Below are 284,891 nucleotides of genomic sequence, written 5' to 3'. Positions count from 1 at the left end.
GAGCAGCTCTGGACTGCGGCCCTGGGGGTCACGGTGGATCCCAGCGAGTCAGGAATGCCACACCGCTGCCAGGAGCCCAGGGCAGAGGGACAAGGCTGAAACAGCCCAGTCTAGAAATGGCAAAATGCACAAAACAGACCTGCACTGTCCTGCAGGACCCCTGGAATATGGGAAGAGCAAAATATATTGCAAAATTATATTGTACCCATGAGTGAGGATAACGCTGAGGATTGTACCGTGTCCATCACTGGGACTTCTCAGAGCAGGTTAAACAAACAAACAAACAAATAAAGCTAATCCTGCCTGAGACACAGGGCTGCACTGAAAGCACTGGAGATCCCTTTCCTGGGAGTTTTCAGGATTTGTTTTCCCTTCCCGGAGCGTTGCTGCTGTGCCTGCAGTGCGGCAGAGTGCGAGCTCCTGCAGAGTCATCCCTCAGCTCTCCCCCTCTGCCCTCCAGTCCCTGGGCTCGGGAATGGCAGGATGGGAACAGAGAATTCCGTGTTGTCTCTGCCTGATTCATTGCTCTAACTCAAAGTATTCAATTGCTTACTATTTCTTGATACTCTGCTGATTTATTGCATTATTAAATTAAGGTCCGAGCCAATGTCAGATTCCTGACTCTTCCCTAAACCACCATGGCTGTAACCCTTCAACCCTGGCACAGTTGCCTTTGCTGCCTGACTCTCAATGTCCCATTGTTTGCACTGCCATCCCAAGCTCTATGGATGTAAATATGGATATATTATGGCATCCATGTAAGACCCAGTGCATCCACAGGAATCCCTCTGAGCTCCCAGTGCCTTTCCAGGGGGAAGATGCTCCTGCTCTGTGCTGTCATGAGATTTCTCAGGCCCTGGTGGAGGAGTAGAGCTGAAAACCAGTCCCAGTGGCAAGACATGATCTCCCTGCCAGGCTCACTGAGCTCCTCCTGTGGCCACACAAGAGGCGATTTCCTTCAAAATCTGCACAAGGTTTGCAATGCTGTGCTCTCAGCCTGCCTGTGGTTTGTGTCCTTCCACAAGCACTGTTCCACTGCAAAGCCCAGCTGGAAACATTTGGAAGAAATTTATAAAATAGGAGCTCATTTTATATTAGATGAACTAATATTTAACAGCTCATATTAACTAGTTACTGTGCTATGAAGTTTCTATCCCTGGGAAAATGGAGTTGCCATGTGCAGGAAGGTACAGGGGAGTTTTGTTATCCAAAGTGGTTTTTTCAGTGTTTGGGGATTTTAGAGGCAGTTGGGAGTTAATTCTCAGTCCTACCTCAGCCAAAACATACAGGCCAGGTACTCCTTAAATACATATTTTACATGCTTCGGCTTATTAAAAGAAACAGAAATGTCAGCCTGTAAAACTGTTTACCCGTGTAGAAAGCTACTCATAAAATCATAAAAGAATGATCTGTTCTTGCAGTGTCTTTAGGTAACTTTGGAATCCGTGCCAGAAAAGAAAAGGGTTTTGCATGGAATCCCATGAAATTCAAGTCATGGTTTGTCATTGTAATAATTTCTGTCTGGCTTTGACAGAACGTTCCTGTAAAATTTTGTTATCCCATCCGAGTTGTAACCCACAAAACCCCCGTGATGATGGTCTCCTTTCTGAATAAAGCCCTTTTCTTTCTCACAAGGTGATGTGGACAGCAGTGGGAGGATGGGCTGTAGTTATTTACATTAGCCAGTTCCAGTTTCCCCAGAATGACAGAAATTCCCATGGAAATTCTGGTTGCATTAACTTTGACAGAGATATAGGACTGTTTTTGGAAACTTAAAAAAAAAAACAAACCAAAACCAAAACAACTAGGGAATACTTTTCATTTTTATTAACATGCAGCATCTTAATTCTGTTTATTAAAGAAATAAATCAAGGTTAGCTTCTGCTTAGTTTCAGATGGTTTTCACAGGAGACAAAAAAAGACAAGTCAAATATTGGCCAAGCATCAGCCCAGTGAGGAATCCCATAATAGCAGCAATCCCGAGGTGGATGGCAGTGAAGGGAACAGCATGAGAAAAGAAGATTTTAGAGGTGAGTATGTCATGAGTATATTTACTTCAGACATGGACAGTGATGGTGTGTTCTTGGAGGTTAAACACACTTTGGATGTGGAATTCTTGTAGGATCCATCCCATCCCATCAGGGCTCTCTGAGGGCATCACAGGCACTCCTTGCCCTCAATTTCTGTTCTAGATGCTTTTGAAAATGATGTGAACATTAATTTTCTCTGCATCCAGCCTCCCCAGAGCCACTGCTTTCCTTCTCCCCCTGGAAACAAATGCAAAAGCTCTGAGCTGGCCATTCCAGGGGGAATTAAGGGCACTTAAACCCCCTGATTTCCACCCATCCCTGGAGCTCCAGTCCCAGGTTTATTTACCTTTTGCTGAAGAACCATTTGTTTCTGCGTGGGTCATTAGTTTTTCTGCTCCATCAGTCCCCTGGGTGAGCTGTTCAATGAGGCAAAGCTTCTGCTTGGCCAAATCCTGACTCCATCACCTTCACCTCGTGTGGCTCAGCACTGGGCTGGGCACAGAACTCCAGGTTCCAGCAAGATGAGCAGTAAAAGTTCATTTTTTTGGTGTGTATTTCAGTTGGAAAGAGCACAGTAAGAGCTGCATGTCTCCACTAGGTGTCCATGTTTCAGCAATTTTCATTTAGGGCTCCACTCAACCCTGTGCAAAATGCAGAGCAATTGTTCTGCTCCACTGCAAGATGTAAATGGGAGATAGATTTTCATATCAGTCAAGTATGCACCTGGGCCTGCCTCTAAAAAGGCACAAAACACTCAAAAACCACCTTTAAATTGCACATCTTAGACACTCAAACCAGTCCTATAAGGGCTGGCAGACCTTTCAGGTATTGATTATTGCCTCTCTTGCTTTTTCGAATGTTTTTCAAATTATTAAGTGCTTTGTATTAACTTGCAGGAACAAATAGAAAAAGTTTCCCCGATTTTTAGTGTTTTTTTTAAAAAATCTTTCTTGTTTGATTCCAGTTTTTCTCTGCATGGCCCTTTTTTGCATTCAGGGCAGTGCAGAGCCCTAAAGCAGCAGCTCAGATTTTTAGAAACACCCACCTAATTGTTAAATAACTGCTTTGCTCATTACATTTCTCTTCAAATATTGATGCCTAATATTTACCTTCTTTTCCTGGGTATCTAATGGATGCTGGAAGGGAGAGTTTTGTGAGCACATGGACTTTTTCATGTTCCCAGTTTTAAACAGACTGTAGGTAGCAGCCTTTGGGCCCATTTATTCACGAACTTCTCACTGCTTGTTTTTCTGATTTGCAACCCCATTCATTAATAAGAGGTCAGAGAGCAGTAATTTCATTCAGATGTGAGGGAATTCCAGGGAGCTGAAAACAAGGCCTTATTTAAGATTACCAAATTCTGTTCGAGGAATAACCCAGCAGATTTATTTTTATTTTTATTTTTATTTTATTTTTATTTTTATTTTTATTTTTATTTTTATTTTTATTTTTATTTTTATTTTTATTTTTATTTTTATTTTTATTTTTATTTTTATTTTTATTTTTATTTTTATTTTTATTCTTATTTTTATTTTTATTTTTATAATTTTAATTTTAATTTTAATTTTAATTTTAATTTTAATTTTTTTATTTTATTTTTATTTTCTGTCTTTCTTTTGGTTTCCCAGGCATTTTCAGTCTGTTAAATGTAAGGGATAGAATATTTTAGAATTTTAGGGAATACTATGTGGCAGACCATTTTAAGGCAGTTTCCAGGACCACATTCAAACAAGACTCCAGTGATTTATAATTCCCATAGCTGTGAGTCTAACATCTAAAACTGAGTTTGGCTCCAAAACTTTTACCTCATTTACAATGCTAAGGAAGCAGAATAAGTTATTTTATTATATAACAAGATGAAAATCTGGTGTCACTCCATTCCATGCCTGATCCAGGAATATGCTTTAAGATTTCTGCACAGGACCAATCCTATGGAACTCAGATTTTACCTGAAACGTGTCTCAGAGCTCATCCCAAATGCTGTCTAGGTTCATGTGTCACAGCTGACACAAGGACAAAATAACAAAGAAAAACCCCCAAATCATCACATTCTAAGAACTGAAAGAAACAAACCAAATCGTTGCCAAAGGTATATATGTTTTCAAATACAAAAAAAATCACCCCAAAACAACCAGACCCAGAACATCCTCTTATGGAATATATCCCAATCTGGAATATTTACTTTCCGTTTGTTTAATAACAGGAAAAGGCTTGTTGCTCTTTTGTTGAGTTTCACGTGTCAGCATCTTAATATTTTCTGGTATTCTTGAAACTTCTACCAGGAAGAAAACAGTGCCATGGCCTATACTAGGAAATGTTCTGTTTATTTGAAATGCCTTTATGAGCACACAAAGGCAAACAATTACTGTCATAAACCGAGGGAGCAGCTCCTGGTGGCTTGGTTGTCTCATTTGCACTTCTTTGTGCAGTTCCTTGGCTCATTTGTCCCTGCCCTTCCTGTGCTCTGCTCCTCACCTCTCTCTGCACCTTCTGAATTCCAGTGCAGATTAAATCCCTTTTTCCATTTCCCCACCACCTGTTGGGCTCTGCTGCTTTTGGTGTGGGAATGTTGGGGTTGAGGGTTTATGGATCCTCACTTGATGATCCTCGTGGGCCCTTCCCAACTCAGAATATTCTGACAATATTCTGGATATTGTCACAAGGCTGGAACTGAAGGGTTGATTTTTAATTACACGATCCTGGGACTGGACTCTGGAACAAATAATGACAAAGAGCTTTCAAAGCTCTTTAAAGCTTCTTACAGAAGTGTTTGGACTTCTTTTGGCCTGCCTGTTTTATTGTGGCAAATGCAGTAACTATGGCAAATTTGGGCCTAATGTGTCAAAAAGACAGTTTTATTTCTGGAGGACAGACCTATAAACTGAATAAAGCAGGCCAGTTCTCCTCACACAGCTCTGGTGAGCTGTGGGTTTGTTTAAACAATGACTAAGCCACAAGCAGCCACTGTCTGGATTCCCCAGGAGCAGAACTGTGGGCACAGGAGTGTCTCAAACCCAGGCTCCAGATTAAAAAAAAAAGTAAAAAAAAAAGTAAATAACTCATAAAAGGAAGTGCAAACAGCAGGGAAATCTTGTTTCCATCTGTCAAGCTGTGTAAAAGACAGGCAGGCTGGAAAGAATGGGCAGTGTTATGGGGCTTTTTGTGGGTTTTGGGAGCATCTCACATCCCTGGACGTGAGCTGGGGTGGATGTGTGATCTCCACCTGATGCTTCTGCATCTTCCCTGAGCCCCACAGCAAACCTCTGGCACAGACACCAAACTTCCAGAGGTGAACTCAGAGAGCCAGGGCTTTGTTCTTGCCTTTCCCTGTGGTGGGGCAGGGGCTGTTTTCAAATGCAGCAAAGTAAAATCTTGCTCCCGCTCGAGTCCCCGGTGCTGCTGCAATGCAAATATTGTGGCAGTGCCTGTAAATTTTTTAAAGTTACTCAGTGGAAGGTCTCACAGGTCCCGAATTAGCAGGAGTTTTGTAAAGTTCCTATTACTAATCTATGGAATTTATACCAAAGGTGTTGAAATCACTTACGCTTCTGCTGAGTCACTTCCCCCAGGGAGGGCTGCTGACCTCAGAAATGCCCTCACAGAGTGCAGGGCACGGAGCTGCCATCTGTGCCAGGCAGAACATCCTGAACTCTCAACTCTGCTTCAACCTAAAATTCTTTCTTAACGTGTCCTGCTGCCCTGCAAGCCCCGCTCTGTTTGAAATGCCACTTTCTTTTATAATCTGCTCTGACTCAGATGCTGAGTTGGAGTGGTATTTACAAAATATCTGTATCGCCCTGGATTTATCTTGCCAGGAAAAGTTAAATGGTTACAGATTAAAAAGATTTTATAAGCACGATATGCCACAGTATACATTAGTAAAAGTTGTTCTAAAACTATTTCTGTCTTTTGTTGGGAAAAGAAATAATTATTGAAGCTTGAAGGGGAAGACTGCTTAGTAAAAGGAAGGAGAATTAACTATAGCGATGTTTTAAAGGAACTCTGGTTTGCTGATTAAGTGCTTTCTTTTTTCCAGAAATGCAACTAATGTTTCCTTCTTTTTTAATTCTTAAATCAGGCCCAAGTGCCAGCAAATGTCTTTCTTTACTGTGTCTGGAGATTTATTTTTAGTCCCAAGAAGGGTATAGACAGCAGGCTGGAAATCAAGACATTTGCAGGCCAAATAAACTTCCCCACACTTGAACTCTGGGTGTCAGCTCATTCATCTCCCTGTGGCTCAGCTCATTTTCTGTCAGAAAAGGCTCTGCAGTCCCATCTGCCAAGGCTCTGAAGCTCCTCACACCCCAGCCTGTTCTCATCTTTCTGAAAGCATCTCCCACTTCTGCAGCTTCAGGGTTTTACCGGGGCTGAATTCCATAGCGTGAGACTCAGAGTGAGCAGGAATTTCATTTTCTTGCTTGGTACAGGTCTGACAGCAGAGCTGCCTGGCACGGGGAATATTCCCTTTATTCCCTGTGGAAGTTGGGGGGCGGTGGGCACAGCCCCCTCTCTGCCCTTTCAGAGGTGAAGTATCAGTGGGTGTGTGACACAGCAAGTCTGTCCCCAGGAGTTTAACCCCACCAGATGACAACCTGAGAACCAGGTGGAAAATGCAGATTATTTCAGGGGCTTGCTGGGCTGTTGGTGCAGTTTTTCTGAGCAGGCTGTTGCCTTCTTTTAAATGGAGAGATTCAAGAGACCCAGCTTTTAAATGACTGGTTTTCCTCTCCTGGGGAGGTATTTGTGCCCACCGGTGTTTGGCAAACTCCAGCTGCTGCTGAGCTTTTCCCTCCTGTTCCCATCTTGTTGAGTCAACACTCTGATGGTGCAAGCAGTGCTGGGGTGGTCAGCCTGGAGTGTTTGTCTCACCATTAAGGGACAGAACATTCTCTCTCTGCCACCTGGCTCTCAGCAGGGCTGGAACAGGCAGTGGGCTCATGCTGAAGCTCCCTGAGATCCACTCTGGTTCAGATGAAGTGCAGCTCCCCTCAGAAAATGAGACAGCTCTCAGTGCTGCTGCTTCAGGAGAGCTCTGGCCTCTGTTCAGCTCAGCTCAGCAGCTAAAAAAATGGATTTTTATTCGTTTTTTCTCGTACTGTAGAGCTAACACAACTCCAAGAGAGGGAACTGCTGGTTCCAGCTCATGCCCTGAGCCTGCAGACAGAATTGTTTGCTGAGTTTCACCCAGTGACACCTGCACAAAGCCATCGTGGCACGTGGGTCACTGAGGGCTCGCTGATGTGGGCCACAGCACCGATGGATTTGAGGGCCCAATCTGACCTCTGGAACCTTTTAATTTTGGTCACATGTGTGGAAACTCTGACCCCGTGCTCCAGAACCTGAGCTAAACCTGCCGGGCTTCACCAACCAAGAAGTTTCTGCAGTGTCTGTAGTCGGTGTAATTTCTTATACACATAAACACGTGGTGATTGTCCTCCAAGACCCCTCAGTGATGTGTCAGGCAGCACAGAACCCACACAAAGTCAGTATCCCGGGATTCAGGCAGGAATCTTGGGATGTGAGAGTGCTGGATCCCATCTCCATGAGCAGCAGGGTTACCCAGTGACAGCCTGATGGCAGAAATGGGAATTGAGGGAAAGTCTTGCAAACTCTGACCACAGCTCATTGCAAGACTGGAGCAGGATTGCATCAATTCCTGCAATGGGTGTCCGAGCCCCCCGAGAGAGCAGCGTCTGATTAAAAAATGACTCGCGGTCGCATTCCGATACTTGGAATAAATAAACCAGCAACTGGCTCTTGTGCAAGGTCTATACACTTTCCTCACAGACTTTCACAAAAATGCCACATTTCTGACACCTTTCCAGCAGGCTTTTAGGGGCACCAGGGTCTAGGCAGATTAAGAGTCTAAATTCTGGATTCTTTTGCCCATCCTGACAGGCACTGGACAAGGAACACCTCAGTTACTCACTCCTCTATTTTCAAAAAAGGAATGAAGTCACTCCCATAGCACTAACTCTAATATTATAGGAGAATAGCAGTGTTATTTAAGACCTATTATTTTTCATAATTCCTTTTAAGAATCCTTAAAATTCATTTCCAAATCCAAAAATTCATTTCAAAGTGATTATGTATTCACAGCAATGGTAGCATCCATCTAAATGCAAATTTACTCCTTCATCCTATTAAGTATCTATAATGCACATTTAAAATCCCCATAAACCTCCCTGCTCCATAAGGAATATTCTGCTCTCAGAGGTAAGAGGCAGGAATCTGAACAGGCTCTCTAAAGCACTCTTAATCAAAGTCTTCTCATGGAAATCCAGATTTTTATGGATGGCAAATTGAAGTATCCAAATGTGCCAAAAAAAAAAAAAAAAAGAAAAAAAAAAGAAAAAAAAAAGAAAAGTTAGGAATTGCTAAACTGTACCAGTCTCCAGGTAGTTCTAATCTGCAGTGTGAGTTTTTTTCCTCCTGCTTCAAAGGAAGATGTGAAAAATGAATGTCAAATGTCACAGTTCTGCAGAGTCTCCTCTCTGCTAGGATGGGAACCATGGCTGTGGGAGAAATGAGTGACATTTGACAAACAGACCTGAACTGCCTGGGTTTGAGCTCGTGCTCACCAAGAAGTAGCCAGGTTATATTAAATTCCAGAGGGAAGAGTCCCTCCCCTTGATGCCATGGATGCAGCAGAACTTCTCCCTTTCCAGCAGTGCCTCACAAACCGAGATGGATTTTGGAATTGTGGCCTGACCTCCCTGCAGTGGCAGCCCTGCTGCTCCTTGCCATGTGTGATGTGTTCAGAGGGTCCAGAACAGCCACACACAGCCCTGGAAGGCTGGCTGGCACCCAGCTGAGCTCTGCCTCTTGATTTTTAGAATTAGGGAAGATCTGGAGCCCCTCACTGGGATTTAGACTGCTGCAGCTTAATCTCACCACTGGTTCTTCCACATATCAGAAACTCAAGGCAAACTCCACTGTTTAGTCTCTGTCACGTTGCTGCAATGTTAAATCACGCCAGTGCACAGAAATAACTTAAATATATGGACTTTGCTACTTTAGATATAATAACAACATCTTTTTGCACCACAGGATGTCCAAATCCAGGCTGCTGAATTAGAGTTCAGGGGTGGGCTGTGCATGACATTCTGTGAGGCAGCATTTTTTCCCAGTTAGATTCTAACTATCAGTGAAGAAAGCAGGCAGTAGATACCAAGTTATCCCACAAGAAAAACAGGAGTCTGCTGGATCTTATCCTTGCACAGCCAAAACAAAAAGAAGGTGCCAGAGCACGAGCTCCCCTCTGAGATATCCAGTGCTGGTCTGTGCAGTGCCATGGGACAGACAGGGACAGTAAAATGTCCTGCTGGCATTATCAGGACGTGGAACTGTGTGTGGTTGTGATTTCCTACCTGTTTGCAGCATTTCCAGTAGCAGCCAGCTCACACTGGAGTAAATCCAGTCCTCAGGGAAGCAGGGAGCTGCATCAGCTGCTCTGAAAAACCAAAGCAGACACTGCAAAAGAAAATGTTCCTGTTTAAAACGCAGGAACAATGTTAACAGCACTAATTCCAGGAGAGGATTTTTCAGTCAAAGCTCCAGAATGTTCATTTTATGGAACTAGTGCTGCGATCTTTGCAGCCATAAAAGAGGTGAAAGGGATAAAAAGGATTTTTAGCCCATGCAGAGCAGTAAAATTGCTGGGTCTCTTTAGGTCTGTACTGATCATTAATATTAATATGTCTTCAACATAAATTTTCTGATAATGCTGAAGTGAATTCCTCCCTTCTGCTAAAATTGAGAAAATCACAGAGGACTTTGAAAGCAAACCTGATCTGAATCATCTCCTGCTCTGCCTTTATGAAATGTTTTTAAGCTTCTTTCAAGGCTCAAAGATCTGCCACTGTGTATTTCTTTGATCTGAATTGCTGAACATAAATAGAAGGATAAATCTCAGAAGAGCTCCTTGCCATAAAGAAACAATTCAGTGTTTGTCAAGCTACCCAGAAGCTTTTCCCTCCTTCCCTGCCACAGTTCCAGCCCTTGGTCCCTTTACCCTTCCTGGCTCAGAAACATCAATTTGCTCTTCACATGGCTGCCAGGAGAGAGGGAATATTCTGAGGGAAGAGAAATGATTGGAGAAAAAAACAGGGAGAGAAACGTCAGGAATTCCATGCAGGACAAACCCCTCACTCCTCTTTAGGGCCTCCTCTAATGGTGAGAAGCTCTTGTAATGAGAGAGAAAGAGGCACCTCAGGAAGATTAAGGGACTTTAATTAAAGGACTTTAAAATTTACCCTAAAAACCAAAGTAGGTTTGAGAATGTACATTTTAAGATCCCAAGAAGCAGAACTTCATGGAAAAAAAGTATTCTCTGATTTATGGTCTTTCAGTGCTCCTTGACTTTTTGACCAAAGTTTTTTGTCTTAATTTTGTTCCGTAATTTCCAGTTGCATTTGCAAACCCAGTCCCTCGTGTCCTTCCCCATGGGAATGTTCTCTGAGCTCTCAACATGGAAAATTTGGTCATTGAGCTTCACTCACAGGCTGGGAGTGCTGATGGTGCTCACCTGAGAGGAAAAGGCTCCAAGGAAACCTCAGAGCTCCTTCCAGGGCCTGAAGGGGCTCCAGGAGAGCTGGAGAGGGACTGGGGACAAGGGATGGAGGGACAGGACACAGGGAATGGCTCCCAGTGCCAGAGGGCAGGGCTGGATGGGATATTGGGAATTGGGAATTCCTGGCTGGGAGGGTGGGGAGGGGCTGGGTTGGAATTCCCAGAGCAGCTGTGGCTGCCCCTGGATCCCTGGCAGTGCCCAAGGCCAGGCTGGACAGGGCTGGGAGCACCTGGGACAGTGGGAGGTGTCCCTGCCATGGCAGGGGTGGCACTGGATGGGCTTTGAGGTCCCTCCCAACCCAAACCAGTCTGTGATCCTGTGATTCCCAAGACCTGGGAGGGCCATCAAGGGCAAGTATAGCACAAGCAGGTCTTCCCAGCTTGGAGCTGCACCAAACCCCTGCTGTTAACAAAATTCATGAGGTTTTGTCTGGTCCTGAGGTGAAACTTTCACAGTCTTTTTCAAACAGCTCTATTGCAAGGCCCTGTTGCATCAACATCAGGTTTCAAAACAGAGTGAAAACCAACTTGGCTTCAGATTATTTATTTATTTGGGACTAATGTCTGAACGAGCAGCAGCATTCCTGACAGCCAGAGGATTCCAAGCATCTGCCCTTAGCTTTCCAGTGACCCTGGGGAAGCAACCCATAATCCACATATTTTAATTGGCACAGGGCTTTGTGGGCCGTGCAGGGGTGGGAGTGCGGGCAAGGATATTTCTGGGTCCGTAATTAATCCTATTTGTTGTACAAGTGTGATTTATGGGACAGCCTGGGTGCTGTGGGAATAAAGGAGCCCTTCCACGGAGATGTGGAGGGCTGTGATTTGAAGGAGGGAGAATCCAGAGCAATTCCTCTGTTTAATAAAGCAGGAGTATTGGAAAGGCTCTCATGAAGTGCAGGAGAGTCCTGCCAAGAATTATCCCTCGGTTTTCTGTGGCCGGAGGATTATTCCAAGAGTGTCCCCAGAGTTTTGTTTTGGCTACAAAAGTTCAGGATTCACCAAGAATTTCAATTCAAGACTGAAGCAGAAGTCTAAGCTTGCTAAACTGAGGCTTCCAGGTCTTCCAGTGGATGGAGCAGAAGCAGCTCTGTTTCACCTCTGCTCCTTCCCACAAGGAAGGATTTGTCCCCTTTTCCCAAAGAAGCACCAAGAGGAGGGGAGGAATCATTCTGCCACCACTTATTTTCCACTTTAGCATAAGCAGATAAAGTATAACCTGGCTATTATTTCATGCACAGCCTCTTTTGGAGCTTAATCATCTTTTAAAACAGTATTAGCTAATTTAGCATTTTTCCTTTGTGAAAAGGGAAATGTCATGGTCCCAAAGAGAAATCCTTTATTATCAGGGACCCTGTGCTCCCCTACATCAGAGCACTGATTGCAGGAAAATGCCTCAGAGGCCATGTGGATGGCACAAGAAGTTTAAAATGAGTTGTCATTTTGTTGAATTAGGAAAACCAGCAAATATTTCATGGAGTTAATTCAGCTTCTTCCATGATGGTTCTTCATTAACAAGGACTCTGTATCCAATTCCAGAACATATCAGGCCACTAAAATTAGCACACCAGGAGCTTCATTTTGTCATAAATGTGGTGTGACCAGCACAAGTGGCCACCTGACAGTCCTGTCACTGCTTCTCCATCACTTCCTTTTTGCCACACTGTCCCTGTGCTGAGTCACCCGTGTGGTGACAAGACCCTGCACGCTCTTGGTCAACAGGTTTCACTTCCAGAAGTGCCTGTAAAAGATTAATTTTGATGTCCAGGCTCAGTGCTTGGCGTGGGGCAGTTGCAAAAGGCAATTCCCCTCCTCTGCTGAGTCAGGGGCACAGCGATTTCCGTGTCTGTGTTGGTTGGAAGAGTAAGACAGCTCCAATTCTCTGTGTTTAAACTGCTGGGTAAAGTGGAAAAAGGAGACATTTGTCACTTGTGCCCTCAGCCAGCATCCTGCCATCCCCACTGATTGCCTCAGAGTTCTGGCTCTGTTCCAGGCACTAATTTGGATGCAAAGCTGTCCTTAACAGAGTTGCATACAAATAGCTGTCATTTGCTAAGACAAGAAATTATTCCATTCCTTCTTCTGTGAAAGCTTAAAAATTGCTCTAGAAATTAGCAGGCCAATCTATAATTACCTCTAATCAGCAGCAGCTCAGCTCTGGTGTTATCTGCAGCTTCTGGTACACAAAACTTCAGGGTCCAAATTCAGTGCAAATGTCTGGGGCTGCCACGGGAGCCTGAGCTGGGAAATGCAAGAGGGGCTGTGCTCAGTGCAGAAGGATTTCAGAAATGGTACTGAGTTAAACTAGAATAATTCCAGAACTTGGAAAATAGGCTGGTGCTGGCCTGGCTTCAGGAGGCAGCTGTTATTTCTGCTTCATACAAATGCTACAAAAACCACCTCCAACCAACCAACCAACCAACCAACCAACCAACCAACCAACCAACCAACCAAAAATTACATGGAAAAAAAATCATACAAATGTTCCTTGAAAAAAAACCCCCATCATATTGGACACAAACCAAGGAATCTTCCACAGCAGCAAAACTATTGATTATTGCCCAGGGGATGAAGGAAGGGCTGGATGCATGGCACAGCCAAATTTACAGAAAACAGCCTGGTTGTGACCCTGTTCTTCCAGCAAAGCACCAGAATTTTACTGAGCACTGCTGTCAGTAGGCTCAGCAGGACCAGGAGGGAATGGTTACAAATTCTGGATTACCCTGGGCCCTAAAAGTGCCTTTCCAGGCTGGTGTCTGCAGGGCAATCTGAAGCAGCCTTGCTGCTGAACCCCACTGTTCTGCAGGTAAACAGAATTCATTCTCCAGAGATTTGATCCATCTCATCTCTATTAAAAGAGGAGGAAACAAATGGGTTAGATATAACCTGAGCAGGATTCCATAAATCCAGCTATTCTTCTCAAATCCTTGGAGGAATATGGCAGAAGCAGCTGAAATAGGCTGTTGACCCCACTGATTGCATTTCTTAGAGCTGCTTCTTGGGAAAACACAATAAAAATTCTTCCTATGGAGTCTCTCCAGCTGCTGGGTGGCTGTGAGGTAGAGCCAGGGTATTAAATCTGGAGGTTTGGATATCTGGAATGCCTCTGTCAAAGAAACTCCAGGAGAGCTCTGTGTACCTGCTGGGGTGGCACATGTGGAACCACATCCAGGACCAGGCTGGAAATGTTCCCCATAACTCCCCTGTCACTCTGGAAAACCTGCTGGTCACACCATGGTCCCAAAGAGAAATCCTTTATTATCAGGGACCTGGTGCTCCCCTACATCAGAGCACTGATTGCAGGAAAATGCCTCAGAGGCCATGTGGATGGCACAAGAAGTTTAAAATGAGTTGTCATTTTGTTGACTTAGGAAAACCAGCAAATATTTCATGGAGTAAATGCTCCTGTTCTCATCTTCAGGAGCAGAGCAGTGGCATCCAGCCAGAAATTCAGTGGTGCTCACTTTTCAGTGTCTGCAAAGGCTTTTCCTGTCCAGAGGCAGCCATAAAGTGACACTGAGTCATCAGCCACCAAAAATTCACAGGCTTCCTTCAAAATGAGGAAGCAGGAGGAGAAATGGATCAGAACAGCTTAGCCCACTTGAGATGTTTAGATGTCACCCAGCTGCCTGCTGGAGCAACAGAGTGAAAATGCAGAGTCAGAAGTCAGGAGAGGAGCTGCAGAGGGCTGGTGGAAACACGAGGGAGTCCCAGCTCTTCTCTGATCAGCATTTCTCAAGCTGTTTATCCAAAGACTGCTGAGATTCCAGCAGGATGGCAGTCATTCTTCCCAGGGTGACTCTGTTTACAGAGCTGTCCTGCAGCACCTCAGGAGGAGCGATTTCCCTCTGGTTACCTCTGTGCCAGGACAGCTTTTCTCCTCTGTGAGCAGCCAGGCAAGGCCACTGCCCCATCAATCCTCCCTGAGTGATGGCTGGGGGAGGATGTGCACAAATCTCTGCACACAGAGGGGTTCTCTGGAGCTGCTGCCCAGGACAGAGTGTGTCCCACTCCGCTTTTGTGCAGAGCAGCCTCTCTCAGAACATGACTCACAACCATCATCTGAGGATGTTCAGGCAGAACAAATAGCATGTGACCCGAGGCCAATCACAGCTGGGAATTTGGATTAAAAATAAAAGAGGAATGAGAACATTTGTCACAGAATACTCTGTCCTTCAAGGAGAAGGAAATTTTCTAGTGGGGAATAAAAACAGCATTTATTTTTATTAAAAGTGCTTCTGTTTCACTCAATTTTTTCTGACCCTAAGAGCAATTCTCCCCCGTGGGTTTGGCTTAGTGGAACAGCACAATGTGTGTTCTTTCTGAGGCTGGGAAGAGGGAATGTTGTGCCTGTGAGAAGCTGCCTGCACCTTGCACTTGTGAGCAGAGTGAAAAAGGGATTGGATTTGGATCATTTATACAGGTGGGACAGAGATCCTGCTGCCAAACAGGGCCAGAACAAGGAGGAAAGCTTTCACTTTTGTTGTCTGGAATAAAAGTTCGGGGAGTGTCCAGGCTGGGTTTGGTAAGGGGATTATCTCCTTGGGGCTAATTGTCAGCCAGGCAGGAACGAGAGGCTCCTGTGTGGATACAGGGTCCAGGCAGGGCTCTGCTCTGAGCACTCACCTTGTTTTCCACAGAAATAAAATCAGGGGGTGTGTGCCTTGTAGGCAACAGGAGTGGGACAACCTATTGGAAACAACCACCAGACTGAAGGGTTTATTTTTATTTTTTTTTTTTTTTGAGTTTCAGGGTTTTGTGTGAGTTTTTTTGTTTATCTGCTTTTTGTGGTTTTTTTTTGATAGAGTCCATTTTCTGCACTGCCTCTCTCAGGACAGGACCGTGAGCTGAGCAAGCAGGGAGCTGCTGGAGGAAGAGCCTGTGCTGGGGTTGATCAGTCAGCCAGTGCCAGGGCTGGGCTGTGCTGCTGCTGTGGTCACACATTCACCCAGCCTGGCTTCCCCAGGCACAGCAATGCCAGCACAGCCTGCGAGGCACAAAGTTCCCTGGCTGATAATTTCGTCATTCCTTTATCAGCTGGCAGGATTGGAGAGCTGCTATCAATCTGCCAGTGGCACTCTGCTCACAGATTGTCACTCCACTATTTTGTCTATATGCCTGATCCTACACAATCCAGCCAAGGAATTTTGCTCACTCAGCTCCAGCACTTCAGCTCTGTAAACACAAGCTCCCAGAGAAGAAATCCAAGAGCATGTTGTGGCAGGGAAAAATATGCTTTAAATACATTCAGTGAGAATGACTTAAACACTTCATCCATCAAGTGACAAACAAAAAGCGAGATGTTATTTATAATCCCTTTTTGTGCTGGCTATAGCAAGAGGTTAGTGGATGGAAGGAAACTAAAATCATATTTTATTTTCCCACCTGCTTGCCTCTGCTGTGGCCAGTGGTGAGTTAGGCTCAGTGCATTCCAGAGCAGAGCCCAGGCAGTGTGGGAGCAGGACTGAAACATCTTTCTATTTTCTGGGAGCAGCTGCAAAACCTGAGGGGGAGGCCTGGAGGCTCCCTGCAGCTATAGGTTATTGCACACATTTTTCAGGCAGCTGATAACAGGGAAAAGAACTGTGCTGAAAAATAGATAAACTCTAATTTCCTTGGTTTACTTCAGGAACAGATTTCCAGGAGCACTGAGTCAGAAGAGTGATTTCCTTCTTATAGTTCTATTTTCTTTCTGTTGAGATCAATTCTTAAATCAAAGGAAACCTGTGGTGATTATTAGGCTGAAGCCCTCAACCTCTGCTGAACTACTCCAGTGTGTATTTTTATTTTTTGTTACTTGAAGAGAGAAATTATGTGAAAAACTCAGTAAACTACAGGATTTGAAGCAAGGCTGAATTTAACATGGTGCTCACTGTTACTCCAGGTACAACGAAGAACCAAGATGTTCTCAGGAAGAACCAAGTTGTTCTCAGGAAGAATCAAGTTGTTCTCAGCTCTGAAGGACAGGAGTGCAAAGAGGCATTAGAGGACACTTGGGATATCAGGGATAGATTTAAGAAAAGCAGGGTGGGGGGCTGGTGAAGGACCTGAATGCCACATTTAGAGCAGAGAATTAGAAGAAAAGTGTTAGAAGGGGATCAGAAATCTAACCCGTTCTCCTGTTCCAAGGCAGGAGCTGAGAGTCTTGAGCGGTTCCTGGTAGGCTGAAAGGGAAAAACAGAAGCTGGGGTAGAGAATCTGAACAAGTGGCTGCTGGAGAAGAGCATTCTGTGGACTTTCCTCTTTTTTAGGAGGTTAATTTGAGGGCAGAGGCACAAAGCTTTGGACATTGGCAGGCGTAGCCTGTCCTGCTGCACCATCTCCTGCTTTTTACAAGCAGATCTGTGACCTGCACCTTCCCACACAGTTACACAGAAATTCAGTATATCTGCTGGCTCAGAGCTGGGCTTTCCTTGGCAGCTCTGGGGCTGAAAATGTTGGTACCATGGAGATTGAAAAAACCCTCAAGACATTTCAGCTAAATTAAGAGCACACCTGGATTAAACCCCTTGGCTTTCAGCTCCTGCTACCGAGGGGCAGTGGGGGGGACATTTATCCAGCTCCTGGTTCTTTCAGGGCTTAAACCTTTGCTGGTGAAACCAGTACAGACATAAATATGTAGAATAAACATTTCTCTCTTTGAAAGTAAGAAAACTCCAGCTCATTTCCAGGGGCCAGCAGAGCAGCACTGGCTGCAGGGGCAGCAGCAGCTGAAGGTGTGACTTCTGTTCCACCTGTTCATGGCTTTCTGTATTTCCTGCTAAAGGAGAAATTTCCCACCTGTGAATATTCTGCCACACTTGAATGAAAATTCTGCCTTGTAGACCCTTCCCCCTCTGCTCTTGGATGCACCCAGGGAGGATTTCCAGCTCAGCCACCCATGATTTGCAAACGCTGCTGTTCCTTCCAGCCCTGATTGCATGGTATCCCCATGGCAGATGCAATTGCCTAAGAGAAACAAACATTAAGAAAGCATTTAATGTATTGTTGCTGGTCCTCTGATAATAAGTGCAACAGCTGGAAACAAAGAGGGGAACTGTCACCTGGAACAGGCAGTCCCAAGCACCCAACATTTTGGGAGAGGGCCCAGTAACGTGCACAGTGCAATCAGAAATGGGCCCCAAGGGAAGGCTGGGTCAGGCTTTTGGGAAGGCACATTTGAATTGTTTTTCTTGGAGATTATGATAAATATTGCCATCAGATCACACCTGTACCACAAACTCACCCTGATCCTCTTTTATGGGATGGGTCCATACTGAGAGCTCGAAATTCAGACTTGCAGCTCTTGCAGTTATTTTGTTTTCTGAAAATTCTGGAAGCCCTTTTGCCATCTTCTTTTGAATAAAGAGCGAGGGGATGGCAAAGATCCCCCTCCAAGGATCTCCTGCTGGGTGGGACTGAGCAAATCTCAGCACTTCCAGCAAGGCTTTGTCCAGCTCACAGGAAAAGCCAGTGACAAATGTCTGCAGAGACACAAAATCCTCACAGCACTCAGGCACCCTGAGGACTTGGAAACAGCCTTGGTAACCCCATTCCAGTATGGGGAGAGGCAAAGACAACCACATCAAGTGGAGTTTTTGTATAACAGAGTAAAATTCTCAATGTTTTTTCAGCCAGACCCAAAATTTCTTCTGCCTCAGGTTTATTTTTTTGTCCATTACAAGGTTATTTTATGAGTCTCGTGGATGTGAAGGTGAGAAGGAAAAGAAAGAAAAGAATGAATTAACGACATGAGCTTTGCTAGATTCCATGCATAAATTATGTTATTTAGTTACAGTAGCAATTTTCTTTAAAATGTCATACATTAAATGAGAGAAAGAAGCTTCTGTACACAACTGGAAAGAAGATTTGGGGTGGCACATGATTGTGGAGACTGGAATTTGTCTCGTTTTTATTCAGCCATCTAAAATTTCCATCCAGAGCCTGCAGAAGGAGCAGCACCTCCAGAGAACAAGGCAAACCCCAGCCTGAAACATCAATCCCTGCAGGAGATTAATGCCAGGCTGAGCTCCCCCCATCCCAGAATGAGTTTAACTGCATGCTTGGCTTTTGGACAGACTCAAATTAAGGATTAGGAAATCAAGCCATGACATAAATGCATGTTTTTGCTTTGTAAATAGTCAGAGTTAGAGGAGAGGATCTAGAGGGAACCTAGAAATTTATTTGGAACCAGATGATGGCAGGAAAAAAAATAAATCTGAATCTTTTTGGTGTAACTTAAACATCTTTTTTTCCTACATAAATGAAGCCCTGCTAATTAGCCAGGACACCTTTCCAGTGTCTTGTGCCATCCTTTTTCTGCAGTGTTTCGATCATTGGTGTCCATTAACTCCTGATATATCAGAGAGAATGTTAAGGAAAAAAAAAATTACTTCTCTAAAAGGAAAAGAATGTTATGAAAACAAACTGTGGCTTTTTAGGACTTTTTGCAATTTCCTGAGGCTTTTTCTTGAACTGGAGAACATCAAGTCCTCCCAGTCCAGCAATTCGTGGGAACAGTGCAGAGAGGCTGGGTCAGTCCATCAGAGGCAGAGGCAGATTTGGACCATCACTGCCTTCCAAAATGCCTCTGGAAGGAGCTGCTGCCTCCAAAGCACAGCCTGGATTTTGGGAAGGCCCTGGCAGCCAGGGATTGGAAATGCCACCAGGAAAAGCCAGCCTGGCTGTGGTTTATTGCAGGGCTGGGAGGGTGGCTCCCCTCACCAGGGCAAGAAATCCGTGTCCTACGTGAGACATCAGGGGCTTTGCCTTGGGAGAATTCCCAGTTCTCCTCCTCAGGCACCTGTGGGCTGCCAGAGCCTCAAAATCCCAGCACAAACCAGAGCTGGGGAGTGCTGCTGAGGGCCAGGTGGCAGCCAAGCAGAAGTTCTGGCCACCAAACAGAAGTTCTGGCCACCAAACAGAAGTTCTGGCCACCAAGCCACCACCCCTGTTTGGCCACAGCAGCACTGGGATCTGCTCTCTGCACATCCTCCTGTCCCACTGCCTTTAATCCATGGCAGAAAGAAATAAATAAAAAATGGCACTGGGGAGTTTTGCCTTGTCCAGGTAAAACTTCACATTTTTGGTTGCTGAGCCTTGCTGTGGATTCCAGGGATTTATCCCAACAGCTCAGGTTTAAAAACTTGGCTCCACAGTGCTCGAGTCTCTGATGGGATTTAGAATTTCAAGGTGCACTGTGTATTTTGTTACCCCAGACATTAAGCAAAGGGCACCCAGAAAACCCCTCGTGCACCCCAGCTGGGATGGTCTCTCAGTTTGGCAGCAAACTATTCCAAAAAAAACTATTCCAAAATAATTTTAAATCCATTTTTGCACCTGCAATAGTTTCAGCTTTCAACCAGCTTTCAATTTTGTATAGGAATGTTACATTGCACAGAACATGGTCTGCTTCCCCTACACACTCACAAGGTCAATTATTCTGTCAAAACAGGAAATTAAATTAAATTAACATGGCACAATTTAATCCTTGACCAAAAAATACTTGTTATGTTGCTATTGGCTGGATGTCCTAAGATGGACAATTAAACAAATCAGTGATTAATCAGCTATTTGAAGCTGGAATAACCTGTAATTGTCTTGGTCCTCTCTTCAGAAAGGAAAAAAAGGAGAAGAAATTTTTTCCTTCCTGGGTCCTCTGAGGCCTCACTTTTCCGTGATCCATGAGCTCTTAAAGATAATCATTTAATGGTTCAGATTGTTTTAGCTATTTCCCTAAATACTCCAGGGTAAATTTCCTTGCAGCTCGCTCACTTGAATGTATCTAACCCAGCTGAACATATTTAACCTCTTCTCTTCCTCCTCTCTATGCGCCAGCTCATTGCTAATTTTAATAATTCTGAGCATCTGCTGGGAGTTAACCTTTTGCTGTGAAGACTTAAGCAAAAGAAACTATTGAACAATTAATCTTTATTCTTCTGTTATTCCCTCGTCTTCCCTTGGCAGTACTGGGATTTTTATCTCTTTCTTTGTTTTAAAGCACAGAATATTTTCTCATCTCCTTTAACACCTCTTGCTGTCACTTTCTGCTTTGATATTGGAGCACCACTGGATATTTCCCACCCTGGACTCACACAAACGGAAGGGAAATGTTTGATTTGAGAGCCAGGGTGGGAAAAGCTGCCCAACAAGGCTGCAGTGATGTGCCCCAGCACAGAAACTGGGGGCATGGTGTTGTTTACAGGACATATCACCAGAGAGATTAATTTTAATTTACTGATTATTAACAACCACACTGGCCTGAGGTGATTGAGGGTACCTGGATTTAGGCAGCCTGGATAACACTCAGGACCTGAGAAACACTCAAAACCACCAGGAGGGGAAAAAAAGAGGAAAAAAAAACCAACAAGCTGAAACCCCAAAGAGTTGCTCACCTCCAAGTGAACACACAGCTGGGAAAATAGAATTTTAAAGGAAAAATCCCAGTTTAGCTATCTTGTTTGTAAATTATTTCTGGTGGTGATTTATAATGGATTTTTCCTTGGAAAAAAGGAAATGTTCTGGTGTCCTGGAGAAGATCCTGTAAGAGGGGAATTGAGGATGAGGTTTGGTGTGCAACTTTTGGATGACCTGGGGCTGAGCCCTCCTCCAGCAGTAAAATAAACAAAGTTGGCACTGATTGTTGTAAAGCTTGGAGGAATTTGCTGGGAGACGGATCCTGAGCTCCCTTCTCCTCTGGGTGGGTGATTCCTGCTGCTGCCAAGCTGGGAATGGCCAGGTGCAACACTGAGTTTCCTTTGGTGCAGCTGGCAGGCTCAGATGTTATCTTTGCAAACCACATTTGAAAGACGTATGAAAACGCCCAATAAAACACTCTGGCTTCTTAATCCATTGAGCAATTCCTCATTTCAAACTGTGGCAGCAGCATTAAAACGCAGCTGGGGCAATTTCTAAGAAAATCAGGAGATAGAATCATATGACAACATCCTGGTGCCCTGCAGTGCTGAGGTGCACAATGAGCTCCTGAGCTCGAGGAGCCCCTGTGTTTAGAGCTTGATTTAGAACAAAAAGTTCTTTACCCTGCACCTCTCAAAGTGAAATTTTGCTCCTCTGGCTGTCAGGCAGGATGTACCCACTGCCTGTGATTTAATACTCACCGGGCATGCCAAGAATATATCAGCCTGCTCTTGGCAGCAGGAATTGTATTTGTGTAACAACAAGCTTTAAAACCCTGTTAAGAAACATTGTCTGATCTGTAGCCTGGGACTCGTTCGTTTTGTTGTCGTCATTTTACTGAAAATAATAATAAAAAAAGAAATAAAACGCTCACAAGACATTTCTCCAAAAATCTGGAGGGCACTTTGGAATGCCTTTGAAAAAAGTTTTAAAACAAACAAACAAGAAAACAAGCAACAAACACCATGACAGATTGGGTAACAGCTCCATCTCCTCCTTCTGGAAGGCTGATTTCGAATGTAAAGGAGAATGTTTGTTGTGTCTCCTGGACACGCTGCTGTCCCTGCACTGCCTCTCTGGGTGAATTGCACAAGCATTTCAACACCAGGGCCCAACTTCAGCCTCTGAAATCTGGATTTAAGCGTGCAGAGCCCAGCTCTGCCTTTTGCTCAGCGCTTCTGGATCCCAAACCTTGGGGATGCCAAGCTCGGAGAGGCCAAGGAGGGGAAGCTGCAGTGAGGGACAGGGGTTTCAGTCCCTGCTCTGCCCTCCAGATGGGCACTGGGACTGTTCCTTGTGCAAAGAGAAATGATGCTTTTCCATCAGGAAAAACTGGCAGAGAAGCTGCCTGCAGTGAGCACGCTGCCTGCTGGAGTGAGGGAGGTTAAATTCCAGTATTGTGGCTGGAAATAAGGGTCTGACTGAGCTTCACAAGGGCTTTTCTTGATGCAGCCATGGAAGTTTTGGACTGTCTCGCTCTTGCCCCGGCGCAGACCAAAGCCCTGTTCCGTGGTTTGTGTTGGGATGTGGTTTGTGCCCGTGAGTTCTCAGCTCCCTCTCACCCAGAGCTGCTGGGAGAAGGTTTTGCTCCTCCTGGAGCTCCAAGATGCTCCTTCCCGAGGTGCCACTGCCCTCAGGGTGGCTGGAGAGGGCAGGAGCAGCCGGGGCTGTGCAGCTCCTGCCCTGGCACAGTGGGCTCAGGGGAAGGAAATGCTGCTCTGGTTTGTATCCTCAGCCCCTTGGCTGCAAACCAAAGCACCAGAGCTGTGAGCAGGACAGGCACTCCCAGCCAGCAAGGGACAGCAGGATGCAGGGGACAGGAACTGGGGACAATGGAAGAACCTGGGGTGCAGCAGGAGCTGCCCTGCCCTGGCTCTGCTCCTTGTGCTTTAGGGAGTGATTGGAACCAGGCAAAGCAGGCAACGACATCTCCTCTCTCCCTCTTGTTTTAATAATGCCCACAACTGAGTAATAACCTTCCTGCAAGTGGAACTTTGAGGATTCTGGCTGTACAGAAGGAAATTCCTCAGCCACTGGAATCCAGTCAGGCTTGAGCCCAGCCCAGGGTGGCAGTGCTGGCAGTGCAGGATTCGCACCGTGCTCATGGCAACCCCTTCTCACTGTTGTTAATCCCTGGTTTATTCTTTAAATCACTTTGTCTCAGCGTTCTTCAGACATCCCTTCTGCATATCTGGGGCAGGTATCCCCAGTGTTCCATTTAGGATCAAATCCCAAATTTAGGATCAAATCCTGCTCACCTTGGGCACCCAAAGCTCTCCTCCCTGGGAACCACGGAACTCCCTTGCACATCATTCATTCCATGGAGGCCAGTCCTACAGGTCCTGGCTCAAGGACTTCTCCTGGAAACCTTGTCTGATTGAGAGGGAAGAGCCCAGACCACGAACCCTTGAGTGGTGGCACTTGTAACACAAATGGGTTTTTTCTCTAAACATCAGCAGCTCCCCCATTCTTGGCTTGATCCCGGATTTGAGGCTCTTCCCTTGCACTGGGCAGTTTCCAGTGGAACTCTGGGTTTATTGCGTGCCAGCCTGTGCTGGTTAAGCACAGCTTTATTGTGTACCAAGGGAAGTGCAGAGCAAACAGGGAGGAGACATGATATATAAAATTCCTAACTGGGTGCTTTTACAGCCCACTGGTTCCTCCCTCACAACACATCCCTGCCCATGGCAGGGGAATTGGAATTAGATGTTCCTAAAGGTCCCTTCCAACCCAGCCCTTTCTGTGATAATATTTGGGTTAGGTTGTATAATTTCCACTAGTGATGATTTCCTGTGGTACCACTCGTGTGGGACCTGGCAGGTGAACACCTCACAACCTCCTACAAGGAGCAAATGAAAAGTGATGCCTTTGGGGAACCAAAAATAGCTGAGATCAGAAAATGCCCTCTTTGTGACACAGAACTTTTCCTGCTGGGTGTCAAAATTCCCCCTTCAGCACCCAGACTCTCCAAGTAACTCCTACAAGACACCTTTGCAACTCTGTTGTGTTTTCAAAATCCATTTCTTAGCATGACTTCAACCCCCTGTAACTTCATTTTGGTGTGATGCCATTGCCTCCAAGGCCATTTCAGCATCTGAATTTCACTTGGAAGCAGACTCTGCACCTTGGAATTGCAATGTGAAATGCAGAGTCCTTACTGTAGAGTCCACCCAGAAAAGAAGGTGAAGAACTCCCAGTTAAATTCCTACCACCTTCATTTATTTAATTTTTTTTTTCTGGAAAATAAAAAAGCTATTAATTTACTATGAATTTAATGCTTTATTTTTAATATTTCGAACAAACCTGTCTCTGATAGTCATTTTTCATTGTCTTTTTCCACAGAACTGCAAGTGCAAGCTTAATAGGAGGACTCAGGGAATTTTATTCCATAAATTGATCTTGCAAAGGCAAAGCACTGTGGGGGTTCCATCTTCCTTGAATCTGGCTTTAATACCCCTGTTTATATTTTATTGTAAGAATGCATGAACTAAAATGATCAAATATTTTGCCCAAGCTGTTCAGGCAGAGTCCAGATGCAGAGGGATCACTGTGCCTTTCCTGCCAGTCTAGAATGAATCACATGAATTCTCATTAAAATGTGAAAAATGAAGAGAAAAGAAGTATATAAGAAGAAATATTCAGCTGGGGAAATATTGATCTAAAGAGCTCCTGGATCTTTTGGTTAAAGTTCAGCTAAGAGACAGCCAGTTTAACATAATCTGGATTCCAACACACAGCAGCAAACCCATCCCTTTGGGTTGTGCACATCTTAATTTACTTCTGACTGCACAGCTCTGATCATTCCTTTCCTTTATTCTGGTTTGAGGGTGAACTGGGAGGGAATTTTGTGAGTCTGCATTCTTTCCAAAAGGACCCCAGTTGGAATTGTGAACGTGAGCAGCTTTGAATTTGTGTCTCTGCTCAAAAGTTCAGGGTTCTGCTCCTGGGTCAGTGCTCGTGGTTTGGGTTCTGTGTTATGGGCAGGAAGAGAAGAGAACCCAGCAACCAAAGCTCACCAAGAGCAGCTGATTCTGAGGAATCTCCCTGATACAATCCTGTTATCAATGGAGACCCAAATCCATTTTTTAAGGTCTGGAACCCAGAGTTTGCCCTTGCTACAGGAGCTACCTCCTTCACTGTGCTGAGATTTTTCATCTATTCCAGCAGGAAGAAGACAGATCTCCCTTGCCCCAGCAAGCAGATGTTCACCAAGAAGGTTTTGCTAACTGATCAATTGCAAAATCCCTCACTGCAATCCTTTAGAAAATCAGATGCCCTCTGTCCTTCCTCCCACTCCAGCTTAAGTTGCCAAAACTTACATACAAAATTATTACTGTAATGTTTTATAGTCACTGGGAAAAAAAATATCCACTTGGTCTTACAGAATGATGTGAAATTAATCTGTGGCCTCAAAAGAGAAAAAAAAAAGAAAAAGTCTATTAAAAGTAGCTCTTTTTCCTCCCTCCTCCCTCTCCCAGGCCCCTTTTACTCCCCTCCCCCAACAATAAAGGATGTTTTGGAACAGCCTTTTCAGGAAACATTTCCACAGCAAAATGCAGCATCATTTATAATATTTAAAGCTACATTTTTGTTGAGATGGCTTGGCAGGCTTTGCTTGCAAATCTGGCAGGATATGGCCAGCTGAGAGTTAGCACTAACAAACCGAGGATATGCTGACACAACAGAATGCTTTAATCATCATTGCAGCAAGCGGGACAAGATCTCCTCCTGCACTGCCAGCTCTTCCCAGTGTGAGAACCAATGGTGCTGCGTTCTCCTCCTTCCCTCCCCTGCCTCTGGAGACTTCACTTCTCCCTCGCTGTCTCCACTGAGCTGAAAAAACCTCGTTGGGTAACAGCGTATAACATAATGAGCAATGGATATTCCTCTTGGCCAACGCTGTTATGAAAATGCTCCCCATTTCCAGAGCAATAAGGAAGCTTAATAATTAAACCAGAAAGCCCTTAACCAGTTTGTGTCTCAATAGAAGGGCTATTCTCACTAGCAGCTAAAGCTCTTTTTTGGCTTTACCCTTTCCTAAAGCAGGGCTGAGAGGCACGTTCAGTTAGCAAAATCCTAATTAGAAACTCGTCCCATTTGAGAGCTGGGAGCTGATCTCAGCCATTCGCAAAAATCTATCGAATTAATTTCTCATCTAAAAGAAGTCCTGAAGCATTTAACCCCAAAAATCTGAGAGTTACTGCCTTGACTAATGCTTGCCCAGAGAATTCCTGCTACAGGATCTAGCCAAGCTCCAGACCTGCAATACCTCAATATTGGCCACATGAAGCAATAAAGAGATGTCATGAAAGAGGCTGTGAATTGAACAAGCCTTTCCTATTTTGGGAACATATAAATTTATGGATGCTGTTCGCTGGCTTTGGTGTGCTAAAACTTCTTGCAAACACCATGTCCATGGGGCATTTGGCTCTTCCAAAAAACCAAAGGTGAAATCCTGCAAGACCCTGCACACACACGTATCTGACCCTGTTACATTGCATCCAAAGCTGTGGAATCATTTCCTCCTTTCTTCCTTTGCTGGGTCAGTCCTTGCCTCCTGAGTGTTTACTTCAAGCCAGTGAAGATGTGCTGCCTAATTTCCTCTCCATACCCTGCGTGTACAAATGAAAATCCAGAAGTTCAGAAATTGTTTTTCTTACAACTTTCATTTCCAGGGCTGGGTAGTGCTCAGAAGAATGGAAGTGTAGAAGAATTTCTTGTATCCGTGGAATTGGATAAAGCCCTGCACAGCTGATTTTTGACCACTGGTTTTTCAGACAAGGCACTTGGAATGGCATTTATGATGAGACCCATATTTTTTCCCAGTGCTTGAATGTGAACCTGAACTGTTTGACAGGTGTGTGGCTGAGCTGCTGATCCAGGAGGTGTTTGCTGGGGTTGTTCCCCCTCAGTTTTGTTTTCCTCCCCCTATAAATCTCTAGCTGCAGCTTTGTGTTTCTTGTGTCTACAAAGCTGATGTCACATCCATTTAAGAGATATTACCTCTTATTTAAAAGGCAGAAAGTCCCATTAAAATGTACTCAGCCACAAGACAGAATTTACAGCTACAAACCAAATACTAAATCCTGATCCCTCAGGGCTTATCTGTACCCACAGTGACTGGAAGCCGTGGTGTGTTAGCTGAGGGAAGGGGGTCAGTCACACAAGGGGGGACAGCAGCTCTTGGGAAGCCCATTTCCCATTTCCCATTTCCCATTTCCCATTTTCCATTTCCCATTTCCCATTTCCCAGAGTTTTGGAGTGCTGAGGGCTGGCTGTGCTGGGAGAAGGGTCTGTTAGGGAGTGCTGAAGGGTGGGAATCACCTGCACCAGGGGGACAAAGAGGATTTCCTCACTGTTATGAAAACCGTGGCTGAAATGGTCTGGGCTGCCTTTGCCATAACAGCAGGGATGCTGGAAATGCTTTTCTCTCCTCCCACTTTTCATTCCAGGCCCTCACAGCAACATTTGCTGCAGAAATGGTCACACCAGTGATGTTTGAAGAAGGTAATTCTTCCTGCTGAGCAGGGACCTTTGAACTCCTACAAGGAATGTTCTGATGCCTGCCAGGGCGAGGGGAACGAGCTGGATGTGTGCAGGGACATCAAACGACCTTCTCTGGACTCAGTTTACCTCCAGCTTCTCCACAGAAAAAGCAGAGCAGTGTGAAATACGAGACAGAATAGCAGCCCAGAAGTTTCAAAGCCTGTGGGAATCTCCAGGATCCCACACCATCCCCGAGGATGTTAATGATTGAGCAGATGACTGAGGAACAGCACACCACCAGCAAAATCAAACTCTTCAAAGGCAGCCATGTACCAGCTGACTGCTTCTATTTTGGAGTTCTTAAATGTTTTTAGTAGCACTGAAGATCAAAACCCAAATTGTTCTTTTATGGCGTAGCCCATTCTACCCAAAACTCTAGAGAGTCTGAAAGTATTACAACCTACTGATGAACTCCCATTAGCAAGTTTTTGTTTTTAATAAATAAAGTCCCATAGAAACAGAAAGTATTTACAATTAGATCAAAATTCTGAATATAATTCACAAGAGAAAATGCTATTTTTTGAGAAAATGTTTTCATATCCTCATAACAGTCATTTGTTCTAAATTAGTACATAGCAATTGTCCATTAAATGAACATTTTTCCCTTAAGACCTATTCTTGTAGAAAAGTATTTCAGGCAAAACTTCTTAATCATGATGTAACCGCTTAGAATCAGAACATGTCAGTGATTAGTAACTCACATAAAAAATTAACACTTTGCATGGCTTGAGGAAAACATGGTGAATAATATCAATATGTGAGAGAAGACAGGGTGTAGGGAGAATAATATATTTTATTAGAGCAGCTGATACAGTTGAAAGAAAAGTAGAGGCTTTTGGGCATTCGGTGCCTTTATCCTCATAAAGGATAACACCCATTCCTGCAGAACTCTTCTGATTATGATTACATTACCACTCAAAATATAGGGATTTTTGGACTGAGTGGCTTAGACACTGTCACTGCTGCATAGACAGTTTCAGAAATATTGCCCCTTGCAGGAGTGGGATGAAGCTCTTTGGTTAATGTGCTGCTGGGTTACACAGATTCTTTTTCAGTACTTTGTAACAAAGCCCTGGACTCAATTTCCCTGTCAGAGCATCTCTGCCACTCATTTTCAAATAATTTTGAATATTACTTCTGTAAGGACATGCCCTAGAATTCCTTTTCATTAGAAACTACTTCTGGACTTCCATTTCAAGGGAAGCCAGTGGGAAATTGGATTGCTAAAGAAATGCAGGCTCAGATTCATGGTTCATGCTGGGTGTTGCTGTTACAGGAATTCAGTGTTGGAGCTGGGGTCCATCCCAGTGCCAGCTCATCTCTGGCCCATCCTCCACGGCAGGGGTGAGCTCTGCAGAATTCTCCCACTAAGGGATGGAAGGCAACACTTCAAATGAACAGTGGAAAACAGCTTCAACGGGAGAGAGAATATTTTCTTTTGCACTGTACCAGCCATGAAAGTGCGAATGCGATTCCTGCCCGTGCCACGCTCAGCTGGAAGCGCCTGCAATGTGCAGCAAAGCTGCAGTGCTGAGCATGAGCTGCAATCCTGTGTTTGCTCCAGGGCCATCCTTTCTGAGCTACCTGAAATGACCTCACTGCAAGCCTGGCAGGATCAAAGCTGTTCTCTCCAGCCTCGCAGTGACTTCATCTCAGCGCAATTCCACCTGTGGGCTCTAAACCTGGAGGCTGAATGATCCAATTCCCCAAACTTCCTGGTGGGAATCACGCTCACTACTGACCTTAGGCCCAGAGGTTACCTGGAATAAGCGGTAGGAAATGTTTCCAGGTGTAGAAGGCATGAGCTGATGGATTAATTTTAATCTTTACCTCTCTCAGCTTCTTTATTGCATAATTTGCATCGACTTAAGAGTTTCAAGGGCTACATTAGGAGCAAAGCCAATTTCTACTCCCTGAAGATCCTCCTCACACCTACATCACCTCTTTGTCCAACTGGGAATCAGCACTCCCCTTGTCTCAGTTTAAGGCACATTTTTTGCTACATAAATAAAATACAGACATGGGGAGGGAACCAAGGATGTTTGGGACCTCTCCTTATTTTGATATATAAGTTACAAATAGTGCTTTTCCCCCCAGTATTCCCTCTTCTGGTCCACCACTGTGGGTCCCCCCTGCTTGATTTAGTCAGGGGTCACATTCACAGACTATCAAATGGGAGGGGCTGAAATGTGAATCTCTCACCTCGGTACCAAGAATACCCCAAAATGACATTGTTAGGGAATTCATCTTCTGTTAAATTTGTTCACTCTGCTGTGCTCTGCTCCCTGTGGAACTCTAAGGTGACATTATAGGCCAACACATGCAAGAGAACCAGTGACCTCAAGAGCAGGAACATCTCCCAGCATCCTTGGGTGAACATCCAGAGCTCAAGTGGAACTCAGGGTTCAGGGTTTCCATCCCAGCTTTATCTCTGCACAAGAATTCATCCAAACCTTGCTTTTGTTTAGGAGTTAATTTGTCACAACACTGCAATTTTTCCGTGATATTTTGACTGTTGTTCAATGGCAATTTATCAAATAACTGGGGAAGGTCTCAGGCCAAGAGGTTTGGACCAACCTATTCCAGCTCAGCTCTGGCTGCTGTGGGGTGGGAATTGGAGTAGCTGCTGCTCCAGCTGTCTCAAACTTGCTCGAGCAGAGGAATCAAAAGGACTCTTGCATATTCCTCCCTTAATTAATTCTTGAAATGGAATCTAATTTTTCAGTTTGCCCACAAATGAGCGGCCCCATTTCTCCTTGCACCGAGCCCCCTTTGCAGAGCTCTGTCAGTGTCACATCTTATCACGGAAGGCACAAATATTTTCAGACCTGACACTTCTCCCTTTGAAACTCTCCTGGGAAGTTACACTAATCTGTGACTGAATTTTGTTTTGCTGCCGCCTCGGGAGCACAAAATCGAACGTTAATACTTCAAACATTTCCCTGGAAATGTTCAAGGAGAAAGGTTTTTATTTAGCTGAAAATTTAACTGCATGCTTGGGTGAAGCATCGATCAGACTCGGACAAGCAATTTTAAGAAATAACGTAGTTAAAAAATTAATTCTGAAAATACTGCCAACAATTTCATGATATAGATACTTTTAATATTAAAAGTAAATTGTAAATGTGTCTTTATAAACAATATGCATAAAATAGATCTACTATACTAAGCTCTCTCTTTTTAGATGCTGTTTCACAGTAATTTCTTAGGTACGCCAAGTTTTTCCCTCAAAGAAATAGTGCAATCTGAAAAACATACATTATGTCAGGGGATTAAGAACTGCTCTGCTCATTAATACAAGTCCTTGTAGATCTCTTGTAGCAGTGGATGGAGGCTCATGTCCGTCTCGGTTTTCTTGATGACCTGCAGGAGCTGCACGTGCTCCGTGACGATCTGCCTGAGGTCCGTCATTTTCTGCAGCAGCTTTGCAAACAGCTGCGAGGACTCGGGGTGGTTCAGCTTCAGCTGCAGCTCCAGGGCTTGCAAAAGGTTGTCCTGAATGTCTTCAATTGGCTTCACATTTAACAACCCCGGGCGGTCTGCAGGGAAAAAAAGCTCGTGAGTTTATCGGCATCGCCACATCGGCTTCGCGCATCCATCTCTTACACGCTTCCCAACAAATTCGGGTGGCATTTCCTGGGAGCTGCCTGGTGGTTTGTAAGATTTCTCAAAAGGGATTTGCTCAAAGGGGTTCTAGGCCTAATCTTGGAAATATTTCCACTGGGTGGGCTGGGGAGAAACAGACCTGTGAGTTTACGAGCACCGCAGCATCAATTCCTGTGCGTTAATTTCTTACACATTTCTAAGCAGATGAAGCCTCTGCAAATGGCTTTTCCTGGGAGCTGTTTGTAAGATTTCCCTGCATTTGCTCAGAGGGGTTTTGGAACTTGTTTTGTATTCCAGAGCTAGGTTTATACTCCACTACAGCGGCTTTTCCACAGTAAACTGGGAGGGTGTGTGGGGAAAAAAAAGAGTGAGATAGTTGGGGGATAAACAATCTGTATCAGGTAATTCACTTCTGGAAAATCAACATATTCTCTGATGGATTTGCATGTAGCTGCTGCCACTAAAAATGTTTCCCCCTAAGGTGGATATCGACCCATCAAACGAAAAAAAAAAAAGGCATAAACTCAACTTCTGCAGTTTATTTGATTCTCCAGTGCTGAAAGTTAATGAAATTTGAGTGTCTAAGCAATGAAAGCTGCTTAACTTTATTAAATCCTCACGTATGACAACGACTACAATGAATTTTGTTACTGCTAAAATACTTAACACTGAGTAACACTTCCCAAATATCATAATAGATCAGGAAAGGAGTCAATGATTTAAATAAAATTTGCTGTGCTGCTATGAAATTAATTTCATAGGTTGATCAATAAAAAGCAGTGCCTACTGCAAGCCTTAAATCACTTCCCTAAGGCAATAATTCCATTTCAGCAAGGATGAGAGGCTGATCTTGTTAAAAACATAAAAAAAAGCTGTTATTTCCTGTGATCTTGGTAACCTTTCTGAGCACAGAGTTCTCCTAACTCAGCTCGAGTTGTGCAGCACACTGGCAAAAAGGCTGAGAGAAAACAAAGCTCTTTATAAATACATCGTGGCTTTACTTCATGGGGGAAAAAACTGCAGTATAAACTAAAATGCAGAGCTGGCAGGAAAACCAGTGAGTACACAGCCATGAAAATGAAGGTCACTGATCAGGAAAGGATACTCGGTTCTCCAAGAGGTGAGGTTTAGGCAGAGTTTTTCAAAGATAGGGAAAAAAAAAGTAATTTTCAGTGTGAACCTGGATATTTTTTCATCAATGTGCTTGTCCTGCAGATGATTTATTATTTATATATTTTATATTATACATATGTTTATTACTAAAACAGTTATTATAATTAAATTAATTAATAATTATAATTAAAAACAATTTATTTATCTCATTCAACTGATAACCTAATAAAATCTGATTCAGAAAGTCTGGGAGTAAATATTAAAAAAGATTCCATTTTATCAATTTCCTTTGGCAATATTTTTGAGCAGTTTTTTAATGATACCTAAAGAGTTTTTGGTAAATGCTAGATATTTCTTTTCTGATTGCCTGAATGCATTACATGGGCTGCAGAATCGAGCTGAGATCTTTCTGAGACTTGCCAAATTTCAGCCCTTCAAAGCTGGTAATAATTTGGGGTTGTGATAGCTTTAAATTTTCCTTGTGTGCTGCAGTTGAACTCTGAGCTAGCTGGGCATGACTCAGTGTGCAGGGACAGAAAATAATCAGAGAGCACAAAGACGTGGCCTCGATTTCCTCTGAGATTCATCTCCCTTTGCCCCCTGCTCCTTTGGGCTGGGAATTTTTTGGGGTGTGAGTTTTTCAGGAGCAAATCCCAATTCAAATATTGTGCTCCAGAGTCCAGGAGGAAACTCCTCTGGGTCTGGAATTTATCAGGAGCCCCCTGAATTTGGATGCCTGAGGTCAACTGAAGTTCAGTGAGACTGCAGTGGCTAAAATCCTGAAACCCCTTGAAAAACCCCAATCTGTTGAGTTTCTAATGACCCAGTGGAACCAGAGGCAGAAAAGATGACTCTGACAAAAGCCTAGGAGAGATCATCAGATGTTATTTTTAAATAAGCCAATTCAAGAGGAAGGAAAATTCCCATTGAAGGCAAGAGAGACTTTTCATGAATGAGAACTTCAGGATATAGGCAGTGTTTTTTGGGTGTTGACAGTTTGCTATACTTTCTCAGTAAAAAACTCTTACAGAGGAAAATGCTGCTTCTGTTCCAAGAAACTTATCTAAAGCAGGGAAAAAAAAGGAAATAAGAGGCCAAAGCTTAAACATCCAGCTATTATGGTATATTTCAAGCTGTTAAAATGCTCTGAAATAGATATGCTCCAGACCAATTTGGTTTTGTACCAAAAGGTGAGGTCTGTGCAGAAAGGAGCTGCAGAGGGATGTGCCTTGCAGGAAAAAGGAAAATGCCAGGACAGCACCATGGTTTCCTGTTCTTTATTATGTTTCTTTATTCACATTTGCTTTATGTTTTCATTCATTGTCCTATGGCTGCTTCAATTGGTTTGAAAACTGTGCAGGGAACTGTTCTAAGTCAGAAAATGTCCACAGTGACTGGGAAAGGCAAATAACCCCAAAGCTCTGAGTGCCAGCAGTACCACTTCATGCAAATTGATATTCTACACTGCCTCAGGGGAAAATACTTTATTTGTTTATTTATTTACTTCTTTGGATGCCTCTTTCATGTCCCTAACAATAATTACAATCTTTTTTACCTGTTCCTTACACATGAGATTGCCACCTACCTGTCTTTACATTTTATTATCTTTGAATAAATGCATTTTACATTTTACATGTGCAATCTAAAATCTCAGTATGAAAAAATCAGGCAAAAATCTGTCTGAGTGAACACATGTGCTCCTTCTTTTTTCTTTTGCTGAGGCAGATGTGACTCAGCAATTTGAGGTTTGTCTTCTGAGACTGTCACATGTATTGGAGTCACCAGGACTTTGGTTCAGTGGTGATCTGCAGCTCTTGCTCTGATTACAAAGCATTTCTTTGTTCTTACAAAGTGCAGGATTTGTGTGGCAGTGAAACAGGAACTACTTCTTGGTAATAGCCAGTGATAAAAGTTCAAACGTTGCTGATCTGAGAATGCAGCAAAATGACTGAATACAGTGTTTACACCAGGAGCAGGCACTTGTGGCTTAAAATTTAGGGTGAAAACCACACAGAAAACAGAAAAAAAGTGACCTTAAATCCATTTCTGGATTTAAACAGCATTTGACTGCACATGGACTGGCAGAATGGGGATACTCTGCCCCAAAAACTCCTGTATGCAAACATTCCTGGATCCAAACACTGCTGGATCCAACCACAGAAGATAATACACAAAATACATGCCACAAAGTTCCTTTCTGAGCTTTTTTTTTTGTTTGTTTGTTTGACAACAGCCTGCCTGAGTGAGTTTGCTCAGTTCATAAATGTGAATTGTCCCAAGAAGGCCTGGAGTGTTACTCTCCCTGCCCAAACAGAACCATCCAACTTCTTGTGACAGAGTTCATTTTCAGCTCAGGTGGATGTGATTTTCCAAAGATGCTTCAGCTCTTTTTCATGTATAGCAGAGCACTCACTGCTGACTGAGGATGAGTCTCAGTGTCACAGAGGAAGAATATCTCCTAAACAAAGCTTTCCAAAGCTCATTTAACCAAAGTGTGTCTTTTAAAGTCACCACAACTGGAAGGTTGTACAAACAAGGTGAAATCCTAAGCTCACACACAGTCTCTCCGTCTAATCTGCATTAAATTCAGAATATGAGACTTTGTTTGCCATTTACTTTGTTTTACAGCACCAACAGCTCTCCAGAAATGAGTTCAGAGAAACATTTGGAGTAGTTGAGGCAGAGAGAGGCTGCACTGAGCAGCTCAGGAACAGTAAAATCATCTGTGGGAGTGGGAGTATTTTCCATCTGTTGCTATTACAGTTAATTTGTCAGCTCCTTACTGCTGTGATTTGGGCTTTTTGCCTTTTTAGATAACATGCAAAAGCAGCTGTTTGGTTATCAAAAGGCTGAAGAGTTTTATAGGATTTGTGACAAATTCCAAACATTTCCCAACAGAAATCTTTCTAGATGTGATGTTCCAGCTGGAATTATCTTTCCCTCCTCTTTTGTTAGAGCCAGCCCCCCTGGAGCCAGCAGAATTATCATCATTTCACTAGGTAATACCAGATCCACTGATTCAGAGCCCCTGGCTGGGATCTTTTTGGGTTTCACAAACTGGTTTGCTGTTAGAGATGTTTGTACCCAGGATTTTGTGAAGGGATTTAAGCGTTGCAGGATTCCTGCAGCAAGTCAAGTCCTCGAGGTGCTCTGGTTTTGAAATCCTGTTCTCAGTGAAATCATCCTGCTATACTCAAATAGATCTTACAGAAATACAATTTTGTAAGGATGTAGCTCTTACAGAAATGGCCGAGACAGCTGAGAAACAGGACTCAGTTTTACACACAAGATATTTTAATCCCACAGAATGCATCCAGTTCAATAGATATCATATCTGGCTGTAAATTCCATGATAAAAGCTTTCTTTAATTGGCAACAAAGCTTAATTGTTTTCAAAACATAAACTCTTTTTTTTTCAAGCAGCTATCCTAGTTTTTGGGGGAAAAAAAATCTGAAAAAAGATAGGGAGGTCTTTGTTATCAAGAAATTAAAGGATCTTCCTAGAAAGGGCTGGTTTATATTTATATGGATTTATATGTCTCTATGGATTTGTTTCAGAGTTTTGCTACAGTTACTTGATTCAAATTCATTAGTTCTTTACATGTCTCTGTTGACAAATTATTCTGCAAAGAAAAGGAGACATGCTGATAAATCTGGTTCAACACAGTTAATTACTGTATGTGAATCACTGTCCTCCTGCAATCTAAAATGTGAGATTGGCAACATCATTCCTCTTTCCTCTGGTGGAAACACTGCTGAGGACAGGGCTTTGCAGAATACAAGTTCCCTTTTTGCATTTAGGAGAGAATTTTGAGAGGCCTTTTTCTCATCTGTCACATTTCATTATACTAAAAACCACACAATATTGGCACGTTTTGAGTAGTGCCCTGATAGGTTTGTCCCATCTCTCCCCTCCCATCAAAACCAACCAAAAATACACCAGCAAGGTGCTCTCCTTCCTGGAGTAAAGCAGAGTTCTCAGGGATCACGGTGCCCCAGGTTTGCACAAGGAAATTTCTGTGAGGAATTCTTGTTGGAAGTGGAATTGGTGGCATAAATTATATTGTAACCTGAATGAAACACAGTGCCAGGAGGAACTGGAGGTGATTTTAAATGCAGCTATACCTAAGAGTGCCCTGCCAGCAGCAGGGCTGCTTTTAGAACAATAATAGCAGGAGGTTGTGTTTGATTGCTGAAATGTAATTTAATAACAAAATCCTCGGTGTTGATCTGCGGAGGAGCTGAATCCAGAGCATTCAGCACATTCCTGCCATGGATATGTGCAGTTCCCTGTTGGGCCAAAATACACACAAATCTGTAGGGCAAGATTTTATTTGTGCAACATCACTGCCTTGGGAGTGTTGGCCAAAGTAACAGAGCTTCGATGTGCCTGGAATATATCTGAAGGTGTCCAAGTGAAATAAATCCTGGTAGGCATGGCTAATTCACAAAGCAGAACGGTGACATCACCTCAGGAGCAGAGAACACACGGACTGGCTGCAGAAAAGCTGAAACTCGGTGTTTTTACAGTGAAGTGTTGGATGTGGGCAGTCTGGTACCTGGGATGTTGGGTCATGCTTTGCTCAAAGTGTGATGTGTGCAGATAAAGCAGAGCAGCTGAGAAAAGCTAGAGGAACACAATGCCTGGGTTTTTTTTTTAAGGAGACCATCATTATCCTTGCAAAAGCATTTCCCCCTCCTTTTAAAGGCAAACAAAACCTTGCATGAACGGAGGAACAATGAAAAGCGCTGTAACCCTGTGAGCCCAACACCACCTATCCTTTGGAATTGCTCTCGACTCAAAGCTATTTGTGTTCAATTAGCAAGCCACACAACCTAATTGCAGGTTTAAAAAAAATCTGCAGAATTTTAGCTCCTGCCAGTGAAATTCCACCCTTCCTGTTTTCCAAAAGAGCCCTGATTTTGTTTTCTGCCTGCATGAACTGATGACTCAGCAGGCATTTCCAGATCCATCACTAATATTGGGGCATTTCCATTTTCAGTTTCTGTCTGAATCTGAATAAAGGGCAAACAACAAAAAAAGAAATTTGAAAGTGTCTAAAAAAGCTCTGTGTAAACGTGCTCAGTCCCACCCTGCAGTGCCGAGCACTTTGCTGTTTGGGCAGGAGTTAGAAGTGTCAATTCTATCCTCTAAGATCCCATATAAATAAGAGAGCACTTACCTCCACTTAGGATAATGACAGCTATAAATATTGCCAGGTCACTGTCATCTAATTCCAGTGCATTGAACTTCACAGCAAACTCAAACTTGGGCTCCATAAAGTCACAAAAAGGTTTCCTCAGGCTCTTCAGGAACTCCCGCGTCATGAACCCTTGTCCGTCGGATATGAGAACCCCGTCTTTGTTCATCAGGGAAGCCAGCAGGGTATAAATGATCTCGTGGACCCCGTACTTGAGCAGAGTCACTTGGTCGTTCAGGTCGAGGTTGACAAAGCCCGGGATGTTCTTGGCGAACTCGGTGATCTCCTGCACGGCCTCCACGGAGCGGAACTGGCAGCGCTGGAAGATGCGGATGGCCACCTCCTTGTTCTCCTCCTGCAGGGGGGACACGTGCTTGCACTTGATCTGGTCTTCTCCCATCATTAAAGAGTTCATGTCATAAATAACGAAGGGCTAAAAACAAAAGGAAAGTCCATTTACTCCCAAATGTCCTTTCCAAGAGCGTCTGACTCCTGAGAAGCCCAAAGAGAATTCAGCAGCAACCCCTCAGACATCTCTGAGCAACCTGCCAGGGGCTCCCAAAATAGTTAAATTGTCCTGAGAAAGCCAGCAAGGATTCCCCAAATACTTAAATTGTTCTAAACCTATAAAAACAAATATCCTCACAATGCTAGAATGATTTACAGAAAGGCCAGTTAAAGGAGGGGAAAAAGGAACGCTGTTTAAAAGTATCCAGGAGCTTTGCCTTTTCCTTTGTTTGCTTTTTGCTTTATAAAATGTTCTGTAATTCCAGATTTTAAAGTTTGAAATGTTTAAGAAAAGGTTAAAATGATGCTACTTCTACCTGAATTATAAGAGCTTCTATAAAAGAGAATCCAATGAGTGTAAAATAGCCTTCTTTTATTTTATTTTTTTTTGGGGGGGGAGAAGACTGAGAATATTCTCATTTTGATTCCTTTATGTACTTTCATGTTCCTTTCATGTCCTATCCTAGGAAACACTGCAAGAAATAACAACTTTATGGTATTGATTATCTGATAAATGCAACCTTTTGCTGTTAACTCCTTTAAAAATAACAACATTAGGATATATTTAAACCCACTCAACTTGTCTTTGGGAAAGAAAAGACAAATACCATGCTACAAACCATAATTCAGAACACAAGAATGAGGCTGGACTGTGACATAAACTCAACTGGAACAAATCAATTTTGAAAGCAGCTTAGAAAAAGTAGTGCCAGAATACTTGCATTAGGATCTGGAAACAATCTGTTCCAGAATATGCAAAAGAAGCTCCTGGGCTTAAAGAAGTGGTTACGTGAGGATTTCTCAAATTCATTTGAAGAATCTTTCCCTCAGAGGATTAATGACTGAACAGTTCACTGCTGCACTGAACCAATCCCACTGATATGAATAGGTTTGTTAACATACTTGATTAATTAATTAAAATAGAAGGGATTATACTCCAACAATTGGACTAAAGAAACAATTTTTAAAATTGGAGGTAATTTATGACTGCAGATTCTTATGCCTTAAAACCTTCTCATGGTTTTGCATTTACAGCTCCAGACCATGACATTCCAGGAGGGACGGTGGGAGGGATTCAATTATTTTCCTGCTTTCACTGAAACAACAAACACACTGCACTGAGAAAAGCCAGGAGGAGAAGGAATTTTTCAGGTAATGACATTTTGGCAGCAGCAAAACCATTAAATACTTATCTACACATATGGATGTGCATACACTTGGAATAGTGGAGTAACAAGGCTGCAGAAGATGCTTTTAAAATGCACATTTTGGTTCTAGTAGGTAACTTCTTACTCTTCCTTCTAGTGGGAGCACCAAGTACAAGAAAAAGTCATCATCAGTCCAGGTCCACGTGTTTTAGAAAGCTTATAAACACCACTGGCCTATTCATGATAGATGAAAATCAAGAGAGAGCTCAAAATAGACAAAGATTTTTTAATATAAAGATTCAGATGAACTTGAGAGTAGAATTTTATGTCAAATTTATGTCTGTATATCCCAGGAGATGATGAATAACTCATTCTAGTTTTGATCCACTCACTCGCATATCCAAACATTTTAAATTAATTGGGATCATACAGCAACTAAAAGATAACATGAATTTAAACTGTGCCCATAGTAAACAGTTTGATGCCCCAGAGCACCCAATCCATTGATAGAAACATGGAAGTTGTGGCCATTTAATACTGAGTCTCTCTCTTTCAGTGGTATTTTCACCAAAGGCTTGAAAATTGGCAGCATTGAAAAGCTGGACTCTTTCTAGTGGTTTATTGCTGTTTTTAATGTGCCAAAGTTAAAAAACTTCCAAGAAAAAAGGAGAATTAATTGATGCAATTCTACATTTACTGGGTGAGATTTGCAGAGGTGGAACTTTCAGACACGAGCAGGCTGCACATCGGTTTCTGCAGAATAAATAAATTTAGCCAATTCAAACTTTATATATTTCATTCTGAAAAGTCACTCACATTATAAGTGCCCACCACATCCAAAGCTTTTATGTGAGGGGTACAACCAATTTCTGGACAACAATAAAATGATTATTTTAATTGCCTTTAAGGAAAGGAAGAAATATCTTTTTTGGAGTCTGAAATACCTCTGAGTTCTATGCTGTCCTTGAAATTATTAAGGAAAATAAAATCCAGTCTTTTTTTGTAATCCTGACAATAAAATTTCTGCCAATGATTCTAGAAAATACATTAAGCTAAGAATTATGAGTTTTGTAAAACCATTTTATTCTTTAGGTATTAAAATACTGTTACCAAAATGGTCAGATGTTATTTCTCCTCCTCTCACTGATACAGAAGATTTTATGCATTGCAAATGAAGTTTCCAAGGCAACCCACAAACCCACTTATTCCTTACTTTTCCAAGATTTTCCTGTCCATTCTCCTAAAATTCCAACTGCAGCAACACAGGGCACTGAAGTGACCTGAGATAACCCAGAGAAGAGCAGGAATTCATCAGAGCATCGTAAGAATGAGCATCACATTCAGCCTTGTGGCTCTGCTGGGGCTGGAATCATTTGCCACTCAGGAAAAGGAGTATTCCTCAGGGAACAGCAATTCCTGACAGCTCGAAAGCCACCTTAAACAGATAATGTGGCAGATAACCTCTGGGCAAGGAGAAGGAAAACGGGAAGAGAGGATCAGGGAATACAAAAAGGTTAAGGTGACCTTCGAATTCTTGTCCCGGTTTCAAGTATTTTATTAGGTGAACTTGGAGTTTTTTCAAAAAATGTTTACTTATTCTATCTAAAAACATTTCCTGTGTTTCAGACACAGCTTGAAATGTGTAACTGCCAACAGCAAAGTGGGCTGGGGTTTTTTTTTTAGGTTCGGTATTTTGTATTTTGGTTTTTTTAAAGAGCTGCGCTGTCAACTTGGCAAATCGTTTACTCGGAAAAAAGGAAGAAACAAAAAAGAAGAGGGAACTGACTGATTTGTCTGTCGTCTTTCCTGTCAGGATGGCCCTCGCCTTGGCTTTGGTCAGAGGGAAGGACTTGATGTAGGAGTCGTACAGGTGCTTGGCCAGCGCCCGCAGGTCGGCGGATTCGGGGTTTAACTGGTCGATGTCGCTGGAGATCTCTGCCAGCAGCTTCTCCTTCTCCGCCTGCGGCATCCGCCCGAACCTGATGGCTGAGGAACACCACAAGAGTTACAGAAAAGCACATTTAAATGGCTTTTCAGCCACCTTCCTGCACCTGCAGCTGCAGCTCAAAAAGCTCCTTTGAATTTTCTGTCGCCTTTCGGTGCGGGAGCCTGAAGCTTGTGTTAATCAGGGCTAGGCAAGCAAGGAGAGAGGGTTTGCTGCAGTCATCTTGGCAAAACAGCTGAACAGCTTTAAAGAAATGTAAACAAACAAATCCCAAAGAGGAAATCATGTCTGTGCCCATTATAGTACCTTGCTTAGAAATGCAAACCTGCTGTCAGCTGTCGGTGAAACCCCCTGGTTCTACCTCCAATCTACATAAAATGCAAAGAATATTTAAGATATTAAAGCTCTGTTGGCTCAGGGTGGGAACCACCATTGAGCCTTGTATTGTTTTGGGCAAATCACCACATGGATCTGAGGTTCTTCATTTGTTTAGAAACAAAACCCTCACATGCCTTGAAGGAATAAATTCCGAAATAGTTCGGCAGAATCCAACGTAGTGAGTGCTAGAAAATGTTAACATCAGGATTAAGGAGCAGGGAAGAAGGTTGTGCAGGGAATAAAATGCTGGAAAAGGCTGAGTTGTTCTTGTGCAGTATTGAAAAACCAGGAAATGGTTCTACCTCATCATATGAGCTCAAAATTGCTCAAATCTCCTCTGCACCTCCTATTTTTGCATCCATGTGCTTCCCATTCAAGCCTATTTATTCATATGGGGACTGACTGGAGAATGTTTCAAATGAGCCATCAAAATCAAGACTGATTTATCAGATGATATTTCAGTAAACAGAATTTATTTTGCTTTATGAAAACAGAACAGAACAAAAGAGCATCCAAACAAAAAACGGAAGGAAGAAATCAAGGATTTTGCATTTTGGTCCTAGGGGGAAATAGAAATATTATGAATATTTTTCCAGTGATTGGATAAAGGACAAGTGCTGCTAAGATCATACAGAGATGATTTTACTGGGGATGTTTATTTTGGAAACAAGCAGACACTTTTCTATGAGTTTGCTGCAATGTGTTGATGGGCAAACAGGACATTTTTTTCCAAGGATAAATAATTATGCAGGAACACATCCTCCCTCTCCACTTTTTTCTCTATTATATTTATTGATCAGTTGTCTTATTTCATGGCTGTAGAAACAAAATTGTTTATTTTTATGACTGAACTCCTCTTTCAGCAACGTCAGTCTGTGAGTGATGTGTGCTGCATATTTCAGAATTATTTGGGTGTCCTTTACATTAAATTATACTGAACACCAGCAGGAAATGCTTCTGTTGTGGGCCTGTTCCTGAAAGCTGAGGTTTGCAAAAGCAGGTTCATAAAAAAGCATAAAAAGCAGGGTCCCACTGGCAGAAGACTCGGTTCCATCAAAAGGAAAGGTGATCAGGACTCAAATGTGTTTTAAATATAACATTTCATTATAGAGTATATTTGAAATATAACAATTCATTGACATCAAGGAGGGTTGTGAATCAAGCATTCCTATCTTACAATTTCATAGACATAGGATTTATTTTTTTTGTGGAATAAATTATTCTAAATATGTTTAGAATGTATTTTATTGGTGAGATATCAGATGCAGCAGATTCTGTTCAATGTTTATTAGCATTGCAAGTAAAATCTGGGGCAAAATCAATTTTGTGGGACTAGCCTAGCAGTTTCCTTCTGTAAAAATCCTGATCACTGTCATTTTTCAGGGAGCTGAGACAAAAATCAGGGAGAGGTCAGGCAGAGGTTTATGGGAGGAATTGGGAAAGGGGGATTTTGGATGAGAGGAGAATAAGGAGGGGCTGATGATGATGCCACTTCCAAAGGTTAGGCTGGGAAAAGGAGAGCCTGGGGAGGGATCAGTAGGGCTGGGAGAGCTCTGGAAACCCGGCTGGCTGAGAGGGGTTCAGGTGGCAGCTCCTCTCCCAGTAATCCCAGACTCTGCAAGTCTGGGCAGGAGGCTGCAGCTGGAACCTGGATTTCTCTTTCCTTTGGCAGTTCCTCCTTCTCCTTGCATCTACAGGATTCTCCAAATGTCAGGAACAGAAAGCCAGCAGTGAACACAGTCAGTCCCTCATGCTGCATTCTATCCTTTGGCTTTCTGTGGATGAACTACAATATTTATCCTTTGTCCAAGTTTTGCCTCTTGGAGAAGTTAAATGTAAAAAAGATGATTGTTTATAGACTCTTCTATAGGACATCACTCTTCTGATTGTTTGGATTATTTCTGGGCATAAAGGACACCCCAGTTAGCCCATAGCCCTTAGAAAACACAAGGTAAAGCCAGGCTGGACACCTGTCTGCTTTTAGTGGAGATGTGCCCAGGTTGAGCAAGCCCCTGCTCCCAGAACTGATGATAAACACATTGCCATGTGTTCTTTTTTTCCCATTCCAGTGGCTGGGTTAATACAAGCAGTACTTTCAGCAGAAGAGAACAAAATAAATGACATTTTAAAATGAAAAGAACCAAACTTCTGCTCTGTGGCACTTCAGAACACAATCTGCACAACTCAGGGTTAAGCCCAGAGCAGCACTGTGGCTAGAGAAGGAAAGGAAAACAATATTCCAAGCATGAGAACACCACTGTCTCTTTTAACCTTTAGCCAAGTGGTATGGAGCATTTCTACGTGAAAAAATGTGGCTGTAGCTGCTGAGTGTCTCCTTGCAGTCCCCCTTTTGTCCTGCTCATTTTGCAATAATACATCCACACGAGGACTGGAACCCTCAGGCACAAATAACCCACATTCTGCTTCAAAGCATTTAAAATTCTGATAATTTCCCCACCCAAATGGCTGAAGTGTGATCTGGAGATGTAACATCAAAATGTGTCTCAGTGCCACTGATGAAACCCCCTGGTTCTACCACCAACCAACACAAAATGTAAAGAATGTTTAAATTTTAATATTTAGTATCAAAGCTCTGTTGGCTCAGGGTAGGAACCTGGGTAGGAGCACATCCAGTGTTGTATTTCTTTCTGGGGCCTTGAAGGTGAAATTCAGCTCTTCTTTATAAATTTGTTTATCAATTATGAAGGAATGAGGGTGTTTTGTGTAACCAGAGCAGGCAAAATAAAAAAAGGTAGGTGTAAGAGGCAAGGTCTGAATAGAAATACTGAGCCTGTGTTGGGAGAACTCCTGGCTGGAGCAAAGGAAAATGCTCCTTGGAGCCCTGGGGCAAGTGGCTTTGCTCTTGTCCTGCCTCCCCTGGCTCCTAAAACCTTGTTGGTGCCACAGCTTCTGCCTGGGCAGTGCCTAAAGAGGGAAAAATGCAGGTAGAATTTTAAATTTTAAATGAATGTGAATTTTAAAGCTGTTCTAGATGTTGTAAGCCAGAGAGAATGGTCTGGGCCATCCCTTCCTGATGGAACTGCCCATGGATCCCATGGACACAGCTGGGAGCTGTGTTGCCAGTCCAGGGGAAAATTTGGCATGCACCTTGAAAATAAGAATAAAAAACCCTCCTGAATTACTGTAAAAATACCCACAGTAGCATTTCAAAATTAGATTTATTTTTAAGTGTTACTGCTGCATCCCAGGAATTTGAAAACCATATTTTCTATTAGCAAAACATTTCCCAGACCAATTTACATTCAGCTCATGCATTAACTTTGCAAACCACAGTCCAGCTTTCCTCTTGGGGACAGCACACTCATTTTTTAGATTGAAAATAATGAAAGTTCTAAAAAAACCACAGAGAAATTATTTTCCCAGTCATGTTTGCAATTCTTTACCCTTAGAATTACATAAGTCTCTATGTTATGACATTTAATTCCTGTTTTCACTCAGCTTTGCCAAAGCAAGGCAACAAAGAATCTTCATTATGTCTTTCTGCCCAAACATTCGTAAGTATTTCCACATGAATTGCTCTGTTAATTTTAAAGTGCAGAGGGATTTTCTTCTAGAGCAGCATTGTGATATTCTTCATGCCATTACTTATGGTAAAGAAGGCAAGCACAGATGTGGGTGTCCTAGGAAGGAGGAGGACAGGGATTTTTAAAAGGTTACAATTCATGAAAATGAATATTTTAATTTCAAATATGTTGTGTTTCAGTATGAGAAGTGTGAACTCAGTGATGCCAACAGCCCTTGGTAAGTGACCTGTGCAGAAAATTCAAGTTGCTGTTATTCACAAAACTTCAGATCCTCTAACCCACCTTCCATAATTTAGTTTTTTGCTTTCAGGAGAAGCATCCTGAGCTCCAGCAGGCAAAAGGGTCTGGTCAGAAAATAAGACAGTGAAGCGAAAAATAGGAATTACACAAGGAATATATTCAGGAGGAACTACCAATGAGCAGGAATGATGGAGACTAAAACCAACTCATGCTGCATTATGTATTAAAGCAAGAAAAGCAAATCTCCTCCTATCTGATTTTGATGTTAAAGCAATCTCAAATCACAGAGAGGCTCCTGAAGTCAGGGCAATCTCTCTGACATGTGACGTTTCTAGACTGAGGATGTGGGCATTCCAGCAGCAGTGTTATGTTGTCACTCACCGTTGTGGGACATCCCGACAGCCAGGCACTTCTGGAACCTGCAGTACTGACATTTATTCCTGCTCTTCTTATGGATCCGGCAGTTCAGATCACACCGGTCGTAAATGAGCTTTAACCTGATTGTTCTTCGAAAAAAGCCCTGCAGAAAACAGAAAAAAACATGAAAAAGGATGCAGGAACTGCCATTTCTCCACCCATCCAGAATACCTGACAGACAGATTTCCAAAGGCACCAAACTCTGTGCTCCTGTTCTGCTCTTATCTGTCATTTCCAACTCAGTTTGACAGAGAGATAAAATTCTCAAAAAGATGGAGAAGCTTTAGGGAATCAGTAGGGTTTAAAGGACACTAAGGATGTCATTTAAGAGCACAACTCCAAAGGAAGCAAAAGCTCTGTTTGTCCCACTGCCAATAATTGGGACAATTATTAAGAACCAAATGTGACATTTTCAAAATTTAAAATTCATTACCAATGTAGAAAATTGGTTGTAAACCACCACAAACCAAAAATTCTGCCAACAGCAGTACAAATGCTAGTAAATTAAAATGGTTCTGGGTTATTTCTCTTTTTATAGTTTAAATACGATTTTTTAGTTCAGTCACAATTCATTAATAAAGTTTATCCAGAGTTATCACCCTTTTGTCCTTGTAAAAATTACTTTTTCCTCACAGGGAATAATAACAGTAAAAGCATAATGACAGCTTTTATTTATATAATTAACTGTAATTTAAGTCATGTACTTTGTACTTATTGCATTATGTGTGTTCCTAATTCACTGCTAAGAATTTTACTTAAGCTTTGGATTGCTTCTTTCCTTTTAGTTATTTTCCTCAAGATCCTGAAAATGGAGAAGATGGGAATTTCACACGAAACTAATGTTTTTCCTTGAGCTCAGTGAATTATTAATAATTTAATTATCTGGCATTTTTTCTCTCATTCTCAAGGACTGCAATTTTTATACCATTGTCCTGTAGATGTTATAAACACTAAATATCACTGACACCAAAAAATCAGAGGGGTTTTAGAGCAGAAAGCACATTCCTCAATACCATCTGACTACTCTGTAGTCACCTGAACTGTGTAAAGTGGGTAAAGAAACTCGAATTAATCACAATAACAGAGCCTGAATTTTAATTGCTCAAAGTTTTGGAGTTGGGCATGAGTTTTCTCTTGCTGTGTTCTAAGAATTCTGATTTTTTGCACATGACCTTCAAGACAGCAGGAATGAAATGTGCTTGCATGATTAAAAGAAGGGGGGAAAAATGCACCAAAAAAAAATTGAATAAATCAATACCATCAACAAGAAAAAAAGCAAGCTACGTTTCAAAAAACTCCTGCTTTTTAAACCATAAATTATACACAGGAAAATTGATGTAAAGACCTAAACTTTATTTCTTTTTTTTTTAAAAAAAGCACAAAAGTGTGATTTTACCAAGATGAAAATAGTGTCAAACGTTCAGGGGAATGCTTTTTTGGCAGCTCACCTTGCAGCCCTCGCAGGCGTGCACCCCGTAGTGGAAGCCGGAGGCTTTGTCCCCGCACACGCGGCACTCGATGGCCATCAGCGAGTTGGACGCCTCCTCGTGAGGTTTGTTGTACAACTGAACTTTTTCTGAGAAATAGGGTGGGGAAGGAGGCTCCATCTTGATGGCACCTGTGCACAGAGAAGAGTTTAGGGGTAAACTCTGATTGAGTTTGTGGAGGAAGCAGTGGGGAATAAGCACAAGGCATCCCAGTGATGTTGGGATGGGATGGCCAGCTCTGCTCCACAGCAGAGCCAGCAGCAGAAAAAGGCTGCAAAAGGAGCTGGAGCTGCATTTCCGTGGCTGCAAAAGCTGGAAGGGGCAGATTCTGCTGGGGAAAGTGCATTACAGGTCCAGCTTTCAGCTCTGGAGTGTGGAACGGTTTATAGATGGATATTGAAAATTAATGGATGGAGAACTTGGGCTTTACTCAGTCTCTACCTGGTTTATTCCTTTAAGGTGTTGAAAACTCCTGCAGGGAGATGGGCTGCAGTGTCTAATCCAGTTTGACACATATTTGAGTATCTAATAGAGCTATATACTGAATAATATTTTATTAAATTATATATATATAAGATAAAATATGTATATATTTATATATGTATATCTATAAATATAATACATATATATTATACATCTATTATACCTATTATATATATTATACATATGATATATATACACACATATATGCTATGTGTATATATAAATCCTATCTATATATCTATATATCTATATATATATCCTATGTGTGTGTATATATAGATATATCCTATGTGTATACATATATAGATATATCCTGTGTGTGTATATATATATATATATACATATATACATATATATATATATATATATACATAAGATAAAATAACATTTAAATGAAATGTAGCTCTCTCTTGGGGAAAACTGCTGAACTTTGGGTGCAGTTTAGAGATAAATTTTCTCTTATGAAAGTTTCTAATTAAGAGAGCAATTTCTAATATTGAATGACCTCAAACAAGTGAAGATGATGTCTTTAAATCAATCATCACTGGTCATAGAAGACAGCTGTGACATTTGAAAATTACATTACATCAGGAGTGATGTAACAGAGTATTAAAGAAGGTGAATATTTTTATTTTTCCAGATTGGCTCTACTATACAAACTAGAAAGATTTATTCCTATATAAACTGGGAAAAAAATAAGTAAAGATGAGGAGGATTTATGCCATCTAAACTCTGGTACACTCTTTAAAACTACTTGGCATTGAAGTGTTATGAATATTTCTAATTAAACAAAAGAGAAACAAATGAGTAGCTGGAAAAATGTTGGCTCATTTATCACAGTAGTAGTGCAGAGACACACAGCACCTGCTTCACTGTACCACCAAAATTAGATACCACAATTTCCCCAGCAGGAATTCCCTGAAGGAGTTCTTGTACAGATCACTACAAATAAAAGTGAGGTCAGATCTAAGCAGAAATGGATCCTCAACAGAATTCCAGGTGCAGCAACCTCACATTCCCCCTCTGAGCAGGAATACAGTAACAATTTATTTAGGAATAGGTCACTTCCTTTCTTAAAAGGAGGATTTAGTGTCATTTTGTGAGCGTAAGTTGTGAAAGAGCAGCACATTTCATAGCAAGTAAATAATCGCCAGGTTCACAGCAAACAAATAATCCAGGAGCTGTGATGGAGCAATGCTGTGGCTCAGATTTAGCAAATATTTCTACTCCATCCATTTCTGAGGCTGTTTGGAATTTAAAAGCTGCAGATATTAATAATTCAAATGCTCTGTGTGCTGGGCATTCTTCAGCATTCAGGGTGTTTATTCTGCATTGTGTGCACGGAGCCTCAAAGGAAAAGCTGCACACAAGGCACAGGAAAGGAGACAACAGAGGGGTCCATGTTCTAATAAAATGTCATTTTGGGTACTTTATGATAGCTTGCCTAAACTCCAGCTGCTGCTCTGGCAGGGTGAAAGTCTGCTCTGGGTATTCCCTTTTCTGCCTGCCCTGCAAGGACATCTCTGCTGACACAGGAGATCTGAGTTCTAAATCCATTTGGGGCTAGCACACGTTCCAGGGAATGAAGGAAACATGGACATGAGGGAAACACTTCAAAAAAGGCAAAACTTACTTTGGCAGTCCTGGAGCTTGATATCATATTTATAATCCAGGCCTGACTGGTCAGCTCTGGCAAGAGGAAGATCTTCATAGTGCGGGGAGGAAATGCTCGAGAAGTCAACGGTGGTGAAGGGCTTGATGTCAAAGGAATGTGTGTGATCATCCATGGCTGACAGATCCACGGGGCTGATTCCAAAATTCATGGGCCAAAACGGCATTTCTGTGTCAACCATTGTAATCCCTGCAAACACCAACAAGAAAAAGACATTTTAGAAGGAGTTGTTTGTCTCCAGTATTTTCAGCTGAGGTTCAGGTGTCCCAGCTTGAGAAGAAAACCTTAACTCCATCTCTCCATAGCATGCACATCAATAACATTAAAAGTCTCCCACAAATAATTCTAATTTTTTTCAAATTCTAATCACCATTTTTCCCAAGTGCCTGAAAATCTCAATGATTTTTATATGAAGAGTAACTGGTGTTAAATAGTGATGGCTTTCATCCAAATAACCAGAAATATTTGAAAACCGTGCTCATTCGAGTTTGCCAAAAGTTTAATCCCAGTCTTGAACCCAAGGATCAAGGAAATGTAAGTTACGACTTTTCAGATTCCATATATATTTATGCCAGCCGTGAAAGCAGTAAACAAAAAAGAGACTTCTATCTGTAAAAATCTTCTACAAATTGAGTGAATTTAGATATTGAGATATGAATTGTCTTCTTCTGACAGCTGAACCAAAATCCTTGATTTAGATATATTTCAACTATAAAAATGTTTTTAACTTACAGCAAGTGCAAAGGCTATTTTATAACCAGAGCCTGTGTTTAATTTTCCATGATTTATAAAAAGAACATTCTACCCTAAAAATAGATGTTTCAGAACTAAAATAGCTTGGTCACTCTGGCTGTTTAATTTGGACTTTAAACCCAATCAAGGGAGTGGCCTTTAACCTCTAGATAACAGAAACTTAGACTTGATCTGCTTTGAATCAAAACTACTCTGCCACATGGCCAAAAATGCTGTTGAAAAATGAAGATATTTGAACAGAGGAGCTCAGCCTGCTTTTGACATTGGTAAATGAAGCTGTGGCTGCCTTCCCCATCAGCCCTGCCAGGACCTAGAGATGGTTGCACTTCTCTTTGCCTTCCCTCAGGAATGTCACCAGCACTCTTCCCACTTTTAGGACTCCCTTCAGTTCTTCTGCCTTGATGTTGACAACAAAGGCTGCAAGGGATCTTTTTAATTCTTATATTTGAGAGGAGAGATTCTCGCTGCAGCGGGAACAAAGAGATGCTGCTGCATCCCAGCCACCCCCTGATCCCACTGGATGGGATATTGAGGATGTCATCCTTAATGAAAGTAAGGAAACAACAGGATTTCTAACTGCCACAAGTGACAAATCCCTGGGGAAAACACATGACAGCTTGTCAGGGTGCCTTGGTGCTGTGTGTTCTCTCCCAAATGGTCAAGTTTCAAGTCCAGGCTCGAATCGTGAGCCCTGCCCAGGCTCCCCTGGGAATGGTCCCAGCCCCGAGGCTGCCAGAGCTCCAGGAACAGCATTCCCAGGGATGCCCAGGGTGGGATTGTTGGGGTGGCTGTGCAGGAACAGGAGTTGGACTGGATGATCCCTGTGGGTCCATTCCAGCTCAGGAGATTCTCTGATTCCACGACATTTTCTGTGAGCACCAAGTGCAAATCCCTGGCCATCAACACTGGGAAATGTGTTCCCAAAACAGATTTCCAAATGAAACAATAAGGCAGAACAGACTCCTTCTTAAGATCCCATTTTCTTTCTGGTAATGACCAGACACATCTTTAAAAAACCACAAAAATCAAGAGACATTTTAAATTTTTTTTATACTCCTTTAAGCAAGTGACATCAAGGCTTATTAATTTCTACTGGAGCTGTGCCTCAAGGGTGAAGGACGGCTACAGACACATTCCCAGTCACAGCCCAGCTTCATCCCAGGAACTCCCAGGCTGCTGTGTGGACAAGGAATAACTGCAGGAAACCAAATCATCAAAAGGCAGGAGCACTCACACCCACGGCTGCCCTTGCTCAGACACCTCCCTGCTCTGGGGCAGCACCTGGAGAGCTTCAGCACCTGCTTAAAGGCAAGGACAAGCTGGGGCCACTCACTGAGGAGAGAGGAACTCAATCACCTGGCACTGATCTCACTGAAAAATTAACAGTTTTCCTGCACTCTCCATCAAACCTCTGAAAAACATTCCCACAGCCTTGAGAGCTCATCACTTTGTCTTTTCAAGTTAGAAAGCCCAGTGAGCTGAGCAGCAAATTCGAGCTGAGCTGGGTTTCACTTTGCTCAGCCCACGGCTGGGATGTTCTGGAGAGGTCGATGATGTGTAACACCAGTAACTCTGTGAAACTCTGTCACAGCCCAGAGTGTGCATGAACTTCCCCAGGGACAGATATCTCCCAGCTTAGAAAAACTCAGATAAGCAGGTGAGTCCAGAGGTCTGGCTTGGCACGCACAAAAATCCAAGAGCTCATAGTAATTCCTTATCAGGAATCTTGTTTCCCAGTCAGCACAGCCAAATCATTTCAGCAAAGTCTACCAAAAAATGCCAGCATGGTTTCGTGGTAAAAGTATTTCCAACCTAGAACTGTGATGGTTTTGATTTTTATTACGTTTTAGAAGAAACAAAATAAAATTAAATAATTCAAGAGTAACTTGTTTTTTTCTAAGCATCACTGAATAGAAGGGATTTGGTTTCATGCATGCTGGTTTTTCCCTCCTAATTGGTTTTTTCTCTATGTCTGTCCACATCACACACTTGCTCTGTATGCTGAGAACAGAGGAAATACATATGCCAAGATTACACTGAAGAGAAAACCAGGGAATTGTGGCTGCACCTATCAGCTACTGCAGGTCACAGAGTAATTCTGCTTTATCCTACTCGTATTTCTGCTGGAAGGTAATAAAATCTGGAGCCAGCAGCCATCTACAAATCTTTAGTCAAAAGTGTATAAACTCCAGCCCTTCCAGAGGTTAACATCCCATGACTCTCAAGATCCCAGAGTAATATTGCTCACAAGCACTTCTGAATGATGAGAATTTCCAGGTTTGCTCAGGTTTTGGGTATAAAACACAAAGCATCTTGTTACAGTGTTAAAGTTCCAATCCACACATATGATTTAAGTAAATTATGGGTACCTTGTACAATTTAACAAAATTTTCTGTTACAGTAGGAACAATGAATTTCAATTTTCAGATAAATTTATGTTAGAAATACTAACCTGAAGGAAACTTTTTCCCTGATAGTTTTACTCTTGCACTGTTGGAAACCAAAATGTGAAGACTGTCCCTATGTTTAATGGTTATTTTACAAATAATTCTATTTTGCATGTAGCTTGATTTTTGCTGTGTACTTTGTAGTTTTTTCTCCCCAGGAAAGAGGAATGACAACATTTCCCTCTGGGGGAAAAAAAAAAATCAACTAATTGTAGTCTTCTTATGGCTTTAAAAGAACCAAAAAATAACAACCAAGATTAAAAAATTTAAAAAAAAACCCCAAGATTAAAAAAATCCAATGGATGGGTCCTATGAACAGATTAGAGAATTGCTATAACTCACAGCAGCTTGTGTGACATCCAGGCAATAGATCTGTATGTATTCATCTGATTTAGAAAATTTTCATGTGCAAAAATCCTTCTCAGCCAGCAAGAGGCTGAGCAGAGCAGCAGCAGAGGAAGTCAGATGGAGGAGTTTGGACATTTAATCCTCCAGAAGAGCAGGACTGAAAGAGATAATGCTGCTGAGATAACATTTAATTCTGAGCTATGGAGCTTTCTAAGAGCTCTCAGTCTGTTTAATCTCCCGTGGAACTGCTCAGGGTTATGTGCAAGGAGCCAAAGGCGCTGAGCTCACCGGGCACAGCCACCCTTGGTTATTCTGCTGCTGACAGGCAGAGATCTCATCAATCACCCCATCCTCTAATTGATCTGCTCTCCAATTCCTTAGACAGTTATTCCCTGCATTTCTCCAATGAGGAAAACATAAAATCTAACAGAGGAGATTGCCATGGTACGAAAAACATCCTGCATCACGAGCTGCTCTTTGCCATAAACACTACCTGTGCTCAGGTAACCTGAAGGGCCTGTTATGCTGCATTCTAGACACGCTCTTTCCAGACAAAACTCCCCAAATATGACCCTACAGGTATTTAATGAAGCAACCAGAACATCCCAACTGACAGGACTTACAGAAAATAAGGAAACAAAAAGAAATAGGTAAAGCCTGTCAGCTTTGAAACATTATTAAAATCAAGCTATAATGACATGACATGGGCAGGTTTAAATATGGAGAAATTGATATGTGAACTAAATAATGCTGTGGGTTTTTCTTTACAAAAACGAATTTCATGGAATAGATTGATTTCCTCTTGTGTATAAATGTGTCAGAGTTTGTCAAGTGAACTCATGTGCAAGTCCTGCAGAACTTAACGGGACTTTTGCCAATTAATTTAATTAAGGCAGTTCAGATCCTCCGTGAAATAACATCTACAAAAGTTGGTTAAGGTCACACAGTCGTTCTCAGCTTTTAGGAAAAATTTAGAGATGGTGAAGGAGCAGCTTGATACCCCATAGATTCAATTTATTTATCTGTTTGGAAGAACACATTTTACATGTGCCTAAGTGACACATCTCCCCTAAGTGATGGCACCGCATCCAGTGAATTAAAGACCTGCACTGATCTTTTGGAGGAGGAGGAGGCTGCAGAAGGGCTATAAAAATGGAGCAGACAGATTTGTGATAACCCAGCTGCATTCCCTTTCCAATAACTCAGCTCTCTCATTGCCTCTGACACAGAAATTCTGTGTGGCAATGGTCGAGCAGCTCAAGGCAGCATTTTCTCAGTGCTGCTCTCAGGTCCCAGATGTGAGGGATTATTGAACTTCAGGTTATTGAGAGAAAATCACATCTTACTGCATTTTCTTTTTCCTGGCAAAAAAAAAACCCTCAGATTTTTGTCTCAGTTCTCTGTTTCTCCAATGAAAGAACATTATCTTCCCTCCCTATCCTCCATTCTCAGTGCTCTCCATAGAACATCTCTCCTTTTCAGCAGTTGCTTCACAGATTTTTAATATTCCTGGTTATGCCAGAGGACAGTGGAGCTCTGAGCTTTCAATCTTTAGGAGATACCTTCCTCAGTCATGAAAATTGTATCTTTTTCACTAATAGCAACTGCCACTATAATGGACTTTATCTAATAGACAACATTTGTATCAAACAGAGATAATTTTGTTTTGGATGAACCAAACTCTGTGCATTTTTTTGTGTCTCAAACAGTGACTCAAAGCTGTTGCCCATTGTTGTTTCACACATTCCTGGCCCGCAGATTCCCGATTTTCCCCCATTTCCCGGCACAGGACCTGGACCTCTCTGTGTCCTGTTGCTGCAGAGTCAGCAGAGGGAGCACAACATAACTAAAAAAAAACCTCTTTCCAAGAACTCTGCTGGCACAGCCAGTGATGCTCCTAAACAAACAAACAAGCAAAAAATGGATGGAAAAAGAGCCTCGGTGGCTGATGCCCCCAATTCTGTGTTTGACAAAATCAGTACTCTGCCAACTGCAGCAGGAAAAGCAAAGTAATGGCAAGAAAACCTATAAAGCCTTGCTTTTAAAAAAAATTAAAATTAGAATCTATGTATTTAAAAAATACAGAATTTTTATTGTTTAAAAGGAGAGATATAAAGGTTGATTTTTTTTTGTTTTTGTTTGTTTTTATTGCTTTTTGTTTGTTTGTTCTTTTTATCCATGCACATACTCAAAACATTGTTAGAATTCAGGGCAGAAAATGTTTCAATGATGTGATGATGAACAGCAATATTGATAGGATTAAAATAGTTACCCAAAGCAGTCATTTCCCAAACTAATTACACATTAGAAACCACTATGGATGTGGGAAAAGGGTCCAGGCTACTGAGAGAATACTGTTAAATTTTTGATTGTAAATTCAAAGGGTTTTTGAAGCCACAGCATTGCCCCCCCTGCACCCAGCTGGGAATTTCTTTTTCAAGCATGAATTTATCAAAAACAGGAATGAAAACTGACCTCCTCACTACAGGACAGAAGAAGCAAATTTCTATGGGTTTGTTTCAATTTAAGAACTGTAAACTAAAACTCTTCATGCCTTAATTTAGCTGTGAAAACAAAGAAAATACCCAGTGTGTCTCTAACAAATGCTGAGTGTCAAAATAGCTCCAAAATAGGAAGTAACTTAGCGAAAAGATGAGCTCACAAATGACCAGAATGGCGTTTTTTAACAGAGATGGTTTAAAAGCACAGCTGACTCCAAGCACATCAAGACAAGAGTTGATATTTTCTTCTCTGTTCCTCAGGTCCAGCTCTGAAGCCATCTAAAAATGGCCCTGAGAAATTGCCACGTCCACCTGAAAATCCCAAAAAAGGCGCCACGTAGAGAACATACTTTGGAAAAAAAGGAATAAACACTCTGTGTTTATAATAAATAAAAGAAGAGGAGGGTTCTGGACCAAATGGATTTGTCAGGCCAGGGCAAACCTCAAGGGTTAATCACTGGTAGGAGGGGCAGGAGCTGAGGAAAGGCTCCTCTCCCACCCACTGTACCAACCTGCAGAACCAGCACAGGGCCCAAATTCTGAGAGCAGGAGGAAAAGCAGCGACCTGGGGCTGAGTGGGATGTTAAAGGTGTGCCAGGCAAGGCAGAAACACCTCCAAACACCGCTGGGGATGCTCATTTCTGCTCCATCTCCCAGCCTGAGCGGTGCTGGATGGCTCAGAAACACCAGTGGAGCGAGGGCTGCGGAGCCCAGGGACAGAACAGCCTTCAAAAAAACCAAATAAAAGGTCAAGGGGGAGGCAACCCCTTCATCCTCCCAGCAAGGCTGTGCAGTAAAACACCAGGAGAAACGGTATAAATCCAAACACTTGGAAAGGCCAAAAAAAAAAGCAACTCGTAAATCAGTAGGAAATGTATTTTATTCCTATAGCTGAATTATAACTGCAAGCTGTGCTCACTAAAAGCACAGTCCATAAAATTTACCACAATGTTTAAGAGGCAGTTGTTAATAGAAACAAGGAAGAAAAGCCCATTCAGGGGATAATAGAGCTGTTTAGTGTTAAATATTTTTTCTGTTCTATGGATTTCACACAAAATGGCCCAGGTTACTTGGAATAGCAGCATTTTAGACCCTTGCAGCAACATAAACCCTTGTAAATATAATTGCAAACGAGAAACAAGTTCAAAAATGCCACAGGCTACTCAGACATGCTACAAATTCTCCCATCCTATTTTAATTTGTTAATGCAGGCTTTGTTACATTCTGATACTGGAGAGAGGTCCGTGAAACTTCAGGTTGTTCCAGGGTATGAAAGAAACTGATTGCAAGGCTGTGCTCAAGTAGCTTAAATAGAAATTGAGAATATTGGGCTACTGGAAATTTCTATATGAGAAATACTGGTTTATAGATCTGAAAAACTCACGGGCACGCAGGTCAGATTTAAAAGGAACAGCTCTTCAAAATCATGGAGAACTTAGCTACAAATTTCTGGAAGTGACAGAGTTGGGCTCCTGGTGGTAAAATCTGACTACAAGAGAAATAAAGGTGTTCTACTGCAGTCACAGCACTGGGTGACTGTGAGATGAGGAGATAATTTCTGTTCAATCAGATTCAAAGTTTGTGGGAAAGGATCCTCAAACTGTTCTTAGAAATCCCTGAGCAGAGAAACTGCACTTTGCTAGCTCCAGTCATGCTCTGTGAGGCACCATGTGCTGAAACTAAAAGTAATCCTGATGAAAAGCTTCTCTTCCAATGCTTTTTTTTCAAAAAGTCTTAAAAATCTCTCCCACTCTTCAGAATAGAAATGATTATTTTGTTTCTTTGAACCAAAAAAAACCAAACAAAACAACAGCAACAAAAAACACCAAAAAAATAATACACCTCCAGAAGCATAAGAATGTGAAAAATAAGGTATCATCTGGTTGGCAACATAAAATCAGAATAAACCTCTGTAGGATTCTGAGGGGCAAAGACCATAAATTGGTGTTTTCAACGTGCCTTAGTAGAACAGAAATGTGGCTCCTGTTGGTTTTGAGGGATTTGAGGAAAGCAGAAACAAACAGCACGTCCCTGACTTGTGCTGGCAGTATTGTAAAACTACCTCATTATATAAAATGTAGGCGTTGCTCTCTATGAATCATTGTGATTTAAAATAGGATCCTGATAGACAGGCAATGAATCACTTTGGATTTTGTAATCAGCAAGGGCTGACTTCTTGGGAGAGCCCTTTGCCCCCTTTGGCAAGCAGCTGAGGGGAAGGTCTGCTCCAGCCCTGGAGGTGCCTCCCGAGTCTGAAGGAAGTCATTGATTCTAAAATATCCCCAAAAACGCCGTGTGGGACACAAGATAGCAGAGCTTTGTCAGCTGGAACAACACCACACAATTCAATTGATAAGAGTGTTAACATTCTCAGGACTCTGCTTGGCTCCAAGGCTCAACATGCTTTAATAATTGGCATTTATTTATACTGGGCAGGCTTTGTACTGCGGGGTCTAGCAAAAGTGTTGCCAACTACAAGGAATTAATATAATTCCAAAATACCATATTTGCCATTAAAAGTATTTTAAGAGCAAATGACCCGTTCAGAAGTTTCATCTGCACGACTTGTGACTTGTGCTTTCAGGTGTCAAACTTGCTTTGAAGTCAATAAAAGTTCTCCAGCTTTGACAGAAATTCAGTATTTGGGACAAAATTAAGCAAAACACTCATTTGAATGTAGCATTTGTGCTAACGGCATTGAAACACCTGCCTAAAGTTAAGCCCTTTCAAAAACTCTGGTTTTGGCTAAGAAAGGACTTCTTTAGCTAGGATATATTATTAAATTACATCTCATGCACACAGATAAATCAATGTGTGTCGTAATACACATCCATAAGAAATTAGGGTCTCATAAAACGCCCAATTTCCTGTGTAAAACGACTGTTTCAGAGGCAAGGCTGTGCCCAGAGTTAATAAAATAAACTCCCAGCAGCACCAAGTCCCAGTGGCACTGTCAGCCAGGAGCCTGCTGATGTCTCAATAGGGAACAGCTCTGTCTGAAGCCTTCCAGTACAGCACAAAAACATTTATTTCGTTTATCCTGCGCTCACGCACCACGAAAACATTTACTGAGTTTATGCTGTGCTCACACGTGGTGTGTCATACGAAAATCTGCCAGTTCCTTTGTGGCTCCCTAAGCCTGTGTGAGCTTTTCTAGGATTTCAGGGAGCGTGGCAGAGCACAAACCTGTGTGAGCACCACAGCTATTTACGGGACAATCCCCTGCTCCACTGCTTATCTGGCTTCATTAGGTCATTATCAGCGTGTCTCTTAATGCAGTTTAATATATTAATAATAGACTCCATTCTTTGGGAATGGTGCTTAGCCAATAATTAACAGCTGAGGTATCAATTTAGTAGGGAATTTTAAATAGTTGTACTCCATTATGGAATTCAGAACATGACGTTTGTATTCGTTGTTGAAATGTTAATAACTTCAATAGTAAATGTTACGTGCACGATATCCGGTTAATCTTCTAAAATATCGTAGATGTTTGATAAAATTTGATACTAATTCTGAAGAATTGTTGTCATTTTAATACTGAAATAACCACATCAAGTTTTCTCAATCCACGTTATAGTAGTAGGGAATTTAGGGATGCAGAATACTGCTGGTAAGAAGCCTGGGATTTTTTTCTCTCCTCAGACTCTGTCATGTCAGTGCTTTATAATGTTCACAAGACAGTAAACTTCAGTATTGTTTCCAAGAGATGAGCTAATAAGGCACACAACTGGACTGGGGTGAAATACACTCATTAATATCCTAAATGCAGTTCCCTGCCATGGCAGAATACTGAATACTCCCACAGGAAGAGGAGGAGGAGGAGGAGGAGGAGGAGGAGGAGGAGGAGGAGGAGGAGGAGGAGGAGGAGGAGGAGGAGGAGGAAAAAAATGCCATATGAATTTAAACTCATTCCTTGAATTAAATCCCACTTTTAAAGTTCTTCCTGGCAGTCAAACACACTGTTAATAATCCATAAAAATGCTTCTCTCCTATCAGGATGAGTCGTTTCCATCACATTCTCCTCTTCCCAACACTAAAAATGCAAAACGTATTTGAACACACAAGACTGGGTGCAGGGCCCACATGATTTGACTGAGTGCTGGGTTTTGGCAAAATATTTGAATCTGTTGGACCATCACCAAGTTGTAAAAGTGAGAAAGCACCATGTTGCAAAACTCATTCATGAACGTAAACATGCCGAGCACTATTTCTGCATTAAATACAGAGAGCTGGGTGAAACAGCAAATACGCTTTCCTATATAGAATTATCTAGAATTTCTGGTACGTGCCAGTATAAAATAATGCTCTCTGTGCCTCTGCAGCCACTGTGATGTCAGGATAATTCAAACACACCAGAGCCTGAGAAAGCAGATAAAAAGGACCAAAAAGGCCCGAACAGTCACCACTCTCCTCTTTTAGCTGCTCCCCAAATGCATCATCTCACCCACAGACCACAAATCACACACTGCCATTTTGCCCATAGACTCTGGGATATTTGATTACTGGATTTTTTTTTGGTTAAATAAAAATTTGATAACTGGTTTATTTTTAATTTATTGGGGCTCATCAGATTTTGTGGGAAATGCAGTTGTTTACACAAAGTTATCTTTGGGGGCTGAAATTCTTCAAGCAGATCTTCCTAAGCTTGGAGGGGAACCAGAGCTGACATCCCAACATTATTCTGGAAAGATAAACACCAGGAAATAAAAGGGATCCCCAGAATTGAATATATCCAACAGCAGGCTTTCTACCCAACTCAATAATGTAAGAATAAAGACACATGAACTTTTGTACACCTATCATCTCTTGCACAAATGGATCTCTTTCATCTTTTAAATTAGGGAAAAAAACAAAACACCAAAAAACAAGGAAAATTAACCTTCTCAACTGTACAAACTGCAAAGCATCCAACCTGCTCAGCCACTTTTCAGCACCAGAGCAATCCCTTGTCACCTGACTCCTGTACTTTTGACCCTCCAAAAAACTCCCAGCTGAAACACGTTGACATGTTTTCACATGTGATTCAATAATGATTGCTCGCAATAGTGCCGGGTACTTATCACAGCTTTAGATCGATGTTCTTTGCCTCTCATGTGCTCCATCTTTCTAAATATTAATTTTTCCAGGGAGCTTTCAAACTGCCCTGAAGTCAAGGTGACTTCAGGCTGGGAGTGTGGGCTCATGGCACAGGGAGGGTGAGCTGTTGCAACTGCAATTGCAACACTCTGAGGAGAATTTAATGAACGCCAGGAAATTCATGTGGAGTTCTGCTCTAAATTTAAGTTACCTTGAACAGTTTCACTTGTGAGTCTTCTGTTGGACTACAGGCTTTAAGAGAATCTTCCCCATTCTTCTTTCTTTGGGGATCAGTATAAAATACAGTATTAAGTAACATTGTGTTTTATTCCAGAAGAAAAATAGGTGGGAAATTTCTGAAGGAAATTAAACATTGAGAATTGTTATTATTGATTTTAAAGCCTGTGTTTGACTAAATAATAAAAAATGGGAGAAAGAATACTAAAGCATCCAGTATAAAAACTGGGAATTAAGTTATCACCAACATAACTCCTTTTGTGTTATTGTATTTCTAACTTTCAGCAAAAAATAGAGGAATTTCATTAGGATTTTTCTGTTTACATATTTCAGAAAAGCTTTGTGCAAACTGGTACTTAAAGCTGTAGTAATTACTGAGCAGAGGAATAAAACCCAAGCCCAAACAGCCTCAGATCCAGCGCCCAGGATCTGAGTTACTGTGAAATAATGATACCAGAAAGCTCCAGAACAGAACTGCTTTATCTTGAGTTCTAAACTAAATAAAATGGGTTAATATTGGAAGTTTCTGGGCCAAAAGTTTCCCATTTTCCCAAACTCCAAGGTAGTTCTGGATATCACATTACACATCGGGCAAATCAAATTATTTTCAGTGATGTAATTTTTGTTCCTGCCCTCTGAAACTGATAAACTCAACTCCCTCTACCACTCAAAAAGAAAACACCACAACCCATGACTCAGACAGGGGATGAGCAGCTCAACTTTAGGTGATAATTAAAGAAGGGGACTTGAATCCTCCTGCCACCCACCCCGCACAGTTTTCTGAGAAAAGTCCCCCCCAGCACAGCACAGAACTGATGGAAATACTGAATTCTTTTCCAAATGTACTTTCCAAGGGAAAAAAAAAAAACCCAAGATACCATTCTCTTCAGAACACAGAAGTAACTTACTGAAGACACAATGGAGAAGCACTGTCTGAACCTGAACTAAAAGATGAATATTCCCCCTGCAGCCCTTTTATAACAATAAAAAAGACAAAATATTTGTGGGGAAAGAACACGATTTCATCTTTTATTTAATTTAAAATCATTAATGCACTTCAAAAAGAACTTAAATATAACCTGCATAATGATACATTAATGTGAAATTCTACAAAGTTCTGACTTTGTTACAGTTTCAAAAACCTACTGTATTTTCTAAAAAGGCATCTGGCATGCTTTGGATTTTATAATGTGTCTGAAAACTAAAAAGAAGAAATTCCTTTGATCTTATTTTCTGTTGGGTTATTCTTTCCCTGCCTTATTAATATCCTAAGAATATGTCTGATATGATTTGTTCCTACTTTTGTCTATCTGTTTTGAAGTAACATTTTTCCAGTAGCCCTGTGGAAATTGCCTTGCTCAGCCCAAGAAGGAACAAACATTTTCACCTGCCAAGGTGTGGAAAGCGATTCCACACTTGTGAGCTGCCTGGAAGTGTCCCTCTCCCCAAAGCAGGGGCTCTTTGCATTCACATTTGTTTAAATACATGTTTAAATAGCTGTGTCTGCCAAGAAACAGAATTCCATGGCTTTTGCTACTGTTCTGTGCCTCTGCAATAAACCAAATGTTTAAAAAAAATGCGGGTGATGTTATTCTTCTTAATATTGGTGATCTTCAACCCAGAGTGCCAGCATGGGGCAAGGGACACTGTCACTGTCCCACTCATCCTGTTCAAGGAAGATGGAAACTGGAATTGCTATTTTTGACAAGAACTATTCAGGGGTTAAAATGACATCACTTGAGGACACAAAGGGAAAGCGGAGGATCCATGGCTAAGAACAGTTCAGGAGAAAGCTATTTACGGTCTTAATTTCACAATTCTGCTATTTTTAGCAGCTCACCCTAACTAGTCATTTTTGGAGATTTGTTTGCAGCTGGAAAGAATCTACCAATGCTTGACTGGAGCAGTGAAGCCCTTGCACTTTGTATTTTGCATGGAAGTGTTGTGGAGAGAGCAGAGCATCAGAAGATCTCGGTGTGCCTCAGCCACCTCTGCTCCCGTGGATTTAGAATCCTCTGAAGCTCTGAATATGAGATGACAACTGTCCAGAGATCCCAGCTCATGGAAACTCACCTGATTTCATTAAAAATCTGAACTGCCATCCTGTCTTTGACAGCATTTGCTGCTTTCACTTGAGGAGAAAAGTGTATAATCAAGTTCTAACAGTGTTTCAGAAAGATTAATAATTATAGGGTTATGCAACATTAACAATAGTGGTACCGGCGAAGCAGCTGTGTTAAATTTTAACAGCATTAAAAAGAGGGGAAGAAAGAGACTGAGAAAATTTCAGTTCCTTTCTCTGTCATGTGTTCCTGTCATCATCTTGGTTTTTGCTATATTTAAATTGCTGTAGGAATTTCTTCTGCAAGGAATCTAAGAGGGCAGCTAACAGCAAATCCTTCAGTTTCATGTTGTGATAAATATAAGGATACACCACAGTTCAAGCCAAAAATGTGGAGTTAAGTACTATGATTGATAACATTGATAGCTAATTTCTTGCCTTTTTATTTTCCCACTGAAAAATATATGAATTAACTTCCAGATAAGTGCTGTTTTGAATAATTACATGTAACTATATTTCTTTAATCTAAATACATATGCCATTCTCACACACAAACCACAAATCACACGCTGCAATTTTGCCCATAGGCTCTGGGATATTTGATAAGTGGACTGGTTTATTTTGAAATCAGCAATTTAACTTCAATTGGGCCAGAATACCGATGGTTAGTTTTGCAATAAATGACTGCTGTCATACCCCCATTTTTCTTTTAAGGAGATTTCTCTTCTAGGCAAGCAAGTTTGCTGTGAGGAACTAAAAGTCATAGCTGTGACTTTTTGTAACCCCTCAAGCAGGCGTGTGAACAGCTCAGCGTGTGGCTCTGATGTAGACTGAGGGTGACTTTTTACTGTTCTCAGTTTTCTTTTCTTGCCAAGCAAATCTCAATAGTTACAAATTTCTGTATGCTGATGGTCCATCTCTTTAAAGATCCAGCTGTGTTTAAAAAGAATCATATTAAAGAACTATTGAGAATATCACCAAAAAGCAAACTGTGAAGGGACATCTGGATTCCATCCAGTGTGGTGGATTGCAACAAAGCACTGAATATCAGGGTAAGACACTCCTGATGCAAAACTCCCCCTGGAACCTTTGGGATCACCTCCAATCCACGAGATCAGAAGGGGTCTCCAGGAGCTGAGTGCTTCCCACACCCTTCCCTTCCTGTCCTTTGCTAACAAAGGTGAGAACATCTGCTTTAAACCTTATCCCTGCACTCTCTACAAACTGAGGAATGCTTTTTCAGCAGCTTTGGTGACTCTTCACCTTCTGGTGTAGAGGGACCTGACCAGCATGGAAATAAGCAGAACCATAATTTCATTCCATTCCACCCACCCTAACTGGCAGATTTGTCAATTTAGAGCCTGGTTTTGATCTCTCACCTTCACTCTCTGCCATCACTACAGCATCACAAATTAGGCTAAACAACAGAATATTTGTAAAGCAGACTGGTTTTCACTGGGCTCCAAGCAGTCAGTGTTAAGCTCATGGCACACCTTCCCAGCACAAGGTTTGGGCTGCTGAAACCTCTGTGGCGTGGTGTGCAGGACCAATACCATCAGAAATTGGTCTCAGTCTGATTTCTGAACTGCTTCTGGTGTAATCTGGTACTGGACTCGGTTCATTTCAGACCTATGGATTATTTTTTACAGCTTTCTCTATACATGGCCACTGAGTCAGAGAAGATAATTTGGAGACAAGCACTGGCTCCTTTGAACCTGGCTGTAAAATTTCTACCAGTGCACTTAATTTACCTTTTGCAGGACAGCAACGGCAGCATCTGTTTGGAGCAGGAATGCTGGGCCTCCTGGTTAATACCTGACCATACCAATCCAAAATCTCCACCAACACAGACATTCAGGCCGTGCAGGTACCACACAGAACCTCCTCCTTCCTCGGGCAATCTGAGGGAATCGCTGCTCCGTAATCTGAGACTGGGGGAAAAGCGCAAACTATTGATCCTGACATCACAGTAATACATCGAGGGAGCAATAAAAAGCTTCCTCCTGAGATTTCCATCTCAATGAAAGCAGAGAAAGTTGCCAATTCCACTCTGTTTGTCAGCTCCCCTGGATTATCAATGGGCCACGTGCTGTGAATCACAGCGCTCAGCCGGATCTTGGATCTTGCCAGCTGTATCTTGCTTTTACTATTTCTTCTGGGATGTTAAAACCACTATTGTAAGCAGTTCAAAAATACATGCTGGAAAATTGTTAATGCCCTAGTCATACAATGTCATTTTGAAGCTCCCTGGGAATTTAGATTTGCACAGCTTATTAGGATATGACCTTTCCCTTGATTTTTTTTATTTTAAGATCAAGTTAAGATGAAATTTCCCCAGTGGGAGTTGCTGTGTTTCCTTCACAGATAAGGAAAAGAGCAATGGCAGCTCTGCACAGAGACAAATTCATACATTTCTGCAGCATGGACAACGCTGTGGGCTTGATAGACATCCAGTGCATTTCTGGAGGCTGAGAGGGAATTAACCAAAAAACCCCCAGGATTTTAACAAAGGTATTTCCTCGATTCTTTCACCTTTTTTTTTCTCCAGTGTCATCTGAGAGTAAGCTGTGAGGAGTTTTAAGGCCTGTGGCTTGCATTCAGTGCACCAGGGCAGGACTGGCTTTCTGAAATACATTCCTATTCCTTTGTGGAATATCCACCACTACAGCACTGCTTTTTCCTCTTCAGAATATAGATTTTGTTTCAGAAATTCACACAATTCCCTGGAATTTCATGAATCTGATCTGAAAGCAGGAGGTTGTAAAACTAATTCTCAGAATTAGCGCTATGGGCTGATTACCAGCCACCATTCACAGTGGTTAAATACTCATTGCATATTATGTAGAATACACATTTTAAATAATTTAAGACAGGGGTAGTCCAACACTTCTTAGGCTTTTTGCCTCTATGTCAATGAAACCAACAAAGAGAAATAGTTAAATAACTAGAAACTGAATGATGTTGCCTATGATGGTAAAAAACAACAACTGCTAGTAAGTTCTTATTTAGGAGAGAATCATTTCCTCACTAAAAGTAAAATCTGTTGGTCAATAAAGAGAGGACCAAAAGGAATTATGTATTTTGCTTTTTGGGTGATGCATTGAACCTTTGTTAGGCAAACACCGTTTTTTGTCAGCTATGCAGGTGCCAAAAGAAGAAAAGGAAGTGACAATGAAATAAAGTTAATTACTTCTTGTATAAACTTAAAAGTTTGGGGTGGGCGCTGTGCATAAAACATTCCTCCAACGATGCCCCAGTAAAAAGGGAGGGTTTGGAGGTCATGGCAATGACAAAACCAACAAAACCCTACAAAGATTGACGGGAACCTCCAATGGGCCCCGCCGCCTTTACGAGTTTCCGTGTCTGCAGCTCTCCAGGAGCGATGCCCAGCCCTGGAACGCTCAGGACGGGTCCTTTGCAGTTCCCTGTCCCAGCTGTCAGCAGGGAGATCTCCTCGAGGTAAATCTGCATTTCCAGCAGCAGCAGCCCTTCCTCCTTCCACGGCTGAACAGAGATTGGGGCTCGCTGCTCCCGCAGCAGGTGGCAGGCAGCCTCCCCATGGTGTCAGGCTCCAGGCAGGACTTAATCTGCAATTGATCCCAGCCTAATCTGTCTCTCCTGGGCAAGTCCAAAGTCATTATCTGCATCACCAGCCCAAGACCTCTCTGACACTCGTGTGTCCAACAAGAGAGCAAACAAATCCCCGCCGATAGCATTCACCGCCTATCGCTGGGGAGCCCTCTGAGGTCACACAGCCTGAACTTTCCAGCCAGAAAATCCACCACGACTCCAGAACAATAATAAAACAATAAAATAATAAAATAAAATAAAATAATAATAATAATAGTAATAAAATACAGCAGGAAAAAATGGCCAGCCGAACACTCCATGCTTACAGGAAGGAATCTAATGGATAACATCATTTCTAATCCAGCAGTGTTTGTAGAGTGATTCAACAGACATTGAGTATCTTTTTTACTGTGGTGACACAGAGCCAGTGCAGATGCATAGTGTAAGCACTAAAAGTTTATTTACAGAGGGCAGGACTGAACGTTTCATGCGAACACATTCAGGCCATGATAAAGAGCTTTGTCTCCCATTAGTAATTTAAAGGATTGTGATTTGCTACTCCCAACACACCTATAATTGAATTCCTCAGTCATAAAATCACTGGTGCCAAACAAGCCCTGATATCTTTTATCAAGCCTCTTTTTTCTTGTCATTTGTTAACATATTTCTTATGGAGCTTTTCTTCTTTTTATAGATACATTTGCTTTAGTTATAAATTAACCCCGGAATTTACTCTCCCAGAGGCCACAAACTGCTTTTTTATTCTCTTGGAAAAGTTTCAGGCTCTATGAATTGATGATTTGAAACAATTTCCGAATAACAGCTCGTGGTTCAGATGCAGAGGAAGGAAATTCAAAGGACTGACAAAGTAGTTGAGGCTAAAGTGGAAATGTTGAGATGCCTTTCTGGGCCTTCTGCTCTGGAAGCCATGATTGATTTACCAAAAGGGAAATGTTTCCCTCTGGGATTTCTGTAGTTCCCTGTAGTAAAATACTCAGATCCAGCCTCATTCTGAAATGAGGAACTTCTTCTAAGAAGTCCCATATTTCAGTAGCTCCAGAAGTTGGCCAGCACATCCCAAAGGAATGCGGAATACTTCAAATTTTGGAACACATTCTATAGCACCAATATTTGTTTAACAGATTGATTCATATAATTCCCATTAAAAAAATATTTTTTTAGTTGATAATGTCACTGTAAAGAAAAAAAGCTTATAATGTTCACTGTTTCCTACTGTGTCTTTGTTGGGCTCTTTCTTTTCATCCCAAGGGCTTTGGAAACTCTTGGCTTTTTTTTCAGCCAGAACTGACTGAAAATGTAGAGGAGTTTGAACACAAATGGCTGAAATAATTGTTGGTGTCACCACTGAAAGAACAACAATTTGAGCTCAACTTGTAAAAAATAAAAAAATAAAAAAAAATCTAAAATCTAAATGAAGAATTCCAAAAAGACATATCCGTAGGAAACTAAGGGAATTGGTACGACTGCTCAAAGAACTATTTGGATAAGGGCAGCCACAATAATTCCCACATTATTTCATTTATTTCTCCTTCTGTGTTACTCTTAGTGTTACTCTTACTCTCCTTCTGTGTTACTCAAACCACTGAAACTGGAAAATTTTGATTTGATATTAACAAACCAGATATCCATTTTTATGGCTCAATTTCCATTTTAGCTCTGGTTTTCCAAGGGGGAGAAAATTTGAAAAATTCAGAAAGCAGGAAAAGATCTTCCAGAACTCTGCATTTCTGGATGACTCTCCCAGTTTAGAACTGTGGTTGTGCTGCTGCCTCAGCACACGTAATGAGGTGATGACTTCACAGCATGGTTTGGCTTGGAAGGGACCTCAAAAATCCTCCAGTTCCACCCCAGCCACGGGCAGGGACACCTTCCACTGCCCCACGTGGATCCAATTCCTGTCCAAGCTGCCCTTGGGCACTTCCAGGGATGGAGCAGCCACAGCTTCTCTGTGCCAGGGTCTCCCAGTTACAAAATTCCCTCTGATATCCATCCTAAATCCACCCTCTTTCTGTTATCCAGTTTGAGGTGGGTTAAAAATGACAAGTTTTACTTTTAAAAAAATCCTTTAAAAATGACTCTTTAATTAAGAATAACAAAAGGGCTTGAGAAGTGCTGGGGTATTTTTCCTATATGAATAAATGCTTTCCCCATCTCTAGTTTCCCACATTCAAATAAATGCCCTTACAAAGGTAAACAGAGCTCGCTCCTCTCTATGCTCTTTCTGAGGTTGCCAGTCAATTATTTGAGGTTAAAATATTAAAATTTTCATCTGAAATTGTGCTTTGAGTCTCTCAATTGCCCAATTTTTATTAAGAAGTCAATGTCTCATTCTTTTGAAAAATCTTATAACTTATTCTGTATTTCTTCTTTAATGCTTCACTTGTTTAGTTACCTATAAAAGGTTCTTGACATTTCTTTTTTAAGTCTCAACAAAACACACTAATTTCAGCTCCTTTAACTGAATCAATGATCACAGAGCTAAAAGGATTTAACACTTCAAATATTGATCAACTTTCATGTCAGAAATGAAATTTAAAATAGTGCCAACACTGGCACAACTATTTCAGCTCCCAGATTTTCAGGCGTTAAAATACACGTTCATCTTTTAGATTTTACACTTCTGTGTAAAACGCTTTCCATTTAATTACCACAGAATTAAAATTCCATGGTTGATTTGTGCACACAACTTGGCTCTGCTGTCTTTTGCAATCCCGCTCAAAGCAGGAGATGGTGAGCAGATGAAGGACCAGAACCATGAATTAAACCCAGGTCTAACCCCCTTCTCTCCCACCCTGTGCACACATTTCAGAACTTTGTTTGCCCTCTGCGCTTTCACTTGAGCCATGAGGAATGTTCAGAGCAAACAGTTTGTAATCTATCCTTTCCAGGTGAGTTACAATGTTGTCTCTAGCTCTTGGAACAGACAGTAGGACAATAAAAAACTCCAATTATTTTTCAGAGCATTGACTACATCATATACAATATTGTACTAACATCTGCTCAGGACAGATGTAGAAATAGGGAAAGAATTTTGCCATCACGCCACAAGCTCCTGTAACTTGTTGTTTCACCAGGGATGAGAAAATAATTTGGAGTAATTTAAAATATTTTGGGCTTTATTTCTTTTATGTATTGACATGGCAGCCACATGAACAGACAACACAGACTAAAATGACCTACAGAGATTTTTCTTTTCATGAAATTCTGACCTTTGGTTTACCAAATATACAAGTTCTGTTTCATGTGCCACAAGCATTCTTAGAAAGATCTCCACGTTCCAAATCACTCATCTTTCAGAACTAAAAATCTAGGAGTGGAATATTAAGCACAGATTGTGTTGCTCTGAGGGCAGGAAGAAACTTAAAAAGAAAAGACAACAAATCTGAAAGGCATTTCAGCTGATTCCATTTCAGCTCTTCCAATAACCTGAAGGGCATCGGGACTCCCACTCTGGCCACGCTTGTCCCACTCCCATTTTCAAACTGGGAACTCCCATTTTCAAACTGCCAGTTTGTAAATGATCCATGGACCCTGCTGGCTCCTAAATTATTTCAGAGAAGTGATTGAATTAATTAGTTGAGCTAAAACTGGAGCAGGGACAATTCTGAGAATTTATCCACTGAACCTCCCACTTGCTGCACCTGTGCACAAATTCCAGCAATCTCTGGTAGGGTTCAAGCCTTTGTGTTCAGTGAGGCTGGGGAATATCATTGCTTTGGGGTTTTGTTTTGGTTTTCCTCAAATCTGCTCAGTTATTTAATTGTGAACCAGCTTTTCTTCCCACCTGTGGTCCCAGTTTTTGCTGGGAGTACCTGTAGTGGGCTCTCTCAGCTCTGGAGGTGTTCAGCACCAGTGGGAATGTGAACAAAGCTCTCCTAAATCTCACCAAAGACGCTTTTCTCCTGTACACCCTTTTACTGAGCACTAATAAAGGCACCGACCTCTTATTCCCAAATTTGAAGGTCATTTCAGTGAAATATCTGTGCAGAAACTCCTGTAGAGATGGAAAACTCTAAAATACAAGTTCCATTCTTGATAATGATCGAATTCCTGCATTTGCCATCCAGCAGAGGCATTTACCCATCCACCTTCTTGTCTCATAAAAACACAGGAAATATTTTGCTGCTTCAAGACTCCACAGTATAAGAATGGCAATACTGCAGAGAACTGGAAAGAAATTATAAGTATTCATATTTCTAATTATTCACATTTATAATTATTAATATTAGCCTTGTCTCCTACTCTGAGAATAGTGAACAATATACCGGCATCACTAAATCACCCCCAGCTTTTAGGATAATCCACATTCTCCACAGATACAGAGGAAAACTCCCTTTTCATCAGATTTGCTGCTGAGCACCAAAGGAAATAAGGGAACCCGTTCTGAAGAATGGCTTTTAGAAGATGCAGGGAGGAAAATCCTATGGGCTCTGTCAGTAACTCTTCCCACTGCCACACTCCTCTCTGCAGAAGATTTCCCAATTTTTTGCTCTGATTTAAATTCAGGAATTCTTCCTCAGAGGATGTTTTCTTCCAGGAGCTGTAAAACAGTTTAAATGACACCCTGGAAGCAGACAACAGTGCCATTTAGTGTTTAGACTGCATTGTCTTTAATTCATTTGTTTAATTTTCATATTCATAGCTAAATGAGTGCTCTATCATTCTGGCTGTTTTGAGCTCCAGAGAATTCCTGTCTTTCACAGAGTAATTGCCAGGTATAATTACTACATTCAGTAGCCTTTCCTGGAGTAATTGTCAGGAAAGTGGCAACCTTGCCTGCATCAATTTCTTCTTCCTCCTTGCTTCTTCCTGCTTTCCTTCCAGGACAATTAAAGGTTCTCTCTACTTCCTCTTCCTTTATTCACCTCAATCCTTTTCCTTCCTTTATTCCTCCCTCCAAAATTTTGGGGAGGAAAGGAAGATGTGATCCCTCTGTTTTCACATCTAGCAATTTGCTGTGGTTCTGTTGCTTTTTTTAAAAAAAATCAAATCCACTCCCTCTGCCATTCTGTGGAGATCCCCAGTCCAGCTCTTTCCCCAGTGCCAACAAAAGAGCCGCCCTCATGTCTAAGGGTCAAGCTGGAGCAGAAATTCAAAATTGCCACATGCTTGCTGACATTGTGCTGTGCCTTCCTGTTCTTGGAGAGGGGAGGGGACAGGAATCTGCTGCCCAGCCTGCGTCAGAGGACGTAGGCACACTCCAGGACAGCAAATTTAGGGTATGGGCGAGTTATTGTTCTTGTAAACTTACCTCGGGCTGCAGCGATACTCACTGCCTGCTCTGCTGTCCCCAGTGACAGGAAAGCTGTCACTTGTTGTTAGCACATCAGACAGTTCCTGTTCTCAGAGGAGCCATAAGTAAGGCTAGATTTAAAAAACAGAGCAAACTTGGGCAGAGAAAGAACAATGAGCAGGGATGCCAAAATACAGTGAAAGACCACGTTATGGCATTGTCAGCATATCTTAAACCAAGAAAAGCTGAAAATCTCATAAGAGACCAGAGAGAAGAATTCAAAATCAAGAAGGTTCCAACAATAAACTATAAACTTTGAGAAAGAAATTCCAACATCTGTATTTTTTTAAAGACTTCCCCTGTTTTTTAATGCTTTCATTGGCAAAAATGAAAAGGGCTAAATAAATAAAGAAATCCAGCAGGCATAGCTAATCTGCCCACTGCCTTCCTTTGAAATTTCCTTTAATTAATTAATTAATTTCCTTTCCTGATATTCACTGTGGACAGCTTCTTCCCATTTTCCCAACTCCCTGCTCTGCTGGGCCTCCAAAGTCCCACACTGGCCTTAGATCCCTGCCCTAATCCACCACTGCAATTAATCTAATCACACTGCACACCAGTAGCCTCTATTAAGATTAAAGATAATCTTGCTATTTCACAAGATTAAAAAAGCCAGAGCCAATCTTAACACTGCACATTACTCCACCTATTCTGCATAAATTCTGTTTTAGGAATATTAGGAAAGAGGAGGGCACTGGTACTATTGTTATCTTTTAAAAGCAGAATTGAGAAAATACACAGCGGTTTTCTGGGTTTTTGTCTGGTCTCTCACCTACTCGAAATTGGCACCAAAAAAAGAATGGAAAGAAGTGCACATGACTTCCACATCCTCGGTGTTACATCATGAAGGATGAAACAGCAGATTATGTACAGCTCACAGCGCTGCTGTGCTGTGTGCAACTCTTTCCTTGCATAAAAAATGCCCTTCTCAACAAAACTGTGACTCATGAAAAAATTGACAGATACCAATTGAAAGCAGTGATAGGCTCATTTCATAATGGGACCTGTTACTGTGGACTCTGACACTCTCCTGCTGTTTTTTTTTTTTAATATAAATTAAGCTTGTAGATCTTGAATATCCTATTTTTCCCTCCCAAATTCTATTTTTGGATTATGATTTTCACCGCCAATTTTTTTTTTCAAGAAGACATCTACAAGAAAATATCTTTGTAGGAAAAGTGGGTTCTTGATGCTGAAGGGTTTCCCAGTACTTCAAGCACTGTCAAGAGTTCCTGCCCACGCCAGCTGTGCTGTAATCACTATTTCCTAATAAATCAGTAATCCTGATCTAAGAAAATAATTCCTCAAATGTCATTACCTGTGTCAGAATGCAGCTTGCATAACCTGATGTGTTACCCTGTCTAAAAAACCTGAAGCAGTGCAAGGATTTCAAGGGTGGGTTTTACCCAAGGGGTTGGATTCCTGCAAAAAGCCCGACACTAAAGCAGATTTTGGGAACATACTAAATATCCTGGTGAAATTGGCCACACCAAGATCAGGCAACAAAATTTGGGCAAGGAATCCTCCTGAGTTTCCTGCTCACCATGGCCAAATGCTCTTCCCTGTGTCACAAAAACAATTCACCACTTTGGGACAGCTGGCCAGCTCACATCACAAATAATGCTCCAAAAGCTGGCAAAGCAGGGGTGGAATTTGCTTCCAGTAGCATTTATTATTATTATTATTAATAATAATAATTATTATTATTAATAATAATAACAACACTAAAATAATAACAACAACAACCCAGAGAAGCAAGGTAGGAACTACTAATTAGGCTTCCATCAGATTTTTAAAAATTATTTTGCATTGGCTTACTAATGAAAAATACATTGAAACCATTGTTAGAAAAACTGAGCCTTTCAATGGAATTCTTGAATATTTGCTTTTTTTCCTATTTTAAATTCAGGACTTGAAACTTTTGTAGCACCAATTTGGAAACTTGTTCTGTAGTTAAATGAACAACTCCTGTTTAGATGAGATCCTTACTAAAGAATCCACTCCAGGCCAATTCAGCAATTCTGGCAACAGCTGTAATGTAAATGTGAAAACACCCAAACCAAATGCAGGAAAATAAATGGTTTAAATGGTGCTTATTTCACTCAGAGAACTGATTTAATGTAAAACCCTCTTGTTTTAAATAAGGATTAAAGTTTCATCTTGTTTATCATCTCAAACCATCTTCAGCAACAGCTGGAAATTCTGAAAGTGAAAGCACATTTGCTGAACTTTTGTTTCCACATTCTCTAATTCTGTTACAGGCAAAACTCAGAAAGTCTGCACCTCTAAATGAGAACCTCAAATATGCACCCATTTGTAAAACTCAATTTATATCGCCAATATTATGGGGTATTTAAAAGAAACAAAACACTTGCCTGTTTTTCTTAGTATTTTTAATATTTTCTAACCTCAAATAAGTTATCATGCCTTGATGTACAAAGAAGACATCTCAGATATGCAGTTTAAGTGCAAATGTTGGCATCTGGGAGTGACAAAAGGGAAGAAAAACAGAACTTTAGCGCAGAACTTTAGTGACTCCAGGAAATAAATCCATCCCCTATCACTGGTTAACTTTAGGGGGATTGGAGCATTGCATCATTAAGTCAGTGCAAGAACTTTGTTTTAGACATAATTCCAGCTAGAAAGCAAATAAATATTATATTCTTTTCCTATCCTGAAGGGAATGAGACCCTCTGCTGTGGCCTCTTCAGATTTTCTCCCTGAATATGGTCCTGAATAAGTTTAGAGAATACAGATAAACTCTGAGCAAATAAAGCAACCTTTTGCCCTCATGTACTTCTGTACTTGCTTATCTATAGACTTCTCTGGGTGTAACTGAAAATAAAATTTGGGTTTCTTGTTTTTTACATTCATAGGTAGGATTAAAAATCAATTTAGCAATGCACCACATAATAACATGCTTCCATGAAGCTTAAAAACTGAGATTCAGCATAAAAGATTGTAGCTGAAATACCACTGTAGGGAACAGCAACTCCAAGGAAAACACATTCGAGATGAAAGGATAAACTCTCAGTTTTATTTACTGTAGACATAAAAAGTCAGGACCTAAACCTATCATGAGGAAATATGTACATTATGAAAGGCAGTAAATAGAAGTGGCTGCATTTTTCCACAAGCCCCCATATTAGATAGCACCACAAAGCACCAGGTCCAGGTAGTAAAACCTGTTTTTCTGACCACCCCTACTAGAAGATCTTGGTGTGAGTGTTAAAGCCTGTAATTAACATTTTTCTTTCCATAGTTCCTTTTTTTGGTGGAACAATCAGAGTCTTTTGGTAGCCTGACATCTCTCTCACAGAACTATGGTTGGGCACTGAGTTCACAGCAATATTCAAATATTCCCCTAGCACAGGGAGTGACAATATTCATCAGTCTGTTTGTATATAGATGGCAACCTGAGTTCAAAACCTCCCAAACTTCAAAATTGCTGCTACACAGCCACAAATAGTAACAGCAGTTACACAACCTCTCTGTTCAATAAATCTAAACAAACACACAAGTACTATGGACTTCTCATGCAATATTATAACATAAAAATCCCATTTTATGCAATGCAGTGTAATCATGTATTGTGTAAAAAGTTTAAGACGAGATCATAACTCTGGGCAGGACTGCTTTGTGCAAATATGAAATTCTCTGCAAAGTAAATGCTGAAACTCGGTGGAAAAACACAAGATGCAATAAGAAAACTTCCACTGCTCTGCCTTATCCTATAAATATTCCATACAGCTGAAGGTGTTTGGATGCAAATCACATATTTAGGATTTTATACACATAGGTGAGTTAGGGGAATTGGAGCTGGAGGTCTATAAAAAGCTAAAGGATTCTGGCAAAAGGAAATCTAAAATATGTCACAATCCGATCTGTGATAAAGAGGAAAGGCACCAATCCCCATGGAGCTCATGAAATTCCAGCAGCCCATAAAGCAGCACGAGGTGGAGTATTTTATAATGGCATAATAATAGCTGTTAGAAGACCAAAAGTAGAATTCATGCCTAATTGGAAGTCTAGAATAAACTATTACCAACTGCAACATCTGCACCAAAATGTTGGCGTTTCATTTGGAATTGAAATACGTTAAATTGATCACATAAAAGGCAGATAAATATGCTCCTCCCGTTACACTGGCATCGCTTACAAGTTTTAAAGACAAAGAAAAGGACTTTAGCTATGACACATACTCATGGTTATTTAATTTCAGGCATTTAGTCTCACAGAGCAAGCTGCAATTCCTTTAGAGCCGGACCCTCAATTTTGAGCACGCTAAACCCACAGCCACGCAGGAATTCAGCAGTAATTGCATGGAAGGAAACTGTACAGAGGACTCAACTTTTATCACTGCAAACCTGATCCTAGTGAAGCAGCACATCCACCACTGACCTCGGGGAAGCTGGGATTTTTATTTTTTCTTTTTAGATTCTATACATCTTCCACTAAACCGAGAAGTTTCTTTGCTAGCGTGGAGTGTTCTGTGTATTTTCTGTTGGGATGTTACCTAATATTTATTATCCCGTGCTATCAGAAATTACACAGAGCCTTTCAGCACTGCTGAGATTAGTAGGAATCCATTCCTAACACGGGGTGAATCCCTTCCCTACACACACACATCCCCTAGAAGCATGTCCAGAACCACACACGTGCTCTCACCCCAGCAGCCATGCAGCGCCGGACATGCATCCCCAGAGCTGCGGCAGCTTTGTGTTTTGTAAATTGCTAATTATCAACCAGCAGAGTAGACTTTGGGATTCAGAGACTTCATAGACTTTGTCCTGAATGTGCAGCCTGCATGGCGTGGAGGAGATCTGCTTAGTCATGAGGGAAAGGGGGTGGCTTCAGCAAGTCCACAGAGCATCTCCTGCTAGTCACTTCCAGAAATTCCCAGCCCGGCTTTGGAGGTGGCTCCTTCTCCAAAGGGACAGTTTTCCTATGGCCAGGGAAAACCTGAGAAACTGCCAAGTGAAGAGAAGAGGACACTGCTTAGAAGTTGAGGTGTTTTTTGCTGCAGATTTGGAGATTTATTACACAAATCCCTAACTTTCTCTGTCACAATGCTGATTAGAATCTGTTACCACTGCCAGCATCATTTACTCTTGTAGGTATAAATGGACACACTGAAATTTTAAAATTTAATTTTTTTGCCTCAGTCACCCTCCTACATTGTTTCTCCATTGCAGATGGGGAACTCTTTGCATTCTCATGTCCTAGATCACACAGTATTGAGGACAGGGGCAATTATTTCATTTGAGTAAGAAGATGGCCCCAATCTTGACTAGGCTGCTCGGTACTACTGCAACACAGGTAATTAAAAATATCTATATAGTTCATGTATCATGAATTTTAATTGGAGAATGATGTCATTGTTTAGTTCAGTTCTATAGAATGGTTTATCAGAGGGCAAACAGGCCAAATAATATAATGGAAGGTGTGGGTGGAGTGGGAGAAAAATGTGAACATCATCAAATTGACTTCAGTTCTGCGAAAGCTTCCAGGTAGGAAGACTGAAGAATGGGCCTTGCTTTATTATGTTTTTTTTTCCCTCTAAATTTAAGGAGCAAAACTCTAAGACAGATTTATTATAATTTGCCCTGCAGTGTGAGAAGAGCTGACAACTTTGTAGCAGGAGGAAGAGGAAAGTCCATGCTGCAGCAGAAGGGCTGATGCTGAAGTAGAAACTTAATGTTTCCTATGGTTGCCACATTTATTTTCTCCTTCCTAGTTCCTTATACCTGCAAGACCTGGGAGTATCCCAAGCCCACTCACCACAGGGCTGAGTACCAGGGTGATAATTTGCTTAGCACCAGCATTTTCCACCTTGTCCCTGGAACCTGAAAGCAGCACCACTGGAAAAAGGTGGACTACCCTACATTAAAAACAAAGCACAACTGAAAATCTCCCTGGGCTCTTCCCTTTGTGGAAAATAAAAAAGTGGAGGGGGGAAGAGACAAAAGAAATCAAGTTATGTTTCATATTCCTGAGAATCTGAAGACAAATCTTACGGCTCTTTCATTTTTCATTCTGCCTTGGAAAATCCTCCACAGGGAAAAAGATGGGGGCAAGGAGGAGATTTGTTCTCCCAAGTACTCTGTAAATGAAGTCCTTAAAACTGAGCTGTTAATGGGAACCCCCAAGTTCTGCTTGTGGCATGAGGAGTAGGACTTGGGTCCACCAATTTTCTCTTGCTTTGGATTATTTCTAACTCTTTCTCTTGTTAGCCCACAGAAAGTGAACTGGCACACAAAGAATATTTGGCATGAAGTACCTGAAAACCAGATCCTGCTGTTGGAAAACGACACACCATTATGGAAGTACAGAGTGAAATAATTAGCATTTATCATCTAATATCAGGCTGGATTGAATAAACCTATTAGTGATTAAAAAATGAAACCAGTAGCAATAACTAATGGAAAGTATTGTATCCATGACTTCAAAAGAAGAATGGAGAATTTGTAAGTGTAGGATGATTCCTCTTGAGTAACTGCACTGGAAACTTTTACTGCGTGACAGAGAAGGACATGGGAATAATCCTCGTGAAAAAGCTTGTAAAAGGAACTCAGATTGTGAATATCAAACATGCACCATTAGTGATTCACAACTACTAAAAAGGGCTAGGAAGGATATTTAACTCCACATATTAAAAAAAAAAACCTGAAGAGGGCCTCACCAATCAAGGTAAAAAAAAGTATTAAGTTACTTTTCATTATTTAGTGCAGCTTTGTACAAGACAGAGTTTTCATTCTGCTTCTAAAATTTTGTTTTTACAATAAAATTGTTTTCAAAATTCATTTTATTAGCCATTACTATAAGTAGGAAATGACACTAAAAGTAATTGAAACAGTGCCTAAATTTATTTTATTGACTTAGAAATGGACTTACGGTTATTTTAAAAAGTCCACAGAAGAGTCAGATTTCGAAGCACTGTTGATAATGGGCACCTTTATCAGTCTCATAAGGAAGGTTAAAAGGCATAGTTTTAACATTCTTTAATATCTCAGAATTCATTATATGAAATACAAATTTATATCAGGAAAAAAACCCTATGATTTGTATATTCCGTACTGTAATGGAAGTTTCACTGAATGCTGATGTTAAATATATCATATTATCTAGGAATTTGGCATTTCTAAGAAACACAGACCATCTTAAGGCTGTTCAGAAGCACAGAACTTCTGAAAAAGTGGGTGAGATATTTTACAAAACTGATACCTAAGATCATTCCAATTCAAAAGCTGTCTGTGTAAAACTACCTTTATATTGTATTTCTGATTGGTTATCATTCAAAGTCAGCGCCAACTATTTTTTCAGCTCTCTCCCCTTGACAAGCCCATGCTTATATTGTGCCACATGCCTTAACACACTGCTAGGAGTGATTTCTTGTAATCTCATAATTAAATCTCTGAGCAATTTTTGCAGCAATTTCTTTTTTTTTTTTTTTGTGACAGCCAAAGTGAATAATGATGTCAAACACATCACTTGATGCACCAAATTCTGATATTAACGAGAGCACACCATGTGAAACTCCTTTTCAAAGGAGAGCACTCAGTATCATATGTCACAGTTGCTTGGTGTACACTGGGAATTTTTAGTTAACTAGTAACAAATCATAGTAACCTTTTAAAAGGTAAATTACTTATTAAGTGATGGACTAATTGCTACCAGAAAATAGATATTTTAAAATGGAACATTATAACCGTGTTTTACAGCAAAAGCCTGGTCAAGGATGGGTCAGCAAGTCACAAATACAAATCCAACCCAAACCCCTGATTATTTCAAGGACAATTATAACTGATCCATCTGATTTGAAGGAGCTCAAACTCCACAGGACATCCAGAAATTGATAATTCCCTGAGCTTTTAATCACAATAAATACCAGCCTTACATCACTGATATTAATAAACGCATCCCTGTTAAGTCAGCATAGTATTGTCGTGTGTACACAGGGCCACAAAGTTACAACACCACAGGAACTTGCACTCTCTAGCTGCAGAATACCCTGGGGAGAAATGACACCAGGAAGATTACAAAACGCTCCTGCGAACCTGAGGCATGCCATCAAGACACAATATATTTCAACATAGCATCTCGGTTGTTGCAGGCTGTGAGAGGCTCCCCGACTTTCTGCGATTGGGAAATTGAAAGAAAAAAAAAAAAAAAAAAAAAGAAGAAGGAAAAAGCGCCGTTCATTCATTACGAGAGCAGCCAGGTGAGCCCAGCACTGCCCTGGCGGTGCTTTCCCCAAGGGCGGCAGGAATGGACGGCGCGCAGCGGATCCATCCATCCATCCATCCATCCATTCATCCATCCATCCATCCGTGGTCCCCATCACCTCCGCCTCTGCAGGGCGGGACATCGCCCCTCCAGCCCCGAGCATCCTCCGCTGGCCGGCTGCTGCCGGAGCCGGTGCAGCACCATGGACACAGCGCCCGGGCTGCCCCGGCCGGAGCTCCGGGACCGCACCTGGAGCGCGGCCGGGGCGCTCCGGGCTCCGCATCCCGCCCGCAGCGCCCGCGGCTCCGCTGCCGCCGGGGCCGCGCCGGGCGCTGCGCTCTCCCCGCTCCGGAGCAGCCTCCGCTCCGCCGAGCCGCCGGCCCGTCCCGCCCGGCTCGCCGAGCATCCCCAGCGGCCCGGGGCTCCGCTCCGTGCCCTGCCCGCCCCGAGCCCCGGCAGCCCCGGCAGCCCCGGCAGCCCCGCGGTGCCCTCACAGCCCGCGGTGCCCTCACAGCCCGCGGTGCCCTCACAGCCCGCGGCTCCCTCGGCCCCGCGCTGCCCCCTCACCTCGGGGACGGTCCCCGCAGCCCGCACCGCCCTGGCGCTGTCAGTTCTCAGCGGGAGAAACTGTTCCCTTCCAGCGGGATAAACTCCCCGGCTCGGCCCGGCCTCCCGGGCAGGGCCCGCCTCCCCCCGGCGCCGCCTCCCGCCGGCCCACGGCGGGGCTGGCAGCGAGCGGGCCGGGCCGGGCCGGGATCGGGGACCGGGATAGCCCGGGATGGGGACGGGGACGGGCAGCGGGATGGGGGCGGCCGCAGGGATGGCGAGGAAGAGCGGGACAGCTCTCCCAGCGGGACGGGAGAGGCAGCGGGGCTGTGAGGAGCCGCCGCTCCTTCCCCCCCGTGCCCCCGGGCCGTGCCCGCAGCCCGGCCGGTCCCCTCCGGGCCGCCTGTACCTGAGGGCAGAGCGCGGGCCCCGCGGCGCAGCTGGAATTTGATCTCTGCTCCCTGTAATCTCCCGTAACTGAAAATTCACTTTTTCCGCCTGCCGGCCGCTTTCTCTTTTGCCTCCTCATTCTCCAGCCAGCTCCGCTCTGCGCTGGGTGGTTTGGCTGGGTCACCTCACGCCAGGCTGTGTCCTGCTGTGACAGGAGTAAAGGCTTTTCTGAAAAGGTTCTTAGCAGTAACAGAGGTAAAGCAAATTCTTTTGCACTTTCTTTTTCTTTTTTTCTTTTTTTTTTTTTTTTTTCTCTTGAGATTATCTCTGGGCGCTCTCCCCCCCCGTGCCAGGAATGCAGAGCGGTACAGGCTGCGCTCCGAAGCTCTCCAGAGGCAGCAAGCCCCAACAAGCCTGTCACCTCCTCTATCTCAGCCTCCGCGGCTTTGAAAAAGAAGTTAGATGTGGAAAAAAAGGCATAAGATCAACAGGCTTTAGAGAGTCATCCTGGAACTCGAGGTGCCCCGGGATACAACAGTTTATCTCGAAAAACTCCTGATCCCTTGGACATCACTGGCAGGTTGAGAGGATCCCAAATTTGCCTCATTATGGTTCTTAGTCATCGAGCGTTTTGAAAGAGAGCCCACATTTGCTTTATTATTTGTATACTGAAGGCAATTTATAGATTAGGGTTGAACACGTCAAAATACCTGGACTACCTACAGATACTAACTTTGCCTCCAGCCTTTTGTTTATGAGAACAATCTCTCTGTCTGCAGAGGCTTGAAGCCTTGTGTTAATTTTTATGAGAATTATCTGTCTATTTGTATAGGCTTGAGGTGTTACCTCTGCCTTGACAAATCAAGGAAATTTTTTTTCAATTCCTGCTTTTTCCCTTTCATCTGAATTTTTTTTTTTAGCCTTGGAAAGGTGGAAATATCTTGGTTTTTTATTTTATTTTTTAAAGTGGTTATTTTTTATTGTTTGGGTTGGGTATTTTAAAAATTATTTTAACATACTGCAGTAATAACCTATTCCAGTAATACCCTAGCTCAGAATTAGAAGCCAGGTCCTGAAAACAAGTCAAACAAACCCTCAGAATTACCATGGATGAACAAAGAGGCAAATGTGGGTGAAACAATCTTAACAAAAAGAGGTTTTAAATGACTCGGTTATTAACATTTCCAGCACTTTACAGCAATAGCTGAGGTAGTTTCAATAGAAAGTTAAAAGGAGAAGGATCTGAGCTGGGCACTCACAGAGTTCTGATTTAGCCCTGGTGAGAGCAGAGCTGCTGCTCTCTGTGGGAGCTGCTGGAGAATTCCCCATTTACTTTAAATGTCTGAAAATAGAGGATCCCTTCCCAAAATCAAGGTTTTGACATGCAAACTTTTTCAAACTCCACGTAACTGGAAGCATTCCAGAAATTGGCAGGTATTGATAACATCCAGCTGTGACTGTGCAGCCCTGCTTTGAGCCCAGGCTTTTAATAAAGGCAGAAATACAAAGCACAGTTTGGATTTTAATTAAATTGCACGGGTGAGACAGATATATCTAAGTCAGTCCAGAGAAATCAGCCAAACACAGCTTTAGAAATATTACAAATACAGTATCAGTCTGTTTCTGTTCTAAGCATTGTTTTCTTTAGCAAGTTCACCTTTTGAACAGAACTCATAAAATATAAAGCAAAACCAGAACGATAACTTATGTAAAAATGACTTAGATTTTGTAAATATACATTTTAGCAGATTGAGACAGGAAAGGAAAAGATTACTTTGTCTGATTTCCTGCTTAACACAGATTTTTAGGTAGAATTTGATATCTCATTAAATGCTTCTTTTAGGCAGTTTAATTTGAAGAATCAAGAGATGAAGAACCCATGTAATTAAAAAGTATGTCTTATTTATAAATTGAATTAATCTGTTGGGTTTTTTTTTTTTCTTAACAAAGACTTTTTTTTTTTATTTTTCAGAGAAAGCCAATCATTTCTGTCCTGGTAAAGAAATAAAATAGGCTACAAATATATTATCTATGCTGTAATCAAGTTGCTTTATACAGTAATGAAATGGTCATAATAAAGACATTTATCAGTTCCTCGTAAGTTTTTGTTTGCATTATTTGACTGTGCAGTTTTTGATGATCCAGACTTTCTCCCCTGCTTATCTGAGAGAATTCCTAAGTTTGGCTGGGACCTCTAAGAGTTATGAAACAAGAATGAAATGTCAGGCTCAGGCCTTCCTGAACCATGGGCAGTTCTTCCCTAAGTTCAAAGAGAAGCAGAAAAGACTCTCTCAGCATCAGTTCTGGTTTTAAAATTAGAAGATAATTTGCCTTCACACAAGATCAATTATATTCTGTTTTTCTTATATAAAAGCATTGGTTAATTCTTTTCGTGTGAAAGAATTGCATTTTATATTAACTTCAGTCAGTCCGTTTCTCGTGGTGAGTCTTTTTGAAGCATTTATTGCATCTGAAAAAAAATAAATTATTTCTGTTTGCAGTTATTACTGACTGACTGTACATGAAGAGTTTCAATTATTCAGAAAATTGGAAGTAGATTAAATTGAATCATATGGCAAAAAATGGTTCTCTCTGAGATGAGAAACTGCAATGAGTACTTTGTGGGATCTCCAGATGGATAAGGGTGTTAGCAGTGACAAAATAACCTCCCTTGAGCAGTTCCATTTCTCTTTTCCATCTTGATGAAGGAATTTCTGTGCAACAATTCCTAAGGAATTCCAGGTAGGCGTTTCTGGTTAGAAAAACGAATTTATTGGAGGTGATGCTGTGATTTTTTTACAATTGGCTTGAAAAGAGTGGCAACTTTACAAGGATTTCTACCCCTTCCCATCTCTGCAAAGACACAAATTCCATCTTTTACTGACTTTTTTATGTTTCCCCTGAGTTTGGGCTCTCAGTCTCTGGGTGCATTGCTCAAGTTTAAAATCACCACTCGTGTGGTGCGTCCCGTCCTGATGCTGTGGGATGGAATGAAGGAGTAGCCAAACTTTTAACATCTAGAGGGCAATCTCCTCCTCTGAGAGTGCAGCCAGAAATCTGACAGCCTGAGCAGCAAGTTCTGATTGTGCAAATTGCTTTGCTTTAAAGGAATGGATTTAAATAAGTTAAAAATGTCCTGTATTGCTGGCTTTTTAAAAAGTTACCCCTGGTTCTTTCTCTTGGGTAACGTAATATTTTAATTCATCTATCTGGTGTCCTTTTATTGATAAAGAGCATATCTTATTTGCCTCAGCATATCTCATTCTGCCTTTATTGGCAGTTTTTGGTCTGGGAAGGCATGTTTTTCAAAAGTAAGTCATAATATCACACCACACTCCTATCTAGAGCTTGCACACTCTTTACTTGAAGGGAATTGAAAGTTTCAGCTGCGATCAGTAGCATTTTACACAGATTTATGGCAAAACCTGGGGAATAAATTGCCTTCCTTTGAGTGCTGGTGGAGGACTGAGCTGGGTGAATTTCTGCTCAGGTGCAGCAGGAGGGATAGAACCAGGCACGATGCAGATTTTTCCACAGATAACTGCAGGGCGGGTCAAAACAGGAACCCCTTAAAAATGAGCCTCCTTTGCCTGAACTTCGAGGCTTGGATGAAAAGAGAACAAAATCCAAACCATGCCTGCTCTAAATTCACCAAGCCAAGATCACACCACCCTGCCTACATCTAATTGTAATGGGTTTTTTTCCCTGGCCTTTAGTCTCCCCACCGACTCTTAAGTTTTCTGATTTCATCTTGAAGGGAATAACTCCCTCTCTAGGACTGCCTGGCTCTCCTGTAGTTGGATATGATATTCCTGTTCCAGTTCCTTTCTGATTCAATTTGCACATCACAGACAGTTAGCAGGCAAAAGAAAATACAGGAATAAGAAGCTCAAGCACATCCTGGTATCTGCCAGATGTGTTAATCCATCCAAAATTTACTAATGAAGGAATCCTTTTAAAGCAGCCAAAAGGTCGTTTTGAGCCTCATTTCAAACCAGTTTATCTGAACTTCTTGGGTGATTGAGCTGAGACAGATTTATGGACGTAACTTCGGAAATCCAGATTTCTACAATTATACATGCTTAGACATCTGAAATGATGAGCTGATGCAACCAAGGCTCAGGGTTGTGCTAATCTGAGATGGGAAGGAGGTGGCTGGGTTGTGGTTAAAGCATGGGACTGAGCTGCTGAGAGGTCTCGCTTCTATTCCTGGTTGTGTCACTGACTTCCTGTGGGGCACTGAAGTCACCGAGCTCTGGCTCATTTTACTAATATATAAAATAGAAATAATATTGCCTTGCTAAAGCACTGTGAGGCAAGTCATTGCTGTCTGTACAATTATTTCATGCTCATAAAAGATATTTGTGGTCAGCAGATCACAACCATATTCCTGAAGAAACTCCTTTGGGATAATTTGCTATCTTATCCAGCAATTCAATGATTCCAGTAAAGACTAGAACCCCAAAAGGATGAATTTTAACTTAAAATGTCTCGAGAACTTTGCCTTCAGGTCTCAATCAAACATTTGTTCATGAAAAGGATTGTGTTTTCCTTGTGAGAGTATGAGGAAAGTGCCCACTCCCTCATAATTGTGAAAAAATAATGAATCCCCCCATTGTTTCTTTTGGAGGACCACTCATTTTACTCATATATAAAATAGAAATAATATTGCATTGTTAAAGCATTGTGAGACAAGCCACTGCCGTCTATACAAATGTTTTACGCTCATAATTTGTGTATAATTATATCAGCAGATCACAGCTATATTCCTGAAGTTATGGGAATATATCTGGTTGTGAAGCTATAGTCCTAAAGTAAATCCTTTGGGGTAATTTGCTGTCTTACACAGCAACTCAATGATTCCAGTAAAGACTAGAACTCAAAAGTGCAAACTTTTACTCAAAATATCTAGAGAACTTTGCCTCCAGATTCCAATTAAACCTTTGTTGATGAAGAGGATTTTGTTTTCCTTGTAAGAGTATGAGAAAGGTGCTCATTCACTCATAATTGTGAAAAAATAATTAATCCCCCCCCTCCCATTGTTTCTTTTGGAGGACTGCTTGAAGATCTCTTGGTACTTCCATTTCCTATAACCTTTGTCCCACTTTATAGTTTTTATACATTGTTGTGATGGAGTTAATTTGAAGCACTATTTTTAAAGCCCCTGCTTTTTACATATTTTCCCCAAATCTCCAGGGTGCTCAGATGGACGTAGGAAATGCTGCCAGTCCGTTAAATGCTGCAGCTCCTAAATCCCAGGAAAAATCATGGAGCATCTCCTTGTCCTAAGGATCAGTTCTCAGCATTCCTGTCATGGATCTCACATTCCCACCATTTTATTTTATTAATTTTATTTCTACTGCAAAGAGGTTTTAATCCAAGGAAGTCAGGGTCTCTTTAAAATGTCATAAATTTATTGAAATGCTTAAACACATTTTAAACATTTTGGAATTATTTAGGGTGGATATAGGTAATAAAGACTGAAAGAGAATTAGATGGAATTCAGATTATCCTATAGATTTAATTATGTTTGCTGAAAGGCCTTCTTTAGTCTTTACAGGAAATGGGTTGTGTGGGTTTTGATAAAAGACCAAAGTTTGTATAAAGCAGTTTCTTGATTGTCTTTTTAATTAATATACATTATTATTAACATGAAATGTGCTAAAACAATGTCATTTCAGTCGTGTTAGTTCTGAAAGAATCACCAGGAGTGGCACAACAATAAAACGGGAGCATCCTTTTCTTACATCTCACAAATTGTGCTGCAGGGCCTCCTTCATCCACAGGTGTGACCTAACAAAACACACACCAAACTTCTGACTTTTACCCAGCAGGAGTGTGAGATCCAGACTCATTTTCTGTGGAAAATCACCCCAATATTTGCTTTATTCCCCAGGGTTGTTTTGTGTAGATGCACACAGATGCTGAACCCAAAGGGCCTCAAAAGAGGTCTTTTTAAGTGTAATAAATATCTCCTTATTCTGTGATTAAATCTTCATCATAAAAACGTGCAGGGAATTCTGCTGGGCAGAGAAACAGTAACTTTAATCCTTACTTGAATTATGTTCTGCAGAAGTACAAGAAAACAAAATATGGCCAGGCAAAGCAGCTTGAAGTAGGTGTTACATTAAAGGCATCACGTTCCAGCCACGTAAATTGTTCTCTGGGTTTGTCTGCTCCCCTTCTCAACCAACTCTTGTTAGTCTTTCAAATAAGTCATTATTTTCATTTAAGATCTGAAGACTCCTAAAAAATAAAGTTAATAACTGGTTGTTAGTCTGTGCTGAGCATTAGAGGATGCCAGGTAACTCGAGCAGTGAACCAGGGGCTATTTTGGGAGAAAAATATTACAGTGATTTTCAGGAAATAACCTTTTTGTTCCAAAACAGCTGTCATTGAACACTATTATATCTACAACAATTAAAATTATCTTTGGTAACTTTTAGTAGTTGGCACTGCTCCATTATTGTTCAGTTAAATATTTTTCAAGTGTTTTAGGACTTCTGCCCACTGTGTGCCTGAAACCCTTCATCATCACTGGAGAAGCTCCTGGCTTTGTCATCTTGTGCTCTCTCAGGGTATTTGACAATTTCTGTGGAGGTTTTTGCAATTCTATAGCAAGAGCCCTTCTGCTGACTCAGCCTGAGCTCTATAGAATTTGCCTTTTCATGCCAAGGGTTGAATGCCAACGAAGAATCTTAAAAATTAAAAAAAAAATAATGCGCTAGCTAACATATAAAGTGAATTAGGAAGCATGTGCAAACATCCTGGTGAATTTAAATAGCTGGTTGGGTCAGAAATGGAGGAAAAATAACACTGGGTCAGGAACAACACACAAAGCAGCCAAAAACCTGGTATTTCTAATTTAGGATATAAATACTCCCTGCTAAAAATTTCTTTGTTACAAGATGCGATTGATTAAATAAAGGCAGGTTTAGAACAGGGGTAGTGTTGGTTGATGGCTTTAATATGTTTCAAACACCAATTAAATATATTTCCACATTGCTGGGATTTTTTTATACCCTCAGATTGTAGCTAGCTGATAATGCAAATAACATTTTTTGTGTCTTTCAGAATGAAATCTGAATTATTTTTATTGTAATAGCCCTTGTGATTGCTCTCTGTGGCTCTGAGTCCCTGGTATTAGCAGAGGAGAGATGAAAAAACTCTTTAAAAAGTCTTTTATACACATGTAAGGGATGGTAATTTTTTTATTAGTAGCTCATTTGCATACTATGGAATGTTTACTTTTATTTGCATAAATTAATATAGAAGCATCCCTTCAGTGGGGCGTGGGGCAGATGTCATCAAACTCCTTTATTCTACAGAAGTTTTTCCTCTGTGAACTTCATTAACAGTGTTTTCTTTCTGCTGTGTGAACAAAACAATGCAATTCTGGGAATTTACAGAGCACCTTGTGCTGATTTCTGCTATTTGAGTTTTATATAAAGCAATAAATAATAAAATGTAGCAGTTCAGTACACCATGGAGTAGAACCTGGCAACCCACTGTTGTTCCAGTGAAGTAAATTTAATATAAACTCCCCTACTTTTATTTGAAAATTGTGGAGATTTGGGCCTGGTCATTGTTCTTTGCTCCAGCAGTTGAACCTGCAGCCAAATCTGTGGAAACAAAAGCAAAAATAAGGGTAGAATGGTAGCACAGAAAATGGGATTCAATTGGGAAATTCTCATATTTATTCTAATATATATTTCACATTTATAGTATATAATACATATATATAATATACATATACACATACATATACATACATACATATATATATATAATATAGTATATTATAATTTATTTCACATTTGATTTATTCCTGCTCAAATGTGCTTAGTAACAACCTATCCACTTGTAAAACCCTTTTTGTGTTGTGTGGAGTTTGGCCCTTTGCTGAAATTTTTTTCTCTAAATAGACTTTATAGGTAATTCAACTTCTGTCATAAATCACTGAGAAGTTAATTATTTAAAGGATAAAATACAGACAGTGAAGTATATCAGAAATCAAGATTCACTTATCATAACCCCTCTCCTCAGAGTGTGACAGCTCAAATTTGGTGGCAACTGAGGTCACTTTTTTTGGTAACAGCAGGTTTTCCATAATCTGTTTTTTTTTTTTTTTTTCCCCAAATAATTTATACCTGCTTCCAGAGAGCAAAACAAAACTCTTCAAATATGAGTGGAAAAAAAAAATGTACAGCTTTTTCTTCCAAACAGACCACAGAAGTTTCAGCTCACGGGGGGATGGTTCTTACTTTCACTCCTAGAAATAGATGGGTCACTACTGAGGGGAGAGGGAAGTTGCAACAGGAAAGATTTTGGGGGGAAAATTGGCTTTTTTGTAGACTGGGACTTGGGCAGCTTTCCTCTTCAAGGATATTTTCTCAGGCAAGATAAAACAACAAGAATTCACTGTGGTTTATAATGGAATATAAAAAGCCTAACAATAAATGCCCAAGAAGTGAAAAGCAGAATTTCAGATTTAATATTCCATAGAGTAATGCAGAGCAGGAGCACTGCAGGATTTTAACTTCCATTGTGATTGGGAGAACAAAAAAGGTAACAAAATTGCCTTTGTCTGTAGATATATGTCCAGAAAATTACTAGAAACTGGAAAAAAAAGTTATTGGTTTTAAGAATTCAGCCTGTTCCTTGGAACTGAGTTATTAAACCTGCTAATCTTAGCTCAGAAGAATGAAAAAAGCTTGGGGTAACTGCTCTCACCCATGGCAGCAGCCTCCTTCCATTCTCTATTTTCTGGTTCCAGTTTCCTGTTTACTCATCACATGGCTCCAGGCTGGTTTTGTCTGGAGTTTTATTCATAAATGTACCTTTTTTATTTAATTGATTTTTTTTTCAGTTGGAAACCTTGGCTCCATTGATATTTTATCTCAGCTTATTATTTTATTTCATAATATTCCGAATTTTTAACTTGTGTGATGTGATCTCTTATGGTCTGATCCATTTACCAGTTCAGGTTTTTAAATGCTCTCAAACTTTACTTTGAATTAATGTTTGTATTTTTGAGAAACAGTTCTTATAAAAATGTCTGGGTTTTTTTTTTGGTTTTTTTTCGAACAGAAAGCAGTATAACTTGGTTCTCTAATACTCTGAAACCACTTAAATTGGGTAAATAAATAATGATTTTTAGTAGCCAGGTGAGAGTAGCAATGTGCACGAGCTGCTCTGAGATCTGTGGATATGGCAGCAGATCCATTTGTTAAATTCATCTCTTTCTGTCTGTATTATCTTGCCATCTCTTAAAAATTGATTATCTAAATATTTTATATTTGTGCTTCTCCAATACCTGCTCAAGTTATTTACAAGACTATATTTCATAATTCCCTCACATGTCTAAACCCCATTTTATAGTTATTTCTTCTGGAGTGTTGTTGGCTTCCAGCTACACTTTTCCTTCCCACTTTCCCTCTGCTTTTCCAGAAGCCAAAATTATCAATTCTTATTGATAAATTATCAAAATTACTCCCCTTAAGTTTAAATAATAAGCGTAGAGCTGGTGCTGAAGCTCTTCTGAATGATCATTTAAATAAATTATAAAACTTCCCCAGCACTCATTTCAAATTCTAATATGTGACTCAAAGGTAGAGAGTTGCCCTGGACCTAAGCCAGTCTTAAAATCCCTTTTAAGTGAGACAGGACTACAATTGTTTTAGGATCTTTGAATTGCACAACCATCACTTTTACCTGTTGGGTTTTTGCTGCAAGAACATCAGGAGCCCCCAAGACTTTAAAATTTAAAAATCCTCTTTTTACTCTTTATTTCTCTTGGAAAGGCCACTCCAAGAGCAGGAGTTGGGGATTACAGACCAGAACAAACCAGGTGGATGAAATATTTCCTTAATCTAGAAATCGATGCTCATTATGTAGGGCACAACAATAACAACAAAAATCCCAAACAAACCAAAACTAAAGTAACAGCCAGAATAAAGATCAAAAAGTTGTTCCAAAGTCTTTAGATTGAGCTGCATAACAAGAACCATTAAGAAAAGGCAGATTTAATTGAAGAAGGGTTGACTTCAGATCTCTTAAATCTGAAATCTGAAATCACCCTTAGTAAAACCTGGACTTTTGGAGCCCTAGAAACACCCATGGATGAGCTGAGAGAAATGAATTTTCTTTAATTCTGGAACTTTATTCCCTGCCTGAATGGTGCATCCTGTTACACATGCCCCCAAATCCCATTTCTCCTGCTGAGCAACTGGCCAATCTAACAGTGGGAAATGAAATCCCCCTGTTAGAGGAATAATTCCCCTAAAAATGGGGGTAGAAGCAGATTTGGTTATCACCTTTTGGCCAGGCTGCAGGTGAGGAAAGCTGTATTTTGGAGAGGACCTTTCCAAAACATATTTGGGTTTATTTCCCAATAAACCTACTGCATCTTAGACCATTCACATCAGGCCTTTTGCAGAAGTTTTTTCAATTATTGAATATCCAGGGTTTTTTTTTTTTAGTAATTTATTTTTGTTGTTGTTTATCTCCTGGTGCTAAAATTTCTAAGTCTTCTTTGAGCTTTCTAAAAAGAGCTGCACTTCAGTCATGGGTGATGCTCCCTCTCCTGTGATCAGAAAAGCTGGAATTGGTGAGAAATGGTGAAGAGAAGCCCAGCCCTGAATTAGCCATTACACGCTCCCTTAGGTGAATGGCTCTCGCTGCTGCTTTATGGGCAGAGATGTTAAACATTAAAAATCTGCTCAATTGTGTACAAGATCCTTGGAGTAGATAAATGACCCTGTAATAACTCCAACTCCTAAAGCAGATGTTAATTAGGCTGGGGGTGATTTTTAAAGCATTGCCACAGCGAAAGTTTCCAGAATTGTTTTCTGCTCAAAGCAGAATTTGGGAAATTCCTTTTGCCAAGTGGCTTTAGTTATTCCTGGAATATAAGTGAATAAAGGCATTTCCATAAATCATTGTTTTTTATTGTTGTTTTAGCTCCTTAAACCAGTGAGATGATTTGATCTTTTTAGGGATTTCCTTCAAGCACAGAACTGAGGGATAAAGATGGATTTTGAATGCTGCAAAAGTTTTCTGTCAGCAAAGTTCTTCCGTATTTTCTATCAATTTTTAAAATATTTTTTTGTGGTGTCAGTAGTTGTCCCACAATGCCACACATGCTGACACCTCTGCTGTCACCACCATGGAACAATTCTTATTTATGTGGTGATTTGTGTGTCAAGGACTGCAGGAATCAAGGCTTCAGCTCATGTCTAATGGAAAGATGAGCAGAATTTAAGCTCTTGCTCCTTTTTCTCGTGAGTGTGGGCAGGCTCTGAGGGGGTTCTTTGCCCCAGCTCTCTGTTTTGGTGAGTGTTCTGCAGCCCATTACAGAAAACAGACATTCCTGAACTGAAAATAAGAAATAAAAATGTTGTTTGATGCAATTTTGGTTTCCCAAGTCTGAAAAGCTGTTTCTGACTCCTATGCAGATAAAGTTGCCTGGATGAAATCTGGTGTGCAGACAGAAATATCCATTCCTGCTAAAACCCAAACCACTTCTTTTGTACATAAAATAAATAAATAAAAAGCCTTCAAGAATGGGAGAAACAGCTTTTCCTTGGATTCCAAGCACATGATTCCTTCCTGAGGGCGAGGAGGGTGCTAGAAAGAGACAAAGCTTCCATGAAGTTATGAAGTTCTGAAAGATGCTCTGCACTTGTTTTGCTCAAGGGTTAATTTAGGTCTGAAAATGCCCCTCAACTTCTCCTCCTTATGGGCATCTTCTCCCTGACTCTTCTTTTAGCTGTTCTCCCTGATAATTGTGCCAAATATTTCTGCTTGGCTCCTTTTTGGGGGCTCCTGATGAAGTGTTGAAGGTGGAAAAAAGGCCCTGGCACCTTTCTGCATGGAACCTTTGCATGATCAGAAGGATTTTGGTTGATGCAGGGTTCTGTTTTGTGCCAGAGTGGCCCTACAGACACGGAAAGCAGCTCCTTTAGGTTTGGTTTCAACACCACCAAGGAATCCAATTAACAGTGATACAAGAAGTGATGAAATGTTAGTCAAAACAGGTGATGTTTTCTGAATTAATTACCAATTTAAATGCATTTCTGCATTGCAAAGGCCACTGGAGGACTGTTGGTACAACCTAAGGGTAATTTACAGCTTTGTTATGACCTGGAGACACCAGGGGCTTGGACTGACCCTGAGAAGGCAAAGGTCAATTGATTGGAATCAAATCAGATCAAACCTTTTCTGTCTTTAACACCCCCAATATCTTCCTTTATGTGCCTGAATGCTGAAGATTGGTAGTACCAAGCAATTATTCGCCTTCATCTGGAGTTGCTTTCATCCATTCTTTCCTCTATGCTGAATAATTTCATGATTAGTAAAATCCATGGAATCTTCCCCTAACCACTAATTTTATCATTACATTTCCTTCATTCCTTCCTGAATCTACAAGAACATCACTCTCTCCATCATAAACTTAACACAGAACACTCCATAGCTGTTCACAGTATTTTATTTATGCTACTTATTTTATACTATTTATTATTTTTAATTTATTTATTATAAAATATTTTATTTGGTATGCAACACGAATTCGGCATTATAGCTCGATTCCGCCAAACTCTGTATTTTATCCCATTTAATTTAATTTAATTTAATTTAATCCCAGCTTCCTAAGCATTCAGATCCACCTCTTTCTGCTCCTTATCTGGTTTTGTATAAATGGGAGCCATTTGGCCTGTCTGACATCACACACTCTGCCAAAGAGCAGAGAAACGAGCTGGAATTCTCTGAGCCTTTCAATCCCTGTGCCAAATTCTCAGTTGTCATCAGCTCCCTTGCCGTAATCCTGGGGCTCCACAGCAGTTCATGGAAATCTGCTGACACAAATGGAGCCTCTGGAGCTCAGATCCGTTCTTCCCTTGCCTGATGGGAAGGAAATTTTTTCTACATCCTGGTGCTGTTTTGTGCAGCCTGGCTCGTCAGCGATGGCCACCTTTGTCCCCCTGGTTCGGGAATGTGCTGGATGCGGCAGCGGGGATGAACTGCTGGACCATCCCCGCTGAATGGGGCAGCGGTCACATCCACTCTTGGCAAATGCTCCCAGCCTTGGATCCTGTTCCTCGCATCCTGATGCTGAAAGTTCTGTTTACTACAGTTTTCACAATAGCCTTTGAGAACGAGGACTCCCAGAACACAATAGTGAACCTCCCCAGGAGTTGCCAAGAGGGGAAAAAAATCCATTTCCTTCTCTGGCAGTGGTGGGATGTAGGTAAGGCTGCACAGCTGCCCTGGCCAGCACGAGGGGCAGAACAACACTTCTGGCTGAAGTTTCATTTCAGAAAATGTCTTTTTTTTGGTTTTTTTTATGGACCATGGGAGTCTAGAATGACTTTTATTGCTCAAGGAGATTCTATCAGGAGAAGAAAGGAAGATTTAAGGAGAAACATTTAAGGAGAAAGGAAACTGTGGAGATCTCAATTCTCAGTCTGCCCTGCAGGTAGCAAGAAATATAATTTAAAATAGAGGCTGCCCTGAGTGCCTATGGAAAACATGAGGACATCTTGTTTGTCAACAGGCAGAGCATGTCTGGAAAACAGACATTCCTGAACTGAAAATAGCAAATAAAAATGTTGTTTTCTGCAACTTTGTCTCCCAAGTTATTATATGGTTTATTAAATATCAGTAACAGAAATTCTGGCATGAGGAATAGACTGGGAATACCCATGAGGAGTTTCTGGAGGTGTCAAACAGTCAAGAGAATTAACCAGAAGGTACAGAACTGCTACTCCAGGGTTCTGCTGACTCTTCTGGTTCCCAAAAATCCTTTTCTTGCCTGGGAGAAGGGCAGAGGGGTCGAGGTGAGAAGCAAGGACGATACCCATGGTATTTTTCCTCCTTTTTCCCTTGAGAGTGGGGAAAGAACGGCACAGCTGCCACTGGGGCTGGAGACCAGCAGCTCCTCTGGGAGACAACACAACAGAGACAGAAGTGCTGGAGGACTTGGTTTGTACTGGAAGGGAGAGAGAATCAGGACAGGGCTGGGTGGGTAAAATCCAAGCAAGGACACTTTGTTGGGAAAGGGACACGGAGGAGCCAAACACACACGAAAGAAACACAAGGAAAAGACAGATGAGAAGAGGAACTCCATCTTCTGGATCCTGCCATTAGGGTTTCCCTGTATCTGGTATGGATTTTAGCAGGATGGGTGTTGATTTTGAGTCAGTCAACAAAACGAGAGCTGTGCTCTCACACTCAGCCTGAGTGTGGCTGTTCTGCAGGCATGAGGCCTTTTCTGGTTTGTTTTTTTTTCATTTATGGTGTTAGTTTTGTTCATCTTCAGCAGCATTTACAACAGAATTAGTCAGACTTGTGCTCAGCTCAAAGGACATGTTTTTTAAATTAAGCTTCAGTCGAAGAACAAATGGATTTAAATAACAGGAAAATGTGTTTCATGAAACGTTGAAAAAGTAAAAGTAAACTTTGAAAAAGTAAAGCCCCAAACTTAAAAATTCTGGAGGTTCAGTGACACCCCCTGTATAACCTCATTTATTTCCCTCATCTCAGTTACCCTGTGCAGGACTGCTTGAAATTCCCAGTGCCTTTGGAACAGAAGAGAGCTCTTGCTTTCCACACCTCCAAATCCTCCCATAGCTTCACCTTCTCCATTCAGAACCCCCAATTTGGGCGTTCTGGCCCCCGCAGGGGGGGAGCTGGGCACGGGGGCAGCACCAGCAGAGCCCAGGTGAGGGGCACAGGGCCAGCCTGGGGCAGGTGTGCCCTGCTGGGGCTCGGGGGGACTTCTCCAGGCTGGAGTGGCCAGATGCAGGATTGCTCTGGGGAAGGGGAGGGTGAGAGAACGAGCGTGGGCGGAACACGGCAACTCTCTCTGGTTGGCTGGGGCTGCGCTCCGAGTGGAAATATGCTGACTTTTGTATGTATGTGATAAATGTGTTTTAAGAATAGCAGTGATTTCTTAATCCAGTTTTGCAAGTACAAACAATTACGATGCCTTGTAAAAGAGTTGCTTGGATTCCGTAGTCCCAATGTAACAAAGATCAAACTGCCTTTCAGCTCCTGCTGGTCGCTTTAACTCCTGCTGGAGGGAGGAGGGCAAGGAATGCCAGAGCTCCAAATGAAATATTCCTATCTTAATTTTTTATATGAACTTTTGGGGGAAAATACTGCAAGTGGATCCTGCTTTTTTATTCTTTCAAGCGCTGGTGGCTTTAAAGACGGTCGCTGGTCAGCGCTGCAAATTCCATGGGAGTTTTCTGGCACCCCAATGTTTGAGCTCTTCAGGACAGAGCAAACCAATTTTCCCTCAACACTTCCTACATTAATGATGGGATTGGCTGGATCATGCTCTTTTTAAGGCACGTGGAAGACAAAATGTATTTTATTGCGATATGTACGCAGCTGTAGTTTAGTTTTAGAAAGAAAAAGAAAGCACATGATGAAGCTTAAGCTCTGTGTGCCCCAAAAGAACCCAACTGTGGATCTTCAGTCAAAACACAAAATGTGCATTGCTGAGGTAGCCCCAGTTTAAGCCCAGCCCCTGACCAGCAGTGCTGCAGTGGCATTTGAAAGCACAGAGGGGGTAAATCAGCACAAGGTGTATTGGCAGGAGTATTTCTGTGTGTATGGGATAATGCCAGGCCTGCCCAGCCACACGTGCTCTGAGCTTGCATCCCAAGGGTGAGATATTCCCTTAGCACAAGGGTGCTGAAGGTGTTTATCCTTTGAAAGCAGGGAATGCAGAATCTATGGGCAAAACTGCAGGGGAAAATGTGATAAAAATTGGGTTTGTTTCTTTTTCTGCTGCTGCAGAGTTCTGAGTTTAACTGCAGTTGTAACTTTCCTAAAGGTAGCATGGCCAAGATCTGTTTCAGAGCCCATGAGTGGAAAAAACCCCAATCCCTGTTTCTCTTTTGCTGTTCCCTCGTTTCCCTTCCATCTCCCTGTTGTGAACAGGGGGAATTGGCACTGAGGTGCACTTGGGTCAGGGCCGGAGGAACAGCCCCAAAAATCTCCTTCCTGCAGCTGCAATAAAGAAAGTGAAACGTGGTGTGTGCTTGTACTCAGCCAAAGAACCGAATGAGGAATTTTTAATTGGATGGGTGTATTTATTTTTTTAATTTCGAGTTCTACCAAAGGTTTTCCATTTACAGCAGGCTTTTAAAATAATGCAATCATTTTCAAAAGGAATTTGTTATCAAAGGTAAGACACGGTGCATGATTTGGCAATATTTCTGTAGGTCACTCAGTTATTTGTAGCCTTCTCTGTTACTTATTATTTCCTCTTTTTGCAAACCCTTTTCATATGATTTCTTATGGTGTGCACATGGAAGTTTCCAAGCTAAGACTGCCCAATCTGAGTCTAAGAAAAGAGGAAAAAAAAGGAAATGATTAATTGTGTTTGAATTTGATCATTCTTTCAGTTTTAATAGCATTGGGGATCTTAGCCTTAAGTGAGCTTGGAACCAGCACTAACAGGAGTTTGGTGCTGTGTGATGCTGGGATATCTGGAGATGCTCTGGGCAGTGGGATTGGAGGGATGGGGGGCAGGATGGGGTGGGATGGGATGGGGTGGGATGGGGGGCTGGGTGTGGGATTGGATGAGGGGCTGGGTGTGAGGTGGGAGGCAGAGCAGGATGTGGGTGCTGGGTGTGGGGTGGGATGAGGAGCTGGAGGCAGGGCAGGATGGGGGTGGGATGAGGAGCTGGATGCAGGTACGGGATGCAGGCCTGGATGCAGGGCAGGATGGGGTGGTGAGACCTGAGGCTGTGGTGGAACGGGAGCCGGAGCTGGATGCAAATCTGGATGTGGGAAGGTGCAGAAAGGTGTGGGATGTGGGAAGGTGTGGGAAGGTGTGGGAAGGTGTGGGAGGTGCGGGATGTGGTGACTCTGGTCACTGCCATGACTGGCCCTGGCAGCGGTTCCGCAGGGCTGGAAGTGGACTGGGATGTGGGTCGGGATGCGGGATGGGGATGCGGAATGCGGGATGTGGATGGGGATGAGGATGGGGATGAAGTTTGGGATGTGGTTCAGGAAAGCAGTTTGGGATGTGGTTCGGATGCAGTTCAGGATGCAATTTGGGATGCGGTTCGGAAGTGGTTTGGGATGCGGTTCAGATGCGGTTCGGAAGTGGTTTGGGATGAGGTTCTGATGAGGTATGGGATGCGGTTCAGATGCGGTTAGGGATGAGGTTAGGGATGAGGTTCGGATGCGGTTCAGATGCGGTTCTGATGAGGTTCGGGATATGGTTCGGGATGCGGTTCGGATGCGGTTCGGGATGCTGTTTGGGATGAGGTTTTGATGAGGTATGGGATGTGGTTCAGATGCTGTTCAGCTGATGTTCGGGATGAGGTTCGGCTGAGGTTCTGATGCGGTTCGGGATGCGGTTCGGATGAGGTTCGGCTGAGGTTCGGCTGAGGTTCGGCTGATGTTCGGCTGATGTTCGGCTGAGGTTCGGCTGAGGTTCGGCTGAGGTTCGGGATGAGGTTCGGCTGATGTTCGGCTGATGTTCGGCTGAGGTTCGGCTGAGGTTCGGCTGAGGTTCGGGATGAGGTTCGGATGCGGTTCGGCTGAGGTTCGGCTGAGGTTCGGCTCGCCCCCGGGCTGCAGCCCCGGCCGGGAGCGCCGCCTGCCGGGCGGTGCCGGGAGCGCAGCGGTCCCGCTGCCGGCGCAGCCCCGGGACCGGGAACAGATCCCCGGGACCGGGAACAGATCCCCGGGACCGGGAACAGATCCCCGGGAACGGGAACAGATCCCCGGGACAGGGAACAGATCCCCGGGAACGGGAACAGATCCCCGGGACAGGGAACAGATGCCCGGGACAGGGAACAGATCCCCGGGACAGGGAACAGATCCCCGGGACAGGGAACAGATGCCCGGGACAGGGAACAGATGCCCGGGACAGGGAACAGATGCCCGGGACAGGGAACAGATCCCCGGGACAGGGAACAGATCCCCGGGACAGGGAACAGATCCCCGGGAACGGGAACAGATCCCCGGGGCCGGGAACAGATCCCCGGGGCCGGGAACAGATCCCCGGGACAGGGAACAGATCCCCGGGACAGGGAACAGATCCCCGGGACAGGGAACAGATCCCCGGGGCCGGGAACAGATCCCCGGGACAGGGAACAGATCCCCGCTCCCTCCCAGCGCTGAAACCGAGCGCAGGGAACAAACCCAACAGCGGCCACCCAGAGGAAGCTTCGTTCTAAAACTAAAGGGAACTGAAAGCCGCCTTGTCAAAACTCACCCGGACTTTTGACCCTCTAAAAATCACCTATTTCGCTTTTTCTGTAATATCTTACGCTTTGGCGTAATACTGAGCAGTCGGTCTAGCAGATAGCACAAGTTCAGATCCAAACCCTAGGTGGAAAACTCTCAGGAATAATTAGGAATGAATTATTGAGCAGCCATCCCCAAATCAATACAATCGATCTCCCCCTGCTTGCATCACAGCGGCTGGAGGAGATGTTTGCCCGGCGCTGGTGGGGCAGGGTGTGGTGGCAGCTGCTGGGCTGCTGTGATGCCTGGGAATTTGGTGATTCATGGAAGTGCCAGGAACTGGGAACTCGTGAGGGATGCGTTCCCAACAGCCCAGGGGTGGCCGCAACAGCTGGGGAGTGACAAATCATTAATTCCACACGAGCAGCTTCCAGGAGCTCTGGGCATTGCAGGAGGGATAAGGTAGCAGACAAGTTAATTAATATATCCTACTAATTTCCCTTCTCTTTGTTTTGAGGGCTTTTTTTTTTTTAAATAATATTGTGATCCAGTGTTTTTACAGAAATTTTCCCTGTGAGTTTCCCTTTCCAAACCCTTGGTAATTATATGAATATCAGGAAGCCAGCAGCCAAAGGAGAATTACAAATTATCTCCAGTGAGAAATGGCAATAGACAAATCCATCCTGACCAAATCTGCTTTGGGGAAGGGGCAGGGTGGGCCTTTTCTGCTGCTGTGAGATTTTGGCACGCATTTTCTGTCTGCTGTTACAAAACCTGATGTGCTGGAGTGAGAAATAACACAGGTTATTTGTGCAGTGAAGGGTGAGTTACAAATATTGTGTGTCCTGAGAGGCAAGGGGCTGATGTGAGCTGTCCACTTTCTTGAGATCAAAAAGTAGTTTGGGACTAGGATGCACAAAACTGGCAAATATATACAGGTAAGGCTGGGTATATAAATGTGCAATAATAATGAATAAATATTTCATTCCCCAGACAGCACCTCACACTGACTTTTATTTCTTTTTGAATCTATTTTAGGAAAATCCTCCTCCTCTCCAGGAGCAGGAGGGGATTGCTGAGGTGCTGCTCTCTGGGCTGAGGGTGACACTAAGGGACCCACTTTAGGTGTCCCCACCTCTCCTCAGGGCTCAGCTGCTTGGAAAGGTCCCAGAGCCTCTTGATCTCTGTTCACCAATATTTGCTCCCTGAGGTTTGTGTTTTTCACAGCAGAACAGATCCACGAGGCTCCTGCTGTGCGGTGTCAGCGCTGCAGAGCAGCAGCACTGCCCAGAGGCACCTGCTTTCCAGGAATTTTTGGGAAAACAGCTGGAGAAGAGAGCTGGTCATGAAGGAGGCTTCTGTCTTTTGGGTCCTCTTTAGTCCTGAAGTTCTCACTGGATCGTGACAATTCCAGAACACAATATTTGTGTTTGGGAAATGGGTGTTCCCTGCATTATGAGTACACCTTGGGAAATATTAATAGACAGAGTAACCCACACTCCCACTTGTTTAAAATGTAAATTATCCCTGTGCTAGACAGCAATCCATTCAGCAACATTATGGCCTTTTCTGGCTCAAATCCTCCTTACAGCACACTCAGGATTTTTTGCCTTCATTGATATCAAAGTACAATTGGCTTGTGAAGGCAATGGACTCCTTTTGGTTTGGGTTTTATGAATAGAAAATGTTTTCCTCAGCAGCAGATTGGGTGCCAGTATTTCACAGAGTAAACCACTCTCCAAGAAAGTGACCAATTCCTGCAAAATTGACATAAATTAGTTGAATTTTTGCAAAGCCACTTCCAAGATCAGCTAAATAAGCAGAAAATCACTTGGCCTGTTGTGAGCGTGTCAGGAGCTCAGTGAAAACGGAGGTTTTGATCAATTGTGCTGTTAAATCACTTTGGATGCTGATTCAAAAGGGCATGGTGCTGAAAGCCACAGCTGGCACGAAGATGTATTCTGGATTAGGTGATGGATTGTGTTTTGGAGCTGCATTGTGCAAACTGGGCACAAAAGCTGCTCTTGACTTCATCACAATTTCATCGCCTTTTCCAGCCTTACTGATCTCAACGCAAAGGAAATGGGCAGACATCAAAACTGGTTTTAAAGTCCCTCCTAAAGTTCATGGATAGAACCTGGGAAATGCAATTCCTGTTTCAGGAGAAGGAGCAGACTTTCTGGGACACTGACAAATAAGTGACAAAGGTTGATTGGTTTTAATGAATGGGGTTTTTTTCTTGTCCATGTGGGTTTTATTCCCATATTCCCAGTTTGTAATCACTCTGGATTTTTCAGAGTCCTGTTCTAAGAATGAGGCAAACTGGGAATGTAACATTGAGATTTTTCCACTTCTTGGAAGCCACTGTTTAAAGATCACACTGCCCAAAGGAAACGTCTGCTCTGTCACGTTCTGATGACGAAATTCAAGTCTTGTGACATCTTGCTAAGTATGCACAGACTGCTATTGCTTCCTGGCAGTGCTCAGGGAAGTGATAGAAATATTAGAAAGCAGGCACAGGGTGGAGAGTAAGGCTCAGTTTTAGTCAGAGATTTGAGAGCAGAGGTGCCAGCCTGAGCTGCACTCAGAGGTGAGGCAGAAACGTGGGCAAAGTCCAGGTTCAGGTACGAACTGCCTGAAATTTGGTCTTAACTTTGGTCAATGGCAGGCCAGGAACAGGCTTAAATGTTCCTGCATCTGTATTTCTAACACAAACTGAGCAGTTCTGCGAAGACCAAACCCAAAGACACACAAATACTCCCTTCTCACAGGTCTTTCTTGTGAGGAAAGGAACAGAAATATTCATTTTCCACTGCTGGCACAACTAAAATCCTGTCTCAGAAGTAATTCTGGCAACCCAGCCGCAGCAACTTTAACTTGTGCTGGCTTAAAGTGATGGGTGCAAAGTCATTGCTTAGAGGGAAGAAGAGAAAACCCCCCAGAATTCTGCTGGGTCTACCCAATGGTCAATATAATTCAGTGTTCCATCTCTAAGGGTACTAGGAGAGGCTAATAATAATAATAACAATAATATTAATAATAGTAATAATAAAGTGTTTTACTATTTTAGTTAAATATTTGACAGAGTTAATTTTGTTAATCATGGCGCTTTGGTGCAGTACCCAAAACACAGACTCCTGATCAATGAGAATTTTATGAGGTGTCCCACTTTTCAGGCTTCCAAAGAACGGACAAAATTCTGGGGTTTTTTTTTGGAGAATGCCAAAATCACAGGGTTAAAAAAAAAACAGAAAAAAGAAAAGAAAAAGGACTAATGAATCACCAGCATTACCAGGGATGTTTGCTCTCCCAATTCCATTTGTTCCAAATCCGAGTTTCCTGTGCTGTGCTGCACTGACTTGCAGTGGGGAGCTGCAAATCCGGGGAGCAGCTGCTGAGCCCTGCAGGCCTGATCGCTGCTGGGCAGGGCAAACATCCCCTGGATATCCCCTGGGCATCCCCTGGGCATCCTCTGGGCATCCCCTGGGCATCCCCTGGGCATCCTCTGGACATGCCCTGGGCATCCCCTGGACATCCTCTGGGTATCCTCTGGGCATCCTCTGGGCATCCCCTGGGCATCCTCTGGGTATCCTCTGGGCATCCCCTGGACATCCTCTGGGTATCCTCTGGGCATCCCCTGGACATCCTCTGGGTATCCTCTGGGCATCCCCTGGGCATCCCCTGGGCATCCTCTGGGCATCCTCTGGGCATCCTCTGGGCATCCCCATGGCATCCCCTGGGTATTCCCTGGGCATCCCCTGGGCATCCTCTGGGTATCCTCTGGGTATCCCCTGGGCATCCCCTGGACATCCTCTGGGTATCCCCTGGGCATGCCCATGGCATCCTCTGGGCATCCCCTGGGCATGCCCATGGCATCCTCTGGGCATCCTCTGGGTATCCCCTGGGCATCCTCTGGGCATCCCCTGGGCATCCTCTGGGTATCCCCTGGGCATCCTCTGGGCATCCCCTGGGCATCCTCTGGGCATCCCCTGGTGAAAAGGTTTTTTCTAAAAGTTTGTTCTGGTGTTCTTATTCTTGTAGTTTGTCAATAAACTCCTCTTTATTCCTTTTAAGTTTTATACCTGGTTTGCTCTTATTTTAATCCATATCTCACAGCAGAAAAATAATAATTCTTCTTTCCCCCTTGTTTATTAATTACTAGTTCAAAACCACGACATTTCTTGGTGGAGAAATGCGGGCAATCAAAATTAGCAAATCTAGACCACTACATTAATAGTGTTACTGTGAGATAAAAGGTTAATTAAGAGCAAAACATAATTGTCTTAAGTTTATATATAGCAGTGATAATAAAAGTCTAGGGGTGGAAAATAGTGAATGTTCTGTTTCTTCTTTTCTGTCAATTTATTGTGTTAAGTTGTATATTAAATATAATTGATAATTTTTTAGGTGAGGGTTCACAAGTTGAAGGGGTGGAATGTCATAAAGTTCCTTTACCTTTAAGAAAGTTAAAGTTGCTGGGGTCTCCTGAGAGTCTTTTCTCTTGACCAATTATCGGTCATTGCTGAGAATTGACAGCAGTTTTAGCCATTGAAAAAGTAGAATCAACTCGTGAACCCCACCTTAAAGTGTACACCCAGGAGTTTGTGGTGCTCCTTTGTTTTCCTGACTGTGAAGCGTGGCGGAGCTCCGGCTGGCCTCCGGTTCCCTGCCCAAGCCATGTGGCCGGGCAGGGGCCGGGCCGGGGCCGAGCCGGGCCCGCCGCGTCTCTCGTCTCCCGGCCGGGAGATGAGGCTTGCCCCGAGCTAGGTCGGGCTGGGCCGGGCTCGGCCCGATCTCTGGTTCAGCTGAAGAGTTTACTGTAACTACATTCACTAGAAAACTGCCGAGTAAAGAAGAAAAGCTCTGGACCTGCGGCAGGCTGAGACAGCAACTACACTGCAAAGCAGCCATGAAGAATCTTCTATCAAAAACAGCTTCAGCTGCTGCTCCGGCAGAAATCACAGAACCATCTACAAAACCTGGGCAAGATTTTAACTCTTTCTTATCCAGATAAAACTTGCAGATTAATCTTTTCATCCAGAGAGAGAAAAGGAAAAGAATCAACATGAAAAGAGACTTTATAAACTACTAGTGGCAAGAAAGAAAAGAGACTTCAAGAAAGGTAGAGAATTAAGGAGATGCTTTAATTAAGCTGAAATATCTTTCTGTTAAAACTATGGAAATGAACAATGAAGTCTTGAGAAAAACCCCTTTAATTCATAATAGAGTATGGAGAGGAATAAAGTGTTCAAAGTGTAAATTTAAGTAATAAGTGAAGTAATTGTGGTATAGTGAAGTGCTGAGAAATTTGAAGCCTTGAGAGGCAATGAGAAAAACTGTTTCTTAGTGAAGCTCACAGAAACAGATGAAGAATACTTTTTTGCCTTTGACTAACTTATCCTTAAAAATGCTATCTTCAAACTCATGACCCATAACACATTTCAGAGTGATGTGGAATGGGAGGGGTGGGCTTTAATAACAGTAGCTCTAAGCAGCTGATATCAGAGAAACGAGAAACTATAACAAAAATAGTTTTCTTGTGACAAACTCCATAAATTAACAGAAAGGAACTTCTGTTTCTCTACAGAAATTGAGGAAAAGACTATGGAAAGAATTAAAACTGTTTAAACCATCAAAATTATACAGTTTTTGTCTCTGTTGTCATGTAAACAAAAGAATAGTGAGCAGTGAGAAATGAAAAGGTTTTTTCTAAAAGTTTATTCTGGTGTTCTTATTCTTGTAGTTTGTCAATAAACTCCTCTTTATTCCTTTTAAGTTTTATACCTGGTTTGCTCTTATTTTAATCCATATCTCACAGCAGAAAAATAATAATTCTTCTTTCCCCCTTGTTTATTAATTACTAGTTCAAAACCACGACACCTGGACATCCTCTGGGCATCCTCTGGGTATCCCCTGTTATCCATCCCCTGGTTATCCATCCCCTGGGATCCATCCCCTGGTGTCCATCCCCTCTTATCCCCTGGTTATCCCCTGGTTATCCATCCCCTGGTTATCCCCTGGGATCCATCCCCTGGTTATCCCCTGGTTATCCATCCCCTGGGCATCCCCTGGGATCCATCCCCTGGGATCCATCCCCTGGTTACCCATCCCCTGGTTATCCATCCCCCGGTTATCCATCCCCTGGTGTCCATCCCCTGGTTATCCCCTGGTTATCCCCTGTTATCCATCCCCTGGTATCCATCCCCTGGTTATCCATCCCCTGGTGTCCATCCCCTCTTATCCCCTGGTTATCCCCTGTTATCCATCCCCTGTTATCCATCCCCTGTTATCCATCCCGATATCCAGCCGGGAGGCTGCAGGGCCGGATGACGGCGGGCTCGGTGCCCCGGGCAGTTCAGGAGGCAGCAGCAGGGCAGGTTGTTGGTGTCCCGGGCGGATGGAGCTGGATGCTGTGCCCTGCTGAGTCACCCGCCAGCGCAGCCAGGAGCTGATGCAAGGCTGAGTTTATCAGCGGAAGATCTGCGGCTAATCACAGCCACACCTCTGGTTCCGAGAGCTGCGAGAGGAGGGAGCTCTGTGCCCTCACCCTGCCCGCACTCCCCAATCCTCACCTTGCGAGGCTGCAGGAAATATCAGGCTTCTGCCATGCAAAACGCTTCCAAGCACGGAAAGCTATTCTAATATTCTGATAGTATTCTAATATTTCTAATATTCTAATATTTCTAATATTCTAATATTTCTAATATGTAATATTTTAATATTCTAATATTTCTAATATTCTAATATTTCTAATGTTCTAATATTTCTAATATATAATATTCTAATATTCTAATATTTCTAATATATAATATTTTAATATGCTAATATTTATAATATTCTAATATTTCTAATATATAATATTCTAATATTCTAATATTTCTAATATTCTAATATTTCTAATATATAATATTCTAATATTTCTAATATTCTACTATTTCTAATATTTCTTTCTTGATGCTGCTGCTGCTTCAATCAGTGCTGAACGATCTGGTTTGGAATTGTAGCAGGAATTGTATTGAATTTGTAACAGGGATTGTTTAAGGTTTAATGGAGTGAAAAAAGCAATGAATTCTTGGTTTTTGGTCACTTCTCTAATTTTGCCCTCAATGCCAGATGGTATCATTTGAATTAAGTCATTTCTGTGTGTGAGTTAATGATGTTTTGTTACCACTGGAATGAGGACTGGCAATGCTGCTTCATTTACTTTGTGATCAGCTTGATTAAGGAGAGAGGAAATTGTCCTAAGAGTGTTAAGCTTGACCTGGTGAGAATTCTGATAAAATGGTTCTAATTTCTGCATCAAAGAAAAACCCCAAAAAACCCTCAAAACTTTAAGCTGGATTTTAAATTTGCTACAGCATTAGTGTAAATTAAAAATTCCATTTTCAAGAGAGCTGAGGGAAATGGGAGATCAATGTATTGCTTGTTTTACTTTAGAAGCTCTCCAGTTTAAAAAATAATTGATATTCCTTCTTCCACACCCTCCTGCCATAATTATGTAAAGAATCTGGATTATGGTTCCGACTCGATTTAACTGATTTATAATAAGTCACAAGCATACCTTGCCTACTTGATGATATTCCTTTAAGGTTGTGCCAGTCTTTCCATTATTAAATCATGTTTAGTGTTATGTACTGGTGGCTTAAAAAAAAAATAAATTCATTTCAAGCTTGAACTTGCCACGCATTCTCAGTTAGCCATTTGTGTGAGTGAGCACAAAACCCATCACTGGTAACAGCTCAACACTCTATTTTGCAGCTTAATGGAAATTTTGGCCTTTTTTAATGTTCATTAATGAGGTCTTTAGTGTGTTAATTGGGAGAATAAACTTAAAAAGAAGGAGGAGCTGAATTTTTGTGAATATAAACTGTGTGCTGCCCCCGTGGTAAATCTGAGCCACTCATGGAAAATCTGAGTTTTGGATTGATCAGTAAGTTTTAAACAGGAAAATTCAGCTACAAATCCAGGGGTCCCAGTTTCCCCCCTTTCCTACTGTGGATTTGTTGGTTTATCTGAACCTCAGATGAGAACTGCAAGTTTTTGTGGTTTTTTGTAACATTTGAGGTTTCCCATGCGCGTCACCCACATCCCACCCTCATCCCACAGACCCCCACACAGGGACTTTGCACCTCAGCATCACTGACCAGTCTACAGGAGATTTTTTGGGGAACAAAAACAAAACTCTGTGTTTTATAGAACAAAATAGAACTTATTAATGGTGGAATTCATGCTCCAGGAGGGTTAAAAATCAAACATTTAAGTCCTTTATGTGCCTCTAGGTTGAGCTGAGTGCCCTTGCTGCTGAGTTTCTGCATGATGTGCTCAAGGTCTATAAAACCAATAAATATTTGAAATATCTCCACCTCAGGAGGATGCAGCAAAACAAGAGGAGAGCAAAAATCCTCTTGCTTTGGCCTGAGGAACAAGTGCCCAGTGATTTAACAATTGCCCAGGGTGCTGCTGCTACCAACACCCACTTTTGTGTCATCAGTCTACAAAGGACCTGCTCTGTGTCCTTGGATGTAATTCTGTTTTAGTCCCCCGTTGTCAGAACTGTATTCAAATTGAATTCAGCTTTTATTCAGTCAGCCTTTACCATCTGATATTTGTAAAGAGAACTGAGGCCAATTAAGCCTCCAGATTGTTGGGTTTTCTTTTCATTTTAGGGTTTTTGTTTGTTTGTTTGTTTGTTTTGGTTAAGGCTTTTTTCTTGGCTGGGGGGAAGCCTTTTTTGGGGAGTTGATCTTTTGTTTTTTTTTGGTTTGGGTTGGGGTTTTTTTTTGGTTGGTTGATTTTTTTTTTATTTAAAAAAAAACAATTTTAGGCTTTTGCTGTATTCAGAGAGGGGTAGGCTGAGAAATGCATCCTAAAATCTCCTTGGTGGGGACATTGCCTGTGGCTGTGTGTTGTGAACAGCCCTCCCATCCCCTCCCATCCCATCCAAGCTCTGAGCCCAGCTGCATCCTGTGCTCACATTTAATGCTGTGTGGGATTGCCAAGTGCTCTCTTCTCCAAAGACTTCCTAGGCTGGGCTCTGCTATCTCCCAGATCAGGGAGACAGATTCTGATGTGGCTGGAGACTCTAGACAGTTAAATTCACACAAATCCACTGAAGGCAGCTTGCTTTTCAGAAGTTGCTGAGGGCAAAATTTGGCTTTTTACAGTTTGAGGGTGGGCTGTTTAACCCAGACAAGTTTCAGCTTGTTCAATTGCAATTTAACAGTGTATTTTTCCCCCTGCTCGCTGTGTTCCTCCCAAGAGATGCTTGCTCCTCCTTGCTGCATAAAAGGATGCCCGTATTTAATGTACATATTAAATAAGTCTGTAAATTCTCACATAATTTTACATTTAAAAGTCCCACTTGAGGTGTGTGTATGTGTGTGTATAATTTTGTTAGGTGCAGGTATAGAAATAAACCAGCCTTTGCTCTTCCCTTTTGTATCTCCTCAAGACATGTAATCTACAAAGCAGGAGAATTGCATGATCAAATGTGCCAGGGTGGAATGCATAATTATTCCAGAGGAGGGTAAGTCAGTTCAGAACTTGTACTGACATTCTTAAGGGCAGCAGGAGTCTTCTTGCCACGAAATTACATCAGCTCCTGTGGCCCAGAGTCAACACAAATGCTTTCCCTTTCTAGTAAAAAAGGTGTGAAAAATGCTAATGTCTTCAGAAATGTACCCTAGAACAAAGGTGAGGAAAGAAATACTTATTGGAGTGTGGTGCTCACCTGGAAGTGAACCTCAGTGTGACGGGAGAAGGGGTCGAGACATCGTGAAAGAACCATTTCAGCTTTTTTCATAGATTCAGTCATGACTTGCAAACAGACAAAAAACCATCTAAATAAGAAAAAGAATGCTTCCTTGATCCCAGTTCAGAGACATTCCCACAGCAGGTGGGGCAGAGGCCTTTAAATTACAGGTCTCCTGCATACACCCAGATTTGTTACAGCTCCATCAGGCCATGAGCAAACCTCGCTCCAGCAGGGGCACAGACAGCAACTCCCATTTCCAGGGGGTTCAAAGACCAGTGTTTGGCTGGAATTGTGTGGTAACAATAACAGAGGTGAAGCCTCCAGCCCTCAGTGCCAGTAAATTTATTGAAATTGTCACCAGGACGAGCAGCAGCTCAGCACAGCTCCAAATTACCATCAGTGCTAGGCAGCAATTAGCCCTGGTTCAGCTGCTGGGGAGGGAGTGACTAATTTCCATTTCCCCACGAGGAGAGGGGAGGAAAGGAACATTTCCTTTCTCTTAAGCTAAAAATCTGGCCCTGGGAGCTGTTTGGTGGATCTATTGTGTGTGAGGCAAATCTCCCGTGGACGGGGAGCCGATGTGTCACCCTGGCAGCGGCGCTTGTTTGCACACTGAATTCCAGTGGCAGGGTTTTTGTGGCACATCCTGTTTCTTCTTGCATGAGGCCACTGGAGTTTGGGACTGAAGGTAAAAAATAAAATAATTTCCTGTGGGGAAAACCTGCCCGAAGATTCCCCGTGCTTGTGGCACTTGGGGTGCAAAGCAAGGAAAGCGGGATAAAAAGCAGGGGTTGGGCTTGAAGCAGCCCAGATCTGAAGTTTTCGGTGATGATAAAGCCAGGACGGAAATTTCCTGTTTCAAGGGCCCATCTGGAGGGTTTCCAGCATCCCCAGCTCCCCAGGGCAGGGCTCACAGCTCCTGCACTCACAGGATGCTTTAAAGCAAGGATGCTTTACCCCCTCTGCTTTCTTTGTGTGTTAAAGCCACTCCTGATTCCAGGGGAGGCACTTTAGGAGAGAGGCTGTGAGATGCTCATTTTATTACAGCAGGTGTGAATTAAAGAAATGTCTCCTCACACACTTTGATTACCTGAAAAAGTTTTGCCCACTATCTCCAGTCCCCACAAAAGGAGCCTCCGGTGGCAGAATTTGATGTGAAATTCCTGAGGGAAAGGGGAAAGGAAGCACCAGCATCTTGCTTTTCCTTAAAACAGAGCTGCTAAGCCACAGGAATTCTTTGGGGGGATCACCTTGACTGCTCTGGGTGACAGGAAAATGAAACCCCCTTTTTAGGGGGGCACACTAGTGGAGCCCAGCCTGTGTTAATTTTAATTTCAGTGCCATCCAGGGTTTCTTCAGCTCTGCAGACATTCTGTGAGTGATGGAGCAGATCCAGCTGGGTAATTTTAAGTCCTTTCACTGCATCACCTCTGAAAAGTGCCTGTCACTCAAACACTTGTAACAGACTTCTGAGAGGGAGCTCCCAAAAGGAAAAATACCAGCCCACGTGCTCTACTTGTTTCTTTTCTTTCTCATCTGGAGAGACAACAGTTCTTTTGTATTGCCAGTGTAGGTGCTTTATAAATCTGCATGATTTTGTACCAAAATTCCATTCCTATTTAGAAAAGGACAAGAAGAACATGAGCAGCTTTAATTTTTTACTATTTACTGTTGCTGTCCTCATGGTGCTGGGAAGTACAAATCAGTGCAAGACAATAACAACAACTCAAAATCTTGTCTTTAGGTAATAAAAATTATTTCTCAGAGGTTATAAAGCCTTGAAAGAGAATTTGTCCTGGGAAACTCAAGTGTCAGATAATGTGATATGGATCAGTCTTTAAACCCCACATCCACCCTTGGAAGTGCTGAGCAATGCTAAAAGAAGTTAAAACTTCAGGCCCAGTAAAAAAAAAAAATCCACAATTTTGTTTTGTTTAAATTGTTCCTCTTTCTAATTTTTTTTGTGTTGTAATTTGTTGTTAAAAAACTCCCAAACATGTCTCTCCTGGGCTATCTTAATGTGAAACAGGGAATGTTGTTTCTGTTCTTCTTGGCTTATTTTAAACCTAAAGAACTGACTTGAGACTTAAAATATTATTTGAATTCTTTCCCTTTTTGAAAAAAAAAATTATCTTTCTTAATCTTGAGTTAATTTTTGAGCTGCAATAATTTAGCTACGGAGGAATAAATCACTGTTTCATGAAACTTGATGTAAAGTGTCATCTCAAGGTGGAATGCTCTTCCTCAAAAAAGAGGAGGAATTAGAGAAACTGATGGGATTTTGCAAATTTAGCTGCTAATTTGAATAATTGAATATGCATTTGGAAAACTAATCACTGATTTCAGGTACCTATTTTGAATCTTTTGATAAGAGATTTTTAAAAATCTTAAAATTTTTTGTTTAGAGGTGCATGTCTAAGGGAAAGCATTTCCTTGTTGGAGACAGGTATTGTCATTCAGAACTTAAATCCATTTGTGGTGACAAGTGGGACAGTTTAGATGGTCTCTCTTAAATTGCTCAGAGTCCAAAATCACCTCTAGCTACTTTTGGTATGTTAAAATAAACTCTGCTAAGGATCAGAATTTGCAAATGGTTCTTTGTTTGCAGCGCTGCCTTGCTGAGCAGCTTTGCTTTGCCAGGGGAGCAGAAAGGCAGAGCACAATTAAATTCCTTTGGAGTCTGTGCTGGAACAGGGACCAGGAACAGGACCCCAGCAATGGCTGGAGAGGTTTGGCTTGGATATTTGGAGAGAATCCTTCCCCCAGAGGTGCTGGCACTGCCCAGGCTCCCCAGGGAATGGGCACAGCCCCGAGGCTGCCAGAGCTCCAGGAGAGTTTGGACAGCGCTGCCAGGGATGCCCAGAGTGGGATTGTTGGGATTTTTGTCCCCTGTATGGTTGGACTGGGTGATCCTGTGGGTCCCTCCCATCTCAGGATGTTCTGGGATTCTGTGCACCAAGGATGAGAGAGCTGAGTGTCCAGATGGAAAAGGGAACTGTGTCCCAGCCATTGGCAAGGGGTGTCCCTTTGGATGCCCCTGACCATCCCAGAGCTCCCCCAGATCCCAGCTCAGCCCTGTGCAGCCTGGCTCCTGACACACCCAGCCCCTGCAACCCTGCTGGGAGCTGCTGCTGATGCACAACAGGAAATTTGTATTTGTAGTATTCAGCTCTGTCAGTGCCCTGACAACTGTGGTGCCCTTCCCAATTTTGTAAATTGGAGCTTCCCTGGACGTGATCCGTTCATTGAGGCAGCGCTGGCTCGAGAAGGGGCTTTGTTTTTGTCAGGTAGGAAGTATGCAAAGTACACACGGTGTTTACAAAGTACCTCAGTGCTATTTTGACTAATTTTTACTGGAGAGTTAGTGGTTGTTTCAAAGCTGGATTAGTCACTTTGACCATAATTACAATCTCTTGAAATCTGCTTCAGCATTTCAAGCTGGCTTCAGGCCTAATGGTCAGAAAGCGGCTCCATCTCCATCTCAAGACTAAACTTGATTAGTTGCTCTTATAGCTTTTATTGTAGCTTTGTTTATCTCGTAGCTTTTTCCTGATTTTTAAGTGAAAGGCGAATGAAGATGGAGAGCTGTGCACGGAAACCTGCGGCACCGCGAGCTGCCTGTGAGTGCAAAGGTGCAGGTGAAGAACAGAGCGGTGCTCCCAGGCTGGGGCTCACACAGATGAGCCCCCACAGACACCCAGATTCCCACTGGAATTCCCTCCCCAGTCCAGTCCCATGGCTGCTGGCTGCTCAGACCTCGCACGCCGACTCCAACCACAGCCCCCTGGAGAAGTGAGACAAAACAGACGCTCCAAGCTCGAGCAGCTCTCCATAAAACCTCCCTTTTTGCCCTGATTCTATTCTGGAGGTGTGCTATGGATGAAATGCCTTAGCCAAGAGGCAGAGCCCGGGGAGGGGAGCGTGCAGCAGCTTGTGTGTGACACTCCTTGGCACGCTGGCACTGCGGGGAGGCAGCGTGTTCCGCACACTGTGTGGGAGGAAACACCAGGCACCTTGGATTGCATCATCCCCCTGGCTTTTTTTTTGTTGTTTTTTTTTTTTTTTTCTTCCTCCCATTTCTTTCTTTTTTGTCTTCCAGATGGTAAAACAAAGGCTTGTAGTGAAACCCGTTTTCTCCCAGGAAGAGGTGGGAGGGAATTTTTATATGAGCAAGAAACTTTGCCTCGAGTCGAAATCTGGGGCCTGGACTAATGAAGTACCTGTAATTCATATTGTGCTAAATACTGCTGAAACCAGGCATGTACTAATCATGAACCGTGCCAAACTATGCATAATTACTATGCTTTCTCTGTAGCAGTAATTAATTTGCGTTAGCAACTTTGATTAATCTTTCTAATCTAAAAGTAAAGTGCTTCTCAGACATGAAAGGCTCTCCAAGTGCTCAAGGTGGTTGTTGCAGCCTCGTGGAGGGTGTTTCAATCCAGTGTGGGGCAGAAAGGGGACAAAGCTTAAAAGAAGTCAAAGTCTAGCTGGTATTTATGAAGTAATAACTAATAAAAAGAGTTAGAGCATTCTGTTAGGCCGCAGAATTCATCAGCTAAGCAACAGGCTTCTGTCCACAGTGCATTCCTCCTGAAAGAAAAGAGAATTGTCAGTCAGAGAGCTTCTCCAAGGGCTGCTCCAGAGGCGAGGGGCTGAGATTCCATCTCACAGAGGGCAGTGAGTCAACGTTTCCACTGCTGCAGCACAAACTCACCCAGAGATTCATTCTGCTCTCACCCTAAGGCCTGCTCTAGGCAGGGTTGTCCAGCTCTGGTCCCAGCCCGTCGTTGTGGTCAGTCCCACAAGGGCCAGCAGTGTTTCCTGGGCCAGCTGGAGCTGCCCATTTTCCAGGCAAGACGAGTGCTGAGCCCATGGGCTGAGCCTGCTGACAAGCAGAGCCTCCTGGGCGAGCTCAGCTCCCGCAGCTCCGCGCGCTGGAGTTTCCACACGGCGCTGCCAACCTCGCGGGCTCTGCACCCAGAGGAACCCGGGGCTGCTGAAAGATTTGTGTCATCAAAAGGTGATTGTGATTTACCCAGGCTCCATGAGCTACCACAGCTCCAAGAGCTAACGCTTCTGAGGCAAACAGAGGTGTCTCTACAAACCCACTACAAATCCAACTGGGTTTTTAAGTGACCACGGTGTTGCTCTTTCTCTCCCTCAGCCATGTTAATATTATTAAGTTATTTTTTTCTTGTTTCCTCTCTTAGCACTGCTCCCTGGCAAGGATTGCGTGTAGCTCATGCTAAGAGATTCAGAATGACATGAAAATTGTTTGGAAATGGATGGTCTAGAGATTAGTAACAAGCTTCAGATTGATTCAGATGACTTTTGTTAAAAACTGCTGCTACTGCCTCAAAGACTGGGATCAATTCTGTTTGCACGAGTCAGAGAAATATTTTCAAAACGCACAACTCAGTAGAAAATGTAAATGTGATTCCTACAATTTGTAGGGTGTTTCTTTTATAATGCTGATTCAACAAAGGAATTCATTGTGATAGTTTATTTTCTTACAGCTGTATTTGTGTCCAAATATTTTATAATCATAAAGCTACCCTCTTGATATCAGTCAAAATAGACAATATATATTGATGTTGAAACAAGCTTTGTAGAAGACATTTTTTTTAAATCAGGCATGGGACTTTACATTTATTAGAAGGTGTTCACAAAAATAAGGGGAACATCATGCATATTCTTTGCAACTAAACCCAGTTATGGTTACAGTCTGGAAATAAATTCTTTAAATAGACATATGGAGATACAGTAGTACATATACACTCTATTTATGACATTTAGTGTACTGATAACTCCCAGCAATACATCAGAAGTCCACAACCAGCTGATGGAAGGATTGGATGAGGAGGAAGAAACTGCTTCAATTTCTCACATTATTTACGTGGCTTGACGAGAATGTCAGTGTGAGTGGCCTCCTGAATGGGGGAGGCAAGAACAAGTCAAGACCATACTTGTGCAGTACAAAACATTTACACACGAAATACACATGCATTGCAGGGCATTGGAAATGGGCAAAGCCAGGAGAAACCCATTCCTCAATGCTTTATTAACACAATTCTACAAAGGAGTCTCAAATAGGATTATATACTTCAGTCACAGTAAGGCCACAAAATTACAATGGATAAGGACCTTAGAATCGGACATTCTGTGGGAGCAATGGAACCCTTCCTTCTTTCCAGGCGTTTTTACGTGTTCCTGGATGGCATCTCCCTCACCAAAGTCCTCCTGCTATTTATTGTGTTTCTGTAGGTTTAACATATTGCTTGGTACAACAGTGAGCACAGTAGAGAAGGGTACTGGCACAGGGAGAACAAAACCTATGGGACATTCACGGCGGTGTCGGACTCGACCAGGTGGACACGAAGCTGCCTAATCAGAAAACAGACTAGCAAAGGACTTCCTCAGGTTCCGGATGGTCTCAGCTTTGGCCTCGTCTTCGTTCACGGACGACCTGAAGAAGGAGGACTCTGTGAAGCTGAAGGCGTTGGTCAAGGACTGCGACTTGCTGCAAGACACAAACACAACAAGTTCTGCATGGCCACGCTGTCCCCCAGCCTCCACCCCACGAACACCTGGGTCAGCGGTGAGAGGAGGGGAAATTGTCCCTGAGACTGGACAAAAATGGGCTTTTGCCACCAGCAAGAGTTATGTCCCACACAACCGTGCACCCCTGACTTGAGAGCAAGACTTGAGGATAATATTTCTTTCAAGGAACACACCGGGGTTTTGTTTCCTTTCTACAGATCTGAATTGGATGGTGTGAATTGGAGCCTTGAGGAAAATGTGGACCTGGCTACCAAATCCAAATCACAATCCAACAGGGGTGATTAATAATTGTGTTTTGGTGAGGCTGCAAACAGATGTGCACAGAGAAAAATCAGGTATTTTACAAGAGCTTGAATCCTAAATTGTAATGTGCTCTCCCTCTGTCTGGATGTATTGAACATCAGATCCTTCATAGAGGCTTAAAGACATTTTATATCTTTGAAAAAATACCTCAAATCAGATATATTTTCTCTTTTCTATAGGCAGTGCCTGGCAATGCTACTCCATTCTTAGTGCTATCATGTAACTCCTGTGTAAGTTCCCAAAAGCATGAAAAACATTACAAGGAAAACAAGAAGGAAAGTAGCTAAAGTTTAAAACTTTAACTCATGACTTGTCAGACAAAATAACATCTAAAAAATAGGCTTGAATTGAAATAGAGCACATTAAGGAGTAATCAGCTTTTTACAAAGACGTTCCTATGTTGGTAAAATGAGTTACCTGATTTCATTTTTTATCTCAGTACAATAGATTTCAGTTTTGGCTCTAGTAAAACTGAAGCACTTTCCTTATTCAGATTGTCTCAGACTCCTCACGGCTTGCAGCTTCTCTCCTTCTAAACTAATAATGTACAGCAAACAGTGCTGCAGGCGTTTTAGGTTTTTCATAAATTATAGTTGTGCTAATGAGAATAGACTGATAAATGTTTGTTTGTACTCACTGAAAGAGGGAGGGTGGGAAGCAGCACTTGACTTGATTAGTAACACAATAAGTAGCCTAATTAAATATTTATTCACAGATTAATAACATGTACATACAGGTTAGGTAACAGCATGTGGGTGAATACAAAGCATACACATGCAAATAGAGTTAATCCTACAGGCAGGAGATCTGAGCCTTGGTGTGGACCTAAAGCTGCTTCTGAAAGTTAGAAAGCTGCTCTTATTATGGCTTGCGTCTTAAAAACTTTCATTTCTCCTTTGTTATTTTATTTTCAAGCGAGACTCTTCCATTTGAAGAAGAGAAAAATGCATCTGGATGTGAACAAAAAGCTTGAAGGAGAAAGCTGGGAAGCAGCATGTGGCAGGATCCTCCTGTAACTGCTCTTGTCTGCTTTTCTTCAACGTCAGAAGTTAAGTTTCAAACTATAAACTGATTTCCGTCTTGCTTTTAAAAATCCACCTCTCTATTCTCCATCATCTTAAATGACGGATGAATCAATTTGGGGTTTATGATTAAAAAACAGAATAAAGAAATACATTGTCCCAGGGAGGCAAGGAAAATATTGTCCTCTTTGCACTGTGCCGTCATCCAGGATCTCTTTGGCACTGAGCTGGGCTCAGGGAGGACCCAGGGTTGTTTCCCACCGGTGTTAGCACAGGAGTGGGAGGAACAAGGGGATCTGTGTTCCTTGGAGGAAACAAAGACTCCGTGCAGGTCTTTGTACATACCAGACTAAGGAGATGTGTCTGAGGTTCTCCTGGCAATGTCAGGGCTGCTGTGCTGGAAAACTGCACACCTCTGCTGATGCTTCCCTGAGGTTTCTGTTGGCTGGGTTTGAGCTCTGAGGGGGGATTTTTCCGTATTCCTTACTGGGTGCAAATCAGTAAGGAATCTTCCAGAAGTGGGACAACCATTCTTTAAATTATTTTTTTTGAGTTTTGTGCAGCCTTCTTTGGGCAGGGCTTGAGCACTCAGGCAGCGCCACTGCACAGCCAAGGGCAGAATAAAGAACCAATTTGGCAGCCACTGTCCAACATTATCCAGCCGGGATTGTGCCTTTGGAAACAGGAATTTGTTGTCTCAGTGACTGCAAGGTTAAAAGTTGAACGAGATAAGACTTCCTCTTGGAGGGCAGGCTGACAGCACACCCAGCCCGTGAGTCAGTGGCACCAAAAGGAGGAAACAAAGACAAGAAAGATGATGCTTTTTCAGACCTGGCTGGGGCAGAAATTGTGCAACGGGCAGACAGAACTCTGTGCGGCACTTAGGCTAGAACTAACGCTAGCGGCTTACTTTACCCCCATTACCAGGGATTAAACTTTTTGAACTATTTAACCTCATTTTCAACTTGGGAACAACACATTCATTTTCCCCCTGACTGTCAGAACACCCCCCAAATCCCAGTTACACAAAAGCTGCGCTGCGAGGAGAGAAGAAGAACGGATAAAGCGACGCTTACTTAAGCTGCGGATGCGACTGAGGCTTCTGCTGTGGCGCAGGCTGTGGCTCTGGCTGGGGCTGTGGCTGTGGCTCTGCTTCCTTTGATAACCTGGAGCTGGGAGGACCTTGGGCCTGGGGCCGTGGCTGCTGGGTGGTGGGTCCGGGCGGGCGCTGGGGCTGCGAGGCTGCGGGCTTTGCTGCCTGCCCCGCGGGGAACACGCGCTGGGGCTGCAATGGCTCCTGGCTTTGGGATTGCATTCCTTGGGGATGCACTGGGCCCCCTAGGTTCAGTACAAGAAAAACTTCATCATGTTATCGTTGCAAAGAGGCCTTATTCAGACTTCATATCCAACACTTTAAAATCACCCTCTGCAATGTGATTAACTCTACTTTTGAGGCAAAAGGCTACTCCCGTGTGCTCGCATGGAGGCAATAGCACTATTCACACTCATTAGGAACCTGCTTGGAGCCCCCATGAATCAGCCTTAAAATTGCTAAATAGCACCCAATTTATCCCAGGTACTGACTTCAAACCAAATCAATGGAGTTACACCCAGAATAGCTTTGGCCCAAGTCAAGGAGAGGCTGTGAGGTAACACAGTAGTAATATCTAATTCAGCAAGACATTCACTATTTTCTGTGTAGTTATTGCAGTTTTCTTCCTCCATAGTCTTAAAATCATTTCTGTAATATTCCTCTTAGATTCACTCTTACAGCAGTAAAACAATCTCATGCTGAAATTTTCTGGCTAGTTGAAAGTATTTTCATAACTTACTTAACCCCTTAGTGAGATATGTCAAGAACATTACAAGAAACACAAGAAAGTCACTATTAACTCTTTACCAGGAAGGCTCTTTACTGGCAAACTACTGCAGGAAGTGTGAAACTACAACGTGCAGGAGAGACTCAGGCTGTGAAATCCATGGCTGAAAGGAGCTACAGCATCATCCAGTGGGGTTTTTTTCCTGCTTTCTGACTGAAATAATGCTGTGTCAGACATCAGGGCTTGCTGCTTGTATCTCAGCTCCCAGGTCTGACTGGGGTTTCCTGGGCTCATGGTTGTTATAACTCAATTTTAACCTTTGCATATGAAAATGCACTCAGGGCATCAGACTTGAGGGGAGAAAGGATGGGATGACATTCTGAGTATTTGTATAATGCTTCACTCAGGATAGGAGCTGTTGTAAATATCACAGAACATAACTGGAGCTAGACCTTCTGGATACCTGGGAACTCTTAGTCTTGCACAGATATTTAGTGCAAGTAAAACACTTATTCTGCTCAGGTCTCTAAAAGCAAACCTTCATCTCTAGATGTACTGCTGCAATACGTTATTTTTCTTTGTTTTAAGACTGCTTTTATGGTTAACTTTCCCCTCACTGCACGAATTTCAGTGTGTGTGTGTGAGGACAGCACGTGCTAATGCCTCAGTGAGTTTTAACACAGTTGTAGCAGTGTGTTGTGGTGTAGAAAGATAAATAGCACGTACTGAATGTTAAGGAATGTGCCTTCATTGTTTATTAATTTGAACCACTTTTGTAGGAAATATTTGAAGGTGATAACATGGTCTTGCAACATCTTAATAAGGAGCCTTTTCTTATTAGTCTCCTTTCACTCAATATTGAAAACCAGAAAGGTTTCTTTCCCCCACTTGTATGTACAGGCTTGAATGCCAGAAACTTTACACTGAAGACAGATATAACTTTCTTTTATTGCACATTAAGCTGTACAAGAGATTTCACATAAAAGATATACTGCTGTCACATTTCCAGCGTTTGCTCACTTTCTTGCAGCTGGGTTGTACAAAAGGCAACAATCATGAAAGAAACTTTTACCAAAAATAACTCAACAGAACTGAACATTAAGCCTACACTGTAAAACATCTGTTCCCTGTTACCCACAATATTGCACCTAAGCATGCTGACATGCAGAGAGACATCTTGGCTTGTTTCTTGGCTGTGGGATGTAGGAATTGTGTGTGCCCCTGCGAATCCTTCCCAGGGAACAGGCTGGAATCCTGTCTGAGACAGCCCAGGTCTTCCACACACACACACAACACACAACGCACAAATGTCGTGTGAAAAGCACTTGTGAATACTGGCACTACTCCATGCAAAAAATACCAACTGCTCAAAAGGAAAATCAGTCATCAGATTCAGCTCTCCACCCCAGGGCAGTATGGTTTGTTCTCTTTTAGGGTGTCTGGAGGAAAGGGTTTGTGAACCTGATTTCTGGGTGGAATTTCCTTGATATAGAACAAAATAGCCAATGCCATCGTTGGAATGATCACTGACCCAGACAAATGCTGATCACTAAAGCAAAATATTCATGTAATTTACTGATAAGTAGTAAACAGTAGCACTTACCACAAACATTTAAATAGCTAATAATGCATACCTTAATTCTCATCTCACCAGCCAGCTCATACAAATAAAAGAAACACTAAGAATGATGAGACTCACTGATAACTTTTTCCAGTGTTTGCAGGGAAAACAGACGTAGAACATCAGGCTGTTTTCCCTTTAAACATAATTGTTTGCACTAAACTAATGGCCACTACTCATCTTTGTACATATTCAAGATGAAAATTATAGTTTTGTGGCTCGCTTGCAACTCAGCTTTCTGGTATGCCAGCAGTGTGCAGCTTGTGATTCTAGGCTAGATTTCTCACAACAGATCGACTGCCTGCCCCTGGAGCTCTCATAGCATGGCATTAGAAATCGCTTATGTAAAAATCACAGAGAATTTACCTACAGAAAATCTAGCAGTTGTCAGGCACCTCAAGTCCTTTTTGCATGTTTGATGTCGAGCAGTTCTTAGAAACCCTATTTATGTGGATAACGTCGGGACTGGATTTTCTTTACAGCTCTCTGGATACTTGTAGGTGTAAAATAGGAGACCTGAGTTGGTAAAGAAAACCACTGACATTTTCTGTCTTGCATTTTCTATACCCAGGATCCTCAGCTGGTTAAAGGTACCTTGGTCTGCCATCCCCTCACTTCTCAGTATTTGCAATGAAATGAGCTCTTACAGGAAGTTTAACAGTCCTTGAGGTACTTCTCACCAAATAACCTGGGATTTAAATCTTAGGTAAGTATAAGATTTTTTGAAAGTATTTGCATTAGTTTTCATTAAAAATCTCCATAGATTACTAATTCAGAATGACAACAAAAGGTACTACTTAATTGAAATAGGATACATTAAATACTCACACTTTCACTGAGATATTGCACATAGGTGGCCCATTTACATAGCTTTGTAGCTAATAATTTAATGCAGAATTACTAAAAATATGAATACCAGTATGTAAAATAGAAGATATTTTAAATATTCCTTGGGAAGAACTGTATTTCATGGAGTCCCCGAAATAGCAGACTTCCACTCGCGTATAAGTAAAACTCAAAGGTTAATAAACTTTATAAAATTATAAATAAAAAGCCTCACTAGCAAATCCTAATCTAGACTTTTAAAAATATCTCTGGATCACCTACCTATCTGTCATGCACACGCACAGAAAAATAAAGGCTATGAGTACAGTGTGCACACACTCACAGAGTAAGCAAAGGGACGGGGGCTTTGCACCTCGGGGGATTTTACTGAACGATATCGAATACTCCAAAAATACTGTCTAACCATCCAGGATGTACAGTGGGCTCTAGAGAGGCACATTCTTTGTACACTGTTGACAGCAGCCCTGCAATCACAAGTTTTACAGAGGAAGGTTGGAAAGCATTACACGCACAGACAGGAACAAGGAAACAACCAGACGGGAGAGTTGACACTGCATAGAAAAAACACAGTCCAGGTCAGCACTGAAACAATGGCAAATCAAACAGAACTGGGATGCTTGCATTAGGATTGTTTGTTTCTTTGCTTTCAATTTGGTTTCTTTTTTTTTTTTTTTTAAATTGTTTTTTCACTTTTCATCTCTGTTTTAACCCTTGCTTTTGGTCTCATTTATCTAAGTAGCCTGGACTTGTTTTGGTCCTACTGCAACGCCATTACAGTCGAGAATGTACTGTAAACAACCTTGAGGTGGTGGTCGCTGAGGTGGGATTTTGTTTGGCTCTGGCTCCTTTAGTGATCCACTCTGGAAAATACATTTGAAAACAGAAGAGAAAAAAAAAATAATAAAAAAAATTAGAGTAGCTCGGTTTCAATTTTCCACTAATTTGTCTTTATTTTCATTAGAAAACTCTTTACTGCTAGGGCTGAACATATACTTTAAATTTATTCCAGATACCATTTTTTAATTTAGTTGCTGCCTGACATGATATATGAATCCTGGCCTAGGCCAAGGCTGAGCTCTTACAAAAACTGTTTTCCCTTTGCAGCATGTGATCAGGATGCAGGGAGTGCTTTCCCAACCTTACCTCCATTTGGGGAAGGACTTTATCCTCAGTTCCCAGCACCAGGAACCATTTTTTTTTTTTTGTATCTCAATGCTACTGTGCTCTTTTTTTTCTTTTTTTTTTTTTTTTTTAGGACAGACTGGATAGGAAATGGATTTCAACAGATACCTTTGTGTAATTTAAGAAATAATTTATTTTTAACAATGTTCACTTGTATCCAGAAGCGTTTGCACAGCAGGAGTTTTGCCAGTGACAGTTTCACTTTGATTTGCTGGCTGTAAGTGGGGAGGGAGGTGGGCTGCTCCAGCTTCACTGTTTTGCTAAGCAAAATGGAAGAAGAAAGCAAAAACCACAGACAAATAATAAAAATAATTGAAATGACTTCATGCTTCTCCATCTGACATGTTATTAGAAACACATGTAATACTTCACTTTTCAAAACAGGAGGTTTATTTGGCAGCATCCTTTTCACATGGATACTTGTGAAAGGAAAAGATGGGCCTGAACCAAAACCTTGGAGCAGAACACCCTCTGGGAACAGCATTTGAATCCAAACTGTGTCCTAGGCCCATCTCTAATATTTTGAAACGTGAAAGACGTTAAATCATTGGATGTAATAGCTTAGGATTTTTTTTTTTTAAGAATCCAGAAACCAAATTGCCATCTGTCAAGAGGAAAAAAACGCAGAATTTATTAAAGAGCAAATGCAAAATCAATTAAACGTGTTTCTTGCAGAGCTTACTGGGGTTTTTTTTCTGATAGAATTGTATTTGATCTCGCTCCTAGTGCTTTATTTACGGAATAAATCTTGCTCCCAGTGCTCTGAATTCCTGCCCAGCAATGCAGCTGTCGAGTTCCAAATGGCACAGCAGCTCTCCAGTGCATGCAGCTGCTGCAAGCTGCTGTGTCTGCTTTAGCTGCATAAACAAAAGGACACAGGGCAGCTCTAAAACTCTCATTATTCAGCATTACCAACCTGCAGGAGACCAAAGGAAGGGTAAAACCGATCCACACAAACTCTGCTCCTTGATTTACCTGACCCAGTTACACAGTTCCTGGTGAGCATCACTAAAGGGGTGAGCATAGGTAGAAAATAAGAAGATTTTGTGAGGCGGGAGGAAGCCACCAGAGAATGTCCCAGTGCTTCAGAGTGGGTTGGAGCCCTCTCTTTTTGTTTCCCTCCTTGCTCTGATTTTCAGAGCCTCAGGCAGGTGCCCCGCGCTCCCTGGGCACCTTCAGGGATCCGCGTATCCGCTCTGGAGAACGCGCTCCTGCATTCGCACCAGGAGCTCCGTGGGGAGCAGGGCAATCAGCCCGGAGTGGGAAGCTGAGAAGGAGCCCTGGAGGAGCAGCTCCTGCCCTGTCCCAGAGCTGGGATGCTCCTGGTACCCCTTGCTCTGCTCCCGGGGCACCGGGACGTGCACAGAGCTCCGGGAGGGAAACCTCTGAGATTGGGCCTTCAAGAACTGCATGAGTTCCTTCTGCAGGCCCAAACACACCACGTGGGTTTGTTAGAAAGCACACACCGTATCTTGTAATTATCATGATTGGCACATGATGAGCTCCCTACCCTTCCCAAGGGCCCCAGTCCAACCCAGGGCTCTCTGCAGTGGCACTGGGTGGCCAGGGAGGATATGAGCGTTATCCTTTTCCCACTCAGACAAAAGACTGTGTAGGTAAAAGTCGTGTTTTATTTAGAAACAGCTGGTGGTTTAAATTCACATCCACTTTAATGTCAGAGCAACATCTGCAGGGCTTCTGTCTGGCCAGTGCCTCGAGGCTGGAGCCAATCTGCCATTTGCACCGAAATGTTTCGGGTTTTATCACACCTTGCACTGACTCCACTCAGCAGCACCAGCCCTTTCGCAATCTGATATCTCTCATCTCACCAAGAAATGATTTTATCCTAAACAAAGCTCTCAATAAACATTATAGGAGCTCGCTAATTCTTCCCTCAGCTCTCCTGAGAGTTGAGAGCCTCGTGCATTTTCTGTTGAAGGTGCAGCTCCCCCTCTCCAGTCACTGACTGCAGCTGTCCTGATTTTACCACCCACGCATCCTTTTTTTTTATTATTTTTTTTCACCAGATATCACCTGGTGCTTCCAGGAACCTCACCCACACTCCAGGCCAATCACATGGGTATATTACTTTGGCTAATTAGCCAACCCACCCAGGCTGACCCAAAAAGTCTAATTAGCATTACATTCCTAATTGAGAAATCTTACTCATGGTTTTTCAATGGTCTGTAGTAATCCAGCCCTTTTCAAGAGCCTTTCTTTCAGACAGTCAGAAACCTTGATACTTGATATTAAAGGCAGGCTTTGAACCAGCCTTGTTTGCTGCCCTGAGCCAAGACCTTTAATAAAACCCAGGCTCCTTCTGGAACATCACTTGTTGGCAAATGAGCTGCAGACTGCTCTTCTCACCTCTGCAAGGTGGTGCCAGAGCAGTTGTGGGAGCTCCTCTCTGAGCAGAGCTGCTGGACCAGACCTGTCCTGCAGATGGATTCACCCCTCTTGCTGATTTTCTGTCTTCCTTCACTGCCCAGCCCACAAGTTCACCCTCCTACCACCTTCTTGTAGCACAAACATGTCCTGTGCTGCACCTCTGATCTGCAACAGGCTGGCTTCAAACACTGCAGGGATCCAGGGTCAAATGCAGGATTTCACCATATAAAATGGCCCTGCACAGGTCCTCATTTGGATGCTCAGGGCTAAAGAACAGAATCAGTGGTACAGGAGTGTGCTTGGGGTGGTTTAGGACCTAAAGAACAGGATCAATGGCACAGGAGTGTGCTTGGGGTGGTTTAGGATTACCTGAGTGAGACACAGTAGCTGGTGGCAGGAGGAGGAGGAGCCCCTTTGGTTTTCATTTTGTGCCACACAATTTTCACATCCCACCCAAATTCCCAAGGAGAAGGGGTTGCTGGGACATTCTCTAGGGCTGCCTAAAGGAGCTCTCCTGCCCAAAGGGGTTTGCTGTTTTTATAAGTGCCCCCCAAAAATACACCTTCACCTGGGGAAGCCTCCAAGGCACATGAATGCTGCAAATCCACTCCAGGGATTTCTCAGCTCTGGAGAGAACGAGTGAGGATTTGGCTGCATAATGACCTTTAGGAATATTGGCTAATTACAGTCAGAGACAAACCCCACTCCTTATCTAGAGTATAAACGTCTCTAGATGTCCCTGTGGCACTTCCTTTCCACACTTAACCTGAAACTGTCTCCTTAGGGTTTTAGGGGTAGAACTGGCAGAAAAAGCTGTTTATTCTTCAAATAAGTTGTGTTAGAATTTGATCATGGCATTACTTCTTATTCTACCTTTCTATATATGCAGATTGGATTCACAGACACTTGAATTTTGAACAGTCTGAAGAATGTTGAAATGGGTGGGAGCAAAAGCAGCAACTTGGCAGGGAAATAGCCCTTGGGCAAAAGAGATGCTAAACAGAGTCCCAGCAAAAATTGATTTTGATTTGGCTGAGGCTGAAGACTTTGTGAACTGCAGTTGGAGCACGTAGAGTTGTTTTTGGGTCTCGATTGGTTTTCTTTGTAATGCAAGGACAGGAGCTTTTCATAGGTATTTCAATATTTGAGGGGAAAGCCATGTTTTTCAGGTCAAGAAGGAGAGGGATCAATTGAGAGTTGCCAAAATATGAGCTGAGTTAGAGCTCGTAAAGGAACAGGAGTAAATAGTAAAACACTTAAGTAACAGGAGAAGTAAGAAAAAAGGTGAGTGTTAAGGAGAGAGGTCATTGAGAGAGTTTAAGTGGAGAGTAAATAGTAAATGAATGCTTGAAGTGTTATAGATTATGATAAACACAGGAGCAAGGGCAAGATGGCAGGTGGGATAAAAACTAAAAATGAGATGCAGGTAAAAATGAAACATTCTTCATCTCAGAAATGAAAACCAGCTGACTCATGGAATACAGAATTCCATACCAGACCTCTCTCTCCAAGTTGGGAATGGCTGAACTACACTGGACAAGATAAAGCACTAACGCTACACTGAGGGCAAAGATGTGGCTGCTGAGGAAAAAAGCAGTTATTGAACAAAAAATACTGGGAAGGACCTTAGTGGGATGCAGAACTTGAGTAGATTATTAATTAATTAATTGGCACAAAAAAAGTAGGTGTAGATGATACAGAGGTGGAAGACTGTGAGGGCAAAATATTCTAAAGAAAGAAGGAAACTGATCAGTGGAGTTAAAACAAAAATAAAATAAGAAATTTTGGACTAATGACATAAATCTGTCACCAAGGCAGACCTCACTCACTAATTGAAATGGAATGGGAAAGATTTGTGCAGTGAAAACCCCAAAATCTCATCACAGCTCAGTGCAGCCTTTGGAAGAACCGTCCTGCTTACTTTACTAAAATCAAGGGGTTTTATAAACAGAAAGTGGGGGCAGAAACCAAGCCAAGGGACAATTCAAACCAAGAAGAAATGTGTATAAACTGAATAAAACTGGGCTGCAAATAAGCACATGCTGTATAATTTAGCAAAGCAGTGAAATCCTGAAATGGAGCATCCAAAAACACAAAACTTTTCAGGAACTTGTTGCTTCCTGCTTTATCCCTTCAGTGTTCAGCGTGGCTGGGGCTGGTTCAGACCTTGCCCTGCTCCAGGTGACTCTGGCTCAGGTGATGCACCTGCCCCGTGGTGTGGCACTGAACAGAACTATAAAGATATTGCTATTTGCTGATTTTTATATTCCTGTGGCCTGAGAGAAACGGTGACAGCTCCAACGGAGAGATGAGTTTTGAAAATTCACCTTCCTGTTGCAAGGGGGGCAGCAAGAGGAGAGTTCTCGCCTGCTTTTTACTCATTTTGATTTTGCACATCTCCAGCCTTGCCCTTCTGCACTCAGGGAATCTGTGTGGAAAACACACTCAGCAAAAATGGGGCCAGCCTGGGCTTTCTTCACCTTGGAGTTGTGATAAAGAATTCAAAACTTGGAGCAGCTTTTGTTGTTGCCCAACAAACTTTCCAAAGAACCTTTGCAAAACCTGTCAGAGTCTTCCCCTGAATGGGTGGAAGTGACTGCTCAGAGCAGAAAACAAGCTAAACAGTGAGATTTTTACTTAAAATTGCATTTTAAAATGCTCTGAAAAGGTTTTTTTTTTTAAACATTAAAGAGTATTCTAAGTTTGATTTCATAGGCTGTGCTCCATTGCTAGATAACTCATTACTTCCCAAACAACAGCTTCCTTCTTGAATATTTTTACACAAGGTCTTTAAAATCATAAAATCCTAGAATGCTTTGGATTAGAAGGGACTTTAAAAATCACTTTTTTTCCAGCTCCACCTGGGCAGGGATGCTCCCAGCAGAGCAGGTGGTTTGGGGAAGGTGAGAACCACAGCAGGAGCTCAGTGCTGCTCTCATGGGTGCTCCAGCGTTTCCCCTGAGATGCTGGAACAGCTGAATTCCCACTGTCCATCCCAGCCCTATTTTCTGTTATTCTGCTGAACAAAAAATAACCCCACCTCTCATTTTGATCAGGTTTCCAGAGAAGTAGGATGTCAAGTTATGAGGGAAAATGAATTTCTGAAGTACCAGCAGTTATCAAAGATTTCTGCTTCCTTCCACAGCCAGGCAATAATTGCAATGGACAAGGATGCTTTTTCTATTTCTTCTTCAGCTCTTTTACTGCTTGAAGATATCAGATTTCCACTCGTGCTTTTGGAGCAGGGAACATTCAAAGCACGCAGCTTTCAGGCAGCTCTTCCCAGGGAAAGGATTCCCCGCAGGCAGGGAGGGAATGCAGAGTCTGGGATGGCAGCGAGCTCCCCCGTGTGCTGACACTGGTGTCAGGGGAGTGTGGAGCACGGAAAGAGCTCACAGGCGTGGAAAAGCAGGGAAAAGGGTTCAGGAGGTGCAGGAGAACATCCTGGGACTGGCAAGGTGAATTTCCTCTCCTCTTTCCCAGTGTGCAGAGGAACATCCACATTCACTGTGGATAAAATGGGGTCTGATGGTGCCAGAATCCCGTGCTGAGGGTTGGAGTTGTAGGGAAGGTTTTGAGCCCAGGGGGTGAGCAGCATTTTGGGTGATGCTGTGCTGTGTCTGCTCCTCCAGTTTTAACAAAAAGAAAGTTATTTTTATGACTATTTTGAAATATGTGGAGGCAAGCAGTCCTTGAGTGAACAGGAGGAGCTTGAAGTCTGCAGAAGTTCACTGTGAGCCACAGATCCATCGTTACCGGATCCATCCGGAGCTGAAATTTATCCCTGGAAATGAGAGGCTGGAAAAAAAGATGATGGAGCAGCCTCAAGCCCAGTCTGAGAACCCCCATTTTGTGTTTTTTGGGGTCACAGAGCCCTGCAGTGGGAGGGGGCACAGAAAAGAGGTGCTGGGAGAGACGCCTGAGCTCTCCCCAAATTAAACTGAATTTCGGGGTTCTGCCAAGAGCCAAGGCCAACATCCACTCCCAGCTTCTCTTCTCACTCCTCGTGCTGCTGCTGCTGTCCTCAGGACCCTCTGCAGCCTGGGGGGCTGCTCTGAGCTCTCAAAAACTCTCTGCTAGAACTTGAAATACCCTGGAGGAGCATTTTGAAGCAGCTGAAGACAATTTTGCTCTGCTGGCAGCTCCAGAAGTCCATGCCCACATTCCAGAGCTGGAAGTGTGTCCAGTGTGAGAGCTGCTTTATTTTCTTCTTCTTTTTCTTTCTTTCTTTTTTTTTTTTTTTGTACAAGTCAAGGAAATCAGTTGAAAAGGAGCTGCTCTGGGATTGGATTCTTCCATAATTTCTCGTGGTGCTTCTCCTTGTTTAAAGATTTTGACACACATGGCCCTTATTGAAAAGAAACTGTGGGATTTCTGGGGAGAGGGGCAGAATTCCTGCAAGTTAAACAGGGAGAAAAGCCAACCCCCTCTGCTTAACAGAGTTTGATTTAAAGGTCAGAGAAATCAAACAGAAAAGTCAAGTGGAGACAGGGAATAATAACAGGAAAAAATAGAGAGGAAACCTCCACCACAGTGGGGCAAGGAAGGGAGACCAAGGAAAAGCCTCCAAAAAAAAAAAGATATTTCTGTTAGGTTCAGCTTAAATAAACAAAATCAGAGAGTAAAAAAAGATGAGAACTAAGATTAAACAGAAATCAGAAGGATGTTATATGAGATAGTTATTACAGCACTAAGACAGAACAGAGAGGTGCAGCCTGGGCTGTCCTGTCCTGTTTGTGTGTGACAGATTTTCCCTGCTCTGGAGCTGGGGTTTCACCACTTCCCTCGCTCCGATTTGGAAAAGGATGGGCTTTGCTCGCCCATGGAATTCTTGCAGTTTCCCAAAATGATGCCTGTGGGACTGAAAAGCTGCTCATCACAGAGGTCTGCACCAAGAACAGACAGGCCACTCCATCGTGCTGGGCTCAGGGTCAATTTAAACCCCAAATATTTCCTTTTTTCTTGAGGGGAGGGACCTGGAGTGTCAGAATTCCCAACAGCACTGGCAGGTTGGGAGAGGATCAGGAGATCATCTGGCAGGAGGTAATAAAAGCTAGGAAAATTATCATTTTGTTGTGTGAATGAAGAAAAATAGAGAATATCGCTATTGTTAATTATTATTATTATTAATAATATCACTTATATTGTTATTTCTATTCCATTCTATTCTATTCTATTCTATTCTATTCTATTCTATTCTATTCTATTCTATTCTATTCTATTCTATTCTATTCTATTCTATTCTATTCTATTCTATTCTATTCTATTCTATTCTATTCTATTCTATTCTATTCTATTCTATTCTATTCTATTATATTATATTATATTATATTATATTATATTACATTACATTACATTATATTACATTACATTATATTACATTACATTATATTTTTATATTTTATTATATATTACTATTATATTATTATATTATTTTTATTAATAGAGAATATTTTTATTATGTTAAAGAGAAATGTGGAAAAGTATCTATTAAGTACAATACTTGGGTTTTTTTTTCAGTTTTACCAGAGCTTTGTGGCTTTCTGAATTAAAAAATCAGCGTTAAGGCTGGAGAACAAATTTTTATCTTAACAAGCTTTTGTTGGCTTTTTTGCAGAAATAATTTATTTTTCAGGTGTGCTGCTGGTGATAAGCATTCAATATAGAGTACTCAGAAATTAAAAATAAAATAAAATAAATCAGGGTACATGCAGAAAGCTTTATTTTATTTGGACAAATTCCTGTTGATGTCAGTAGAAATTTATAATAATATAATATAATATAGAATAATATTATTTTATTATAATATTATTATAAATAATATAATATAACTAATATAATATAACTAATATAACTAATATAATATAATATAATATAATATAATATAATATAATATAATATAATATAATATAATATAATATAATATAATATAATATAATATAATATAATATAATAGATATTTAAATATAATAGATATTTAAATATAATAGATATTTAAATATAATAGATATTTAATATAAGACCTTTAGTGTATTGTTCTATAATTTAAAGGATATCAGATCCCTTCAGAAGGGGATTCTTGGTGATTTCTTGGCACACTGAACCAAGCTGAGCAGGATAAGCATTATCAGTGCTTTGATTAAATCAAAAATATATTTTTATAAATGTATAAATGTAAATATATATATATATATGCATGGATACATTTCTGTATGCATTTATGATTAAATCACCCTCCTTTCATGGACACACCTAAAACCCCAGAGTGTTTGTACAGATTTATCCCCATAAATAAATAAATTTTATTTATTTTGTAAATAAATGTCTAAATAATCTTAATAAATAAATAAATAATAAAGAATAAAATCATGAAGAAATAATTTGTTTGTAAATAATTTTAGAATTCAATACATTTTATTTATTTTCTGGGACCTGTGTTCAGTGGGAGGCTCAAGAGCAGCTCCTGAGCCTCCCTTGGCTCTCACTCCACCTGCTGGTGCAGGAGCTCAGGGAGGATTTGAAACCAATTATTTTCACTTTCACCATCACTTTGGCAGCAAAATTCCTGCTCACTTATTTATATCTTGTGTCCTTCTCGATATTAAAGGTTTTTGGGTTTATTTTCCAGCATGAACTTTGGGGTTTTGATATATTGCAATACCTGCATGTGGAGTTCAAATGTTTTAAAATAAATTAAACTTTGTTAAAGAAATGGGAGCTGTTTTAAATACATGAACTGCTCATCCAGCAGCTCCAGCTGAGTCCTGCCTCTGTTGTAGCCTCAGAATTATTATTATACTACTATTATTATTATTAGTAGTAGTAGTAGTAGAAGTAGTAGTAGTAGTAGTAGTATATTTTTATTTTAATTTTTATTTTAATTTTTATTTTAATTTTTATTTTCATTTTAATTTTTATTTTCATTTTCATTTTTATTTTTATTTTCATTTTTATTTTATTTTTATTTTTATTTTTATTTTCATTTTTATTTTCATTTTTATTTTTATTTTTATTTTTATTTTTATTTTCATTTTAATTTTTATTTTTATTTTTATTTTTATTTTTATTTTTGTTTTTATTTTTATTTTTATTTTTATTTTTATTTTTATTTTTATTTTTATTTTTATTTTTATTTTTATTTTTATTTTTATTTTTATTTTTATTTTTTTAGTTTTTATTTTCATTTTTATTTTCATTTTTATAATAATTGTGATAAATAATATTTGGAACTGTGCCCCAAATGTCGCCTTTTACAAAGATATGGTGAGCTCGGGCTCCTACTTGTTTATTTTCTGCTGCTTTTCTTAATTCCCTGTTTTTATATTGGGATCTAAAAGAGGAACAGCTGTTCTTATATTTTTAATGACATAAAAACTGAGAGTTTTAAAACCCCTTTTGATTCAAATAAGCACACACAGATAAACATTACATTATATATATGTATATATATATATATTTATACACGGTTATAAATGTGCACTTAAGGCAGCCTATAAAAATCTATTCCTTATTAAAATAATAATTAAAAAAAGAAGGAAATGCATTACAATAACGTGATGAAAAATTTTCAAGCATGGAGCATTTCTGATTTATAAAAAACACAGAAAAACGGATTTTTAATGTGATCCAGCTTATGGAATAGAACACAATTCCTCGAATAATAAATTCTGGATAAATCCCCAAGTCAGTTATTCCAGGAGAGAAGCCACAAGGTGTCGCTGGGATGCAAAAAAACCAAAATACTGCAGTAAAGGGGCACCACCTCCAGCAAAAATGGAATTTCAGAATGGCTTTTGATGTGAAGAACCTTTGGAATGTGTTGCATTTCAGGCTGGGTGATTTCTGTGCCCCAGCAATATTTTTCTTTGCTCTTTGTGAGTTTTGATGCCGATGTTTTAGATTCTCGACCAATATATTTAGGAAGGCATCCACAAGAACCCTGTAATTTTAATAATTTTTAATTTTGTAATTTTGTAATTTTGTAATGTAATTATTAATAAAATTTTAATCCTGTGTTTTAATAAAAAATGTAATTTATCTTACCCACGACTATGATTTAAAAGGATTTTTATGGACAGTGGACTAATGCTGAATTCTCCATTTCCACATAATTCCATCCTAATTAAATGTGTTCTCTTTAGCTAAGATCCAGCCACATAACTGCAAGTTCTGGTCATCATAAAAAATTCAGTGATTGGAAGCAAATTGCTGCTCATCATAAGTAGTTTCCTTTAAAAAAATCCCATGAAAGCCAAGAGATGAGAGGTGACAGAACTGTGACTACTCCTATGGAAATCCAGGAATAGGGAATTTGCTGATGGATTCATTTTCTCTCTGGAATTTACACTTTTTGTTCTTTACATTATGTCCACATGTGGTTCAATTTGGTCTTTGGACAAGGAACAATAAAACTGGATAAACTACATCACATAAAGGGTCAGGGAATGGAGAATAAACTGATTTTCTAACTGGTTTATTAGCATTGGATAAACTACATCATGTAAAGGGTCAGGCAATGGAGAATAAACTGATTTTCTAACTGGTTTATTAGTACTGGATAAACTACATCACATAAAGGGTCAGGGAATGGAGAATAAACTGATTTTATAACTGGTTTATTAGTACTGGATAAACTACATCACATAAAGGGTCAGGGAATGGAGAATAAACTGATTTTCTAACTGGTTTATTAGCATTGGATAAACTACATCATGTAAAGGGTCAGGGAATGGAGAATAAACTGATTTTATAACTGGTTTATTAGAACTGGATAATCATGTAAAGGGTCAGGGAATGGAGAATAAACTGATTTTCTAACTGGTTTATTAGCACTGGATAAACTACATCACATAAAGGGTCAGGGAATGGAGAATAAACTGATTTTATAACTGGTTTATTAGCATTGGATAAACTACATCATGTAAAGGGTCAGGGAATGGAGAATAAACTGATTTTCTAACTGGTTTATTAGCACAGGATAAACTACATCATGTAAAGGGTCAGGGAATGGAGAATAAACTGATTTTATAACTGGTTTATTAGCACAGGATAATCATGTAAAGGGTCAGGGAATGGAGAATAAACTGATTTTATAACTGATTTATTAGCACTGGATAAACTACATCACATAAAGGGTCAGGCAATGGAGAATAAACTGATTTTAAAACTCCTTTTGCCACTCTTTTGGCACCAAACAGAACCAGGATGTAGCTGGGGATGCTCTGCTCTTTGTGGTGTCATCATATCATGGATATTGTGCCTCTGGAGCACAAATTCCTTCCTTCTTTCCTTCCATTGAGGAAATAAATTCCTTTTTCATTCATGGACAGTGCAACAGGACTGAATGAACATTTCCCTAACAGGATTTCCCTCACTCACATGCCCATAAATATTTGCATTTTATGGTAATTCTCATGGACAATGTCATTTTCTCTGCAGAATTTCCTGCACCAAAATTCACCTCAGGATCTGACAGGCAGCTCAGAGTTGTTTGAGCATTTTTATTGTTTTATACACAACTGGAAGGGTCAAGGAAGGAGCCTGATGCAGCCTGCACTGAGCCAGCTTCACTGGCTAGTTTAACTTATTTTCTTGATTTTTTAGGAAAAAATTGAAAGAGGCTTCTCTAAAGATCTGTCAAAAGTAGTCAAAGAGGTTAGAAAATATGGAAATTTAAATTTCCACAGTTTTATTGCCTGCAACAAGAGCAGGTTTGTTTATGGAAAATTTTAAATCATATTCCTAGATGAAGTTCTATTTTCAGCATGGTTTGGGGTAAAACAAACTATCATGATTTAAATAATGGAAACAACTTCATTTTTGAAGGATTTTCTTTTTACCACGTCAGGTAGAATTTCTGAGTCCAAGTCTACTCCTGCCCAACTTCTCTGCCCTCTGTGCACCAGCAGAGCTTGCTACAGAGTCTGGACAAGAGTTTGCAGATAAACAAACAGGCAATGTACAAAACATATTAAAAAAATATTATATGTATTTATTTATGTATGTATTTTTATATATTATATATAAAATATATTTGTATATATTTATATATTTAAAAAATAAAATATTTTAAATATTTAAAATAGATGTTTTAAAATTTGTATTTAAATATATATATATGTATTTAAAATATATATATATTTTAAAAATCTCCCCATTCATATAGCTCTGGTTTAATGGGTTTAACAATCCCAGGACCTGCCCCTGTGAGTTTCCCTTTGGAATTTGCTCCCCCTGGCACCGTGACAGGGAGAGCTTTGCCAGCCTTCAGAGCCCTGCAGGGCCAACCATCCCCACCAGTGCTAAACAAAGGCTGATTTTCTCAATCATTGATTGGTTTTCTGATGGATGCTTAATTAGAGTGGGGCTGACCACTGTGGGCATTTCTAAATTGAGGCATGATTTTATGTACAATCCAACCCAGTGCTACAGCCTGGACTAAAATATTAAAAAAATATTAAGAATATTAATTATTATTAAAATTATTAATTATTAAACATTAAAACCCCACAGATAATAAAGAAATTGAGAGCATGGCCTGTCTGGAGCTCTATTATTGACCAGAGGCTGCTCATTTAAAAGTAGCAAAACTCAGTAATTCCTCTTTGATATCTCCAGTGCTTTGGTTTCTCCACAGGCACAGAGTTGATTGGGATAAATTAATTAGTGGATTTGCATTTAGTGTGGCCTGTAGAAGTGAACAGTGTCCCCCTGCCTTGCAGATGAACTTGGTGTTTCTCAAGAATAAGAAATAATTTCTCCCATTAGAAAAGGACTGTTCAAAAGTGAAAGGGGCAGCTTTGTTTTATCAGACTGATTTTATTCTAAACCCAGCTAAAAATTAACTACACACGAGGAATTGTCTGTGCTAGATTCTACAAGTGTGTTTCATGATTTCCCCTTAAAGCTGGGAAGACTAAGGGGTCTTTGCAAATAGAACCTTTAGCAGAAAATCAGGTCCCCTTTACCTGCCCTGAACTGGTAGAACAAGGCCCATTTTGAGAGTCTGATTGACTGAGAGGAAAACTAACAGATATTGCAAATATTCTGAAGGAATGTCTCAGTTTTTCACAGCATTTTTTTGCTCAAGTGTGATTCCTAATGTAAGGATAGGCTAAGGAAAAGAAGATTAATGTGGAATAACATCTTATTGCCACCAGTAAGGGCTGAATCCTTCAGGAGAAACCTAAACTAAACAGGAACCTACCAGAATTCCACAAAATATTATCTCTGCATTCATCCAAAAGTCTTCTCTAACAGCAAAAACCTCTTTCCACAGACAGGCTGAGCAACAGCAATGGCTGAGGAATTTAGGAACCTTCTAAAAACGCTCCTTGGGTCCTGTTTTCATTCTGGACTCAGGTGGGCAGTTTTTGGGAATGCTTGGAAACTTTATTTCCATCCAACAAACAGCCAGTTCCTTTGGATGGCAGCAGTAACAGTAAATGCTCCTCCCCTGGGGCTGCTCTGAAATCCAGGACAGCCCACCCAAGACCGTGCAAATTTTTCCCTGAAATGTGAAATACCAAATGTGAATCCATTCATGTAACAGCGATATCTGTTACGACTTTAAATTTTGATTTATGTCGACTTGTGTTGACTGGATAACTCTAAACTGGACATTTTAATATCTGGATAATCTGTTGCTCCTAAAAGTAACTATTTTGGCCAAAGGTGATTTATTTTGTCCCCCTTCTTTCTTTCTCAGTGGCCTTTACAATGGACTTGAGTCATGTTGGATGGAAACTTCTCCATTGTATGTGGTTCTGTGGCTGAAACAATTTTGTGCTTAGTTTCAAGTGGCTGCAGCATAAATAGAAGCCACACCACTTATTTTTTTCATGTGGGATGGGGTATTTTTATATCTTAAAGCATGATGAGGTATTTGAAGAACAAATTAGTCACTCTGCCTCAAGAACTGGTCTGTCTGAGGTAGGCCACAAAATTGTTCTCAAATTGTTTACCTGGTGTGGAGCCTGCTGGGAGCAAAAATAGATCCTTGATTTAGGCTTGGTATTTAGCTACTTAGGCTTGGTAATTCCTGGCTTACAGTTTGGCTGATTCTGGTGTTCAGCTGATGCCTGTGGAGTGCAGAGGTCCAGGGCAGCACTGAAACCCTTAACAGGTCACAGGCAGGGTGGATTTGATTCTATTTTACCCACAACTTGTTCTAGTTCCTTAGCATCCTCTTTGTAAAGAATTGATGTCTAATCTAAATCTCTTTCAGTTTAAAACCATTCCCCTGCTGCTCAGTCTTGGTAAAAAAAGGAGTTTATAACCCTTTTTTTTTAGTACAGACCCCCCCCAGGTCACCACTCATTTCTGACTTCTGTTTAAACATCCACCCAATTCCTCACCCATCAAATTCCACCCAGCAAATCCACACCTCTCGCAGCTTTCCTGTCCTCAGACCTTCTACAAAAACACCACACTCGCCACAGTTATTGAAAGGATCAGTACAATAAACCCCACATTTTTAAAGCATGGAAATGGAAAGACAAAGGTGATTCCTGGAAGTCAGCTGGTGGCGAGGCCAGGGGCAGAATTCTTCATCCCCACCCTTTGCCTGTCAGCCCACACAAGATAAAATAAGTGAAATGCATCTATTTGCAACATTTGGCCCATGTCTTCTACTATGCTGAACGTATTTCAGGAGTTTACTTGATTTCAGAGGTATTTTTGTGAATTGCAGCACATTAAAAAAGGTCATAAGGTAATTCATTTCCCACAAGAACAAGAATTATGCAGTGTTATTTTTGACATCCTCAGGACAAGGGTTTCTTATGACAGTGCTTCTTAGTGTTTCCATGATATTTTCTATATGGGACTGAAAGAAAACAAAGCTTGAACCCACAGGCAGAAACACAGCAACACTTGAATTTCTTGATTATGTATGGAGACAATCTTGCTGAAAAACATCAAACTGATAAAATGTGCTGGGGAGTTCTCAAATCCTTGAGGTTCCACAAATTCTTGGAGGAAAACACTGAGCTTAAAATGATAGACCAAGATGCTCTATTTTAATTTAATTTAAATTTAATTTTGTCCTACCTGAGGCTGCTGAGTGGCAGTGGGTCTCTGAGGAGACGGAATAGGAGTTTTGGACAACATTTGGTTCATTTTGCTTACGACTAACTCGGTGATGTGCTGCCTGTCTTCAGCCTGGTGCTCCCCAATCAGGGGCATGGCACAGTCCATCACCTGCAAAACACAACATGACATCAGGGCTGCAAGAAAATTCCTCCTCATCCCTGCAGGAGGGCAGGGTGTGCATTTACAGGATTGGTTTTGGCAAAAGTGCACGAGAATTACAGGAATTCTACGTGTTCCATCAGAAAATAAACAAGAGAACAGCAAGTTTGCAATGCCTTCCCCTCCCAAGCTCCCACAAAATGGAAAGAGAAAGAGCCTTCCAAAAAAAGGTGCACTTCACACCTGGGCACACACTTTGGGAACAGGAAGAGGAAGCACAGGGCTGGCAAGGAAAATGAGATTTCTCAGGCTGTCCAGTGATCTGAAGGAATTGCTCTCCTGGCTCAGCTGAGGGTTTCCTCCCTTCCCTGCTTTTGTGGCTCACACCACGCTCATGAGCTGAATTACAACGTGGAAATGCAGAGTGAACACTTCAGCTTCCCAGCAATTCGTGGAGTTTTGCCAGGGAAATCTGGGTCCTTATGGGTTCATGAAAAACTTTAAGTAACACCTTGTTATTATTGATAACCTTTCTTAAAAAGTAGTGTGGCTGCAAAGAATAAATAAGAATTTCTACAGAGAAAGCAGGATGGCAGAGAGGCAGATAAAAATGAGAACATTTCCATTCTAAACATGACAGGTTAATAGTACTCAGTGCTTATTTATTGCAGCCATTCTAATGAATAAAACTAATATTGAATTCTGCCACTTCAGTGGGTCCCAAGCATTTCTTATTTCTCCAGGATATTTGTTATTTCTCCAGAATATTTGTTATTTCTCCAGTGTATCCACTTCTGCCATATCTGCATGTGTTTTAGCGGAAATAAAAGCACAACATAACCCCAGCTATTATTCACAAGGGCACTGGGCATTCCTGCTTCGAAAAATAACAGGATTTCATTCACTTTTGAGAATCTGCAATCCTTTTTCCATGTGCATCAGGACATGTCCATGTCACCTGCAGAGCTGCACTCTGGAATTTCTCACAAGTCTGGGTGGAAGAATTTTGTTACCTGAAGGGTGCACAAGGATCAGTCTGAGGAGCATGAACACACCCACATTGTGAGGATCCCTCCTGAAGTGGAAGGGATTTAGTGGCAGCAAAACTCTTCTCACTCCCCCAACCTCCACAGAACATCACCTTTGTTAACAAAGAACAGAGTTTTGCCTTCCTTCTTTTAGATATTCAAGGGCTACTCAGAATTAGGCACAGAAGTTGGGCCTTTAAAGAGATGTTTGGATTTAAAAGAACATTGCACCTTGCAGTAGTTGGGAAGGAGCTGAGTTATAAATAATATAAACCTTGAGCTTTTCAAACTCTGGTGGGAGCTATAGAAATTCTTCCTGAGTGACAAAGGTTACTTTGTTCCAATAATGAGATTAGTTTGAAGACAAATAATTTCCATGGTTCTTCTATTTGTTCGTTTACAAGATTCACTGGCATTTTGTGTTGGCAACCAAAATGTTGGCAATGCTTGTGCTGGGATTTTCAGATCTAGGAGATCTCCTCTGAGCTTCCTCACAGCCAAAAGGCTTTAAAATAAATGCAGAGTAAACAATACAATCATAATTAAACTCCAGAACAAATATTTCCAGAGAAATGAATGGTTTTCCATTCTAGGGCCACATCAACAGTAGTGAAGAGATGTTTAATAAGTTCACTGAAAGGTTCTTTAAAGTTTACCATAATTTTTAACCATCATAATTTCAAGTGGAACATCCCAGTGTTTTCCATTAATTGAGGGAAGAGTTGATCAACCAATAACAGCTGATGTTTCTGAAGAGGTTAAATGTAGCTCCTCAGGTTGTGTGGCTCTTTAATATTAGTTCCTGCTCACTTACTGCTATATTTAAAATTGTACAAACACTTTAAAAATCCACTTCCTTGAATCCTGAGCTGTTTCTTGCAAGAGGAATTTGTATCGTGCCTGGAGGGACCCAAAGTGCCAGGACTGTGGAGTGTCAATAATGACTGAATATGGGATGTTTTGGTGTGAAGGGCATTAGATATTTGGTTCTGCACTGCAAACCATCTGATTTTCCAAGCAGGAGTGATGTTTGGGCTCTAAAAATCTGTTTTAATGAGAGCTATTTTTAAGAATATGCACTACAGGGTGTAGATGAACCCCCCCTCTTACCCAGCCTCAGTTAAAAGTTTCACAGGCATGCAAAAAACCCCTCCCTTTGTTTACCATCCACTTACATTAAAACAATTAATTGGAATGACTGTGAAATAAATTGCCTCCAATAAGGTCCTGCCAAGGGATTAAGACAGGATTAAGATCTGGAGGATTTGGTTTGGACTGAATTTCTGCTTTCAAGCACTTCTACAAGTGCAAGTTCACATGTCAGCTTCCTTTGGGAGATACTGTCATGGTGCTCAGCAGAACTTGTGGGAAAAGGGAAAATAAGGAGCCTTGAGGTGTCAAATCTTCGTGTCCACTCCAGCAGAGAAGTTGTTGCACTCCTTGAATGAAGAACTTTCAGGCACAGTCACAAATTGAGGCAGATTCAAACAGATTTGGCATTCAAACCAGAGCCATTTGCCTTTATCAATCTCTTACCACTTGGACAGGTTTTGACATTGTTAAAATCCTTGGGTTTGTTGCCACAGGGGCACAAATATTGTTGCCAAAGATTTGGGAACAGAGCACCTCTGCCACTCCCTGGCAAAGCAGCTGAGACCCAGGTGGATGCTTTGTATGGTGGTTTTTGGTGTATTTTTTGTTTCTCTCAGAGAATACATTTTCTTTCCTAGTACAAGAGTTAATGGCAACTATTTTATATTTTTATTTTATAGAAATGTATCTTAAGAGTATTTTGGGAAACATCAACAGCTTTTAAATCCTGTGAGTGATTACAGGAATGTCAGGCTGGCGTTTCCCCCCCTTCAGAAGATTTGACAAAGTTTAAATATACACAAAGCTCCCTGTTTATAAATAGTCTATTTACAGCCTGTGCTAGATTTAAAACCCCATTTAAACCCAGCCAATTTTTAGTTCAGCATATAGTTCAGTTATTTAAAATATTGGAGTTTCCCACTAAGAGGATTTGACAGAAGAAAAAAAAAAGGAGATCTGTAATTTATAAAATCAAATACGTTCCTTTTGCAGATGCCAGTAAAAACATGGGTGACTATGAATTACAGTCACTTAATTCATATCACTGTGAACTTGCATTTTTATATCAATGTATTTTCATTTCAGTAGTTCTTTGGGATGAATTTCTCTTATCACCCAGGGACTGACTGTATATGTTAGTGGGAAAAGGTGAATAGCTAAAATTTGGGATATGAGACTGAGACTGGCAAGAAAAGGAAGAGAAATTCTGGAAGTAAGAAGGGAAATGGGATGGGATTTATAAAGGAGCCAGGGCAGTTATAAGATATCAGTAATTGCAAAGGGATCATGGTGTTTGAGGGAGAAATTCCCACTGCTCACACCCAGCTCTGCTGCATCCTCAGTTCACCCCCAAGGATTGGGATGTCCTTGGCAGAGATTTGGGCAGGGCTGGGAAAAGCAGAGCTGGAGAGGTTAAAGGAAGGCCAAAGGTGAAGAATCCTGTGGCTAAATGGGGAAAAGAGGTGTTTCCCAGGATGCTGAAATACAAGAGGAATGTGAGGAATACCAGAGGGCCGTCAGTCAGCAGTGCCCAGGGAGTCTGGCAGGATGGATGGATCTCCTGAGGGAACAGCCCCAGGAATTCCAGGAGAAAATAGGAGAAGTGGTAAGTACAGAGGAAGGGGGAATTAAATCAGGGTGGATTTGAAGGTCCATGCTTGGGAGGGTGGGGACTGGGCAAAACCATTCCCTTTGGCCTGTGAATACAGCCATGTTCCAGAGCAGAAATCCAGAAACTGAGAAAACTCAGACTAAAACTTCTGATTTTATCGGCTCTTACAGCTGGATTTAGCTCCCTCCCTGACCTGAGCAGAGGAAAGTCTGTCCTGGATGGGAAGGCAGGAGAAGCCACTGAGCTTCTGGAGAATTCGAGGCCGGGAAAGAACTTCCCATACAATTGTGCATGAACACTGTTTCTCCATTTCGTGGGTTGGTTTTCAGTGGCTGAAAGTTTTCTTCTTGAAATGCAGTTTGCATCTCTTGAAGTCAAAAACACCACTTGGGAGCTCATTTTAACTTAGCTCAGAGTGAAATGAAGCAGGTGGGAATAAGGCACCTGCAGCAGCCCATTTAATCTAAAACAAAATTTGGGAGACCTCTGGGAGGCCACTCTAAAGGAGTCTCTTACATTTGTTCTCTTTTTCTGCTCTCATCACCACACTCTGAGCTCTTATTTAGTTTCCCAGAGCTTTGGTTTTCCAAGAATAAAACAGGAAAGATAATTTTCAGTGGGATCAGAACTATAAACAGTGCTCTGCTCCTTCTAGTATTGAAACCTCAGAAGTGTTAATTTAAAAAGGGAAAAAGTCCTTCTATTTAAGAAGATAAAAGTTTAATGGACCTTGAGTTGATGTCTTACTAGGAAGAAGAGGGGAGGCAGTTAAACAGCTGCATGTTGCAGTGGTGTGTTAATAAAAATCCTGTTTCTACAGCTTGTCTGATGCTTGACAGATGAGAATTCCCATTTGGGGGGGAAAGAACAGACACCAAATGAAAAGATGTGGCTGTTACACAAAATCACAACTTGGCCCTCATCCTGATCAACCTGACAGCCCCTCTGCTTTGCTGAGCCCTCCTCTAATTAGTTCACTCCTCCCTAGGAGGAGCTTGGAGCCAGTTCCTTGGAGCAGGGCAGTGCAGGCAGGAGGAACCACTGTGCTCCTCGGGAGGAGGGAGTTTGTTCCAGGGAACCACATTTAGGAAACCTGTTCTGTTAAAAGGCAAAGTTACCTTTTACATCCCCCACCTAAAAATCTGCAAAGAGCCCAAACCTTCACAGAAAACCACAGGTGGCTTTGTGCTTGACTACAATAAAAACAAACAAATTAAAAAAAAAAAAAGATAATAATTATAATAATGATGATAGTAATTATAATAATGATAATAATAATGATAATAATAGTAATAGTAATAGCAATAGTAATAGTAGTAGTAATAATAATAATAATAATAATAATAATAATAATAATAATAATAATAATAATAGTATCACTTCAGTATTTTGCCCCCTTCACCAAAGCCAGTCTGGATATTGGAAGAACACTTTGGTAGAATTCTCTCCTAATTCCTGTGCCCTCCAAGGGAGGGTGACACACCTGAGTTCTCCTCTTGGAGGTTTCACTGGCTGAGTGTTCCGAGTGAAAATGAGCCAGAACACATCTGCAGATGTTCTTTCACCCATCAGGAAACCTCTCTGCTCCTTGTCAGGTGATCTCTGCAGGATTCAGCTCTCTGTGGTACCCAAACCATGTTTTTTTCCCTATGGAAACTGTGTTTTCCCCATGGAAACACGAGGCCAACACGAGGCTGGAGCTTCAGCCCAGGGTTTCTGGCCTGACTGAGCTCCCTCGAGTGCAGCATGCACGTGTCAGACTTAATAACATTTCTTTTCCCATGCTGAAAGGACACAAAAGGAGAAAATTCTCCCTATCTTGGTGCAGACAGTTTTCCACTCCTCATTGTAGCCCAGAATTCTGTTGAAATTGCAGAGTAATAACTGTTGATATCATAATTTTTCCAGATGTTCTGGTGGATGTGGACTTTGCAAACAGCCCCACATTTCAATGTCTTTTACAGATTCTAAACATCCTTGCTGATGAGCATTCCCATCTCCCAGACAATTCAGCTGATTCCAGACAACAGCAGGAATTATCATGCTTCCATCCACTATTTTTTAAAATTTTATTTAATTGCAACATCTATTCTGATTAAAATGCTCTGTCAACCCAGCTCCTGATGGATCCTGCAGTTCCTAGAATTCTGGGGTTTAGAAATGATGGCTGTTTGTGGTGTGGAAAATCAGGAGATTTGTTGAGAAGCAGGAATTGAGGCAGTCTTGGTCCATTAGAGAACTTGCAGTGGTTATTTCGTTTTTAAAAACCTTTCCCCTTTTGCTTTATCAACTTCTTTTGTTGTTTTGGAGTGGGGAGATTCTGGAGATCCTTTCCCATCTCCTGAATAAAATTCTAGGAACGTGGAAGATGCTGAAGAAATTATGTGATAGGAAAGTGATGATAACTTGTTTTATGTCTACACAAAGTGATATTTCTCCATTAAAAAAAAACTCCAAGGAAATGAGAAACTTCACCTTTTCAAAATTACCTACAGCAGAAACGTGTGATTCATGAGGACTCAGATCTTCAGGGCAATATTTAGGCTAGAAAAAAAAGTCAAGTTGTTCTCATTTCATCCTTAATCTCCCTTTCCATGGCAAGGTATAATTTTGTTGGGGTTCCCTTGGGATGGTGCTATCTATAAACCTTCCAGGAAAAGCTCGTAAGCCTGCTCAGGAAAGAAATCATCAGGCTTGGCAAAATGTGCCATCCACATTTGGCTTTGTTTTGCAGTTTGTGTACATTTCCTCCAACACCAAAAGACATTCCCATCCATAGGGTTACATTTTCCAGCAAGTTTTGCCACTAATTTGGACCTGTGGCTTTGTATCATGATTTAAACAGTGCTCAAAAATACACAGCCTTGCCTGAAACACAAATAAGCCAATTCCCAACTATCAGAAAGGTTCTTTCCTTGGCTGCTTGTAATATGGAAAGGCAGATATTGGAAAAAAAAAAAAAAAAACAAAACAGGATTTCTTACCTCAAAAATATAATCTTTTCCATCCTTCCCATGTACAGCTTTAACAGCACAGATGTCCAAACCACCAAATATTTCAGAACAGGTGTCAACCCAAAGCTTGTACCTGTTTCACAAAAATAATTTGCTCTGTGAGTATCTCATCAGGCTCTTGATTTTCTAGAGGCTTACCTAATCATGTATTTGATATTACATTCTGCCTAAATTCAGAATTTTCACTACTTTGGATGGTTTTAGCAGGAAAATGAGTGAGAGGCTCCATCCTCAATCATGGCTGCAAATGTGTTCCAGAGGAGCCAGGTTGGTTTTATTCCTACAGCATTGAGCAAAAAGGAGAAATCCAGCCAGGAAAACCCTTCAGGTGATGCAGAAGGACCAAAAATATGACTTTATGTTGGTTGTGGAGCATGCAGACAAAGATTATGTTCTTCATGTAGGATTATAGATAACTACAGAAAAACCCAAGTGGAATTTAAATAATTCCAAGGAATTCTACAATTCCTAAAAAGGCTATTTCATACAGAGTTCAGCATAAAACTTCTTCAGTTTATTTTGTAATGTCATGGTAAGAGGCTGAGGATGGACTCTACTCATTCTACAAGCAGAAATATGATTTATTTTGCTTTTTTCTTTATGAACAGAGAGATTATCTGAGCAACAGGGAGTGAGGAGGGGTTTATTTAGGGGTGAGACAATTCCTGTGATTCCTGTAACACAAGCACAGAGCTCTGAGTGCCCAAAGGCAAGGACTGAACCCCAGGACACCAAAAGCACTGGGAATGTTTCAGTGACTCCCAGCAGGGCTGGGCAGGGAGGAAATGATCCTGGAATGACGCAGGGTGATGTCACCAACTGCAGGACACGATTTGCTGAAAAAACCCCATTTTTAAAGCATTCATTCATCATGAATTTTCCTCTTCCCTTGGCTCACACTTGAGTCTATAGCAGAGTTATTTCCTCTTTCAGCCCTTCTCCTCCTCCAGCCCTGGAGCCCTGATGATGGATTTGCCACCTCATAGTATTTTCCACTGAACAAAACCCTGCTGTAATAAACAAAGCATTTGATTTCATTGTGGGATCAAAAGAAAATTCCTTGCTGGGCTAAGAGTCTGATTCATATATAAATATCCTCAGTAACAGCATCCTTTCCAAGTAAACTTATTAAGTCACATTCTTTATATTTTCTTATATCAAATCTGTTCCAGTGGAAAAGTTTTTCTTTTAAACAGAATACAAAGAAATTGATTTGAAAAGATCCTGATGGTAATATCTTAACAATGAAAATAATTTTTTTTTCCTGTGAGAAACATGGTTTTTGTCCCATATAAGAGGGGTTTTTGGATGCCTGACAATTTCAACATCTGTAGATGCACTGACTTACTGGACTTTTTGCATGCACTTGCTTATAAATAAATTTTTTTTTTCCTGTTAAACATTGTGTATTTTAGAAAGTCACGAGGACAACAAAACTCATCTTGAACTAAATATCTAGACTTGAAAGGGAAACAAAAATGAGGAAATTTTCTCTAAAACACTACAACATCAATCAGATTTATGGAAGTATATTTAATAGCCCATCTTCTGCCAACAAACACAGAGCTGGAAAAATACATTTGGAAAGAGAGGTTTTGGATTGAGCAGCCTGGAGTGTTTGAAACGCAGGGCTTGCACAGTAGGTTTGACAAAAGGTCACGGTTCCTCTTTTCCCAGAGGCAGTGGGAGCAATAAAGGATAAAGGATGCTCCCAGTCCCAGGTGTGCCAGGTGAGGTGGGCACAGCTGGCACAGCTCTGGAGCAGGGGGTGAGTGAGGAGCTGTGACCCTGCCCTCCTCTGCCTCTCACTGCCCCTTCCTGCCCCTCACTCCTCTTTCTTCTCCCAGTTTCTGTGCTGAGGTTTGGACTTGGCCAGCAACGCCCATCAGGGCAGCGCTTTCAAGGCGCCTCCTCCCCGTTTGTGGTGTGTGTTAAATCCAAAATGCAGCGCTTCTGATGGGTTTTGCTGCCTTGTGAAGCTGCTGCAGCTCCTCAGGAAAGTGCCTTTCCCCCTTGGTGCCCTGCTCTGTGGCAATCCCACAAAAGCTGTGTGTGACACAGCCCCTTTCCCTTGGGGAACACATCCACCTTTCCTGTGCTTTTGGCCTCATCAGCATAAAGGAATTTTGTTTCATCAATGGGAAAATCCCTATTCTGCTCTAATTTCACTGGGAAAACGGGGCAGGAACAAAGCTCAGGGAGCATTTCCAGCAGGGTGAGGGGAGCATTTCCCACTCCTCGGGCACAACTGGAGCTGTTGTGTTTCCACACAGCCCATGGGCTGTAATTACACAGCCAGAGCTCGCTCCTGCCTCTCCCTCCCAGGGAAGACATAACCTCACTTCTAGAGGGAGGTGGGAGGGAATGAGAAAGAGAAAATAGTGTGGCTCCAGCCCATCCCCAGAGGGGAGATCAATGAGGACACAGTCTAGACAGGGGTTGGACAGCAGGGAGCTGGAATTCCCGTCTTTCTTGTTTTCACCTTTCCAGGGCAGGCAATGGTTCAGCTCCTGTGTCTCCCTCAGCTCGTAAGAGGCACCAAGTTGTAGGTTTCAGGCTTTAAAAAAAAGCCCCAAACCAACAAACCCTCAAACCAGGACTACTGTTGAACTTTAAAACACCTTTTAAATTACACTTTCACTGTAAGGACTTTATTTCAGCTTCCACTGGTGGCAGCCTTTGGAGAAGCTGAACAACAGAAAATTCATAGCCATCCAAAAGCCTCTGAGATTTTGTTTCGCAGGGAAAAGAGGTTTATGTGTTGTGGAGCAAATGAGGAGGATTGAGAAAAGAGTTCTGAGTTTCAAAGTGGTGCTGCATGAATGTTTTCAACTGGACTGTACGAATTATCCAGGATAAGAATGGGAAAGAAAAGGGAAAGCACAGTAAACCAAAGCACAGAGCTGGAATGATGGCACAGGGGAAATAAAGCTTCAGTGTATCCCAGCAACAGGGGAAAAAGCCTCACAGTGCAGCTCAGTGGAAATTTATCAAATGAAAAGTAAGGAATTTGGGATTGAAAGTAGAAAAGAGAAATGGGATTTAAATAGGCAGAGTGAAGGTTGGATTGCTTGGTCATGTCGAAGGATGGTAGGATGTAGAAGGAGGAAAGTTTAAAAGAGTGTGCATGGTGTGAGAGTGGTGGGTAAGAGAGGGCAAATGAGCCAGGAGAAATGAGGTTGAATCTGTGAAATTCAATTTTCTAAAGGGAATTGCAGTCATTTTCTGGAAGCAGATGTAGGATTGGAAGATGTAGGAAGTGGATGTAGGAGCCCAAGGCTGTTGAGTTTGGGTAACTCTGAAGCCACATGGAACTCCTGGCTCTGCTCTTTCACCTAACTGAGAGACTCCTTTTCCCCCAAAATGAACACAATGCATGCACTTACTGTGAATTGTGTACCAACAATGGGATTCTTTTAAAATTCACCCAAAATAAAACACCGTTGATATTTTTTAATTACCTTTTACACGAGACTCCACTTACTTATCTGACATAGCAATTTGTTCCAGCATGGCAGAGCCCGTGTTTGTCTTCCAGTTCCCGGATATGGAAGTTCTCCTGAAAGGGGGAAAACATTACAAAGACAGCCAGTGGTTTCAAGTTCTCATTATCAAATGACTCTGCTTTTCACATGAGTGCAGTATTGACACCTTTTCCCTAGCTGGCAGCTTGTAACAGAACATCTGAACCGTGAGGGCTTGTAAGAGCATTGTCAGGAATACTTTGTACTGAGGTACAAAGAATGGCTGTGAAACTTCTGTTCCCAGTGTATTTATTTAAGATTTTTTTTTTTAAACCCAGCCTGTTTTGATGAGGGGCAGTGTTAGAAATGAGCTGGTGCCAGATACAAAGGCACTGAATTATCTGGAACACACTGGTACTGCAAAGGTAAATGTCAAGAAGCTTCAGCTTCTCCTTTCAGACCCACCCCACTGTGTCCCAACACTTGAAAAGCAACATATTTATGTTTCTAACACCTCTGAAGTGATTTCAGATGTGTTTTGGAGCTGGATGTTGGTTTCTCCTCCAGTGTTCACTCTTTGCTATTTACTGATAGAACCTAAACACTCTGTGTCAGTTCACCTTCTATTTAACCTCTGAGAAAGAAAAAAATCCATGCAAAGTTTTTCTTCCTCCTCAGACCTTAGGACTGCTACCAGGGCTGAGAAGATTACTGCTTTGTGAAAGCTAAATGCTGTACTGGGAATAGGCTATGGCTACAAGTTATGAAGTGTTTCCAGTTAGTAAAATCAAGGGAACATCTGCAATGTATTAAAAGTATATCAGGCAGCAGCCAGAGCTTTCTCTCCATTTTTCCATTAAGTTAATTATGAGGGTCAGTAGCAATTGTGGGGGAATGTTGACTTTTCTCTGGGACCCTCATAAAGTTTGCAGGGCTTTAAAGCATAAAATTATTCTGTGATGCCATGTCCTTTGTTACTGTGGGAGAGAAGGGGAGGGAAGGGAAGGGAAGGGAAGGGAAGGGAAGGGAAGGGAAGGGAAGGGAAGGGAAGGGAAGGGAAGGGAAGGGAAGGGAAGGGAAGGGAAGGGAAGGGAAGGGAAGGGAAGGGAAGGGAAGGGAAGGGAAGGGAAGGGAAGGGAAGGGAAGGGAAGGGAAGGGAAGGGAAGGGAAGGGAAGGGAAGGGAAGGGAAGGGAAGGGAAGGGAAGGGAAGGGAAGGGAAGGGAAGGGAAGGGAAGGGAAGGGAAGGGAAGGGAAGGGAAGGGAAGGGAAGGGAAGGGAAGGGAAGGGAAGGGAAGGGAAGGGAAGGGAAGGTGATTGTTGAGTGCCGTGTGTCAGGAAACATCGCCCAGCAATCAGGTTATGCTGTGATTTCTGCTCAGTTTTCTAAGGTGGTGTTTATACATGTGCCTGCTTAAAAAATGAACAATTTTAGGTTCATTACTGCTCTACACAGACATTCTGCATCAGAGAGAAAATCCCACAAATCCCTATTCAATCCTCTTGCAGACTTCTCATGCTAATTCATCAGAATGGACTCTTTCAGGTGTCTTTCAGGAAAGAAGATGTGACCAAATCAGGGGGAAATATTATCCTGAAGGCTTTTAGCAAGTATTTAGTTCAAGATGCTCAGCTGCAGTGATGGAATCCCAGCACCACTGACTAGAGAGGCCAAGATGGTTTGATTTAAGCCCTGTTTTCCCTCCACACTGGGAAAAGCTCCTGCAGAAGTCTCCAAATGGATGCTTGGCTGGCTGTGAGGATGCTGCAGGGATCAGAGGAGGGCTGGGGAATGCTGTGGACACAGAATTAACTGCTGAAATCTCAGGAGATTGTGGGTTTGACACAGATGAACTCCAGAACAAGAGATCATGGTGAACTGATCCAAAACGACCCAACCAGACGCCCTAAGCTCTAGAGATGATTTCTGTAATTATATACATGAAATATGTATGTTTCCCACCCTTCTTCACTTCTGATAACCACCAAGAGTCTTTCACATCACAATTTCCTCCTCTTTAACCAAACACTGAACAGTAAATAAAACAACTCCTACACCTTTAAGTGCTTTACACTTAGGCTTAACATGTTTGCACTCGATTTGGTCTTTGCAAGAAGGAAGAACTGTTTTAGAATTGCTAAACAATTCATAGTAACCCGAACTTCCCCTTTTCCAACACCTTCCTGCTTTATTTAGTAGCATTTGCAGTATCCAATCCAAATTGCTGGGACAGGGACTTGTCATCAGAAAAATATGTAAAAATGTCTGCATACTATTCTTGGGTAGGCAGCCTGCTCTGTGGTTTGATCCTCCAGCACTGTTCCTTTGCTTGATGTGCTTTACTTTTGGTTTATTGACCTTTTGATCAAAGAACTTTAAGCCCTGGACTCACAGTCCTGCTTTTGGAGGGGAGATTTAGATACAGGGCTTTTGTATTTCTGTTTTCCTACATTGTGTGTGACCCTTTTAAACTGGATTTCCTTGAAGTCAGCTGAATGGTGCCCGGGTGCCCAGGGCAGTTAAGTGTGTGTCACACAGCCTCCGGAGGGGCTGTGGTATTTACAGGGATCCAATCCTGCTTTTTTGGCCATAATCTCTACTGACAGACGATAAGCACCAGTGTTTGGTGACTCATGGATCCACTTAAACCACAATTTCCCACAGAATTATAAAACTGAGGCTCTTAATAACTCTCTTTAAACTACAAAAACAAATGTTCAGCTGGTATTTTCTGTGGTGACTCTCTAAGTGCTCTGTTCCTGTGTCACAGGGCAAAATGAGAACCAGCTGTAGAACAATATTCTACTGACATCATGTATATGTATGTGCACATGAAGAATTCTTCAGACATTTGGTAAATCTTCTCCTTTCCACGCTGCTTTGTAATAACGAATCAGTATTTCATTTTGGTGTGTGATTTAAGTGTATGAAAGAATCTAGAGGAAAAAAATGATCGCTAGGCTTTTAGCATTTGGATGAACCCAGAGTTTCTGAGTAGAAACTTAAAAATAAATAAAAGGTAGGAGGAACAGGCTGTCATTTTAACTTATTTTTGCTGTCCCTTAGGCCAACTGCTTCTTCTGCAAAGAAGAAACATTTATGTTTCAGAATGATAAATTTACCGTGGCTGGCTCTTCCAAAATTATTCCTGATGCTGAACAGCATTTAGATTTCTAGTCAAAGGGGGGAAAAAAAGTGTGTCTCTCTTCTACAAAACGTTGTGGTCCAATTTCTATCCCAGGGGATGAGCCCAATATTGCATCTGGGACCTGGCCACGTACTGGAGCCATTGAGAGCTGGGCCTTACCCCTAAAACTCTGCCCTTGGGAGCTGTAAAAGTGGGAAAATCGGCTCTGTTCATTAGAGAAGGGGAAAGATGGGCAGCACAACATGAGGAATCTGCCTGTCAAAGCACTGACAAGAGAGAAAAGAGAGAAAAAGAGAGAAAAGCCCCATCCAGCCCTGCAGAGTGGCATGAAAAGTCTGTGGGGAGAAGAAGGATGGGACTGGGAGCAGGGGCAGAGCAAGGAGTGGCACTGAGGAGAATCCAAGGGCTGAGGAACATCCTGGGGATTGGGAACAGCTCTGGCATGAGGGGGAAGGACTAAGGGATGTGAAGGTTGAAGCAGTCTGGGAAAACAGCAGGACTGGAGCAAGGCACGGCCCAGACAAGTGGGGAGAGGGGACATTGGGATGGGGCTGCCAGAAGAAGTCGGATGGGTGTCCTCAGAGAGGACAGGGAAAGTCAGGTCTGGAGCACCAGAGTGAGACAAAGAAGCAGAACTGGAATTAACTCTCCTGGAGAAGCTGGAGGATAAAAGCTGCATCATCTACTTAAGATTCTGGAGCCTGTAGGGAGAGCTGGAGAAGGCCCCACACACCTGAATTCCACAGGGAGCTGAAATCCCAGTCCTGTATCCCTGCAACACCCTGAATAACAGAATATTGCGGAAAACTCTGCATCCTCACAAGTTTTCTAGTGTCCTGACTTGGTCATGGTACAACTCAGATTTCCAATGTGCTGTTTTCACAATGTTTAGGGAATTCTGGGTTCCAAATGGAGCAGAAGGGCTGAGTGCCCACACTGCAGGATGGATCTGACCCATGGGATCAGTGCTTCCAGCAGATCTGTGCTTGCCTGAGGCCCCTCAGGTGTAAGGGAGCAGTGGAGGGAATTCTGAGCTGGTTTGGGAAGGCCAGACCTTGGATGTTCTTTCTCAGGTGCCCCTTCAGTGCCAGAGCATCAGATCCTGTGACAAGTCACGAGTGTGTGGCTTTCCATCATCCTAAAGAGTTAAATTTTCCCCCTTCTCCCACCCTTGACCAAAGTTTCTATTTCCTCATGCCTGTTCTAAATTATTTGACTCTTAACATCAACCCTGTCCTTTAAATTATAAAACATTTTATGGATTTGCTTTAACCCAACTCCAGCTTCTCTCAATATTTATGGTTTGCTTGCAGCTCTTTACTGGTGAGGAACCTGAGTGTGCCTTACAAATGATTCACAAGGATTCACTGATCCCTCCAATGTTCAGGAGCTCCTTGAGAAATATCCTGGTGTTTGGATGCGGGTGTGGATATGTAAATGTGTGTTTTTATCCCTGTTCTGTTACATTTTCCCTGCCTAAGAGCTGTAAGTGTCAGGGAGCAAAGGCATGAGGCGATCTAACTTGTCACAAAATGAGAAATGAAGCAAGTTTTTGTCAGATTACACTGCCTGATAATTGAAAGAGAGTCAAAATCTGCATAAACACAGGTACCAGAGCTCAACTGCTGCATCACAGCTTGGTGTGCTGCTCTAGTTTAATGTTGTGTGTGAAGCTGGAATGTGCTTTGAGCCTCTCCTTTAGCCGTGGCCTTTAAACAAACACCTGGGCTTGGAAATGAGAAGAGGTTTTCCTGTGTCTCCGTGAAGGTCACTGCAAGACTGGATTGTTTCTTTGATGTGTTATGTTGAAAGGAGAGGACTTTGTTCCATTAAAGAGTGACAGTTTAGTTTGTTCGTGTGAATCAGTGCCATCCATTGTATCCTCAGAGGGGAGAAGTGTGAAGAAAATTTGTCCTTAAATGGATGAAAAAGTACAAAGAAATCTGAATTAACAAGTCCTCAGTGAAACCAAACCCTCTTCCAACTGCTCCTTTCTTAAAATGGAAATAATGAACACAAGTTAGCAGCAAAACCCCTCTGGCAGGCTCACCTGGTGTCTCACTCTCCTCCTCCCAGCCACAATCAACCGATACAAAGAATTTTGATAAATCCAGAAAGTTTAAAATCCTCTTTCCAGAGGGTGTGGCGAGGGAGGCATCTCAGAGACTCATCCAACATTCTTTAATCTCACTGCTGCTTATCAATTTTGAAACAAAAGCAGGAAAGAACATAAGGATTTGGCTCACATGTATGCCTTGTAGTTACTGCCTATTTTTTGGATCCTGATGTCATATTTGGAGTCTATGAAGGGCTCAGTGGTGGCGTAGGTCTGAGTGAGTGCTACCACGCTGGCTATGTCCTGAAAATCGTAGTGGTTGTCTACCTTGATCTGGAGCCATCAAGCCACAAGAACACAGCACAGACAAAAGAAAAAAAGAGTAATTAGGAATAAAATGTAGAATTCCATTGCAAATGGCATTTGTGAGAAGCATGGTTTTGATAACATTAAAAAAGTAATCTGGTATTTTATCTGATTTCTAGGTTCTTTAACACTCCTGCTTTAAAATATCTGTTTTTCTAGGCAAAATATTACCTGTTCATCTGATGAAAGCAATTTGCAGACACTGGGATTTTATTTTGATTTCTTTTTTTCTTTTTCTTAAGTGATGTTAGTCAATTATAGATCTGCAGGCCTCAGAATTTTTTTTGAGGTGTGACATGCAATTCCAATTGTTGTAGTTTCTTGCTGGTTCTGTAAATTGCTCAGGTAACTGAACATATGTGGAGCCCACAAGGAATTTCCACATCAGCTTTTCCCAGGAGGGAGGAGCTGAAGTATCCTGATATTCTGGTGAGGGCAGGTTCACAGGGAGCACAGGGGGCTGGCTCCAGGCAGCAGAACCATTATTCTCATTTTTCCCTCTTCTCTGAAGGAGTTGGGCTTTCCAGGGCTGGGATTTCCCAGGTGATGAGTGGCACTAAAGCCTCAGCTTTTCTATCTTGAAAGAAGAGGGGGATGGAAAAGTGGGGAATGCTGATCTAGGGGAGAGGGAGGAGGAGATTTTTAGGGGGCAGAGGGAGGACAGAGACATCAGCTCTGGGCAGGGAGGGCAGTGTCTGTGAGAACCTCAGAGCTGGGCAAGCAGGGGGTGAAAGGGGCTCAGGAGAGAAGCCCTGGGGCAGGTGGGAAACAGGAAAGTGGCTCCACCACGCTGATCCAAAGGGCATTTCAGAATGGTGAGGAAGCAGGCAGGAGCAGTATTTCCTGTGGTATCCAATAAATATTAGGAGTTTGCAGCTCTTTGCAAGCCCAGCACCCCGTTTGCTTCTCCTGGGACTGAAAAGGGAACCTGAGGCCCATGGCTGGGAGGTGGGACTGGGCACAATAAATGGAATTTGGTGGAGATAAAGGCTTAAAGTCTGAGTATTTGGCCCCAGCTTTCAAATGGAGAAAGATACAGAGTAATTTGCCATTTGGGAGCCACAAGCCAGACATGAAGACTGGTTTGAAGTTGATTTTCTGAAAGCTGACTGGCCTGTGTGGGTCGAGCTGGGAGCTCTGGAAATGCTGGTGCCAGCAGTGCCCTCGGGGAGGGCTGGGCTTCCAGGGGAACCTTCCTTTGCTCTCCCTCCCTCTTTATCTTGGAGGGTTTTAAATATTTCATAGCTAAAAGGAAAAAATAATTTCTAGACATTTGAACTGAGGAACATTCCTGTGCATTATCCCCTTTTCTCTAAATGAGAGGTGAATATCTGAAGTACAGCATAAACATTCTAACACTTCATGTATGCAATCCACCAAAAGTGCAGTTTAATTAGTGGTTCAATCTGCCCTCAATTAATTTGGCTGCTGGACTTCCAATGATTTACTAAATATGAAACACAGCAAAACGGTCATAGGCAAAAAATAACATACTGTTATTGTTGTAATTAAATTGCTTTTCTATCTGAAAATAGTGGCAAATATTATGGTCATGGAGCTTTGGAGATTCAGGATGATAAATGTAACTATTCTCTGATTAATTGTTTTAAAATCTAAACCACTTCTAGTACTGAAGTGTTTTCAGTGAGGGAAGTTACTCTGCAAGGACTAGAAATTGTCACTGATAGCAGTGAGAATGGGATTGAAATGCTCTCCCATTGGCCCTGCACTGTGAGATAAGTGACACCAAAACATCTGTACTCACCGCTGAAATGCAATTACTTTGGAGAAAGAAAGCAGCAGTTATACAGAGATATGAAACAATCACAGACAGCACATCAAGATAGGAAATCAAAGTTCAGTATCAAGCTGAAACCAACAAAGAACCAAGGCAAAACCTTCCCACACTCCCAGCTCCAAAAAGTTGGATTGTGCAACAGACCTTGACTCCTGAAGAGTTTCAGTGCAGACAATAAATTAATAAACAAGGTTTTGCTTCGAGAAAGCATCTCAGCACAGTTCAAAGCACATCCCACACAGGACAACCCTCAAACTGCAAAGGCCTCGTGGTAAAAATACTTTGGGCATGTTTTTATTGTCCCGAAGAGAGATGCTTCCTTAGCATGGACAGGCAGAGATTTGCAAGGGGGGGATCCGAGACAGAGTCTGGGTAGATAAAAGGTAAAATATCAGGGAAGGATGAGCATGCACAGGGGAGGGACAAACCCCAGGCTCCCAACATGCAACAAGTAGCATCTGCACCTTTCCCATGCCTGAGTGAGCATGTCCAATCTTCACAACAACAGGAAAGGTTGGCATTGTGAGCTGGGGGGGAAACAAAACAGGCACATTAGAGAAGAGAGCGACCACGAGCTCGATGATTAAACAGCATCCTTTAGGGAAGTTCATGATCATAACATGGCCAAAGCTGTTCTGGCCGTGTGGTGCCTCAAACTGTTCATCCTCTGTGTTCTGGGGATTTACTGGGTGGATTTTCTGAGCACAGTGTCATTCCCAACACAGCCAATTGGTGTTCTTAACTTTTCTTAAGCTTAACGTTTTTTGTATGTCTTTTAACTTTGCTTTTTATACTGAATTTCTGCTGTTTCCTAAATTTAAGTTCCTAATTTTGCTTTCTGACCTGCAAATTCCCACTCTGCAAGGCTATAATAATTAATGATGCCAAATTAACCACCTTTTCCCCTTCATTTCCAGGATTTAGCAGGGCTGTAAACACATTTTTGTATTTTTGTATGGCCACTTACAAAAGCAGCAATGTCTAATTCACAAAAACTTGCTTTAAAGGCAGGTCCTAGCTTGTGATACAGAACATCTGAGGTTTCTAGGGAAGGCTCCAGCTTCTGCACAGGATGCAGGGAATAACTGGGAATAATCCAATCACTGAGTAGGAAATCAAATATACAGAAGCATATGAAAACACTTTATCCAATGAAATGGGAATGCTTCTGTCTCTCCAAAAGTGCTGTGAATGGCCACTTTTACCTCCATTCTTCACTTGAAAAAGTTTGAGATCTCCCAGTCATGGGCATGGCTGGCACTGCTTTTTTTTCCCCACTTCAAATTTGCATATATTGAACCTCTATCAATCAAGCGCAAACCTCATCTCACAGAAGAGGTTTATAACTAGAAAAAAATAAAGCTGAACACCTTCAACACATAATTAAACCAGGCAGCAGCAGCAGGACAGTGTTACAGGCTCCAAACCCTTCCTTTAGAGCCACATTCCAACACAATAAATACAATCAGAGGCAAAGCTGATGCTCTAGGACATAAACTATTGCTAGAGGTTTTATGAGACACTGATTAGTTTCAGAATAACCAAAAACACTTGCATTGCCCTCTAAAGGTCACCCCTACAGAAATTTAGGAATTAAATTCTTGCTAAACTGCAGCAACCAAAGTTCCTGCTTAGTCAACATCCAGTCACTGGTGTATCACTTTCAGATTTTAAACAAGGCTCTTTTTTTTTCAGTTTTTGGGGGTAGGAGGGGGACAAATCATTGCCAGAGTCAAGATTCATCAGGGTTAGCACCACAATTCTGTGAGTGAGCTGCAAACCACTGCAGTGGGGTTTGTGATGGAAATGCTGGCAGCGCTCTGAGCACGGCAGTGCAGATGGCACTCCTGTAATTAACAGGACCACGGATCTTCCTGTGATCCCAAAGCTGTGGAATCCTCTGTGGGCCGCAGGAGCCAACGCAACTCACATTAAAAAAAAACATAAAAGTGCTTCCTCCCTCAGAAAAATGCAGCAACATCATTTTCTCTGGACCCTGATCCTGAGATTCCACGAGCTCCACCACATCCCAGCACAGACTGAGGGAAGAGGCTCTGGATGCTGCACTTTAGACTTCAGAGAGGAAAAAACCAAAATTCAACAATCCCAGCACTTCTCTTGTTTGTAGCTGTCCCTGGGACAGGTCCATGAAGTTCAGCAGTTGTTATTTTGGGGTTTGAGCAGCTTTTCCTTTATTCCTGCTGTGATTTGAATTATCCCAGTTTTCCCTCTGCCACCTGTCGGTCACCAACCCATGGCCAGGGGATTTTCTGCCAACAAAACCTGTAATGTCCCATGGAAATTATAGAAAACTTGGCCTGAACCCTCCCATCCTATTTCCCAGTCTGCTCTTTTCTGGTCATTTTGGCAGAACAGGCACTCCCCAGACTATTCCTGCATTTGGTGAACATCATATATATGAAACAAATGTGATAGGGACAGTGAAAATCTATCAGTTCCATGGATTTCCCTTAAATTTGCATTATAATTACTGATAATTATCACTTATATTATAATTATTGCTATAAAAGCCATTCTTCTTGAAAAGTATCACTGAGGGGAAAAGGCCATTTTACAAAAATACTGCAGATTTTTTTAAAGGTTTCTTAAATTCTACTCTGGCAATTAAAAACTGAGGGGAAAAACCCAAAGAGCAACCAGAGAAACTGAAAAAATCTGCCAAGTTCATAAATGCAGGAGATGGAAGTGTCTGCACTGCATGAGCCCTTCCACATACATATAATAAACACGAAATACAGCAAAATAAAAAAAAAGATTACCAGGACTTCTAATTTATACAGCAAAGCAATGAACTACCATTATTAATTAGACAGAAAGCAGAATATTTGGCAAATGTGGAGCAAAATTTTCAAAATTTATAGTCATACATGAATATGATAGGATTGGTAATAAATATTGGTAGCAACTGGAAAAACTCCTGGCTCGTTGTGGGAACACATATGCAAACAGCTGAGGAACACACTGACATTTGCTAATCCCATGCCATCAATCAAAATAACAACAGTGAATATTCAAATTTTATCCAGGGAGGATAAATTTCACTTCCAGATGAGCATAGAAATATAAAAAGCCAGTTCATTTCATTATTGAATGATGTCACAATAGCAAGGATAATTACTATTAATTATGGTTTCTTAGCATTTCATCTTCATCAGCCTCTGAAAAGTGAAGATTTTTTTTGGTATTATGAGCTGAAAAGGCAAATTCTTTCTTGTATCAATCTTCAGTATCTGGTCACCTACAGATTTCATAACTGTGCTTAGCTTGTTTTTTACTGTAGAAAGGAATATTCTAGTTGGATAAAATTCCACAATACCTCCAATATCACCTTGGCTAATCTGTGGTTTAGGTAATTCAGTGACCCAGGAGGTGGCTACAGAATTAACCAGCACAGTCCCCATCTGGATTGTTGTTTGCATTTTTCCATATGGAATGGAAGTCCCTATCCTTCCCTACTGCAGAAATTTTCTGGAGTTTCTAAGTCTGGTTAATAGAATGTCATCCTGCAATTAAAAGTCTGTTAATTTAAAATAAAACCATCAAGTTTAAGCTTCATACACTCTGGTGCTCAACAGTTTGTAATGGTTTATACTGCAATTGTAATATTTTTGAAAAATTTCAATACAAGCTGTTTTTTTTTCGAAGAGATATAATTAGAATTCTTCTTAAATTTACTTCGAATTGTTTTAACCCAGACACAGTGTGAAATATAATCAAAGAGTTCTATAAAAATAGAAGCAGGCAAAGATGATTTGCTAATAAAAAAAAGTAAAAGAAAAAACCCCTCTGCTGGCAACAATACAGACAAGAGAGTTTTCTGAAGGTGGTATTCACCCTGCTTTCATGTCCTCGGGGTTGAGCTGACTAGAAAAGCCACAATAAGAAAAAAAAAGAGGGGGCAGAGAAGCAGTGACAAAAAAACCCCAGATGTTGCATAAACATGACTTACCTCAAGTTCAGTGTTTAAATATTTATCTTTCCAATAATCCCCAAGCAAAGTTCATTTAACCACTCTAGTTCCATGTAATTTATTTGTGGAATATGCATCAGCCTAAATCTAATTTTGCTCTGCTTACTTTGGAGAAAGGAAATTAAAAGTGAAATAATGAAGGTGGCCTTTTATTCTTTTTTTTTTTTTTTTTTTCCTTCTTTCCCAGAAACAGGCAGGAAGAGCTCTAAATCAATAAACAAGCAGCAGATGTACTTTCTCTGGTCTGTTTGGTTTGCAGAAAACACAATTTCCAGATAAAGTGGGGGCTTAGCCAGGCAGGAGCTCCGTCACCAGCCCAGCCTTGGCCTCTCAGCACAAAACCTCACACTCCACCAGCTGCTGGCCTCAACAAACACAGACACAATTTTGGGGGTGTGGAGCCACAGTTTCCACTTGGCAGCTAAAAGTGGGTGTAAAACCCTCTGTGCAAGGAGGAAGGTTTAATATCCCCAAGGCAAGGGGGAAGCCGAGGTGATTTGTGTTATCTTTTTACATAGGGTAGTGAAGAAATAAAAAATTCAAGGGGATGAAAAGAGTAGAGCTTTAATTTATTAGTGGGAAAGGAAAATGTGCCTTATTTGTGATTCCTTGACCCAAAATTGAAGGTTAAAGCAGTTTGTGAATAAATGCAATACAGGTCCCAGGGCCACCTGAATTCCCAGGGACATCAGTGAGAATTGGAGCAAGACTGGAAGTTCTGAGCTCCCTTTGACTGCCAGCACCTCCTGGAGAGGCTGGAGCTGCACAGAGCAGCCCCATGGGCCCCCTGAAATCAGGGGATGGTCCTGGGTTATGGAGTGACTCCAGCAGGAGATCCACCTAAAATGCCTTTGTCCCCACAACTGGTTTGTCTATTAAACACTCACAGCCATCTAAATCAACACAAAGTGATCTGATGGCAGAAAATCTGCTGTTTTCAAAGCTGCACAGCATGGAAACAGAAACTGTCATTAAGAAGGAGAACACGAAGTGTAATTCAGTGAATCAACAAGAGCAGCTCCCACAGATCCCTGGAAGAAACCCTGAAGACAAAAATCTCTGCAGAAACAAATTTGATTTTGATTCTGGTGTGTCAGTGTTTAATTCATCCTTCCACCAACTGTTTGGACAACTGCTGCCTCAAAAGTCAAGTGACATTTTGCCATCTTATAAAACAATTACCCAAATTGCTGTGACTATAAACTGTAAGGATTTTTTACTGTAGTATTGCAGAGGAGACACCTATAAACACGCTCCTGTTTGAAGCAGGCTGTAGCTCATATGGGGGCTGTGGAATTTAAAATCCATGAAAGCTTGTCTATTTTGTGAAATGCTACTCTAACTCTGAATTTTCAAAGTGCACAGGTTTGGTACAGGATGTGTAGTGTGACTTCATCAGGTAAAATGAAAGTAGATTTCAGAGGTAATTGAAATTCCAAATGAGGAGCAGGGAGGAAAGAACCGAGTCAAAGCATCGAGTAGGCAACAGATAAATTATTGGTGTGGAAAATCCTGCTCATTACCATTCTCATATAAGATTCATTTGCCACAATGAAGAGAAAATCAGATTGATATGGATAAAAAGTTGTACTCTGTGCACTGCCAGAAGCTAGAGCACAGTTCAGGCAGCCCAAGCAGAAATCTGTGAGCAGACTCAAACTGCCTGGCAGCTGGAAGGGACAATGAGGTGGCTGTGGCACATTCCATGACAATGAAAATCCCTTGGGAAAGGCTGTGAGGACAATCCCTGTGCAGCAGAGTTCAGTGCTCCTTGACTCAGCTCCCAGCCTGAGTGTGAACTCGAAGCCAGCAGAGAAATGGGATGGACAGACTGACTGTGCACTTGGAAAAGCGTGCTGTGGAGGGCAGACAGCAGTGGCAGGAGAGAATCCCAGCATAGCCAGGCACAGGAGGTTATCCTGCAGCTCTGGGCTATCCTGGAATCCTGGGTTATCTGCAGCTCTGGGTTATCCTGGAATCCTGGGTTATCCTGCAGCTCTGGGCTATCCTGGAATCCTGGGTTTTCCTGGAATCCTGGGGTTTCCTCAGCTTTGGGTTATCCCCAGCTCTGGGTTATCCTGCAGCTCTGGGTTATCCTGGAATCCTGGGCTTTCCTGAAATCCTGGGGTTTCCTCAGCTCTGGGTTATGCCCAGCCCTGGGTATTCCTGAAATCCTGAGTTTTCCTTGGTTCTGGGTTATTCAGCCCTGGTTCATTCCCAGCTCTGGGTTATCCTGCAGCCCTGGGTTATCCTGGAATCCTGGGCTTTCCTGAAATCCTGGGTTTTCCTCAGCCCTGGGTTATCCCCAGCTCTGGGTTATTCCCAGCCCTGGTTCATTCCCAGCTCTGGGTTTTCCTGTGGCCCTGGGTTATCCCCAGTTCTGGGTTATCCCCAGTTCTGGGTTATCCCCAGTTCTGGGTTATCCCCAGTTCTGGGTTTTCCTGCAGCCAAAGTCTGAGGGTGAGAGGAGAGGATGGGCAGCTGGTGAAGGGCAGGAGAATGGAGCAGAGCTGCTCCTCTCTCCCCACCCCAGCTCTCAGGGTGATGTCCCTCATTCATCCATCACCTGTCACCTCCAGAGGTCACAATATCCCAGAGTTTGGGGTTCAGGGGAATCATCCAGCAGCAGGAGCCCAGTGGATTTAGTGCAGGACTCTGGGGGCTGTTAGGGGACAATCAGTGATGGCAATTAATGCCCATTGGTGGATACCAATCACTGGAAAAGATAACAAGGCCCCTGAAAAATCTGAGATTTAGCTTTAGCATTTTTACATTCTACAAGTTCAGTTGAAAGTATTTAATTCTCTTCTGTATCTAGAAGATAGTGGACAACGAATTCGTAACTTGTCATAAAATAATTTTTAAATTTTGTTCTGAGCATAATTTCCTTCCACTGATTATATAATTAATTTGATTCTACTAAATAGAAAAGTCTTTAGGACACCCAGAACACAGCTGGATGTGCTGTTCTTGGGAATCCTGGACAAAATGTGCCTTAGGGACTGGTAGTGTTTGCCCAACATATTCCTTTACTATTTGAATTTTGTGAATTGAATTTGATATTGAACTTGACCAAGTTGGTCTGTTTAGATCACCTCTAACAGCAGCCCTGGGATGTGCTGTGGGAACAAATCAATGGCTCCCAATGAATTCCTTCATGTTCCCCAGTCCTACTGCCCTAAGGGAGGCTTGGCAATTGATAGTTCCAGAGGTGCTGACCCTGCCACACCTGCCTGGCCGCTTTCTGCCTTCCCTCTGCAAGCTTCCAGCCTTCTCCAGCTCTTCCCTCATGTGAAAGAAGTCTGTTTCCTCTAGGTAAGAACAGGGATGTTGACAGGTCTAAAGAATTTTCAGGTGTTAGTCCTGGGCTTGGATCCATCCTTTTGGTTTGAAGCCAAAACTTTAGACTGGAAAAGTAAAAAATCCCAGTGTGGCAGCATGAAATCAGGACATTTTGTACAGGATTCCTGGCTCAGTGTTTGGTGTGGATCTAAAGGCTGAAAACCAGACCAATAATTCCAATAATTCTGAATATTTGTGGGGTTTTTTATCCTAACAGACAGAGTGTGTCTTGAGGGGGATGGGAATGAGAAAGAAAAAGGATCGGAGCACTAATATTTGTGTAACTGTTCAGAAATGAAATAAATCTGCTGCTGTAAAACATGTACACTTCTCTCTAAAGGTAACAAGCTACTTTGAGCACACCTAAACCTCAGCCTCACCAAAATGCATTTTCATGAGCCTGGATTGGAATGGTTCAGGTCATGTTAATGAATTTTAAATTCCTAGGCTTGATTTGGGTTGTGACAAAACACAGAATTGTTTAAGCAGCCCCTGTCCTGCATGTCAATCCAGAGATGTTCTTTATTACTATCTAATCAAACCTCGGCTTGCTTCCTCATGGAACATTTTTCTGTTCAAAAAGAGGGTGCCCACAGGGTTACACACATCCAGATTGCCACAGCAACCAAAGCTCCGAAGGTGAAAAGGATTTCTGAACCCTGCATTTATGTCTGTATTCCACTTCCAACGTCAGCCAGGAAATACAGGCACAGATCTGTGCTGAGCGGGATTTGCATTAATAAAGAATGCAGGGAAAGAGCTGCGCCTCCAAAACACACCGCTGGGATATTTTTCCTTGCTATTCTAAATTAAATCTGTGATGAAATAATTTTGTTTCAAATGCCTTTTATTGCGGCTTTTATTTGTAATTCACTATTCGCTGTAACCAGCGATTGTTGGAGGCTCACAAGCAGAGCATTGAGAGGTTTCCTTTCCATGAATGAAGTTCTGTCCAGCCTGCAAACAGGGACGGCGGTTCAGGAAAATGCCCAGAAGCGCAGGGGAAGATCGGGGGGCTGCGAAAGCAAACGGAGCTTAAAACAGGACAGCTTTGTTTACTTGCCCAAAATAAGCTCGCAGGGCCGGCTTTTAAATCCCGACTGGAGGCGAACTCGCTCGAGATAAAACTGGGAAAATCAGCTTCAGATGCGCGTAGAAGGCGTTTGAGCGGGAGCTTTTTGGCGATTAACATTTCGGGCCGATGTCACCGCTGAAGGCGCTGCGAGCTGCGGGAAGGCGGAGCCGCGGCTCGCCCATAAATGCGAGGCTCCCCGTTCGTTCAGGGCGATCCGCGGGCAGCGAGCGGCGCTGGCAGCGGAGCATCCCCGAGCAGCGCGGCCCTGCAGCGATTCCCCGTGCGGAGCATGAGCGCGGCGGGCGGCGGCAGCTCCGGGAGCCCGGGGGCAGCGCTGCTGCTGGCGCTGCTGCTGGCGCTGCCCGCAGCCCTGAGCGGCTGTAGCTGCGCCCCCGCGCACCCGCAGCAGCTGCTGTGCGATGCTGCCCTCGGTGAGTGCCCCCCGAGCCCCGGGGAACAGGGGCACTGCGCACCCGCTGCAGCCTTTGTGCTGCTCCGGGGCTGGCAGCGCTGGGCTGCAGAGCGGCTGGGCAGTTATCACTTCTGCTGCTTTTATAGAGTTTATATCGTCTATGTGTTCTATAGATAGTAGTTATTCTAGGTGTTATATTCGATATACTTTGTATATGTTATACATTATACAATATACATTATACATTATTTAAATATAATATAATACAATTATAATATAATTATATATTATATATTATACAGTATATAGTACATAGAACATAGTATATAGTATATAGTATATCTTATATATTATACAACATACATTATATATCATATATTACATATTATATATTACACATTACATGTACTATATATTATATAATGTATATTTATATTATATATTATAGATTGTATACTATATATAGTATATTCTATATATTTTATATACAGAGTATAATATATATTGTATATTGTTTATTATATGTTGTATATTCTATATATTTTATATACAGAGTATATTATATATATTTATATATTTTATATACATATATATTATATTATACTTTTTATATTTACATTTTATATATTTTACTTTTATCGTCTATATTTGATATATTTTTAATATATTATATATATTATATTATATTTTCTATATTATGTTGTTATATTATCCTTTTATATTATATACATTATATTTTTATATATTTTACATATTTTATATATTTTACATATTTTATATATTTTACATGTTTTATCTATTTTACATATTTTATATATTTTACCTGTTTTATCTACTTTACATATTTGACAATTTTGATGTATTTGTATATGCGGTCCTAACTTAGAGAATACCTGCGCTTTCCAATATCTACTGCTATATTTACACCACTATCTCCTACGTATAAAGTATTCTATCTGCTATATATAAAATATTCTAGATATAAAATATTCTATCTAAATATGCCTGCAATGTGTAAACTGCCCATATAGACATTTTTATAGCACTTCAGGGAAAAAAAACCAAACCAAAACAACAAAAAAACCCAAAGAACCACAAAAAGTAAGTCCCCAGTTCTAACTTGCTGCAACTTTTGGGTTTTGTTCCGCTATTCTATACTTTCTTGAATTTATTCTTGGGGTTTTCTGTCATTTTCTGGAGCAGGGAACCCACAGGTCCCTTATTTCCTGCAGGTAAACTGGCTACAGCAGCTCCCTTTTGGGACAGTTGTGCCTCGTGACAGCCAGGCAGCACCGTGGTTGTCAAACAACTCATAGAAAGAACCTAAAGATCCCAAAATTAGGCCTCAGGGGGATGAGAAAATGGGACATTTTGAGAAAATGTGTCATTTTGCAGCCTTTTGATTTCATTAGCTCGGGCTAAGGCTGGTTAGGCTCCATGGGGTGTGAAGAGTAAATGTAGAACATGAGTTTCCAAAGTGCCACAGAATTAGCATCTCTATGGGGCAGGCAATACCTTCTGCATACTGATTCATTGCTTTTATGCCCTGACAGAAAATCTTTGTGGCCATGACAAACTCTGAGCTCTGTTTGTGGCCATGAGTTAAATTGGTTTTTAATCTGCCCGTGTTCAGGGGTTTCATGGAGGTACCTCCACCAGGCATTACATGCTTGGGGGTGCTTAAGGAGACAAAGGAAATAAAAGTTGTGCTACAACTAAATGAGTGTGCATTTAACTGTGCAGGAGAAAGTGACAGTTTTTCAACAAACTTAATGTGAAAGTTTTCTGAAATGAACGCTTTTACATACAGGAAACTCAAAGTGTTCAGTATGGGCCACCTTGATGAATATTTTCATTCATAGGGGAGTCATTCTGATGATACAGATTCATATTTACTCCTTTCTTAGATGTATTTTACAGATAGGAACTACATCAAGCTACTTTTTATTCAAATACTGAAGATAATTTTATGTTACAATGTTTGGACTTGATGCTCAAGCTCTCACTCCTATAAATATTCCTATCTAAGTAAACTTCCTCTTTTGGCTGAGGAATGTTTATGTCAAGGATCCCTTTGTCCACTACTTGTACTTTAAAAATACCATTCCTGTGTATCATAAAATGGGAGATGGAGAGAATTCTCCATCCCTATAAGTGCACACGTATTTTTGCACACACATTTGCACACACACACACATAAAACCTGCTCTGAGCGTTCACGGCTGAATTACTGGATGTGCTTTGGCCACAACATTTTGCATGAGCGGAGAGAAATCCCTGGGAAGGAGCAGGAGTGGAGCTGCCTGTCCTGTGTGAGAGGAAGCTGCAGGGAGCAGCTTGGCACAGCAGCTCCCCCAGGCCGGTGCCAGCAGCCTTTGTGGCCAGGAGAGGAGCGGTGCCCGGCAGGAAGGGGCACCCCGGGCTGGGGGCACTGCTCATCCCCTGGGAACTGGGGCTGTGCCTCCACAGCTGCCTCGGGGACACAGCTGTGGCCTCAAGGGGACACATCTGTGACCTTGGGGACACACCTGTGGCCTCAGGGACACATCTGTGGCTTCAGGGAGACATCTGTGACCTTGGGGACACACCTGTGGCTTCAGGGACACACCTGTGGCCTTGGGGACACATCTGTGGCCTCAGAGACACACCTGTGACCTTGGGGACACACCTGTGGCCTTGAGGACACACCTGTGACCATGGGGACACATCTGTGGCCTTGGGGACACACCTGTGGCTTCAGGGACACACCTGTGGCCTTGGGGACACACCTGTGACCTTGAGGATACACCTGTGGCCTTGGGGACACACCTGTGGCCTCGGGGACACATCTGTGACCTTGAGAACACACCTGTGGCCTTGGGGACACACCTGTGGCCTCGGGGACCTCAGGGCCACCCGGCTCGCAGCCATGTGCTGAGACTGTTCCACTTCTCCAGTCATTAAATTCATCAACCCGTTAAGTTCATCCCATGTAGCCACAAACACAGCCAAGGATTTCCCTGCAGGATTTCCTAGCACATCTTACTAAAATAAAGATGCCCTGACCCAAAACTCAGCAGTAAAACCAGAGATAAAGTCTCAAACTTGCTCATGGAGCTGCTACCAAGCATCCCATGTCCTCCAGCCACTGTGTAAAGGTAATATTCTGATTTCCTCCAGCATGACTTTGATGGAGGTGGGGGGATTGAATTGACATTACCTGAACCTCTGATTGAATGTGTGAAGCCACTCAGCAACAGCATTTCTGAGAGATCCAAGGAAAAACAAGCAGAGAAATGAATTTAGTCCGGACAAGCTCTTTTGCTTTGCCTTTCGTTAAGATGATCAGTGCTGTGACATTTTGTCCTTCGCTGCCAGGAAGTTTTTGTGGCTCTAAATGCTCACAGGCAGCGCAGAACCTGAGTGAGCTGGGAGTGCCCAGGGCATTTCTGACAGATCCAGGGTCAGGGAGAGCTCCTGGTCCTGCCTGAAATCAGGGAAGAGTGGAGAGGCTGCAGGTGTTAAGGGCTGGGAAGAACCGTGGGGTTTGCTGGGGTAAATCAGGAGTGACCTTGGCTTTGTTCATCTTCCCACAGAGCCTTCAGAGGATGTGATTTTGTACAGATTGGAGCCATTTTCATGAACTTCTCAGTAGTTTTAAATTTTGCTCCAGAGCGAGGTAACTCCTCATTTGTAGGAAGTGCCTGGCACAGTGAGAGATACAAAACCAGGGATCCATCCCTCTTGTGCTCCTCCAAATGCTGCTGAGACCCCTCTGAACTGAATTCCTTCAGCCCCCAGCAAACACCTCTGCTTCCCCAGAGGACTTTCCCCTGGGAATGGAGAGCTTTAATTAAACATTGTCCGTGTTAATTATCAGTGCTGCCTGCAATGCCCAGGTTTTCTCCTCACAAAAACGTGGGGAGGAGATGCTGGGTAACAGATTCCGTAGTGAGGCCCTGGAGTGCCAATACATGGAAACCCTTTGGAAAATTGCCTTTTTTTGGAGAGAAACATGGATGCAATTGAGTTTACCAGATAGTGCCAAGCTAACAGATTTCCCTTTTACCACTGAATTTGTCATCCTGGCCTCAGTTCTGGACCAATGTGCAATCTGGAGACAGAAATGGGGTATGGACAGCACTGATTCCTTTCTGAAGTCTGGCACTTTAAATTCCTGCTGGTTTTTCCCCTTGGGCTACTTTCTGGACAGTAGGAGAAATATGTAAATACTTCACATTTCTTAGCTGTGTAAAACCAGCTCCCTTCAAAGTTGGTTCTATTCTTTCTGATTTAAACTGTCTTACTATTGTTTTTTCTTAAAATATATATTGAAAATTATGTTTTTACTGAACAGCAATGGCTAACAGGTCTTGAATACATACATATATATATATATATAAAATATAGCTTCAGGAAACAGTTCTGCAGCATTAGGGAAGAGTGGCACATTTCAAAATAGGATGGAAACTTTATAGCTGGAGCTTGGCAGCATTTTCAGCCCATTAAAATCTCCCAAGATCAAGCATTGTAAAGATGTGCCAGATGATATATTGAATTTTAATCACATTTAAACCTAACAGTAAAAAATTTCTTTAAACATGCCAGAATTAAGTTTTCAGAGTCAGCTCTTCTGGGAGATAATCACAATATGCTATTTCTTTATTACTGAGTTTCAAATGAAAACTTTCATGGCTCAGTGTCCCACGATTTTGCCTCTCTGCCATGTAATGTCCAATTTTATGCTGGAATGGATTCATTATGAGGTGGGAAGCAATTTTTGCCAAGTGGGAAAAACCAGCTTTGGGGCATGTGCTGGAAATGGGAGGAGATGTTCTTGCAGGTGAGGAGAGGAGAGGTGAGCAGTGATATTTGATGTTTTACTGTTCCTTTATTGGGTTTTGCTCCCTGCATGGGAAACTTTGCTCACTCACTGAGGCTGCTGAGCCCCCCAGGAGGGTCTGACCCAAATTTAGCTGTGATGCCATTGCCCTTCATGCTTTGGGGGCATCCATGCAGTGACAGCCCCCTCAAAGGACAGTGGGGTGACAAACCCTGGCTTTCTGTGAGGTTTTTGTGAATCCTGCCAAAAATCGGGGCTCGTGATGCTGTTGCTTGGGCAAGACAGCTCCTGGCAGGATCCTGGGTTGTGGGCGATGCTCCCCTGACTTGGGCTCATGGAATCCTGGAATTCCTACAGCTTTTTGGACTTCTCCATAGCATGGAAAACTCATTTCTCTTCCTGCTCTGTGAAGCAGAGGCAGATCCCAGTGCTTTACACCACCTCCTTCCCCTGAGTGCCAGTAATTCACATTTCCAGAGCCACTTGTCACCGGCCAGGAAGGAATGTGCAGCTGCCATTCCTCAGAGCTCACAGGCAGGAGTGGAAGCTGAAATTCTGCTCCAAGATTTGGGAATTGGGTGGCAGAAATGCTGGACTGGGCTCGTGATGTTCCAGTTCCATCCCAAAGAACAGGCAAAAAGCCACCTGAGCGTGGTTCTTGCAAGGATTTGTGTGGGGAGGCAGCACTGGTGCCACTGGAGGAGAGGGCTGCTAGGTGCATCTCCAGAACCAATGAATCCTCTTAAAACAAGCTAAAATTATCCTAATTTCAAAACTGATGCTGGTAGGTTTATGCAGATGGGCTGAAAATGAGCCAAATCTCAGCCTTTTCCTCAGCAAGGGGCTGGGGAAAAAAAGAATTCCTGTGTGTCCCACCAGTGCTCAGGAAACCAGAGTTGGCAGGTAGGAATCATTCCCAATCATTCTTCCCTACAGTCACATTTTTTTACGTGACAAAAGTTAGTTCACCAACAAAAATGATTGAGAAATTAAGTAATCTTTCATCTTTTTTGGCTGTACAGTGCCCTGTCAAACTCAGGTAGAGAAAAGAGGACCAGGTTTCTTTACTTCTCTAAGTACAAAAGAAATAGAAATTATTTTTTCTTCCTTTTATGCATATTTTTATAGATATTAATAGCACTTTCAAATATTTAATTTTTTTTTTAAATGGAAAACATGAATTCTAAGAAATTGTTTAGTTTAAAGGATCTGCTGATGCATTTAGAGAGAAGTAAAAATACCCTGCAAAGGGCCATCACTGGTAAAAATGCCCATGGATGGCAACTCAGGAATAATTGCAGTACACGTAAATTGCTTGGTATCACAGCCTGAAACTTCAAAATGCTTTAAAAAATGCAAAAATCCAAAAAACCCTGGCTGCTCTGGCTGCAGGAATGCTGTGGTGTCAATCCCTGATTACAATTCTGTGTATTTCTACCTGAATATCCAGTGATAAACCTCAATATTCCCATTCAGTGAGTTCCTGGAATGCTGCTGTGGGAATGGCACTGAGTCATTCCCTTTGCAGCTAAACAGTGAAAATAAATTTCACTGAAATATTAATGAAACAGCTTCCCAGGATCCAGCCTGAATTTCCTGTTTGGGAATAGGAAGAATAAGACCTGAATGAGACCTACAAATAACCCTACATCTACTTGAGGGTTTAGGATAGGAGCAAACACTTGGAGAAGTTAAAAAATCCATGGAAAGTTGGTTTCCTACCTCACTTTTCAGTGCTGAATTCAAGACTTAAATCACACTGCCAGTCTCATGCAACTCTAAGAAATGATTCCCAGTATTCTGTAGATGGGTGCTCTTCACCTCATTTCTTGCCATTTCAGCATGAAAATGGGGCTCAGTCTGGGAAAACCCAGAGTTCTCCTTCCCTCTGCTCGCTGGATTTTTGTGGTAGTGTTCCCAACTCTTCAAACTTGGGCTGTAAAATGAGGTGGCATCACAAAATGAAGAAAAGGACAGGGTTTTAAGGAGCCAGACCCACTGAGCACAACATTCCTGTCAATTAGAACATAGCTGAAAATTGTAACATAATTTAATGGAAAAAGAAACAATCCCAGAGCTGGCTATTAGGTAGTAAAATGAAATTTCAGAAGAATTGTGCTGGTTGCCTGACATAGAAGTAACTCAATCACATCAACTTGTTGCTGAATGTGCTCTAAATTCAGGAGCAAACCAAATAACTGAGTTACTTTTATTTAAAATCATTTGTTGTAATTCTGGGAAACGAAACCCCCTCATTTCAAAAACAACATTCTGCACACACTGAGGGGAGAAACAAAGATTAAATAATATAAAACAGAGACCGTGAAAGGCTGCCAACTTCTTAATCCTATTAATGTGCCAACTTTAATCCCAAACTTTCTCATTAAAAACTATCTCAGCAATGTGGGGTTCCTTCCGCCCCGAGGAAGGGCCGTGTCCCCATGAATGGAAATCCACAATAACATCATGTATGTTGTTCCACAGGCTTTGGAGCATAAAGAGAGTGTTATTCTCCAGCTGAAATTAGGCAGATGTTGATTGCCAGTCAAATGATGTGGTATCTGAGGCTTGTGAAGCAGAGAGAAATGTTTCTGGTAACATGAGGAGCAGCTGTGAAAATAAAGCTGGCCTTGAACAGCATTAGGAAATCAGGGTAGATTTTAGGTGATGTTTAAGTTAAAAGAATCCCACACTTCTCTTAAAAATACATTCATCTCTTCTATTTGAAAGTTGATAAAACTGAGATACTAAAACCTCACTCATAAATTGAATGTATTCTTCTAATAAATAAATAAGTAATTAAATAAAACCACATAATCTTCTGGTTTGACAAGGAAGCCAAACCAAATCAACTCCTGCCTTTAACATGAGGAATTTTTGCATCCTGAGCCAAAAACACAGAGATGCACAAAATCCTGACCTACCTGAGAGTCCTAATGAGTTTAAACATTGGCTTTGCACACCCCAAAAGCCTGAACTGGAAATGCAGTTTGGGTGCAGACTGGAACAGTTCTGTGTTAAAACTCTACAGAGAAACCAAACCCTGGGAAGCATTCACGCTGAGAAATGATGCAGTGCAAATTAATATCCATATCAAGGAGTAATTAGAAAATCCTCAGTGTCTGCTTTACCGACTTTGAGAAGACTTCTGGGGGTTTCAGTCCTCAAAAGTTTCTGTGGGGTTTCAGCCCAAGTCATGAACTCCACTGTAAGGCTTTGATTTCTCAGTTACAGATATGATTATCTCACCACCCTTATCTTCTCAACTGGAAACATCAGCAAGACTAAGAAATGCTCTTCCATACATTGCTTTCCATAGAATAAAGGGAAAAGTCTTGCTAGAGTTACAGTTAAGTTCTTCAACAAGCTCTGTGCTTATAGATCCAAAACACTTTTGTTCAAATAGTCCAGAAATCTCCACAATTTTCCTTTCTCCTGATTTCAAAACCTGTGCTTCAGGTGATCACTGTGCTGATGATTCAGTTGTTTTACAGTTGGCTATAAGCATTGATGGAATATCAGGAATCAAAAATACAAAGCAGGAAAAATAAAACTGCCTTTATATCCCAGCTGGCAGAAACATCTTTTGAAATGAAGATTCCTCGGCTTTGGGTCTGGGAGTTGTGGAGCAAGAGGGACAATGTAGACTTAGAGATGAGAAATGCATCCTGCAAAGGCAGAGGAGGTTTTTTCACCCTCACTCAGTAGTGGGCCAGCTTTGCTGCTGCTCGTTCTGTTTGCATCTAGAACTGAACTCCTCCCACAGCCCCAGACATCTGAGCTGAGTTACAGTTTGGAAATGAAGCTACTGTTTGCTGCTCTGTCCTGTTGAAAGATTAATTGATAGATGAGCCATTTGTTAAAACCATTTGTTTTTCTTCAGCTGTTTAAAGATCATTCAAAGAGCGTTCAGCACTGACTTGTTCTCAAAAGATAAATAAAAATGTAGGGTTTCCACTCCTGAAAGAATCAGGATGAGGTAGCACCTCAGCAAATCCTGAAGTAAACATCTTTCCCCCTCTCCTTAAGTCTGAAACAATTCCAGGCTGTGCAATAATTCTGAAATCAACACTTCAAAAGAAGGGTTGCAGTCTCCTGGATATTGAAAGCATTGAAGGCTGTGTGGGACACCTGCACTCCAAGGCTGTGACAGGAGCCACTGGAAAATTTTCCCCGATTTTCTCTCAGGGCAGTGTGTTGCATCCATCTCATCCCCAACCTGGCAGTGCCAGCAATAATTTGGCAGCACTCCTGTGGGAATTCAGGAGTCCTTTCTGACCTCCCTCTCACAAACACTGCCTGAACCATTCTGACACACATCAGTCTTTATTCAGTGCCCAGACTCCACTTCCAGCCCAGCCCTTTCCCAACACTGGGAATCTTCTGTACAGGAATTAAAAAAAAAAAATGGATATTTTGAGCTATTTCCAGAGGTGGTGATGGTGGCCAGCAAGTTTTGCTTAAAAAGCCCCCAACAAAGCCAATTGGAGGTAAAACACTTGGACAGCCATGGCAGAGGTGGCCTGGGACTGACTGGAAGTGTCCCAGTAAATTCATAACAACCAGATTCTGAAAGATCCAATTAAATAGGAATTGCAAAAGTGAGAGTTGCCTGAGCTCAGCTCAGGCTGCTTATTGTAAATAAAGATTAGGATTCACATGCCAACAAGTTGCAATGCAAATATGTGAAGCAGTAAAAAGCAGGAGAGCTTTTGCAAACACAGACAACAAACCTTTTTCCTTCAATACAGACCACCTCAAATTATGTGAGATGGAGTTACAGCACTAGCAGATCCTCTTTTTTTGGACTCAGACTAAAGAAAAATGAAGGCAATTATAAGTGGGAAAAGGACAAAAAAAATTGGCATTTTCATGAGTGTAGTTGGCAAATCCTTCAGCACGAGCAGATAAACCCAGAAAATTTGCTCTTCAGGGACTTGCTTTGGAAAGGTCTTAAACAGTTCAGGTTAAAGGCAATTTACTGAGCCATTAAATCAGTCTGGTGGCACTGGCAGGGATGGCTGCTCATGGCAGAAATGCTCCCAGGGATGTTTGGAATACATGCAGACATTCCCAGAGCTTTCAAATGACTGACATGGTACCACTGCCACTCCTGTTGGAAACCAACACGTGCAAATCAAATACTGAAACACCAAGAAAACAAAACCTTCATTCTCCCCACAATTATCTCTGAAATAATCTGCTTTAAAAATATCAGTGTGTGTCTTTAAAGGTACACATTGGGTATTACATTAATTCTTAATTCAATTAATCCTTAATTAATCATTTTCTGTCCATCATCTTCTGTTTGCTCCTTTTTGGTAGCATTAGTGATACCTGTGAGCTTCAATCAGATTTACAATCTGTGTTAGCAACGCTTCTTTCTTCCTCTCATATGTATTCTGAGAAATTACAATATTTTCTGTATACATGAATATTTCAGCAAGTTAATTTGCTCTCTTCATTGGTGAGAATCAAAGCTTTACCACAAGCAAATATGGCAAGTAAATCTCTGCCACCACTGAATAATCCAGCATGTTTAAAAAGGCAGGGAAAGGGAGAGTAGCAATGCTGGACAGATGGGACAATTGCTCTAAATTATGGAGGAAGATTTTACAACCTCTTGTACATTTAGAGGTTTTGTGAGCAATACAAATCAGCAGCCAATAGAGCATGTTTAATTTAGAATTCTATCCAAGGTATCTATTCTACCTTTCCCATCCTGTGCAGTGTTGCTTTAAGGGGGTTCATTAATTTTGGTCTGTTGTGACAAATTCTGTGCAGACTCCTCTTCTTTTTCGAGGCTGATTATTCATTCTCCTTGCCTGCTGACTCTGTTCCCTCTCTGCCAGAAAAGTTAAGTGTCTCGGATGTCTAGTTCCCTAGCTAAAGAATATTTTTTGTCATATCTCTGTACTCCTGAAACCAAAGTGTTCCACACTGTTCTTGGGTTCCTTGGCAGCCCTGATAGAATTTCTTGCCATTATTCTCCTCCCAGATACCAAGAGTGGACCACAGTATATTGGCCTCAGCTTCTGTGCCCTCCAGACACAAAGATGCTCAATGAAATAACGTGATCATGCCCTCTCTCCAGAGATTTTCTTGGACTCCTTGCATTATTTTACCATGACCTGACTTTAGGTGACTGCAGTAGATGTGGTTCTGCTCACAAAGTTATTTTGCACTCTGGTTGCTCACATTTCAATTTTTGGCCAGCTCCAGATGCCTGACATCAAGCAGAGGCAGAGCTGAGCTGCAGTGGTGTTTGCTGGCCAGGCTGCACGCAGACATTGCCCCTGGAGCAGCTCTCCCCAGGAATTCCAGTCCCTTCTGGGACTTCCAGCTTCATCTCTGGTCTCACACTGAGCCCTCTGAATTCATTCACCACCCAAACTGAAGATGGGCACTGCTGAAAATCTCATTATCACACTTGTCCCCAGTCTTCTCTTACAGAATACAAATTTTAGCACTTGTGGTGACAGGGTGTTAATAAAACCCCTTCTTTCTTAATCCCACAGCAACCCCCTGAAGGAAATCACCAGTCCTTTGGATGAGAAAATTTGTTAATGGAAAACTCTTGGCTAAGTTTTGTTCTGACTGGAACAAAACCTATGGCAGCACCAACACTGCACTGGGGTATTTCCAGGTGGTTTATCCCAATATTCAAATGAAAATCATCAGTATTACACCATTGATTAGTTAATGCAGCAGCTCTGGAAGCTTCCGTTACATGACTGCAAAATAAATTAGGATATATAAAATAGGAAATGTGGAAAGTGATCCAGTTACTTAAATGAGGAGTTCTTAAAAATAGACAAGCACATCTTTATCAGGTGGTGTAACACTGAAAGAATTGCCACAGGATGGATTTCTATCTTGCTGCAGCCAGCTAAGAAAGCAGAATAACACACCTGGAAGTAACCCCAGGGACAGGGACTGCCATTGCCACCTGGCCTGCAGAGCCCAGAGCCAGTTCAGCTCTTTCCTGCTTTATTCTAATATTATTCCAATATTCTAAATTCTATTCTATTATTCTATTATTCTATTATTCTATTATTCTATTATTCTATTATTTTATTATTCTATTATTCTAAAATCTATTTTATTATTCTAAATCACTAGACCTGAAAACTTGACTTTTACAGCTCCAAACCCCTCATGTGGACTCTTCTGCAGCTTCTTTTGACAAATTCTTTCTGTGTATACGCCCAAGACACCTCAGAGCCAATGTCATGTTCCAAGCATGTTTGAGTGGCCTGGGATCAGAACTGCTGCAGTGCAGGAAAGGGAGAATGGCACAAGGATTATTTGGATTCCTTTGGATATTTAAAACAGTGTTGGAGCTCACTAAAGTGTTGCAATGAGGCAAAATCCTCTTCCAGTAACTTATTTTGAGAAAAAAAAAAGAGTCTACATATACACTTGTGAGGAAATAAAAGCCCTCTTCTCCCCCACCCCCCAAAACTTTTGGACAAGAAGAGTTTTTGAACTGAGTTTGCATAAACTCCAGGTCTCTGTGGCTGGGGCTCCAGCAGTTGTCACTGTGGGATTTTCTCTTTACCAGAATTCTGTGGGTGGGATCTGGTAGGAATTTGAGATATTTATGGAGCAAGTTTTAAGCTCCTGCACCCCAAAGAGGGAAGAAGTTGTGATAGATAGATAATAAATAGATGATAGAAGTCTGAGTTAAAAGAAGAGTGAGCAGAAACAGCTTCATGTTGTTTGTGAAAGTGCTTTCGTTTTGGTGAAAGGACAGATTCTTACAGAGAGAAGTTAATTTGAATATAAGTGCCTTCAAAATGATGCACATCCATATTCTGTGTCCATAGATCTGCTACATTCCAAACTGTACATTCTGTCTGACATGGTATTTCAGAAAAAAACCCACTTTTTGGATGCTTTTCATCTATATTTAGGATGCCATCCTCAGTCCAACCATGTATCAGCCACACACTTTCATTTAGGTCCCTCTCCTTGTGCTTTTTATTCCTTGTCCCTCCAAGAGCAAGAACATCTAAGAACAGCTTGACTGAAGTGTCAGACATTAAAGAGACAGGTGGAAAGAAGTGATCAAAAATTACTCTTTATATTTTAGGTAATTAAATGAAAGTGCTAAATTGAGGCTTTAAAATATAAGAGAAGAAAAAAAAAAGGGCTTCATGAATCCTGATAACTTTTTATGACTTATATCTTTTCCTATCAGCAAAGTTTTTGAAGTCTCATTTCAAGGTTTTTGTAGCAAAGCTGATTGTGATTATAAACTTGTGAGATAGGAGCTCAGCTTTCCTGATTTCTTGAGAGGAAGACTGCTTAGAAGAGGTGGAAATCACATTTCGATTCACAGAGCTAGGGTGTAACCTGAAAAAAACCTGAAGTGAACTGGAGGCACAACTGAAACACAGATTCTTCCTCAATATGCCTATATCTATTTATCTATGTATCTATTTATCTATCTATTTATCTATTTATCTATTTATCTATTTATCTATTTATCTATTTATCTATTTATCTATTTATCTATTTATCTAAGTATTTATCTATTTAAAACAAGAATGCACATAAGGATTTATATACAATATATCATTTCTCTTATGTCCAGCAGAATCTCAATATCTTCCTAGATAATTATTTTTCGCTGTGCAGTTGCTGGTACTTAACAGACAGCGGAGGAAAAGATCTCACTTCATCAGTTTTTTACCTTCTCCTTGACCTGCTGGTTCTTAGGATTATGAAGTTTATCTGGGGAGTTGGAGTAGTAAAATTGATTATTTTAGCTGAGTAAAGTTGCCTGTCTTCTAACACTTGGACTGTGGAAAGTAGCTTGAGGATAATCTCACCACTTAAGTACAGTAATATTATATAAAACAATAGACAGTGTAATACAGAATGTATTATTTAATAATGCCAGCTTGTAACAATGACAGGAATTCTTCACTCAACGCTTTTCCCTCAGTTATTGCCTTAAAAATAACTCAGAGTCTAAAAAGGACACTACTTTTAGGGAATATATGAATTTCAGTGGACAAAGTGCAAGGATTTTGTTTATCCAGATTCCATCCATATCTGTGCCTGGGGATGGGCCCTGCAGTGACTGCTCAGTTCTTTGTGTCTTCTCTCCCTTCTTATTTCATCGTTTTTGTCACTGTGGTGGAGTAAAATCAATTTCATGGCAGGGAATTTCCTCAGACTAAGGAAATGTACCCATAAGAAAAGCAGCTCCTCATGATCACAAAAATCTCTGACCCACAAGGTGATGATACAGTTTATTTCCAGGTATTAATTAGTGTAGCCAATTCCAGAAGGAAATCTCCCAGGTTTGGGAAAGATGCTGCTAATGCCTAACTCTCTGCCCTTATTGCATATAAACACTTCGGTGTTGTAGAAATCCTGACACTTTTCTCCTGACTATATAAACACATATATCAAAGGATAAACTAAAGATGTTCTGTGTTTTACCCAGTTAAAATGATCTTCTACTGATTTACAAATGATTGGGAGGAAAGAAGGAGTAAATATATTCTTAATACATTTCTAAATTAGAGTGCCCAAGGACTGAGCATTGTCCTCCTGTCCCTCAAATTCATTTCCTTTCAGTTCAGTCACCTGAGACAACCTACAGCTGCAAAGTGAGGAGAAAAAATGACATTTTATCGAAGTTGAGTCCACAGAAAAGCTACATCCTCCCACTGAAAAACTGAAGTCTGTATTTTTAGTGCAGAACAAATCGGAGGCATTCGGAATTACTGGCACTGAAATATGAAATCTGTGCCTATGTATTCCATAGATGCAAATTCCTCATAAGGAAGCAATAACAGCTAAAATGACATTATTACTGAACAACCAGAGGCTGTTCTCACTCACACAGAAAGGCCAAACCAGGCGTGGAACACTTGAAACCATGTCCTGAAAAGAAGTGCAGAGTCGGAGGAATCCTGAGCCCCCTGAACCACGAGCGAGGAGAGGGAGATGCCCAGGAATGCTCCAGCAGGAAGTGCTTGTGGTTAAAAACAGGAGCAACCACATGAATCAGAGGTTTGAGGAGACAGCTAGACGACACTGATGGCAAAAAAATATTAATGCACAGAAAATAAAAATCTAAAGGAACCCAAGAAGAATTAAAAGGCGCCAAAAGATCTCAGTGCGTTTGAATCTGGTTTCAGGAGAACAGAAGGGTAAAACCCAAATAGCTGAAAGTCTAGACAATTAAACTTTCTTCCTGTTAAAATAAAATTCTCAATTGGTTCCCCTTTGCCATCTGGAAGCTTTCTCTTAAACAAACGAATGAAACACAGACATCACAAAAATGCTTCTGATTTTCATCTCCACAGCCACTAAGAGATCTCTTCATGACAAACCCCAGCACGTTACACTTTCAGCCTTGCACAACTCCACAGAGACCCCTGGAGCTAGCAGGGATTATCTGTAACCTTCCTCTCATGTGCTAACAAGTAGAATTTCATAAAAATATGGAAGTGCACAATGTTTCAACATTAAACACGTGGGGAAAGTAGTTTTAATTATCCCACGCTGAGTAGGCAGGAAAAGATTTCCTGCACATAAACTCTGTTATGAGAAAACTCTGTTACTGGGAAAATAATGTTGTTTTCTCAGCCCTTTCCTCCAGAATTGAACAGACTCTTTAATGAGAAATCCTTTTTTACTTTTTAGGGAGTAATGATGCAAAGGAGAGCATCTCAAAACCAAACAACACCATCCTAATTTGTCCCTGCCAGCAGCGTAGAGCGCGCACAATCCACAACACTTTTCCCTGGAAGGAGATCAGAGCGCTGCAGACACACAGTTAATTTGTGGGATTGCTCACATCTGCAGATGATTAAAGAGATGCTGCCACTTTCCATGTGAAACGAGGAGCTTGGTGCTCGTATTTAAAAGAACTCTTTCCTCCCAAGGAATCTGGAATGCTCCTCAAGAAGGGTTTAATGGCTCAAGAGCAGGGAGCATCCTGCTGGAGCTTGGAAGCTGCAACATGTGGATTGTTCCATGCAGTTTGCTCTGCTCATGAGTAGGGAAATGGGAATTTTTCCAGGGTTAGGTGGGACTCACCTCTACCTGGCTGCATTTCCTATTCCTTTTATTTAGCTATGATGTTAAATACAATAAAAATGAGGTCAATCTAGTAAAAAAACTGAGTTTTTGAGGAGGAGAACACGTGATTTTGATGTCACAAAACTTTCCTCTGCTCTGGCTTTGCCAGTCTCTCTCCACAAGCACAGACTGTTCTAACCCAGGAGCAGTGGCCATCCAGAATGGAGCAAAAGCAGGGCTCTCACTAATTTTGGGGGATAAAATCCCCAAAGGAATTTTGGCCATGCCCATGTTCTTAGAACCCACTGTGCCAAAGTGTCATGGCATATTTTAAACATCACACACAAGAGAGATGCCACAAAGAAAGAGAGAGGGAAAGAATCCATTTCTTCTTTCATAAAATCTCCTACTCTCCTTGATTAAAGAACAGGAAATAAATGAAGTACATCCAAACAGGAAGTAATTGATTTCTACACAACTAATGGTGTGCTCTGTCAAGCCTCAGAAAAGTGAATATAAGATTATTCTAATTTCATGCATGAAATCAGTGCTTTAATCTTGCCTGGCACAGGCTTCCAGGGGTTTACTTCAAGCCTATTTATTTGATCAACAATTCTGTCATCAACAGAAGTGTCCCTTTCCTCTGCTCACTGATTATAATGATGGGTATTTTGTCACATTTTATTGGATTCAAGTCTTCCAGAGATTTTGATGGACTTTTTTTGTCAAAACTGAGTGGTAACATCAATCAGGTTTCCAGATTCTTGGAAATTTGGGTTTACATCACAGACAGCCCACTTCCTTTTGTTTTCAGGAGCTCAGTTGGTGTTCTTACGGTAAAATCTTTAAAACCTACTTGTTAGCATTGTCAAAACAATGCTAAAATCTATCAATATAATTTTCATTTTTGCTTGTAAAATTTGGCATCTTCTCATTTGCATTAAAATCTCTTTCTTTCTCTCTTTCTCTCTCTCTCTCTTCCAGTGATCCGAGCAAAAATATCCAGTGAAAAGGTGGTTCCTGCCAGCGATGATCCCCTTGATACCCACAAAATGATCCGGTATGAAATCAAACAAATAAAGGTACATGGAATCACTCAGCTTTTTTGAAGTTCAATGCTGATAACCTCTGCATATTTCAGCCCAAAATAACTTAGCCCAAAATGCTGGGAAAGCTGGAAAAGGCTCCAGCTGCCCCCGCAGTTAGACCCAGATGAACTACACAGAATAAATCAAAAGAGGGATTAAAAAAGGGAAATAAAAAAAGGAAAAAAGGAAAGTGTCCTGACATTCAGGAGGTTTTTGCTAAATAATGATATTTTGATGAAGAATTTTGTTACTCCTAGTTTTGAAGGCACCACAAAATGTGCTTCATTCTGTGAGTGGTGTCAGTACATCAGGTTTTGGAGGATTCCTGATCACCTGTGCTCTGATGGTGTGGCTGCTCTGCACCGTCCAAACTTTCCAAACAGAGGGGAGCATTTCCAGCTTAGAGAGAAAACCCTTTGTTCATTGTGAACAGGGATATTTGCAAGGCCAGGTCCTTCCCTCATATTCACATCAACAAAAATCCATTTGTGTGAGTGTTGCTGGGGAAGCAAACACCCAGAGACACAGATTGAGAATCTCACAGGATTTTCCCACTCTTTGTTCAGCTCCAATAAAAAGATAATATTCATTAATACAATTTAAGAACACATGTCCTGAGCCCATTGAAGTCACCCTCATACTCTAACTGATGTTAAAATGATCAAGATTTACCTTTTTTCTGGAATATACAAGAAGCAGGGAATATCTCTAAATTATAATGAAAAAATGAAAAAATATGTGAGTGTGCACAGGTGAGGTGGGTTGATCAGTTGGTTTTCAAGGTAATTTCATCTCTCACTTTTCACTGAATATTATTTTATAATTTTTTCACTTTCACATTTACTGGGAATGCTTAAGAACATCATTATGGGTGGCTACATGCTTTCAAAAAAAATTCAACCATTCAAGTTGTATCCACTGATCCAATCCCCTCGCAGGAGTTTAAGTAGAAAGAATCTTTGGTAAACAGGAATATCTCAAAGTGCTCACAAGGATGGTTATCACACATGACTTCTGTGAAGGTTTGATAGCAATTTCAACAAGCCAGTCTCTACCTTGTTAAACAAACCCCAAAGCTCGTCACCATCTGCCACTTCCTGTCTCCTTAAATATTAAGGGTATATTCAAATGTTTCTTTACAGAAATAAGAACATCAATGCCAGAGAATTCCCTTTCCTCCCACTGGCACTTGAATGTGCTGCTGCCACTCTGCAGCACTTCAGGAACTTGAGAGAAATGCAAATCATTTTATACCTCAGCACAAACAAGCAGTCTAATCTGAGTGATTGTTTTCAGCCTATAATCCCACTCTTTAGAACACTAAAATCTCTGAAATATATTTCTGTACTGAAGCTGCTTTGGAGTTTCTCCCTAATTTTGACCAGTGGAGGCCTGTTCAAAACTCAGGCAGCAGAAAGAGGTGTTTATTTAATTCCACTCAGGTTCAGAGGGCGAGTCAGCCAGGCCTGGACAAAGCAGAGATGTATTTTTTATAAAAGGTGCTCTACATGGTCACACTCAAGCTTAGACTAACAACAGAAGGGTTGTGATAAACCCTACCCCTCAAATCCTTCCTTCTCACCAGAGAGAGTTCAGGACCAAACCTTCCCCTGCCCCAGGACCCAGCTCCCTGCTCCAGGGAGGGAGGGATTTGGGGAAGGGAAGGGTTTTGGTTGGAAAACAAGAGCTCTGTGAGCTGCCCATCCTCTGTGGGGTCACCTGTGCACCCAGTGTGGCACCACAGCAAACCCAGCAAGGCAGCTGTGCCTGATGGACCCACAGAGAGGGGTGACCTGTGGCACCCCAAAATATAACTGAGGCAAAAATTACACGCTGAACAATTACTCAGTTTGCTGAGCAGCTCAGGATGGAGCTTGGTCACACCACATCTCAGCTCAGCTGACAGCATTTTAAAGAGTTTAACTCCAGAGTGTGTGTGAATGGCGAGAATATTCTCTGCTCACTGCTCCCATCTTCTCTGGAGCGCTGGTGATGGTTTCTCCTGATGCCTGCAGTCCCACAAACTGCAGGGTCCTTGGCATTGCCACAGGGCTCTGGGTGATCCAGAGCAGGAGCGGCACAGGCTGAGGGAAAGGCCGGCAATTTGCTGTCTCTAACACAGCAAGGAAGAACAGACCCTCCAGTCATTGCTTCTGAGCTATAAAATGAGCAAAAAATTATCACAAAAATTCAGAAAAGTTATCACCTCAGGGTGAGTTTTGGGGAGGGCTTTTAGACCACTCAGATATTCACACTTTCCTCATCAATTCTCCCCTCTTGGAAAGGGAACACAGAGCCCTTGGAGGTGATATTGGACTGTAACATTCAGCACAACGCTGCTGTTTCTCTGCTCTATTGCTCCCAGTGTTGTTGAGCTGCTCCATTAATGTCATGGCTTAAATTCTGTTTCTCTCATTTGAAATCCAGTGCATTAGGCTTAGCATTAAAATGTTGCTATTCTGGACAGAAATATTAGATATTGTTTTGATGTTCATTTTCAGAAAGAAAAAAAATAACAGTGGGGATATTAATTTTATAGGGATGGGTTGGCATGTCAAGAAGCCAGAAATGTTTTCAATTACTGTTCTTTTCTTGCAATATTTACAGCATTATATTGAGGAGAGAAGATAGTATGTGATTTATGTGCAATTGAGTATTTCTTCATAATATTTTTGTAACTGTCTTGGTCATCACACTCATTCTAAAATCTTAAAGCCAAGCCATGTGCTGGTGCTGGTTCTGCCCCTCAGGAGGACAGGGACAGTGCCCATACAGATTTCTGTAGCAGGTTCACTTCTCTCTATCCCCAAAACCTCACTCTATTTTCCTATTTCTATAAAGTGCTGCCAGGAGCTCAGGTGAACACTGACCATGCATCAGTGCAGAACCAAATCCAACCATCTTATCCCTCTACAGAGAAATATCCAAGCTTTCAGGAGAAGGGAGAGTATGACTGAGAAGATTAAATACGATTTTCTGAGTTAAGCACAAGATTATCATCTTTAGTAATGACTATAACAACTATATAGGTCAAAACCAGAGATAAATCAGACAGTAATTTAAAAAAAACCCAACCAAACACGAAAAAAACCTGCAACAGAACAAACACTAACCTCATGTAAATATTAACTAAATCTCCATTATGCATTGCTGTGGGTATTGAGGGGTTTTATAGCTAAATCAAGGTGTGCTGTCTGCACAAAGCCTCCAAAGTTGAGACCAAAGGCTGAGATATCCTGGAGAAGCTGTTCCCTACAACACCCTGAAGGTTTCTGAACGTGGAGAGAGCTTGAGGCAAAGGCCACTTGCAGAGCTCACGTGGTGGCCCCGTACCAGACACATTTTCCTCATCATCTTGGAGATGTTCTGGGATTCCCACTGCTGCTTTGGACAGGCTGCCAGTTTGTTTTGTGTTTTGCTCTGCCTGGGCCTGTTTGTTTTTTTTCTCCAAAGCATTTCAAATCCCAGCTAATATTTTTGGATCGGCCAAGCGGTGACAACAACGTTGGCTTTCTTCCCCCCTCCGTAAATAAGGCTTCAGAAAAACCAACATATTACAGAGTATTTTCTAGTGGCCTGTGCTATTTAAATCTCCTGGGAGGGCTTGAGGAACACAAACACATTTTCCAGGGACACCAGCTGCAACTGGGAGAGCTGTGAGCCCCTGCCATTGTCCCCAGCTGTCAACACGTGGCATGATGTCACCGGGCTGGTGGTGGCACACGAGGTGATGACAGGCACTCGGCAGCACCTCCTGCTCCCTCCTCGGAGCTGTGCTTGCACACAGCTAAGCTTGTTCTCGTCTTTTCATGGCTCATCTTCCATTTCTTTTTGGGGTTGAAGCTGCTGGTTAAGGGTGTTGGAGTCTGAGACACAAAGTGTGTGCACAGGTTTCTAATATTTAACTCTAAGGTCCAGAAAAACACTGAATTTCATATAACATGAAATTTATGGGCATATTTTCATGGTGAAAACATGAAAACAACTGTTAAAGTTAGATAGAAAAGCTAAAAGTGTGTATATTAGAGAGTTTCTTAAGTCACTGGGTGAAAAAGTAAGTGTTTAAAAATAGTTTAGAAAGCAGAAAACAAGATGAAGGATTTAGAATGTTGTTTCTTTTCCTTCTTTCTTCTTCATATTCTTCTCTTAGAGATTTTTGGGTAATACTGAGTGATTAGACAAAAAATGAATGCTGCAGTGCAACCCATTTTGTGCTTTCAAAACCAAAGTGAGCCACAAAGTGAGCCACAAGGGTATTTTGTACCATCAGAGCAAAATGAATCAGATTGCAGTGATTTGAACTTGTGCAGATAGTCTGGAGAGACCTGCCAAGTTTTGTAATAACATTCTAATAAACATGAGAAACAAGATTCTAACGAGCTCGGGAGTTTTCTTCAAATCCCACGAGGGAAGATCCTAAAGGAGCTCAGCCCAAAGGAGACTGAGAAATCCAGGAGTAAAGAAAATACAGAAGAAGTGCAGCAGAATCAGAGAAAGAAAAAAAAAATTAAAAATAATTTTTAAAAATGTTACAAAGGGGCAGCCAGTCTGAAAAATGCTTTGATCCCAAATGTCTCCATTTTGGGGCTTGCAGGGTGTAAATCCCAAGGGCTGGCTCACGTTTTCCAACAGTTCTTTGAGAAGGTCCCACTGGTGAGAATTTTGGCTATGGAAAAGCACTTCAAGTATGAAACCAATGCTCAGGAAATGCTCAGTTCCTCAGCAGGCTTGGTGAACCAGGAGATCCCAACAACAGTGATCAAGAGAAAATTCCCCAGAGGAATACACTGAGAAATATTTGCATTTTGGTCGAGGTGAATGCTTGTCTCTGCATTTCTCCTTGAATGGAAGATGTCAGTAGAATATCAATTGAAGAGAAGATTTTAAGAATCCATTAAATACACCAAAAAAAGCATATTTTAAAAGCTATAATTTTAAAAAAAAATAAGACCAACTTAATTTTCTCCTAAAACTCTTGGATGTATTTCATTAAGTTTAGAGAAAAAGTCCAGTTTTTGGTGTTTTCTCACATTAATTCAGACTTTGGGGCCTTCTCTAAAGAGACTCACCCTGTATCTCTTCCAGCTCTTGTTTACAATGGTTTTTTCATGCTTGTTTTCCACTACTGACTCTCTGTTTCTGATCATTTTCAGATGTTTAAAGGATTTGAAAAGCTCAAGGATGTCCAATATGTCTACACCCCTTTTGATTCATCACTCTGTGGAGTGAAACTAGAAGCCAACAACAAAAAACAGTATCTTCTAACAGGTAAAATGCAGCAAAATTAATGTTCCTGGAAATTCAGAAGTAGCTGCTTAGAGTGAATTTGCTAAAATATGCTAAAAAGGAATGTATTTATGTGCTAAATACAAACACAAAGGGATGTAAAAACTGTGTTCTGCTGTAGTTATGGTGTGATCTTATATGTTTTCCACCCTTCCTCCAGCACTCTTAGAGCACTTCCAAAGGAAGTGAAGGTCAATAATGATATAATCAGTAAATAGGAGGAATTTTGATTCAGTATTTGCTGTTATTATTTGATTAAAACCAACAGTGCTGATTTTCTCAGGAATGCAGAGGTGCATAATGAGAAAACACGTGCCTGTCTGTCTGCAGGTCTGGGGTTCCAAGTAACTACAGATTTTTCTAGAAAATCCTAAAAATCCTCTTTAACTGCATTTGTATCCACCCCTTGCTGGCAGATTTTCAACATCTTTAGAAAAATATCCTTCAACCTTTTACATCCACACAACTTGCAATTTGAAGAATATTCTCTGTTACAATTATATCAAATTTAAAATTTTTGAAGTATTACCAATTTGGTGCAATTGGTTAAAAACTCAAGGTATTCTTACACTTCTAATATTTAGAAAACACTTCTATTGCTTTGACTTTTTGCGTTTTTCATGCTGCAGGCCAGATTTTAAGTGATGGCAAAGTGCTGATCCACTTGTGCAACTACATTGAGCCGTGGGATGATTTATCCTTATCTCAGAAGAAGAGCCTGAATCAGAGGTACCAGATGGGCTGTGGCTGCAAGGTGAGTGCAGAGCAGATAAATGCAAATAAACACCATTTATTTGTATTTTTGAAAATAAACCCCAGTTCAGAGGAAGCTGCTAGGTGAGTGCAGGGCAGATAAATGTAAATAAACACCATTTATTTGTATTTTTGGGAATAAACCCCAGTTCAGAGGAAGCTGCAAGGTGAGTGCAGGGCAGAGCAACACCTGTTGTCTTGCACACTATTCATTTGTATTTTTAAGAATAAACACCACTCAAAAGGAAGCTGCAAGGTGAGTGGAGGGCAGATAAACGCAAATAAACACTGTTTATTTTTATTTTTGATAATAAACCCAAATTCAGAGGAAGCTGCAAGGTGAGTGCAGGGCGGATAAATGCAAATAAACACTGTTTATTGTATTTTTGAGAATAAACCCCAGTTCAGAGGAAGTTGGAAGGTGACTGCAGGGTGGTAAATTCAAATAAACACCATTCATTGTATTTTTGAGAATAAACCCCATTTCAGAGGAATCTTCAAGGTGAGTGCAAGGCAGATAAATGTGAATAAACACTCTTTATTGTATTTTTGGGAATAAACCCCAGTTCAGAGGAATCTTCAAGGTGAGTGCAAGGCAGATAAATGCAAATAAACACCATTTATTGTATTTTTGGGAATAACCCCAATTCAGGGGAAGCTGCAAGATGAGTTCAGGGCGGATATATGCAAATAAACACCGTTTATTGTATTTTTGGGAATACACCGCAGCCTGTAGCGGCTGCAGGGTACTGAAGGAGCTCTTTGCCCCCAGATCACCACGTGCTACATGGTGCCCTGCTCCATCACGGCCCCCAACGAGTGCCTGTGGACAGACTGGCTGATCGAGAGGAGGCTCTACGGGCACCAGGCCCGCCACTACGCCTGCATCAAGAGGAGCGATGGCACCTGCAGCTGGTACCGAGGGGGGCCTCCCCCCGAGAAGGAATTCATCGACATCAGCGAGCCCTGAAGCGCTCTCCGGCCCTGCAAACGCGACCCTGGGGGGCTCAGCGGCTCTGAGCTGCCGTGGTCTGGCCTATCTTGCTTAGAAACAAACACCAGTTGTCCCCAAAGAGTCGGGGGGTTGGCGCTGGTGCAGGACGAGGGACAAACCTCCTGCTCTGCTCTGCTGTGCTTTGCACAGAGGGCTGGCACTGTCCTCCAAGTTCCCTTTTTGCCAATATGAATGTACGAGAACAAAAGAGTTGCCAGAATTTTGCCCCACCCCCCCCAAAATTTGATAACCTGCAGATTAAGAGCTCCCCGTGTTTTATTCCAAATCTTTCCGATGAACTGCGGAATGTTTTATAGAACTGTTTTTTGGGGTTTTTTTTTTCTGTATGAAAGTCTTGGATACGAAAGAATTATTGTACAGTGTATATGTAAAGTATTATAACAATGTGCTATTAAAAAAAAAAAAAGGATTCACAAATATTTCCTTATCTGTCGAAATGAGTTGAATACTTCTGTGATTAAAACAATCTGTGCTCCACATTTTGTATGTTCCTTATGTCACAGCTTCCTTTACCCACAGAGTTGTAACTTCCATTGATAGATAAATTAAGGAACAGCTTTGATAATCAAAACCCCCTTCCCAAGTCAGCATTCCTATGGACTAACCAGAGCTTGCTGAAGGAAAAGCCAGATTTTTAAACATTAATCCATGGATTTTAGCATTCCATGGAATAAGTTCCAAGCCCAAATGATGACAGGCTTAAAGTGCTCAGAACTACAAAAACCATGTCCATCCTCAGGGCAGCTGCAGCCCTTAACACCTCCCTAAATACATGACCAGGTATTTGTACCCCAGCACTGTTCAAACTTTAGAAACTCATGTGCAAGTACATGCAATAAAATATTGCCTAGCTTACACTGCAATGATTTCTGGAAGCTCCCAGATTTTTGACCCTGTTTAATAGGATTGAATTAGTTTTGATTCACGAGCACCCACCATACTCTGTCAGTGAATTTGGCTACCTGTGAACTCAAACTGGAAAAGGGTTACAACACATTTTGCCTGTAACTTTTTTCGTGTCTTAACTTTCCCGAATTGGTGACTGGAGTTAGTAACTAATCCCTCACACATGTTTTTAAGTTTATAAAAGTAACTCAATTCACAGTGGTGAAACTTTGGGAAGTGTAAATGCCAAAGTTCAGACTATTTGTGCCCCACAAGAAAGGGGGAGAGCCCTTGGGCAGGATGGGAATCTCCAGTAGCTGCCCTTTTTGACAGACTTTACTATCTAAAGGACAGGATATGCTCTTCTGAGAAAAAAAGATTTATTTTCTCTGCAATTAAGTTTATGCATTTCCAGTGAAATGCAAATGGTGCATGGCCAACAGGAAAACATGTCACTATTACTTTCAGGAATATGTGTCCCGTAATAAATAAAAGCCAATGTTTCACTTTTGATCTACTGTAAATCAGTCTGGCTCTTTTAATCTACAACCCTAAATTAAAACCATATCTATGTAAAGCCCAGCTTGTTTTCTGCTTTACTCAAATCAAAAATTTCCTAACACTAACACTTTGGAGCATAGACTTACATAAATGAAACAAAAAGAATAAGAAGCTATGTTTCTTCCAAAAAATAATTGATATTGCAGTGACAGCATTGGCAGGGCTATTTACTGACAGTACTGTACATTTCTATTATGAATTTTCAGAAAGATTCAAAGCCAGGCCTAATTTCCTCATATCAGATCAAACTAATTCCTAGAGAAGCCCACAGAGGTTAATAACCACAAAGGTTAATATTCAGTGGTTAATAAATATTCAGTACCAGTTCTGTAGCATTTGTCTCCAAATCCATTTTGATGGGATTTTTTTAGCCTTTTGGATAACACTGCAGCAAGCAGGTGTTTTCTGCTTTTTAACTCACCAGAGCTCTGCTCCTATTTCAGTTTTATAGAAATTAGACCTTAAACTCAATTCACCCAGCCCAGATTGCCTTCTCTGTCCACTCTGCACAAAGAAATGCTTTCTCTGATATTTAGAAATAATAAATTATTATTTCTAACTATCTGTTCTGGACAGACTGTAATACAAATTAGTTTTAAAAACATTTTCTATTTGTCCTGCTATAAAATATCCCACACAAGATGTTTCACAATTAAGTTCTGTCTACTTTGATTTCTGGCTGAGCAGAAATCTGCCCAAACTTCCCACAAGGGATGGTACAAAGATTACATTTATTTCTTTCTTCCCTCATATCAATAAATGTGGCAACAAGAGCTTTACAAAACCCCAGCTCAGAATGAGATTTTATTTTCCCTGAGGAAGATTCTCAAAAGGCTTGACTACAACGTGGCATTCTGAATATGTTATTTCAATATCAGGATTTTTACTGTAGTTCATTGATACCTTATCAACAGCAGATTCTTTTCACAACATTTTCTTTTTACTTCTTGAAGCCGTGTTTGTGTAACATGAGAGGGTAGAGCAGAAATACAGCCTGGCACAAATTCGACTTTAATTTGAAAATGGCTCACATGACTTTTGATAAGAGTAGGGAAAAGAAGAGAAGAGGGAGACTGTATAGGTGAACAGGGGAAAAAAAATCCACCACCTGGAATATTGCTGGTGTTTCCTCAACATTCCAGTTAAGTTTTAATTAAATTGTTCAGCAATTACATTGAAAAAGCCCTGTTGTTTTTGCAGAGAACAGAAGAGGTGGGAATGCAGTGAAATAAAGGGAACTAATTACTGAGGGAAAGGCTGTAGATATGACTCAACCAGCAATGAGTTCAAAAGCCTCACAGCGTTTTTTGTAATCAGTCTGGGATGAATGTTTCTGTTTCAAAAAGTGTTTCATTAAAGCAGCTCCATTTTTACACAAAAGAATGGCATCTTTGTTTATTTACCTTGTATTGCCTAAAGCCTCGGCACAAATGATCAGCAGAGGGTGAAAGGAGCACCTCTGGCATGCTCAGCTGACCCTCAGTTCCCAGAGATTTGGGGCTTTTTCCCTCTCCCCATGTCCCCCCTGAGCTGGTTTGCACTGGAGGGGGGACAGCTCCCGGAGAATAAAAAGGGAAGGAGAAAAAGCAAGAGGAACACTAAAAACATATTTTAAACCGTAATTGCCGAATTCTGCATCAACAAATGCAAACAAGGCCAGCTGTTGATAAAGTGCTGAAAACCCAAAACAAAATAAAATTATATGATTCCAGTGCAGCATCAGAAGACTCTGATTTCCAGATCATCTTACAACCCACTTTCATCAAAATTCAAACTAAATGTTGTCTTGTACCACATTGCCTGATTATTTCCCAAGCCACAAAGTTCCAGACACTTTCTTCAGGAGGAATAAAACCAAACAAATGAGTGTCATCACAGGGAGCTATTGCAGCAGTTCTGAGTAGCAATGCAATACCCAAATGGATTATTTTCCTCTTAGATTAACATTCATTACCATAGAAATATGTAAAAAAAAATAAGATGACTGCGGAGAACATTCAGAAGTTCAAACAAAAGAGCAATCACTTATAAGTTTTGACTTTAATGAGCAATGTAGAAGAATGAAGACGGAAAACCACTCACAGGGGTGCTACACTCAGAAAATGATGCCATATAAACTTATAAGTCTGACACATTAGCTCTTGCCCCAGAATGAAATGTTCTTTGTTTCTATGGGCTGCAGTTTAGCAATGCACCCAAAACTCTTGCTTTTTTTCAGTAAAATTACAGCCAGTCTCAAGTTTGAAGGATCCCTTAAGGGTCATTGTGTCCCATTCCCTGCTCATCACTGCTGCCTAAAACCAAACCACACCCTAAAACCATCATTCAGGTGCTTCTTGGACTTTGCCAGGCTCATCTGTGTTCTTTTTCTGTCTGTAAAGCACTGGGAATGAGTGTTACCTCAGGCACCTGAAGATCACAAGTCACAACCACCCTGATTTTGGCTGAGTTCAAAGCTCTGCAGTGCCCAGTGCATCGTTTCCAAAGACAACAAACACACTGAACACTCCAGGAAGGACTGGAGGGAACACAGACCGTGAAAGAGTTGTTCAGTGCCTTTGGAAGCATTTAATCTGCTGAGGAGCTGACCACTTCCCATCTGAGCACCCTCCAGCTCATCATCACCGTGACTTCAAGTGGTCACCCTGTCCCACCCTCCCTGAAAGCTGCCAAAATGGCTTTTAGAGTTGACAGTAGATGGGAAAAGGGAACAGTGTGTCCCAGTCCCTGTCTCACAGGCACAGAAAGCAGATTTAGCACTGCTGTTTGCACCTACCATCTCCTTGTGGTTGGGGTAGAACGTCTGCTCGATTAGAGGGAACTTCTCTGGGCCCAAAGTTTTGTAGACAGACACCAGCTGGGCAAACTGCAAAACAAAGCAGAACAAGACAGAAAGCTCAGGAGAGAAACCACACTGTGCCCAAAGGAGCTCACGCTGACATTTTGCTTCTTGTCTTGGGTGTTTGATAAATTCAGTAGATCCAGGGGCACAGCCCACGCAGGCTCTCTCCTCCTCCTCACACACCTCTTTAATCCACCCAAGCTGTGACTTCACACACAGATCAACACAGAAAAACACCTTGAAAAGTAAAGCCCCCACAGGTACAGAAAATGAAATACATGGGAATAGCGGATTTTGGGTATCTCGTTATCTGTATGTTTGAAGATGATTCTGTGATGATAAAATCATAATGTTGCCTTTTCTGTCACCTTAAACCTAAATCCCAGGCATATTTACCATTCATTTAGAAGCTGGCACCTCCCTGGCATTGATTTTGGCGTTGGCACAGAGATAAAAGCAGCTGTGTCGTGCTACCAGGTTGGGTGAGGAGCAAACAAGAGCAGCTCCATCTCCCAGGCTGCAGCCATGCCCCGTTCCCACACGGCCATCCTTGGGTGGGGATGGCTGAAACCGCTCCATGCCATTCCTCTTCAGGTTTTTTATGGAATATTCTGATGTGGCCATCCTTGCACCACCACCCAAGGTGGGGATGATTGAAACTGCTCCATGTTAAGCCATTCCTATTCATGTTTTTTATGGGATAGAAATATAGAATATAAAATTCTTTTAATGCTCCTGCGGCGCATCCGGCCTACCTGCACTCTGGCCTGCAGCAGCTCCTCACAGAACATTTACGTGTAAAACAAGGGGAATCTTTATTAAACAGAGATGGATTTGGGGCTGCTCTTTCTCTTTTCCAGATAAACCCTGCTGTGGTAAGAGTCAGCAAAGCAAAGCAGCGCTGTGCCGGGTTTGAGGTTTCCAGGGAGCAGGGGGGCTCTGGCAGGCAGAGGCCGGAGCTGTTCCAGCGCTCCGAAGCTCTGGCCGTGCCCGTGATGTGTTCAGCTGTCACCGTGCCAGCGTGGGACATAAACAACTCAGCACAACACTTTGAATAGTGGGATTTGCTGCTTGCAAACAGCACAAAAAGCAGGGAACAATGGAACTCTGTCCATAATGCAGATAAAATACCTACTCTGAGGAGAGGCTCAGGGGGCAGGGAGAGCAAAAACTGTTTAAAGAGGGAAAAAAAAAACCCCATGAAAGCTTTGCTTGCATTTCCAGCTGGCAGAGAGGGCTTGTTTAATTTAGTGGTGTTTACTTAGGTTTGGTAAAATACATCTTTAAATTCGGAAGGCCAGTGGAAAATACCTTAATGATGAGCAGTCTTCACCAAAAGCCTAAGAAATTGTAGTTGGGTTGTGTGCCGTGCAAATCAGGCCTCAAGGAAAGGAAATATTATCACAGCTACCAAAATAAGGTGGTTTGTGAATAGGATTCCTCACAACTTACTCAATATTTCATTTCTGATCCAAGAAGAAAGTACTTACTATTAAATACGTGATTTTTTTGTCAAGCAATTGTTAGGTTAAAATAAATCTATTTACTTATCTTTAAGTAAAAACCTCCAAAGAAAAGATAAAATCCTATTTGTGTTTCCTGTGATTGTTTCCTTACTTTCTTTTCCATTTTCACTGGAAGGGAGCAAAAGACAGTGAGAAAATGGCATTTTTTTTGGTAGGGGTTGTGGCATTCATGCAAGAGGTAAGAAAGCTGTAATTGAGATTAATTGCTAGCAAATGTTTGTTTACTTAAAAAAACCAGTATCAACCACAGATAAAAGACATATATCACTCCAAAGTGTCCTCTAATTCAGTAATTCAGCTAGGAAATAGCAGGTAGGAAAAGCAGGTTTCAGTTTTTGAGGTAAAGGAGAGAAATCTCTCAAATTGCCACAGCTGGGGGAAGGATTTATCTTGTACCTTGTTGAGATGCTGCTTCACTTCTATGTCTACAAATCTGAGGATCTTTTGTCAATCATTTCTCCCCCAAAATGCAACCTGAAAAATTCAGCCCCAATTCACATAAAATTTCAGCATTTTAATTGTACATCCATAAACTGCCATAAATATTTGTTATTTTCCCCAGTTGCTGCTGGCCTATTTATAAAGAAGAATTTAATTTAAGTTTTAATGACCTTCTATATTTTTTCAGTGGGATCTGGGCTATATATTTTTATATTTTCCTTTTCATCAGCTAAACACCAGTCCTGGGCAGGAGCATCATCTTTTTAGATGACAAATTACTGAATTTTCTGATCCAATGCCAGTATACAATACAATGAAGTATAAATACAATGAAGTATTTTATATGGCTATCAAAACCCAAAATCATCTAAAACTCTCCCAACTCCTAAAGCTTAGTATTTCAGCAGAAGTCATTTTTACATCCTAAGAAAAAACCAAGAAAGTGGAAAAAAGTTCTCAGTTCAGCAAGCTGAATTTACTCCTCATTTTCCAATTTTGCACCTTATTTTCAGTCAAAAAGGGATAGCTTCAGGTGCATGTGTTTACAGTTTGCAGATTATTATTTTAAAAGGAAAATGATTGGGTTTTGTAGCATTTGTTGTAATGTCAGCTCTTTTCTAGTCAGGATAAAATCCTTCCACACCCAGGCCAGGGTTGTTCCTTTATGACAGAACAGGACAGTGACAGCTGTGCTCTCCAACAAGGTGTGACACACAGAAGAAATATTTAGTAAAAAAACCCAAAACCCACTTATTCCATTTGTTTTCGTGCCAAATCTTTCTGGGCTTTCACCACCCCAAGACTGGAACTCTAAATTTCACTGCACAGATCGTGCTGTAACCAAGCAGAGTTACCAAAAATCCCTTTGCTTTCTTCATCAAGAGTCAGATAATTACTTTGCTTATCACTCTCAAGGAGTTAAAATGTGTTTAATTACTTGTGTGCCATCTCTGAGAGGCTCAGATTTGCTCCTGAGCAAACCACACCAACTTTTCCCTCGAAGATAATCAGATATGATATTTAAAACTAATTAGTGCAGATGGTGCTACCTTTAATTCTGGAAAGCTGCTAATCCCTCTTGCCAGGCTGAAGGATTTGTAGCACTGCCCACTCCAGTGGGGAGTTTCCTGGGATGTTGAGGAGTTTAACTCAAGGAATTGCATCTCCTCTGCCTGTTCCCTGCTCAGGTAGGACCCCTGGGCTGTGGGTTTTACTGAACCCTTTCTGTCAGAGATTTCCCTTTTTTGAGGGTTCATTACCTGTCCTCTTCACAAGTTGAGAGCTCCAACCGGCCATCTGGTGCTCCATGGGAACTAAAAACCATATCCAAATTCTCTGGGTAGTCTGTTACACCCACCCAGGGGAGCTGGCACTCCCTAGCAGCAGAGAAATGGGAAAACTTGGATGGGTGAACACTTCCTCAATCTGTCTGTCATAAAAAACACCCCAAAACCCAACACTTTCAGCTGAGATTTAACTCATCTCTGGCTGCTCTAAGGTGTGGGCTCATCTTAAGAGTGAAGAAATTCCATGAAACACCAGTTTACCTCTGGATGTCCCTCTATAAACTCATCTCCTTCCAAATGCAGCAAGGAGGATCAGAATTGGTGACTGAAGTTCCTGAAGTAAAATTTTCTGCTTTTCTAGTGTGATCTCAGTGTTCACCATGGATGGGATTTTCCCTTTCAATGCCCAAAGGGAAGATCCCTCTACCCCACAGGGCAGGTCTGGAAAGCTGCTGGATGAGCTGGTTTGCCTTATGGGCTGGTTATGTTACAATTTTTGTGATTTAACAAAGAAAATGGCACGTTGACTTCTTCATCCCTTCAGATGGCACCAGGAAAAATAACCTGAAGTCCATTTTTAGGCTGAAATGTCCCTTTTCAGGCTGAAATGTCCCTTTTCAGGCTGAGGCTCAGAAATGTGACTGGTCATTCCATAAAGGCTGGATTATTTGGTGAGAGTGAGAGATAAAGCACAAAGCACAAACAGGGGTTCTTGGGGGCCAGCAAGCTGAGACACAAACATCCTTCAGAGGGAGGAGGAGTGAAGCAGTTGTGCAAGAGGATACATTTGACACTTGTCTGTGGGAGTCAATCAACTTTGGCCAATATTTTTCACTATATCTGCATTTGAAACATAATGTCTGTACTGTATCTGAATATTTTATTACTGTATTTTTAATATTATTATTTTTATTACCTGGGAAGCATCTGTGTTACCTTTCTGTGCCCTCCATGTGCTTCTTTGTTGAGATTGCTCAACATTTCTTCTCTCACACTTCAGCAAACACTGAATACTTTTCCAGAAGGCTGAGTTCACTCACTTTGATTCTCTCTTTGAGACCTGAATAGGAGAATGGAGGGGAGCAGAGCTCTGGCTGCAGCTGACACCCTCCTCAGGCAGCAGGAGCTGACAGACAGCTCCATGCAAGTGTTCCAACTCCCCAGATCAGCCCAGCACCTTCACTGCAAGGTGAAACGGTGCCTACAAATCATTTTGGTCACACAAGAGGAGTACAGAGGGGATGGGAACTGCCAACACAAGCTGGTGCTCCTCCAGTGGTTTTCCAGCAGGACTCGAAGCCAAGGACAACACACCTGGACTGGGAATGCAAGGAGTGCTCCCCTGGACCCTGCATGGTGAGTTTATCCACAGCTGAGCTGTTCCCTGAGCCTTTTGCAGCCCAGCCTGCACAAGAACAAGGTGATCTCTGCCTCTCCCAGACAAGACCTGTCCCTGGTGCATTTTCCCCTGGGATCAGCAGCATCTCCTCTTCACTTTGACTGCAGCTGATATTTCCTCACCTTCTTTACTTTCAGCTCCCTCCTCGCCCTCTGGGGTTCTTGCAGCACCTCCTGAGATGGAGCTGCTCAGCCCCTGTGGGGTGTGCTGGCCCTTCCCAGAGGGATTTGGGCTGTCTGCTCCAGCTATCCAGAATTTCCAAGGGCATTTTCCGGGCTCTTGCACCTCCCCTGCAGCATGAGAACTGCAATCCGAGAGGCACAGCTCTCCCACCGCTAATCACCGCTCTAATTAACTGCTGGAATATTTTCACATTAGAATTGCAGCTGATGAGATGAAAACCATTAAGAGCTTCTACAGGATCCAAAATAAGCCTTAAATAAAAACCTCATGCCCTTGGAAGAACTACATGAACTGGCTTACGAATTACCAGAGCATATAAAAAAAATAAAAAAGTTTTCTACAAGAGTTGGGAAAACAGGATTAAAAAAAATCCCAAAGAACCAGAAAAGGGCCACAGTCAGGGACATAAAAACATCTCCTGGCTTGCAGGGTTGGGCAAGAAGGCATCTGGCAAGGAGAGACATCTTGGCTGGTGGAAGAGGCACTGACAAAATGTGTAAACAGTGAGGAAAGTGAGATTTAAGGAGGACATGCGGATTAAAATGAAGGAAAACAGGCTGTGAGCATAAAAAGGCAGGGCACAGATCAAGACATGCCTGGTATAAAAGATTAGCAAAAGGTAATACCATGAGGCCTAGATCGAGAGGCCTTCTGGAGCCCTTTATTTTGGAATGAAAATTTAGAGAAGGAAAAAAATTCATGGGAGTGAGAGGCTCTGGGACTCCTTCCTGGGTGCTCTTCCAGCAGTGAGAAAATGCACTTTATTCCACTGTTATGGGACAGGGGGTTCTGTGTTCTGACCAGGGAAACCTTTGCACTGTTGTTTATTTTGATGGGACTTGGTGCTTAAGCACTTCTCACAAGGATTTGGGGCTCACTGCAACAGAGAGAGATTTTCTTGTTTGTGGGGTTTTTAGAGATGAGGTCCGGTTCAAATAGCAGGTTTCCATAAAAACACAGAGTGCAATGAAACTTGTAGAGGAAGAAATCAGTGGTGGAATTCCAGGGTGGGTTTCCCAGAGTGGAGATTTCCAGGGTGGATTTCCAGGATGGATTGCCAGTGTGGATTTCCAGAGTGGATTTCCAGGGTGGGTTTCCAGAGTGGATTTCCAGGGAGCATTTCCAGGTGGATTTCCAGGGTGGGTTTCAGGGTGGGTTTCAGGGTGGATTATTTCCAGAGTGGATTTCCAGGTGTTTTTCCAGGGTGGGTGTCCAGGGTGGGTTATTTCCAGGGTGAGTTATTTCCAGGTGGATTTCCATGGTGGACTTCCATGGTGGGTTTCCAGTGTGAGTTTCAGGGTGGGTTATTTCCAGGGTGGTTTTCAGGGTGGGTTTCAGTGTGGGTTTTCAGGTGGGTTTCCATGGTGGGTTTTCATGGTGGGCTATTTCCAGGGTGGGTTTCCAGGGTGGGTTTCAGGGTGGGTTTCCAGGGTGGGTTTCAGGGTGGGTTATTTCCATGGTGGGTTTCAGGGTGGGTTTCAGGGTGGGTTTCAGGGTGGGTTTCCAGGGTGAGTTTCAGGGTGGGTTTCAGGATGGGTTATTTCCAGGGTGGGTTTCAGGGTGGGTTTCAGGGTGGGTTTCAGGGTGGGTTATTTCCAGGGTGGGTTCCAGGGTGGGTTTCAGGGTGGGTTATTTCCAGGATGGGTTATTTCCAGGGTGGGTTTCAGTGTGGGTTTCAGGGTGGGTTTCAGGGTGGGTTATTTCCAGGGTGGGTTTCCAGGGTGGGTTTCAGGGTGGGTTTCAGGGTGGGTTTCAGGGTGGGTTATTTCCAGGGTGGGTTTCCAGGGTGGGTTTCAGGGTGGGTTTCCAGGGTGGGTTTCAGGGTGAGTTTCAGGGTGGGTTATTTCCAGGGTGGGTTTCAGGGTGGGTTATTTCCAGGGTGGGTTTCAGGGTGGGTTATTTCCAGGATGGGTTATTTCCAGGATGGGTTATTTCCAGGGTGGGTTTCAGTGTGGGTTTCAGGGTGGGTTTCAGTGTGGGTTTCAGGGTGGGTTTCAGGGTGGGTTATTTCCAGGGTGGGTTTCAGTGTGGGTTTCAGGGTGGGTTTCAGGGTGGGTTATTTCCATGGTGGATTTCCAGGGTGGGTTTCAGGGTGGGTTTCAGTGTGAGTTTCAGGGTGGGTTATTTCCAGGGTGGGTTTCAGGGTGGGTTATTTCCAGGGTGGGTTTCAGGGTGGGTTTCAGGGTGAGTTTCAGGGTGGGTTATTTCCAGGGTGGGTTTCAGGGTGGGTTTCCAGGGTGGGTTTCAGGGTGGGTTTCAGGGTGGGTTTCCAGGGTGGGTTTCAGGGTGGGTTTCAGGGTGGGTTATTTCCAGGGTGGGTTTCAGGGTGGGTTATTTCCAGGGTGGGTTTCAGGGTGGGTTATTTATTTCCACGGTGCAATGCCATTCCTCAGACAGCAGCAGCCAACCTCTGCCAGGCCCAGCAGGGAAAGCCAGAGGACTCCTTGGGGTGGCAGATAGCCAGACAGGGGTTTCACCCACTAAAATCACCTCAGGGAGCAGGGGTGGTGCTCACACACCCCAAAAAGAAACCAGCACACTTTGCATCCGTCTCAGAGGGAGCTGGAGCTAAGGATGGAAGTGGAATACGCAGGAATGTCAGAGGGGAAGGCCAGTGCTGGTGGGAGATGTGGAGGTGAGAACTGCACTGGAGGAGAGCGAGAGCAAGAGGCTGGAGTGGGGGTTGCCCTGGTGGAGCCATCACAACAGGAGGGATTTTCCTGGATTGGTGACAAATTCCAGTGTCTGGAAGAGGAGTCTCACCCCCCTGATTCTCCTCAGCTCTGAGTCAGCACAGTCACACATCAAAGAATCAGATATAACCTAGATTTTAACTGAAAAAATGATTTTCTAAGGTCATTTAATAGGGAATATAACACATGGGATTCCTTTTTAATTACATATTAGATATTATATACAAGAAATCAAACTTAATTTCCATAATCTGGCCTTCAGGTGTGGATATTTGTCTTAACCAAGCACAAAAAGAGTTTCTGAGTCTCTACTACTGTAGCAGGACCAGCAGACAATACCAAGGATGTGAGCCACAGCTTTACAGTCCTGTTTTAAATATTATCTTTACAGCCTCTGCTTCAATACAGTTTCTTTCACTAGAAGGTAAGAAACAGTTAAAAAGTCCATTTGAATTTTCTGCCCCTAGAAATATTCAATGCAATGAAAGTCTGTAATGGATTTCAAGAGCTCCCACTGCTGCTTTTTAGTGCAGAGGAGAACAGGGCAAAGTGGCAACAACCTACTACAAAATTCAGGAATGCAGTCAAAAAATCTGAGTCTACTTTTGCATTAAATTATCCTGATGGCAGTAAATGCTGGTCAAAGCCAAAGGCTCCCATTCTCAGTTTATATATAAAGCACTTGAGACTGCAAGCAAGGATTGATAAATACAGAGAATTACTGGCTGTATTGGAACAGAATGGAACAGAAAAATCATCATCACACTGAGATTTATTTAAGGATCTCTGGGGATTTTTTGTTTGTTTGTTTGTTTTTTTAACAGGAATTTCAGGTGAGCTTACATATTTTAGGAAAGCAAAATCAGCAAGGAAGGCTGGAATGTTCCCTTCCTATTCCAAGACTGGAATATTCCATTCCTATTCCAAGGCTAGATTAAACTAATCTGACTATATAAAGAGGTGCAAAGAGCAAACACACTACTAGTGTACATGGAACACTTCATGTATTTAGATTTCTAGTTATGCATTTATACTTAATTGTATTTATGAATTTTGCTCCAGTTCAATGGTCAAACCTGGTATTAAATTGTCTTTTGACCAAAAAGTTTACAATGTTTTCACCTTCCTTCTGACAGTTTTGTGAATTTACTTTCAGATCTCGCACGACAAATCCATCAACATGTTTTGCTTTAAGTGGCAGACTGGGCAAAGAGGCCAAAATCTTCACTGGCTGACAGAGAATTAAAACAGGTTTTATTCAGGTTTTTTTAATGCAGGTTTTTTATTCAGCTTGGAGGAAAAACACCTGTTTCTTTGCTCTCTGGCTGCCCTGGAAAGGCACAGGCCTCTGATTTCACTCAAAACCTGTAAATCCAAAATTCCTGTGAATGAAGGCCACACAACTGGCCACTGATGCCAATATTTGCATTTAGGAATTTGATACAGAGACTGCCCCATGTCAGCATGGGGCTGTTCAGGCCCTGCCATCCATGTCCTGGTGTCTCAGCTCTGCCCTGCTTGGGAGAGAAGGCAGCTCCCGCTCCAGACCTGGGGCAGAGAAAGGAAATTCAGCAGTGAAAGGGCAGGAAAAGGTCCCTGCACTCCTCTGGCTGCCCTGCCTTCACCTGCCAGTGAGATCAATCTTGCCAGAGTGGTTGAAACGAGGAAGTCCAGTGCTGCCTCCAGGTTTGGTCTGATGAAACACATAAAACTGGCTAAAATACATCTCAATGTTTCTAACATTTATCATGATGGCAGACATTACATTTCAGCATCCCTAAATGTCTTCTCGATCTGAGCTGCTGCCAGATTGCAGGTAAGCATTCTCCAGCCTTGACCTTTAACAAGATCCCTTCTGGCATATAAAAGAGAGCAATAACCAGCCAAATTCTATCCCATTGCTCAGCATTATTGTGCAAATCTGACTTTTGCTAATGAGCACAGGATTTGATTTTAATGAAATAAACATTTAGAAATTCTTTCTTTAAACCCAGCCTGGAATTTGGGTTTAAAAATCCCAGATTTACAGCAAGTATGTTCTCAGAATGCTTCTCTTCTTGCACACATTAATTTTGTTTGTTGTTCACCCTCCAGAAGATGCTTTGACACAAAATTGAATCTCCTCTGCGTGGTTGTGTCTCCCATTAGCATAGATTCAATAATTTGTGTCAACAGGAAGCTGGAAGGAACAGAGCTCATCTCTCTTTTTCTGCTCCTCCCTGCAGAGTCCTGACAAATGTCCTGCCAGTGCCCCAATCTGTTGCTCAAGATTTTTAAAATATAACTGGGAGTGGAAAAAGCACAAGAAAAAAACCTGGGGAGAAAACAAGGTGAGGAAGAGCACTAGAAACCATCAAATTGCAAGAAAGGGAAGTTAAAACAGACCTTCCAAGAAAACAAGGTAAAAATGGGGAAGTTAAATGTCCAGCTAGAGCAGAAAGATGAAGACACATAAGTAGAAAATCATCTGCAAAAGAAATGCAAAGCAGAACATGGCACATGAAGTCACAGAGTTGTGTAAGCTTGGCAAGAGGAGCAAAGCAAGGAAAATATCAACAAACTTGCAAAAAAGAGTTTGGCTGTCTGCTCCCAAACCAAAGGAAAAGAAACAAACAACAACTGTGGGATTTACGATACTTCCAGGCCTGACCAAAAAAGCCAAACCCAGCCTTCCCTCTGACAGCTGGGGGTGAGAAAGGAGATAAATTTTGGCATAACCAAGTGTTCTGTGGCACCTCTCTAACGTTTCAAAGCCCTGATAACAATAAATTCCTGCAATGGGGCAGAGTGTGACATCTGAAGATGCTTCAGCACAAGATGGGTTCCCATCTGGAGCTCTGTGTGAAGAGCACCAGGACCTTCCAGCTCTCTTCTTCCCAGGTAACTCTGCCTCCCTCTCTGCCAGCTCTGGCTCAGAAAACCCTTCCTGCCTGGTTCCTCTGTTCCCACATCCCTGCAGTGATGGAGCAGAGTGCCAGGAGTGCACTTTGATGGGGCCAGCAGCAGCTCCCATCCCTGCAGAGCCAGCTGCCTCTCACAGGCTGGGACAGCTCTGCCCCAGCCCAGCACACCTGGGCTTCCCAAATCCCTCTGGGGCTCCCTCCACTGCCTCTTTCCTAAATACAGACCCTTCCACCCCCCTGGCAGCAGCCAGTTGGGGTCACAGTGCTCACAAATGAGGCTCATTACAGCTTGGGCCCCCTCCTTCAGCAGAGTCAATGTGTGATTGAGGCATCAGCAGATCCTTGGAGCCTCCACACCACCCCTGCAGCCTCCCAGGAGAACAGATGTGCAGCCAGCTGCAGGGGCTGGGATGCTCTTCCTCTGCACTAAAGGAACCAGAACTGCACTCATGGAACTGGACTGATTTTGTGAGGGTTTTCTTCCTCTTCAGTCGTGCACAGCTGCTCTACACAAGTGCAGCAATTCTGGAATCTCTGCAGGGCTGGAAGGTTTATCACTGTCAGAAAGAACCTGCAAGTACCAACCCAGCCCTGTAATGCCTGTAATTATCACATCACAGTCAGGATGAACTGAAATAAAACCCAACCCTTTATTCTATCTACAGCAGCCTTAGACAATGAACCTCACAGCCCCTGACAATTAAATCAGAGTTTGCCTTTTTGGTGTCACTCAACTCCACCTCCCTGCCTGACTCAGTTTATCAGCAAGCTGCTGGACACAGTGGGGTGAGCAGGGAATGAACTGGGGTGTTCCAAAAATACTGCACCCCTATCACCAATATTTGCAACTGAAGCTAAAATCCAGCAGGGTTCAATTGAAGGAAAGCCTTCAGCGTGCAAGTTTCACACCAATCATTATAAGAATCATGCAAATGGATGCATGCAGGAAGAATTTATTTTTTTTAAGATTCAGCACAGGACACTGGAAAATCACATTTTGTATTTTTAATGCACGTTGTTTTGTTGGGGTTATAAAAATATTATTTCCTTAGTTTAATGATGAGATTTTACCTAAAGCTCTGATGTCATCACCACATTTTCCAGTTCCTTCTGACCTCCACAATTATTTCACACACCTCCACAGAACCACAGAGTCATTTAGACTGGAAAAGCCCTGTAGGATTACCAAGACCAGGCACTAACCATGAACTTCTAAGTGCACCACTCACCCTTGTCCTCAAGTTCCACATCTCCATGGAACTTAAATTCTAAATCCCTCCAGGACAACGACATCATGTACTGTGGGAAAGCTCCTAAGCCTCAGTTAAGGGGAGCCTCCCTTAATTCCTGAATGACATTTTCTAAAGGAAAACAGATCATTTAAATGATATCAGGTATTACCTTTGGATAATTAAGGATGCTCTTTTTTTTCCTCTTTACTTTTTTTTTTTTCATAGATGCTTTCCAGCAGGATCTTCACCCCATTAAACACGAGTAAAACTGTGAGGTGAATTGGGAATCCTACAAGGACAATGGATGTTTTTGCCTCACCTCAACTCAAGTGTAACTGTAAATTGAACCAGGTAAAATTCTAGTCTTGTTTGATGGGGTTATTTCATGCCCAGGACAATTCCTCTGCAGCACGACCCTGGACTGAAACATTTTAATGTTTTAATAGTAATTCTTCAACGAGGGCATGAATCTTAAAGCGGTTCCTCCACAGCTCTGTGTGAGCTCAGCAATAAAGAACTTAGTCTTTATTTATAAAACCCATGCCTTTCCTCCAGCTTTCTGACATCCTTACTAGCATTTAAGTGAAATCCATCTCAAGCCAGGGCCATGAATTTTCCATGAGCTAAGTGTTGTCACAGAAGTGAAATAACCCGAGTGCTGATATAACCCCACGCTATGTTTCTGAGCACAAACATCTCACCACACACACTCATTCCAACCTTTTCTTCCCCCTGGTTGCTCACAGCCCAGCTTCTCACAGGGCTGTGCGGTGCTCTGAACTTCTGCTGTGCATCTGGAGGGGCTGTGCATGCCCTGACACCAGGGAGGAGAGCTTTAAGACCTGTTCTCAGCACATTCCTGGCAATCGTCCCACCACACCTCACCTTTCAATAATACACCTCAGATCAAACACAGATTTGTTCACTGTCGACTGGCAAATGCACAGAAAGCCAGAGTAGAAAAAGAGCTTTCCTGGAGAGTTAAGGGCAGGTGCTGCAGTTTGTGGCACAGAGTGTGAACCTGCCCTCGGAGCTGAAAGGATGTTGAACATCTGGAGCTGTGTCTTCCAAGCACATCAAACACCTGACATGGTGAACAGCATTAATTTAAAACCCAAAGACCTTGTATGCTGAGTTCTAACTCTCATTTTATTTGAGAGCCCTTTTATAGCCAGTCTCACTTCCCCTCCTAGCAGTTCTACACTACTCCTAATTTTGCTCTGATGTAAGGAAGATTCATTGGCTAACACTGCTAACTCAACAGTTTCCCATCCTTTTAAAGCCCATTCCACTGCACACCCCCTTTTTTTCCCCCTGCTGTTATCAAAGTTGTAATTCCCTTCTGCCACTCCACATTTTACCTGCAGGAAAGTCAATCTATTTCTCATGAATTAATAAAGATTGTTACTTATGGCTTTATGCAGCTTTCTGCTTCCCTCTTTTCCATGGGGCTTTTGCACTTGAAATGTTTGCAGAGAGAACTTTCACACAAATATCAAGTCACTGGTGCTGACAAAGGGATTGTGCAGGAAGAAATCCCTGCCATGCTCTTAAGTGGGGGTTAATTGATGGCAAATCCAATTGATTGGATCCAATTGATGGCCATGTAGGAGCACAGTGGTTTGTACCCTTAATTTTAGCAGGCAGGAGCAGCCTGGGGAGTGCAACCCCAGGCACCCACAACCATTTTCAGCAGGGATTTCACCCAGGCAGGGAGCACACACCAGACTGGTGCAACCAAACAAGGCAGACCATGATATTGTCCAAACCAGCAGTGCCTGGATTCTGCTGCAATATCTGAGCATCCATGAAGATGGCTGAGTTAATGGGCTTTTACCCCTCAGGGTATCTATTCTAGAAGCAAAGAATATCCTGAGTTGGAAGGGACTCACAACGGGCATTGAAATGCAGCTCCTGGTCCTGCACAAGACATCCCACAAATCCCTCCATGGGCCATGAGTTCTTCCACTCTTCTCCTTTCCTAAATCTGATGAGGATTTCATCCTGCTCTGGGATAGACACAGAGGTCTCTACATCTCCCAGCACCACCAACAACACGAGGCAGGATATTCTAGTTAAAAAGCCAAAGGAAGCCCTTGGTGGTTGTACAGAAATTATTTCTGTGCTCACACTAAAAGCCCACACTCTTCACTAGGACCCATGTGAAGGGCAGAGAAAAAGTGACAAAGACACAGATATGGCAGTCTGTAAGGAGGAATTTTCTATATATATATATATATTTATAATTTATATATTTATATTATATATATATCTTTTTTTATTTATATTTATATCTTTACTTTTTATTGGATATAAATGCTACTGGCTTTGCCTCCCCACCCAGGTTTATTGCTCCCAGTGAATCAAAGCACTGGGAAATGCCACACAGCTGGAAAACGTGATGCATTAAAATAATGAATTCAGCAATGTACAGTGTGTACTGAGAAGTTGTAAATACTCTATCAATTATTTATTCCCCCCCTGCAGGAGTTTACTGCAGCATAAAAGGAAAATAAAATGAGATGTAAGAGGTATATGTTAAAAACTGCTGACAGTTGTTTGGAGGGATTTTCATAGTAAGTCTTAAAAAATTAACATCTTCAAGGCAATAGAAAGTATTGTAGTAAAGCTTCCCTGCATGTGAAAAATATTGACAACTCTTCTTTTCTTACCCAGATACCAGAGGAAAAAGTCAAGTTTTGGCTATTTATAAGTGGGATTTTTTTAAATTGTGTTAGGTGTTGCACAATGGAATTATAGGAGCAGTGGCTGCACCGTGGATCAGCACCTTTTACAGCACCACATTTTAACCTGTGTTTAGTTCTTTATGAACCAAAAAGATCACCAAATTCTACCTTCATTTCTACAAAACTTGTCAAGAAAAGCAGCATTGGCTTCTCCAGTAAAACTGGCAAAGATCAGTGGCTCTCCAGGGTAGCTCAGTGCTCCAGGGGTAACTGAAAGCACCAACTCCTACCCCAGAGGCACAGGATTATGAAAAGGGCTTTCAAATGAGGAAACGAGTCGCTTCACATTTCCTTGCTAATGCATAGCCCCAAAAATTTCACAGGAATGAGGAAAACACTGGCTAGAGCCTGTTCAAATTATGTTTAAAGCCACAAATATGAGAAATATTCTCAGCTTGCTTTTCCCAGACAAATTGTGAATAAACACTCTTTCCTCACTTGAGGAAGCGTGTTCGCAGTGGGGAGGCTTTCTGTTGGATGCCTCACTTATTTCTCTATTTGTACTACAAAGATTTTTCCTCTCTGTCTCCACACTGGCTCTTTGAAAAAAGAAAAAAAAATATTTAAATATCTTAATTTGGTTGTTTATCCTTCCACTATTTCACTGCTCAGCGAGGAAAGATGATAATCAGTGCTCATGAGGGGAATGAAACACGAAATTAAAGAGAGTCTTCACAGCAGCTGAATTGCCAGGCCCAGGAAATTTCCAGGTACATCCAGGTATGGTGATGCCTTAGGATTTTAGCTTTTCTATTTTTCAGATCCTGTACTGCTCTAGTACACCTAGAAGCCAGTAACTCAAGTAACCCTAACTCTAAACTGCACAGACAGTGTTTGTTACTGTCCTCAGGTTTTATTCAGACACAATTCCTCTCTAGGCCTGGATCTCAGGGACACCTCAGTGCCCCAGGCCCCAAAAAGTCTGACCAAAAGTGAGTTGTGGGGAGCAAACTGGGGCTGAATGACTTCATTGCCTGCAGCTGGAATTGGAGGATGAGCCCCGCTATGGAACTGGAGCAAACTGGGAATTGTGTGAGAAACTGGTGCCCATTGTCCATGCTGGCTGCAGCCTCTGGGAGGCTTTGGCTGCCCGAGGTGTGCCTGGGGAAGGTCTTCAATAAATGCCCACTTTATTCCCTTCCCCTTGCCTGGCCTCTGCTCTGGGCAGCCCCTCCAGGGCATCAGCACTCACCACCCAGGGCTTGTCACAGAAGTTGTAGATGGACTCGAGGGAGTTGACGCTGGGGATGCCGGCGTACTGCATCCCGATGATCAGGTTCCGGAAATCCTCGTTCTCCGCCATGCTGTAGGAATGCTGCCGCACCAGCACGAAGTCGGGCCGGAACGACCTGCCAAAAACAGATATATCGGTGATAATCCACCACCAAACTGGCTTTCCTTCAGCTGAAAAATGTGCAGAGAGGGAAAAATGGCTGGTGGGTGAGGAGGGAAGGGCTGGAAAAACACTCAAACCAAAGGGAGTTGATAAAAGATGGGAAGAGCCATGATGGCTTCATGAAAAACATGAAAACCAAAGGGAAACAATAAAAAAATGGGCAGAGCCATGATGGCTTCATGAAAAACATGAAAACCAAAGGGAAACAATAAAAAAATGGGAAGAGCCATGATGGCTTCATGAAAAACATGAAAACCAAAGGGAAATAATAAAAAATGGGAAGAGCCACAATGGCTTCATGAAAAACATGAAAACCACACTCAAATCAAAGGGAAATGAGAAAAGATGGGAAGAGCCATGATGGCTTCATGAAAAACATGAAAACCAAAGGGAAACAATAAAAAAATGGGAAGAGCCATGATGGTTTCATGAAAATCTGCAACACCCTTAATCTGTCCAGCATCCCCTCAATAATAGTGTTCCATTAAGAGGAGAGATAAATTATCATGGATTTGAGGTTGTTTTCCTGCTGCCAGGTAAATCACATCTATAACCTCTGGGTGTGTCCTTGGTTTGTGCTCTCCAGTTTCTGAGCAGTGACAAGCAAAACTCAAGCAGGCAAAGGGTTCTGCCACAAACCTGGGATTTGGGGGAACAATTTTTTATTTCTTATTTTTCCCAACAATTATTGTCAGGCTGTTTGAAGGGCAGTAAGGGATGAAGTAACCAAATTGCTGGCAAAAGGAATCAAACCATAATGGGGAGAATCACAACTGAACTTTTGAGCAAGAGACTTGTCAAAATGAATTTTTAGACTTACAACTGCCTTTCTTCCTTTCCTCTCTGGTATCTGATCAGCATTTCCCCTGCTGCTCCCCATGGTTTCCTGCCTATCCCCCTGCACCTTTGCCAAAAATCTGACACCATCCCCACCTTACTCCAACCCTGATGTTTTGTTACTGGAGAAGGTTATGGAAAATAAAAAACACAAACCAACAGGACAGAGCCTCCAGAACAGGGGCAATTCAGTGCTAAATCTGACTGTTGAAAGAGTCTTTTCTGCATTCCAGTTTTGTAGAGGAAAAAAACCCTGACTAGCTTGAAGATTTCAACCTCCTAAAAGAGGTATAACTGCAGGGCAAATTAAATTAGCATAGTAAATTGGGGAAATTATTTACATGCCTTGAATAAATACAAGCTGTTTACTGGAGTGAGACACTCTGAAGATTACAAAATTATTTGGAAGTCTCCGTCTGCTAGAACAAAAACAACAAAACAATTAAAATCCCTGTTAAAATTGCTTTAGCAGTTTTGGGATCCCAGCTTGGATGCAGTAGTCCAAGTAGATTAGCTGGATTTTTAAATTTCAGGCATCATAGAAGTGTTGGGGTTGGGAGGGAGCTTTTAAAGCTCATTTTGGGCACCTTTCACTAAACCAGGCTGCTCCAAACCCCGTCCAGCCTGGCCTTGGACACTTCCAGTAATGGGGCAGCCACAGCTCCTCTGAGCACCCTACAGGTGCCACTGTAAAAATAAAAAAAAACCCAAACCTGCATGATTTGGCAAAAACAACATTAAAGATTTGCTGTCAAGAGTTGTTGAAATGGCACTGAAGCTCAAGGGGAAAAACCTGTAAAGAAATCCTTGCCTTTTAACAGGATTCCTAAAAACTATCTGCAGCAGAGCTCTGAGACGTTGTGATCGAGGTTTCATGGGAGGTGCCAAGAGTTTGGAACGTGGAAATCCAATTTACTGGCCCAGCATGAATATAATACTCAGAGGATTAATGATGCCTTCATCAAAATTGCAGATCCCTCAGTGAAAGAAAGAGGCAACTTTTATCTATTAAAATAAGAGGGATAACACATCCCAGACAGCACTGTGGGTTCAAATAAAAGTACAAAAAATGTCCTCTCAAAGACCCATTTAATGAAACAATTGGGGAATGGAGGGAATGTACTTTTTAAAAATTAAAAATTAAAGAAATACGGTTTTGCTTTGCAAAAGCTCCTCAAAGGAATATGATACATTCCCATAATTGTTCTAGTTCTGTAATTATGGATGGAGTGACTGCATAGAAAAGCAGGTCAGGAGAAAAATTTTAATTGCATCAAGATCCAAAAATCTCAGCATTTTGTCACAGAAGATATAATTTTTCATGGTATGATTTTCATTCACAAAAAACAAACAAGTTGGGGCCTGTTAAATATTTTTTTTCATCTCCTAAACTAAACCAGCAAAATTTTGTCATAGAAATTTCTATGATTTTGCTAACTAATAAATCTATGATACAAGGTCGCTTTGGGCTTCAGATTGATAACAAATATCTCCAATTATCATAGAAACAGAGAATTGCTCTCCCATCATGTCTGCACCTTCCTCTCACAGCACCAATCACACTCCTGGGTATCTGACACCAGATTGGGGGGAAAATTATCAGCTTCAGGTCGTTCTATTTGGGTAAATACCCCCAAAACTAAAATGTTATAAAATCCCTTGTTATCTCATTCTCAGAGTTATCTGATGGCACAAAGGTCCTTTATTTCAAACAAAAGAAGCACTTTTACCGAGTTTTCTCATGACCTGCAAATCTTTGGAGATGTTATTTTTTGGAGGTTCCCAGCCTTCATTTTCTCCTGAAATGTTTTGATGGCAACTTGGCCTCGATACTTTCTCAAGTATTTTTTGGAATACTACAGAAAAGCCACTAGGGAGCAGCAATCAAGATTTCTTGGCTCCAAAACTTCCATCATTGGGTAAAAAAATTCCACCAGCCCTAAAAGAAATCAAATTTCTCACTCATCTAAGGAAATAATCTTGAGGATTTGGCCTGAGATCATTGTTTTTGTATGAAACTGCAATATTTTTAAAACATGCCAGAGATTAAAGAGTTGGAATTTTGGAGCATAAATTTATTCTGGATATTTTTTCCTGGAGTGTTTTTTGTTTGTTTGTTTGTTTGTTTGTTTGTTTTTTTGTGGTGGGCTTTTTTTGTTTGTTTGGGGATTTTTTTGTTTGTTTGTTTGTTTTATTGTTGTTGTTTGTTTTTTGTTTGGTTTGGGTTCTTTTACATGAATGAATAGACATTTTCAAATCTTTTATTCGGAGAGATATTCTGCAAACCATGAAGATCCAGGACATGCTTGTGTGGCTCTGCCTTTAAATTCAATTTTTTCAGCCAAACAACTCCACACTTCACTCACACATAACTGCACCAGCCAAAATAGGAGCCATTCTGACAATTTAAATAAAATTTGGATATAATTTTGCTAATAATTTTGCCGATATAACTTTCCTAATAATTCCTTAAGTTTTTATTTTGTTCTGTTTTCTCCCCTCAGTTTATGAGGCTGTTGATGTCCTCATTGAAAAAACCAAAAGTTTAATTTACCCTGCCTTCAATGGCATCATCCTTTTTAGACAAAACAGCTGCTGGGAAATCTGAGGTGTTTAAACCAAAATGTTTCAGACAGGCTGAAAGATTCCAGGAACTGCCCTGAGAGGGGTGTTATGACTTGGTCTGTTTCAATAGGAAATATTCCATGTTGGAAATAAATTCTGCTATTCTGGGAAAGCCTGGCAAGTACAAAATCACCAAATCTGGGTCCTTCTATAGCAAGCATCAACCCCAAATCAATAACCCCAACTCCCAACCGCGTATTCTTTAGTCTGGACTTAATTCCCTTAATAAATCCATTTTCCCCACGATTAAAATGTCAAGATGTGTTCTCCCTGTCACAAAGAGGTTGTCACAAATCAGATATTTCATTTTCTGCTTTCCCTGAGGGGAATCACTCAAAATCCACAAACACAACCAAAGCACTCAGCACCTTTCCCATCCACACATGATGACATTTATTGCTTTTTTGCTGTTGTTCTGTTTAGTTTTTCTTACCTGACAACTTTCGTGCCATTTCGAATTACTTGGATATCGACTGCATAATTGCCATCAGCATGGGCTATCAAGTTGATTTCTGAAAATTCTGCCTATGAAAAAAAAGACTCCCATTAGTTAGTCTGGTTTATTTGACCTTTATTTTCCTAATTCCCTTATTTTCAGCATTAGGGCCTGAAGTGCTGACAATATACATTTGAAATAAAGCGAGGGCATTGATCCAGCAGTCTCTGTCGAGTACCACATGTCTCATTTCAAAAGGTTTTCATCCAAAGAGAGCAAAAGGTAAAAAAAGGTTGTGAAAATGGATTATGGGGCAGTAGCAAGTGGATTTACTCCTCCATGTCTGCACAGAAATGTAGGGATTATATTTCTGCTTTGCACAATGTCATCAAAGAGATCAATACGGGCTCAGCATTGGCATAAAGTTTTGAAGAAAACAGTTCAAAAGCAGAATTAAAATAACATTTCTTATAGAATTTAGCGGCTCCTCATACTGCTCACCCCTTTGGATTTTCTTTATGTGCATTTACTCTTCTTTTTAAAAGATCTGGTGCTAATGAGCAATTGTCTCACGAAATTCTCAATGAAAGCACTTTTTCAAAAGCCTTCTCACACTGGAAATGCGGAATTTAAACGGAGCCGCTCCCATACTCTGAATCTGCAGTTACTTGAAAGGAAAGGACAGGATGTTTTTCATTTATCCCCAGCCTTTCACCAGCTTAGACTCTCAAGGCACTTTACAATAACATTACCCAGCAGAAGAATTGAAATGCAGCCAGCTGTCCTCTGGTGGATAAATAAAAGTGTCTTTGCTGTCCGGGACAGCAGCACAGAATGGAGGAGTGGCACAATGCTCATTAGTCTGCTGCTGAAAAATGGAATTGCTGCAAGTCTTCCTCGGGCAGATCTGGGAGGATTTCACAGCCTGCTGCTCAGGGAAAGGAGCTGGGAGCTGTTCCTCCCACTGCTGCAGCTCAGGCACTTGGAGTCAGGGCTTGGTTGGCAGCACAGAGCTCTGTTCATTAAACCCAGCCATCCTCACACCTCCTGGGATGGCTGGGACAACACATCCAAGCTCATTGCAAAAACAGTGCAAATGGGGAGACAGAGAAATATTTGTGTAGGCACTGAAAATGTCAGGCTCAACCAACTGACTACTCAGATATCTCTAATTAATAATTCATTTTAAAAGCTTAGTGTGTGATGGAAGCCATTGTATGTTGAGAAAGGCAGTGTGAAAATGAAATAATTACTATTATAAATGGTACCAGCAGCGGGACACTGCAGCAGTTGTTATTTATATGTTGATGTGGAACAAAGGGATTCGTGTGGCTCAGAAACTTGCAGCCCTTCTCTGATTAAAGCCCTGGTCCCACAGTGCAGCACAGGAAGGGAATTCCAGGGCTAGCCCGAGTTTTTACTCCTGTTCAAGCGATGGCTCTGCCTGCTCTCACCTGGCTGTGAATGGACAAATCTGCCTCTCCCTCCAAACTCCTGAAGCCCCCTGGCCCAGCTTTCCCTGCTCCCCAGCCCAGGGCAGCAGATATTCCGTGGTGGAAAGAGTGGCTGCTGGACCATGACAGTGAATTTACATCAGCTGCATCCACAGTTAATGATGACTTTCCCTCGCTCCTTGAAAATCCAAGGACAAAACAACTCAAGGGCTGTTGCTCCGTACAGCATCATCTATTTGAGGAATTCAAGACTCAAAAGCAGTGAAAAGACTTCTTTAAATCCTTACTTTCAGCTTAAATAAAACAGCCATCCTTCTAGCGCACCCTAAATTCTAAATATCTCCCTATTTATTCCTATTTATTATGGATTTGGTTTTTTTTAAGCCCCCACATGCCAGCGCTGCACCCAGAGCACATTTATATTCCTGAGTGGGGAATTAGTGATACAGAACTGCCACACGTAATTCATGGAGTGTCTGGGAACTTCACAGTCTCTAAGCAACAACTTCTGAATACAAGATGTTTTTCATGCTGTGAAAATTATGGTCAAAATCCCCTAAGAAGAGCCCACTTTGGGTGCCAAAAAAGGGCTGTTGTGGTTTAACCCCAGCTGGCACCTCGGCCCCACATTTTTTCCCACCCAGAGGGATGGGGAGGGACCCAGAAGGGTAAAAATGGGAAAACTCTGGGTTAGGATAAACAAAATTCAAGAGATAAAACCAAAGCTGTGAGTGGAAACAGAGGAAATAAAACCCCGCAGCAGCTACAGGGGGGAAAATGAACTCTGCCCCAGCCCAAACCATCACATTCCTTTAATTGTGAGGGTTTAGGGTAAAAAGATTGTGAATTTATCTGTCCATGTATGCACAGAGAATCATGGAATGGTTTTGGCTGGAAAAGCCCTCTCAGATAATCTCCATTGCCATTAATCCAAGACCACCACCAAACCACATCCACACAGCTTTTAAATCCCTCCAGGGAGGAATAATATACATGTATTAAATAGATGTGCTTCTATAAATGCACAGATATAAAAATAACTGGTTTTATCCGGTTATAAAACTGGATAAAAGTTTAGTTTAAGGTTAAGGTGATGTTTTAGTTTTAGGTTGAGTCAGTTACCTGCTCCACCTTGATGTCATACTCGCCATGGACCTTCTTTCCACGAAAAGCTTTGGCCCTGCAGGAAAAAAAGGAGAGAAAACCAAGAATTTATGTAATCAGTGTCTATAGAAAACTTCCTGTATTGCCTTCAATGTCTTGAAAACACACAAATGTACTAACTAAACCTACCTGCTGCACATACACAATTCCCTTTCCTTGCAATCCTTGTATTTTTCATCCCATCCCATAATATTTTATAATAAAAATATTGTACATTTTATATAAATAAGTATATATATAATATAAATAAGTATATATGTAATATAATATCATATCATATAATAAAATTTAAGGTAATATAATGGAATGTAATATAATGGAATGTAATATAATGGAATGTAATATAATATAATGTAATGTAATATAATGTAATGTAATATAATGTAATGTAATATAATGTAATATAATGTAATATAATGTAATATAATGTAATATAATGTAATATAATGTAATATAATGTAATATAATATAATATAATATAATATAATATAATATAATATAATATAATATAATATAATATAATATAATATAATATAATATAATATAATATAATATAATATAATATAATATAATATAATATAATATAATATAATATAATATAATATAATATAATATAATATAATATAATATAATATAAATAAGTTTATATTTATATAAATCTATTTATATAAATATAAATATTTTATGTAAAAAAGTGTGGTTCCCAACACTGCAGTAAAAATGCACTGAAATGATGAAACATTCTGAAGCACACGTTTCAGAGTTGTTAAATACTATGAAAGGAGTCCTATTAAACAGGTAAATCTTGCTCTCAAAGTCAACAATGCCAGTGGAAATTCATTTCATTTCCATGTGAACAACTTCCCAACAACCACTCATGTTCTCCTTTATCCTCACTGTTATTTTAGAAAAACTGCTGTTTGGAGCACTGTGCCTAGAAACTTTACATTGCTTTTAAAGTCTCAGAGGACTGGAGACTTCTGCTGTCAGATATTTGAGTGTCTGGTTGGTTTCCTCATCAGTTTTCCTTTCTCTAGACTAACTTGATATGGAATAATTAATGCAAAGGAGAGTTTATGAGCCATTATTATGCACCAGGATTGCTGTGATAAAACAGAACTGAATTCACTGATCCAGGCCCTACAGACAGACATTCCTCTAGGAATCCATCCCTTGTATCCCTCAGGCTGAATGTATCTGCTTTGGACCAAAAGAGAATTTCAACAAAAAAGACAAATCTGTTGATAAAAAGGAATTATTCTAACACCCTGACATTGTTGAAGGAATATGGCATCAGCCTCTCTGCATTTTCTTTGCTCAAGCCAAAGCTCAGAGAACTTTCCCTGATTTTTCCTTGTGCAAAAAGGAAAAATTTGTTTCACAATTCAAAACCTGAACACCACAGAACATCACCTCGAGTGTTAAAGAACAGCTTTGCCATTCCCAACATGGAACAAAATGCCATTTTATTACATGAAATCTCCCTCACCCATGAAAGCAATATCAATACATAGATTAATAATTAATTTCCACTGTGCTCCAGAAGAATTTCACCACTGGTTTCAATATTGGATGAAAGAAATTTCTTAAGAATCAAATGGAAACACTGCCTTGGGCAGCATTTCATAAGGAATAAGGATATTCCTTAAGGATACTTCTTAAAGATATGGATTATGGATGGTAGAAATGTTTATACTGAAATCACACACTAAAATATTGCCCAACCATTAATTCTGTATAAAAAGGCAATTGGGAAGAAGAAAACAAGGAAGAAAGTATTTGTATCATTACTGGGGTTTTTTTTAAACTGTATTCTTGCAATAAATACACAGGAAAGATGAAGTTTGAAATCCATTTTTCTGCTATAGGAGGTGCACACTCAGCTTACTGTTACCAAATATTTTTGCCAGTATTAAAAGTAGAAGTTAAATATAAACCTAATTTACAGGAATGTCATTAATCACTAGTTTATCTTTCCAAATTTGGTTTGGAATCCCATAAGAGGAATGTGAGCATCACCTCTTGAAAGCTTTGGAGATTCTGGACATGTTTTATTGGGAAACCCAGGAGATTTGTGCCAGAGCAGGAAGGGAGATCTCTCAGTCAGGGATGTGCCTTGGGAGGAAAGCACCCAGCTCACATCAGGGACCAGCTTCAATACCTCTCTGAAAAACTAAAGATTCACCACTGCAAAAAATACCTCAGACTCCAGTTCTGGTCTGCATGAACTCAACAGCATTGAATTATGTTGGGAACAGAGTGAGCTCCTGGGTTCTATCTCTGGTGCAGTAACAGGTGAGGTAAATGCATTATTGGATATCTCATGACACATTTAACTTAAATGGAATTATCTTGGCTACATTATAGTGCAGCTGCCTCTTGGATACTGGAAAATAAATACTCAGTTTCATCAAATTTGAGCAGTAACCTGGCCATCCAGAGATTAAACCTCCCCCAAAAGCTGCCCTAACAAATAGCAGCAGCTGGTACTTTGAGAGAAGAAATGGAACTGGGAAACCACAGAGAGCCCAAGACACACTCTTCTACTCTTTACTCCAACCCCACTGCATGTATGTGTTAGTGAGATAACCAAAATGTTCATTAACTGTTAATTAGTGAGATGCTATTACTCTAAATTCGGTCTTTCTACTTAAAAATGAGGCAATCTCCAAAGAGCTAAACTCTGGCATGATTCACGTTTCAACAAATGACTTCAGCACTGAAAATAAACAGGAGTAGTAAGGACTGAGGTTAAGCAATCTGAGGCTTGAAAACAAACCTGACATTCCATCATTTAAAGAGAATCAACTTCGTAGCAGCTTTAGCCAACTTTTACAAAAAATACAAAATATTCCACTGTATTCTCCAAATGTTGAGCCACAAACTGCAGGAATTTATCTTGGTATCTCTAAAAAATAACTGAAAGTTTTATGACTTGAGCATTTCAGAACAAACTTTAAGAATTTCTAAGCATGTTTGCAGTGAAACAGAGCCTATTTATCATTTTATTTTCTCTACCTAGGAAATTCAGCCATGCCCTGCTTGAATTATTTCTCATTTTCAATAAAAGAAAGAGGCAATCCTATCATAATGACATTCATTACATACTTAGGATAATTTATTTATTTTTGTTCTTAAACTGAGGGGAGCTGAGGAATGAAATTGTTTTGCTGTGATTTTCAGAATTCCACTCAATTGTAATTTAAAATTCATTCCTGTTGGCAGGGAGTGTGGGATGGCTGGAACCAGCTCAGAGCTTCCCAGGACAGGGGCTCTGAGCAGTGTGAGTGAAAATTCACAGCAGGGGTGAAATGAAAAAACAAACATGCCCCAAATCAGGTCACATTTATCTGCTGCTCTGGGCAGTTTGCACATTGTAGGTAAAGAGGGAAAGGAAAGAAATCATCCCCCTGAAACTCCAACTCTGCCGTTCAAAACCCACCCAGAGAGCAGAGAGCTGGGGAAGGGATGACTCTGTTTCAAAACACCTGAAATATTGATGAAATATTAAATTCATATTTAAAATCAAAGCACCAGAGAATATGCAGCTGCCATAGAGGCAGCCTGACATGAGCCCACTGCACTCACTGAACTTTGGCAAGGACAGGGAATGAAACAGAGTCGTTAAAGGTATTTCAAATATATATAAAAATCTGATTTATTTCCCTGATCAGCTACACAACATCCACCTACAGTTCCACAGAATCTCACTATGCCATGAGACCAACCTGGTTTAATATCTATATATTAATATATTCATGTTAATCATTAATTATTAATTATATGTGTATTAAATACAATTACTATTACCATTCTAGAAAATTAAATATTATGTATCAATTAATATCTAATGTTAATTAATAATTATTAATTGTATGTATATGTTAATATAAATACATAACATATAACACATAATATATAATATATATAATAGATAATCGATATATATAATAGATAAAATATAGACTATAAAATATATAATGTAGAATATAAAATATAATATATAATGTATAATATGTAATATGTAATGTCTAATATGTAACATATAATATATAACATGCAATATTTAATATATAATAGACCATGCAAATATATATAATATGTAATATATTATATTTGATATATAATGTTTAATATAACATATATAATATTTAATATATAAAGTCTAATATCTAATATCTAATATCTAATATCTAATATCTAATATCTAATCTATAATCAATAATCTATAATCTATAATCTATAATATATGATATATAATGTCTAATGTCTAATGTATAATGTATAATTATAATTATAATTTAAAATTAATTCATTATAAAGTGTGTGTGTATGCACACACAGAATATTCCCAAATAAATGACTGCTTCACTGGAATTAGCAGTGAACTGCATGGAAAGGCACTGACAGACAAATGACACAGACCCAGCCACATTTCCATGGACTTAAAAAGTGTCCCAGTGACAGACCAGAAAAAGCTGAAGAGAAACCACATCTTGTCTTCAAGTTAAGATTTCAAGCTCAGTCTTCAAGTTCAAATGGGATTACAAATAATTTGTTCATTAGTTCAATTAAAAAAGACTTCAGTAAATACAGGCAGACCACAAGATGCTGTTAAGAAAAACAAGTTTATGATAAGATCTGCCCAGCATTTTTATTTTATGGGAGTTAAACCATAACCCACTGAACCCAGGGGGGATTTCTCTGTCACAACTGACAGTACCAACATCTGGACAACTCACCTCTGGTGAAGTTATTGTGCCTAAATAGAAATTATCCAGAATACTGTAAACACATTGATTCAGGACTTTCTTTTATTATCTTGTTCCACATTTCTGCAAAAGGAGACTGATATGAAACATAAAATATCCTGTTTAAAACCTGACTCTGAAAGACCTTGGTATTCCTAAATGTTACTCAGATTCTGCAAAGACTTGTCTGGATTTAAAACACATCCTTTTTGTTTCCTGGCACCTGAGCCAGCCACTATTTCACATAAAACAGTGATGTGTTCTCAAGGTATTACTTCATACAGAAATTGCCTCGGAAGGAGCAGCCCCCCACCACCAAATAAATGACAGAACACAGCAGACGTGCTCCTTTGAGCACCTTGGAGCTTTAGAAGTGCTCCCTGCTGAGCTGGGCTTCGTTAGATTGATGATAATCCCCATTAGCAGGAGCTGGAAATCTGCATTTCCCTGGCTCTGGGACAGGTTATTCCAGCAGCTTCCATGGCTCCAGCAGTTCTGGTTTGCTGTTCTGCACTCAGCTGGGGGAAATGTCCTCTCCAGTGGAAGCACAGCCATGGAAAGGACACAGGGATTGTCCTTCAAAGTCATCCACCCTGGGAGGTGACAACTCACAGAAACCCCAACTGAAATTTGATTTATTTCATACAAAACATTTCTTTCCAGAGCTTGCCAGGTAGGACATGACTGATGCACTCATCACTCTCAGTCCAGCATTTTGAAGGGGAAAATAAACTGCTCATAAAAAAGAAAAATAGAAGTGCTTTTGTGCTTCTGCCAATTTGTCTGAGGCTTCATGGTTGTCTCTGTACCTGAAATCACTGCAGCAAGTATTTCCATACCAGACTGTCAGTCATAACAGATGGAAAGAGAATTGCTGGGAACAAAGGCAAGAATTCCTGTCCTGGTTCATCTCAGCTGGCCTGAGGCTGGCACAGCTCATTCTGCCAGCCTGCAGGGTTCCTTTATCACTGAGCTGCCCATTTCATAGAGGACCACGAGGGCACAGCCACCCCACAGCTCAGACTGAGCAGGGCAGAAGGAATCTTCACCCTGCAGGAATCACTGCTCCTCCTCTGCAAGGATTTCCTGCCCTCACTTCTGCAGCCTGCAGCCAAGAACTTTGTTAAAAACTTGCCTAAAACGCAAAGCTCCTGCATGCACCCTCATACCCTTCCCCATTCCCTTCCCCAGGAATGGCCAAACTCCTGAAAAACCCACAGAAAACCCTTCTCAGTGGAGGATTTTCCTGTCCAAAGAGATTCAGCTCTAAAAACTTATTTTAAAATAGTCCATAGCCTAGCCAGAAATATAGAACATGGATTTATTAAGCAGCAATTATTCCATTTCCCTGTCTGGGCTGCACACAGCTCTTGCTGGAAAGGTGGGCTTGCTTTCACAACAGCTTTATGTGTGGTACCTCCAGAGGCTTCCATAACCTCCAACTCAATCCCTTTTTTTATTCTCCTAATTTATTACCAGCCCTTTCTTTTTTGCCGAGTTCTCCCATCCCTGGGCATGCATCAAATCCCCTCCACTCCCATCATTTAAACTGAACAGAGCCATTTTATTCTTTCCAGCCCAAGAAGCATCTTTGTTGCTTTAATCTGAAGGACAACCCATTTCTGTTTGTCCCTCTGCTCTGTGCCTGAGCAGTGTTTTCACTGGAGATGTAATGCAGGAGGAAGTGCCTCCTACTCCTCAACGTCTCCGTTGAACTGAAGTTTTCTGGGTCTTTTAAACAGCATGCTCAACTGAAAATGCCTCATTTTCTGCCCACTCGAGGTGAAACAAGTCCTCTTTCATGCCCAAACACCAGCCTGCCTTGCTGCTGATGTCTCCCACCTCCCATTATGTAATATTTACCATTAGCCCATTACTTCTCTGCAAGATTTATGGTCACGATGTAACTTCTGTGAGCTCCTTTTTTGCAGATTGGATGACAAACGAGAGTATTTTTAAATGTTCATTCCCTCATCAGCAGAAGACCCAATACGTGATGCAACATATTCTAACCTTTTCCAAATCTGTTAGACTCATTAGCACAACTACTACACTTTCCCAGGGCTGGGGTCATAAAAATATTTTGTACTCATGAGATGAACAGAAAGTTCCAACTTTTCTACAGGAGAGCATCGCCAGCCAAATTACGAAATATTCCTGTTCTGAATCCAGCTTTTATTGGTGCTCAAGCCTCAAACTGCATCTTTTGCACCAGCTGCCCTGAATTCCTTATCTCCTAGAGCAAATGGAACAATAATCCAAGATAAAGTAACAAATTTTGGCATTTCCCTACCGACTAAGTAGTCCATTCTTTCCATTTCATCTGCTGATAACCAAGATAAAGGAGTACAAACAGTTATTGAGCAATCCTGTTGAGAGAGGAAGGCACATCATCTTGAAAAAGTGGCAAAAATGTCCCACAGTGCAGCCCCTGGTGAATAGTTTGTGGCAGAAAAAAACCCAAACCAGCTAGAAAGATAATCTAGAGGTGTGTTAGTTTATTTTTTCCTTATTGAGGCAAAGAAAATAAAGTGAACTGAAGGACTTTACACTGCCAGGAGGTCATTTCTGGCAACATCTGAAAAGCCAGATAAACCAGCATGGGGTGAAAGAACCTCTGAGACTGAATACAATCCACTTTTTCATCAGAAATCCCTTTAATTTTTCTATTTATTCTGAGTTCTCTGAGGTGTTTCAGTCTGTAAGGAAGATGTGTGACTCTGTGAGGTAAACTTGAATCAGTTATGCCTGGAGACACTGCAGTGTTACTTCACACCTAAGGTGTTGGACTGTGACATTGTTTGAATTTCCACCTTTGAGGATCCTGAATTTAATTCAGAAACTGTATCTTCAAAAGCTCTCCGGGGTTCTGGATGAACCACTCAAAGGGAGGAAAGAAAGAGGGGGAAGATGCAAGTCATGCACTCCCATTAACATCAAATTACAGGAATACTTGAGGCTCCATTTGAACAAAAAGACCAAATAACCAGTGTAAAACATCATTTGATGTTTCAATTTTAGTTTTTTTTTTTAATGCAGCTGAAACTGATGTTTTTTTGTATTTATACTCAAGACAACCACGTGCTGCCCTGGGTTTTTTTGAGTGGATGAATCAGAAAACCTCCTCTTGGTTTAGCACCTGCACAGCTGCAGGAAGGAAAGGAGTTTATGGCTTTTGCTGCCCTCTCCTGCAGGAAGAAATGCAGATGAGATTGGCTAAAGACTGGTTTCCAATCACTGCTAAACAGATCCATGATGGAACCCCTGGATTTCCTGGCTCTGAGGGACCTGCCCCTCCTGGGCAGGAGTCACAGGAGGGAGGTGGATGGAAATATTGGGAATATTTCAGAGCCTGCCTGTGCTCAGGGGTGGGTGATAGGCACCAAAGGCATGAACCCAACTTGTAAATTGCTCAAATGTACCAGAAAAAGCACATTAACAGAACAGTCAGAGCACTCTCGATGTGTTTCATGCAGCATTAGCAGCAGCTCACAAGGAAATCCATCACTGACATCCACTGGATTAAATTACTGCTAATTGCTGATGATTTCTATGATCCTCTGCTATTTGCAGGTGAATTAATGAATATTTTCAAGGTGGGATTTTTTCTCATACATACACAGAGTTTCCATTGGTTTCCTGACAGCCTCCCCTGACTGTAAATGTGGATCTGGAAGCTGGGTGGCACTTCCAGTGCAATTTCCCCCTCCTGAAGGGAAGGAGAATTTCATGCACCGTGTTCGGCAGAAAACAAAAAGATTATATCAGTTATTATGGAAGGATGAGCCTCAGAAACATGCACTTTCTCAGGAAGGTCCAGAACCCTGCCACAAAAACTCAATTACTCCAAGATACTCAAGTTCCAACAGCCATGGGAATTACATTGTACAGATAATTCTCTGTGCAAATGGATACCAAGAAAGTAGAAAATGTTTTTCCCAGTATCACCTTTTCACAGTTTTTAAGCGTCCCAAGTGTGTTAGAAAACTAAACTCACCACCTGGTAGTTCAATATTACATCTTGAAATACAATCAAATACAGTAATTTTGCCTGTACTTCAAATACCCCCCCTTGGTTTATTGATTTCAATATTCTCTAAAAAGCCAAATAACCAAGAGCCTGTGTTTTGAGGTTTTTCAGCTTCTCACTACAGATTAGGGAACAACAGAATTTTCCAGTACTGCTGCTTAGTGAACTGTGTTTTCCAAAACAATAAACTGGCACCACAAGTAATGCTCCAGACATGGACATTACCTCCCTTCCCCAGGTGAGCCTGACCTTGGGAATGTGGGCTTTAAAAATTCCTGCACAGAAACAGCCCATAAAGCTCAAAGGCAGGTAAATCTCTTGGGATCTGTAACACAAAACAGAGCCCAAGGTGAGGATGCTGTGGCAAGGGGGAAGCCACCAGGGATGAGAAAGAACTTTGCTGACAGAGGAGTCTGCCAGGCAGCTGTGAAAACCCTTTATTTGCTCGTGGTGCATCCAATCAGGAGCTGAATTAAAACCAAAAAATCTCTGTCAGAGAGAGGCACACTCATTTTGGTGTAACTGTGCAATAAAACAATACAAAATCCCACCCTTTTCATCGTTTGTGCAGCAGAAATGAGCCAGGTTTTCAGTGCTTGATGCCCCCTGGGAGCAGACAGGCTCCACACTCTCCCCAGGGTTTGGTGCAGAACTGCTCCAGCCGAGCTCTGCAGAGCTCAGGTCATATCAGCTCTGCCCTGGAGGAACATGGAGCACCACAGGCTTGGGATTTGGGATTTGGGATTTGGGATTTGGGAATGCAGCTGTGTCCCCAGAGGTTGTGCTGCAAACCCCCAGCACCCCGAGCCCTCCCAGCTGTGAGGAGCAGAGGCTGTGCTGAACACAAGGGGAATTCCAACAAATCTTCCCTTTCCCTTTCCTCCTTTTCTTCTTTCTTTTTGCACAGATAAGTGGTGTCAGATCTGAGATTTACTGCTAAAACATGGCAGAGTAACAGGCATGAAGCAACTAAGATGCAAACAAGCATTCTCTTCTGACACACAGCCCCACATAGCAATAGCTGCAATAATTACAAAATTGAAGGATTCAGATCCATAGGATTAATTCCCCCCATGCCCATAGGGGAGAGAACAAGACCTCTCTGTGTTCTTTTTTGCACACAACAGCAAAGTCTGCTCCAAAATCTCAGAGTCTGAGTAGGGCTGATCTCTGCCTGCTCATTCCCTGGGTGAATTCTGCACAGCCCAGGGTGCCCAGGAGATGGAGGATCCACCCTGTTCATCCTGTGGGATTCATCCAGGGTTCCCAGGAGATGAGCTGGACCCACCCAGCTCATCCTGCAGGATTCATCCAGGGTTCCCAGGAGATGAGCTGGACCCACCCTGTTCATCCTGTGGGATTCACCCAGGGTGCCCAGGAGTTGGAGGATCCACCCTGTTCATCCTCTGGGATTCACCCAGGGTACCCAGGGGATGGACTGGACACACCCAGCTCATCCTGTGGGATTCACCCAGGGTGCCCAGGAGATGGAGGATCCACCCAGCTCATCCTGCGGGATTCACCCAGGGTACCCAGGGGATGGACTGGACCCATCCTGTTCATCCTCTGGGATTTACCCAGGGTGCCCAGGAGATGAGCTGGACCCATCCTGTTCATCCTGTGGGATTCACCCAGGGTGCCCAGGAGATGGAGGATCCACCCTGTTCATCCTGTGGGATTCACCCAGGGTGCCCAGGAGATGGACTGGACCCACCCTGTTCATCCTGTGGGATTCACCCAGGGTGCCCAGGAGAGGGACTGGACCCACCCAGCTCATCCTGTGGGATTCACCCAGGGTGCCCAGGAGAGGGACTGGACCCACCCAGCTCATCCTGTGGGATTCACCCAGGGTGCCCAAGGGATGGAATGGACTGGCTGTGCTCACCTGCCTGCTGATGGATCCTCGTTCACCCCCAAGGCTGCAGCCCCTGGCACTGCCTCATCTGGAGAAGGGGATGGGAATGCTTTTCCCACGGAGAAGCTGCCATTTGGCAGAGCCCCCCAGAGCAGCCCTGGTTATGTAAGAGCCCAATCTGCAGTTGGTTACTGGTAAATATTTTCACTTGTGAATTTATGACTCCGGGCAAGGACGATCCTCCCTGCGAGCCAACAATGACAGGGCTCGGAGGGAGATGTGCTCGTGATTATTCCACAGTAATCCTGCTGGGACACAGATCCAGGATGTGTTGAAAAGCTCTTGGAGCTGGAGACCCAGGGTTTCCATCCTGCAAGTTTAGGAAAGGAAGGTTTCTCCTCTCAGTCTGCTTTGCTACTGCAGCCACACAAATTAGTCTGTAGTTCTAGCAGAGATTGCTCCCAGGCAGCTCTCCTATCAAAATCCCACACAATGGCTCTGTGCCAGTGTCTTCTCAAATCCTTCTCTTTTTCATTTGTGAGCAGGGAAGAAACTGGAGCAGACAAAATGAGCAAGTAATGCCTAAGATCCTAACAGCACAATCAAAAGAAAATTCACCAGGATTCCCAGACACAGGCATTAATTTTTTTAAAAATCTTTCTGACTACTTTTGAAGTCAGGATTTTCTATCTTTTCTCCTCTTCCAATTTAGAAGTTCTTTCTTACTCCAGTAGTTTTTATGACTTTCTGAACTAACCCCTATTTTCCATAGCAACCAGAACACACCTGGTGAGCATCACATTCATTAACTTCATTGCAAGCTCCTGCAGTCTGAGTTTCTCCATTCTCATTAATTACTTATACTGCTCTATTGCCCAGCAGCTAATTAAAAAATAAAAATAAAAATGGCACCCTTGAGTTCCAGACAGAATCTGAAGTATTATTATGTTTTGTTTTGAGGCTATTTTTAAGATCTCTTTTTGGTGGGTGTAATTTTTTGGATAATCCAGCCATAACATGCACGAACAGTGTGAAGCAAAAAGGGGCAGATTCCTTTATGGAGATTTAAGGGCAACCAAAGCCAATCTTAGTGACTTTTAATACAGGTTTTTGTGTTTATGGGCATTTCTTCTAAATGCATTTCACATTCTGTCAGCTCAACCAGGATTACTGGCTGAGTAAAAAGTAAAATCCTTGAGTAAAAGACAAAAATCCTACATTCCTTTACATCTTGTATCTCCAGCCATTTCAGACTTCACTGGGGTCCAGTTTTCCAGGAAAGGGAAGCGAAGCAAACCAAGATCCATTTTTGCAATGTGTGTTTTTAGGGAATAACCAATCCCTGGAGTGAGCTGGAGCTTCTGCCCCCTTTCCAGGCTGGAGGAGAGCAGGTCCTCACCTACATCCAGTCCAGCAGTGCCATCTGCCGGGAGCTGCAGCCCTGCAAAACCACCGGCAAAAACACCCCCAAGTTTGGAGTGCTTTCACCCATTTGTCACTCTAATTACTAATTCAAAAGTAATGCTGGTTTAATTTTAAACTGAAATATTAATCGCTGTAAATGAAATCGGAGAAACCAAAGGTAATTTGAGCAGTAATTTCCATTATTCACCATCACTACCTAATTCTCTTTTCTCTTTCTAATTCTCCTTCTGCAAGATTTCAGAGGGAAAGGAAGGAGCTGAGGTATTTTCTCAGCTGGATCTTAGATGGAAGTTAAACAAATGAATTTATCACAATCCAAGCTGCAGTGAGGCTTCCACAAGGCACATGGGTACAGAGCTGCCACTGACCAAAATCCATCTCTGCCTTTTACGTTACATTTTACCTCAGTTTGAGAGACTAAAAAATTCAAAAACAAATGAAAAAATTAATTATTTAATAAAATAATATTAACTAGATTAGATTTCCTAAAGGTTTCTTTCTTCCATCAGAGTAAATATCACTTTTTAGGTCATGCCAGGTGTGGAGAGCCTGGTTCCCCCCCAGGACTGAAGTGACACCTGGGCCTGCTCTGGCTGGGACACAGCTCCTGGAAAAACTCCACATGGGAGAGGGAGGGGTGGAGGGAAAGCAAAGTGGAGCCTTGTGCTCAGAAATCAACACAAGACAGGTCTGGATGCCAAAAACTGAGATAAAGAAAATGGGGAAATTCTCAGCACCAGTTTATGACAATTTTTTTGCATCATTCCTCCAGAAGAAAGAAGAGGAAACTTTTAGTCCAGGTTTTCATTAGGTATCAACACAGGCAATAAAGAATTCAGCAAAATTTCCCGGTTTTGGACATTTGTAAGAGAATAAATCTTAATTCTAAGTGTCCTCATCTCACCAGCAGCCCTTGGTGACAGTGACACATCGATGGCAGCACCCCTGTTCCTCTCCACCTTCCCTTCCTAACCTTCCCTCAAATTATCCCCAGCACACATTCCTTGTGGCAGGATAATGTGTCCAGAACAATTCAGAGCCCCCATTTCCAACACAAGAGCTCAGAAAGGAGGAGGTGAAGGTGAGCAGCTCTGTCCAAAGCTGTAATTCCCTTGGCATGACAGAAACCAGAGGAGCAGCATTGCACATTCAGACACAATTCCCAGCTGGAAAAACACCTCAGAAACACTTCCACAGCCACAAATTGGGCTGTTTGCTGCACTTTGCTGCTGGAGAAGAAGATAATTGGGAGGGTTTGATATTGACCTTTCTCTCAAAGATGCCTTTAATGACGCCTGACTCGAGCCCCAGGAGTGCAGAGCAGCGGGAGGAATGGGAATTATTGTGTTCAAAAAAACAGCACCAAGCCCATCCCAGCCAGCCCAGCAGGACGGGAACACCCTGACATGTGCACCCCAAGGTGAGCTGGCAGGGAAAGACAGGCACAGCTTCACAGCCAAGCAAGGCAAGCAGTTAGGAATCTTTCTAAATTACAGCTTTTTACAAATAATCTCCAAAGACAGCGGGTCAGAGCTCCCAAATTTCATCCTTTCCATACTTGTGTGGATCCCCATCTCCTGAGCCTCTTTCCTGGGCTGACAGCTTGAGGCAAGCAGTTCCTTTTGGGATTAATTCCAGCCCACAATATTGCGATACTTTGATTAATCTGCAGTTCCAGCATGAGACATCACTTGCTTTAGGCTTTGCTGAGGGCTTGTTTTGGTGCTGCCCCCAGTGAAAGGTATCACAACTTTCTGCCTCATCCCTGCATTCACAGCTCCCGGCTCCTTTTCCCTTCTTCCCTCTCACATATTTAAGAGTTGAGAGCTTGAACCCTTCTCGATCCCAGTGTTTACCCAAGGTTTCCATTTCATTATCACACATATTATCACACATTTCCCTCATTCTGTAGGCAAGCTACAGCTCTCATTTTCCTGCAAGACAATCTCCAATTATTTATCCTATTTGCCTTGGATGGAGTAGTCCTGGCAACCAGGTTTAAGCTGACTCCAAGGACTATTGAGTGTCTTGAGATGAAATTCCTCCCTCAAATCCTGCAATATGCTCCTTTCTGAGCACAGGCAGAAAACCCATTAACCTGAACAGATGGGAAGTAGTCTGTGGGCAGGCAAAATCTGTTAGAGCAAAAACTTAGAATACAAAAAAAAAATAAAAAAATTAAAAAATCTGACTCACAGGCCTGATAAGAATCACAAGATTGGCATCAGAGATCCCTGAATTTTAAGAGGAAAGGTGTCTTTTCAAGAAAACAGACACATGATTCTGTATTTTTGTTGTGTGCTTTTGACTCCCCTCAAAGGAAGGGTACCCTGATTTATTTGAAAGGAGAACTGGGGTCATTATTTGTTTACAAAAGCTTTAACCCTAATTAAAAACCAACAACAGAAAGAGAGGTAAATGGGCACAGTGGAACCTCCTTCAACAAACACTCCATGGTCTGCTGCTCAGCCTCCCAGAAAAGGCACAGAAAAATATCCCCAGTGATGAGGATTTGTTTTTTCCAAACCTGCTCTTCCAAGGATTTGTAGTTTTCTGCACCAAGCTGAACTGGGCTTCTCCTGAGCTTCCCCTTCCCAATGAAATTCATCTCAGAATGAATGAAAAATTGTGGAATTCTCCACAGGGTGATAGTGACAGGATGAAGAGAAGGAGGCAGGAGGAGGAAGGAGCTTGGAAGGAAAGGACCAGTAGAACAAAACAGACTGAAAAGTGATTTTTCTTGCAGCCCCAAGAACATTTGTGCTGTCAGTGGAGCAGCAGGAAGGCAGGGACAGGTGAGGACAGCCTCCAGCTTTAAATGGCAGCAGTGCTAGGTGACCTTAAAGAAGCACAGAAAGGAATCCACAAAATCCACTTTGGTGCAATTTGTAATTCTCCATAAATAACACAGTTCTATGTCCTGTTAGCAACTCCTTTTAATTCTTTAAATAGATATATATATAGAAAGAATCTTTATGTATTTTTGTATCTTTAGATCATTGTAAAATATATTTTTATATTGTATGTATTTAAACCCCTTTTATATTTATAAATTTCAGTTCAATAAAAACCAATTTCCATAACCTAGTTCACCATGATATAAATGGAGCTTGCTCTGAAAAATTCCAGACTACAGAAGGAATATGCTAACATTTCCTTACTGAATTTTTAGCATTTTATCTAACTATAAATTTGTAAATTAAAACTAGATAGGGCAAGAGAAACATTGTTAAAACATAGGTCATTGAATGGAACACACCAAAAAAATACCCTAAAATTGCACTTTTAGAGGCACAGGGGAACAAGAAAGTGCCTGTAGAAAACTGACTTTTAGGTAAAACAATTTATTTTCATCACACAAATTCCTCTCTCAATTAAGAAAAAACATCATTACTTCAAAAAAAACCAGATTTCTTAGCTGGGGGAAAAAAAAAAAATCAATACAAGGTTTTGATTAGGGAAATACACGAATACAAAATGATTCTGTTCCTTTGCCAGCACACAGCAGAAGTTACCACGGGCCTGAGAGACTCTCAGAACAGAAAATAAAGTTTGCCCAGCACGAAGAGCAGTCTTTCAAATATGCCATGAAATTCCCAATCGTTTACACAACGGGTTTGTATTCCACAAGAAAAATATTCTTGATTGCTCAAGGTCATTTGGGCAGAATGATGAATGAAATCTGAATATATGGAGCCATAAATGCTCTCAACAGACTTCCCTGTATCTGACCTGGGAGCTGAAACAGTAAATCTGTGTGTATTGTGCTATATTTATTATTTATTGTTAACAATATTTATTTTATTATTAACTATATATATATATTAAATTTGTTATTAACAATATATAATGTTATGTTATGTTTATTATAGTATATTATGTTATATTATATTATATCATATTATATCATATTATGTCATATTATATTATATTATGTCATATCATATTATATTATATTATATTATATTATATTATATTATATTATATTATATTATATTATATTATATTATATTATATTATATTATATTATATTATATTATATTATATTATATTATATTATATTATATTATATTATATTATATTATATTATATTATATTATATTATATTATATTATATTATATTATATTATATTATATTATATTATATTATATTATATTATATTATATTATATTATATTATATTACATTATATTATATTATATTATATTACATTATATTACATTACATTACATTATATTATATTATATTATATTGTATTATATTATATTATATTACATTATATTATATTACATTATATTACATATCATATCATATCATATCATATCATATCATATCATATCATATCATATCATCATATCATCATATCATATCATATCATATCATATCATATCATATTCTTTATTATATATAATATTTCTTTATTATAGATATTATTTCTTTATTATAAATACTATTTCTTTATAACAATAATATGTATTAATTATTATTAATTATGTTTGATGAGAATTTCATTTACAGCAGATGAGAATGGGGAATGGAGAAAGGATTCTACACCCCAGCATTGGGGGAAACATGATTTTTGAAATAAATAGGGAAATAGAGCATCATTTGGTTTTGTGTGCCTTCATTCTCATAAATCACACATTTTAAAGCCTCACATATCCCAATAAAATATCAGTTTTTGGGGGATTTTATTGTTTCTGCATGCTGAGGGTGCCAGCATTCTGGCTGGCACAAATGATAGGGACAAAAAGGATCACCTGTATTTTTCATTCCTGCCATGGAGGCTGGTTCTGTCCTCCCTGGGATGGGAAAGGAGGAATTCCCACAGCAGAGAGGCCATTTCTCGCTCTGTGTTCTCCCCAAACACAATTTCTGGCAGGCTCCAGGTTTGAGATTCCAGAGCTGAAGGAATTCTCTGTCCCTCCCTGCACAGTCACCAAAACTGGGCTGGTTCCCTCCTTCCCAAATTTCCTCCAGTGGGATCCCAAGGAGATCACAGCCCTAAAACAGAGCAGGCAGGAGCTGTTTATTCTTATTTATTCCTGCTCCAGCCCCTGGTGCTGATCTCTCCCAGAGTTTATAAACTTTATACTGTAAAATTAATATTGTTCATCTCGTGTGGGCCAAGGAGGGTTCTGTGCTCAGAGCCCCCCTCACTACAAAGCAAAATGCCACCAAAATGTATTCCCTGCAAATCCCAAGCATCCTCCAGATCCCAGTGGCTTTGAAACCAGAATATTAGATGAGTTTTTAGCTATTATTTACCCCTCTTTTCTAATGCCAGCATCATCTTCCAAAATGTCATCACCCTTTGCCTCAACCTGGAATCTAAGAGCTCGATTATTTCATACACAAATGCCTTTATTGTGCTAGAAAATATAAAGAAAGCCCTCAAACTTGCTTGACATGAAAATTATCAGCCCCAAACCCTCCTCTGGCCCACAGAATTCACAAGGATGTAGGATTCTCAAGTTCCTAAGGATGTCAAGTCTTGCCTAAGCCAAGCTGGGAGGGTCTCCTTGCTTTTGGAGATTTCTGCACGTGATTTCAGGATTATGGCCAGAGCTAAATTGGCTTTAATCAGAAAAAACGTCAGCACAGGTGGCACTGTAGAAAAGCCTGCAGAGAGAAAAAGCTGAAAGGAAATAAAAAAAAAATTAAAAAAAAGAAATACAGAGCAAAGTGTGGCTTGACAAAGCTCATTGTGCAGCGAGGGGAGCTGAAAGGGCCGGGACAAAAGGAGCTGCAGCGGTGCCAATCCCTTTGGAACAGGAGCAGGAGGGATGGCAGGGATTGTGGAAAAGCTGGTGACTCACCCCTTCTCCCTCTCCTGTGTGCTCTGGGGAGTTCAATTCTCTTCTGTCCATCCTCACATCCCTCTGCCCCTGGCCATGAGTGTGCTGGAGCTGCTGGAGGCACCTGGAACCATCCAGACACGTGGAAATCGCCAGGGCACAGCGCTGCCAGGGCCAGCTCACATCCTGCTGATGCACTTCAAACCAGTGCATTCCCTTTCCTTACTCTTATTCTATTCTTATTCTTATTTTCTTTCTTATTCTTAAGACAGAATAACTGTTTCTCTTCCCCTGAGGATGTGAGTGGATCCAAGTGAGTTTCACACCAATTCCTCTTCTTTTGCAGCCACACAGTCTTATTAAAGCTGAAATATCACAATGGAATTACCAGGTTAAAAAAACCCAACAACCCTACCCTTTAGAAAATGAAATTTATGCCAAGTAATCTTTAAAACATCCTAAACTCTTCTAAGAGAATCAACTTTATAATCTAAAGAATTAGTTCCCATAATACAAAAAGGTTTTAAACTGATTTAAGACCAACATTTCCTAATGATGGCCTCCCAGATTTGGAAGGGGATGTGGAACTGTATGTTCTGACAGCTGCCATATTTTAATTTATTTTATTTTATTTTATTTTATTTTAATTTAATTTATTTTAATTTATTTATTACCAAGGAGCTGTGCCCCAGAGAATGGCCAAGGCAAAGGGCTGGCAGTGCCTGGCACACAGGGCAGGGCATCTCCTGCCAAGCCAAGGTGCTGCAGAGCTCTGTGGGTGCTCTGAGAGCTTCCAGAAGTGGCAACTAAAAAGCAGAATACTCAGAATTTAACAAAAATGGGTTGAAGTTCAAGTCCTGAAACCCCTGCAATTATTAATCACACTAAAACTCTTTTCTCTCCAGCCCCTTCCCCACCTGTGTCTACAGTGGAGAGCAGCTGAAGGAATGGATTTTTTATTTCCAGGCATAGGAATTCCCTCACAAACATTAATAAAAAGCCCCAGACAGATCCAGAATCCTGTACCACCAGTCCCTCTGTAAAAACAGGATCCATGTTAGAAATAGTGACACCAAAAATTAAACTGCCAAGAGCTGATGTAATACACAAATATCTGCTGGAACATGGGCTCACAATAATATTTTGTCCTGAATTTATTGACAGCTGAAATACTCGGTGATAACAAATGATGGATGATTCCAGGGATTGTTATTACATCACTGAATTACAAAAGGGAATTTTGTGTGTATATTCTGTATCCTCCATCTTCCCTTCCTTTCTCAGCACCTCCCCAGTGGGACTTTTCTTGGAGATTTTGAAAAGAACAATAGTTAATTTCCAAGGTGGCATTTTCCAAAATACTGTTTTGTTGCTTTTTGCATTCCTGATTAATTATTTTGCATTAACACAGAGCCATTTTTTGTGCAGCCAGCTTTGTGAATCTGTAACCACACAGAATGCTTACAAATATTACCATTGCAGATACATTGCAATTTAGAAATCTCCCATTTAAAGAAAGTGTTGCAATTTCTTCAAGAGCATTGTTCCCTCAGTGTTAAATAATTGCTACTTTTTAAAAGGAGCATGAATAAAAACAGGGGAAAATCCGATGTGTGCTGCTCAGAAGGAAAAAACCACTCTTTTTTTTTGATATCCCCAAATCCAGAAAATGTGGATTTAATAAAAAAACCCCCACACTCCAAACACGTCCTTGCACACTTCACAGAGAGGACTGGCTATTTCCTGTTATCTTTATTATCTATTACTTTGAATATGTTAAAATCATCCCTCTGATGAATAAAATCACATCATTTTCTTGTACTTTAAGAAGTGATTTATTTCAGCATCCAGTCTAATGGCACACAAAGGTTCTGGAAATATTTATTGAAAGTTATTTATGGATTTATTCTGGAAATGGATGGCCTTTGGAAGAGGAGATGAATTCACACACTCTTGAGTCAACTGGAAGGGATTGAGCCTCAGTTATGCAAGTCACAAACCCAGCTGAAATCCTAATTTCACATCCATACTTCCACAGCCTGCTTACACACCCCCCGTATATATAGAGATGCAAATCACTTCTCTCCACTTGTCCAAAAGCTCCTGTGTGGTAGAGACAGGGAGATCTTCTGTCAGTGAGCTGTGCACAGATTGACTCCTGAGAGAGGAGGAAATTAAATCCTCCCAGAAGGAACAGTCATAACCGTGCATTATTACATGGAAAAGGAGGGCCACACGTGAAAAATAAAATAAAAAATGCGACCAGACATGAATCACAGACTCATATTCCAAATATCCCCCTGGAATTGTCATCACCAGGCACTCTGAGCTGAATCCAATGCAAAATGTGGGTTTCTTTTCTCCCCTTGCTCACAGAGAGGAATTTTTCTGACAGATGGAAGGTGAGTAAGTGGCTGTGGGCTCTCCCTGCAGCAGCAGCAGCAGCTCCTGCCCCGTGTCCGGCTGACTCAGCCTCTGTCCCCTGAGCACAGAGCCAAAATGTGACAGCACCTTGGCTGCAGACAATTTCTGAACCGGGAGAATCCACCGGCTGCGTCCAAGCGCCGGCTGAGCACCAACGTCCGTGTGCTCCTCACCTTGGCACGGCCAGGATGCTCATGGAGACAAGGCAAGGATGGAGCAGGGCAGGGATGGAGCAGGGCAGGGATGGAGCAGGGCAGGGATGGAGCAGGGCAGGAATGGGCAGGGATGGGCAGGGATGGAGCAGGGCAGGGATGGACAGCAGGGCAGGGATGGGCAGGGATGGGCTGGGATGGGCAGGGATGGGCTGGGATGGGCAGGGATGGGCAGCAGGAGCAGGGATGGGCAGGGATGGGAAGGGATGGGAAGGGATGGGCAGGGATGGGCAGCAGGAGCAGGGCAGGGATGGGCAGGGATGGGAAGGGATGGGCAGGGATGGGCAGGGATGGGCAGCAGGGCAGGGATGGGCAGGGATGGGCAGGGATGGGCAGGAATGGGCAGGGATAGGCAGGGATGAACAGGGATGGGCAGGGATGGGCAGGGATGAACAGGGATGGGCAGGGATGAACAGGGATGGGCAGGGATGGGCAGGGATGGGCAGCAGGGCAGGGATGGGCAGGGATGGGCAGCAGGGCAGGGATGGGCAGGGATGGGCAGCAGGGCAGGGATGGACAGCAGGGCAGGGATGGGCAGGGATGGGCAGCAGGGCAGGGATGGGCAGGGATGGGAAAGGATGGGCAGGGATGGGCAGCAGGAGCAGGGCAGGGATGGGCAGCAGGAGCAGGGATGGGCAGCAGGAGCAGGGCAGGGATGGGTGAGCACTGTCCCTGGCACTGCACAGGACACAGCCCTGGCACTGCCAGCCAGAGCCTCAGCACCTGCACGCCCTCCATGGGGCCCCTCTCTGTGCCATACACAGAATCTGACGCCTCAGGGTTCCACTTTTCTCTTTTTCAGATGCTGTGCTGCTCTAGTGCATAACTCTGAAATTCCACAGCCTGTCAGCTGCTGTTCTTCCATTTTATTCAGACACAATTCCTCTCTAGGCCTGGATCTCAGGGACACCTCAGTGCCCCAGGCCCCAAAAAGTCTGACCAAAAGTGAGTTGTGGGGAGCAAACTGGGGCTGAATGACTTCATTGCCTGCAGCTGGAATTGGAGGATGAGCCCCGCTATGGAACTGGAGCAAACTGGGAATTGTGTGAGAAACTGGTGCCCATTGTCCATGCTGGCTGCAGCCTCTGGGAGGCTTTGGCTGCCCGAGGTGTGCCTGGGGAAGGCCTTCAATAAATGCCCACTTTATTCCCTTCCCCTTGCCTGGCCCCTGCTCTGGGCATCAAATCCTCCAGCCTGGAATGGTGCAGGAGGCTGAGCAGAGCAGGCTGGAGAGGCTGCTCTATAAACCTGAGTGTCCCCTGGTGCATAAACCTCACCCTAAAACCAGCTCTGTGAGAATCATTTCCATCAGTCCCACCTGAGGGGGGAGGATTTAGAAAGGGCTTGAACTGGTGGGGAGGAATTGCCTCATCACTTGTGCTCCTAATTGGTGATTTTTGTTGATTATGCTTAATGTGCTAAACTTATAAATCTGTATTCATGTCATTGGGGGGTGGTTTCTGTGGATATTTTCCCTGCCTATCCCTCCAATAAACACCAACCTTTACATTAATTCCTATACTAATATTATCTCAAAAGTTTAGCACATTAGCATAATTGACAAGAATCACCAAGAAGCTCTCAAAGAGCTGATTTTCAGCCTTGAAAAGAAGAAACCAAGAATTTAAAGATAACCAAGAAACCAGAAAGAACTAAGATAGGACAGGGGCTTTGGAATGTGTTTTGTCTTTCTGCCTAGGGAAAAGGTAGGGAAAATTACTGGGAAAACCAGCTACAAATACAACAATAGGCTACAGAGCTGCCAATCTGTGTGTGAAGAATATAGAGAATATATTAAAGAAAAAAAGGCCAAAATCAACCCAGCATCACTTATTTACATACACTTCCTCCTGTGTAACATATATTTAGCAAAGAGCTGTGGTGGTTTTGTTCTCTCCCCTGAGCTGTGCTTCAGTCCTGCAGCACGACTTCCCCTGCAGTCGTGCCTCAATTTTCACCATTTAGGCACAGAAGTGCCCAAAAATAAAACAAGTGCTTCCATTAGCAGCAGCACTCGGCAGCTGGGGAAAATCAAGCTTCACATTTAAATTTTGCTTAGCAGAGCAGGGTCAGATCTTTCTACCTGCTGAGCACCAACTTGACTCACCTCACTCGTGTCTTCCTCACCCCAGCAAGAACAGGGGATGTTTAGGGTACAAATATGGTGAATTGAATTATTGTGAAGTCATGAAATTGTAAAAGATGAAGCAGCTGATGAAAACAAACTCAAAACACAGAAGAAAAAAAAATACCATAAAATTATTAACAATTATTTCAGCTGGGAGAAGACAAGCTGATGGATTGTAACTGGTAGGATTCTGCTCCTACATTTCTCACTGTGTTGGACAGAATATCCAGAATTGATCTTGATGCTTTTGGACATCAAAAGTTGTGTGGGGTGCTTCACACAACAGATTTCCACATCCAAAGTCAGCCCCATCTGATGGGCTGTGTTCAGAACACCTGCACATAAATTGTCAAAAAATATCTTCTTGATAGGCTCACACTGAGGAAACTGTGGGGAAATTGTAAGATTCTTTTATTAAAGTAAGGCTAAGGCCTTAATTGTGTAGCTCCAGAACTGAAATTCTTGCATTGCAGGTCTGAGTCAGGTAACAAAACCCATTTTTTGTCATGTCCTGCCACTGGATCTTCAGACTAAAACTAATTATAGTTCTTAAGGTGATAATTTCTCAGTATTATTAATTGCATGTGGTACCTAAGATCTAACAGCTACACTGTACTTGATATCCTGACAAATCGCCCCAAAAATCAATTACCAGTCACATGCTTTTCCCACTGATACAAGAAGGAAAATCACATTGAATGCATACTTAGCCTGATGAATTTCATGCACAAACACAAACAGTTTTTACTGAAAAGGAGAGTTCAGCTTCCCATAAAAGCCAAGCTTTTGTGATCATCCAGCCCTGGTAACTTTTTGGGCACTTCCAACTAAATCTGAGGGAGAGATGGAACCTTATGGTCCATTTAACTCTGTGAAAATAATACAAGGAAGAACTTGTTTTGGGAGAATATGGTTTAAGAATAAAATAAGTATAAAAATACTTAAACCAGCATCTCTTCACAGATGAGTAGGTGGACAATTAAAGATTATATCCAAACAAGCCAAGCAGCTCTAAGTGATTTTGGATACCTCTATAAATCCTTCCTTTCTCCTCAGTCTTAAAATCATTCCCCACAACACTTCAAGGATTTCATCCAAACCAGCCAAGCACCTCTGTGTGATTTTGGAGACCACTCAAAATCCTTCCTCCTGTGTTTCTCCTGCAGCCATTCCCTGCAGAAGCTGGAGGAGAGAATCAGAATCCTCCCAGAGAGCCAGGCAGTGCAGGGGCATTCCCAGCTGCCTTCCAGGGGACATTTGCTGCCTCCTGAGTGTCTGTGCACACAGATGGAGCCTCCAGCCCTGCTGCCAGCTCCACGCTGAGCTGTTCCCAACCCCATCCAGGGCTCAGCACCTGCTGCTGGCAGCGGGACACGGCCCCAGCACAGCTCAGGGCACCACACACAGGGTCAGTTCCCAGCTGGGCCAGAGGAACACGCAGCACACAGGGTGTGAGGAAGGGCTGGCTCTGGAGAATCCCTCTTGGAAGGCTGCTCTCCACCCTTGTGGATGCTAGCTTTGGAACAGGCTGCAGGGAGCTGCAGAAACTGCAGGGCCCATAGCTTTCTTAAGTCCAGCCTGAGAAAGTAGCCTGAGAAGTTTCAAGGAGGAATCAAAACAATTCTTAGAGACAGAAAACAACTGCCAGGTGCTGTTTTCCTGTCTCTTGTTGTCTTTGCAAGAGAAAGTCAGAGGGTGTTGTTCACCACTGACCAGTGATGGTGATGTAGCAGTTTACTAACCAATAAGAGTTTCCTTTCTGTACTTTCCACGAACCAGTCTAAAAAACAAAGCTGAAGCAATAAACTAGGGATTCTCCTGTTCTGACTCCCTTGAGAGTCTATGTCGTTCTTTTCACCGTTCCTAATTAGAACGACACATCCCCTCTCTGAATTTCTCCACCCCCTTTCTGAATTCTCCATCTCTTTAGGAATTCACCCATGTGGACAGCAATGCAGCTTTAATGAATTTGATTTTTTAGTCACCTTCCACAGACTCCTTTAGAGCAATCCCTGGGCCAGGAGGGCAGAGGCAGCACCTGGAGCAAGGGCATTGCTGCTGTAAGCCTTAAACCATTTGTTCTCTTTGTGGCACTCTTTGCTCTCATGCTGCACATTCCAGCTGGTATCTCACAGAACCTGATGGACAGGACCCAGGTAAAAGATTCCCCATGTCTGGCAAAAAATATCATGGAATCACAGGGTATCCCGAGTGGGAAAGGACCTGCAAGGATCATTAAAGTCCAGACAACCCAAAAATCCCACCCTGTGCATCCCTGGGAGCGTTGTCCAGATGCTCCTGGAGCTCTGGCAGTCAGGACAGATTCCCCAGGCTTTTCCCAGCTTCCAGCTGCTTATTCCTTGGGGCTGTGGAGAGGACAGAGCACCCCAGCAGAAGAGAAGAAGGGAGGAGAGGGTGGAAGACAAGCACTCTGTGGATATTTAGGAATAAAAAAGATGTTTACAGGCATTCAGGTGTTTGATTCATATCTTCTATCCTGGAAATTCCTACTGGAGGTAGGAGAGCAACCCTGCTTGTGAGGTTAACTGAAATCAGTATATAAAATAATGACAGATCAAGAATCTTTCGTCTTCCAAGCTTCCTTCTTTGGTGCTCCTCTGACTGAAATGACTGAGCTAAGTGGTGTGATCCATCATGGGAAGTTAAAAAGGAAACTTTCTCCAAGATAAAGGCAGCATCATGCCCAGAACGAGAACACAGAGCCACAAACAGATGCCAAGCAATTGAGTACCTGCTGTTGACTTGCTGAATTCCTACAGCAGCTCAGAAAACTTCTACACAGCCACCTTGTGCAAATTCCAAACAGTTCCACACCCTTTGTGCCTCCAACAGATAATGAAACACTCAACAGAAATTAAAAACCACTTCAGCCAGCAGCCAGGGGTGTTCCTGAGGATTGGACACTCAACAGGTCTCACTGCTCCCTGTCTGGGTTTCTGTTTCCAGGTACAGAAATGAACTTTTCCTTGCCTCCAGTTCCATTATGTGTGAATTAGAAATGCTCTCTGCATTGCCAGCTTTCCCAGGAATTACATTGATGTTTTTATTTTGGTTTTCACTGCCCAGCTGGGGGATGTGCCCTCGTGGGTCACCAGAAGGCTGCGACAAGCCAAGGGAAAAGGGGAAGGTGGAAAAGCACAACAGAGGAGTAACCAAGACTACACAATGAGAAATTCGGTAAAAAACACAGAAATGACATTTTAATATCCTTTCTTCACTTTGGCCCCACTCTGAACGTGATATGAGAGAGGCATTCCTAGGAAATGAACCCACAAATCCAAAAAATTAAACAAAGAGGGTAGAAATCATTTTTCCCTCTGTAAACATCCTGGATATAATGAAGACACAGCTGAAGACATAAAGGAAAATGTCTTTTGGGCAATATTATCTGCATAGTTCTTTAATATTCATAGTTAATTTGGCAGGGAATGTCTTCACTTGGATCAAAACACAGGAGAAAATTTCAAATTGAACAAACTGTATCTGACTTTAAAGAAAAATTAAATCCATAATGAGAGTTTCTGTGCCCTTCCTGGGTTTAGCTTCTGGCCATTAAAAAAAAGATGTGTAAATAAACAAGGCTTTTAATAGCAACACTTAGTAATGATTATTGAAATTTCATAAGTCCTGATTCTGCAAGAGAAATTAGAGTGAAGTTGTGGCACAGGAAAGGAAAGAGAAGGAATTTCTCAAAAAATATTGCTAAAAAGCAATTGTAGTAATGTTGGAAGGCCTGTGATTACAGCAGCAAGATTTCTTCAAGAAAAATGTGATTATTGGGTTATGCTACAGGCTCTGATCTATAGACAATTAAAAAACCTGAAATGTTTGGGTTTTTTAGTTCTGATTTTCTAATAATGAAACTATATTTTTGAGGAATATTTCTCTACTCAGGTAAACAAATAAAACACTTCTTTTTTCATCCTCCTCTTAACTCCCCACATTGAGTATTGCACACTGCACCAGGGTGCAATTATTCTTGTCAATAAACAGCTTTTTCTTCTTTTGTGCTGTTACTTTGTCTTTTGAAATTTAATATTGTTAATGCTGAACCAAGCCCAAATTTTTAAACCAAAACAAACTCTTTAAAAAACCTTGAAGCAATTTTTAAGAAGTAGATTGAGAAATGATTTTTATTTTTGAACCAACCATTCCACCCAACCCAGCCCTTACTTCTTTCCTGCAGAGTTGTCACCCAATACTGACATTTTTGGAAGGAGAGCATCATGAGAGCCATTGAAAATTTAAAATTCCACTGCAAGTCCACAGCACCAAGTTTTTCAAGTTCTCCTTGCCAATCAAATCTCGATTAGGACACTACTCCAGCTTTTTGACTCTAAATGATGCTTTGCAGTAATCACCATGGGCACAAACATCCTAATTTAAAAGCAATTAGCAAGTTGCATCATTTGTAACAGAACATTCTGAATATATCTGAAATCTGGCTGTGCCCTGCAGTTTGTTTTTTAATGCTTCCACTCCATTTTAATCATTAGCTGAAAGAAATCATCAGCCAAACCTGTAAAAACCTGCTGTTGTATTATTTCCAACATCCAACATTTTTTATCTGTGAAAGCTTATTGTTGTTGGGAAAACACTTTGGAAAAAAACTGGACAAGTATTCTGTAAAAAATTTATTTAAGGAAAAAAAAAATGTCTGTATTGTGGCAAAAGTCCTAAATCTGCCTGATTCTAGCAGATAAAATTGGTGCTGTATAAATTATGAAAGAAGAACAGGACCTGACATTAACTGTCAGGGAATAATCCAGTTTAAATAATGCAGTAATCCAAAATGGTACCTGGAAGGAACTGACCACCTTCAGCTTCAAAACCCTGGGTGAAAACACCTCCCACACAGCCATGGCCCCACTCTGCCTCCTCAGACCAGATTTCACCCTCTTTCAGGTCTGTAAATACAACTTTTTATAAAGTGTGCTGATCATATTTCAGCAGAAAATGTGATTTTCAGAGGAGGTGATGGCGAGAGACCCAGCCATGACCACCCTCAGCACTTTGGAAGTGTTTCCACTGAGGAATCTTGGAGTTCCAAGGACACCAATGGCCAGCAGAGCTTCTATTCTGGGATGAAAAATGCACAATTCCTTGAGATGCTCAGCTCTGACTTTGAGAAATGGGAGGATTTTCAGTGCACAGACACAACAGATGGGATTTCATGGGGGAAATGGATCCTCTGACACCGTGACCTGCTGGAAGGATCCCAAGAAGTTCGGAAAAAGATTCCAAAATTTTGCAACCCAAGAAAGATTTCTGCTTTGCTGCTCCCCTCAAGATTTGCAAGTTTCTATTAAAAACAAAAGTGAAAACCCAACCAAACTGAGGATGACAACAAATTTTCAGCAGGTACTTCTGGAATTCCCAGCTGGAAATAAATGAACAGCTCAAGATGCAGCGAGTTCTGGATGAGCCATCCCAAAATATCAACATTAAAAAAGAACCCACCACAAGCAGAGTGCAGACACGGGGATTCTACAGAACAAGGGCCTGGAAAACCAGGACAAGGAGAAAAAAAAGAAAGGTGTGGAATTATTCTCATTTTTACAGTTCTAACTCCTCTGGAAAAGCAGATTTCCAACAGGCAGCTGTGATATCAAATGATGTCACTTTGGCCTGACCTCCACATCTCTCAAAAGCCATCAATCCTAAGCAGTGTTTTTCATCCTTTCAGCTCTGGAGCTGTGCAAACCAAATTCCATTTCTCATTTCACAGCTTATCTTTGAGGCTGTATGCACAAATTAACATCAGTAATGCTTGAACGGTTTAAAAAAGAGAAAAAAAGGGAAATCAGCAATCTGCAGAAAGCAGTGACTAATGTCCTGGAGCTTGTCTGGGCCTTTATCACTCAGGAACAGATGAATTACAACAAAATTCGAGCCACCTCTCCTGCCAAAATTTTACTTGAAGTGAGGCACATTTACAACAACTCTACAAAAGAACTTGCTTCTAACTTTATTTTTATTTTTTTTTAAAGTAAAAATTAATCCTGAAGGAACAGAAGTGCAAAGAAGATAAGAATCAGATACCTGAAGTCCTTTCAGGCCCATTTTGTTGGGAATCCTGTTATCACTATCCTCAGATGCCAAAATGTCATTTGATAATAAATGTTTAATATAACTTGAGTGTGACTTGCTGCTGACAAGCAAAATATTCCCCAAGTTTTGTGGCTGACACGACACATAATTGTGGTTTTTGGTGTGTTCCATGCACAACTCCAGTCCTAAAAGAATTCTCTGTTTCCTTAAGAACTTGCAGAATTAAAATGTTAATTTGGACATTTCTCCTTAATTCCTATGGTTATGTCATGTTGTGGAAAATGTAATCAATGGAAAATACAGAAAACCAGCCAGGTTCATCCCCATCCTCACAGGAACCTCAAAAACTTGCCTGAATAAATCCCAGCTTGGACTAAAATAACTGGACTGGCAAATAAACAAGGCATAAGAAATAAATCTAAAAATCTAAGTTTAAAAAAAAATAAAGAATCTAACTGGCAAAAATCAGGGAAGGAGTGAAACTCCTGAACACATAAATCCATGAGGAATAATACCATGATGGAAAATGGGAGCAGAAATTTAAACCACAGCAAAAAAGCCACAGGCAATGAAGGAAGAATCCAAGGAATAATCCAGGAATGTGTTTGTGTATTTACCGCTCCCATACCACACAAATATATTTAATATTGCCATGGAATATCTCATTTTCTGTTACTTTCTGCACATGGTGCTGCTTGAGGAGTTAATTGGTTTCTGCAAACCGGACAAGGAGTTTCTGGTGCTGGATAAGCCTAAGCAGATTCCAGTAATACCTCACCCACGGGGAGCTGGAACTCTGCATTACCTTGTATTTGCTCCAAGGGAATTATCCAGGGCATCTCTCTTCTCCCAGATATCCTGAGCTCCAGCACTGCTTTGCCTTGATGAAAAGCACATTCCAGAAGCTGGTGAGTTGACTCATCCACTCTGCTTTAATCTGAATATTCCTCCTTTGAAGTTGGTGGCTGAATGCTGACTCAGACCTTTTAAAATCCATAGACTGCCGTGCAAATTAATAAAAGATTTGATTAACACGACTGTGAAATTTTATTTTTGTAGGCTACCCCACTTCTGGGAATGCGACAGAAGAATTAGAAATGATCTTATGTTCTTGAGGCAGCCACCAAATGAAGGATGGCACATCAAAAACTCCAGTTTGCAAATAAAGGCACTGTTAAAAACACAAAGTTCTGTTGGTTCAAACAAATGTCCAACCTCTGCATCTTTGTAGTTCAGCCGTAAGAGGCACGATGTGCTTTCCTTCCATCTTAATTCTGCTTTTTCTAAAATACTTGGCTTCTGACTGGAGGCAAAATGTTCAAAGGCAAATGACTCAACGCTTCAAAACTGAAAAGGGCAAAATTTTGATTACTGAAAGGTGAGGCATGAAACAAATGGAACTCTCTCCAAACCGATCAGCACATCAATCTATATCAAACCTATACTCAGAAATCAGCAACAGAAGCTCCTAACACGGGGCTGTTGCAATCTGAATAATTGCCATATGGTGTGTGTGGAAATATATGCAAATAATCTGCATGCAGCAGAAGTAAATCCTGCCATAAACTTGTCTGGCTTTGGGTTTTCTCTTTTTCCTTCTCATGGCAATGCCAGCAAAGGCAGTGCTTGATATTCACTGATTGCAGGTCTTTCCATGCCACCAGGTTTAGGTAGCACTCATAGGTACTTTTATTTATGTTTTATTCTTGGTTTTTTGGGGTATTTTTTTTTGGTTTATTCAGGTTTTCTGCGCTTGAGGAACTCAAGAAAGCTCTGAATTATTGGAAAGGGGAACATTCTAACCCCCTTGCCACGAAACATTGATGCCAAGCCCTCCACCCCTGTGGTTTCAGCACTTTGGGAGTGCAGAACCTGAGCTTGCACACAGTGGGTGGGAAAATGTCTGACAGGTTCCCTTGGGAAATTACAGCTGGCCTAGTTACACATCATCAGCTGGGAAATAAATAAATAGAGTTTTCTTGGGTTGGTTAGTGGGAGCAAAACCCTGCTCCAAGGAAAACCGTGAGCTGCAGGACAGCAAATGTTGAATTATCCTGCTGGAAGGTGTCTGAGGCACTCAATCCCCAAATTCAGGGCTCCAGCCCAGGGAATTAATGCTGCAGCCCAGGGAACAGGGGCATTAGAAGACATTTAGAAGCCCTGTGGAATGTAAATAAAACAATTGCCTGCCTACGTGCCTCTCAGGCATCAGCATCTGATAATAGCACAAAATTTGTTAAACTGATGCTTAATAAAGTAAACTAACAATCAAACCAAACAAAAATAAACCCCAAAAGAACTCCAAACCTTGAAGCCTGATTTTTAACCTTTCTGACCTGAGTTACATTGTGTAATCACCTTTCATAAAAGCCAAGGGAACGGCAGCAGGAAGTGTTCATTCAGCATAATCACCACATATTACCTTCAGAAAAGTATAATAAACCTGATCTTTCTAAGCAGTCCCTCCTCTCTCTATCAGAACTTGTCCAGACTTATTTTGCAGAAGAATTCCCTTGTTTTTATTGAAGAGGATTCTGGCTGAGGGATGGTTTAACCCTCTATTGCAGGACTTCCTGGGCTCTGTGAACATTCCTGTCTTTTTCTGCTGAAGGAAGTGCAGCAGAAAAGTTCAGTTCTTGGTGACCAGCAGGACAAGAAGTTGGGTAAAAAAAAAATAAACCCTTTCCTTCAGGATAATTCCCAGTCTATTTCAAGGCTCGTGCTTCTTGAAAACATATATATGTATATATATATGTGTATATATATATATATATATATATAATATTATATTATATTATATATATATATATGGAATATGTAACCTGTAACCAGAATTTATTTATAGCTGGAATGATTATCTGGCTATTAATTAGTTACAAATATCAGTGGGGAAAGATGGAAGTTTGGCAAGAAAGTTTCACAGATATGAATGGCAGAAAGCTCTCTGAATATAGAACCTGAAAGTGGAATGGAAATGGAAGCAAGTTTTGATATAGAAGAATAATCGATGTCTAAATTTAGAATTGCTGAGCCAGTTGTTACTGGACAGCCAAGAAAGCAAAGGTTAAGTGGAGCTGGAAGGAGGTTTTATGGCTACAGCAAAGGAAATGTTGGCCACAAAACCAAAAAAGATGTTTTTTACCAAGCAGAAATAGGAAAAGCAGAAGATACCACAGGCAAACAAACAAAAAGGCCTAAGGATTTGCCACTGCAAGAAAACAGAAAAACAACTTCAAGCTTAAACTGTAACAAAGCCATGTGGCTGGATAGAAATGCCCATAATGTGGTAATGACAGTGGCTATGGCAGGCTGCAGGTGATAGTAAAGGTTTGTGTGATGCTGACTGCTTGTTATGTACTAAGATAGTAGATAACATTTCTCAGCAAAGAAAACTACAGAATGCATTGTAAGCAGAACCAGAGGGGTTTCAGGTTTGCCCATAAGCTGGAGCTGGCAGCTTTAGGTGTGTCTCTGTCACCCATGGCTAGAAAATCATCTGGACAATAAAGAGCATTTTGGAGAGGCTCCTGCTGCCCCACATCTCTCATCTCAGGCTCCTACAGATGTCCTTTCCAGCAGCTCTGCTGACTGAAATAACCCATGGTGAGGTCCAGTTTCACAGAGGGCTGCCAGGGCTGTGTTTGCTCTGTGCTTTTGCAGCATCCAGCACATCTGGGGGGTTCTGGCTCCAAACTCTGTGACACGAGCCTGTCCCAACAGGGATGGCACAGGGAGGGCGTGATACTGTTATGGGAGGGATGAGTGGCAGCAGAGCCTCTTCCCCAGCCCCAGCCAGCCCTAAATTCCCCCTCATTATCACATAATTCTGACACAGTCTTGGTGTTTTAATAATTTCTCATTAATTGGGCCAAGTAATTCATGCAGGCACAGCAGAGCTGAGATGCTGAACTCTGTTACAGCAGGAGTCAATTCTGTCAATGATTTATGGAAATTGAGGTGTGAAATGAAGATTTTCCTCTTTCTAAAGAGTACTTTCAATACCATATCATAAAATTTACTCTTTTAAATAAAGTTTTTCCAAGAAATAAGCTGCTGAGAGCACAGCTCACATTCTTCTTGCCATGAACCCATTTTCCAGCTAGGGGAAGTGGAAATATACTGAGCATCCACTCAGCACAACTTGAAATAAAATCTCCTGGATGTCAGAGAAAACTGTCCCCATTCTACTCAAACAGCTGCCACTGAGTAAGCAACTTTTATATGGGGGAAATAAATATTTAAAAAAAAACATCTAAGTGGGTGGACATTTAATGTTACAGAGGATTTGTTTCCCTCCCTGACCTCAGTTCTGATCAGCACAATTATAAACAGATAATAAAGACAATGTCTTTCATTTTTTCCATGGATGCTTTGCTTTGGGAACCATAACCTGCCCTTTTATAAGAATAAGAAAATACTTTTCACTTCTCTCATGAGTCCCTATTCTAGATTTTAAGAGCAAAATTTTATCACTGCAGTGGCTCAGCCTTGCACTGATATTTCTTCTGGATTTCCCAATGGCAGAGGTGACCTTCAGTGTTTTAAATTCTGCTTCAACAAGGCTTAGACACCTTGAAATGCTTATTCCAAAACCAGTTTCCTACATTTCTGCTTATTCACACAAACCATCCAAGTTTCTTCACAGGTCTGCTCTTCTCTCATTTGATTTTCTTCCTGAACTGGAGAATGGCACGTACTGAACAACCAGCAATTTATTTTGATTTGTTCACCACAAATAGAATGGATTTTGAGACATTTATAAATGTATAGGACTGGTGGGAAAAAAACTAACAAAACAAACTGAATTTGGATTGAGGGTTTTTTTTCCTAATAACCAAAATAAAAACCAATAAACCCATTCCTCAGCTTCATGGCCACAGTAGCTCCTGCTCCTTCCTGTGTTTTCTGCAGCCCTAAAGATGCTTTTCTCCTTTCCTTCCCCACTGCTGGCACCAAATTTTACAAACTGGTTTTTCCCCTTCTGCTTGTCCCTTTCTGGCTGCTCCTACTGCAAAGAAATGATGGTTGTGCTGCAGAGAAATGCCTCAGAAAGCACACAACAATACAAGAGGAAAAGAGAAAACCTACCAAAAAGCAGAAAACAAAACAAAAAACTCCCAAACAAAGAAAAAAATCCACTCAAAACATCAATACAAACAAACAGAGAAACCCAAGAAAAACCCCAACAAAACCCAAAAGGCAGGAACCAAAAATCTTACACATTTTTCCTTTCATAACACATTCTACAACTCTTTAAATTTCGGTATCCAAATCCCAGCTCCTAAATGTATTTTTAATCTACAAACATGGGATGTCTGAGCAGCAGAGTTGTGGTTTTGACTTCTAATTTTGCAAACTGAGCAGGTCGGAGGCTGCTCTGACAGAACCCAGCTGAGGGATGCTGAATGCCAAGCTTTCACCCCTGGTGCTTCCAGGAATTTCAGGAGCTGAGTAAATTGAGGTTAAAATCGATCTCAGCCCGTTCTGAGAGCGAGGTTTGAATTTTTCTGATGCTTTTTTGAAGCTGTGAGACCCTGAGCAAAGCATCTCGGGCACAGAGGATGTGTAATGTCAGAGTTCGTGGCCGTGGTTATACACACAGAGCATTTATGCAATTTTCAGGTTGTTTCACAGCTTCTCAGTGAAGTCATTAACATGTAAATATATTTAAATCTTGGGAAAAATGCAGCATTTTAAAGGTGGAAAATACTGTCCTCTTAGAAAAGCATTTAGTATACAAGGACCTGATATTTCACCTTTAAAATAAATATAAATATTTCATATGGGAAAATAACTTGAAATCCTAGGTCTGTAACATCCTTAGCTCTGGATAAACACCGAGCAGCAATCTGGGTCACCTAGAACAGCTCAAAACTCACATTTTTTACCTTTTTCCACATATGTACCTCAGAGAGCAGCTCTTTTCTAACCCCTACAAAAACAAGCCTGCAATAATTATTGTGTGTCAGCCCCAAAACCAGAAGCCCTGCCTGTGGATTTAGCCAGCATCATCACAGGAGGTGATTTCCCTCCCAAAAACACCAAGCCTTGATTGCTTGGAGCCATCTCCTGAATGCAACTTCAAAGAGCCCATGCAAATCTCCCCCCGAGTTCTGCTCTGCCTGATTTCAATATTGTCACTGCTAAATGGGTATTTAGCAATCATTTCAGGCTCAGCCTTCTTCCCCTTGTCTATTTACTGGGATGGATTTGAAGTAGGCTATTTTAAGTCCTGTTTTGCTGTTCCCTGATCTGAGTCATAGGGAAGCAGCAGGGCAGGAGGGGATGGCACAGGGATTTTGTGCCAGCATCACTCCCCTCTGCAAGAAATCAAAAAGGAATCCTCTCACACACTCAGGACAATCCAACAGCCTAGAGGTGAATAATTCCCACTGTCCTGTGATAAAGCACTGAACTAAAAGTATCTGCAGGGTTTGTAATTTCCTAAATTCCATTTTTACCCCACAGAACTGATCTCATTTGTAAATACCCGTTTACAAATCAAGTGAGCATCATAACCACACTAGAGAAGATGGAGAACAGCTTTATTCACACCAGAGTAAATCCAAATCAATAAATCCAAATAATAATCCAAGAACTGCAGTGGGTGGCTCTAGAGCAATGAAGCAAAGCGTGGTGTTGGCAGGAGAGAAACAGGACTTGTCAACACTGACACAATTATCGTAGCTGGAGATTCATTTTTGGTGTGTCCAACCCTGTTATCAACTGCAATCAATGCCAAGGCACCTAAATTCCACCTATTGCACACATTATTAAAATTACTCTGTGAATGCCACAGCCATTAATTAAAGTAAATAGCAGGGAGAAAGGAGCTGATCAAAAGCCAGGCTTTTCTTCTGAGGCCCCTCCTTCTCTTTTGTGGAGATGTGTAAAATTGTAGACATTTCTAAATCCCGTTTCTAAATGATGAGGAGTGAGTATTTGACTTTCCCTGGCTCAGGATGGATGAAGATCCCGGCAGCACAAGGGGAAATGGAGCGGTGACAGCAGGGACAGGGGGATGGCAGCACCACTGTGGGAGTGTGAGGATGAGGAGTGGGTGACCTTGATCTGGGGCACTGGCACACCCAGCTCAGCCAGCTCGGGGTTTTGGCAGCAGAATGCCAGGGAGAAATCACCCAACAGGATAAAAATTCTCAAGGAACTCCCCTGAGTGTCCTCAGGGATTTGTTGGTGGAAGGAATAACTCCAGGGACTCCAGATGGCCCCATTCAGCACATCATGTGAAGCCTTTTCATCCTAAACCTGATGCCTTAGGATTTCAGTGTTTGTATTTTTCATCCATTTGTAGTGCTGCAGTTCTTTAGTGCCTGACTCCAAACTCCATGTGCAGGCTCAGCTGCTGCTTCCCCATCCTGCTCAGACACAGCAATTCCTCCCCAGGCCTGCAATCAAGGACACCTCACTGCCCCAGGCCTGAGAGATGGAAACAAAAGGGACTTGGGGGCAGCAAAGCTGCCCTAAATGACTTCATTCCCTGCAGCTGCAATTGGGAGATGAACCCCAATGTGCAAATGGACCCAGCTTAGAAAAGTGTGAGACCTGGGACCCATTGGCCATTTTTGGGTGCAGCCCAAACTGTACCTGGAGACCCTTCAGTGAATAGAAACTGCTTTTTATTCCCTTAATTCTGTCTGGACTCTGTTTTTAGGTAGCCCCAAAAGGCATCAAACCTAAAGAAAATGTGGGGTTGTTTTGCCAGGCACTATAAGAAACAGAATTTGAGGAGAGCAGAGGAGAGCAGAATTTCCATTTGCTTAGAGAAGCTGAGAGTTAAAACAAACAAACAACCTGGACATTGTTAAATGCATTATCAATCAAATGCTGACGTTAATTAGCAGAACAAGCAGTAAAGAAAGGCAGGAACAGCCTTTTGGCACCGTGAGTAAATTTTGCTGTCAAAATTGGTCTTGTGAACAAATAATTAATGTCGTTGTACCTTGGCTAGTGCACACACGAGGTAAGGTAGAAAAAGAGAAATAAACCATCAGAAATACCTGTGAATATCTGTTTCAATATCACAAATTCCTGGTTTTACTTTCTGGAGTGCACTCCTGGCAGGAATATCAGCTCAGGATGCCTTCAGGGCTGCCGTGGGTGTTTGGGGACGCGTTACCTGTGACAGGTTTGTCACCAGGAGAGAATAAACACTCTGAATAAACAAACACACAGCTCCTGGGGTGATTCCAGCCCTTTAAGCCACACACAGGAGCTCTGTAAGATAACAGTGCACAATCACAGCTCTGGGATGATTTCTGTACCCACACAGAGTCTCTCCAAAGGAATGGTTCACTGCATCAACAAAGCAAATCAAGATGTTGGGTTTTTTCTTAGCCAGTCATTTTTCCATGCATTTCCAGCCTTTGTGACAGCCTGCAGTAGCATTCGAGCACACACTTACATTGTTTACACAAGGAAAAACACTGGATTAAAGGAAATATTTCCACACAGGAAACTCCATCCTAAACTGTGTCAAAAGTAGATGCAATTTTGCCTTTTGCTCTCTTTGCAAACCTGTCCTGGAAGAACATCACATATATATATATATATCTAACATATATATAAATAATATATTATTTATATTATTTATATTATATATTATTTATATTATTTATATTATCCTATCAGGGGAAACTGCTGCCTGATTTTTGGATACAGAACCAAAAATATTTGTTGATGTTTGTTCTTCTGCCACTGTCCTTTACATAATCATCTCCTCCACACACCTTCACACATTGCAACGGCGTAGGAAGCAAATGAAGATGAAGGATGCCAGTAAAAGCCAACAAGCTGAGATTTGATCCAGGCTGTAACAAACTGCCTGCAAGGCTGCTGAGAGTCGTGCTGCTGTTATATAGGTCAGTGCACAAAACTTTGTTATTTTGGATAACATTTTATTCCCCACAGGGAATGTGAGCTGCTCAGACAAATCCACACCTAGTCAGAATGGGAGGGCTACATATACAGAATGAAATGTTTTTTGTGTCAAACAACACTTTTCTACACTGCCCAACTTCCAAAAAGCTGAGTTTTATTTTATTTGGATTTGATTTTATTTTATTTGGATTTCATGAACCCAAATTAATAATATTTTGCTCCCAACTATGCTTAGCATTCCCCTCACCTAAGTTTGGACAAGTACTCAGTTGTCAGGAAGGCAGCTGGTAAATGGTCTGGGACTGCCTCTGTGTGCACAGAAAATCCACTGAGCACAAGGGGCACTGGCAGCTTTCATTTATTATTTATTATTTATTATTTATTATTTATTACTTATTATTTTTATTTTTTATATTTATTTTTTATTTTTATTTATTCAAGGTCAAACCTGGCAGGTATTTTGCAAACCAGCTTGTGAAGCTCCAGGACTGTGAGCAGTGGGAAGGAGCTGAAATGGGAATTCAGAATTCCCTTTTTAGCCTGTAGCCATGTAGTAGAAGCTTGCTAGAAGAGGCTGGAAATAACTTGTTTCAGACTTATTTTAAAGTATTAAAAAAACAACATCTTTTCTTCCCGAACCAACAGCTTCTCAAGACAGAATTTCTCAGGGAGGAACTATGAACTCCCTTGAAAACTCAGTTTCAGTCTCTTCCTGACACAACCTCCACAGATCAGCTGTGATTTCCTAAGCACACACAAATAAACAGTCTTGCTTTGCTCGAGCTACTATTCCTTAAAGGATGAAGCAAACAAAGCCAAAATGATAATGTACCTCCAGAAAAATAATAAATCCACGTTCATTTCGGCTTCTTTTCCGCCGTTAATCTTTAACAAAAGGGAATTATTGGAAAACTTGCGTGGACTACAACCAGGATAGAACAGTCAGCTGATGTTTGATGCTCTGCCTTTGACAGAAATCCCACTAAAAATGCAGATTTTGATACTCCAGAGGGAAAATCTGAGTGGTTATCCTTACCTGTAGACGTTAAAACTCTGAATTCTGCATGCCAGCTCACTGAGGGCAGGGCTGGTGCAGTCACAAGCTCCAGTGACCGCTCAGATTCCAGATCAGCTAAAACACACCTGGAACGCACCCTGAAAATGTTTCCACTGCAATCTCCTCTGCTTCCACACTCAAACTGCCTGGGAAATAACTCACTAAATCAATTTATGCTCTCCCCAGCAGCTCAGCTGGCCGAGTACAGCCTCGTGGTGCTGCCTTTGGCACTCCTTGCTGGTTCCCTGCTTTTGCAGATGTGCATTGAGATTATTCAGCCCCAGCTGGGGGCACTGGGGGAACTGGGAGTGAAGGGTGGCAGCTCCAGACTGGGGGGACCAAGCCCTGCCCATGTCCACCCCCAGCTCATCACACACATATTGCCCAGGAGCAAGTTAGATTATGTTATGAGTAAATTCTATTCTATTATGAGTAAATTCTATTATGAGTAAATTCTATTATGAGTATTTATATTATATTATATTATATTATATTATATTATATTATATTATATTATATTATATTATATTATATTATATTATATTATATTATATTATATTATATTATATTATATTATATTATATTATATTATATTATATTATATTATATTATATTATATTATATTATATCATATCATATCACATTACATTACATTATATTACATTACATTATATTACATTACATTACATTATATTATATTATATTATATTATATTATATTATATTATATTATATTATATTATATTATATTATATTATATTATATTATATTATATTATATTATATTATATTATATTATATTATATTATATTATATTATATTATATTATATTATATTATATTATATTATATTATATCTTATCATATCTTATCATATCTTATCATATCTTATCATATCTTATCATATCATATCTTATCATATCATATCTTATCATATTACATTGCATTATATAATAAAATTTATATTAATTATATTGTTCTATGTTATATCATTTATATTACATTACATAACATTACATTGCATTACATTATTTATTATATTGTATTACATTATATTATTGAGTTACATTGTATTACATTATATTATATTATTATTATGCGTTATATTATTATTTTATATTATTGAGTACATTATATTTCATTACATCACAATTTTTCTTATATTAATTATATTGTATTAGGTTATATTATGTTATTTGTATTTATTATATATTCTATTCTATTCTATATTATTTATATTATTTATATTATATTACATTATATTATATTACACTATATTATTTATATTATTTATATTATTTATATTACTTTATATTATATCACACTATATTATATTCTTACATTATATTATTAAATTAGATTATTTATTATGTTGCATCACATTATATCATATAATTTATCTTATATTAATTATATTGTATTACGTTACATTATATTATTTACAATTATTATATGATATAATCATTCAGCTATAGATAAATCCCTTTCTCAATGGCATAAAAGCAATAAAATGCCATCAAATGGCATAAAACAAATCCTCCGTTGCTGAGTGGCAGCTCTGTGCTCACCCCAGCTCTGCTGGAGCCTCTGCTGTGCTCCAGCTCTCCTGAGCTCCCTGGGATCAGCTTTTTCCTCCCAAAATCCCAAATCTGGGCTGCAGAAGGGCTTGGCTCAGCTGAGGTGGAAGGGATTGTTCTCAGGAACACAGATAAATCCATCAGGGCAGAACATTCAGCAAGTTATCTTCATTACTCTTCATTACATTTCCACCCCAAAATGAGGTTTTGTCTCATTTAGGGATGAGTGGTTCACCCCACACACTCTGAGGTCACGATCTGCACTCCTAATTCATTCCAGAGTTACCTGAAGGCCTTAACTCACACAATTTTATTACAAAAAAACCCCTAAATACCAAGATGCTAAATTTTCACACTCCACCTGCAGAAATTTCCAAATATTTTGCCACTTTTATGAGCAAAAGAGAAACTAAATCTGAAATATTTCATATTTCTGTTACTAAATTATTGTTCCCTTCATCTGGTAAATAGATAAAGAAGTTACCTTATAAAACCCACTCTGACTCAGATATAAGGAGCCTGTTATTCTGCCTTGTGGTACAGATTTTTTATTTTGCAGGCAGTAAACATTTATGTATATTTAAAATACTCTTTTCAAACTGCTTTCCATTAATGAAATTACCTCAATTTTGCAAGATGAAGCTTTGGGATGCTGTGAGCAGCTTCAGTGCTGTGGATGACACAGGAAACAAAACTTCCCTCATTGAGGGAAGAGCTTGGAAAGAGCAAAACCAAATCCTGAAATTGTAAAGATGAAAATTGAAAATGCCCATGAAAAACTGAGAAGCAAACCTGGTTTGCTCAGCAAGACAATCTCGCCAAAGTGGAATCCTGGATTGGAAAAGCGAGAAAAAAATCCATAAAATTGCCAATCTAAAGAAAACACAAAGAAAATGCAATTGAAAGGATAGAAGTTCTTAAGATTTTCTTGGGGAAATTCTTAATAATAATAATAATAATAATAATAATAATAAGAAGAAGAAGAAGAAGAAGAAGAAGAAGAAGAAGAAGAAAAAGAAAAAGAAAAAAAAGAAAAAGAAAAAGAGAAGAAAAAGAAAAAGAAAAAGAAAATAAAAATAAAAATAAAAATAAAAATAAAAAATAAAAATAAAAATAAAAATAAAAATAAAAATAAAAATAAAAATAAAAATAGAAACAAAAATTAAAATTAAAATTAAAATAAAAATTAAAATTAAAATAAAATAAAAATAAAAATAAAAATAAAAATAAAAATAAAAATAAAAATAAAAATAAAAATAAAAATGAAAATAAAATAATAATTAAAATTAAAATTAAAATTAAAAAAAAATATATATTTTTAAGGGAAATTCTTAATGCTTGTCTTTCTGATCTGAAAAGAAACAAATCAGTGATTATTCAGTCAAAATGACTTTCTGCAACTTGTACTTTAATGTTGTCTCTGTTTCTGACAAGAACTAAACCTAAAATATTGATCTCCCAGGCTGCAATTAAACCCTGACTGAAACCAGCCCTGTCCAAATAATTTCCCACTGAAAACAGATCAGGAGTCCAAGTTGTCCATAAATATTCTGGGCAATTCTTTCATTATTAAACATCTCCCAGCAGCAAGAGTGGCTGAAAGCAACTGAATGGGGGAAAGGGTCCCAGGATCAGCTCAGGAGCCATCCATGGATTGTTTAGATTTGAAAAGGGCAGGAAGTTTGGGGGATTTTCTGCTGGTTTGCCAAGGGACCTTAAGGGGGAAAAAAAGCTAGAAAAATTAGTTGGATAACATTTAACACTTGTACAGAAAATAAACTGAGGCTGTAATCCCCTAAATCTTTCAGGATTGCATTCTAAACTTCCCAAAATGTCTTCCCAATTGGCACCTTTTAAAATAACTCTAAAGTCTGTCAGATTAATTTCACCTTGAAACTTCAGATCTTTGCTGCATGCTTAATCCCTACAAAACACAGTTAAAAATGCCAGCACCAAGGTATGTTCAAACCACCAGAATTAGCTTCATAATTTACAAGTATTCAGTGATGAAAAACATTTTAAGAGTTAAAAAAAGCTGTCAGTGAGCCAAGAAAGAAGGGGAATTTTATTAAAGTAACAAGTCACAAATTTTCAGCTCATCTGTAAATTGCAAAAGGAAATCTCAGTTTATCACCTGAGCCTGGGTGCAGCTTCAAACAGGAGCAGGAAGAGAAACTGCCCTGAGACATTGCAGAAATCTGGGACTGGGGCTGGGGTCTGAGCTGCTTCTGAAATTAAATATATTTGGTCAGTGACATTTGAACCTCAGCACTTGATATCCACAAGATCAAGTGCTCCTGATGAGATGCTGGCACTGGATGGGAAGAACAGGATTTGCAAGGTTGGATGTCTGTGGTGCCATGGGAACAGATCCCCTGGAGACTCCAGATGGAGGAGAATGAGTGCACACAAATCCTCAAGGGCTTCCAAAGTGCAACCAGGCAGGAAAGAATTCCAATTTTTGTCATTCTCCCCAAGCAGGGGCTCATGTATAACTTAGCTCTAAACTTGAAAACACACACACAGGAGGACAGAGAGGCACAGAAAACAGGAAATGGATGTTTTTCCTCTTCCTTCCTTTCCCAGTGACACAGCAATGCAGAGCCTGGACCATTGGAACCTTTGTTGTGTCCTCCCAAAAACACAAACAGCCCTGACCTCCCTCCACTCCCCTCTTTCCACCTCCTGTGGGTTCTGACAGCTGCCCATCCTCGCTGGCCTTTCAATGAAAACCAGTTTCAATAAAACCTCTGACAGCTTTCATGGTCATATCAGCTACCTTAGCACAAAGAAATCAGTCTTTATTCAACTGGTTTCTTCTCAATTAAAAAAATAAAATAAACTAAAAATAAAACCGTGTTGTAAAACACTTCACACTGGAAATGTGATAAACACCCAGTGCTGGCAGAGCATGGAGATGTCCCAGAGGATGGAGATAACACAGATGTCCCAGAGGATGGAGATAACACAGATGTCCCAGAGGATGGAGATCACACCCAGTGCTGGCAGAGCATGAGGACAGAGATGTCCCAGTGCTCACATAAAGATTTTGCTCTTCCATTCCTTTTTCCACCTTCCTGCCTGTTTGCTTTGCTCTAGGAATGTGCTGCCTGTAACCAGAATAGTTTTGTGCACCCAGGGTGAAGTTTCTCCTGGGTGTGAGCGCTCCTGGGGAGCTGTGGGCACCGGGGCAGCAGAACCAGAACCAGAACCAGAATCAGAAGCAGAAGCAGCAGAACCAGAACCAGAATCAGAAGCAGCAGAAGCAGAAGCAGAAGCAGAACCAGAACCAAAACCAGAATCAGAAGCATCAGAAGCAGAAGCAGAAGCAGAACCAAAACCAGAATCAGAAGCATCAGAATCAGAAGCAGAACCAGAACCAAAACCAGAATCAGAAGCATCAGAAGCAGCAGAAGCAGAAGCAGAAGCAGAAGCAGAACCAGAATCAGAAGCAGCAGAAGCAGAACCAGAATCAGAAGCAGCAGCAGAACCAGAACCAGAATCAGAAGCAGAAGCAGCAGCAGAAGCAGCAGATCAGAACCAGAAGCATCAGCAGCATCAGCAGTGGCCGCGGGGCAGGAGCCGCAGCTGAGTCACGGCGCTGCCTCTCCCCCCGCCAGGGATTTTCTGTCCAAGCTCCCAGACATCTCTGTGACCAGGGATTCTTCCTCTCAGGGCTGAACCTCCAGCGTTTTGATGTTTAAAATTAGGGATTTGTACAGGGGCACCCTCGTCCCTGTTCCGTGGTTAACGCTGCTGCCCTCCCCTTTCCCCCCAGTGTCTCTGCTCAGGCTTTTGCTGCAATCCAAGGATGAAATAAAATCCATCTTCATAAAATATTAATGCAAATTTCCATGTCCATTAACTCATCCAAACAGATTTATTTAAACTACAAAGTATTTGCCTTGGACTCAAGTATTTTTTTAACACAGTCCAAATATGAACGATTTTATATTTATCACAATGTCCTTACCATCCCTGGAAATTCAGGAGACAGATCCAAACTCTGAACTTTGATTCCTTTGGATAAAACCCTCTGCTTCAGAAATGTGGCAAATCTGTTCCAATGGTTTGCTACAATGGACGAGGTTTAGTCAGGAGGTCAAAGCCTCCTTTCCTGAAATGTTTTCCAAATGATAAGCCAAGTGAAAGAAAAAAATTCCAAATGCAAGGTTCAGAACTGCAGGAATTATATCATAATCTTTATAACAAATTATTTGTAAAAGTCAAATGAGCAAAAGATGGTCTTTGCCACCCAAAACCCTTAGTATTCCAAGCTGGTTAACATATGGAACACGAGACTGAAGCCAGTTTATAATTACTTCACTGAAAATGCTCTGTTAGTATTTATGGATTTAATTCTACATTTGCTACATGCCCGTGGGGATAAATATGTTTTGCTACTTGTTCTGGATGTGTCTGAAAAGCAGCAAAGAAATAGTGATAAATAACAATTCAATGCAGAAAAACTGTTCTTTTTGTTTATTTTAAATCCCACTGCTTAGTACAAGGTCACTATGTTCCACAAATACTTAATCTACCAAAAATAGGCGACAAAAGTCGACCTTGGTGAATCCTGGAGGTGTCCAAGGAAGGACTGGATGTGTCAGAGCCCTGGGCTGGTCACAAGGTGGGGATGGGGCACAGCTTGGATTTAAATCCATTTGCTTCATTTGATGCAATTTCTCGCTCATATGATAATTCTTTACTGCTAAATTTTTTTAAAAACCTGAAATTTTGGGAGTTCCCTACACATCACCACCAAGGGCACTCCTGTCTTGTAAGAAAACTGAAAACCAACAAGGCAAATGTGGGCTTGCCTGCAATTCCTGTACTGATTACAAATAAGTTGTGATGATTTTAAGTAATTTTCTGGATCAATCCCTGACCAAGAGCTAAATTATCTTCTGTCCCAACTCTGCCCTTCCTTGCAGAACTGGAGCCTTAACTCAAAGCTGTCCAACTCTCAATTTCCTCCTCCTCTTGATTTATTTTGCAATTTGTAACACTGTGCCCCATGATTCCAGCAAACAAATCACAGGTTCAGCAAAGCCCTGCCAGTCTTGACAAGGTGAATGAGATTTCTCTGCACCCCCAGGCTGCCATGAGGATTTGCTTCTCCAGTAATTCTTGGCCTGAACAGTAAAATATAAGCAGCTCCTTGTGAGTGCTGTTACTTCTTCCATATGATTCTGTCTTTAATCACAATCCGGAGTCAGATGAAAAATTTGAAATTATTAATGGATGTTCCTTCTCCAGGAGCATCCTGCAATAGACTCCAAAAATTTAAGACTGGCTCAATCTGTCTTCTCAAAAGCTGAGCTGCTGCAATGCTAAAAATGTGCATGAGAAAAGGGCACGAGGAATTGGAAGGAGTTGATGCACATTTCAAACACTTCCCTATGAAAATGTGGTTTCAATATTCCTCCAGTGTACTCCTAACTCACCAAAAAGCAGTTTGAGATGTTGGATTTTACATTAATTTATTTCTGGATTTATTTCTATCCAATTATGGGGACCAAATTGCTATCAAAGCCTGCTTTGCTACCGAAACTACAAGATGTTGTTAGTGCCTGTGAACCAATATTTAAATTTAAGTCCTCTAAACATCTTGCCTTAGTTTGATTCTTTTTAAACACTAAAATCAACACAGGGAATCTGGAAAGTCAATTGGGCTTTAAGGAAGGAGTAGATATTGGGATAAAGAGCAGCATGGACGTGTGGTAGTAATAGATTCTTACAAATAAATATTCTAATGAGTCAGGAGAGCTGGTATTTTATCTTTGATAAATTCTGTTAAAGAGGAACAGCAAGAGGAAAAGTGAATTTCGTACAGACAGCAAGAGCACAAAGAAAGAACTTTGAATTATGACAACCTAAATGCATTTGATCCTGTAATTTAAATGTATGGCAAAACAATAATCTGTTCAGGTACTGAGTGTAATTCAATGGATCAGTGATGAATTGAGTATTTCAATAACCAGCCATGAGAATTCTCAAATCCATGATTACAGCTTGAGCAAGGACAATTTCTTCCAGCCCATGTGCCCTTTACAAGCTGAGTATTTCTAATCAGTGAGAGCTGAATGACCTAAGGAATGAACAAGAATGGGAGAGGGGAAGGGATGAGGAGGGGAAAGCAAAAATAAACTTCTGGAAATGTGGTTTAGGGAAAAGCTGGCTCTGCTACACGTGCAGGAGAACAGAGGGAGGGAGGTGAGCAAACAGCCAATTTCCAGCACCCAATTTCCAGTGCCCTGTGCCTTTCTGCTGGAACCATCATTTGCATTTAATCATGCTGTTCATAAAAGGCTCTTGGAAGGCTACAGAAATGTAATCCCATTATTCCAACACAAAGCAATAGGAGAATGTAACCCCCTTTATTCCAGCACAAAGAAATTCCAGCGAGGTGATCTCTCAATGGCTGAGCTTGCAAGTCCCAATCATCTGTTTGTTGGTTTTTTTTTCTCCAAAGAGATGCCATAAATGGAAGGAAAATTTCTCCAAGTGAAAAAGGCATAAACTAAACACATATTTATCCCAGCAAAATGCTGGAGAGGGGATTTTTAACAATGCCTGCATTAGCTACAAGGATACTTTATGCAGAAATCAGGCAGGTAGCTCTGAGAAAATGTGTTTGAATAATGGCAAGTATTTTATTTTCAGCAATCTCTTGGGCTGAACAATAAGAATTATATCACTCTTCATCCTGTGATGAATTCTTGTTGTAAAAGTCTAAATTTTCCATTATCTTCCAACTTTTTCTTTCAGAGGGCCCTAGAAAAACAGAAGGTGAGCAGGAAGAGAATTTCCCAGGCGACGATTCCTGGTGGACTGTGGCTGTCCCACCCTCTGGGGATGGTTTTGAAGGGTGATTTTTAATGGCTCATGGGCAGGGGAACTGGAAAATGATCATGGGATTATGATCAGCCCCCCTGGTCACAGAGCTCTGCTGGAACTGCACTCCACTGAATACTTTAATTTGCTTGAAAAAGCCTCAAAATTGTTGTTTTTGTGGAGGTATTTACACCAGTTTACAGCTTAAGCTAGAAAATGAACCAGCAGAGTATCACCACTTTTATCACATTAATTTATTGTCATAACTTTTGCCTATTTGAAATGAAGGGTGACAGATTAAAAGTCAGGAATGGACTCCTCAGAAAAATCAACGAGCAGCTTGAAATTGAAACTTTTTCTTTCTTTGGTTCTGTTGCACTTCTTGCACTTGGATTTCTTGGTTTCTTCTGAGCTGAGCTCTTTCAGAATACTCTTTCATGGGGAATTCTGTTTATCTTAGTTTGTCGGGTCAGGAAGAAAACTCCAAAGCTCGTTAGGATTTTGTTTCTCATGTTTATTGGGATTTTATCTCAAAACTTGGCAGGTCTTTCTAGATTTTTTGCACAAATTTAATTCATCCTGCCTTTTTGGCTCACTTTGGTTCTGAAGGCACAAAATGGCTCTGAACTACGTGGCTGTTTTACCTTTATATCTATTTTTACTTTATTAACTATAGACGCGTGTATTGTTTTTATATATTAACAAATAAGTTTTCTATATTTACTTATGTAGCTAAAACTGCGACTAACTTTTAACCAATCACTTTCTGTCTTCTTAAAAACTGCAGAATCATGGAGAAGAAGGAAGAAGGACAGCTAAAAACTACTTTTTTTTCTCTCCATCTTTATATATTAAACACTCTAAAATCTATATTCTTCATTTCAGTGGCATACTAAACATTCTGCTATTTTCTACTTAATTTTTTATATATCTTGGTTTACTCAGGGACATTTGGAATCTGTCAGTGACAAATAGGATTAATATTTTTTTGGAGAATAGGACAAATAGAGAAATGTCTCTTCACTTCTGGATTCCTACAGAAACAGCTTTTATAAAAAGGAACAGCAAGTGAAAATGTCACGACTAACCACAGCACATTATTTCCCCAAAACATCATTGCTGCCACATGCAGACACTTCACTGCTCATGTGGAAACAATACCAGAGTAAATAAACACAAGGAATTGTGAACAGAACATGCCCAATCATTATTTAATGCCTTTCAGTGCCACTTCCAAGCCTCCACAGTAATTTCACCCTAAATGTTCTATTTTGGTTTCAACACAAAGGGCCAGATCAGAGGTTTTTAATACAAAAAAAGACAATGGCATGACAACTTCATACACTTGGATTTTTCTTCTTCACCCTTTCCAAAAAATTTCAGCACTGGTTGATTCAAGCAAAAGCAAGTTCTAAAATATTATTTTGAAGTAAAAATTTCAAATTTTAAATAGTTCTTGAAGTCTGCTCTATTTTGTTTTAACATGGTTAAGTGACTGCACACTGACCTCAAAATGTGCAGCAGCATTAATGGGGACAGTTGACAAAGAGAATTGTAAAAGGCAGTAACTGTTCATCAGTTTAATCTGAGTTTGGACAGCAAAAAACCTTATTCCATCTGAATACAATAAAAGAATCTACACAGGCAGGTCCTGTGCACTTGAATCTAAACAGAAATATTTTTTTAAGAGGGTATTAAAGATGATTGAATATTTATAATTTAAACTATCTGATCAGAGCTGTTTCTAATCAATTTATTTTCCATTTACAGACATACAGAACTTCTGCTGGTCCTACAGTCACGGGTTTTTACCCTGAGTTTTCAGGCAATGTTTCAGACAAAACTGAGGAATTTGTCCTCATTATGCAGAATAATTTTATGCCTTGCACACTCTTTCAGGAAAATGCTGCTGGATTGCTGCAGACAGAGGGAGATTAGAAAAGCACACACTTTTACACATGTGCACATTAAACTGCTGCTTGCCCCAAGTGAAATGAGTTGAATGTGTTAACGAGATTAGCAGCACAGCACTGCAGCCCTGCTGCAGCAGAGATGGGGACTCTGATACTTTACAACAAGCTGCTTTTGCTGATTAACATCATTAACTCTGATTTATGTATTACACATAATCCTATTTTCCAACATGAAAGTTACTTGCTTAAGTCCTCAAAGTGAAAATATTGTGGTTTTCATCTCAAGGAGTCCAGTGTCTAGATCTAAAGAATTTCAGTCATCTCTCAGAAAAACCACTCTAAAACACAGACTAATTAAAGAAATACAAAAGTGACTTTTAGAACCATCGTTCATCCCTCAAAAATAAACATTTTCTTGACACCAATTAGGTTTGCTTCCTTTCACACACTGTTGAAAATTCCCAAGCTGAAACAGTCTTTGAAACGAAATCATGTGCTTTTAACCTTACATTAGTGTTTGTTAAAGAGTTACATGCATTGAGTCTTCACCCCATCTTGACAGACAGACAGACAGACAGACAGACAGAGCAGTTTGCCACCTGTTTTTCAAAAGGCTGAAACCACTCCTGGAATTCTGTTGCATCACAAATTCGCTGTTCTAGACCACCCAGCCGAGAAGTGACACCCAGGGAAATTCAGACAAACATTCAGGGAAAGCCTCCAGCAGCCCAGTGACAAGCCCAGCAAATCAGAAAATCGAGATTTAATTCTATTGCTACCACATAAAGTCACACAGGATTCCAGGATAACAGCACCTGGTGTGTTTATTCTATACTGAAAGCCTTCCAGAGAGCTGTTCCTGAAATACAGGGACATAATCACCAAGGGATTTGGGCAATAACAATCACACTCTGCCATCTCCCTTTACTGTACAGTTGTATTTTGCTCTAAAGGCCATTTAGAAGCTGATTTATCATCAATGCACAGCCCAACATCCAAGGCTCTGGGACCTGAAAAAGACATTTAGAATGGGTTACAATATTCAGGGGGGAAGATAAAATAGAAAACAAAAAAGAAACCCACTAAGCAATAACCCCAAAGCTTCATTAGCTGCCTGATTTTCTGGAAAGGCCCTCTAGCAAATAAAAGAATAAAACAACTGCAAGACTAAACAGAAAAAGGTTGATGTAAGAACAGAAACTGCTGTAAGGCCCTCAGCAACCCAGTGGAAGTGATTTGAGTAGAAATAATATAGAAATTATACTTTCTATTGGTGTCTCCCTTGACTCCTCCCATGTGCTGCTAAGGAAGATAATCTCACCCTGGTGTGCATTGAATTGCTGCTGGTTCAAATCAGACACTTCTTCCTTAGTAAGAAAATTAATCAGCACAAAAAAATCCCAGAACATGGGTCTGACTACGAGAATTTTGGCAGAGAACAGCTTGACACAAACCCTGAATCTCTAAATCCCATCACCTCTGCACTGTAACCCACACAAGAGATCTCATGAGACTTGTCTTCAAAAGAGCTGAGTGACTTCTCACTGGCACCAAGGAAGAAATTCCTTTTATTCCAGTGCAAGAAAATTACATCCATGAGCTACTTTCTATCTGGACAACACCCACCAGTCAAAATTCCTACAAATTCCTCTCCAAAACAAACTTTCTACATACAGATGTACATGACTACAGACACACAAACACATTTTTAAAGGCCTATCACAAACACTCTTGTCATTTATTGATATAAATTGTATGGAACACAAGACTCAGGAAAATTACTTTTGGTTATCTGTTCAAAGTGAAAGGCTTCATAAATGATTTTTCCTCATTTAAAGTATCCTGAGGATTTTTATTTATCTTGAACAGTAGATGGCTGAGACAACTCTTGAGTACAAGTTGTGCACTGGCAGCACACTGTGAAACCATATTGCCACTCAATGGAATTGGATCTAGTTATCATATTTTATGATTAAACCTTTTTATCACACTTCCAGAATCACAAATTTGATATGATGGCTTTTCTAATATTAATTTAGAAACCTTTAACATCTTGTTAAGCCTTTCTCAGTGCTGAAGTGTGTGTGTATACCTAGAAGGCTTTTGTTGGAAATGATCTTCAGTGCAAAAGAAAGAACTGAAATAAGCCAAGGGGTAGTGAAATAATGCTGAGGTTCCTCTCTGGAACCATCCTGGTTTCCCTGAGCAAATGTGAGACTTAAGAGACTGTGGCTGATCTCATATTGGAGTTCAATCCCCTGAATCTGGACTGTTTCAGTGGAATTATAATCAGTTTTATTAGTAAGAAATCAGAAGGAATAAAGAAGAAATGAGGTCAAGCAGAGCAAACTTGAGGTGAGGCACGGAGCTGTGCACTCACAGACCTGGAGCAGCCCGTGAGTTCAGTGAATCCCAGCTCCATCTGAATTCCTGGAGCGAGCAGCAGGTGATGGATCCCAGCAGGAGCCCACACATCTCTCAGCATCCCCTGGCACAGCTGGAGATGAGCTGGGAGCTTTCTGAACCCTGCACTGCCCGAGACATCTGAGGGAAAACCAGGATTTAACACTCGGTGTCCTGTGAATTATAACCCTTCTATCACTTCAGCTTGAAAAGCATGGAGAGGGATTTGACCTCAGCCACCTGATGCCTTAGGATTTCAGCTTTTGTATTTTTCATCCATTTTTAGTGCTGCAGTTCTTTAGTGCCTGACTCCAAACTCCATGTGCAGGCTCAGCTGCTGCTTCCCCATCCTGCTCAGACACAGCAATTCCTCCCCAGGCCTGCAATCAAGGACACCTCACTGCCCCAGGCCTGAGAGATGGAAACAAAAGGGACTTGGGGGCAGCAAAGCTGCCCTAAATGACTTCATTCCCTGCAGCTGCAATTGGGAGATGAACCCCAATGTGCAAATGGACCCAGCTTAGAAAAGTGTGAGACCTGGGACCCATTGGCCATTTTTGGGTGCAGCCCAAACTGGACCTGGAGACCCTTCAGTGAATAGAAACTGCTTTTTATTCCCTTAATTCTGTCTGGCCTCTGTTTTTAGGTAGCCCCAAAAGGCATCACTGCTGTTTGTTGGGAATCTGTTTATTCACATTTGTGAGTCAGCCAGGGAGGGACAACCTGTGGGGACAGAAAAAAGAACAAAATCTTTCCACTTTCTGCCCAAACCTGAAGCAGTTTGCAGCTGTCCTTGGCAGCCTGAGAGCCCTGAGCTCTCCCAGTGTGACTGGGCACAGATAAAGCTGTTTAATTAGCAGAAGCAGCAGTGCAACCAAGCAAGGAGTTTTCATTCCAGAGCCAGGGCAGGGGCTGCCCTCCCACCCACGGTGTCTGGGAGGTTTTATCACCTCACTGCACATTTCTGTCACTCCACAAGGAAAGCTGACTCCTCTTTGGGAGCAATGTCATTACTGCAGGTAACATTTTACTTCATCATTTCTGGCTTCGCTTTTTGTCATCTACAACATTGCTTTCTCTGCCAATTTACTCTTTTCCATTCTTGACAATTTTTCCACCTGCCTGTAATTACCCTTTGCTGCTGTGTTCAGCCAACCAGCTCCAAATTCCTTCTGTGGAGGTTCTGCACCCAAACCTGGCTGCCTGCATTTGTTATTCCCTTCCTGAAACACGAGTTTATATTCAAAAATGGATTTTCATTGAGGTCTTACCATTACTTCTAATTACCATTCCTTCTTACCATTGAAGCCTTAAATGCAGATTGCAGTGTACCTTATTTATAAATGCATGAGCCCCCCCCAAACACCAATTATTTCAGTGGTATTAAAGCAGATTTCTGTAGTATAAAGCATTCCTAATGGGATATAATTATGTGACATTGGATATGATATTTCTGTGGGTCGCTCACACGGTGCTATTAAGAACTGGGTACTGAAACTGCATAAAATGAAGTCACTACTTTCAGAAAATCCCGTGGGAATGCTTAGCACCAATCTTTTGGGGAAACATGCTTCCAGCAAAAACGGCTTTTCCAGCGTCCTGCAGTGTTTGCACGATGGGAAACCCCATCCATATAAAACAGGAAGTCCTCTACTCACACTTTTGCAAGATGAAGATGAAAACATCTAATATTATAGTTTATAATACCCTTTTGTTCCATGCCTTTCCCGTTTCAAAAGTTTACAATTCGCTACTGGCAAGCCATTATCAAATTCTGAATAGGTTACAAGCAGAATTTCTTATTTTACGTGGTTCCATAGTCTACCAAGAAATTTGTTATTCCTCTTATCTCCCACTTCAGTCTCATTACTTTGAAATGTGCCTCCCTGAAATTCATTATTTCCTTGCCAATTTTTCCATTTCCTTTCTCTGAAGGCAAACTTTAGAAGAAAACATTGGCAAACTTTTTCCTCTAATATTACCCATTCACCTAAACGTGTTACTACAGCTTTCATTAGGCTTCAGAGGCATCCCTATTGTCTCTTAAAGATAGGGAACAAAATAAAAAACATCACTTGGATCCTGAGCACAGGGGACTGGGATGGGATGGGATGGGATGGGATGGGATGGGATGGGATGGGATGGGATGGGATGGGATGGGATGGGAGTGACACCAGGACATGTCCAAATTTGTGGCCAGCATCTCATTTACACTGCTTAAAATAACATTAGAGCCTGCAAGAGCTTGTTTAGATAGAGCAAGACAGAGAGCACGGAGGAGAATGTGTTTTCCACTGAGAGATTGGGTTCTCATTTTCTATCTTGTCAAAAAGGTGATCGCCTTCACATGCTGTGTTTGGCTATTTATACCAGCAGAACTGTAGATAAACAGCAAAAAAATCAGCAATTTTCTTCCTTAGACCATCTTAAAATACCAGCACAGACATTGTCTGGTGCTGCACCAGCTGGCTGCTGGGAGAGCAGACACAAAACACAACTTGAGTGAGGCTGCTGCACGCACAAATTCAGATTTAACACCTTCCATGCTTTGAAACAAAACACACTAAACACAACTTGGGTGAGGCTGCTGTAAACACAAATTCAGATTTAACACCTTCCATACTTCAGTTAGCTCAGCTGCACGCCCTGCTCCTCCAGCCCTTGCCCAGTGTGGAGTTAATATTTAAAAGCTGGACAAAGAAGCAGAGTCAAGGCCCCATGAGCTGAACTTCACCCCTTGAAACTCCTCATGCAGTGCCTGAGGAGACAGAGTTCAGCATGAAACTGCAGAAAGCCTCGTGGTTTCCTGCATGAGCCCTCCCAGCCTGCAGAGATGTGCTGTTTGTGCCTGCATCCCTCCTTTAATTGTGTTTTTATTTGGATTGCAGAGGCAGAGAGCCCTTGCTGCAGAGCTGGGAGCTGTGCTGGGAAGCAGGGCTGATCTAATTACCAATTACCTGATTGCAAGAAGCACACGCTGGCCTCATGCAAAAGCCTCTTGCCAGCTCCTTTTTGGAGGGTTGGGAACCCACTCCAAAGGCCACAGCTCGAGTGAGACTGAAATGTCTCACAAAGATAGCTCCGAAATGCAAAATTATCATATGAAGTGAAAATTAGAGAGGAACCAAAGTAAAACCTGGGTCACTCTCGCTCAGTTTCAGAGGTTTTAAGGAACCTGTTGGCTCCTTGAAATATGGCAGTGTTATACCAAAGGCAAGGTTGTTTCTGTTTAATATCAAGAGTTTCTTGTTGCAAAGGTCATTTAAAATTCATACAGGTGATTCAGTATATGTTTTTTCTTCCCGTATAAAATATAAATATTGATAAGATTGTCTTTTCCTTACACTCCACATTGGTCAATTGGTCAAAGCCTTGGGAGCAGAGACCCTTTTAAAACCTCCTTCCTCCTCTCCAGCACTGGATTTGTCTCCAAACACATCCCACCTTCATTCCCAGTGCCGAGGAATCCCTTCCATCCCCTCCACCAGCTCCACATTTGTCCCAAACCGGGTTTCCCTCCCCATCTCCCATCTGGCTCTGGATTTTCTGCTGGTAGCAGTGAGCTGTGCCACGCCAGGAGGCTGCAGGGACATTGTCCCCCTCCAGAGCCATCCCAAAGGATTGGAGAGCGCTCTGGCAGAGCAGCTGCCCTCATTTATGCATTATTAAAATCAAGTGACGCCTTCTAAATTTGGAAAACTCGTTCACTGAATGAAATGGAAGCTGCAGCTACTAAATCAACATGTTACAACTAAATCCATGGGAATTCTAGGCCAATTGGAGTTGGGAGCTGCTGATTAGTTATGCACAATTGAGCCATCCCTAATGAACAGAGTGACGGCACTGAAATTGTCATTGTAGTGTGTTCACGCCCGTTTGGTACTTACAAAAAAACAACAGCACACACAGTTTTAATTGAAACAGTTTTCCACCTTCTGGTGAATGAAATAAAACCCCAAACCAAAAATCAAACCCTAAGAAACTCACGCTGCTCACTTTGTGGAAAATTTGTGTGCCGCCAAGAAGTGTTCTGCACGACAACAACTGTGTTCATATCAATGTTCCTATCATTATTAACATTAACTGTGCTCATTATTAACTCTGTTCATAATTAAAATATATTTCTGATGAGCAACGTTGGCCCATAAATGGCTGGGTAATTTTAAACCAGAGAGTTTGCTCTTCATTTAGCATTTGTTCCCAGCCATTTGGGGTTTATCTTTGGAGCCTGTCACAAGCTGAGCAGCTACTCAGGCAGTAAACATGAAGTGAAATGCGTAATTGTCTGTGGGAAAAAAATAATAAAATAAAAAAAAATAAGAAGTACTGATACTTGCAACCAGATTTGTGCTTAAAAAAACACGAGAACAAATTTTCTCAGCTTTGTTCTTTTTATAATTTCATTGCTGCTGCCAACGAGTCTTACATGCAACGAGTCCTTTAAAGGATGAGACACGCTGAATGATGATTAGTTTTCAACACTGAAGCAGATTTCTGAATCTTATAGGTAAGTTTTTAATAAAGATAATAATCTATACACAGCACCTTGGCCCCTTGCCACTGATGTATGGCCTCTCATTAGCTGCTTGTTCAGCACTGAATATTCAGGACTTGTTGTGTACAGAACAAAATGGTTATTTCCTGAGGAAATCAAACATGTTTTAAACTAAACCTGTCTAGCTGGATGTTTTGGACACTTAATGCAGAATTAACAGAGAAATTGAAGCGAGCTGTCTAGGTTTAATTTAGCTCTGTCAGTGGTCGCTTGGATGACCTTGAACAAATTATTTCGCTCCTTAGTTTCCTCCGTTTGTAAAATACCAGCAAAGATCCTCAGAGCTGTAAAACAGCCATGGAAATGTGTCACATCCAGTGACCATTAAAGCTCACAAGTGGTTCTGGAAGCTGTGCCCTCCCCAGCAGAGCAGCACCTGTGCTGTGTCAGATGTGTTCCACACACCTCAGAACCATCCACCAGATGTGGGAACTCCTCAGGAGAGGATTGGAAATTCTGCTCAACATGCAGCTGCAGGTGGAAAGGACATCACACCCAAATGCATAAACAACAGGCCTGGAAATAAAATCAGCTTTTCCAAAGCCTTTATGTAAGTTGATATGGATTACCAGCCCTGCTCCCCTGGAAGGGTTTGCACTCTTCCTCCTCATGGTGCTGCTCTGGAATGCCATGAAATGTCCAGGATAACTGGGGGAAATGGTTTCTTGTTATTTGCTTCCACCTGTGGCCCAGAGGGTCTCTCATTGTACAAAGTGACCAGGAGAAAGCCTTCCATGGGAACCAGAACCAACAAGAAAGCTTGCCATGGATTTATTATTAACAACCTTCAGGCTGTTTTGTATCTGTCCTTTCACTTACCACCAAGTGGACAAACTTTAGATTCAGCTTTTTTAACAGCCCTGCCTTCAGGAGAAGCACAACCACTAAATGTGGTTGGAAAACCCCAAAGAACCTGTAGGAAAATAATTATCCTTTACAGCTCTAACACACCCTGGACTGAGAAAAGGGGATGTTTTGAAACAGCTGCATTTACTCTTCCCTTAAGAAGTCAGGAAAATAGCAAAAAAAATGCAAATTAGTATAGATAAGTATTTATCAAGATTATTATTACAGATAAGCCAATTGTCCTATTTTTTTTTCAACTGTCCCGTGTCATAAAAGTAAAGTAATTGAAATAGGGAATTTCAATTTCAAATTCAAATTTCAAATTTCAAAACTTGCAATAGGACAAACCTCTTAGGGTGAGAAACTGAGGAAAGATGTCACTGAGATCAAGATTATAAAATGCAAGCAACAGCTGGGATTTGGTTCCAGGAGGAAGATCCCAAGCGATTCCATGAGCAGCAACAACAACAACGTTGGGTTACTAAATCTTAGGCTTAAAGTATGAGTCCTCCTTTCAAAGAAATAAAATATATTTGGAAACAAAGCATCCCTTCATGCCAGGGGTGAGAGGGAATATCCTTTGCTGACAGGAAAAGGTTTATGCTTCCTCTGGCCCGTGCTGAAGAGAGGATGCTGAACCAGGAGGATTTCTGTGTGATCCAGACCGAAATCCTTTGATTTGGAGTGAAATTGCAACCCACGAGTGATATCCACGTTCTCAATTTAAGGCAAACAAACACAGCACAGCCCGAAACACCACAGAAACAAAGGCCAAGCATCTGATCCTGCTCTCAGGATCAGAGCCCAGCAGCTGGGAGGGTTTCTGGAGGCTCCCGGGGATGTTGTGGTGCTGCTTTTGCTGTTATTGACAGGGTTTGCTGGGAGCATCACATGACAGAGCTCTGCCAACCTCCCCTTGCAGCACAGCCCAGAGCAGCCACTGGCACTCACCTGCTGCCCCTCCCAGCCTCTGTTCCTTCCCAAATTAATATTAATCCATATTCCATTGCAGCCCATGGGCTCAAACCCCCACAGACCGACGCGTGCCCGCGTGGAGCTCCGGAGTGCCCGAGGTACGGAACAAACTCTTCTGCGTGAATCACCACAATTCCCACCTCTCTGCAGCTGGAAGGGACTCACAAGGGTCAAATGTATCATTTTGCAGAATATATTTCAAAATATTCCGCTACAAAATGACCGATTTCTGGGAGAGGAAAGAGCCAGTGCAACAACAAACTGTTTTTTCTGGAACTACTACGTATCCATGTCACATACTATGAGGAGGAGAAAAAAAAAAGGGGGAAAGCAAGCAGGCATGAGTAACCTTGTGCAGATCTGTGAGGCTCCTGCCTGGAGTGCTCTTGGGGGAACTCCCCAGGCAGGGCTTCCAAAGCTTCACCCCTGTCAACAGATTGTTGTTTGTTAATTTGTTCATTTGGGGTGCGTTTATCAAGTATGTAAAACCACGTATGTAAAACCATGTCCAGAATATTCAGATTGGCTCCAGTGAGCACAGACAAATCTCCCAGAATGAAACCTCAAGAACAAATGCAGTTATTGAATGTAGCAGGCAGAGAGCTGTGCACTACGGAATATTAAATAAATAGATGTTTCTGCAAGGCAGGGAGCAGTGTCCATGGATGCATCTCCATGACGTAGCTACAGAGGCTGCCTCAGTCTGGCTGCTACAACCACCTTGTTTTTTTAAAAAAGAAAATAAAAATAAAAATAAAAATAAAAATAAAAATAAAAATAAAAATAAAAATAAAAATAAAAATAAAAATACCTCCCCACCACACACACAACCAACTACAAAATCAGACAGAAGGAAAAGCCTGGGAAATGTAACAGGTAATGTTACCTTAATATAAATAACATATCTGCTGTAGTTAAAGGCTTACATTTTCGTTTCAAGTATTTTATTAAAGTACCGTTTTAAAGGGAATTGGATGGGCTCACAGCACTGCACGAACCCATGCAGACAGACAGCAAGGTTATGAATTCGAGACGCTGAGAATAAACCCCTAAACCCACAATCCCTTCCCGGATGATCTCAGCGCTACAAAAACAGACTTGTTTTACTCTGTATTATTTTAAGGCGCTGCTGAGACCTTCTGCACCGTAATTAGCAACAGCGAATGAGACGATTGTCAGCTCGATGTGCCGATGTGCAAACGCACAGGTTAGCGAGGGATCGATGGGAATATCGGCAGGAATCTGTCCTTCCCCTTGAGCAGTGGCAGCCGGCTCTGGAACAGCCATCAGCTCTCCCGCTGCTTCCAGCCGGCCGCGCCAATGGCCGAGCCCCACGCTTGGAAAATCCCACATTTTTCCTGCTATCAGCGGGAGCCCAAATAAAAGCGGGCGAGTTAATGAACCCCGCGGCAGGAATTCCCGGGAGGGGGCTCCCGGGATCCTGAAGGACCTTCACGGAATGGCACAGGAGCAGCGGGAGGCGTGTGAAAACAAACCGGCTCGTAAACAGCAATTAACACACGCAGCCACACTCGGGACACCCAAACCCGAGCTGCCCCCCGCACTTATTCCTCCAGGGAGCACAGGGAGTGCTCGGCCAGGGCGCTACGGATGTTTTCTTTAGCGTTCTGACGGGGAACACGTTTCAGGGCCGCTCAGGTTTATTTTTGCTCCATTTTGCGGAGCCTGAGGCCGCGCTGCAGCCGCTGAGCGGGGCCGTGCCCCAGGTGAGCCCGCACCTGCCGGGGCCGGACCGCGGGGAGCAGGGGGGCAAGGAGGAGGATGAGGATGATGAGGATGATGGGGGGCATGCGGGGGGGCACCTACCAGTCCGTGTGCGGCTCGTCGACGACCAGGAGCAGCTTGAACTTTCTGCCGACGGCCGCGGAGACGGCGGCGGTCGCGTCCACCAGCCCCGCCGAGGCCGCCGTCTGCTTCACGGCGTTGGAGAGCGAGCTGAAGAAGCTGCTGCCCGCAGACTGCTGCGGGGGAGGCGGCTGCTGCTGCTGGGGCACCGCGGGCTGCGGCGGCTGCCGGCGCTCGGCGGCCGGAGAGCCCGAGGCGGGGGCCGAGGAGCCCGAGGAAGGCGGCGGCGGCGGAGGCTGCTGCGGCTCCGGCCGCTGCAGGTCGGTCATGTAGCCATTGGGCAGGTTGGCGATGAAGCTGCTGTCCGAGAGCCTGCGCCGCAGAAAGTTCATCATCTGGCCGGGCGGGGGGCTGCGGCGGGGCCGGGAGCCGTGTGCGATGCCGGCGGCAGCTCCGCGCCTCGCTCTGCGCGCTCCCAGCGCTGCCCTGAGCAGCGACACGGCCCGACGGCAGGGGGAGCCAGAGAGCGGGGCGGGGACGGGGAGGGGACGGGGAGGGGACGGGGAGGGGACAGCGATGGGGATAAGGATGGGGACAGGGAGGGGACGGGAATAGCCAGGGGATGGGGATGGGGACAGCGATGGGGATAAGGATGGGGACAGGGAGGGGACGGGAATAGCCAGGAGATGGGGAGGGGATGGGGATGGGGACAGCGATGGGGATAAGGATGGGGACAGGGAGGGGACGGGAATAGCCAGGAGATGGGGAGGGGATGGGGATGGGGACAGGGATGGGGACAGCGAGGGGATGGGGAGGGGACAGGGAGGGGAAGGGGACAGGGACAGAGCGGGGACAGCAATGGGAATGGGGACAGGGACAGGGAAGGGGATAAGGATGGGGACAAGGAGGGGATGGGGATAGCGAGGGGATGGGGAGGGGATGGGGATGGGACAGGGAAGAGGATAAGGATGGGGAGAGGGAGGGGATGGGCACGGAGACAGCAATAGGGACAGGGATGGGGAGGGGACAGGGATGGGGACAGGGAGGGGACAGTGATGTGGGCAGGAACGGGTACAGAGATGTGGACAGGGACGGGGGCAGCGATGAGGACGGGGAGGGGACAGCGATGGGGACAGGCCACAGGCAGCGCGGGGATGGAGCTGTGTGTCCAGCCGGCGCAGCAAAGGCCTTGCACAGCACAGCCGTGGCAGCAGCCCCGCCGTGCTCAGCGGCCGCTCAGGATGGGGAGGGGAGCGGTGCTGGGGACAGCTCCGCGCTGGCTCAGGGCGCTGCTCCTGGAGCGCATCCCCCGGACAGCTCCAGCACCAGCACCCGGGACAGCTCCGGCCCGAGCATCCCGGGACAGCTCCAGATCCAACCACAGCATCCCGGGACAGCTCCAGATCCATCCAGAACATCCCGGGACAGCTCCAGATCCATCCACAGCATCCCGGGACAGCTCCAGATCCATCCAGAGCATCCCAGGACAGCTCCAGATCCATCCAGAGCATCCCGGGACAGCTCCATCCAGAGCATCCCGGGACAGCTCCAGATCCATCCACAGCATCCCGGGACAGCTCCAGATCCATCCAGAGCATCCCGGGACAGCTCCATCCACAGCATCCCGGGACAGCTCCATCCACAGCATCCCGGGACAGCTCCAGATCCATCCAGAGCATCCCAGGACAGCTCCAGCCCCAACATCCCGGGACAGCTCCATCCACAGCATCCCGGGACAGCTCCAGCTCCATCCACAGCATCCCCCGGGACACTGCAGCGTGAGAGGGAGCGACAGCAGCACCGTCCCGGAGCAGGAACAGGCACTGCCACACCTGCATCCCCCGAAATATGAACAAAACCTCCGTTATTACAGACCCCCCACGCTGGTTTATGTCAGAAATCCATCTGAGGAAGGGGGGGTGCTGTGCATCTTCAAGCAATTTTAGGTTGTCAGGAGAATTATGGGTGATTTTTCCATTAGGCTTTCTTTAAGGGTAATTTGAATCCTCTTTCCCCTGAGTTTTGGGATAATCAGTGTGTGTAACTTAAAACATGTAACTCAGCCCTTATCCTTTTATCCAAATACACACAACTCATTTTGCTGCTGATCTTTACAGGCCACATTGGGTGTAACACGTGCTCTAATAATAAACACAGCAAATCCACACAACAACTTCCTTTAAAGTTAGAGATTGAATAAAATCCCGGCTACTAACACTTCCACAGTTTGAGGTTTGCACGTTGGAAGGCATAACTGTACAGGATTCTTTAATAAAGGGCTGGATTTAGAAATATTTATGTGCTATAGAATGACAAAATCAAATGAAACACCAGGGCTAATAGGCGATGGTTGTAATTTATTAAACAGCATGGGCAGACTGGGGGATAAATTATATATACAGGTCAATTATATTTTAATAATTGGTAAATTCCTGTTCTAGATTGAGGGGTGATTATGCAAGAACAGCCCCTCTTTGGACAATTGCTTCCTGTCCAGGCCCAGGAGCTGCTTATTGTCCTGAGAGCATTCCTGGCTGGTGTGGCTCACTCAGAGCCAAATTCCCCCGTGGCAGGAGGAGCTGTGCTCCCTTTTCCTGGGCACATGAACAGATTTTCCAGGTTCCTTCTGCAGGGCTGAAAGCCAGCTCCAGGGTCAGCTGGGCTCAGGATGCACCTGGCAACCAGAAATGATGGGAGCAGCCTGAGTGTCAGCTCCCACTGCTGTAAAACAGAATCCAAAAGGTTGAACAGAGTGCTTGTCCTGCTCAGATGTCAGTGATACAAGATCTCTTCACACATTTCTGTGGAAAACTTGTTTTCTTATTGATGAAATCTGCCCAAGGTATCTCCTTGAACAGCCTCAACATTTACCTGCAGGTTCTAAGGGCTGGTTCTGGTTGTAGCCATGGCTACCAGACACTACAAAACACCAGCCCACAATGGTTTCTCTCACTCTTGGATGTTTGGGTGAGTAGCAGGAGCCTTGTTCACCTACCCTGTGCACTCTGAAGATGTCATGGCTGTAATAAAATAAATGTTATTTCTCACTTTACACACTTTATTCACTTTGGATCTCCTGGCCCTTCCCTATGAGCAGCTTCCCAGGGGTTTTTGTGCAGTTTGATTGTTGGTTGATTTTTAATTTCCCTCTTTACCTTGTCACCACTATGCTGGCAAAAAATCTTTTAAAATATCCCTCATTCTCAAATGATGTCAGAGGGTTTTAAAACATCTTGTGGGGTATTGTAGCAATCTTAAACCCAAATCTGCACCGAGGCAAGGGGCAACTGAACTTGGTGGAAGTGTCAAAAAACTTGGTTTTTAATGCAGAATAACCCAAAGTGCAGAGCTCTCTGAGTAGCACTGTTGTTACTGTGAGGGAAACATTTTGTTGAAAGAATAACAGTTGCTATTACAGAGATCTTGATGAATTTAATAGCACATAAACCTGTGCCTGAAAAAGAACAAATGCAATTTTTTTTTGTCCAAACTACTGCTTGTGTTGCTTGAACCCCTCACAACACATTTGTGAGGTAATTCAACACAACTGTGTCTAATAGGAAGCGAGAATACCGAATTTCTGGCATGTTAAATGACAGGAGGGCTCAATATCAAAGGAGAGAACACAACAGCAATCCGAAATCCAGTTTTGTTTCCCACCACTGAAATCAAAATGCTGAAAGAGATTGAATTATTTGTGATTATTTGTGCTGATAAACTGAGAGGAGAAAAAGAAAAGGAAAGTGTTGCTGGAGATTTTGGTCTCCTCAGGGCTGAGCCCCTTGGGATATCCCTCACGGGGAGTTTCCCTTATCCCAGTTCTGTTTCAGGAGGGATTCACCAAAGGCTCGTTTGCTTCTTGTTTCTCATGTTTATTAATATATAATCTAAAGACTCGGCAGGTCTTTCCCAGAATTCTGCTCTAGTTCAACCCACCATGGCCTGGCTCAAGTTGGCAGAAAATGGCCCCAAACAGAGCAGCTTTTTTATCTTTATACTTATTCTTATCCAATTAACTATAAACATGTATATTATTTTTCTTAGTGGCCCAATGACCCAACACCTGTGTGCTGCACTGCAGCATTCTCTATCCAATCACCTACTGCTACCCAAAAACCTCTAGAAGAAGATGAAGAAGAAGGAAAAGAGACAACACCCTAAATCCTCCATCTTCTGTTCTCTAAACTAGCTTATACTCTAACTTTTTCACCCAGTGGCTTAAGAAAACTCTCTAATCTACACACTTACACTTTTAGTTTTTCTATTTAACAGTTGTTTTCATGGTGTTATATGAAATTCAGTGTTTTCTTGGATGTCAGAGCCAGGTATCAGAGATAAGGGCGCACTGTGCCTCAGACTCCAACAGAAAGGATGGAGTTTCACCAGACCCTCCAGTGAATTCTCCTGCTGTTACAATGGCCCTGAAGGAAAAACACTTCAGCTTTCTGTTTCTGATCTCCCTGGCTCCTGCTTGGCCAGGGTGGCAGAAGTGCAGCTGGAAGGTGAGAGAGAATCAGCCCCAGAGTGAGGGATTGTCTCCCCCACGGCTGCCCCAGGACACAGCCCCATCCTCCCTGCCCAGCCCAGGCTCTCACCCTCTGATTGATGAGAGTTAGCAGGGAGCACAATGAACCAGAGCTGGGCTCTTGTCAGGTGGGCATTTCCTGAATGATGGTGCTGTTCCTGAAGGAGCAGCAACAAAAATCGTACTGCATTAGACATCCCTGTGCTCAGCAGCCCATTAAAGCTTATCTGGAAACCCCATGATAATTTATTTCATAAATCATCATTCATTAGTGACCAGACTTTTACCTCAGCAAGCCCTGAATGGGGATGAATTCCTGCTGCAGGAGAGGGTTTTGTACTCTTGTGAATAATTCTTGCTGAGATGTGAGGGGAGTTCAAAACAAGTTCTGTGTGTGACATGAGAACACCCTGCAACAGAAACAGGCAGGTGACAGACAAATAATTACAGGTGAGAAAATTCTCCCCCTTCCAAAACTCAAAGTTAGGATAGCAGTAACAGTTATCTTCCCATTTCCTACTAAGAAATTACCTGATTTTTTTGGTTCAGTATTTTCTGTACTTTAATCATCCTTAACATTTTTTTAAATTTAATTTTATTTTCTAAATACCTTGATACAAAAACAAGGGAACTTAAGGCAATTTTTAGCGTGTATTTAAAGCCCAAATACTGCTGCCCTTACTCAAACTAATCTGTAAAGGCTGAAGGCAATCTTGCAAGTATTTCAGAACTCCAGTCACAGAAGTCTAAAAAATTAATTTTAAATACAATTTCTTTTAAAAAATTACAACCATAACACAAATGGACCCAGGAACTGGATAAATAAAGGTGTGTGTCACACATAAATTTGTGTGACAGTAGACATTCATTAAAACATGCACAGATAGTGTTTGCTGGCATTGTACACCTGCAGGAATGCAGCAGTAAATCTGCTCTGCTCATACCACCCACTGTATTTCTTGTTTCTGCACTCTTTTGGGTTTGAGACCACAATTTTATTTCTGATTTATTTCTTCTCCTCTCACTGAGCTCTTCTTCCTCCATGCTCTGCATTACAGAAAAGTCAGCAAACGGAGTGGTGCAGAAAGCCCAAGCAGTGAGACACACTCAGATCTTGCAGAGCAGTAAATTCACATCTTTATGAACAAACTGGTGGCAAAAAATGCCACGTGGAGAGAATCCCATCAACAAACCTTGGCCATTTCTCAGCCTGGAGGAGAGGCAGCATCATGAGAAGTGCAAATGTTCTGAGCCACAAAAACGAACTGTACATGAATGTGACACTGGAAGGTGACCAAGGCAGCAGAATAAAACTGATTTCTAACAAGCAGAAAAATATTGATTTTTCATAGGCTCTAGTCAATGGATTGTTGCTTGCTGTATCATTTAGGGATACTTGGATAGCTAAAGAATAAAAATAACAAGGAATACTATGAAAATCCTAGAGAAAAGGGGTGGGAGACAAAGAGGAGCAGAGCTGGGGCTCGAGTTAAACCAGCTGTGCCTACACAGCCTGGGGTTCCTGGCCTGTCAGACCTGGGGATTCTCCTAATCTGAGAAAACCCCACAACAAAATACCATTTTCATCCTCCAAGCAGGAGCTTAGACAGTCTGTAAGCATCTCCTGATGATGAAGAGGTCTGCCAGGTAAATCACAGATAATCAATTTAATCAGCACAGAAGTGGTTTGGTCTGGGTTTTTAACATTTTTCTTTTGCAGATGTTTTATTTATGTTATGAAATTTGGAGTGAAAGTGTCCAAGCATTCTGAATCATATCCTAATTGATTGAATGGATAAATGTGAGATCGAGTGCAGCACAGTTCTGTACTGCAAAATAAACCCAACACTTGCTGCTTATTAAAAAGAATAAAGCACTGTAAACCACAATTCGAGCTGAAATGCATCAAACAAAAATGACATTTAAATCCAGCTTGGTCATAACAATGAAACTGTGATTTTCTTTTAAAATGACTAATCAGACTATTAACATCAAGACACATTCACCTAATTAATTGCCTGCTTTAGTTACCACAAATTAATTTTGAATAGCACGCATGTGAAAACCTGCTACGTGTAACGTGCAAAATGAGCAGAGGATTGAAGGGGTGAAAGCACAGAGCTCAACAACAACATTTAAAAAGTTTAACATTGTGTAACAAGGCAAAATAGGAAAGGGTTTGCCTTGTTGCCCATTAAAATCCCGTGAATTGGACAAGCTGTTTTTTAATGAGTAGCCAGAAAAAAACCCTCTTCTCTTTCTACAAATAGAATTTGCACAGATTTTACTTTAGAGAGACTCAAAGGCTGGATATCCTCACCCAGAGGAAGGCCAGGAGAGAAGGGACACTCCCCTTGCCTTGGAGCTGATCACTTTGGGTAAATCTTTGATTTATTCCATGCAAGGCAGTGCACAATAAATAATGGCAGCTTGTTTGCTCCTGGCAGGTGATTCCCATTCTGTGTTTAACCAGAATAACTCCAGTACTAGCTGAGGAAATTGAACAGTGCACAAACTGCTCAGTGGTAAATTCTGGATGGAGTGAAGCCCTCTGCCACCGCCTGTGCCCTGGAACACGCCCATGGCTGTGCCAGCAGCAATCTGTGACCGTCTGGAGCTCTGCAGCTGCCTCAGCTGCCCCATAATCAGAGAGAAGACAATTTCACAGGCTCCTCATTTCAGCAGACAATTGAGAGAGGCCTCTGCTCCAGCCCAGCCTTGCTGGACTAATCACAGCCTGGGCAATCTCGCAGCACAAGCTCAAGCACGTGTTCCATTCTGCTCTGGGGTGTAGAACCCAACCCATAATCAGCTGGATGTGGCTGAGTGCTCCCTAAAAACTGATCTTCACCTGCTAAAAATATCTGGGAACAGCCATAAAAAATCGGGGTACCAACCTCCCCAGGGTACCTGGGTGTTGTCATGAGGACTGGGGCATCACAGTCACACATTTATATGAGGTTGGGAGCTGAAATCATAAAGCAGCTGTTGTTAATGTGCTGTAATTACTCCTAAAACTGTCACATCAGTTTTAAAATTTTATCTGTCTCATTAAATGCAACGCTCAGAGGCCACGAACGGAGGAAAATTGGAAGAAATCTCCTTTCCAATGAGGTCCTGGAGATCAGTGGGGTTAAAAAATGCAGGTGCAGGAGAGAACAGCAGGTCCTCAGAAAGTCAAGATTTCAAAGTTTTGATGTGTTGGAGTTATTTTGTCATATGCTCAAATTACTCTAAGGGTAATTGTGCTTTAAGAATTGGATTCCTCTGAGCCATTTTAGAGTCTGGAGTTTAATCCTGGTTCTTTTACAGATCTGAAAGAGAACAAGAGGTAATCTCAGGCATCAGGCACTCAGAAATGCTGCAAGACTTTGCAATAATCACCTCTCTCATCCTTTACAAAATTGCTATTCCCATTATTTCCAGTGTGAAATAAAATAAAACTCCTGGATAAAGGACATAGACCAAGTTACATTGTTCCTGCTTACAGGGATTCATAGTAAAACTTTTTTAAATAATAAAATTTTATGGATCTCTCCAAACTTTATCTGTGTGGGATTTCCACAATCAGTCACTGGCCTTTGCTTGGCTGTAGCTCCTGCTCAGTTGTTTCCTTTCACACCTTTAGATCTGAACACAAAGCAATTTGCAGTGGCCTGGGATGAAAAATCCTTAATTCTTCCCTTCCCCTTCACAGAGTATGAGTTCCAGCTTGTGAGTGGAAGTCAAACCAGAGCATGGAGGAAAAATGCGAGGTGTCAGAGGACAGGAAATCAGAGCTGAGATAAGAACGTTTAAAGAAGGTTTTCTCTTAGAAGGAGGTCTTTGCACTCATGTAAAATGAGTTTATTTGATTTGGCTGGTTCTGGAAACACAGGCACACTCCAAAGGTGAGCTGCTCTCTCTGCCACCTGCCTGCACCAGCAGAGCTGTGCTCATTTCCTTGGCCCAGCAAACAGGAAAATAAAGAATTTTGACAGCTGGCAGGAGCATTTCCAGGAGAACTCTGGGATAAGAGAGGTGCCTCCTCCAAAAGCACCAAAACCAGGCACTGGGTGTGTAAACACAGGGGCTCCTCCCACAGCAGGAACCCCAAATGATCATTAACTGTGAGAGAACATCGCTTTTACCACCTAGGAAAGTTTGCAGGGAGATTTGTTTTTTATTTCAACACCTAAAATTTTTATTTCTGGAATAAAACTCTTTGTCCAATGTGCACAGCAATTTTAACTTTCTGCCAAGGGCTCAGGGTACTTTCCATAAGATGCTTCTTCCCATACCCAAATCCATGGATAAATATTAATACTAAATATAAGGCTGACAGGAAAAGTCAGTGGCTTACACTCTGCAGGAAATCTTGATTCCTCACAGAATCTGGCAAAGTGAATCACTTGAAAGTGATTAGCTAACTTTATGTGTCATTAATATGGATTTCTGAGTGAGTCTGTATATTTTTACAGAATATCCTGTGTTTTGGTTCCATATACAGGCAAGATATTCAAATTGAGACAGGAAAGTCAATAATTCAGCTTAGCTGAGTCACTCTATTGGAGCAACAGTCCCACCTCAGTGGGGAAAAAAAGGGATCAGTGAGACTCCTCCTGGAGCTGAGGGCATCACCAGCAAGGAACAGGACTAAAAACAGCCTCCAAAAATCTTGCATTGTGAGCACCAAGGTCATTGATGAACATCTTTATAAACATTCATAACGTGTGCATAAAACAGAGCTGATGAAGAGTTGCAGAGCAGGAAAGGTTAAGTTATAAAAATAGAGCAGTTTGCTGCTCCCTGTCAGAGTTTCAGTGAATTAACCCTTGAATCCGATGTCTCTGCCTCCAGGAATCCTTTACTGGATGTTGTCTCAGCCCTCAGTTCATTAATGAGGCAGCAGAGCCTTGTGTTTTCTCCAGTAATGAGTCTGAAGGCTCACAAATAGCTCTGATTATAGCCCTTGGGGGTAAAACAGAAAAAAATAAAAGAGAAAATTGGATGATGAATTTGGTCATTTGAGTCACCTGGCTTGAGTGGTAGCACCCTGCTGAAAGCTTCCCAGATTTGATGGATGATTATTGCTATATTATTATTATAGTGTACAGAATTCCTTCACTAGGTTAGGGAACCAATATCTGTGTTTTTAACAGCTGTTTTTCCATGGCTCCTTCACATTTTGTGAGAGCTCTGCATCTCTGACAATGGATTGTTATTTATGTTTTAGGTTATTGCATCGTTTTGAGCGCTGGGATGAGCTCAGGTGACAGCTGTGACACAGCTGGAGCACTTGGGGTGTTTTAAACACACAAAAGCTGCAATACCTCCCAGCCAGAGGGATTCACCAAGGGGCCATGTGAGCAGTGCTCAGAGCTGGGGGATGTGACACAATTCAGGCGTGGTTGAAGGAAAGAGCAGGGAGGGACAGATCTTTGTGCTCCTGCTTTGCTCTGGGGGCCACCAGAAGCTGCATTTTGCTGAATCTCCCCATCATTCCCACATCAAACACTGATAAAAACCAGGTTTAAACCAGGGTGAGGAGGATTTGGTTGTGCAGGGTTTTTTGGGAAGGAAGTTACCAGACTTCTGTGTGGGAAAATTCCCTGGTTCTGCTCTGATTGCTGCGTGCTCTGCTGACAGACAGACAGACAGACAGACAGACAGACAGACAGACACAACCTGCAACACTGCTGGGGCAGCACCACCCTGGCTGCTGCAGCTGCCATTTCTAATTAAATTCGAATTGAACTTGAATCACAGCTTTGTAAGAATTTTTGGGGTATTTTTTTGGGGAAAAAGGGCATGACAATAGGACTGAAAAGCAATATTAATGTTAATCTTGCAAAGGAAATGCAGTGGAGCAGAGTGAGCATTGCTCACTGTCACTGCTCCCCTGTGCATCATTTGATTTTATATCCACCCACTTAAAATGTGGATATTGCTGCTTACTACTTCTTCCAGCACAACCCACTACCCTTGGAGGGGGGGAAAAAAAAAAGCAAAAAGCAAGTAAAGACTTAAAAAATAGCAGAACCTTACTGGGGAAAGTCAGGTTTTGTAATTTGGCAAATCTTTATGGAGTCAAATAGCACATTTTCATTGATGTTTTTGAATTCCATGAGAATGAATTTTTGCTGA

At 41.8% G+C, this 284,891-nt stretch overlaps 3 protein-coding genes across 4 annotated transcripts; 1 reads left to right on the top strand and 2 right to left on the bottom strand.

Moving 5' to 3' along the window:
• Positions 1 to 28,007: 28,007 nt before the first annotated feature.
• PPARG (peroxisome proliferator activated receptor gamma) lies at positions 28,008 to 80,532 on the bottom strand. Its single transcript, XM_058845282.1, has 7 exons — positions 80,389 to 80,532; positions 49,246 to 49,473; positions 47,091 to 47,260; positions 45,607 to 45,745; positions 40,904 to 41,103; positions 37,445 to 37,895; positions 28,008 to 31,081 (listed from the first exon to the last, which is right to left on the bottom strand). The coding sequence occupies exons 2-7, from the start codon at positions 49,463 to 49,465 to the stop codon at positions 30,834 to 30,836; spliced, it is 1,428 nt and encodes a 475-aa protein (XP_058701265.1). The 5' UTR covers positions 49,466 to 49,473; positions 80,389 to 80,532; the 3' UTR covers positions 28,008 to 30,833.
• A 33,686-nt stretch (positions 80,533 to 114,218) lies between these two features.
• Positions 114,219 to 274,726, bottom strand: SYN2 (synapsin II). Its single transcript, XM_058845281.1, has 13 exons — positions 274,262 to 274,726; positions 214,640 to 214,697; positions 212,061 to 212,152; positions 207,962 to 208,118; positions 192,294 to 192,383; positions 155,706 to 155,768; positions 153,268 to 153,410; positions 147,895 to 147,969; positions 144,381 to 144,483; positions 137,524 to 137,673; positions 121,703 to 121,763; positions 117,693 to 117,954; positions 114,219 to 115,250 (listed from the first exon to the last, which is right to left on the bottom strand). Exons 1-13 carry the CDS (start codon positions 274,633 to 274,635, stop codon positions 115,115 to 115,117), a joined length of 1,764 nt encoding a protein of 587 aa, XP_058701264.1. The 5' UTR covers positions 274,636 to 274,726; the 3' UTR covers positions 114,219 to 115,114.
• On the top strand, positions 163,819 to 189,480 carry TIMP4 (TIMP metallopeptidase inhibitor 4). Of its 2 annotated transcripts, none has more exons than XM_058845287.1 (5): positions 163,819 to 164,080; positions 180,914 to 181,011; positions 186,171 to 186,285; positions 186,933 to 187,057; positions 187,829 to 189,480. In XM_058845287.1, the coding sequence occupies exons 1-5, from the start codon at positions 163,834 to 163,836 to the stop codon at positions 188,024 to 188,026; spliced, it is 783 nt and encodes a 260-aa protein (XP_058701270.1). In that variant the 5' UTR covers positions 163,819 to 163,833; the 3' UTR covers positions 188,027 to 189,480. The 2 variants fall into 2 exon arrangements, with proteins under 2 accessions (XP_058701270.1, XP_058701271.1); XM_058845288.1 differs by lacking the exon at positions 187,829 to 189,480 and adding an exon at positions 187,559 to 187,577 and having other exon boundaries at positions 186,933 to 187,140.
• Positions 274,727 to 284,891: the final 10,165 nt, after the last annotated feature.

The sequence above is a fragment of the Poecile atricapillus genome, chromosome 9 (assembly GCF_030490865.1).
Source record: "Poecile atricapillus isolate bPoeAtr1 chromosome 9, bPoeAtr1.hap1, whole genome shotgun sequence".
NCBI classification, from domain to species: Eukaryota; Metazoa; Chordata; class Aves; order Passeriformes; family Paridae; genus Poecile; species Poecile atricapillus.
This window is presented reverse-complemented; position numbering and strand designations above follow the sequence as displayed.

Bases quoted from the DNA above. Each gene is read 5' to 3' on its own strand.
- PPARG (XM_058845282.1), bottom strand. From the start codon at position 49,465: ATGGTTGACACAGAAATGCCGTTTTGGCCCATGAATTTTGGAATCAGC. The intron at 47,261-49,245 runs GTAAGTTTTGCC...CTCTGTGCACAG, and splicing joins CAAGCTCCAGGACTGCCAAA to GTGCCATCAAGATGGAGCCT. The intron at 45,746-47,090 runs GTGAGCTGCCAA...TGTTTTCTGCAG, and splicing joins ACGCCTGCGAGGGCTGCAAG to GGCTTTTTTCGAAGAACAAT.
- TIMP4 (XM_058845287.1), top strand. From the start codon at position 163,834: ATGCGAGGCTCCCCGTTCGTTCAGGGCGATCCGCGGGCAGCGAGCGGC. The intron at 186,286-186,932 runs GTAAAATGCAGC...TTCATGCTGCAG, and splicing joins AAAACAGTATCTTCTAACAG to GCCAGATTTTAAGTGATGGC. The intron at 187,058-187,828 runs GTGAGTGCAGAG...CTTTGCCCCCAG, and splicing joins AGATGGGCTGTGGCTGCAAG to ATCACCACGTGCTACATGGT.
- SYN2 (XM_058845281.1), bottom strand. From the start codon at position 274,635: ATGATGAACTTTCTGCGGCGCAGGCTCTCGGACAGCAGCTTCATCGCC. The intron at 192,384-207,961 runs GTGAGTGCTGAT...TTTGTTTTGCAG, and splicing joins TCTGTGACAAGCCCTGGGTG to TTTGCCCAGCTGGTGTCTGT. The intron at 147,970-153,267 runs GTGAGCCAAATC...TCCCCCTTTCAG, and splicing joins AGTAACTACAAGGCATACAT to GAGAACTTCCATATCCGGGA.